General features: G+C 38.1%; 10 protein-coding genes across 11 annotated transcripts in view; 6 read left to right on the top strand and 4 right to left on the bottom strand.

Annotated features, from left to right (window-relative positions):
* Nucleotides 1-2,070, top strand: part of LOC131986411 (F-BAR and double SH3 domains protein 2-like) — a 34,695-nt gene extending 32,625 nt beyond the window's left edge. The window contains exon 20 of the mRNA XM_059351355.1: nucleotides 1-2,070. This exon is cut by the window's left edge and continues 804 nt beyond it. The gene's annotated coding sequence lies outside the window, so the exon portion shown is untranslated.
* Nucleotides 2,071-4,556: 2,486 nt separating this feature from the next.
* rsf1b.1 (remodeling and spacing factor 1b, tandem duplicate 1) lies at nucleotides 4,557-24,990 on the top strand. Its single transcript, XM_059351335.1, has 16 exons — nucleotides 4,557-4,737; nucleotides 6,663-6,754; nucleotides 7,879-7,971; nucleotides 8,798-9,003; nucleotides 9,157-9,278; nucleotides 10,672-13,742; nucleotides 14,210-14,488; nucleotides 15,893-15,997; nucleotides 16,091-16,170; nucleotides 16,477-16,531; nucleotides 16,640-16,749; nucleotides 17,516-17,583; nucleotides 17,682-17,895; nucleotides 18,475-18,698; nucleotides 18,785-18,964; nucleotides 20,948-24,990. Exons 1-16 carry the CDS (start codon nucleotides 4,584-4,586, stop codon nucleotides 21,532-21,534), a joined length of 5,640 nt encoding a protein of 1,879 aa, XP_059207318.1. The 5' UTR covers nucleotides 4,557-4,583; the 3' UTR covers nucleotides 21,535-24,990.
* Nucleotides 24,991-29,127: 4,137 nt separating this feature from the next.
* On the bottom strand, nucleotides 29,128-33,264 carry LOC131986423 (aquaporin-11-like). The gene is made up of 3 exons (XM_059351370.1): nucleotides 32,570-33,264; nucleotides 30,950-31,066; nucleotides 29,128-29,886 (listed from the first exon to the last, which is right to left on the bottom strand). Exons 1-3 carry the CDS (start codon nucleotides 33,159-33,161, stop codon nucleotides 29,777-29,779), a joined length of 819 nt encoding a protein of 272 aa, XP_059207353.1. The 5' UTR covers nucleotides 33,162-33,264; the 3' UTR covers nucleotides 29,128-29,776.
* A 4,485-nt stretch (nucleotides 33,265-37,749) lies between these two features.
* Nucleotides 37,750-53,150, top strand: LOC131986414 (glycerophosphodiester phosphodiesterase domain-containing protein 5-like). Its single transcript, XM_059351359.1, has 16 exons — nucleotides 37,750-37,858; nucleotides 39,754-39,975; nucleotides 40,459-40,562; nucleotides 41,302-41,395; nucleotides 42,696-42,755; nucleotides 43,250-43,348; nucleotides 43,444-43,537; nucleotides 44,712-44,857; nucleotides 45,188-45,270; nucleotides 46,126-46,276; nucleotides 46,797-47,021; nucleotides 49,089-49,246; nucleotides 49,320-49,467; nucleotides 50,255-50,337; nucleotides 51,142-51,221; nucleotides 52,932-53,150. Exons 2-16 carry the CDS (start codon nucleotides 39,799-39,801, stop codon nucleotides 53,012-53,014), a joined length of 1,785 nt encoding a protein of 594 aa, XP_059207342.1. The 5' UTR covers nucleotides 37,750-37,858; nucleotides 39,754-39,798; the 3' UTR covers nucleotides 53,015-53,150.
* An 85-nt stretch (nucleotides 53,151-53,235) lies between these two features.
* Nucleotides 53,236-98,198, bottom strand: myo7ab (myosin VIIAb). The gene is made up of 49 exons (XM_059351332.1): nucleotides 98,078-98,198; nucleotides 95,875-95,978; nucleotides 91,729-91,797; nucleotides 88,463-88,576; nucleotides 87,152-87,304; nucleotides 85,098-85,282; nucleotides 84,203-84,324; nucleotides 83,215-83,357; nucleotides 82,982-83,095; nucleotides 82,092-82,245; nucleotides 81,786-81,862; nucleotides 80,244-80,363; nucleotides 79,244-79,386; nucleotides 78,888-79,098; nucleotides 78,609-78,744; nucleotides 77,301-77,407; nucleotides 76,039-76,176; nucleotides 75,192-75,350; nucleotides 74,597-74,689; nucleotides 73,983-74,077; nucleotides 73,263-73,347; nucleotides 72,895-73,113; nucleotides 70,622-70,939; nucleotides 69,138-69,347; nucleotides 68,762-68,938; nucleotides 68,327-68,416; nucleotides 67,614-67,741; nucleotides 67,096-67,222; nucleotides 66,601-66,720; nucleotides 65,775-65,948; nucleotides 65,179-65,406; nucleotides 64,917-65,087; nucleotides 64,713-64,830; nucleotides 64,499-64,625; nucleotides 64,134-64,303; nucleotides 63,024-63,214; nucleotides 62,126-62,250; nucleotides 61,887-62,044; nucleotides 61,473-61,626; nucleotides 60,829-60,984; nucleotides 60,624-60,729; nucleotides 58,555-58,668; nucleotides 58,233-58,320; nucleotides 58,042-58,148; nucleotides 57,106-57,291; nucleotides 56,762-56,878; nucleotides 56,447-56,530; nucleotides 55,645-55,764; nucleotides 53,236-55,070 (listed from the first exon to the last, which is right to left on the bottom strand). Exons 3-49 carry the CDS (start codon nucleotides 91,744-91,746, stop codon nucleotides 54,978-54,980), a joined length of 6,543 nt encoding a protein of 2,180 aa, XP_059207315.1. The 5' UTR covers nucleotides 91,747-91,797; nucleotides 95,875-95,978; nucleotides 98,078-98,198; the 3' UTR covers nucleotides 53,236-54,977.
* Nucleotides 98,199-102,628: 4,430 nt separating this feature from the next.
* On the bottom strand, nucleotides 102,629-158,490 carry capn5b (calpain 5b). Its single transcript, XM_059352009.1, has 13 exons — nucleotides 158,398-158,490; nucleotides 145,833-146,006; nucleotides 131,753-131,884; nucleotides 120,959-121,167; nucleotides 119,745-119,937; nucleotides 116,825-117,018; nucleotides 114,440-114,517; nucleotides 113,348-113,543; nucleotides 112,612-112,734; nucleotides 112,306-112,502; nucleotides 111,669-111,790; nucleotides 108,873-109,009; nucleotides 102,629-107,286 (listed from the first exon to the last, which is right to left on the bottom strand). Exons 2-13 carry the CDS (start codon nucleotides 145,995-145,997, stop codon nucleotides 107,104-107,106), a joined length of 1,929 nt encoding a protein of 642 aa, XP_059207992.1. The 5' UTR covers nucleotides 145,998-146,006; nucleotides 158,398-158,490; the 3' UTR covers nucleotides 102,629-107,103.
* ompb (olfactory marker protein b) lies at nucleotides 123,295-124,165 on the top strand. The gene has a single exon (XM_059352010.1). The coding sequence runs from the start codon at nucleotides 123,379-123,381 to the stop codon at nucleotides 123,859-123,861; it is 483 nt and encodes a 160-aa protein (XP_059207993.1). The 5' UTR covers nucleotides 123,295-123,378; the 3' UTR covers nucleotides 123,862-124,165.
* Nucleotides 158,491-162,762: 4,272 nt separating the features above from the next.
* On the bottom strand, nucleotides 162,763-181,764 carry LOC131987054 (cullin-5). Of its 2 annotated transcripts, none has more exons than XM_059352196.1 (19): nucleotides 181,713-181,764; nucleotides 177,275-177,384; nucleotides 177,069-177,168; nucleotides 176,737-176,913; nucleotides 176,469-176,610; nucleotides 175,673-175,818; nucleotides 173,794-173,874; nucleotides 170,382-170,520; nucleotides 169,038-169,168; nucleotides 168,301-168,408; nucleotides 168,129-168,193; nucleotides 167,914-168,046; nucleotides 167,339-167,470; nucleotides 166,569-166,692; nucleotides 166,050-166,225; nucleotides 165,000-165,161; nucleotides 164,667-164,785; nucleotides 163,955-164,078; nucleotides 162,763-163,720 (listed from the first exon to the last, which is right to left on the bottom strand). In XM_059352196.1, exons 1-19 carry the CDS (start codon nucleotides 181,734-181,736, stop codon nucleotides 163,526-163,528), a joined length of 2,388 nt encoding a protein of 795 aa, XP_059208179.1. In that variant the 5' UTR covers nucleotides 181,737-181,764; the 3' UTR covers nucleotides 162,763-163,525. The 2 variants fall into 2 exon arrangements, with proteins under 2 accessions (XP_059208179.1, XP_059208181.1); XM_059352198.1 differs by having other exon boundaries at nucleotides 170,427-170,520.
* Nucleotides 181,765-184,562: 2,798 nt separating this feature from the next.
* On the top strand, nucleotides 184,563-193,845 carry slc35f2 (solute carrier family 35 member F2). Its single transcript, XM_059352392.1, has 9 exons — nucleotides 184,563-184,699; nucleotides 185,390-185,495; nucleotides 187,545-187,717; nucleotides 187,922-188,049; nucleotides 188,953-189,112; nucleotides 189,367-189,523; nucleotides 190,774-190,826; nucleotides 190,913-191,067; nucleotides 192,006-193,845. Exons 2-9 carry the CDS (start codon nucleotides 185,407-185,409, stop codon nucleotides 192,228-192,230), a joined length of 1,140 nt encoding a protein of 379 aa, XP_059208375.1. The 5' UTR covers nucleotides 184,563-184,699; nucleotides 185,390-185,406; the 3' UTR covers nucleotides 192,231-193,845.
* A 2,156-nt stretch (nucleotides 193,846-196,001) lies between these two features.
* On the top strand, nucleotides 196,002-210,768 carry elmod1 (ELMO/CED-12 domain containing 1). Its single transcript, XM_059352005.1, has 11 exons — nucleotides 196,002-196,262; nucleotides 196,687-196,750; nucleotides 200,804-200,949; nucleotides 201,214-201,242; nucleotides 201,400-201,497; nucleotides 202,484-202,613; nucleotides 202,994-203,127; nucleotides 204,148-204,216; nucleotides 205,862-205,912; nucleotides 206,714-206,847; nucleotides 207,767-210,768. The coding sequence occupies exons 2-11, from the start codon at nucleotides 196,734-196,736 to the stop codon at nucleotides 207,940-207,942; spliced, it is 984 nt and encodes a 327-aa protein (XP_059207988.1). The 5' UTR covers nucleotides 196,002-196,262; nucleotides 196,687-196,733; the 3' UTR covers nucleotides 207,943-210,768.
* Nucleotides 210,769-232,000: the final 21,232 nt, after the last annotated feature.

Raw genomic sequence — 232,000 nt, 5'->3', positions numbered from 1 at the left:
AAATGAATGCTAACAAGCAATGTACTGCTTTGGACAGGGACAACGGCAAAACATATTTTAGACACCTGTCAAAAAAAGGTTTGTCAAAACTGTGCAAGATACAGTCACACATAAAGATCAAATGAAGGCCAAGTTCTCAGATGAGTGTGGTCCGAACAAGGGCACCAGAAGTAGGGGAGTAGTCTTTACACTGCTGGCCTGATATTGGCGTTGCAGCTGGTGTGATTCTAACACAAGATGCTCTCTGATTGGATTATTTTTACCTTTTCACCTTGTTGTCAGAAAGCTCTTTTTAAGTTTACAAGATATAAACTTTAGATGTTCTATGTTCTCTTTAAAACCACCAAACAGTAATTTTACCTGGCAGAACACAGGAGATGCTGGTCTTTTACTGCCTTGATTGGTTTGTTTGTTTGTGTCATTGTGTGAATTTGGTGTTTAAAAAAGGTTTGCAGGTTAGTTTGTGTTACCTTGTGACTTTGGTGAATCTCAACAGAGAAAACAATGAACCAGCAACTGCCGTGTTCTGCAATGTAAAAGGACTGGTAGAGACATCATAGATACAGCTTCAGTTCCCCAACAGAAAGGGCTCTCCGACGGCAAGATAAAGCCTGAGAATATTCTAAATTTAACTTACACATAAACGGATGTTAATTTTTCTTTAGGCTGCTGCCCCATTCTACAGCAGAACATTGCTTAGCTTCCTGCAGGTACTCCTGCCTGCTTCCCCATAAAGGGGGTTAGCCGACCGCCATCAACTGTATACTGAATATGGATAAGTAACTCTTACAACCCCATCTTAACAATTCCGAACTGTCCCTTTTTAATATGTTAATAATAAGGATATAAAACATATTTCCTAGCCCAGTTATGTCTCACTATGTCACTTACTGTGAAGCTCTTTCTCACTTATTTTTCACAATTGGATTACTTCTATGCAACAAGTTACACTTCGTCAGGATGTTGAAAACATGAAGCTTCAACGCAAAACCAAAAGTCTGGTTGTCTCCACACTCGATCAAAAAAAAAAGAAAAAGAAAAAAAAAAAACACCAGCAAGGATGAGGCTGGTCCTCTCCTCGAACACACGTAACTGCACAGGGTTACACAAATAAGGGAAATGTGGCAATTTTAGTTGAGTGATTGTTAATGTCAGTAGGGAGAATCTCCTAGAAAGGTTCTGATCAAAATAATAAATATTTTCCTTTTATTCATTACTTTGTAAACCCTGCTTTTTATGTTAGTTTTCTTTGCACCGAATGCTAAGAAATTCCTAAAGGGAGTTGTAGAGCGTACATACATAGTCTAACTTTTTCTTTTCTCTTGTGTTGTAAAATAAAGATCTAGAAATGTTATTATGACACTAATGTTAGCCAGTAAAGGTTGCTGGTTTTTTGTTGAGGAGACGGTTGCAGTTGGTGACAGTTTACACTGAGGTAATGTGCAGTTTAAACATGCCTTTATTTTTAAGGAGGAAACCATCCTGAGCTGCTAGCTGTCCAGTTTATTAAAAGAAAATCTATACTGTCATAGTGAAGCACTTTTTGATGTCTTCTTATTCCTTTTCAGTATTGTGGACATTGTTTGTTCAATATTTCTTGTTTGACGTTTTGTTTACCAGCTATATTGGTATGAATACTTTTCTTTTTATCGGCTCTTGCGTTATTTAGCCTTAAATAGCCATTGTAGTGTCTTTGATTGAGATTGATATGACCTTTTGATCGTATTGTTTTTGAAATAGTTTACAGAGAGCTTGGAGATGGATATCTGTACAAATAAATAGCATATGAAGTTTCTTTTGTGTCTTAATTATGCAATCAAACGGAACAGGTTAGAGAGCAAAACTTCAAATCATAAAGTGTTTTGTTGCAAGTTAACTAAATTTGTAATTTAAAATGTATTATTGCAGAACAAAATTTTTATTTTTGATTGCAAATCCAAAACAACTTGTGGAATTGTGAAAACTTATGGTATAAAACATTTTTTGGGGCTATAGTTTTGCTCTGAAGCCTGTTCTGTTCAACGACATAAAGACACAAAATAATTCCTTAAACAGCTTTTTTTCCCTTTTTGTTTCTTATTTTTATTTTTAGAATTAGGATAAAAACCTATTAAAACTTTAGTTCAATTCGATAAGATGAAAAAAAAGAGATATCTGTCAGCCATGTTGCTGTGTTCTCGTTGATCTCCTTGAGATCTGAATGACATCAAACTTATTTTTGAAGTTTGCATTTACCCTGTTGTATTGAAAAAAAAATATATAGTCGTCAGACTTAAGTCTCTTTTCCCAGCAGAGAAGTTGTTATCAGCTTGCTACTGGTCCTGACTCCATGTTAAGTCTGAAATTCAGTGACAAACTGCCCACATTTTACAATGGAAACTCTGCAGAGGCTGCAGAGTCACATTTACACACCAGTGGATGTTTAACTGTATTTATTGTGTACAACTAAATGTGAAATAAAGATAGCTTAAATGAAACAAAACAAGACTCCAAGTTTCTTTCCACCCTGTTTTTTGTTTCCAACCTGAGGGCGCCCTCTCCCTTCTATGTTAATATTGCATGCAGATGTCTAAATGCCGGTGGAAAGTAATTAAGTACTCAAGTACTGTACTTCAATATAATTTTGAGGTATTCGTACTTAACTTGAGTATTTCCATTATATGCTACTTTATACTTCTACTTCACTACATCTCAGAGAAAAGCTGTAGTTTTTACTTCACTACATTTATTTGTCAGCTGCCTTTACTTTACCATTGCATTTTTTGCACAAAACACAGCTGAATCATCACCTGACTGACTGAAAAAGGTATTTTTTCCTCTTTATTTTGGTTATCAGACTCAGACATCCAATTGAACAACAATAGAGAAAAGTATTTTATGTACAGGTACTAAGAAGACAAACATTAACGGACTTTAAAAGACAGAAATACATATAAGAAATAAAGGTATACCTTCAAAACAAAACAAAACATTAAATCTATTTCACAGGTGAATTATTGGATATGATTAACTGGGTATAATTAAAATGTATAAAATGGGCCCTTGCAACACTGACCTCTGGTGGTGGTGCAAACGGGACAAAGGGTACTTTTTTTTACTTGGTTTGGGAATGCACAAGGATGAAAGTTTTCTAGAAAAATGTGACCAATGTATGGATCACAAATTACAAATAAAATATATTTTTAATAAATCAGTTATATGCTAATTACCAGTGAGTCATGAATTAAAATGTAAGGTCCCACTGAGGCTAACATGGTTTATAATAAAATAAAATGTGCATGTTACGATATAGCAAAAACATGACGCAAAGTGCAAGTGTTACAAGCAGCATGATTGAAGTTCATTGTTTTTACAAACTAAGTTTTTCTATCGGACATCTACAACTAATTTTGTCTGACTTGACACAGACGGATAAACATACCGGTATCTAAAATATTGAATAAATGCATACATTTGAAGTCCTGAAACAATGTAAAATAATAAAAAAAAATCTAATTTAAGTAACTTGATTGAAAAACATTTTTGAACATTTTGTAATCAAAAGTCTTGAATGTAGTTCAATATAGACAAAGAAGTAAGAAAAAAAGTTTCATGTCAGGAATATGCATAAAAAAAAAGAAACATACACATGATCCCAGGAGGTTAATTGAACTAGGTGTATTTAATCAGGTATACTATTAAAACTATTAATCATGTTTATTCCATGTTTTTTAGTGTTTGAAGATATACACTTGGATCTGTTTGTTTAAATGTAACACAAGTCGGTCATTTCTTAAAGAAATTTGTTTTATGAATGTTACATTTCATCACACTGTTAAAATAATCGCCTGAGTTTTTTTTTTTTGCCTAAATCATCTCCTCATGACGCCGGCCACCTATGGTAAAATCGCCTACATCCTCAGTTGATCAGATCATGTGATTTTACCCCTTAAAGATCATGGCCTATGTCAAGTTTGTGACTTAAGTGGATTTATTAAGCCTAAGTCAAAATAAAATGTGACTTAGGCATTTTTTTTAACATGCCTTTGTGACTTAAGCAAGTTATGGCAACACTTTATTTTGAAGGTGTCTACATAAGAGTGACATGAGTGTGTCATAAACACGACATAGGATGTGTCCTGAACATTAATGACACTTTGAAGTAACATCAATGCTCATGATACTTGTCATGTCATGTTTCTGACAGGCTGGTGTGACTCTTATGTAGACACCTTCAAAATAAAGTGTTACCATATCTTGCTTAAGTCACAAAGGCATGTTCAAAAAAATTGCCGAAGTCATTCATCTCTCTTAAGTTATATAATTTACACACAGTGTTATTTCTATGCCAATAGCCATCCTTTGTTACATCCTTTTTGAGTGAAATGATCAATAAATATCATATGTTACACTTTTGGTGAAGTTTTTTGTGTTTCCTACAAAACTTGGAAACATGGGTTAGGCGATTATTTTAACAGGGTGACGATTTGGCTGGAGTAATGAGAAAATTACCAAATAGACTGAAATTTCGTTCAACGCTTTATTTTGTTAACACCGGAAGTACTACATTTTATTCCGACTGGCTTGACACTGGTGTGGAAAAGATGGCTGCTTCGGCGGCAACGGCGAGTTCTTCCCCCGGTTTGTGTCCAAATTACGCCGTGATTTGCTCGTTCCTGGAGAGGTACGGAACGTTGTTGGACTTACCGGAGCTCACCTTTCCCCAGCTGGAGAGATATCTGCAGGACACCTCCTCAGGTAGGGCAGATAAACAGCCAGCTGCTAACGGGAGGAGGAGAGACTTCAACCAATGCATTAATGATAATGGTACCGTGCTAGCAGGCTAGCAGCTACGTTAGCTAGTTGTGTGTTATTGTGTGGTTTTCTAACCTTCATGTTTACTTAAATACAGGTTTACTGCGTCCCAGAGCTGTTATTCGAAGTGGAAAACGTGTCTACGCACAATTACATGATTATTTAGGTGTGAGTCCGCCGAATTAGTCGAGGTTTTCTCTCACTTTTTAGCTTTTGAATAGGGCTTATTTTTTCTCTCCAGGCAGCCTTTATCTGCTGCTGTAACGTTATAACACTCCACACAGACTCAACCGTGAGCGGGGTAATAGTGCTTGTGGGGCGGTAAAGATGGCGATAATTCGTGCAACACATCGTGAATATTGATAATTAATCGGTGAAGATGTCATCGTCTGTGACGGGCACGCGATTGTGCACTTTATTTACAGTTAAAATATTTTGCCATGTAGTGGTCCGCTCAGCTTTTGTAAAGTTACCCGTAACGGCGCACACTTCCGGTTGACGCTTTCAAAATAAGGCCTTTTTGGCGCTCAAAACAATCCAGCCAATGAATAATACACACTGACGTTACTGTTTTACAACTAGTAATTAATAAACGCAACGCTCGATTGTATCACATACTTATTGCTATGTATACGTAGTCATTTATTGTTGTGTACGTGTATGTAAAAGCAAAGTACTTCCGTTTGTGCTGGTTATTATAGATAACTTTACTATTTGTTGTGTCGTTCTGCGCAGGCGCGTGAAGTCTTCCTGATTGTCTAATATTTCTCGCCTCATATTGACATCTGCACCGTTTAAATGAACTCACACTTTGTTTTGAACACAAGCCCCACAACATTATGAATACCATTTTTATTAACGATTGTGTAGCTCGACCTTCCAACGACATTATGTTCAGTGGCCATTTTACATACTAGACTTTAAATCTGTATTTTATAATGAAAAAACGTGTCTTTTATTGCGGATAGGCAACGCACAATTGGACGTCTAATCTTTTTTAAAATATATATATTAGTACTATTATTAATTATTAATTAAGTATTAATTATTAAGTTTCTTTTATTATTTCAAGCTAAATGTAAGGCAACACAAGTTTATTTATATTGCACACTTTAATCACAAAGGCAATTCAAAGTGCTTTACATAAGTGTGAACATACAGAACAAATCAAACTGATAAAATGCCAGTTCATAAAAGAGAAAAGGAAAAAAAAGTTGAGAAATGCAGAAATATAGTAGGTATAAAATATTTAGGATGTGTATAAATACAAGAACATCTTTAAATGGCCTTGGGGAAAAACAGTGGCAAACCAAAATGTTATATATATTTTACGTATGAAAAGCAAATGTAATGATTGTGCACTAAAATGTTCCTTGATGTTTTGGGGTTAATATTACTGCTGTATTGATGTGTATGCTGCATTTTATAGCTGGAGATGGATATGGTTGTGCTTATTTAACTCCTTTATGCACTGGACTGTGGGTAGTTTAAACTGCAGCAATGCATCATATTCTATAAGATTATATGTTATGTAGTGCTGATCTAAGGGGGTAAATAAACTAAAAAAATATTTTTGTCTGTGAATAATACACACTGATGTTATGTTATTAAATGGATTCTTAGATTATATCAACATACAAGTTGTTGTTTATGAAGGCAAAGCACTTTTGTTTGTGCTACTTATTATAAATTACTTTACTATTTTTAGGGCCGCTCTGCGCTGAAGAGTTTATTTAGCTTAAGAAGTAGGAGAATTTTTTCAGCACATAAAGGAACACTTCTTCCTTCAATTTGCTGACTTATGTTTTGTGTAAATGCCATTTAGACTCTTTGTAAGTGACTGCATTGTCTTTCTGATTGTTTCTCAGTTCCAAAGCTGCTGGTTGATCTTCACGTCAAGCTCCTGAGAAAGATTGGCAAGTCTGTGTCAGCAGACAGATGGGAGAAATATCTAGTGAAGGTAAATTTAAGTTTTTATATTTATATCCCATAAAACATGTGTAATAAAGTATCATCGAAGAGTGTTGTTTTTTGTACTTATTTGTTTATTTATTTTGCATTGGAGCTAATGGAACAAGCCATAAACACATCTGATATATTATCATCTCATAAAAAAAACAATTGCCTGATTACATTCCAGATTACATGGAACAATAACATCCATTTAGAGTCTTATTAGTTATTTAAGTCCAATATTTGCTCTTTCGAGAAATATCGACTTCTTAAGCTAATTGCTCCACTATGTTCACCAGCTTATGGTGGGCAGGTTCTGTAGAGCAAACTGAACTTTTTTATGATGGAAATTTGGTTGGATTGTGGGCCATACATCCAAAACAATGAGCAAAAAGCTGGAAGACGAACTGCAGAGTTATTTGTTACTACTTTATTGCTTAAATGAGAAATACTGATTTGTGCTGCTTTACTGCCAGTTGAAGAGTATCTAAAATCACTTTTGGATAAGCATTCAGACTGTCCATATCAAACAACTTAAACTCCAATCAGGGTTGTAAATGTACACTTTTTTGTCCACCTGCAGCTGTGGCTGGTCGAGTCCTACCAGAACCAGTCACTCAGTAGATTTCCCTTTTTTGCCGTTGAGTGAAGCAAATCGAGCATCTGTAACACCTGCAAGTCCAAAATATGCTGTGGAGGAACAACCTCAGATGAAGTGGGACATACTAAAATTAGGGCTGCTGCAATTATTTGGCGTAATCAATGCCAGTGTCACTGAAAAGGCAACATACATTTTTTTAACTGATCCAGCGTTGTTGTTTTTTGTTGATTTGTTGTCATGCAGCGGACATTAATAAATAAAATGTTCAATTTGATTTTGATAAATCGTTTGGATTTAACATTTTGCCGTAAGTTATTTAATGGTCAGTTTCTTATTATGAAGATACTGCTGAGTTTAACGTTTTCATTAATGAAGTGTTACAAATATGTTTGCAGGTCAGACTTTTAAAAAACTTGAATCTTGCAAGACTATTGCATTTAGAGCATCTCTAGTATTGTCTGTCAGAAATGTTGCAAGTGAAGGATTTCAGATTTTATGCACTCATATGCTGATTAAATGTTTTCTTGCAGGTATGTCAAGAGTTCAACACAACCTGGGCATGGGAACTCGAACAGAAAGGATACAAGGAGCTGACGACAAATTGCAAGACGGCGATACTTAAAGTAAGCACTCTGGTTTTATTGTTATTGTTCTTGCTTCAGCCTAGTTTCCTCACACATTTTAATATTTTTTTCTGCTTCTTCACCACATTGTGCCCAATCACTTGTGTGCATGTAGAAATGTGAATACTTACTGTAAAAATTAAAAAGCCTTTTCTCTAAACTGATAATGAATATCCTTGAGTATTATTAGCACTGCGCTTGTAATTAAGTTTCTACTGTCCTTCATTCTTAATTACTTACTTTTTTTTCATTCACAAAACTCATGAAAATTAAATTTTGCTTTAAATCAATTGAGATGATTCTTAGTGATAGATGTTATTGTACTGAAAAAATATTATTATTTCAAATATAATATGAGAAAATAATAGTGTTTATATATTATATTTATGTTTTATATCTGTAATTTTTAGGTTAAAATTAATTACTTTAAATTCACCTTCATCACCTTCAAATTCATCTTTAACTGTGGAATCCTGATTTAACAGTGCAGTAATCTGCATTTATGTATTTATACTTGTTGTTTTACACAATTATTACATTTTAAAACACAAAGGGATCTCATTTTAGACATCATGGTTATTTATACTGGTATTATACATTGTAGTAGACATATTTATATCTATATCTTTCTTATATTTTTATGTATATATTAGATATTGTAATGGAATGCACGTAGATCACATACTTATTTCTATTTTTCGTATAATTTCTCTATGTTTACATCATTTTATTCTAGTGTAGGAGCAACTGTAATGTAACCCAGTTTTCCCGGGGATCATTTAAAATTCTAAAACAACTTGCGGCTTTGGTCTTCCTCCTTCTCCAGTATTTGTGTGAGTGTCAGTTTGATGACAATGTTAAGTTCAAAACCGCCATCAATGAGGAGGACCCAGATAAGATGCGCCTGCAGCCGATCGGGCGGGACAAAGACGGTCAGATGTATTGGTTTCAACTTGACCAGGATGACAACGTGCGCGTTTATGTGGAGGAACAGGACGACTCTGACGGATCGTCGTGGAAGTGCATCGTCAAGTAAGCAGAAAGAAGTGATTTTTTTTTTTGTTGTACCAACATGATGCACTGTGAAATTAAATTAAAATGCTAATGCTCTCAACGAAAGTAAAAACTCTGTGTTATTTACTCTGAAAAAGAAGTGATTGTTTTATCCCTTTTTTCCTCCTGTAGAGATCGAAATGACTTGGCTGAGGTTGTAGCTCTGCTGAAGACACAAATTGATCCTGCGCTGTTAAAAAAAGATCAAGAAGCCAAACTTGAGGGTGAGGAGGGTAAAGAGAATGCAGAAAAAGGTAAAGTTATGACTTTTAAATTACTTATTCTCACACAGGCAGAAGACTTTTTTTTGTAACTTTCTTTTTACTTGTGAAGATTTGTGTCAGGTTAAAACAAAACGGAAGGGCAATAATACAAAGATTTTTTAAACATAGGCCATATCATAGTGTAGAAAGAAAAAGCAAAGAAACAAAACACCAAGACAAAAACAACAAACAGCACAGTGATTTCCAATTACAACAGGTTACATTACATACTTTGTGTAGACCATTTCCTCCAGACTTTCATATATTGGTCAGATTGCAGCCTTAATGAGAAGGTCAAACTCTCCATACAGTTTATATCATTAATTATTGCAATCCAATCACCCTTTGTTGGCGGGTTTACCTGCAGCCATTTCCATGTAATAGATTTCTTACTTGCAGCCAAAAGGACTTTGTATAGGTACCTATCTTGGGCCACAAGATTGTCTGAAAATTTGCCCAGGTATAGTACAACAAAATCACAGTCAACTGTTAACCCAAATATAGTACTCATTTCTCCTGCAATCTCTTTCCAAAACGGCTGGATTAAAGGACAGTCTCAAAATACATGAAAGTAGTCTGCCATGGCTTTACCACACTGCCTCCAGCATACACAGGCAGAAGACTTGTTTACATATTGTACACTGTCACACACTTTTCTGATCGGTCACACATTTGACCAACGCTAACCTCGTTCTTTTGCTGGTTCGGTGTCTTCTCAGAGCCTGTTTGCTTTTTCACAGGCTAGAGATCCATGTCATTACGTTACTGTATTTGTCTCCGCAAGCATAATAGCAATGGCGGTCTACAGCGTCTCTACAAATGTTGCTCATGACTTTGCAAGCCTACATTGGCATCCAAACTTCATTCTTATTAACACTAAATGTAAGGCGTTGATGTTGTAAGCTAACAGTAGCTCGCTATCGATTGCCCGTATAAATCATATTGCAGTTAAACAAATCCAAGCAGAATTATTTATACACTTTTTAGTCGGTCTTGTTTGTCACAATAATCTCACCCCCAACCCATGGCGTAAGTGGCTTGTGGTTCAAGACCAACAAAGAGTTGCCAGTTTTCCTGGCCAAGAGCCATTTCTTTGGCTGTTGAAAGGAGAAGAACTAGTTCGAGGTTAGGCACTGGTTCAGAAACCAGCCTTCAAACTGCCTTGGTGGAAAAGAGGTAACTGTGAACATATTTTTGCAGTGCAGTGCATTGTGTGCCAAACCATTCACTCCTGTTCTTTGTCCACTAAAATTAAATTTGACACAACACTGTCAGTTAGGCTTTCCAACCCTATTTCACAGTTATGTGACACCAAACAGAATTTTTTTTTAATTCTTCTGTATTATTTACAAATTGTCATTTGATCTTTTTATTTGCGTCACAGGTGAAGTGAAAAAGATTGAGGACACATCAGATGAAGAGAACAAAGACTCCAACAAGGCTGTCAGTCCTGTCTCGCAAAAGACGGAGAATAATGAAAAAGTAACACAGGAAGAAGTTTCTGAGGCCAAATCACTGAATGGCATCATTGACGGCAAAACTGAAGCAAAGCTCAATACAGAAAATACCACAGTGGATCTTAGCATCAGTACAAAAGCTGAGAACATCAAAGAAGAGCCGATCGAGGTGTCGGACACTAAAACAAGCACAGCGACAAGTGAACCGGCCCCTGAGACGCCATGTATATCAGTGAAGGCAGAAAAAGTAGAGGAGGTCAAAAAGAGCAGTGTGGAGGAGATTCAACAATCTGTAAAGAACGACCAGCAGGCCAAAATCCCTTTGAAAAAAAGAGGAATGAAGTTTACTGAAGATTTTGAAAAGAATAGTGGCATCATAGTGCAAAACCCATCGGTTTCTCAGGTCAAGGAAGCTCCTAAAGTTGACTCGACTACCGAACAGACCAAGAAAGCACAGAGTGTAAATGATCATGTTAATGGTGAAGTTCAGCCTACGCTGGAGAAAGGTCTCCAGAGTCATTTGTGCGACTCACTAAAAGACACCGCTGTCGACAAAGGGCTGACATCTGAACCAGCTGCAGGTAAATCTGTACAGAAGAGAGAAAAGGACTCTCCAACCACAGACAAAGAAGATGCGAAAGACAAAAAGGATGAAGCCAGCAGTGCAGAAAAGGTCACAGAAGCCGTCGCTTCACACCAAGCAGACAAGAAAAGTCTAGATGTACAGGTAGAAAAGGAAAGCACTGCATCAAAAGAAAAGAAAGAAGCGATTGGCACTCCAAAAGAACCGCCGACTTTACCTAAAGACATCAATAATGCACCTGAGACATCATCTAATCATGAGGAGCCTGGAAAAATAAGAGAAGCCAAACAGGCAGCTACAAAAGAGTCTTGTGCAGATGACAAGACATCAAATGAAACTAATAAAACATTAACAACTGGTGAGCCAGAGAAAGTCACATCCAAAGAGTTTGAATCAAAGCATTCAGAGAAAAAAACAGCCAGTGTAGAAAAATCAGCACCAAGCAAGACAGAAGAAACCAAGGGGTCGGGAAATGTGAAAGACTTGAAGCAAACGGAAAAGAGTGATGCTAAAGAAACATCGACATGTGAGGCTAATGTAGAGAAATCGGATAAATCAGCATCGAAAGAAAAGCCAGGAATCATCAAAACGACAAACAATGATGCTGCAAAGAAATCTGCCGACTCTAAAAACTCTGCGTCATCACCTGTCATTAAAAAGACAGAAATGGTAAAAGACAGTAATGATATGGAGAGCCAAGAAGCCACCCAGAGTCCTAAGATCATTAAAAAGGCAGACAAACCAGTGATCAGTGAGGAAGCAGAAAGAACATCCAAAACTGAAGAGAGTGCAGAGTCTTCTGTTATTAAAAAGCTAGACAAATCATGTAAACCTGTCGAGAAGCACGATAACCTCAAAGATGCAGAGACGAAGCTAGAGAAAGCTAGTGCGGCCTCCGAGACTAACGCTAACAAGGCGGAAAAGACGGAGAAGATGGAGAATCCTGAAGATGTAAAAAAAACTGTCAACTGTGAAGACAGTACGAAGCATGATGTTTCCAAGATAAGCGACTCTACACCAGGGTCCATGGAGGCAGAAGCAGCGGGCGTTAAACCCGATCTGACAAAGCCACAAGATGATGACAAAACTGATATTAACTCTGTTGCACGTAAGAACACAGAGGAAGCATCTGAAGGGAAAGATCTATCCAGTGCTGTTGAGAAGACAAACATCTCTAAAGATAAACCTGAAAGGCCCGACACAGAACAGAAAAAGGCGTCTGAAGAAGAGCCTAAAAAAACTGAGGCAGAAAGTAAAAAGGATGCCGAAATGAAAAATAAAAAGGCTACAGACACAGAAAATAAAAAGGATACAGACACAGAAAATAAAAAGGCTACAGACACAGAAAATAAAAAGGATACAGACACAGAAAATAAAAAGGATACAGACACAGAAAATAAAAAGGATACAGACACAGAAAATAAAAAGGATACAGACACAGAAAATAAAAAGGCTGCAGACACAAAAATGAAAAAGGCTGCAGACAAGGAAAATAAAAAAGATGCAGAAACTAAAAATAAGGATACAGATATGGAAAATAAAAAGGATACAGACATGGAAAATAAAAAGGATATAGATAAGGATAAGAAAAAAGATGCAGACACTGAAAATGAAAAGGGTACTGACACAAAAAATAAAAAGGTTACAGACAAGGATAAGAAAAAAGATGCAGATAGGGAAGATAACGCTGCAGACAAAGAAAGTAAAAAAGCTGCAGACAAAGAGAGTAAAAAGGACACAGTCAAGGAAAAGAAAACGGACGAGAAAAAAATTATAAATGACAGTGAAAACCACCTGTGTAAAGACGGAGAGAATAAAGAGGATTCCACGACAGATAAACTCCCTAAAACAGATGAAACAAATGAGAAACAAGCAAATGAAGAGTGTGAAACCTCAAACAAATTGGAGAAATCTAGTCAACAAAATGTGAGCAAATCCTCAACTGAAACAGAGAAGGACGACCAGCCAAGCAAAGAGACAGATGCTGAAAAGCCCGCTGATGAGGAAAGTAAAACAAGCAAAAGTGAAGAAGAGGACTCCGCAACGAAAAAAGAGTCGGCGAACAGGAAGGAAGCCACCTCTGTTTCTTGTCGGAAAGTCAAGCCCAGAGCCCACCGAAGGAAAGCCGAACTTCAGCGAGAGGAGAGACAAGCGGATTCAGAGTCTGATACAAACACGGGGAGATCTCTCCGAAGATCACCGAGGATTTCCAGACCAACACCAAAAGTTGTAGAGATCCATGACAGGAAGCAGGAAAAATCGCAGGCTGCTGAGAAGCAAGAGAACGACAAGGGTGAGAAAGAAAAAGATGAGGACGAGGAGGACGAAGAAGAAGAAGAAGAGGAGGAGGTGAAAGCTGTTCAGAAGAAACCGAGAGAGAAAAAGGCTGATCAGGAGGGTCAGCCCAAAACTAAGGTAAGATTCCTCACTAATGTGCACTTTTTTATGTCTTTTCAAAGCATCTTTTAGGAAAATTTTATCAATTCTTTATCAAATAATTTTAGCCTTATCTGTTTACAACTTAAGTAAGGGCTGTGACTCTTTAAAGAATTAAACTTTTTGAACAAGAACAAACTTAGAAGTACTTCATTAGAATTAATTCAGACAAAACCGATGTGGTGCAGGTGTATTAGTTAATGTCGTCCTCCATTTTTATTTAATAGCTCAGTTTACCTGTAGGTCAATAAGTCAGTCTATTGCAACTAAATCTGGGATTCTAGGTCAATACAAAGTTTAATATTTTTTTTTTTCCATGATCGACTGAAAGCAAAATACAGCTCTCTCAGTTTAGTGGAAAGAGCAGCATCTGTAATTTTGATTTCCTGAGCTGTCTTTGAACTACGTCTGCTCTGTTAAAAGTCAACATGTTGTGCTTCTTTAAGGGGCGAAAGAGACGGAAGACTCGGTGGTCCAACACACGAACGCGCCGTAAAAAGAAAGGCTCTGAAGACGATGATGACAACAGCGAGGAGGAGTCCAGCGACGAGAGTGAGGAAGAAGAAGAGGACGACAGCGACGAAGACTACAAGGTTGAGCGAAGCAGAAAGAGGCGCCGCAACCGAGAAAGACGAAGCTCAGACTCCTCGACATCCTCAGACGACGACCTACCTCCAAATGACGATCCCTGCAAGCATTGTGGTCTTCCAAATCACCCTGAGCTGGTGGGTTCAAACACAACTCGTAACTTAACCGACCTGTATTTAATTTTTTTGCTTAATTAACCAGCAATTTGCAAAGCAGAAATTACACATTGGGTGTGTTTCCACTAAGTGCTTTTTGGAGTATTTGTTGGAAAGCGGCTGAGTGTTTTGGCTTCGCCCACTAGTTAGTTCCCCTTGGTCTCTGTTACCATTCAGGTGCTTTTGTAGCGGTTAACCAACGGAGTTCGAATGTGACAACGCGGCAAGCAGTGTTGCCAACTTAGTGACTTTGTCGCTATATTTAGCGATTATTCAGATCGCTCTAGCGACTAGCGACAAATCTATCGACTTCTTCTTGTGTTAATGGAGACTTTTAAGACTCGTTCCTACTCTTCTTAACGAGTAGCAGGCACTGTCCAAAAGCACTCACAAGTAGCATTGTTTTTGGCGGCCTGTTTTAATATTAGTCTTAGTCTAGTCTTTGTGTCAAGCTGTCTTTTTAGTTTTTATTAGTTTTAGTCACATTCATTCTCTTTTTAGTCTAGTCAAGTTTCCGTTGACTAAATGTCTGAGCATTTTAGTCAGAATTATCTGTGACTATTTTTGTCTAGTTTTAGCCGACGAAAACTGATGACATTTTAGTTTAGTTTTAGTCAATGAAAATTGTGTTTTAGTCTCTTTTTAGTAATGCAATTCTATTGAACCCAGTCAATGAATAAATAAACTACAATCAAAACAAATAGAATAGACACTGTGGCTCTATTAACAGAAATTGCACTTAGATAAATATTATACTATTTTTTCAATTCCTACTGCCTGTCAAACATTTGCAGTATTTCTAAAAAAGAAAAAAAAGTCTGCATTATAATGCATCCACTATAAGAGTGGCGTGGCTCCTTTAAGAGGCAGGGCAGTCAGTGCTGCACAGCAGAACAGTGCTAACAGGCTAACAGTTAGCTCTGTAGCAGAACAGTATGTATATGCTGCAGCAGCAGGTGTTCACTTAGCGACTTCTGTTTGTTTACAACAAGCACCAGATACTCGGTGCACATTTAGCGAAGCCGGTTTGTTTACAATAAGTGCTGTGCAGTTAGCAACGGCGGACGCAGTTGGTGTTCAGCTGCTGAGCTGAACAGTGAAATTCGAAATGTCCCTACATCACTCTGGCTTTGGCACAAATTCTAGTTATTCTACCAAACTTTCTGGAGTTGTGCAGCCATCAGGAGACTTAACATCGCGCAACATTTCTGCAACTAACTAATCAAACAGTCCAAATCCTACAGTTATATTGAGTTTATAATATAAAACGCTCTAAATCCACATATTGGTGAAGACAGATCCAAGGAAAGCTTGTTTTTTTTTGCTTGGAAATGATCCAAACAATTAATTGATCATCGTTACCGTCTGTTGACGTCTGCTTTTCAGATCTTGCTGTGTGATTCATGTGACAGCGGGTACCACACAGCCTGTCTGAGGCCTCCCCTCATGATCATCCCAGACGGAGAATGGTTCTGTCCACCCTGTCAACATGTACGTACAAGACAGAGCAACAGATATTAAAGACAAAACTGTCTGAAATATTCCAATATGTATCAATGTTTCACTTGTGAATCCCCTCTGCAGAAGCTGCTCTGTGACAAATTAGATGAACAGCTCCAAAATCTTGACGCTGCTTTGAAAAAGAAGGAACGGGCTGAGAGAAGGTGAGATATTTTGTGCCTCCACTGTGCAACGGAAACTACTGTTTAAGGTCATTGATTCCGGTGGTGTCATACTGAGTTTCTTTTAGATTGTCATGCAGATTTAGATGACCTCTCATTACAGCTTGTCCTGTGAAATTTCAACTCCATCAAAATAAAAGCATTTTAACATGATTTAAAAGTTAAAATGTGCTAATTAATATAACAAAAAATCGAGAGTATATTGGTTTGATACTACTATGATTTATATTACACTTGAGCCCTTAATTGACATAGAAAGGCTTTCCTAACCTGTATTATCTCCTCCAGGAAAGAGCGTCTCATTTATGTTGGAATCAGTCTTGAAAACATCATCACGCCCTCAGTAAGTTCATAATGTGAGACACGTTTTGCCAGACATAAATGGATACATACGCTACATTCACCTGTTGATGTTTGTAACAATAAATGACAATCTCTCACTCTTTTTTAGGTGGAGGAGGAAGAGAAGCCAGAGATCATCATCAAAGAGAAGAAAGAAAAAACCCGAAGTAAGAGCTGGGGTCGACGATCTACGAGGGCGAAGAAATCCATCAGCTACAGGTCTATGCACTTATATTTTATATAGTACAAGAACATTATTTCTTTGGTTTTTGTAATATGCCGATTTTATTTTTCTATTTTGTAAATATTTAATGGTTCTTGTTAGGATAATTAGATGTGTATGACAAGAATAAAACATTGAGAAAGGTTCATTTTATAATATAAGACTTTAAATACACATGTCACAGCAGCACAGAGAGCTAAAAGATAAAGAACCATTTGAATAAAATAAATAAAATACAAGTAAGAACTGAAATTAATTAGAAAAATACATTAAATTGTGTTCTGTATATAAGTGCAGTACACAATAATAATACAATACTAACTGTGAAATAAATATGCCTATGATATAAATCCTGAAATAAATAAAATATATGCCACTGGAAATTAATGTGGAGTTATAAAATAAAAGTTCTGAAAATTAAAAAAAAAATGAGTCTTTGAAAAGAATTGTTTTAAATAAAAACCTATTTATCAGAATTAATTTTTAATTCATTTCAGTGCCATATTTATTTATTCTTGATAGCCTCTTTTATTTATTAAATAGCAAATGAAGGCATTCCATACGAATTAGCATGTAACATAAAAATACAATAATAATGGACTAATACAGTATTATTATATAGTGATGCAAGTAATATAAGTCACCAGTGGCAATTAGCTAGAATTTAATACTTTCTTTCCAGGAGAAATAACGAATGAAGTATGATGTTTTCATACGCTGCATAAAATTAAACATTCGTTCATGTCATTGTTAAATTTACAGATTTGATGAATTCGATGAGGCGATTGAGGAGGCAATAGAGGAAGACATCAAAGAAGCAGAGGGTGGAGGTATGAGGACATGAGTTCTTACTCTTCTCTTAGACTAAAAAGCAAAATGAAACTGTTGCTTTAAGATCGGAGAAAATCACGAGCTGTGTTATTCACAGGAGCTGGTCGGGGGAAAGACATGGCCAACATCACAGGGCACAGAGGAAAGGATATGTCCACCATCCTTCAAGCAGATGAGGGCAAGGAGAACGGCCGCCCGCCACGACCCCCCGCCGGTCAGCGCAGGAAAAAACGCCGGCGACTGAATGACCTGGACAGTGACAGCACCGTAGACGAGGAGGAGAGTGAGGAAGAGTTTCGCATCAGTGAAAGGTAGAAAACTACACTGAGATTTTGGTTTCAAATCTTTATTATTATTTCCACAAAGAATATACAAGTAACAATGATACATTGGAGAGGAGTATCACAACAGTAACAAAAATGCCCAAGGATCGGCTAGTGTAGTTTCAGATGATATCAGAAAATTGTTATCCTAAATTTAAAAAAAAATAAATAAATCCTAAAAATGATTTACAGAAATCTTGAGGTAGAACATTGACCCCACCTACCCACCCGCTCACCCCAACCCCTGTCTTTAAAGAAGTGAAGTAAAAGGCACACAAAAAAAACAAGATAGTGGATTTTCCTTTAATTAGGAGGGGAAAAAAGATAGTTGGCAGGCTTATTAAGATCGAAATCTTGAGCCTCTCAAATGACAAGGGTGCATAGTATTCACTCTCTCCTGTTATAATCTTTGCTGTGTAAGAATCATAGAAGTAGGTCAAAAAGGCTTGCCAGTACACTGACATTTTGTCCCTTTTTACTCATACCACTTTTTTGGTATGTGAAGACAGTTTAGTTTGCTCATAGATTCAATTAAATATTTACAATGTATGCATTTTTCAATTGCAGCTCAGAAGAAGAGTTTGTTGTGACAGAAAATGAAACAGAAGCTGAATCGGCAGAATCCAACAACAGCGACTTTGGCAGCAACAGCAGTGGGAAGCATCGCACTTCTTCACGGTCCAAGAAGCTACCGCAACGGCGGCGAAGCTCCAGAAAGAGGCGAAGACCGAGAGGGTACTCGGATGATGAGGAAGAGGAATCGGATGAGGATGATGATGAGGATGAAATAGGTACATGGATATATCTGTCAGTATTGCGTTCCATGTTTTAGCCAAACATGCCTTGATGCTCACTCTTTACTTTACTGTGCGACCAGCGACTGAAGGCTCCAGCGAGTACAGCGACAGTGATCTGGACATGAGTCGACGACGTTCTCGGAGGAGTCAGAAGAAGCAGGTGAACTACTGCGAGACGTCCGAGTCCGAAGGCTCTCAGGCCGGAACCAACCGGGCCAAAATGAAACCGAGACCCCGTCGGGACAGCTCAGACAGCGAGGGTGAGTCAGAAACACACAGTACCATCCAGATTATGACCACTGTTATTGTACCAAAATGCTACTAATAATAATAGTACTTTTTTTCATAATCTGTCATTTAATACTTTACAAAATTGGCCTGTATTTAATAGGGCTGCTCCACAAGGCAATTGTTTGTTTTGATCTTAGTCAAAAGATTTGTAATTTTTTTAATGATTTTTCATGTTATTTCCAAGAAAAGCACATCTCTGGTAAACGCATGAAAGTAGTTTAAAGTGGTGCTTTTGCATGATTCTTTGAGGACAGCCTGAGAATTTACAAGATGTCCTGTCACAACTAAAATTCATGAACCTGTTCAGCACCATGGACAGTGACATTAAGACACTGTACCTAATATGGATGTTAATAATTAAATGTTCTCAATGTGCTCACCTTAAATGATTATAACAACTTGGACTGATTTATCAGTTTAACATATATAAGAATATTACTAACTACAGATGTACTGATATAGATAGATAACAGTAGGCCAATATCGGGCTCTCTACCAGTCAGATTTAACAGAGTTGCCTCTGCTCCACTTTTTCCCAGAGATGAGAGGAAGTGGCCAGTAAAGTTAGTAGCAACAGTCTTAAGGCATTGTTTCAGCAGTAATCACACGACCAAACCAAACTGTAAAAAGAAAAGTTAGATTGTATAAAATTGGACAATAGCTTTCCCTTTCCTTTTCCTGTAATAACCTTGTTTATATGACATTTTATGCCTTTAGTAGAACCACTGCTGTCATAAAATGTATTTATAGAGTTAATTACCTATTTTAGTCATAAAACAAAGCCTAGATGCATATACAGTTACACATTAAAGTAATGCAAATCACAAAAGACTGATTGCAATGATTAGATGCAAAATATACTGCATATATTCCCAGTTTTATAATTATGAGGAGTTATTATAATTATAATACCCTGTAAATGAAGTATATTATTGGGGAGGAGGTGAGTCACACAGTCATGTCTGCAGTGTGAAATTACTTGACAAATCCTGTTAAGGATAAAGGGAATGGAGGCATGCTGCAGGGTGTTTTTTCTTTGTTTCGTTTCAGTACACTTAGTTAGATCAGAATGATGTTCTGCTCAGCTTTAATCGGCTGTTTAATAGCTTCAAAAACAAACAATCTTAGAAATATAACCTCTATCTAATGGAGTCTCGTTTGTCCCACTCGTGACAATTATGTTGACAGACATAGTGTACAATAACTTACCTTTCTAATATTCCCATCAAGAAGAGGAGAAGAGCATGGAATGTGATATGTCATACAAAGTCTGTATAGGAATAATTGAAAGATTTTTTTAGAGGGTCTAAAGGGTCTTCAATTTTGGGGTGTTGGCAGGTACAAGGTCAGGAATATGCTTGAAGTTTGAATATACTCCTTGAAAAGGGCTTATTTTTCAACATAATACAGCATTCATTTACACGCTTGCTAATGTAAACCAAAAAAAATATTTTAAAGTTGTAATGTTCTTTTCTTGTGTTCCCTCATTCATAGCTCAATAAGTCCTCTGTTGATCCCTAACTCTGGAAATTAGCAAACAATAAGTATTATTATTAGCAATAAGTATCATTACAATATACAATCAAAGAACAAAATGACAGTGTACACTGTTTGCTGGACATCTGTAAATGTATTTTTCGCTGTTCCATTTATAGTAAATATTTTAGGTGTGATGAGAATTTGGAAATGTTTGGTTTTGGTACCTTGTATGTACCTGAAAAGTGCTTTTAAGTGAATTTTTTATTGTGTTATGTTTATTATGTTTTTTCAATGCCACTCCAACATAAACTCAGTGTGCACAGCTCCACAGTATATGGAAATGATTTCCCTCAGTTGAACACAGAAATCTATTTAAATAAGGATCTTATTCACTTTGAAAGTTGTTTAGTTTATCAATGTGATTCTGGCAGAACTTCAGACACCTAAAGGCGTCTCTTGTTTTCATTTCCCAGCGAGTTTTTCCAAAGACTCTGAGGAGGAGTCGAGGGACCGGAGGGTGAAGAGGAGAGCCGACTCCTCAGAGGAAGATTCCCGGCAGCGGCGCAGACGTCTTGCACTAAAACGCAGGAGGGCCTCTGAAGACGACGACTCGGACTCGGACGATTCGTCGGAGGAGGAGGATCGCCCCGTCCGTAAACGTGTGAACCGCATCGACTCAGATGATGATGAGGAAGAGGAGGAGGAGGAGGAGAAGAAGGAGAAGGAGAAGGAGGAGAAACCGAAGGAGAATAAAGCAGCGGAGAAAGCAGACGAGGAGTCAAAGGGAACAAACCCAGTGGACACACCGGTGGAGCGGCCACCCACCAACGGACAGAGCCCAATAAAGAGCCTCGAGGGCCTCATCAGCCGGCCTGCTGCCGCCGCTCCGGGCATCACCCCAAATCTGGAGCCACCCAAAAACATCAGCGCAACACCAGCTGCTGCCATAGCACCAAACGGTCTGGCTGGCCAGGAGATAGCGGCACAGGACGAAGACGAAGACGACCTCTTAGGAGTCACAGACCTAGTGGACTACGTCTGCAATAACGAAGATTTGTAAAAATAACAAAACAAAACAACAAAAACAAATGGTGTACTATTTCATTTTTTGTGGTATTGTATTTTTATATTGCTTAACTTTATTATTCCCCGCTCCACCAACACTTCCGTGTCATCCTTTTTACTTGTGTCATCTGGAGTCTCAGCAATCTCTGCTACAGTAAGAACTGGATCGCTGTCACCAGTCTGATGCTGGTCCGGTGGGATTTTACCACAAACTAGGGCACCAACAATCTGTCAACTCTCATTTTGTTTGGTAATCATCAGTGTATCCACATCATCCAGCTCCACTGCCAAACCACCTCCTTCCTCTAAACACCTCTCACTCTTGTCTTCTCTCATATCATCCCTTTTTTTATTTTGTTACAAATTTTATCTCTCGTCTACATTGATGGAAGAATCGGCACTGAAATTGTTTAGGAAATGTGTAGGAAAATGTTGATGACTGCCTATTTGAATGCTAAACAACTGGGGCTTTTTAAGATTTTTTAAGAGCAAAATAAGTCATTCCATAATTGATTTGGAGTTCTGGGCATCTGTTTAAAAAAGCATCTTGGTTTTACATTTAATCCCCAAAATATGGAAGCCAATTTCCACAAATGTGAAGAAAAGAAATGATCCAAATAATGCCTTTTAATCGCTGAATAACTGCTTGCTATCTCATAATTATGAAACATTTTCTGAAAATAATGACTTTTTATCCCAAAATAATGACTTTCTATCTTTATAATCACAATCTCTAAATATATGACAGAAATTAGGACAAATATATTTTTCATCAAGTAATTGCATTTCGTGTCCTTAAAATAATGACTTATCTCAAAATATTATGGAAGCGTAATTCATTCACTGGAGGAAAAAAATTTGCCCTGTTTTTCTGAATTTCTAATAATCAGTTTTCATGGAAATAATTGCGATAATTATCTTATTAATTTAAGAAAAATAAGAGCAGATTATTGCTTTTCAGTAAACATTTTTGGTTTATAATGAATACAAATAATGAAGTATCTCAAGATAATCTCATGATAATGACCTATCGAATCAAGTTTGGTTTTATTATCCCGAGTCCTTTTCTTTTACTGTCAGAAATAGGCTTCCATACTTAAAGGAACAGTTTGACATTTTGGGAAAAGGACTTATTCAGTTGCCTTTTGGCAGAGAGTTCGATTTGAATATCGATGCCACTCATGTCTGTATAGTAAATATGAAGCTGTAGCCACTTAACACAAAGACTGATTACTGTGTCATTTTGTTCTGAACTCTTTTTTGATACAGTTAATGCTTGGCTAACTAAGTTTGCCTACTAACAACTATATGGCTAAATCTGTACAAAAATTGTAAAGTGTGAGATGTCAATTTGCATAATCTTTCATAAAAATGTTGTCTTTACACTTCAGGTTTTGTACAGATTTAACAGATGTAACGATATAATGTGTCATATTTGTGATATAATATTGAGCTTTAAAGGTGCTAGTAGGTGCATTTTATTACCTTGTGGCTAGCTGTTTCCCTCCGTTTCCAGTCTTTGTGCTGAGCTGCTTTATATTTAACATTCAGATATCTGTTGATACATTAGAGTGGTATCTAACTCTCCTCTCAAAGTGTTTCTCAAAATGTTGGATCTTTTTCTTTAAACTATTCATGCTACAAACAGAATTTATAAAAACTTTAGATGAGACTATTTATTCTTGTCCAATAACCTTCTAGACTAATAACTAGTCGACCAACCTTTATTTGTCAAACTCCTTGTTTTTTGTTGAATGATAGAATAGCTTTTGTATATTGTATACAAATATAATTATTTTAACTATGCGCGTTGCCATCAGTATCAGTGGTGTACCACCTTTTGTTGTTTTCTTTGGTTTTGTTTTGTTTTTATGAGTACTACATTCATTTGGGGAAACAAAATCAGAAGTAAAGCCCTTGTCCCTCCTAATTCAGCTCTAGTCTAACGCCGTCTTATTACATTTGTTACTTTATGTGATTTTTTTTTTTTTTTTTTAATAATGTATTTTTTGTATATCTAAACTTTTATTTGTTTTTGTCTCTTTGGAATGAAATGTAAAGTGTCTTATTTTCTTTGTACATTGTCCTTCATAGAAGGTTCAAACAACTGCAGACCCATGGCTTTTATTAACTAAAATAACACTAAGCTCCAAAACACCCCTCTTTTCTTTTTTTCCAATTTTGTTTCTTATTATACAGCCCTGAATATTCCCACATTTGTATTCACATTCTTTACTTTCATAATCTTGAGTTGACGTGGGTCAGGTTGCAGTAAATTGGTGACTTGAAGACCTCAAATCAGATCAAGTTTATGAAAAATAAGCAACTTAGTGGAAAAATTTGGTTTTGAAGCGATAGTCAGGATGCAGTTTTTGAATGGGGGAAATGGACAGAAAAAAACAAACCAATGACTTCACTGACCTCTGCTGGAACAGTCTGTGTGTATATCTGTAGTTTCTTGCTGTAATATATTTAGAGGCATTTTTTTATTCATGAAAAAGTATATTGGGCAATTTTTTGGGATTGCATGAGTTTCTAATAGTTTTCTTTTGTAGGGAAGTAATATTGGCACAACAGTTTTTGTAACAAAACCAGAAAACTTTGGCATGTTTTAAGGATCTCCTGGCCGACTGCATTAGTGCTGAAGGACTTGTGAAGTAGACGCCACAGGATATCTCATCATTTTGCAGTGAAACTGCATAGGTAAGCATGCGCTGACCTACAAAAGGCATGTTACAGAAGCTCGGGGGGAGAGAGGATTATCGTAGAAAATATTCTAGGACAGCTGAATCTGATTTAAGAGGGGAAATGAAGCCTGTTTGTAAAATATTTTGTAAATTAGTCTCAGCATGGTCTTCACAGAGGAATAACCACTCTATTTATCATACTGTTTTGATACCGGCGATGGCCAAAACATGACTTCCAAGACAAAACCTATATGTGCTGCTTGCAGTGCACACAACTTAGGCCTCTATACACAAATATTTAGCTTTTAGATTAGCTGGACAGAATATAGAAAAAACCCAATTCTACAAATATAATAATAGAAGTGCGTGTTCTGCTGGGTCGGGTCAGAGTAAAGGATGTGGATGTCCGTGTGCTGTATGTAACCCTGTTTTCAGTTCTCCACAGAGATAAGGAGAATGAATTAATGTGTCTCATGGTTATGAAATAACCTGTAGCAAGATCGGCATAGAACAGAGGAGTGAAAAAAATAAAGGCTGCGATGGGATTAAAGGGGGGAGTTGGTGCCAATGACTGAAGTGTTAACAGAGTTTCCTATTTACCTCATGATGAATCTGGGAGGAAAGACGCCCTGTCCACTGTGTATAGATGCTAGTAGACTGGTTGTTGGTGTTTGTCTGCTCCTTACATTTTTGTTAACTTTACTGTTATTTCATATGAATCTGATCTTGTACATTTGTCATAATAAAATGGGTTTTAAACCTCATATCGTCCTGTCTGGATTGACTTTCGATGTTGAAATGAAATTATCCTGGATATGAGCTTATTATCTTCTACTTTACATTTACTTGTCATCTTAGTTTAGATTTGCTCATGTTAGCATGCTAACATGCTCACAATTGCACTGCTAATTATTACTTTCTTAATATATTTACGTGGCCATGCACTGACTGACAGCACTATCAGGAGGAATTCAAGTTCAGATGGTGCATTTAGTTATTTTATATATATATATATATATATATATATATATATATATATATATATATATATATATATATATATATATATATATTATCCATCTTGGTTGAGTGTGTTAGCATATTAGCTTGATATCATTTGCTGACACCATCATGCTAACATGCCCACAATTATGTTGCTATTTATTACCCTTAATATAATCTTATGTTACGATGGTGTTTACAGTTTGTAATCATTTTACAAAAACTTTAGGAGGTACATTTACTTTTGGATTTATTTTAATTCATGTATTAGCCATATGTTAGCATGATGACATTTGCTAAAGGCTAAAGGAATGTCTGCCTTGGTTTAAGGGTGAATGTTAGCATGCTAACAATGACAATAACTATAATACATTTATGGAACAAATAAGCAAAAAGTAATGTTTAAATAAAGAAAACTAGCTGCTACGTTAACCATTTTCCCCAATTTGGTTTAGCATGCTAACATTTGCTACAGTATGTTCAAATGTCACAATTAGGAGTTAAATGCAATATATTGTTAATAGATGTATATATCCTAATACTGACAGTGATAGATGGTCAAATTTAGAAAAACAAAAAAACATTTTGCAGGTATGTTTACCATCTTTAATATCACAGCTTAGCATGTTAGCATCCTAACATTTACTAAAAGATCAGAGAGTGTCCTTACTTTAGCAAGCTATTTCATGTATTTGATTATGAATCCCAGAAAACAATAATTAAAATATATTTATGTTATCTTGTACTGACAGCAATTTAAGTAAAAGTAAAATACGTTTTTTGTGTATAATGTTTAGTTTAGCGAGTTAGCATACTCATATTTGTTGAAGGATGGTGAGACTAGTTGAGCAGGTAGGCTACTCTGTTATATATATATATATATAAATATATATATAGTTCTACTAGATTTTTTAAAAGTGTTTGATGAAGCTTGAACCAGAGTTCTTCCAAGTTGTTTGTTTTTAACCACAGACAGCGAAGGCAGCAGTAATCCTGGGGTGTGAGATGAGCTTGGATTGACCTCAACAGAGGCAGACAGCTCTAACTGACCTGAGCCAAGAAAAGCCACAGTGTCACCACCGGCCTAACAGCAACCCAACCAGCAGCAGGAAAGCACATAGAAGAAACAGTAGGTTTCACCTTTAATAAAAAGGAAAAACATCCACAGATCCGTCTGTCTGCCAGTCAATTGTGGAATGTAATTAATTAATTTATTCAAGTACTGCAGGGGACATTTGACTTCAGAATGAGTTGGCCTGCTTTTACTTTACATACTACATTTTGATGATACATACTCTGATTTAGGTACGTTATTTATGTGGGATTTTACTGGTAGTCAAGTATTTTCACTATGTGGTATTAGTACTTTTACTATAGTAACAAATGTGAATACTTCTTCCACCATTGCTGTCAGTAGAGGTTGTCAGTGTGCATCAGCAACCCAGTGAATCATTAATGCAGCATGTTTCAGTTCCCTTTGATGTATTCTTGTTAGCCGTGTGGAGTCTGTGTCTCATGTTTGTCATATGTTGTCAATGTGTTGAATGTCATCTATGCTGCAGAGTGAACAGAGGAGCTCTTTTCGTTCGGTATTTTGCTGACTCAGATGTGAGCGTGACGAAGGAAGGGGGGGGGGGGGGAGTTAGGGCACAAAGGTCGGGTTGGCCAGATACCATGCAGGCCAAAGTGCTAGGGAAACACTCTTGGTCTGTGATATGTAACACCCAGGAACACCATGGTCATTGAACAAGCTTTTGGTACCTTTGCCAGTGTGCCAGCTTGTGGAAGCATGAAGTGCTCTAAAATGCCCTGGTAGATGGCTGCTATGTTGACTGTGGACTTCAGAAAACACAGTGGACCAACACCAGCAGACCACATGGCCCCAAACCACCACTTACTGTGGACTTCAATATTGAACTTCACAATATTCTAATTTTCTGAGACACTGAGGTTTTCATTATCTTTAAGCCAGAATCATCAAAATTGGCTTGAAATATTTCACTCTATGCGTAATGAATCTATATAATGAATGAGTTTCACTTTCTGAAATGATTGACAAAAAAATATTGATCTTTTTCATGCTATTCTAATTCTTTGAGATATACCTGTATATATTGTTTATATTTGTCATGATTTGTATATATGTACATTTGTTTGTTTTTGTGTGCTTTTTCGTTAACTTCTCTAACATTGTAACTTACTGCTCTTGTAAAAGCAAGCATTTCTCTTTTTTTAACACTTTATTCATACATTTTTCTTGATATGAAAAAACTGTAGTTTTGCCAGCAAAAAAAAAACAAACCTCCCAGCCAGCCCCCACAAAGAAATAATAAAATAAAAAAGACAAAAACAAAGTTTATTGCATTCGACTGGCACAAAGTAATACCGTGCCTGGTAAGAGGCACGCCATAGAATGCTAAGTATGCATTTCTAAAATACTAGTGCAGTGCCTGTGCATGCGACTGTTCTGAATTATTTGCACGCAAAGACTCAAAGAGAGTGCTCCTGGGGGCGGTGGAGATTCTGCAACCTCACCTGCAGGCATATGCCATAAGCACACATTAATAGTGTTTTTCTTGTGAACTAATCCTGTTAACAAATAGACCTTTGTTGTCCCATAAGCATGAAGACTAAACACTGTACCTAATCAAAACTAATCTATTTTTACTGCTTTATTTTCTACTTCTACCAGTGCACCAACAACAGTACTGACAATAGCTGGATCATGTGTTGGTGACAATGGGGCAGATCTATACAACTAGGTTCTGTTTATATTCTATACATGTTAAATGCTAGAAATGTAAGATTGTAGTTGTCAAGACATTTCAATGAAAACAAAAGTTTGGGGCATAAAACAAACAATATAACAACACAATACACAACACAAAAATTGACCATAAGACTTTTTTTAAATAAATGTTTTAATCAAAGTATTTCACCCACAAATAGATTTATTCAAGTTACAACACTATACAAAAAGCTGTCACCTAAAAATATACTGGACACTTTGCTGACAGACACTGAGTCAGAAAATTAAGGGTTTTCACATTGTTACTTCAAATAATCAAACATGACACTGAATGCGTTATTATCAGCCAGACTCTAGAGGTATTAAAGTTTTAAGTGCTACTTTTCTTGGTTCACAGATAAATGGAAGTTGCTGTAGATAAAAGAAAATCCAGTAGAAAAAAAAGATGTACCCAAAACCAACAGATTAACAAAATTTCTGTTCAGTATCCAACACAAATATTACATGTACTCTTTACCAGTATTGGAGATAAACAGTTAATGATTATCTTTACACAGTCAAACATGATTTATGTAAGAAATTGTAAAGATTGAACACAGAGTTTAAGCTTTGGTCATCTAAACCTAAGAAAAAAAGGAAAATCCAGCTCTTTTACCCATGTTTACATATCAATATCATACATTCACCCAAATTCACTTCAACTCAGTTTAAAGCCCTGTTGCAGAATTTAAAAAAAAAAAGAGTAGTAGAAATCATTTTTCCATATAACCCTGACTTTTATCACAGTTTGGTAAGTGTATTTCTGTATTTATTTAGGAATGTCACTTGGTCTGCTGGCATTGAGTACACTGGTAGTAGTTTGAAATAGGTAAATGCAGTAGCAATGAAACGGCTCATAAATCTTCCAAAGTGCATCGAGAAACATATAAACTCAAGTGGCCGTAATGTCCAATCTATATGCATGTTAACCACTTATATTCTTCTTTTTCTCTGTGTGCATGTTGGTTAATTTGTGTCCATTTTCCCCCAGTTTTTTGCAGCCAAATTGCTGCCAACGGCATTAAGGTTTTCATGAGGTGCAGTCTCATGTAAAGTAGTGATGGTAGCAGTGAGGCAACAGTTTCAGAACAAGAAACATTCATTTCAAAAGTAAGATTTGGTTAAATACAGTTCTTCTATAATGTGATTTTGGCAGTCTTCATGTGAAAAACATTTGGCAAAAATGTAGTAGTACAGTTAAAAGGTCACAAATTCTGTTACAAGTCAAACTTAAACTAAAATTAGATCATTGGCATGATTTATGGTTCTGTCTCATACTGTCAATATTGTATTTGTTATTGGTGCAATATCTGTGATGGTTGCCACAGAAAAAAGTTTGTGATATCACTTCAAACACAGCCGAAGTTGTTAGCCATCCCATTAGCACCACTAAAAGTACGCAGAATTAGCCATTCACAGTTCCTGTTTGCACTGTACTCATAAATGAGCAGACAACTGGAACTAGATTAGTTTAATACTGAAGAGAAATTAAAAAGTATTGATTCTCAGGCATAATTGGAGTTATGATGATAGTCTCTTTTATATGTGGATTTGTGTGTTAATTTGTTCATGAAGAGCTGAACACAATTATGCGTTTGTCTACTGTCTGCTCAATAACAGCTCTGATGTAACAAGTCTTAGGCCTCAATGTGCTATAATGACAATATATGGAGAACATGGACAGGGATATTGTCCACCCAGACCTGTTAAAGCTTAAGACCCAAACTAACATGACTTGGCCAGTCCTCATGTCACTGGTGCTACTGTGTCTTCTTCTGTTTCTGGACAGCAGGGACGTCCAGCCCAATGGTACTCTTTCCAGAGAGGAAGGGAATGATCTTCTCAAACAGCAGGATGCAGCTCGCCATGCCTGGGGATACACGTGGAAGACACAGGACGTTACACGGTGCTGGGTATATGGGAGCTAATCAGGCTTTTTGCAAAGATATTTTAAAAGGTATAAATCAGTCAAAAAACAACAAAAATAGACAAATATCAGGCAGCAAGCCAGTCTCGTATATAAAAAGACACTGCTTGCCTTTGAGTTGTGATAGAAACAGTGAGATACAGCATCAGAAGAAGAAATGCTTTTTTCTTTTTCGTGACAGTATGTATCCTTAAAGGACATGTTCTGCAAATGCACTAGTTTTCTTTCTTGCAAAGAGCTAGATGAGAACACTGGCACCACTTTCATATCTGTCCAAATCAGTTCCCAAAGTCAATGTTCAATGCCTTGGCTAGTTTGTTGTTGTTCTTACTGTGTGTATTTGGTGAATCTGAACTAAACCTTTACTACCAACTTCACACAATAACACAAACTAACTAACCAAACGAGGCAGGGGTAGACCAGAAGCTCCTGTGTTCAGCAAGGTAAAATTGAGTCTGGTGGCTTTGAAGAGACCATATAAAAGCATCAGTTCCAAAGTGCTGAAAATATTCTAAATATAGTATTTACTTAAATGTTTACTTAATATGTTTAGCTGCTGCTACCGCACATAGCTTAGCTTCAATGTTAGTATTCCAGTCTAGTTCTCCAAACTGGCATCTACTGCAGGAAATACACTGACTATGGTACCTTATACCAGTAGTTCTCAACCTTTTTGAGTTGTGACCCCCAATTTAATATAAAAACAAAACACAAAATGACCAAAAAAAGGAAACAAAATGACCAAAAAAAGACACAAAATGACCAAAAAAAGACACAAAATGACCAAAAAAAAGACATTAAATGACCAAAAAGACTAAAACACTTTAACACAGTGGAGACGGAGCTGACTTCCAAAATGATTTGGCGACCCCCAGAAATCATCTCGCAACCCCATTTGGGGTTGGGACCCCAAGGTTGAGAATAGCTGCCTTATACAACCCCACTTAAAAAAAAAGAAAGAGTCTAGACACCCAAAGAAACAGCAAGCCAGGCTTCTGCTCCTTACCCAAGACTGGTCCCAGCCAGTAGACAAAGCAGTACTCCAGGTAGGAGTGGCCGCTGCAGGGGAACTGGACGGAGAAGGCCAGCACGGGGTTAAAAACAGCTCCTGAAATACTTCCACCTGCACAGAAGGGAGAGAAACAGCAGTCTCAAAAATAAGTTACTGGTCACACCACTGCCACCTTCAATTACCCAGAACAGTAACGCTGATTTGTTATTTGTCTATAAATTTGACAGTTTGTGGAGAGACTGATGTAATATATTTTTACAGTTTATTTTTTGCATTTTCAGGAACAGTGCACATTGATTATCATCAACATGTATGATATGTATAATCATTGGGGGGAAAGTTGATATATATATATATATATATATATATATATATATATATATATATATATATATATATATATATATATATATATATATATATATATATATATATATATATATATATATATATATATATATATATATGGTAAATAGCCTTGTTTGTGGTTAGAGCTGGAATGATTAATTGATTGAATACACCCCCTAAATGTCTACTGGATTCAGCTTCTCAAATGTAAATATTTGCAGATTTTCTTACACTTTTATCATAATAAGTTAAGTGTGGAGTTGGACTGTTGGTTTGTGGAACTTGTAATTGTCATTAAAAACAAAAATTATATACATTTAATTATATATATAATATTCATTTATAAACGAACAATGACTTGAATAGATCAATAAACTATACCGATTATTCAATGAAGAAAATCATAATTATTTGCAGCCTGCGTTACATCGCATGAATTACATGCTATGATTAGTTTTATTTTACTTGATTGTATTGTTTTTTATTGCATTATTTTCCTTTGTCTATTTGTCTATCTTTTAATTGTATGGTCTTTACCTTTATTGTTATTTTACTGTATTTTATTTTAAATTATTTTATTGTCTTTTTAAAAATTATTCCATTGTACTTTATTTTACATGATGGGCCAAATTTGTTTTCGCTTTCCTTTAGTTTTATGAACACTTTAATCAACTCAGGCCAGTGGTTAGTCTCGGCCTGTTAATAAAAATGCTTCTTAAGTGCTACTTTTTTCTTAACTTCGCTCCTAAGACAAATTTTAAGAAGATTTGGTATTCATGAAGAAATTCTTATCTTTTCTTTAGTCTTTTTCGTAACTTTCTTCTTAAGTTTTTTCCTAAGATAGAACTTGAGAACAAATGAGATTCTTGAAAACAATTTTTGTTCACTGTAGTTGGTCAGAGTATTTTTTTTGTGAATGTATCCCATAAATCTTATTCTGCCAGTTGACATATAATTGAAATGTCCTTTCAGTCTGTGTGACATGTGACTATTTCTAGATTACACTATAATGTACTCGAAGTACACAGAGGCAGTTGTTGTATTTATACTACTTTTAATGATCTAGTAATCTTGAGTTAAAAATCTAAGAACTTCCTAAGTGAGAAAACTAAGAAGTTCCTAAGACATACGACAATTCTTAAGAAAAAAATGGTGAATAGCATTTAAGAACATTCTTAGGGGCATCCTATTTCTTTCTTAAGATTTTTTTCTTAAGTTTTATCTTAAGAACAATTTTGTGAATCCGGCCCCTGGTTATCATCACACCTGCGAAAACCAGCGCAGTGATGACAGCTGCGATGAAATGAGCTCGGAGTTTTTCGTCCAGTTTGTGGACATGCATGGCGGCGGCTTGCACCATGAAGGCGCAGCCCAGTTCCACGGCCGCGGCCTCCAGCAGAGTCCCGCCGAGGGGGTCGAAACATCTGAACCCGAACCTCTGGTGCTTGATGTGGACGTCGGAAAGACCCAGCGACCAAACGTTTACTGCGAAAAACTGCGCGGCGACCCCAGCTCCGAACTGGCATGCTATGAGGACTACGGCCGCCTTTACGCTCCTGGTCCCGCGGCAAACGCTCTCCAGAGCCCCGCTGGGGTTGCACGTCGCCTCTCGGAAAGTTGATAAATGAATAACCGTCATGGTGTAGGTGAGAGTCAGGCCGAGCGACAGACCCGGGTTGGTAGTTTCACCCAGAAGTTTGAGCTCATGAGTGCAGCAGCAAAGCTGGAAAGTGGACGCCGCTTCCAGCAGGTAAATCCAGTAAGCTCCGGGGAAAAGACGCGCTGCTGTCTGGCGGATCACCTCGCTGAGGAGCACCACGGCTCCCAGCACCGCCAAGGAAACATACAAGTCAGTCATTGCTCCGCTTGTACAGGCCGTTCCTCTGACGGGGGGCAACTTCTCAGTACCACAGTCCACCAAACATCCCTCCTTATCGACGACGTCAAAGTTACTCTCCACGCTACCTCAGCTGCGTCAAACTGCGCGTTGTGAAACAGGAAGCGAGGCTGTCAAGCCTTCAAAATAAAGCTGCTGTCATGTGTCACTGCAGAGGGGCAGTTATCGTTCAAAGTCTTATAGTAGATATCGGCACCCTGTTAAAATAATCGTCTAACTATTTTTTTCAAGTTTTGCAGGAAACAAAAAACTTCACCAAAAGTGTAACGTATGACATTTATTGATCATTTCACTCAAAAAGGATGTAACAAAGGATGGCTATTGGCATAGTAATACCACTGTATGTAAATTATGTAACTTAAGAGAAAATAAATGATTTAGGCAATTTGTTGAACATGCCTTTGTGACTTAAGCAAGATAGGGTAACACTTTATTTTGAATGTGTCTACATAAGAGTCACACAAGCCTTTCAGAAACATGATATGACAAGTGTCATGAGCATTAATGTTACTTCAAAGTGTCATTAATGTTCATGACACATCCCATGTCATGTTTATGACACGCTCATGTCACTGTTATGTAGATATAGAGGATGGGAAAATAGCTTTTGTTAAAACTGAAAGAAAAACTGACACCCCTTATTTTTTTTATTTTTTTCTAATAACTACTTGATAAATTAGTCCCTCTCATACATAAATCAGTTCCTTTCACATTTTGGGGAACCCTTGCTGTTATTTTCTTGTGACAGCAGGTGTCGCTGTTAGAACAGGCACAGTGGGGGACAGACCATAGATGTATATATATATATAAAGCCTTTCTTATATATATCTATGGGACAGACAACTTGAGCCCGTGTTGTCATGTGACCGGCAGAATAAAACATGGCGCTAAGTTGATCGCAAACACATAACGTGTCTTTGCTTCACAGGTATGTTAAATGTGGTTAAAACAGCATAAAATGAGTTAAAAATAATGCTTAAGTGTTACATACATATTCTGACAGTGATATGGCTAAAATAGGCATTCAGAGAAAGTGTAGGTTAATAGGTTTGTGTGTTTTACTGCCTAGCTTAAATCTGCTATGTTTCATTATGTGGAAATAATATGTAGGCTATTATTGTTACTGAATGTAATACCATATATTTGTTAAAAGCAGTCTGTTTTTGAGCCATGAGTTAACTGTAAAACTGTGGTAAATTTGTGGTGTTTTGGAGCCCTGTAATTGTTGATGTTGTAGCTACCAAATCCTTTTGCTTTATGTAAACAGATTGGAACAGTTCTCAAGGGAAAACCAAATATATGTTAATGTGTTTTTGTGTTTTTTTTCTTCCTCGACTGGGAAGAGCCATGCCTGCCACCCTTTCTCTCTGCAGTCATGCACGAGATCCTGGTATTTGCTGCTCTTTCTCTCAAACGCCTGATCACAACCCTCTTCCCATGGGACTGTAAGTTCAATGAGGATGACCTTCTTTGCCTCTTCAGACCATAGTACCGCGTCTGGCCTCAGGGTTGTCTGGACAACCGGGGGGAATTGCAGTCTTCCCCCCAGGTCTACCTTCAGTTCCCTGATGATTGGGCCTTTTGCAGCAGATTGCCATTTCAGTAGTTGTTTTTGCTTAGGAGGTCAGTGTATTTTACAATTGTGTATTTAAGGCCAGTTGAATGCTTAATGACATTTTGTGACGGGAAGAATAAAACATGCCGCCAAGTTGATCGCAAACACATAACGTGTCTCTGTCCTTACTGCTTCACAGACCCTCAGGACTGTGCAGCAAACTAGCTACTGGCCCAGGTACCCCTAGACTTGAGGCCGGTAACATAGACACCTTCAAAATAAAGTGTTACCATATCTTGCTTAAGTCACAAAGGCATGTTCAAAAAATTGCCTAAGTCACATTTTATTTTGACTTAGGCATAATAAATCGCTTAAGTCACACATTTGACATAGGCCATTACCATGATTTTACCTTAGGTGGCCGGCCTCATGAGAGGATTTAGGCAAAAAAAAAAAAATTTTGACAAAAAATGACTTAGGCGATTATTTTAGCAGTGTGACGATATTTTACTAAGTAAAAGTTGCAGAACCACAGTATAGAAGTGCTCTGTCAAAGTAAACAATAATGCATTTATATTTAACTTCATTAAAGTATAAAAATCTAATTAAAAGTATCAATAATAAAAGTAAACTATATTCATTATACAGAATGACCAATTTCAGAATAATGTATAGGCCTATCATGTCATTGAATTATAATTATCGATGCATTAATATGCACTGTAATATATGCTGCTGTTAAATCCAGGGTTCATTTTAAATATATTTAAAATGAACTTTAAATATATTTAAAATGAACCCTGGAGATATATATATATATATTATACTTAGCAGTATTAATTAATCTAAACAAAGATCAACAAAGTAAATATTTGCTTCTGTAAGCAGGTACCTCAAAACTGTGCTTATGTACTTAACACAAGTGTTATGTAGTATATCTGCAGGTATAATTTTAGCATTTATTTGCTCAAGTTGAGAGGACAAGTCTGGTGTTGATCTATATATTTGGCCAAAAGGGAAACATCTCATGGATAAAGACAAATAAAACAAACTATCTTTCAAGTCTCAGTTTGTCTCTGGTCTTTATAGCACCACAACATTTTAGAATACATTTTAGGTGTTACAGGTTGAGGACAGCAGGAGGCACAACATGCACAGTGGAAGGTTTTGTTGTGAAAATATTTGACACGTTTGGGCTAATTTACTGATTGATGGTGAATGTGGTAAAGCTTAGCATGGATTATGCTCTAAAAAAGCAGCAATAACAGGAGGAGGGGCTAGCAGATAGTACTCTGACATAAAGTCTTTGCTGGGATTGTTTATGGATAGAAAACAACAAGTTTTGAGAGATCTGTCTCTGAGTTTTTGTCCTGTGGACAATACTAACATGCTGCTGTTTAACTGGTTTGATTAGTTTAGTAATCTGGCATGCAAATATTTGCTAATTTGTACTAAAATGAGGCTGGCTGGAATGTTATTTGCTGGGATTTGGCAACAAAAAAAGCTTTGGACAAAGTGAAAGTAATGTTAATTGTTGACCCTTGAGGGGAACACAAATATTTGTACCAAATTCGATGACATTCAGTTTATTAGTTGTGCAGACAATTTGCTCTGGAGGAGGAATATTTTAAGTTCAGTTTACCCTCTCCAGCTGTATTGATCTTATTTGCTGCTTTCATGTAAATACTTCATTTTGCTGTCGTCTGTGGAATTCTTGGTATTGCAGTCATTTTTTAATAAAGAATTGTTTTTATAGGCTGCAGTGTGCAGTGGTGGAAAACGTATTCAGATACCTTACTTAACTTACTCCACTACAAATAAAAGTTCTACATTCAAAACTTACTTATGTACAAAAGTAACATTATCAAAATAAAAGTACTTGTTATGCAGAATGGCCCCTCTCAGATTGCTATATATATATATATATATATATATATATATATTCCAGATATATAATGTGAATATTAATGTTGATACATTTACTAAGCACTATTTTAAACTAACACTAGTTTGACTGACACTCCCTTAAGTGCAAAATAAAAAAAAACATGAATGAAAAAAGGAAGAGATTTTTTAAAATCTCAATTTGTCTGATATTACGTGGATGGGACACATATGCGTACACACACACACACACACACACACACACACACACACACACACACACACAATTATTTAGTAAAATAAAGAAAAACAAGATTTCTATTTTTAACCCTTTTTATCTTCTTAATTTTCCCCTTCTCCCTTTTTTTCTTCTTAATGCCTTATCTTGTGTTTTCTTTTGAATTGATCATTGCTTTTTTGAAGCTCAATGACACTTATGAAATATGTTACATAAATAAAGGTGTCTAATGTGACTCATACAGCTCTTCTCTGATTGGTTCAGTGTGCAGTCTCACAATCATGTAGATCACAACCACCTTAACGCAGCTTTTTTTGATACAGCAAATCCAAAAAGTCAAATATTGATGATCAACCTTTTATCTGCAAGGAATGGGTGAAAACGGATATTTAACATTAGTATTCATGCAGAATTCCCTTTTGAATAATGTTACAGGTGAGAATTCATCTTCACATGCACTGAACTGATGTTACAGTGTGTTTGCATCACTGTGGCAACAGGTGGCAGTCGGAGATACAGAGGTGTCGAGCATCAACAGGAACTTGCATGCCTGCATAAAGGGAACTTGTGGTGTGAAGCGGCGCAGAATATATTCATTTCCGTGACGATTTTCAAAATAAAACGCATTTTTTGCTGTTGCATTTAGTTTGAATCTACCTTTGAACAGTGAAATATGTATTATTTTGGCAAGCAGCCTCACAATTTTAGTTAAAAAACAATTTTTTTGTTGCTTTTTTAAAAATGTTATCCGTGCAGTATCACATCATATATCTATATTACAAAAGATAAATTCACTTTAAGTTATATTTTTGAAGGCAATGTTTTGTTTTCCGGTACCCGTTTAAATACATCTGGTGAGCTTGACACAACCTCATCATCAGAGGCCACCTGCTTTACATCGGGCAACCGAGGACGAGCGGCGCACTGCGGCTTCTTCACTGCCGTTTATCGGAGCCACCTGCGGAGGTAGGACAACCGACGGTACGTGTTGATATAAGAATAATATGCGGTGAAATCAGACAAACTGAACCTTTTTGGCGTCGATGTATTTTGGGTGATAATTCGCTTCAAGCTTTACCTCTCACCCGGTCTCAATAGGACCCGTTCTTTCTGTGAGGGAACCACCAGACTTCATTACAAAAATTGGTCATTTTGTTATTATCACGCTTCCTGACCAAGAAGGACAGCTGATTATGTATTGTGAACAATTGTGCGAATGATTAGGATGTAGACTTTAATTCGGCCTACATAACACATGGATGAAGCCCCAAACCATGTCTGCAAATGGTGTTTACTATTAGATAAAACGTTTGACGATCATATGTGTGCGAAATTTTAGCATAAGTTAATCTTAAATTCTGCATTGTTTAATGCTGCCTTGTTCACTGACATAAAGTGTAAGATTATTAAATAGAATGTGTCAGGTTTTCTCCATTGGAGAGCACCTTTATTGCACAAATTGGTACACAACTGCCAGCTTTGTTTTTCTCAGACTGCAAACAGTGCCGTTATACATTAATAATAAGTCTTTGATTCAGTACTTCAGATCTTTCAGCGTAAACAACAGGTTATTCTTTTAGTTACTTCTTGTAATACATTAATTTACAACATGTGCAATCATGAGACAGTAAGAAACATAAATACAAAGTACAGTAGTTCACAGATGCTGTAAATCAGTTGTTGCATGATGAAATATGATTTTAACATTATTACATGTCTGCATAGTTCAGCATGATACTATGTGTGTGCACAATAATTTTCCAGTGAATTGCAATGATAGTATAATTTTAGTCCACCAGTAAAGGAGTATTACAACTACCTGAGCTGCCCTTTGTTCTCCAGCAAAGAGTCTTACTTCAGTCACACCTGAGTTTCACAAGAATTGCGATATGGGAATAAACCGAATGGTAAACAAACCCATGAGGCCAAGGCAAGTCAGAAACTTTACTTCTCTGTTGAACTGCACCTCAACATCTAGGAAGATAGTTTCCTGCAAAAGAGAACATAAACAAACTGTAACAATAGCCCTCCAACAACTCAGTTTTGGCTTTGTGAAGCCACATTTCCATTTCCTGCTGAGACTTGGTAACTGAAGCTGGTTATTTTAAGAATCTGAGATTAAAATATTGTTTAGGATTACTCAAAAAAAGTCCTTATTTATGACCTTTATATTCAAAGTTGATTTTAGAGGTAGAAAAAAAATCACAGATTATTGATTATAGTGGCAGATGTAACATCATTTTTTTATAACTTGAATGAAAATAGATCTTTGCTATGTAGACTATGAACTGACTTTTTGATACTGAAAAGGCTGGCGTCCTAAAAATTATTGTATTTAAGAATGTTAAACATTGTCATAGTTATACGTACAATGTATTAAATTCTCAACCAATTCCAGAAATGTACCCTGAGAAAATAAAGATAAATTAAAAAAATACATAGTTAAATAAACTATGCTGTATGCTGTATGTTCAGTATCAATTGCTGACCATTTAAAAAGTGAAAAAAAGTCAAATAAATGGCTAACAAGGTTTCTAAATCCCCCCCAAGCATCGTTGTCTGGATTATGTGTTCTGTGAAAATGAAAAAAATACCAAATATGATAGATTTAGTACCATGACGTCACTGTGTCTGTGTCTTTTTATATTAGTGGAGGAAGCATTCAGATCACTCTAACATTGTCAGTGCAGTATTTCCACATTGTGCTATTAGTTCTTTTACTTTTCCTAAAAATAGATTTGTATTTGTATATACTGTATACGTGATTAGGTTATTATTACTTAGGTTTTAATGTAAAAGCAGGATTCTACATTTCAACATTTGGTATATTGTAGTGGTATTTCATTTGACACTGCTTTAACTGTGCTGTGTTTCAGGTGTGTGTGAGCAGGATGGATGGTGTGTCAGATTGTGTGTGAGCCATGACGTCCACGTCGTTATCCCAGCTGCAGTTCGGCCGGCTGCGTGGTCTTCGTGCTAAACTGCTGCGGCGCTACGAGCACCAGCCTTTGGTGTCATGTCTCTCCGGTCTGTACAGCTGCAGGTGGAGACGCTACGAGAGGAGCTGCACTCAGCCGGGTGACTGCTGCTGCAACAAGGTCAGACAATGAGACATGCACCGGCCACATCTGGATGATGTCTTCATTTGATGCTGTTTGATAACTTTTTATTGAGTTAATGGGATTCTACGTTGGGTGGTTTAAGGAAGTTCTTATGATGAGTCTGCAAAAAAGTTGTTAAAATCTATCAAAATAAAAGTTTGGATTGAAACTAGGAAAACATAATGCATTATTTTGAGAAAAAAAAGGGTTCCTGTTTTTTCTAAATTAACACTGAACTAAGCGTGAAAGAGTGTTCTGTCATTATTGAACTTATGCTGTGGTAAACGGCATACAGTGAGAAAAACAAGGCTTTTTTTTCTTTTTTACAATCGAACAGTAAAACCAGTAAAATAGTTTCTTGTTTGAACTCTTCTCTCCATAGAGGTCAAAGGTCACTTTTCTCCATGAAAGCAAGGCAATAAATGGAGAGTTTTAAGGGAAAAAACTGTTGTGTTTAATGTTTTTGTCTCTGCTGTTCAGCTCGAAGGTGTCAGCTTTGCTCTGCTTGTGGCGGCTTTCTGCTTAACGCTGGTGTTTCTCTACTTCTGGGGACAAGCAAAGAATGACTACAATGACTTTGACTGGTGGGTGGAGTCATGTTTACAGTTACAGTGTGCTCACAAGTGAACATGCAATACATGTGGATTGTATGTGTACTCACTGCACACAGTCTTTGGTGAAGCCAGTGGCATATTTTTAACCATCTGTTCATCTTCACTCTTTGTGCTGTGTGTTCAGTTTTTCTTTGCTTCAAACTAACTTATATTCACTGATATTGACAGATTTGCAGTTTGGCAATCAAGAACAAAAAAGTACATGCAGGGAAGAGGCTGTGTTGGTTACTCTAAAGACTTAGTTGACTTATCTTTTATTTTAAGGCTCAATATCTTTACACACACAACTCCTACAGCCATGAAATTTTGTAGTATTACAGTTCCACATGATTGAATAATGCAAGCAGATGTCATATTTTATTATAACAGAAAGTTCAAAATAGGTGGTATTGGAGCCCAAGACACTCACCCAAAGTATACACATATGGACGTTTATATACTTCCTGCTAATACACAGTATTTGATTGATGCTAATACCACATTTTAAGGGCTCTAACATAAACACAATATGACAAGTATAACAAGCCAAGGTTGTAATTTGTTGTGGACTCATTCCTATGACTATGAAACGGGGTCCATGTGTGACAGTTATGAACAAGAAGTTAGGATTTATTCAATGCTATACAGTATCTCTCTGCACATACTGGATTTCAGACCACTTTGTTTATGGTTGGACTCCAGTTTAAATCACTGATGGTTCTCTGTGCAGGTTTAACTTTGGGAACATGGGCTTCTGGTTTCCCTGGTCTGTGGTGCTGCTGGTCATCGCTGCAGCCTTCTTCACCTACATCACTGTGCTCATGGTGAGACAAAAACACAACACAGAGTCTAACTTGCTTTCATTTTCTTTATTATATTACCTTAACTCTATCATCTAAAATAATAACAAAATATCAGACCTCTAACATGATACAGAAATGTTTACAAGAGACATTCCTGTATCTCAGTGATCCTGCATGGACTGCTGTCTGTGTGTACAGTTTATCACATTTAATGTGCGTGTGTGTGTTGTTGATAAATGCATTGAGGAAACCTTTCAAATTAAATTATCTGACTCCAACAGTAAATCCTCTTGCCTATTTGTCTGCGCAGATCATTTGAAGGGGAATGATGAGCAGGAGACGTCCAAGTTCTCAGTTTAACATAATTTTATTACAATACGTCAAGAAATTTGCAGTTACAGAGTCTCTGGGTTCAAGTTACACTTCCCTGATTTACATGATTAAGGCGGATCAGTTCATGAAGTCTGAACCCCCCTTCTGTCCCTTGAACCTTCTTTTATATCCTAACAGAGGGTTTACTCAGAATGTAGGTAGAACTCTCCAGAAGGTGCGTCCCTCTCAAACCGTTGATTCGTCAGTGTGAATAAATATTGTGGACACGCCATGTCACCAAGCAGAGAAGACAGTTGTCTTTCTGCTTCAGCACACCCAGTCCATGACCTGACCTGGAACAACTTTTGAGACAAAACCTCCTGCCTTGTTATGACTTGCAGAGATGATAGTGGGGACACAGATTTTGCTGATGTTCACTGTGAAGGAAATTTGGTGTTTCCGGTCATGGTGGGACATGAAGTGGCGGCGACCGGTGTATGGGGCTTTGTTGTACTGTAAAAGAGCCATTCGGGATTGTGCGGTGTATGGAATACGAATGTGCTAATAAAACTTGCTGAACAGAGTATTGAGTGCTTTGTGTTTGGCCAGCTCACCCATTAACTTAGTGCAATCCACAAAATTGCCACGACATCACATAAGATATAAAACGTAAAATATATATTTTTGTGATTATAGATTGTTACTCTAAATAGGACACAGAAAGTTTAGGCAGATAAAATAAACGTATCTAGAGTAATCATAGTTTTAAAACAATATTAGTACATGATCATTGTATCAAAAGCATTTTACATGATTAATCTATAAATGCATAGAGAGAGGGCACACATACAGTTAATTACGCATGCATAAATAAATAGTGACCTAGTCAATCAGATTAAAATTCCCATGCACAGAGACAGAAAACAGAGACAGAATAACAGATTATTTCTAACAGTGTGTGTGTGTGTGTGTGTGTGTGTGTGTGTGTGTGTGTTATTCCTGTGTGCAGCTGCTGGCTGTGTGTTTGCTGTCAGAGGGCCAGAAGCTTTATTTACACTGGAGTCACAAGGTAACTGCTCTCTGTCTCACAGCAATGGTTGAATTAACGTATTAATGTGTTTGAAGAGATTATAGCAGCTTTTTAGTGGGTCATCCTCCTGAATTATCCACGTGTAGATAATTCAGGTGCTAAACGTTATAGTGTTTTTTTTTAATTTTAGATTAATTTAAAGGTTTCCATTTCTTTTATTCTTCTTTCTGCTTTGCCTCCGCCACATTTCAGAGGCAAATATTGTACTATTTACTGCACCTTGCTGCATTTATTTGACAGCTGTTGTTTCTTTTGAGATGAAAATTTAACATGGAAACATCAGTTTATAAAATACAATATGTCATTAAATATTAAACCAGTGGTTCCCTACCCTTTTGGCCTTTTATGACTCTTTACAAAAACATCTAGTCTATCTAGTTGAAGCCCACTGACTGCAATGACTACAAATCAAAACATTCACAAGAACTTAATACTGATTAACCCACTGGGATGACATGATTTGTCTTTGTCAGATTGGGCTCCTGGTGAGTTTGACGTTCTCCATCGTAGCCACTGCCGTCTTATCTGACCTGTGGAGTAAAGAGTGGAGGACGTTACTACTTTCCTTCCAGGTGACTCTCTTCCTCCTCATCATTATCAGCATTCACCTGTTCTCGGTGTGGTTTCCTCTCCTGAAACCAGGTTTTATTTGGTGTCCTGATTACAGGTAACTGCACCTTATTTACACGTGGGTGGAGTCTTACTGGTGACGGCGCTGGCTTGGCCGATAGCTTTGCATTTCTTTCGTATGAACAGCAGAGGTGAGGTGCACAGTTTGTGTCATTTGATCGGTGTAAAAGTTGTGGTGATGTTAAATCAATTAACACTTCATGGACTGCAGAAATGCTGGATCAAAAATGGTATAATAATAATAGTTTTGGGAAACTTTCTTGCATAGAGTTAGATTAGATTGATATCATCCTCATGTGTGTTTGCTAAGTATGTATCCATATGGTGGGAGATGCAACATCAGAAGTGAATAAAGCTAAATCTCCGCTTAGTATGCTAATCGCGAATAACAGAATTTGCACATTACAAGCAGACCACTACAACGTCTGCAACTCCATAAAACACTTACTTTTCATAAGACATGCACACCATCCAGGGCATACACATTGGACATTGATATTCGCTGGAAACTATTCCAATATTATTGGAAAATCTAACCTTGCAGCGCACTTTAAAACTCCGAAAGATAGGTAGGCTCAATAGACTTACAGATGAGATGAGTCAGGGTGGAAATCCAGAGCGAACTGTGTTACTGACCAGGTGTAGGCCTATCTCACAATGGGGCGGAGCTCCCCTAAAAGGCATCTGATCGGAAACAGTACAATGCCGCAACACGTCCTACTTAAATCATGATATTTTGAAAAATAAAAATCTTCAAAATCGAGGATGCACACCTTCGTGTCATGCACAAGCCACATACAAAATCTCAAGTCAGTCTGACTAACGGTCAGCAAGATATGCCCCAGTAGATGCTTGGCTCAGCTTAGCATGAAGGGGGGAAACTGTCCAAAAGTGACAAATATATACACATTTTTCTCAATGGTGTTTCTGTCTCCCGTCTTCTCCACCACTGCAAACACACTTATTTAATTCACAGTTAGGGTGCGTACATTATGATGCAGACATGGAGGTTTTAATGCAGCCTTCATAAAGAGTTATTTTTTTAAGCCCTTTACCCCTTTATTTGATACCATTTTTATTGGAACAACAGTGGATCTTTTTGTTCTTACATGAAGTAATGCAAAAAGTTTCCAAAACTGCTTTGTGTTGCATGTACAGCAAGTTTTTTTTCAAATTGAATTTCATCCATTTTGTGAATAATCCTGAAATAAAACAGCATACCAAGATAATATTACTTTATAAATTTATAAATTATATTAACAAGTAAATAAGCAATGGAGCTAAGAGTCTGTGTTTGTGTTTCAGTGAGGCGTGGCCTGATCCTGGGGGTGTACATGTGCGTCCTGTCTGCCCTCTACCTGGTGCCCCTCGGTTTGTATTCTCCTTGTATCAAAGAGGGCGGGACCCTGGGCCCTGCACCCACCCTCATTGGCCACAGAGGAGCACCCATGGTGAGCAGGAGCAGTTGCTGCACTATATAAAGTATATAAAACATATACAATAACATTGGACAGGATTATGAGACACAATCCTGTGCAAAGCGGCATAATTCTTAATATTTTCTTGTACACTTGTGTGTGGGCCTGGTGTTTTGATACAGGAACACTCACTTCCTTCCTGCCCCGTTGTTCGGAGCCCAGAAACAAAGCTTTCCCATTTTTAGCTGTGCAAAATCTTTACACTCCTATCTGAATGAGTATCTACATGAGCTGCAAGCTGCTGCACCAACTGCATGTGAATGTCCTGATGGTCTCGTGATTATCATGTGACTCCATTTGCAGCTCGCTCCAGAAAACACATTGATGTCGTTTGAGAAGGCCGTGGAAGCAGGAAGTGGAGGTCTGGAGACGGATGTCACAATCAGGTCAGTCAGCTGCTGAAAACATATTTATGTTGTATTTGGGACACTATTATGATATTTTTACCCATCCAATAGTTAAATCTTTTGCTTGAATCCACAAATGTGAACCCCATGAAGGCGCTAGTGGGAAAGTCACAGCATCACCAAGTTGTTAGGATTCTAGGGACCAGAACATAAGAACAAAAGTTTATGGAAATCCATGCGATAGTTAGTTAGTTCAGATAATTTAGCTTTAACCAAAACTGTTGTTTTTGTGCTTGAATCAAATGTAATGCGTAGGAGTGGGAATCACAAGAGGCCCAACAATACGATATTATCACAAAACTGATGTCAGAATATTATTGCAATTTTGAAACATTTTGCGATATGCTGAATATTGTGTTAACACATACTGCAATATATTACGATTTATTACCTTTTTTTGACTGCATATTATGTCCCAAAAGGAAAATTTGAACGAATCTCACGCAGACAGACTGACCAACATGGTCAGAAATGTTTCATGCACCTGACAAACTGAAGTATTCATATTATAGTCTACGCAGTTCAACTTTACTGAATGCAAATATGTGTGGACTACTGCATCTGTAATGCATCATGGAGCGTCTGTGTATGTACAGTAATCTCACATTCCAGAAGTTCTTGTTTATCAAGTTTACATCCAGGCATTTTTTCATGTACACACAATCCACATACTAGGCACTTGTAACACGCTACATACTCAATTTAACAATAATATGTTACTATGTGACTTTAACAGAGCCTCAGGCTTGTTTAATTATTATAGACATTACATATACTGTTAAGATTCACATTCTGGCTGCACTACTCAGTGCTGTTGTCCTGCCGTGGTTGTAGCTTTGATGGCGTGCCCTTCCTGATGCACGACCAAACCCTGCGACGAACCACCAACATCCACCAGGTGTTTGCCAACCGGACTGACACCCCGGCTGCCATGTTCACCTGGGCGGAGCTGGAGACCCTGAACGCCGGGGCCTGGTTCCTCTCTGTGAGTCACATACAGTAGAAAATATATTGCAGTATTTCTTTCATAGTTTTTCGTCACTGGAGAAACTGTGTCAGGTCTGAGAAAATAACCAGTCATAGAATACATGATACAATTATTTTGAAGGGCTAAGCAGTAGAGCAGAAACGCCTTTAATAGTCAAGTTTCACTTGTGCCTCACTAGTCATTTGGGGAATTTTGTTTAATTTTTAGATTTACAATCGTTTTGGCTATGTTAATGCATATGGACACATTTTGGCACCCTGAAGGACAAAATTGTCCCTTTTCAAATCCAATTAAAAACCACAATTTTGTTTTTATCCCATGGCTATAACAGCTTAAAACATGGCTTCTTTACCTAAGAAGCCATTTTCATTTAGATATCTGGAAGTGTACAGATGTGGAAGTTAATTCTCCATCACAACAACAATTGGTACTACAAATTCAGCCTGAAGATGAAGAACATATTGGCCTGCATGTTATGTCACAGTATTAATGAGATATTGATGTTTTTCCCTTTCAGCACAATCCGTTTGGTACAGCCGGCTCTCTGGGAGCAGAGGATCGACAGCAGGCAGGGAAACAGACTGTGTGCAGCCTGCAGGCCTTCCTCCAGCTGGCAGCTCAGAGAGACAAACTGGTGATCTTTGACCTCTACCGTCCACCCAGAGGTCACCCGTACAGGGACACCTGGATCCAACGCACGCTGGAGGTCATCCAGAATGAATCCTCCATTCACTCTTCACAGGTGAGAACGTCCTCCTTTAATATATCTTATGATGCTCCATCAAATTTTTTGTTATATTTTATAATTTTACATCACATTTTGATGAACAAATCTAATTACTCAAATATATATTTATATAAGTAAATAAAATATGCATATAGTGAATGCATTTGAAATGAAGTGCTTTAGAAAGATCTTGCTAATACCATACGCAGCACACAGAACAAATGAAAGTGTTAAGGAGGAAATTGTACAGAAAAGTGGAAACCATATAGCTTTACTCTCCACCATCAAACAAAGGAAACTGAGATGGTTTGGACATGTCACTCGTCATGGTGATGAATTGAGCTTGGCTCATACTATATTACATGGGAAAGTACCTGGAAAACGAGGAAGATCAAATATTGCAAGTTAGAACAAATATGACACCGTATAATGCAACAAGAACGGCAGAAGATCGATCAAAGTGGAAAGAACTGGTGAAAAACATCATAGTCCACCTACAGCCCTTTGGCTACGGATTATGATGATAAAATAAAACAGAAAACATGCAAATTAATAATAGGCCATAATCTAATATATCCAAAACTCCAAAGAAATGCCATAGTATAGTATGTCGTAAAATAAAAAAAAGTTCTAGTGTAGTATGCCATGAAAAATCTTTAAAAACTCCTATCGTATGCCAAAAAATGTCCCCAAAAAATCATAGTATGCCATAAATTTAAAAAAAGGTTATAGGATAGTTTGTTATATTTAAAAAAATACAAATAAAATCAAGTCATTATAATAGTGTGCATGTGTGCTGTGTATGTTAGTATATTGAACCCAGTTAGTGATTTAAAAAAACGTTTTTTTTATGTACAACTAATGAAAATGTGAAAACGGTGTGATGAAACTATAAGCAGCTGGATTTGCGCCTCTTCTCAGCTTTACAGGGCTTTATTGTGAGTTTCAGCTCATTGTTTATCTGTCCGTTTCACAACTTTAAGATAAGATAAAACTTTATTTATCCTGAGGGAGATTGCTGTGCAGAGGGAAAGAGTGCACACACAGAAGTATGTAGAAATTACACAATGCCAAAATCAGGTTAACAGTATGAATCATAAAAATATAAACCGGTTAAAAGAAGGAATCAGTGTAGGTGGTTGCATGTAGATATGTATGTACAGCATCAGTAAATCAGTAAAACAAAGCACAAGTACAAGTAAAGAGTACAAGTTAATACAGAATAATCATAATATTGCAATGTTCTCACTACTCTCAAAGCATTTTTTTTCTCTTAATGTATTTTTTATTCATGGTGCAATACAAGTGATCAGCATGAAAACAAACAAATAAAACATATGACACAGCACAACAAACAGGCGAGCTTGACTCAAAGTTTTCTTATTTTAGTTTGTATGTGTTTGGGTGGATGTGTTTACTGTGTGAAAACAGGGGAAATGGTGTTAGCTAAGGGAAGATGGAAAGAGAAATATGAAAAAAAAATAAAAACATAACTTGAAATGTGAGATCTCGGCCAACAAGCTTTTGATCTGTTTACTGCAATGAAATTACAGGAAAATCAGTATAATTCGGGGACATACTGCTGTAGTATTAGCGGGCCATGTAGCCATGATCCCATTCAGAAAAGATCAAAAAATCAAGCATCTTAGAAGTTGTTTGCTTGTTATCTTGCAGACAGACGTGATAAAGCATGAATATAGACTTTTTACACTTCAGCATCATGTTGTATCATCCTGATGTATTGTCGCTGTACCGACAGTCGTCCAGGAACAGTTCCTTGAGATGCAATGAAATTTAATCCAAATAATCCAGAAATGACAGGTTTGGTTTCACAGACGTATCTGGGATTTCCACAACAGGTACAAAGCGGTTGTACATAGTGGTTGTTTCAGGCATGCTTGATGACTGAAATCAATGTTAATTGGCTTTAAGGACAAAGAGGAACCAGACTTCAATACGGAAATCTTTATTTAAATTTGACAGAAGACAGTTAAATTACTTAAAATGTGCATTTACCACTGGTGTCCTCAGTGACCGCCTCTTTGGTACTTATTATGTGTGTGTTGGACGCTCAATCACCAGGTGCTGTGGCTGCCGTCGGACCTGCGGGCTCTGGTCCAGGAAATCGATCCCGAGCTCCAGCAGACATCAGGCAGTCGGCTCCCTCTGGAGGAGCTCCAGAGCAACCACATCGTCAAACTCAACCTGCACTACAGCTCCATGTCCACTGAGCTCACCAGGTGTGTGTGAGTGTGATAGATGGCCTTTGGTATTTTGTGACACATCATGACTTTTCTTTTTTCTCGTGTGCAGCGAGTACTCTGCAGTGAACATCACCACCAACCTGTATGTGATCAGCCAGCCGTGGCTCTTCTCCCTGGCCTGGTGTACTGGAGTCCAGTCAGTCACCACCAACGCACCGCAGCTCCTCAGCACCATGAGATCCCCTCTCTTCCTCATGGTAACATAAATTTATATACTCTTAACTATGGGTAGGTTTTGCATGTCGCCAGAAATTAACCCTTTATCAGGCGAAGCACTATATTTGGTAACTTCAGTGGATATCAAAATGGTGTCGAGAAAAAAGTTGCAAATTTACTAGATTAAAGTGGCAAATCTATAAGAAAAAAAGTCGCAGATTTAAGAGATTTAAAGTGGCAAATCTGCGCGAAAAAAGTCCCACTACTTTCTCGTAAATCTGTGACTTTTTTCCATGCAGATTTGCCACTTTAAATCTCTTAAATCTGCTATTTTTTTTCTTGTAGATCTGCCACTTTAATCTAGTAAATTTGCTACTTTTTTCTCGAAATATTTTTATTTTGGATATCCCCTGAAGTTACCAAATACGGTTCTTCGCCTGATAAGGGGTTAACAATATGCCTACGTAAAATGCGATACGCACATGAACAGTAAGTATAGAAGTAAACTCACCAGAATCACGATGTGCTTGATATGAGTCCGTGTTCTACTAATATACTGTATATGATGTATTTGGATTCATATTACGGCTGTGTTAATGTGCACTATGGTAGATGCTTTTGAGCTTGTTTGGTTGTTAATCTGTCTGGGTTAAGGAAAGAAACCACTAATAAACATGCTAACATGCTAATTTTATCCCTTAAAATTACTTGGATATAAGTACAAGAACTGGCTTTTTTTAAGGATTTGGTTTTTTTTTTAAATTTACCTGGACATGTAAACAATGTCTACAAATGAGACACTTATCCTCCTTTTTATCTGTCTCTCAGAGTCCAGATGAGTATAACTTGATGTGGATTCTCACTGACCTGGTTTCCCTGGCGCTGATCTTCATCATCTTCATCTTTCACTGGTGAGTCACACAGTTAACAACTATGATGGTGAAGCAGTGATGGAGGAACTATTCATGAACCTACTTAAGTAAAAAGTACTACTACCACACTAATCAGGAAACTATATTTACATAAGTCATTAAAAAATATTTTAATTTTAAATTTTAAAATGCAATATATACAACCCTGAAAGTCCACAATATTAGAAAGAAAATTGGGGCAACGCATATTAAACTATTAACATTTTTACAACCCGTCTTGTCCTCTCCTCTCTGCTCTGTGTAAACAGCCTGCAGATTAGTTGAATTTAAGTGAATTTGTCATGTTTCTGTTGGTCTCTTTTTGATGATTTAAAAAAAAAAAAAAGATATAAAATAAGGTCATTGTGATTAAGTATCAATATTTTAAGCTTAGATTTGTGCATTTTTCTTATGGATGCATTTGTCACACATGATGTATTCAAGAACCATTGGAAATCATAAGTAAAGTATTAAAATGAAAAAAAAAGTCACAGTATATATTATATCATGAGATTGTTTTTTTGCATTAAGCTAATTTTGAACTGAAATTATTATTTTCATTTATCTGCTGATTATTTCCCCATTAACTGTTTGTTTTGGTTTGTCCAACAGACAGTCAAAACATCAGCATTATTAAAAAAATGAATTTAAGTAATAAAGGAGAAAAGCAGCGGCTCCAGTGAAGAACAATTTGTCCAGTCCTTGAATATTGAACTCCACCTTTGATAAGCAGTTAATAGGACTCCAGGGAAGGATAAGATGAATTAAATGAGATTAAAGGGCTCACATGTTGTTTGTTGGCAGGTGGCGAGAGCGAGGACTGGCTTTCTGCTCGGGCAGCAAAATCACGCTGGACAACGGCACTTACAGCAAGTTCAAAACAGGTAAGCTCCTTTGTGATGGAAAGTACAAAAAGTTTTTCCACTGGCCTCTACTGCAACGTTGGCATCCTAAACATTTAGAGTGCATATGTGATAATACAAACAAACAATGGAGTATTACAATGTATTTTATCAAAAGCTATTGACTACTATCTTTTATGACATACTATACTTTTATCATGATAACAGTGCTATCCTACAGCATTTTTTTTGCTTTTTGGGCAATTTTGGACATCATTACAGACTTTTGACCTTTTTAAACATACAATACTATGTTGTTTTTTCTCTCCAATTTTTACCAATTAATACTATACTATAAACATGATCAGTGTGCTATTATATCGACCTATTTTTGAGGGGTTGGACATACGGCGTTTTTCTGATATTTTCAACATACTATACTATTACCATGACACATGTGCTATTCTAAAGCCTTTTTATGGGATCTTTGGACAAACTTTGACCATTTAAAAAAAAAACTTTTTTCGACATACATATGATGTTTTTTTTTTAGTTTATTTTTGACATAGTGGTGTTTTTTTTTCTTTTTTAACATTTTAGGCAAACTCTGCTATTAATATGATAAACATGCTATCTGATGGTATTTTATGGCATTTTTGGACAAACTTTTGGACACGCTATAATATAGTGTTTTTCTGATTTTTTGTGGATTTTAGCAGTCCAGTCCGTCTGTTTAATGGCTTGAAACTATAAACGTCTCAAAGGGAGTCTAGGACAAAGTAATCGATGAGAATGAAGGACAGTTTTGTTTTTTACTATTCCTGTTCTGACAACCAACAATACAGAAAGACATCGTTACCCCTGAAACTCTTGTTTCCCTCTATTTCCTTATTGTTTTCATTGATCGGTCATTAATACTAGTTGTTTCCCTCAGAGTTTCTGCTGACTTAAAGTAACATTTACATACATAGTAGCAATATATTTTAATGTTCAACAAACTCAAACTTTGGCCATTTAATGCTATTTTAGATCCTTTACCACCCCGACAGTGAATATGGGTCAGAAAATTTCACAGCATTGTTAAGGATTAGCTTACTCATGTAAATTAATCTGTCATTTGATAATAAATCATGAAATAATCATAGGACATGCAGCTAACTCTCACTTTCTGCCACCAGTTAGGCTCCGCCCACAAAATATGTCATCATTGATGTAAACAGTAAATTGGTCTATAGTATGACGTCTTTTTGTCATAATTTGTCAAATTTTTAAATGCCTAAAACTGTTGATACATGTTGTAGTATAATTTATATATAAATTATATATGTATTATTATATGTATATATGTATTATTTAAAAAATAGCAAAAAAAACACCGTATTATGGGATGTCCAAAAATGACCCTCTCAAAAAGTCATGTCAATTTTTGTCAAAAATGGTCAGAATTTAAAATGCCTAAAAATGCTTAAAATTGGTCTGTTATAGCCAACTTATACACATTGGAGCATAATTTGGCCAGAAATCACAGAAAAAAACATATTTTGGGATTTCAAAAAATGACTCCCTCAAAAAAATCTACATTTAAAGGAAATTATGGGATATTATGGGATGTCCAAAAATGACAAAAAAAGTCAATCAATATCTACTGCTTCAGCTATTATATGCACATTAATTTTACACCACTATATATTCTTGTTGTAGTCTCAAACATTTTCTAACTTTAACCTTTTTGTGTCTGAACTCCCGTTACAGAGATGAGTGATATATGGTCAGTCTCCAGCGCTAACTCCCAATCAGAGAGGACGCCCAACCTGGCAACTGTGAGTGAGCACTAACATCTGCCTCTGAGGGGAGCCAACCTGGCAACACTGAAGCCCCTCTGTCCCCAAAACTGCCAACCTGTAAGATTTCAGCACAATACACTGTCAAATGCACTTTGTTTTAACCAAATAAAGTGACGGAAACATTTCATCACTTTGTTAGTTGCTGTTTTATCGCACAAAAATCAAACTGGGTTTCAGCAGAACAGCCCATTCTTAGAGAACAACCCTCTCTGTGCTCTTTGCAAAATATAATTTATTCATGTCTACATCAGGATATGTGGTCACATGGTCCAAAAACAGTGTTATTACAGTGTGATAATTACTTGACGCTTAAAAATCAACGCTAATGGTTTGTACAGTTGGAAAAAAAAAAGACACCATCTACAGTCTGTGCATACATGGACATGTTCTAAAAATATTTACTGTGGATCAACATATACAAAGAAGGAAGTGGCGTTTAACTTTGTGGCACACATATGGTCTGTTTCCTTGCACATGCACAACTAAACAATACAATAAAAAATGATCAGGTTATATTTAAATACGTTTAAATCCATTGTCTCTTTCTTCTTCTTTATTTGCCCAAGTTTGACTGCACAAACTGTCAATTTATCAAATAAAAGTGGAAAGAAAGGACACTAACTGAGATCTGAAGGGTCATTTGTTGAATGATAGGTTACCTTTGGTCTATATTTTAAGATTTAAAAGTGACTATTTGATGCCATTTTGGTAAACGTAACAACTCTGAGCATAAATAATGATGAAAATGAAGCTATTTCACAAAACAAACAAAAATTGACTAGTAGACTTATGTTTTTCGGGGGAATTTCCAACTTTAAAAAAACAATGAAGAGATCAAACAAAGAGGTCTGATTTCATTCACATCTTGTTTCTATATATCAAGCAAGATGCTAGAACAGCGTTTTGTTGTCCTGACACCAATGCCGACATTTGAGAAAACATTATGGCATTGAATGCTGACTCAAAGTCTAAAAATAGTTGCATCAAAAGCCTGTTGTGTCAAACGGCAAGGAGATAATAAACCAAGAAACCTCAGTGATAATTAGACATATACACCACTGTTCAAAAGTTTTAAATCAGCTGTTGAATTTAACATTCCTTCACTAATTTTGACGGATAAAAAAAATGTATAATTCAGACAGCAAATGCATTATTTTTACATTTGAAATAGATGGGGAGCAGGAGATCCGTCGGCATTCGCATGACGTATACGGCCCCGCAAGTTCATAGAAATTAGGTCCTTCCATCGCAACACACCAGACTTGCAAAACTCGGATCAAACTGTCTAACCAGGCAGTGCTGATTTATCAAAATTCTGTCACTGCAATGCCTATTTCTCACCATAAATGTTTTCAGAAACATTATTTAGTACTGTTAAGCTGTACAATGAAAAGGTTTGATACCTGGCTGCCTACTGACCTGAGTAAACCGTGCCGTCTTGGACTCTGGCATGCCTGTCAGTTTGTTTGTGATGGTGTACAGACTAGGATGTCATAACCCAAAAACTCAGGTTTTTTCTTGTCCACACAGTTTCAAAAAATCTTCACCCAACTGTTGCTCAGCTATCTTTGTCTCTTTCTGCCCTTTCATTGGTCGGTCTGGTTGAGGCGCTGTACAGCATTTTGACTGGACACAATCAAGATTTTGTGGCAGCAGATTACAAACTATTTAACAGTGGTGTATATATAGGCCATCCAAATTACCGCGTTATGTTGGGAAAACTTTTCATTTAAAGGCAATAGGTGAGTTTTTACACATAATAACATAAATTAAAATGTTGGCATTACAGTGTCACAGTGAAACACCAATGAACTGCCTTAATAGCCACTTTGTGGGACATTTCACACAGTTTTGTATGAAATAAGTGCTTTTTGTTGCCATGTGTTCACACTGTGAGTGTGCGAGTCACTGCAGGGTTGATTGACCATAATCGAAGAGTTTCCAGCCGCTCTGCTCACTTGCTGTTGCCCCGGGAGGTTCGCTGTTTGGTCATGGTTGTCAGCATCTGGCTGATGTAAGAGGTCAGGAGGTCGTCCATTTTGTAGCCCTGAGGGAATTCAGAGTCAGAATCAGAAACGGGTTTATTGTCAAGTATGTTTTCACAAAAAAGGAATTTGTTATTTGTTTCGGTCACAATAAGCACAGTGAGAGAAAAGTACTGCTAGTCAAAAATCTCACAGAATAGGAACTACAATGAAATATGTTTTTTTAAAAACAGGAAGGAATGTGCAACATATTTATAAAGACATATTGTAGTAAATTATTGCTCACTTTGAGGTGCAAGAGTAGAATATGTTCTCAAAAATATTAAATGTAGGTCTCCTCCTGAGGAGACAATCTATGGCACACTTTAGGGTTTGTGCGAAATGAAAAGGCCTTTATTTTACATGGCAAAATGTATTTAAAATGACCACAGCGTGCACATTAATGCACTGTCTATTCCATTGTCTTCTTGTTAGTATATACATTTCAAACATCTGTACTTGAAAGTCTCAGTTGTATTTTTAAATTAAAAATGCCCACAAACACCTGATTTTTTACATTAAAAATGCCCACAAACACCTGATTTTCTGGCTATTTTCCAACTGCTGTAGTGAATTATATTAAATCAAGTATCTCACCAGTGAGGTCTCACACAGCAGCTTGCTGCCTCGGACCAGGTTTCCGATGGTGATGTGGAAGTATGTGTTGCCGCTGCTCCAGTTGGAGATCTTGGTGAAGGGGTGAGTTGTGAGGATGTCCTGAAGAAAATAAAACAAGTGAGTTAAGCACACATACGTGCTGTACAGTGCAGGAGTACATTCATATGTAACTGAAAGCCATGCTGACCAATGTCTACATGCCCACATATAGGTTCAGTTTTTAAGGTTCATGGGGAAGTTCTTCAATCGTTAAAAAGAACATTTAAGACTTCGTGACTTTTTAACATGAAGGTGCACAAACTACACAACTGATCTCAGAGCAGCTGCTCCTAAGTGGAACATAATGATAACTCTGATAGCATAGTTTCTCCAAAACTATCACAGAAACGTGGTGTAAAACAATGTCCAAAATAAAATAAAAACCACCATACCCTGGGTGAGAGAGAGAGCCCATGATTTACAAACAAACACACAATCGTGAAATTAACATAGTAGCTTCCCATTCACTTTTATTCTGTGTGAGCAAAGGGGCAAATTAAACATTTGCCTTCAGTGGTAAAGCAAATTTGCATTGAGCAGAGTTCAACTTTACATACAACCCGACTCCGAAAAAGTTTGGACACTGTGAAAAACTTAAAAACAAAATGCAATGATTTACAAACCCTTTGTGACCTACATTTAATTGAATACAATACAAATACAAGACAGCTGATGCTCAAACTGGAAAAACTTGAAACTGACAATTGTTGAGCACAAAATATTATGTTAAGTGTAGACCCACCTTAGACTTGGGATCAATCAGGCTGACTCCATGTTTGTTGATTGCTATCAGGAGGGTTTCTGGGTAATTTGGATCAGTTGTTTGCTGCAGGAAAAAAATATTAAAAACAAAAAATGTTTTTAATATTTAGTGCTGAAAAAAAACAATCGGTGCAAAGTAACTAGGTACACTAGCTTGGAGGTACTTGTACTTTTTCTTGGGTATCCCCATTTTATGTTCCTTTATACTTTTTACTTCACAATATGAAAATATGCAATAGCTCCAAAACGTATAGTCATTGTTTAAAAATGTATTACTGATGTCTAACGTCTTTACCTTGACTTCAAAAAAGGCTGAACCAAACGTGGTCCACTTGTAGATGATTTTGAGGAAAGAGAGTTTGGCTTCTTCTCGAGTCTTCCCTGAGTGTTTGTTGAACAGCGACATGATGGACTGAGAGGGAAACACACATTTATGAACATTTATTCCTTGTTTTATTTTATTCCAGAAGACACTGGCTTACACAGTTCCAAAAACATTAAGACAGTGTCTAACTTAAACCAATTAACATATTCATTAAACTGTACAAAAACAATATATTTAATGTTAGGTTTATCAGCTCGAGCATTAAATGTACTGTTTTTGTAGTCCTTCTTGGACGCTCTAATATGTCAACTCACCCTCTTCCAGTCGTCGGGGGACAGGTGTCTGATCTGGTCCTGAGGGACGAGATCCTTCAGGATCTTGGGAATGTATTGGAAGTGTGATTTATCCTCCTCAAACTTCACCCTGTAGATCAGCGCTGCCAGCTGGTGCACCTCTTCCCTCGAACACTTGTGGTAGCCCCGCAGGTATTTAGGCAGCTCCTGAAGAGAAAAGACACTGTTAAGATGCTGCATGTTTGTATACGTCTGTGGTTTTAAGCTGTCTGTTGGTAGTACTGTTTATATGGGCCTTTCCATCAAAATGAGGCAGTTGTTAGTCCTGCACAGTGCTCAAATACCATACGTACACTTCCGCAATTCATCCAGATACTTTACTTGAGTATTTCCATTCAAAGCAACGTTATCCTTCTACTCCAGACCATTTCAGAAGGAAATGGTGTATTTTAACTCCACTACATTTGTTTGAAAGATTAAGTTACTTTTCATTTTACAGTTTTTCATCTCATTTTTGTCCAGTAAAGTCCATTTGGGGTAAATTTCAGACTAGATACTTTTGGCGCCTAAACTAAGTAGTTTTGTTGACAAAAGTAATCCACATGTTTAAAACAGTATTAAAGAAGAAATATCCTTAAAAGAGCTGGAAACAATTAATTTAACACAATTCATTTAAGTTTTTTTTTATTTCAAAAGAAGAGTTTCCAAAAACAGAAAAGCCATGACTAAAAAAAACACCATTCTGATTGATTTCCCTTTGATCACACAATAATAAATACTTTACTTATTAAAATTAAATATGTTTCTGTTATTGAAACAGCCTTACAGTATTTAGTATTTATTCCCTGATCTGCACTAAAACACAAATATGATTAATGAATATAAATCAAAACTGACATATTTCTTTGAGCAAATTTACTCATCAGAAAGACTTTCAGACTCATTTCTGTTACTGACTTGGTAGTAGTGGAAGATGGAGTCAGCCATGGTGTCTTTTCCCGGCACGGTATTAGTCCACAACTTCTTCATGAAGAATACCTGATACGTCAGTGAAGGCACTACACCTGCAGAGGCAGTAAAGATACACAGTTACCAGAAGATACAAAACATTTGAGCTTTGATCAAATATTTTCTTTCCTTTTCTTTACCATCTTTCACATGTCTGGCTTTCTTGATCCAGTCAGTCAGGTGCCTCACAAAGTCGAAGAAGAAGTCGCCGTCGGGCACGCTGATGACCTTCAAAAAAGAAACGTTCAAACAGGTTTATGTGTAAGATGTGTTCCAAAACGTGCTACACACAGCAACTTTTTCATGTCCAGATGAAATGAATCCTAACAACTATTTACTGTGACATCATAGCATAATCATGAAATTAAAACTCTTGATGAAGACAAAACTGTGTGGTTTTAATGCTGAACTTAGTTACTTAACAAATATAATCCAGATAATAAGGCTCCAGATCGTCCTCACCTTGTCTGTGATCTTCACAAAAAGACTGAAGCCTTCTGAGGATTTTAGCTGAAGACGTCCAGAGATGTTGTGACAGAAGTCTTTGGCCTTGGTGCTCGACTCCACTTCAAACACCTGAAAACACAAACAGGCTGTTTATATATGAAATACTGAAAACATTCAAAGAACTGAATGAGTGAGAGTATGAAATTGTGAGAGAAATGTATGTTTTTAAGGTTTATACAGTAGTGTTCAAAATAAGAGCAGTCCAATGAGACTAACCAGATTAATCCAGGTTTTTAGTATATTTTTTTATTGCTACATGGCAAACAAGGTACCAGTAGGTGCAGTAGATTCTCAGAAAACCAACAAGACTCAGCATTCATGATATGCACGCTCTTAAGGCTGTGCAATTGGGCAACTAGTTGAAAGGAGTGTGTTCAAAAATATAGCAGTGTCTGCCGTTGACTTTACAAACTCAAAACTATTTTGTACAAAATTTTTTGTTTCTAGAATTTAGCAATCCTGTGATCACTAACCTAATATTCAGTTGTATGACCACAGTTTTTTATAACTGCTTCACATCTGTGTGTCATGGAGTCAACCAACTTGTGGCACCTTTAAGCTGTTATTCCATTCCAAGATTCTTTAACAACATTCCACAATTCATTTACATTTCTCGGTTTTGCTTCAGAAACAGCATTTTTGATGTCACCCCACAAGTTCTCAACTGGATTAAGGTCCAGGGATTGGGCTGGCCACTCCATAACATCAATGTTGTTGGTTTGGAACCAAGATTTTGCTGGTTTACTAGTGTGTTTGGGGTCATTGTCTTGTTGAAACACCCATTTCAAGGGCATGTCCTCTTCAGCATAAGGCAACATGACCTCTTCAAGTATTTTGACATATGCAAACTGATCCATGATCCCTGTTATGAGATAAATAGGCCCAACACCATAGTAGGAGAAACATGCCCATATCATGATGCTTCACTGTCTTCACTGTGTACTGTGGCTTGAATTCAGAGTTTGGGGTCGTCTCACAAACTGTCTGCGGCCCTTGGACCCAAAAAGAACAATTTTACTCTCATCAGTCCACAAAATGTTCCTCCATTTCTCTTTAGGCCAGTTGATGTGTTCTTTGGCAAATTGTAACCTCTTCTGCACATGCCTTTTTTTAACAGAGGGACTTTTGATGGTTGTCTTCCGTTTTCTGCCACGTGTCTCTGGTTTTGCTCTCCATTTTAAAGCATTGAAGATCATTTTAGCTGAACAGCCTATAAGTGTTTGCACCTCTTTATAAGTTTTCCCCTCTCCAGTCAACTTTTTAATCAAAGTACGCTGTTCTTCTGAACAATGTCTTGAACGACCCATTTTCCTCAGGCTTTCACAGAGAAATGCATGTTCAACAAGTGCTGGCTTCATCCTTAAATAGGGGCCACCTGATTCACACCTATTTTTTCACAAAATTGATGACCTCACTGATTGAATGCTACACTGCTATTTTTTTTAACACACCCCTTTCAACTAATTGCCCAATTGCACAGCTTTAAGAGCTGCATATCATGAATGCTGGGTCTTGTTGGTTTTCTGAGAATCTACTGCAACTACTGGTACCTTGTTTGCCATGTAGCAATAAAAAATATACTAAAAACCTGGATTAATCTGGTTAGTCACATTGGACTGCTATTATTTTGAACACTACTGTACATTTACAGTAGCAGGTCTATGTACAGTATATGGTAACAAAAATGATAAATCATGATTGCTTTCATTATTTTAAGTAAATTGAAGGATTATACTGACTCATTTTCCAACCTTATAGACACTAGAACTATTTCAGAACCATTTGGATAAAGTCAGAAAATGCTTCTTATGTAAGACTTCAGCTGCTAAACATTAGTGAATTCAGTGACCTAAGGAGAATTTTTTTTATTGCTAATGAATTCAACCTTTCCTTCTTTTTTATAGGAAGGAAAGTATGTGTTTTTTTCTTTTAAAAAGGTGAATTTATTTCCAATATGAGCTCCATCTATTGCAGTTATTGCTTTTTATGTAATAAAATATATTTTGGATTGAGTAGTTACTGACCTCGTCTGCGTCATCAGGGAAGTAAACTTTGTGGAAAATCTGAGTGGTCTTGTGCTGGATGGCCTCCACCTCCACCAAGTGAGGAGGGTACTTTCTTGATCCATTTCTGCAGCAAATAACAGAGGTAAGAGATGAAAAATGTATGAACACAATAGAAAGGTTGTTAAAAAAAAATCAGAGGAAAGTGTGTGCATGTGTGTATTACCGTAAGGCTTTCTGTAGCCGCTGCATGCAATCTGGAGCCAGCGGGTAGTGTTTCTTGGCTTGAAGGAACTTCTGGACGTGAGGCAGCAGGATGTTACTGGGTGGAAACAAACCAGTGCAGAGCCACAGCAGCTCCCAGCCCTTCTCCTCACTGTACCTACACACACACACACACACACACACACAGCAAGATGAGTCAAACTAAGGATCAACCCGTGGACTAAAAGACAGGAGTTTAAAAAAACATGAATAACACGTGAAAGCTACCAAAGGGAATATATATATATTTTTTAACATTAAAGCATACAAACATGTTTTAGTAGAAACTCCAGTTAGGTGGAGGTCCCCTTTAAATACCTACATTTTCTGCCACTTGGGAGCAGCAGAAACAAGTTGTGAACACAACATTTACATATCGCATTTTAACACAATACTTGTCAGCTGACAGCTGCTTTTTTCCATATCAAGCAGTTTGGTATCAGCCTTTGCTCCCATAATGTGTTTTATAGGCACATGCATTGATGGGATGTTTTCTAATTGAAAATCAAATCTTTGACCACCATGTCACTGAATACTTTCCATCTCTGAAGTGTTTGTTTGTGTGTGTGTGTGAGTGTGTGTCCGATGTGCACGCTTCAAGCTTACTTGATGTGATTATCAGTCAGCTGTTTGAGAATCTGACAGAAGATCTCGTCTTTAAGCGGCTCGGCCTTCAGTGCTCCTTCAAAGATCTGATCGGTGAGCTCGTTGACAGAACGCACACGTTTGGACGGGTAGTCGCCCATATACTTCATCACAGGTAGAGCCGAGGTCAAGGACATCAAACATCAAAACAGCAGAAAACACATTTTATGGGTGATAACATGGCATTTAGATCAATTCATGGTTGGTTGTGGTCTTTTAAAGTGATTTATTGACAGTAAGGAAGTAAGAGCTTATTATTTTCTTAAGGTTAGAAAGCATAAAATCGTTTGTTATTTAGAAATGAAGACAAAAAAAATGGGTGCCACTGATGCAAACATTTAACACAGAACCCACACTCCCTCCACTGAAGGATATCTATGAAGGCCAGGCAGGCCTCCTGGGAGAGCTCGTCATGGGCCAGGACCTTCTTCAGCAGAGGCTGTTTGAGAGGCTCCCTGGTGCAGCTCCACTGACGGTCCTTCCCCCGGCTCTTAGAGATCATCACCCTGCTCAGAGTGCTCTTAGGAGGAGGCCTGGAAACATGCAGCATGATGCAGGTTAGAAACAATGAAACGTAGATTATACATAACTAAGAAAAACATTCAAAAACATACCTGAAATAGTCATAGGAGTACTCCTCCAGTGTGTAGGCTTTAGTCTTGTCTTCAATGTCAGAGACGTTCATCTGGGACGAACCGATGGATTCTCGCCTCTGATCAGGAGTCATAGTTACGAGAGCCTGAGACGGAGAGAGAGAGAGAGAGTTGAAGAGGGAAGCCTAAGTCTACAATCACTTCACATGCAAAGACAAAAATCTCCTCCTGAAATATTATTATACAGATAAACCTATTGAGGAATATCATAGTCAACGGCTATAATGTAGGTTTTGTTTTTAAAACAAATATTTCAGCATTTTGGAAAATATGCTTTCCTTTACAGAAGATTGAGAAAAATAAATATACTATAAAATATGACATAGCATGGCAGGATATTTTTCTTGGCAACTATCATGTTTTTTCCCAAGTTATGTCCACATTTTAGGCATTATTATAAATATATTTAATTATTATTTTATTAAGTGATGCATAAAATACAGCTGCTGTAAATGGGAAGTTCAAGTAAACTGACTTAGATCAGCAATAAGCGACAGAAAGTTGATTATTCAATTACAAAACAATTAATTTGAGTTAATTTAAGTATTTTGTGACAGCCGCTCTTACTCATTATGAGTTGATGAGCAGTTAAACAGCCTGCTGTTGCGAAATTTACAATTCAAACAATCCCACTGGTCATGAGTGAGGTTGAAAATCTCCAGATTAATAGCTAACATTACTGTCTATGAAAGACTTTTAAAAAAAGGGTTTGGATCAAATCTAATACTATTTGTTGGTAAAGAAATCCAATTGAATGCTATTTAAGACTTTCAACAGCCTGCAGATACTTTAATTATAGTCACATTACAAAGTAAAAGCATACCAGATGCTATTTGATGTGTGTTGCGGCTCAACTCACCACTATGTCATACTGCGGTCTGGTGATAGTGGGCAGCACATAGACACAGTCAGCAGGGAAGTCTCCTCTCTGTTTGGTCCTGTCGTTGATGCCGTGAGCCCAGCCAGAGTTCATCACATGCTCTCCGTCGTGTTCGTCCAGGATGATCAGATCCCCCTTGCAGAAACTCAGGAAAGTGGAGTCTACCCCAGCTGCAAGATGTAGATTACATATAAAGACTATTTTTAAAAATATACACTACTGCTCCAACGTTTCTCTCACTTAGAAATAGAGAAGAAGAAGATTACTTTATTAATCCCACAATGGGGAAATTCAACCTCTGCATTCAACCCATCCTTTATTACACACAAGTGAACACACCATGCAAGGAGCAGTGGGCAGCACATTATTGCACCCGGGGAGCTGTGCAGGGGGGTAAGGTGCCTTGCTCAAGGGCACTTCAGTCCTTGATCTGTCAGTCCTGGGATTCGAGCGACTCTCCAGTTACAAGCCCGATTCCTAACCTCTAGGCCACGGACTGCCCTTAATGCCTAAAATGTCCTTATTTTTTAAAGAAAAGCTAAACACCTTTTTAAATTAAAATAACAGATATTCAGTCTAGAAATTGTTAATGTGGTAAAAGACTATTAAAGATGGAAACAGCTGATTTTCTTATAAAATATCTATTATATATTGTCAGCAACCATCACTCCTGTGTTCCAGTGGCACATTGTGTTCATCCATGTTTATAGTGCCGAAAGGCTGATCAATCATTAAAACACCTGAGCATTAAGTTAGCACAGCTGAAAACAGTTTTGTGTTGATTTGATAAGCAATAAAATGATCCTTCCTCAAGCTAGTTGAGTATCTAGAGGTAAAATTGGAGATTTGTACAGGTTAAAATTATAACTTCTACCCTTGTCAATGTCTTTCCTATATTTTTGATTCATTTTGTAACTATTCCATGAATTAAACAGTTTGTTTTTATGTGAAACAACACAGATATGTTCTGGGTGACCCCAAACTTTTGAGTGCAAGTGTACCTGAAGTCAAGCAGCAGTTTTATCAAGTATACCCGAAGCTCTTAGACACTAAAAACTGTCATATGTCTTCCTTTTAAGTGAATCTTACCGGGGTTGGGACAGTCCAGCAGTCCCACCACATACTTGGACCTCTTCCTCAGACCCTCGAGGAAGGCGACCACCAGATCGCGGATGTCCTCTGCGTTGTTGGAGGTGAATGTGTACTCGTCTCCCTTGATGGTGGCCAAGGTAAAACTCTGGCCCTGGAGTTTCCCCCCTCTAGAAATTATGAAGAAAAATTGCTAAGAAACACATCAAATTGGGTAATGACTAAGAACTGTCAGAAGTTTGGTGCAATCTTCTTGAACGGTGGAACTAAGCAGAATTTAGATTTAAATTAGACTGGAAATGATGTTATGGATTATATTTTAATCTTTTAATCAGTGTATCTTTGAGGACATGGTGTTGTCATACCTGCTGCTGGACACAGCAGTGATCTCTGGGAACGAGAGCTCCAGAAGGACCTGCTCCTGCTCATCCACAAAGTAAACCCCAGTCCAGTTCACAGCCACGATCACGTCATTCTTGGGCAGACTGGGTCCTGTGTGGACAGACGGTGTCATATCCATGTACAAATAATTACAGATAACTACAGTAGTAAGACATATTTACAATAATTAATACCGACCTGAGAATTTGAAGGCCTCATAGAAGCGTGAGAAGAGTAAAGGCCACTTTAAACGAGCAAAATCCACCACGTCCTCCTTCACTCTCTGTGTGTTCAGCCTTCTTTTAGTGTGTAATCCCTGCACAGACAGTTGCAGTTAGTTACTGTTGCACAATTTGGTTAAAAAGCCACAAAGACAGAATTGTCAGTTTTGGTGACTGATACCTTTTTGTGGGCGCTGATGATGAGCTGAGACCACTTCTCTGCGGTCTTAGTGGAGGTTATTTCTCTGTCTGGGATGTAGGAGGGGATGAGACTGAGCAGGCGATCTTGGAGGATGTCAGAGCCGTAATCCACATAATACTGCTGAGAGGCCAGCTCTGCGAGGTCCTCCTCCTTTTGGGCAGACGCAGGGCAAAGAGGCAATCATGAGAAACCAAAATCAAACATCTGATAAAGTGTTTGACAGACTGAACCAGATACTTACCCTCTCACATCGGTACTCTCCGAATTTAACCCCTCGTACGATCTGCTGGTAAACGAGATTTGTGGCGACGTGGTCCTCCGCAGGGTTGTGCCAGGGGTTAAAAATCTCCTTCCTGAAAAACAGCCTCCAGGGGGCGTTCCTCTCCTGGGCTCCCTGCTCCTTAGCATACTGCTCACACTGGGAGACGGCGTCCATGACGTGGTCGCTACCGCTGCCCAGAGACGACACCTGATCCAAAAAGTTCATTAATTTGAGATTTCATATTTGAATATACAACCTCAATTGTACCAGCCAACAATGAATTTTAATGAGACGTTACAGTGCTCATATCATGCAGCGAAAATACTTTAATAACCATGTATCTCACAATCAGCACATCTGGAGGCACATGTTTTCATCTGTAAAGTAACTAAAGCTGTCAAACAAATGTACTGCAGTGAAAAGTACAATATTTGCCCCTGTTGTTGAGTAGAAGTCTAAAGTTGCATAAAATGGAAATACCCAAGTAATGTACGTCGATTAAGCACTTTCGTAGTAGTGACTGTATAAACCAACACTTCCCTTATACAGAAAATATATACTGTACATGGTCTTACCTTGTCAAACAGGGCGATGTACAGAGAGAAGCCAAATCGATCTCTCAGGTTGATCTTGTCTGCCAGAGCGTTGCAGAGCTCACTGGCGGTGGTGGCGGAGTCCGCCAGGAGGGTCTTGGTGGTGCCATCCATAAACGTTACTGGCAGCATGATGGGCTTCTTCGATTTAGTGGCCTGATGGACAAGAAAGATCAGATTCAAGTACAAGGTTTTAATAACAAAAATGTCATTATTTTTTCCAAGCAATGCCACTTAAAAAAAAAAAAAGTCATCCATTCAGATTTGGTCACTTGTTTATGATTTTTTTTTTATCACATGAACTGACTTAAGATATTATCAAAATGGTTAAGATGTTTATAATGCCACTAATTCATCACATGCAAACAATCAGCTGTGAAATCTCATGTATTCTAATTTTTTTTATGATGATGCAGTAAATAAATAAATACAATACTTGGTTGAGATGCGTTGGTTCTGCAATTTACAGTTTTTCAGAATAATTTGGCTAAAAACAACAGGTTTTCTACAGGTTTACAAGAAAGTACCACATATTTCAATTTAATATAAGTTTAATGATCATACAGGCAAAACTATGAAAGCACAACATTTTATGTCTCTTAAAAACAATTTCAAATGATTTAATTGATTATTTATTGACTGCACTGATGCATAGTTTTAGACCACAAACACATTAAAAAACTTTTTATTTTTATTTTTGATGAAACTGTAATCTGCAAATTCGAACAAATTCGAAAAACTGCTCAGCACCCGCAGATACCAGCGTGATCAGAAAACTCTAACTCAGAGCAGCGAGCATGTTCAGTACCTGTAACTCCAACCAAGATGGCGGCTGGGTCCTTGTGCGGTTGGCAAACGTCCTCCTCAACCTTTCCTCACAATATGGAGCATAACCAGGGGGGCCGTTGTTTAAAAATGTCCGTAAATACTGACAACAGACAGAAAGAAAACAGCAGATAGAGAACACCTTCAATAAATCACTGACACTGAGTGAAATTAAATATTGAAGCACAGAAATACAAACTGGACTGAAAAGCCATTTTAAAGTTTTAACTGAAAAAATGTGATAGATTACAAAATAAACCATTTTGGCCACCTGAGAGCAAAATTTGACAGCCTTTTCTGCTTAGTTACAGTGAGATTGCTTACTTTCTAGCAACTTCCCTGCCTCTTTAAGTGTGAATTCGCTACTTGCATTAATTTCCTGAATGTTCCCATCAATTATTATAAACATATGAAAAAAAAAGATTGCAGAGAATAGTGCAGAGACTTCCCATGTGAAGAGATTTAGAGGTTTTCTTACTTTGACAAACTTCTCGGAGGGGGCGAAGCAGCCAACGCAGAGGGACAGCAGGATCCATCCGCGGGCGTGGCTGCTCTTGGACGGATTCTGAGTGAGCTGTTTGCAGATCTGGCAGTAGATCTCATCTCTGAGAGAGAAAAACAACAGCTGAACAAAACCAGATCCAAAACACAGTGATGTGGTTCATTTTAACTGTTTCAGAGAAAAACTGAATGTTTTGCTGGTAAAATTGCCAATAAAATTTGAATAAATATTCACAAGATTATATATTCTTGATGTCTACCACCATCACATTAAAATCACTCCCCCATATTACGCTTCAATGACTTTGTAGGAAAATTAAGTATTAAAACTGGTGCAGCAAAACCTTAGAAAAATTGCCTTCACATATGTATCATTTTGACTTTGACAAGGTAAATCTGTGGAGTTTCCTCATTAAACCACACATTTTTCCATAACAAGTATTGAAAAACTTTAAGGAAATAATTTAAAGCACAGGAAGGTTGCTTGCAGGTCACCTGAGGGCGGGCCGTAAGATGCCGTTGCCGATGATGAAGTGAAGTTTCTCGAGGTTGGAGGTGGGTCGGTCCTCCAACATGCTGTTCCCATGGAGGCTGTAGTCCCCGTCCGTCAACCGCCTGGTCACCTGCCGCCGATATTCAAGAGAAATAAACTCCTCAACAAGCAAATCAACTGAACAAATCCACCCTGTCTGTTAACATGTGCCCTCTGCTTGCATTGAGAATGGTGTTTTAAAATCAAACATGATGGAAATTAGACCACATGCTAACAAACAAAGAACATAAAAGTGTTATTAGGCTGGTCTTTTTGCTTTAACTTATCATTATGAAGTAAGAATTGACTACACAATGTAAATAGAAGGATAAAGCAATATGCGTTTAGATTGGTTCCATAACAGCCTCGCTTTCACTATGCAATTCTGTCTGCCACCAGGGACGCTCTCCCTGGATATTGGCTCCATTTATGACACAAAACAGGAGGATTATAACGTTTTTGTTAGTGTGATAAGGCACATGCACTTATGAACATATAAAAAAATGGCACAGAGGCTCTATAGTCTGATCCAAGTTGTCTTTTTCCACTTTAAATATCAAAATGTTTGTTATTTTTAGCTGTAATCGTATTGATTGATCAACATGTTGTTGGTGCCCACTAAATGCCCAAAATGTCAAATAAACAAAACATTCTGGAAGAAACTTTTGAATCTCACCTCCTCAGTGATCTTGGATTTCCTTTTCAGGGTGAGAGACACAAGTTTGTGTCTGACACTGTTCCTCTTCTGGCTGTCTATGGAGCTGTTCTGTAGACACAAACATGGAGCGATGATTACTGTGTTAACCTGATCAACGGACTAAAGAACAGGTTCTGAAGTGGTTCAGGTTCTAAATGGACAATAACACATAATTTTCATCCATCGCCACTTTATCTCATACCTTAAAACTATTTATTATCTTTTAGACTATAACATGTGCGTAATGTCTGAATGTCTTTTAAAAGACATTATATGAGAAGAACACATACATTTTGTTGTATATTTAAAAAAAATACAATGACAATAAAGGACATATTGAAATCATCAGTTAGGCTAACAAACATGCTCAAGAATGATTTGAAACAACTTGACTCTACAGCATCATTGTCTCACCTCTCCTTCAACCTGCAGTTCCTGCAGCTCCCTCTTGTAGGTCCTCTTGCCGAGTGTTTCGTAGATCTTCGTCATGACAGGAATCTTTTCGCTCCCGTCGTTTATGACCATCTGGCATTTTGGCTCCGGTAAGTCTCCCATGAACCTCAACACGGTGATCCACACCGCTAATGCAGCCTGAGGGAGAGAATAGGGTGTCTAAATCAGCAGGAAGGGGAGTGAATCTTTTTGTAACCTTTCAACAGTGCTGGAAGAACTATTCAGATCCTTTGCTAAAGCAACAAAGCAAAGTATCATCAGCAAATTATAGTTAAACTCCACTGGAAAAGGGGCTAAAGTGGATGTCTGAGAGGTGGAGAGGGCTTTAGTTTCTCACCAGCTGGTCTCCCTCGTCCTCGTGGAAAAGCAGAGGTTGTTTTAATGGTCGTCTGATGTAGGTGTAAGTGGAAACGCTCTGGAAATATGTGGCTGCAAACTTGGAGAACTTGTAATCAGACAAATCCTCATCCTCCTCATCAGGTAACTGCAGAGCTTCATGCAGCACCTCTACTTCAGCTTCCTCACCATGAGAAGTTTTCTCCAAGTCCTGAGCAGAAGGAAAACACACAGAGGGAAGAAAAACGTCAATATGTGCAACACGTCTTTTTTTTTTTTACATGCAAATACTCTGTCACACTGGGCTTCTTTTGCATAATGTTGTACTATTACCTGTGCACCACCACCACTCCTACCTCAAGTCTTCACTAATCAACTGACAGATCTACGTACATTGGAATACGCAGAGCCATGCTGTTAATTCAAATTAACGCCCTATGAATCTCCAAAATGTGTCATGTTTTTGAAAGTAAGTTACAGCATGTCACAATTGTTTATGTTGTTACACACGTCCTGGTGTATAGATGTAATATTCTGGTGGTTTTTTCCCCTTTTTTATTCATTTTCGAATTTAAAAAATTGCGTAATTCAGCATCAAATGTGTGCAATAAATGGTATCATGGTATCAACCAAAAATTGCTGCAACAACTTATGGGACATATTTGAACATGGAAATGGACTTTTTTCCTTCTTTCTCTCTGATTTCCCAAGTATACATGTCACAAGCTTGTATTTGCATTTTTCTTTGCTCTCACTTTCACAGGGTGTGGAGCTGTGGTCCTGCTCGGCACTCACTCCTGCTGGTGTCACTGCTGTGGATCTTGGTCGGCTCCAGATGGGACTGCTCCTTTTCTGCGGTCCACTCTACACTCAACGCATCACTACTGGCCAGTGGTGGCGCTTCACCTGCTACTGTGTCACTATCAGAACTCCTGCTCTTCTCTGTCTCTCTCCCCCTCTCAACCCTTCCTCTCTATCCTCCCTCCCTCTCCCCCCTCAACCTCTATCTACTCTATTCTACTCTGTTGATCTGCCCTGTACAACGACATCTATTACACGTCTATCCATCCAGGGAGATGGATCCGTCCTCTGTCTCTCCCTGAGGTTTCTTCTTCTTTTTCCCCTGTTAAAAGGGTTTTTTGAGGAGTTTTTCCCTGGCCAATGTGAGGGTCTAGTGTGTCGTACCATGTACAGTCTGTAAAGCCCTTTGAGGCAAATCTTTGATTTGTGATTTTTGGCTATATAAATAAAATTGACTTGACTTGACTATTAGAGCTTTATGACCAGAATGAGTTAACGCACAGTGCTGAGAATCTAAAATTAATCTTCAGATCCACAGCTTTCTGATGATGTAAACTTCTTCTATGTGGCATTTAATGTTGACCTGCTATCTCCCCCTAAAAATCCACTGCCCCAATTCTCTATTAAGGCGGCAGAATGACAAATCAGCAGCTTTAATTGACAACAAAAAACATAAAAACATACTTCAAAACCAGCTGGTGCCTGTCCGTCCTGATTGGGCAGCGGCCCAGAGTTCCCCAGGAAGCCAAACATGCGGTCGACCATGTCTGAGTGATCCACAGGCTGCTCCTTCTCCCTCTCCATCTGCTCCAGCAGCTCCTTCTTCCTCCTCGCCTCCTCCTTTTCCTCCCTGTCCCTCTCCTCCTGCTGCTGGGCCAGCTGAACGAGCCTCTCCTGGTGTTTCCTCTCTGCCTCTGCTTTGGCCCGCCGAGCTGTCATCTGGTTTCGCAGCTGCTCCTCTTCGGCCAGGCGCTGGCGCTCTGCTTCCAGGCGATGCTGCAGCTGTGAGGGGCAAACAGAGGGGGAAAGGGTTCACAGAGGCAGGTAGAGTGTTATACTGATTACTACTACAGACTACTTGTCTGTTTAAAACTAAAGCAGAGGAACTGAAGGGAAACATTACGGACTACAACAATGATCCAAAAATATTAACTATTCTTAAAAGCTGAACGCAATAGACAGTACTTTTATCTCTATCCAGTATTTGGCTAACGTACGTTATTTAAAGGGGCTTCCAGCCACTTAACTTCTTCCTTGTCGGGTCTCAGGAACTGCAGACTTGCTCAGGAATATTATTTGATAGTTCTCCGAAAGCTATTTATATCTTATCAAGCTGATAACAAACTGAGATTAAACAAACATTTACAAAACAAATAATTTATTCAACATTGTCTTTCAGAACAAGAGAAGATGAGAATGTGCAACAATGGCAGACAGAACAGCATTTTTTTTTTACTAAAAACATTCAAGCTCAAACATTTGTATATATCTTAAACACATGCAACATGCAACCAAGTTTAAACAAACCAACTGAAAAACGATGTATAAAAGAAGGTTTTATGGTGTCATATTTGAGGCTAAGTTCACATGAGAGACTGTTCTTAACATGACCAGGTCTTTTTTTGTGTGTTTGAAGGCCTCAGTGTGAGTAAAGAAAAAAGGTGCAGTGATGTAAAAGTAGTCTGAACCTACTGAGAGGTGGTTCAAGGTATTTTCAACCTTTGGACAGAGCCAAGCTTATTGTTTACCTCTGTTTCCAGTGTTAATGCTTAGCTAAGCTGTACTGACTATAGCTTCATATTTAGAATATGGACATCGTCTCATTTAACGCTCAGAAATAAAACAATAAGTAGGGCCATACCGAATTTATTTTTGTATGGGATTTTTTATTTATTTATTTTTACATTTGAAGCTTCTATTTAGATGATCAAATGTAGCCTTGAATGTCATGTTTCATGATGCCATTACCCTAAACTAAAAGTAAAAACTCAACGTCCTAAGTTTAAATAAAGTGCTTTAGTAGATTAAATGCTATATAAATGTAATTGATGGTGTTATGAAATGATATAACATTGATGCTAGACTGCCGCAAACTATGTATTATAAAGGCTTAATGCCAACAAATATGGATTGAAGCATAATGTTGTGTCACATAATGTTTAATGTGAAATTTGGTAGATGATTACGTCATCAAATTATGAGTTTTGGAGTTATGGGAAATATTTGGCTCACACAAGGTCAAACTAAATCATACTCAGCCACCATGATATTCTAAAAATATTATAATACATATAACCTTCTGAACCCCAAAATCTGCCAGCAGGTTTGAAAAGCATGTTGTTTTTGAAAAATCCCCCAAATTATACTAAATAGTACTTGATATACATATGTAAAATGTGAAATAATTGTTTGGTAAAAATAAGTTATGAAAGAAACTCAACATGCATGTTATTTATTTATTTTTAACTAATTTATGGCATTAGAACTGTTATACTGCATGAAAGACATGTTTTTGCTCTTTCCATAGAAGTCCAGGACTTACATATATCAGTAAAAAAACAGGCCACAGTGAGTAAAATGTGACAGGAGAACCAATTTAAATAATAAATAATAATATGTTTAAACAGAAGAAAAACATGCAAATAAAAAAAATGTGAATGTTGATTTAAAGCTGAATCTCAACATTATGAATGAAGCTCTGAACTAATTGGTAGAGCCCTACAAAATTCCCAAAATGTCAAATTATTATTTTACAGTCTTTAATATCTAATCTGTATCTAATTCTGCAGAACAAGTATCATGAGCCCTCACAGTTTGTTTAAGCCAAATAAAATGTTTGACACATCATAATTTATTTCCCATGTTATTCCCCATGTCTACCCTCAACAGTGGGAGCCCTTTCTCTCTGGCACTTTAACATCATAAAGGTAGCAGTAGTAAACATAAGGACTTTTTACCTCTGCCCTGAGCCTCTGGCAGAGGCGTCTGGCTATCATGCCCCTGGTGTAGGCCTGAAGTGTCAACACGGCGCGAAGACGCCGCCAAAAGGTCTGCCGGACCATGAAGCCCCGGCAACGGGCTTGGATGAGAGTAACACGAAGGCGAGTTTTCCGATAGCTCACGTAGTACTTTCTTGCCCTGCAGACGGCCTGGAGGCGCACGAAGCCAGACTGCATCTGAAGGAGAGGAGAGTGTTAAAAGCAAGATTTGCATGGCAATTTAATAATCCTGACTTGACAACCAATGCATCGTGCTGCTGGTGAGAAGACCAGAATGATGACAAGTGAATGAAACTGAAAAACTATTGAAGGTGTAAAGAACTCACAATCTGGTATTTCTTCCTGCATCGATAACCCCTCCACACCTTCTGGATAACAATCACGGCACTTTTCAGGCGGAGAAAGTGAGTCCTACAACACAGGAAGAAGATTATAAACCAGGCAGTGGTGGAATGTAACTGAGCCCTGTTTATTTAGGTGCTATACATTGAGGTACTTTACTTAAATATTTGTATTTTTTGCAACGTTATACTGATACGTTATACTGTCCAGTGAAAATGTGTATCTCTGATGTGTTGATTTGAATGTTTGTGATTAACCGAACGATGAAGTGTTCCTTTATTTGTTGAGAAAATTTTCCTGCTTCTTATGCTAAATAAACTCTTTACTCAGCTGAAAACAGCTGTTTTTCTGACTTTTTAGAGATACATGGTTCTCAAAGGACAGTGATGCTACAAACAGACCTTAGATAATATAATGCATTGCTGTCTATTTAATTGACAAACAGTACATGAAGGTAAAATGAACACAACCTTGCATATCTACAGCAGTAAAAGGCAACACATTAATGCAGCAGGAATATTAATATAAAACATCGTATATGATAGTAAAACATGGATGCACAATCCATGGGTTAAGTTAGGTTGTTTCTTCAACCACATTGAGTTGAACAAGAAATGGAACATGGAGGTTTACTCATCAAACATATAAGGATGGCTAACTCTTAATTAAATATGTATCATGCGCTGTCCTAAAACATTACTCACCTCTCTTTGAGTCCACGCACAGCCTTCTGGATGAGGATGACCTTGTCTGTGATGCCCTGGTCCCTCTCGATCTCCAGCTGCATGTCGTGGTGGTCCTGACAAGAAGAAAACCGATGGATGAAGAAGACAAATAAATAAACATAAACTTTATTTATACTGCATTTCTCAATCAGGTTATTGATATGATATGTGTAATTTAATTTAAAATGAAAGTTGTTTTAATCACAAAAAGCTAATCTGTGATGAATTACTTCCTGTCACTAAACACATGCAGCTTTCAAAATAAGAGCACAGAGTGTTAACAGAATCCACCACATAATTTTCAAGAAGACTGTCAAAATAAGATGCCTTAAATAAAACATTAAATAACCCTTATTCTCCACACTAATGGTACATATTCCTAAATTCATTTTTCTGCAATCAGAATACTATTTAGGGAAGAGGGAATTTAAGTTGAGGTTTGCAAACGGCAAATCCGTTTAATCCGGTGCTGATATTCATGGCCCGTATATATGACGATGAATCAAATCCTGAGATAAATGACACAATAAATAAATAAATAAATTAGTAATTTAGTAAAATATATAAATAGGTTTTTAAAGGACTCCAGCAACCTTTAGGAAAATCTTGGTCTTTCCGATCTGCCAGTCATCGTGTTTCCCAAGCCGGGCCAAGACGATCTTCCGGCACGTTCCTCGTAGGTCTTCCTGCAGGGAGAGAAAACCAAGTAGAAGTGACAACTCCTGCACCAGTAAAGACAGTTTTGAAGAATGCGTCCTGTGAAAGGCTCATCAGATACTGTATGATATAAAAATGTTTTTAATTATATTGTTACAGTCTTCACAGCTAGTGCCGCATGTTGCTAAAACTTCACCACATACATTTGTGATTGACAGACAGACAGACAGACAGACAGACAGACAGACAGACAGACAGATAGATAGATAGATAGATAGATAGATAGATAGATAGATAGATAGATAGATAGATAGATAGATAGCAACTCTATTAATCCCTCGGGAAGGTTCCCTCAAGAAAATTATATAACACCAATATAACAAAATAGAATTGAATAAAGTTAAAAATTGGTATAAATGTGAAGTAAGCCTTTAATAATACTACTGGCAGCACTTTAAAACATGTTCAATCAGGACTGAAGAAGACAACAAGAACAGAACTGTAGCGGATGGGAACAGTTGTGTTGCTGACCTGTACATTAGCAGGTTTGACGCCAGGCATTAGGACTCGGTAACGGTCAACGAACTCGCCAAAGGTGTATCGGATGGGATAGCCGGCCCGCCGTATCCTGATGGTCTCCATCATGCCGGAGTATCGCAACTGACGAATACATAGCTCTCTGTCAAATAACTGAAAACCAAAACAGACAAGTTGAAGACAAATTGAGAGAACATGCATCAAAACTTAAGAGAAAATTAAAAAAAATGCAAGTAAAAAGAAGCTTCATGTACCCAATGTATAATTGTCAACAGGTGAGCAGGTGTTTGTTCCTAAAGAATAGTTTGACATTTAGGAAAAATGCTTTTTTGTTATTTGCCAACAGTTAATATGAGGATTGAGGCCAATCTCATGTTGGTACAAGGGATGGGAATGCGAAGTCATTACCATATTCGAGTGCTCACATTAATTATTATGGAGTACTCAAGTTTTCCCGAAACCCCCCAAAACAAAACAAACAAATGACGAGGCAGAAAAATTATTCATGGACGAGTTAATAAAGTGTGGCTGAGGGTTGTAAAGGCAATAAAATAATAACATGCAGGCTCAAAGCATCACACCGTTGAATGAATAATGACGTATAAACCGGATACTCAAGTACTCCTGCTCAACCCTTGTTAGTACAGTGAATGTGGAGCTTCAGCCAGGAACTAACAGCTAGTCTGACTAAGATTAGATTTATTTTACATTACATTTATTTATTTTATATCAGAAGAGGGTTACAATAGGTGAAAGAATCTTAAGTAGAACAACTTCACGATTACACAGCAAAAGCCTAACTTTTGTTTTCTATACACATGCACATTAACATTGGTCTCACCATAGGCTTTTTAAACTCGTTGGGTTTGATACAGCGAACAAAGAACGGCTGACACACGCTGAGCGTCCTCATCAGCATCTCCAGGGAACGTTTGAACTGACTGCTTAAAGTGGGAGATCGCTTCCTCGTCTCTACTCCCTGCAAACACACAAACACACACAAAGGTGGAAATACATTAAACTATGTCTCACAACCCCAGATAGAGGTTTCTACAGCTTACAGTGTTTTGAGGACAGGTCTGTCGCAACATTTATTTTGTACCTTTTTACTTCACAATTTTAGTAGCATTTCCATTCATAATTTCCATTTTTGATATTTTACCACACCAAAAAACACGGCAACATTTACATTTAGTGCATTTTAATTTTACTTCCCCCTATAACCATGTTTCATATATAAATTGTCACCACTGCTACATGATAAAGAAAGTCTCATTGACCTTTCAACGGTGCTTAGTAATACCCATTGAATATTTTTTTATTTTTAATTTTAAATCTCACAGGGTTACTATCGTTGCTGCTTTAGAGACAATCAGGATTTCATTTTTGTCACATTTTGGTAAAGATTTGCAACTTGTGGATCATCACTTAACACATACATAAGGGTACACAATGGAAACATGGGGTACAGACAAACATTATTACTACTGAACACAACAAATGAAACTGAAGAACAACAGAATTTCTAAATAGGACTTCCTGTTCCAAAACCCTAAATCGTCCTGTGAAAATCAATAATATTTAGATAGCTAGATAATTTTTTGGTTAATTTCTCATTAAGTTAAATAAAGCATAAAGCTAAATCTCATCAATTTTCCCTCAGGTTTCTGCTACAACAACCTGTACACCTGTAGGATAAAAAGAAGAGCTTAAGGAAGGTGGGCGGCCGTTGGATTCATGGGTTTTTATTTAGTTAAAGGGAACACAAACAGGGCTTTAGAGAGACCACATGTTGCTTAAGGCTGTAGATTACCTTGGGAGTAGGGGTGCTGGGCTGCTGATAGCCACACAGAAACTGATGTGAGAGGAGAAGACAGAGGAAACAGAGGAGAGACAGCAGAGTGAGAGGAGGAGGTGTGCCGTTAGTTAGAAGCCAACACCGTGAGGAGAAAAGCTAAAGGGAGGCAAAAGTCACCAGTGACATAAACACTTGAAGACAGCAACACCTTAAAAGTCATAACAGAAGTCGAAAAGGAAGTGAAAAATATTAGTCCACCATGACAGGTATTCATGTAGTTGTGTTTCAGTATCTGTTGGCCTCACCATGGCCACGTCAGCCTGGAAGATCTGCTTTATGAACTTGTTCTTGGACGAGTGGACGAGCTGGATGATGTCGGTGTGGAGGCTGTCTCGGTTTTTCTCCAGAAAGCCTGAAGGAGGGACAGAGAGAGAAAAACTGCAAGGTCACTCCTGTCCAAACCAAGAAAAAATAAATAATCATTATAATTAGAAGAATTAAATAAATTAAGACATGAAATGTTTCATTCTGTGTGTAATGGATCTATATAATGTGTTATTTCCACTTTTTGAATTGAATTACTGACATAACTAAACTTTTCTATGATATTCTCATTTATTGAAATGCACCTGTATGTATATATTTACATTCTGGTGTCACAAGAGCTCATGAAGAAATAATTAAGGCAATGAGAATTATAGCCAAGAGTCCAATTATCCAATTATCATGGAAAGAAAACCTATAAATATTTACATCTGAAAGGCTGGAACAAGTGTCTTTTCCAATTGTAACAAAACTCAACAAAACAAAAATAAATATATATCATCTGTCAATCAGCTAGATTAGGGGATGGCAACCTTTACTAACAAAAGATTATTGTCAAAAAAAGAGATGAAATGTTATAACTTAATTTGAGATAATGAAGATAGCCTACTAAGTCTAAATTAGCCTAAATTCAAAGAGGGACTAGTTTAGACTACGATAAAGGGCATTAGACAGAATAATATTAACATTATTCATTTAAGGCGCCGGGCCGTAGACTTTCATAAGCTATGAAAAAATAAATTGCTTTTGGCCTACACCATTGATCAATGAAAATGAAAAAAGAAATAGCTGCTTCATTTTGTATAATTTGTTTTTGTCACAGCCACAGAGAGCCACTGCAGATGCCCTGAAGAGCCACATGTGGCTCCAGAGCCGCAGGTTACCTAACCCTGAGCTAGATGATTAATCATCCAACTGCTTTAAATCCTTTTATGTAAATGTGTATAATAAGTCAGAATTGAGGAAACCTGGTGATGGTGAGGAAGAACAAATACACTGATTCACTTGTACAGAACTTTTTTGTACTAAAAGACAAATCACAAGCATGTAGGTAACTTTGAAAGAAAATGTAACATCACCAACAAACTCAATATTATTATTCATGAAGTAATCAATGCAAGGAAAGCTTCCCCATCAGCCAACCACACAGATGCCACATCCCATCTGACCTTTAACTTTACCAGAACCCTCTCTCTGGTTTCTGAAAAAAATGCAGCTCAACCCACAACAAATAGGACATGAGTGAGAGAAGAAGGAGCATGCAGTAAAATGGATAAAACAGAACACACCTCTGGTCTCGTAATGCACCACGCCAGCAAAGTGTTGGATACCAAACTGCGTTGCATAGCTGTTTTTAGGACGGATGTAGTTGGAGTTGAGCTTGTGCTGTGAGTTGAGCTTGTACAGCATCGTAGCATCAGTCCCCTGACAAAAGACAAAAAAACAGACATCTACTATAAAGACAAGCAAAATAAATCTGTTGGCTTCGACTGAATTGTGGTTACAAAAGTGGCTGACACTTCAAGTGATGTTGTAATAGACTTGTGTGATTCTTCGTTGTATTGCACCTTGGGGAACTTGCTCTCTTCATCAATGAGGGAGATGATGTTCATGGGTTTGTTAGCAATCATGTCCAGTGCGTCCTGGTTATCTGTGAACTCGATGTGCTGCCAGCTGATGTCCTCCAGGTTGTACTCCTCCTGCTCCAGCTTGAAGACGTGGCGAACAAAGAACTGCTGCAGGTTCTCGTTGGCAAAGTTGATGCACAGCTGTTCGAAACTATAATGGAGACGTTTCAGAGTAGAGAGAGCAGGGAGCAAGAGATGTGGATGCAGTGTTAAATTTGACTATACAAACAAGGATTCAAACACTTTTTTTTCTTATGAACTTGACAGTTTCTAATCAAAGACTTAGTATAAGTCACCTGTTGACGATGAAGTTCTCGAAACCAAAGATGTCCAGCAACCCGATCGACCTGCGCACGATGTTGCTCTGACAAGATGGCGGTCTGAATATGGCAGCATTGATCTTATCCACTATCCAAACAAACAGCCGCCCGTAGATCCCCTGGAAGATGAAACTTGTGTTCTTTAAGAATATACATGGATAGCAATGTCAATCCATCAGTCCAACACCTCAGTCCAGACCATAGACTGTATAAAAGAAGTGGATGGAGTCACCATTGGTTTGTGGACTACCGTAAGTAGTTATTTAAGACTAACAGAAATAAAGAAAGGTTAGAAAGTGGCATCTGTAAGTCACATTAACTGTGATGCAAATTTTGGCTTGCATAAAACAGGCTTCAACAAAATATATCACTGGAAACAACTGAACAGCCAATTCCTAAAAGAGTCTTTTATTAATTTACTTTAATGAAGTGAAAGGGTCAAAATTATTCAAACGAAATGTGGGCAATACCTTAAAACAAGTTTACAGCTTTTTTATTGTTCACAGTGTTACAGATATGCATTGACATGTCTCTATTCTGACTGACAGTTCAATCACAAGGTAACCACCTCTGAAAGCATAACCTGCTTTATTGTCCATTTTACTCTAAATGGGACCATAATTACCAAAGTGAGCATCATGCTGGATTGAAGAAGACTTTAAAGTAATGATCGAAACCAAAAACTAATTAGAAAAATCTATAATGAGGTAATACATCAAGTGGGAAGTAGAGTCATTTTTTCATTGACTTCTTTTTGCATACATTGGAGTTGCCCCCTGTTGGCCATTAGAAGGAATGCAGGTTTAAACTACCAGAGGTCAGGCAAAACAAGCCTTTCAGTGGGGCCAGTAATAACTGTTTTCTTAATTGGCTTCCTATTATGAGAAATGGGGTCCTATGAAGTTTTCCCCTAAAGTTGGAGGGATGTTGGTTGTTTCAGATAAGATATTTCTGTGTTTTGTTAAAAGTTTGTTACCTTGACAAAAGCATCCCTGACATCCAGGCCTTGTTCCACACTGAGAGGCGTGGCGACACTTTCACCACGTGTGATGAGGGTCCGTGTGGTCAAACACACCATCACATCCTTAGGCTCCACCTACAGCAGTACACAACAGGCAATGAGCTAGAATGGAGTCCAATTTAAAGCAGCTTCACCAAGTGCTTCTCTGTCCTAAGACTGAATAACTAATGTTCTGCATCATGCAGCACTGCAATGAACCCATTATCAATATGTGTCACATCACTCAATGCAGAGATATCGCTGAATTTTAATCAGGTGATTATTTTTTCTGATGCATACTGATTTGGTCTTTATGACCTTTACTGGAGTCTTTTATTCCCATGGCATTTTATATTTCCTCTGGACTAGATTTCAGATGGGAACATTGTTTGCTTTTCTTCCCTACAATTACTTGACAGCTCTGTGTTAAAGCATTGGTAATAATAATCTAATGGTATATTGGTATAACAGTCACAGGGAAAATGTTTCTTCCTTAAGTAATTTCACTTTTAATACTCTAAGTTTATTTTATGTTCCTGACTATAATCACATACGTTTACTTGTGTAACATTTTAAATAGGACATTAACAGAGTATATCCACAGAGTACCTAAGTAAAGGATCAGGGGCCAGATTCACAAAGCATTCTCAAGAAAAAAAAGTCTTCTAAGTGGCACTTTTTTCTTAACTTTGCTCTTAAGACAAAATTTAAGAAGATTTGGTATTCATGACGAAATTCTTCATTCGAATTATTTTCTTTTTTTTTTTTTTTAACTTTCTTCTTAAGTTTTTTCCTATGATAGAACTTGAGAACAAATGAGATTCTTGAAAACGAAGTTCTTAGATTTCTTCTCAAATTTCTTTACAACTTTAATAGAAGCCCTCACCAGTCTTAAAACAGCTACAGTTAGAAAAGCTTAGACTTGATATGTATTTACTTGAACAAATTTGTAAGACATTTATTTAATTTCTTTAATATTTAGTTTAGACTTCGACTAATTTGTTAACAAATGTATTATTTAGGCAGTTGACATATAATTGAAATGTCCTTTCAGTCTGTGTGACATGTATGCCTGTTCCTAGATTACACTACAAAGTACTCATAGTAAATCACAGAGTCAGTTGTTGTATTTGATACTACTTAATTAATCACTAAAAACCATGTCCTTATTATTATTACTTTAGATAGAAGTTCTTTTGGTGGCCTCTGAGAGACAGAATGGATCCTCTTACACTCCCTGATCAGGTCTTAATTAGACAATATAGGCTCCAAAGGCCCGCAACTGATTTTCTGGCAAGTGATCTTAAATTAAAAATCTAAGGACGTCCTAAGTGAGAAAACTAACAAGTTCCGTAAGACATAAAAGGTGAATAGCATTTAAGAACATTCTGAGGAACATATTAATTTTTTCCTTAAGAATTTTCTTAAGTTTTATCTTAACAACACTTTTGTGAATCTGGCCCCTGCTTGTAGTACACGTACATATTTAGACATATATATATAAATATATATACGCACCTCCATGAGTGCTGCAGCAGTCATCAGGTCAGGAGATCTCACAACCACACAGGCGTCGAGGTTGTCATACGTACGAGCTGAGGAAAACAAAGCAGATAATGGTTTTCCTCAAAACATTTTTATAATTAGTGTATTTTGTACAAAATTTAGGATGTGGTGATATTTTTTATTTTTACACATGAAATATTAAAAAAAAATATTGTGAGACACCTCACAGCATTAAGCAGTCCAGTACAAAACCCTCAATTCTCTGACACTGTCAACAAAACCTTTTCAAGCAGCATGTAAGTTTGCAGTTCATCATACCCTCGAAGCGCAGGTTGCCCATGTGTAGGATGGCAGCCAGCAGCTTGGAAATCTCCCAGTTCTCAGTCTCAGTGAACATGAGGACCTTCATGGCTGACAAGATGCTGGAGTAATCACTCAGGTCGTCTCGACCGTCACACGCTGTACAGTTACCCTGGAAGATAAAAGACACAGAGAACTTTTGGTTATTATAACTGAACTAGTAAGGTGCCTCCAGGAACTGCAGGTTGTAATCTTTAATTGTTGCTGTAGAATGTATCTGCTTAAAAAGCTGAGGGAAACTGCTGTTTACGGATCTTTATTAACATTAACCAGACATCAACTTAGCCCTCAAACCAAAATAAAAATTTATAATAAGGTGTAAAAGAAACAAGTGAGTTGAGTCCTTTAATCAAGTTAATGGACCAAAGATAAATCTGTACCTATTAACTTCTCAAGTGTGAATATTTGTTGCATCTATCATTCTTCAATAATATTAAGTTACCAGTAAATGTCTTTGAATTCTCAACTGTTACTCGGACAAAACAAGGTTTTTGAATTTGTCAACTTGGGCTTGAAGAAATTGTGATGAGCCTTAAAAAAAAAATCTTATATTTTACAGGATGGGTTATTCAATTAATGAAGAAATAAACATCTCCTCAATGGATCATTATAAGATAATTGTTTGTTGCAGTTGGCAAACTTTGTTTTCAAGTGCAAAATCTCATATCTTCCTTGTGAACTCGATGAGGGGAAAACACCCACTGCAACTGTGACTTTCTTGGACTCACTGGAGGTGGAAGTCAATGGATCTAGATCTCAGTTTTAATACAAGCTCAATAAAGACCCCATATGTCAGTCAACACACAGACATTCAGTGTAAATGGTCTCTCACACAGCTGTAGACTCACCATGGTGAGGTAGGAGTAGTCAGAGGCGAGGCCAAGGCCCAGCTTGGCCTTCATCTCCGGAGCCATCCCCTTTAACATGCAGTAAAAAATATGGTAGTTCCTCTCATCTGGAGCCTGGAGGGGAAAAGGGGAAAACATAGAAACAAAATCTAACCAAACAAACCAATTCAAACGGCCTAAAGTTCTGATTAGCCTGTCTTCTTAACTGACACTGAAAATTTTTGGTGTCTTACCTGTCGACACACACGAGACTTCTCCAGCAGGTACTGCTCTATCTTGGCTCCTTCAATGGCCCCCCGCTTGTTGAAGTGGATATCTATATACTTTCCAAAGCGACTGGAGTTGTCGTTACGAATGGTCTTGGCGTTGCCAAAGGCTGAAATAATTGACAATAGGTGAGTGAGGTAATGGAGAGAAACACACAAGCTGGTAACGATGGAGTCTGACATTTTGCAGCTGTTACTGAGGCAACTTCAGGGTTTGAAGTAAAACAACAGAGGACTGATTGAGCACAAAGGGAAAAAATGAAATTCAACCATCTTCAAATCCATGCAAACTGTGCAAACTGTGCAAACGCCACCTGTTGCTGAACATAATTTGAAACAATCAAAAGCTCAAGAACAGCTACTCAGTGAACCTTGTTTTCCTCGCTAGATCTGACATGAACTTTCTAGAGGAGGGGGAAAAAAACAATACAGCATAGTATCGCATGGTAATATTATATTGATTCATGGCCGCCAATTATCGATATTTATCGATCGGTGGATCGTCAGTATTTTGTTTTTTTATATACTGTAGATTCTGTGAAAGCTGAAGCTTGAGTGAAGCTGAAGCTGAAAGTTGAGGAAAGTTTGAGAAAATGCTGCAGTTGTTGTCGTCATACATGTTTGATATCAGTTCAGTTCAGTTTGACTGAATACGTTGTTGGTCAGTCTGTGGGTTTGACTCTCGTTGTGAAGAAATAGAAAGACTGAAGTGAGATGAAAAGACTCTTATTTGACAAAACAATTCTTGATTTAATTTAATTTTGTGGACACAAAATGCAGTTAAACAGTTAGATCGCAAAATATTGTATCACAATACTCACCATATCGCAACATGCTTAAAATCGCATCGTATCGTGACTCAAGTATCGGGATAACATCGTATTGTATCGTATTCTCTAGTATTTTCGCAGATTTGCACGTACATTTGAGTGTAAAAACACGGCAGCTGTCTGACCTTCGAGGATGGGCGTGGCCTCCAGGACCTGCTGCTCTATCCAGGAGTGTTGACCGCTGATGGCTGCGAGGAACTGCAGAATCAGCTTCGTGCTCTCTGTCTTTCCAGCTCCGGACTCACCGCTGTCACACAAAGATGACAGTTAGACACTCGTACAACACACAAAAATTTAACATTTTGGGGAATACACATTAATAATTCAGCAATTTACACAGAATTATAATTTTTTACATTTATGGTTCTTAACCCTTTATCAGGCAAAGAACTATTTGGTAACTTCAGGTAATTTTTTGAGAAAAAAGTTGCAAATTTACTAGATTAAAGTGGCAAATCTACAAGAAAAAAAGTCACAGATTTAAGAGATTTAAAGTGGGAAAAAAGCAACTTTTTTCTCCCAGATTCACCACTTTAACCCTTAATAGGGCACTCATTGAAATACTTGCATATTCCAAATTTCAACCCTAGAGAATATTGGAGGATATTACATACAGCCAGAATGTGTAAAAAAAAATATACGAAAATAATACTTTGAGAAAATTTTTTACGAGATTAAAGTGGCAAATCTAGGAGAAAATAATGCGCAGATTTATGAGATTTAAAGTGGTGGATCTGGGAGAAAAAAGTTGCTTTTTTCCCCACTTTTTTCTCGTAAATCTGCGACTTTTTTCGTGCAGATTTGCCACTTTAAATCTCTTAAATCTGCGACTTTTTTTCTTGTAGGTTTGCCACTTTAATCTAGTAAATTTGCAACTTTTTTCTCTAAATATTACCTGACTCTAATTACCAAATATAGTTCTTTGCCTGTTAAAGGGTTAACCTTGTGTGTTGTTGTTTAACTTGTTAATGAATGCTGTATGTAAACTCTGAGCCCATCTTAACTATTCAGTTCACACACCTGATGATGCAGCACTGGTCCTTGTCGTTCCGCTGCATGTTGAAGTAACAGTTGTCTGCTATGGCGAAGATGTGCGGCGGCATCTCACCTATCTTCTTATTGGTGTAGAGGCGGATCTGGTCTGCAGTGTAGATGGGCAGCAGCTGGTAGGGATTGACTGCTACCAGGATTGAGCCGGTATACGTCTGCAGGAATCCAAAAAAAAGAAGAGTAGAAGTTTTAAGAAAAAGTAACTTTCCTCCTTTTTTTAGAGACAGAATATCTTCTACTTTTACAAACCAACAATGTTACATTTTCCAAATCATTCACTATGGTTGAAGATATGATCTTACTTTGTTTTTAGAATTTAGCATCTCCAGTGTTAAACAATTACATGTTATTTTAATCTAATTTGATTGTCACTCTAATGTGACTGACTGGACATTTTTATACATTTACAGTATCAACACAAGGAATGGTACTTAGTTAATTGCATTGAGCACATGAAATTCTTACAGCAAAATTAAAATTTCTACAATCCTTATGGCTTTATAAAGCTACTAAAGAAGCTGGAGGAAAAATAAGTTTGAGTGCATAAGCAAGAATTAAAATCAAAGTAAAATCAGTCATTAATAAAAACAAGAAAAGGATGCCTTTCAACATATGGAAACCAAGAGAAGCCATGAATGAAACAACAATTTACCCAGGTTAAAATTAAGATTAGGACTGAAAAATTAAAATCTTAATGAGAGTTTTAGCGATCGAATCATCTAACTCTCTGCTTGTATTTATATCTCACAATAGTTTACCACAGAGCTGCAACAAACCTAATATAAAATATGTTGCCTACTACTTTGAGCACCGGAACGATAACATTTTAACCTTCTATTAAAATGGTTTCTGTCTTGTTGCATTACAATGTTTAACTTCTTGATATCACATCCATGGCTGCTCTTACCTCCCACAGTTACAGCAGTTACATGTTATAAAAAACAAATCGAGAAATAAAAAACATGTTAGGAGGATGAGGCATTAGAGAAGCATTAGCATTTTTTCTATTTCAACTTCATACTCACCCTTCCACCACAATTTGTCTACATGGAGAGAGAAAACAAAACAACCAAAAACTATTATAAAACTCCAAAGTACAGGTTTTTAGGAGCTTACCCCCCCTTTGGTAAACTGAGCTGTTAAGCACAAATCACTAGACGACACTGTAAACCTATTTAAGCCTGCTTGTTTGTTTTGTTTTTTTAACAAAATTGAGTTATGTGGCCTTTACTTGAGTTTTTTCTATTTTATGCAACTTTATACTTCACTCCACTACATTTTAGAGACACATATTGAACTTTTTACTCCATTACATTTAGCTGACAGCCTATGTTACTTTTCAGGTCAATATTTAACATAGATAATACATTTAAAGTGATTTGACAGTTGCTGTTTTTTAATTTAAACCTCATAACAGGATATTAAGTAGTTAGAATTCAGTCATATCTCTACAAAATTAACATAAATGCACATAAATGCATCAATACAAATAATGTGAGTGGGTCCATTCTGCATAAGGTACAGGTACTGTTACTTTTGATACTTTTACTTCAATAAGTTTTGAATGAAGGACTTTTACTTGAAGTGGAGTAATTCCACAGTGTGGTATTTGTAGTTTTACTCAAGTAAGGGATCTAAATACTTCTTCCACCACTGATAGAAACATCAATAGCAACAATTGCAAGGAAAAAAATCCACCAAAAAACTGTCTTTGGTAAATGCATGGCACTCGTGTAAAAAAAAGTATCTGTTGCTTTCCCCTTTCTAAATAAACCTCTGGCACTCAGTCAAAGAGTGATGTGGGGACATTCTGTTTGTTGCTTTATTTATAGCAACATGTAAACCCCATTTGCAGGTTAATGAAGGTACATGTAAACAGCTTAACCTGAATAAGAACTTCACTGGGCTGTGGCCCATTTCCATGTTACTCCCTCCATGTAAAGTGAGGGAAAATCTCTCTATAGCTGACTGTTAATGTTTTTGTACTCTACTGTTTTTGTCAGAGTTGCAGTGTGCATACTAACATAGATGACGCGTTCCTTGTAGCGGATGAGCAGGTTGCGGAGGATGCCAGCTTCGTTGAGGTCGCCCAGACGGATCATGTCCTCCACCCCGTGGAGGGAGGTTGGGTGCATGGGCTTGATATTGGTGGCATTTTGAGGAGAAATCCAGTGTTCCTGCGAGAGGCGGGACAAACATTTAAGAGGAGTTTGGAGACGATAGTGGCATGGTAGATTCTGTCCTATCTCTGCTGTCTGGTTACATTTAAGTACAAAAATTACAATTAAAGGACATTTAACATTATCTGAAGCTCCTGTTTACACTGAACTTCAAGTGGGAAAAATACTATCCTGCATATAAATGGAACAATCCATATTTAGGCTTTACTTATGTATTTGTAATCACACTTTTCCTGTAATATATGACCAAAACTACACAATTTTTTTTTTTTTAAATTTAATTGAATTAAACTCTACCCTCCTTTAAGAATAAACATCACTAATAAAAATACAGTTTAGATTAGATGTGTGTGCTCACTTTGACTGATTTTACTGAGGTTTTAATTTCAGTTTAGTTTAAGTTGGACTGTGTTTATCATTGTGCTCTGCATTTCATTACTGGCTTTGGAAATTGCACACATCATTGTACAATGTATGCCTCGGCTGAAATGTCGTCTCATTGGTTAGTTTTTGTCTATAAATCTATTCTTTGGCTGATCCCTCATACCTGTGTACATACAGTACATGTGTCGAAACCAAACTCAACATGGGCCACGCTCTCAAAATATTTTACAGATGCTGGTGCCAAGGGTGAGAACTGAGTTAGGTAAGAAAGCTTTTAGTTACGTCACCCCTTTATCGTGGAATCATTTGCAAAAGGACTTGAATCTATCCGACCTGATCACAATCGGTGAATTCAAATCGATTTTAAAGGATAAAGAAATCACTTCCCTTGGTCTGTGTGACTGCTCCATATAAGTCAGATACTGAGGCTCACTCAGTGTTGTTGTGATGGCTGTATTTGTATTTAATTGTTTATGATAAATGTGTTTAAATGTTGTAACTTGTAACTTGCTTTCTTGGCCAGGTCTCTCTTGGAAAAGAGATTTTTTTTTTTTTATCTCAATGAGGCTTTTACGTGGTTAAATAAAGGAGATATATATATATATATATATATATATATATATATATATATATATATATATATATATATAACTCTCATAGACTCTTCCCTGATTCAAAAAATACAATATCACAAACTATAAAAAAAAGAGCGTACAAACAAGGGGTGTACAAATGCAGTACCAGTGTAGCTCCTGCTCTATCTTGACTTACCCTCCCTTCATCATCCAGAACATGGATCTGTCCAGAGTCGCACAGTTTGACCACGGCTCCCACAGGAACGTCAAACTCTCGGCCTGTTTTAAGGTCCAGCCACACATAGTCCCCCTAGATTATTATAAACACACAACGGCAGTTAAAAATGGACAATTTTACCCAGAGTTACCTTTACAAGAGGAAGTGAATAGGAAGAGGAAGAATGGTGCATTCATGAACTCCTTGGATGATCTCATTTCTGGAGTTGGGAAGTCGTTCTTCTTACTTTGGTGTGTTCATGAGCTTTAAATCATAATGGAAATAATGGAAATAATGGAATGGAAAAAACAAGGACACTATAGATAAGATGTGTTGTATTTTATTGCTTCTTTAAACAGACAATCCCCTCTAAAAACATAACTTTTTGTCAGAGGGAAAACTACTAACTACTAACGACATAACAGCAGCAAGAGGTGAGCTGGTTATGTGTCTGTGATTATTTCATTATGTATGTTGAATAAGTAGAAATTATATCACAGTTGCATCACACACCCAGAGTTGCCTACTTTTGCAGCTGCCAGCTCCCTGAATGGGAGGATTAAGTCTGAAAAAGGCTTAAATCTGACCACCTTCAGCCAAGTATGGAAGTGATATAACCCCTGACAATAGAGCTGAGATTCTTATTCCATCCATCAATTTATCTATTAATCAAATGTGTTTATACTGTAATAATTACTTCCGCATAAGCCATAAATAAAACCCTTTGTGTACGGTGCATGTTACATTTCCTGAAAAACAAGTTCACAATCAGAGAAACTGGTGCCAGGAAAGTCTTAAACTAATTTTTAAAAAAGTATTTAGTGGATGGATACATTCAAACCTTTGATTTCTCACATTTGATGGGATAGCTTTGAAATTTGACTCGATGAGTAGTTAGTAATTTAAATTCAACCTAACACACATTTAGTTAGCCTTCAGGTGACCATCACAGTTAGTGGTAAGACCATCAGTACCCTTAATATCTTCACGAAGGATCCAATATAATAATAATAATAATAATAATAATAATAATAATAATAATAATAATAATAACAATAACTTTATTTGTATAGCACCTTTCAAAACAAAGTTACAAGGTGCTTGACAGTAAATAAAATGCAATAAAATAACACATAAATAAAACAAATACACAATTTATAAAACAATGTAAAAGAAGGAAAAGGTCAATAAAAGGCAATACAATAAAAGTCAGTTTTAAGAAGAGATTTAAATTATAATAATAATAATAATTTGATTAAAAATGACCCTACTACAGTCCGACTCTGGCTTTTGTAGAGATTAAATGATTTATTGGCAAGATGAAGACAAAATCTTTTGTTTGGAGCATAAAGGTTGCTGCTGACAAACAAGCAGCACAAAGCTCTCTGTGACATTAAGGATGCTATTTTTTCTTCCATTGAACAACATCCAGATGTCTCCAATCCAATGAGATTCATAGCTGAGGCTCTGAGCTGAGATTGAAACAGAGCAGTGTACCTGAGTCGTGCCCTGCAGGACTCTGGTTGGGCGGGTGGCAGAGAGTATTGATGGCCTGATATGTGGTAACCGTATTTGACCTACTGAGGAGACATGCTGCTGTATTTACTGTGCGCAGAGTTGGCAGTGCGACTGAAAGGTTAAACAACAGAAAATACACATTGCAGTTTAAATATGAAACCCCAAATCAATTATTTTAATAAGATTTTTGGCACCCTTTAACACACTGCAACAACGTCCTCTTGCCATATAATTAATCCATTATTTTCCGTATCTGATTTTACTGTTGCAACATTTATTTATCAAAGTCCATCTAATCTTTTACTGATATTATAATTGCCTTTTGCTTATCTGGGCTTTAAGAAGGCTTTTCATGAACAGTGTCACCTTCAAGGATGATGTAGTAAGTTTGGATGTAACCTTTTGGTCTCCATCAACAGCGACACTTAGACACTCTTGAAACAGGCCATAAACCCCCAAAATGCGGCTACTGTACGTATTGAGTTCCTCAGAGAGAGAACATCAGCATGTGCATGATTGTTGACTGTAAAACTGTGTGTGAGTGACAGGGAATGAACAGTCCGAGCAAAAGTAACTAGGCAGCCAGTTCTATCAGTTTTTGGGATTTCTACACATACAGAAACTGTAATCAGAGCAATATGAAAAAGTTTGGAGTTATTTAACTACATCTTTATCTCCTCCAAGTTAAGTTATAAACTAGGGCTGCATGATATTTAGAAAAATTGACGTACAGGACAATGACTTGTCCTGTGATTATGCGATATTAAAAGCTTCCGACAGGAATTTTCAACTTTATAATACTGTACTTTAATCCTAGGACTACCCTGCAATACACAGACAATGCATTTTTATGTCTTCTATGGATCATCTGTCTGTGATGATACTGACTTTTTTCCTGGGACTTATAGCTTTAGCCTCATCTCTAGCATTGTATCATGTAGTCAGGGAAAACATTACTAGACCACCCTTGTTTTCTTCAATTTCTTGTTCATTATGCCTAGTACAACTAAAAGTACATTTGCTTGGACAAATATAATGATAACAACAAAAATAACTCATAAGAGTTTAATTTAAGAGCTGATATTTAGCCCTTTTCCATGGTTTTCTTGATAATAACCAAAGTCATTATCAAGAAAACCATGGGGAATGGCTAGATATCAGCTCTTAAATTAAACTCTTATGAGCTATTTTTGTTGTTACCATTGTATTTGTCCAGACAAATGTACCTTTAGTTGTCCCAGGCATTAAAATTAAGAATTTTAGCTTTTAATATCGCAAAATCACAGGAAAAGTCATTGTCCTGTATGTCAATTAAAATAAACAAGAAAATGAAGAAAACAATGGTGGTCTAATCATTTTTACATGACTGTATATAGCCATCAAGTGCATATTTACAGGACTTTGCTTTTAAACAAAATTAGCTAGAAATATGAAAATTACTAAAAAGTCAGCAGAAAACAGTTTTCAGTCTGCCACAGTTGATGTTATCTTGTAGCAACAATTGTCATTCAGCCCACAAACTCCACTGTAGTTGGCTAGAAGTGAGAAGCCTGCTATTGTAAAATTAAAGTGCAATCCTTTCAAAATTTGTGCATTGCAAGTGGTACATCTGCCGCTGTTATCACTGTATTATGAGCCACGGAGAGCTTGACAGTGAAAACTGAGATGAGGAAAAAATGTGTGAGATGAAAGCAGACATTGAGACATTTCTACACAACATGACTGACCTGCTGCAGAATGACCATGGTTCAGCCTCGGGTTGATACCAGGACATCAGAAATCACCATGTGAGGGCTCTGCAAAGGAGACAAGTCACAGACATCACCAGACCGAAAGAACAAACTACTTCTACTTAATGAAATATACACTGCAAAAAAAGAAGAGTTGGGTGAACTCAAAATTTCAAGGCAACAAACTTTGATAACATTTTAAGTTGGACAATTAAACTAAATATTTTAATTTTTGTTTTTGAGTTTGCACAACTCTGAATTCAGATTTTTGTCACCTCAACTGTAAATTGTACTAACTTATAATTTTACATTGTAATAACTTTTAATCCTAACTTCTGCAATGTGTTGAATTGGCACGATTGTAACAGCGCTATGAAATGTCAGCTAATGTTGCGACCACAATTTTAAGTTAGCATTGATACGCTAATGGCTACTCTTGTAGCTGTAACAAGCAGCGCCGCTAGCATCAGTTAGCCGCTAGCTTTCGCTGATGACCGAATTTCCCCGCCTTTCCTGCATTTCACAACAAAGAAATAAGAGTTAGCAGAACTATTGTCCCTTGTTGTGAACCCCAACTTAAAGATATAAGTAACAACAACTCACAAACTTGTTTTTGAGCAGACAACTGGCTTCCTTTGTTGTGCTAACTTACATTATTGCCCTAAATGTCAATAGTTTATATTTCCAAGTTTTACCAACTTAAATCACTGTTTTAGGCCAAAAATTACAAGTTGGCTTTTTTGCAGTGTACTTGAAACTAAAACTACTTGCCAACTGTGTGTAGCTGCTGAGTGTGTCAGGTAGAAAACAAGTTTGAATGACTGATTGATCAGCCGTTCCTCTCATGAAATGGTAGATATTTTTATTTTTATATATTTCTAATGTCTAGATATTTAGTGTTTTCTCTGCTGTTTTAAAGGTGACTCGAACTCTGCGAAAGAACAAAAGAGGGGAGATCTCCTGTCTCAAGTTCACAACATAAATGTTCCTGTTTTATCACTGAGAGAAATGCACCAATCACAATCCATATATTATATATTAATGTTTTAAGATGTTACAAATTATATATTTCTGAAACAAAGTGTGAAAGGGTGAAAAGTAAGAATAGAAGTACAGAAAGACAATACACTGTCTCTTAGAGGTGGGGGAGAAAATCCATACAGCATAGTATCGTGATATTTGCGTGGCGAGATTATATCGATTCGATGTATCGATATTTAGTGTTCTGACATTCGGCGGGTCGTCAGTATTTTCAACATGTTTTTTTTTACTTCTGTGGCCGTAGCGGGCTCACTTTTAGGAAAATACTGGAGATACTCGCTTTTTTATGTTTCATTCAAAAAAAATTCAGAGCAGTGAAGCTTAAAGTTGAGGAAAGTTTGAGAAAATGCTGCAGTTGTTGTCGTCCACTCATGTTTGATATCAGTTAATTCAGTTTGACTGAATACGTTGTTGGTCAGTCTGTGGGTTTGACTCTCATTGTGGAGAAATAAAAAGACTGAAATGAAATGAATAGACTGAGAATTTTCTCTGATTGGACAAAACAATTCTTGGTCAAATCTAATTTTGTGGACACAAAATGGAGTTAAATAGTTAAATTGCAATATATTACATGGTAATACTTACCATGTGCAAAATTCTTAAAATCGCAATAAAATCGTATGGTGGGGCCTCTGCTGATTCACACCTCTACTGTGTCTTATAGTTGGTCTAAACTGGCACGTTTCTGAACATTGCAGCCCGGCTCATTGCAAGTAGTTGCACGTTTCAACTCTCATTGTGAGTCTTCGGTCTGAACTGGCCTTAAGACATAGCAGGGTTAGAGCAGAGATAATCAGCCATGTGGTCCAGCAGGACATGAGAGACCAGAGAAGGAAAGGGAGGGTCGGGGGGTTAAAGGGTCTGGTGGGGGCTGTTCAAGGCTTACTTGGATTCCTGCTGCTAATCCCATCGCTTAAGTACGAGCCATGGTTGTTACAGTTATGATTGCTGAATCAGTTTCTCCCACACTGAGCTGTCTTTCCTTTGTCACAACGAAGGTGCAGTATTGTATACAGTAAATTCTGTGTTTGTTTGTTTTTTACAGTTAACTATGTTAAGCAAAGCAGAAGATAAATTCTGATTTTTTTCCCCCCACATTTTGTAGTTGAAAACAGACTTAATAGGAACATTTAATGTATAAATAGATAATAGACAATAGAGATTACAAATTGCAGTTTACTGCTTAAATTTCTGTGTGCAAACTCCCCATTTTAAATGCCAGTGTGGAGCTGTAATGGAATCAAATGGATCATTTGAATGAATTATAAAAGCAGAATTGAATGTTTTGGATTGAAAGTTAAATGCAACTGAGGTGACCTTTTCCCTGCTTATTCCTTTAAGGAAATACAAACAAGATTGCAACATAAATAGCTGGTGTGGCTTAAAACCCCCCGACTGAGTGATGAAGATGCCATGGGGGGAGGGGATAAGTGTTTTAATGATCTATTAGTGGTTGAATAAGTAGATTAACATTTAGTTGGTCGCACCACACTAACAAATCAAAGAAATCTGTATTTAAGACAGTTCTTATGTGTAAAAATACACAGATTCATCTAAAACAGGTGCAGTAAACCTTTTGGATGTCTGCAGTGCAGCTATATTACAATATACAGCATGCAGTTTATTTCAAGCCAAATTCATTCATATGCAGCAAGTCACAATGTCCTCAGCTAATGCCAAGACATAAGCTGAGCAGTGGTTGCTTCATTCAAAACCACAGGGTGCCAATCTGGCAACTGTCCCACAAACAGACCTAAATTACATTTACAGAGTGGCCATACATTAATCCACAGCCCCTTATAAACCAAAATGTACTGTGTGCAAAGGATGTAAATATCACCACACATAAACACATGCTGAACCTTCACAATTATTTATTTTACTTCTTCTAAAAATGCAGTAACAGTGACGAACCACGAGGTAAAACTTAAGTCACTGCTCCTGCTACCACCACGTCTCTGTGCTTGCATTGAATTACATACATTGTGCAACTGTAAGATTGCTTTTAATCCCTTGTTGAAGTATTTTCTCAACCACAAGAGCCTGAGCTCAATGTAAGGTCACGTGTAATGTAAACAGAGATAATATTCAAATGAATATTGTGATTTAAAAAGTATTTTCTGTGGTTTGTAGAACTCTGATACGCTGTCAGGTTTGAGACAATTTGTTTTGTGAGGCTTTGGTTTCACGTTTGGTTATTTTCAAGTATAATTTACTAAAACATGTTTGCCTTTTTTCACTGGCCAATGTGCTGCAGCAGCCTGTGATGGGTGAAACTAAGAAAAGACTCAGTTCAAGTACTTTATACTTTTATATTGATACATTATATATGTATATATGTTATATATATATATATATATATATATATATATATATATATATATATATATATGTTATATTTATTTTATATTGATAACATTAGTTACTACTAATATAAATACAAATACAACCCACTTAATCAAATGACATATTATTATAGGTTCAGCTACCCACTGATATATAAAGTATTTAAAATCAGTATCAACATTAAAGTGAGCACATTAATGCATTTATAATTACAATTCAGCAATATAATATATTTGATTCTGAAATGGGCCATTCTGCATAACAAGTACTTTTACTTTTGCTACTCTAAGTACATTTTGATGCTTATACCTCTGTACTTTAACTAAAATAACGTTTTTAAGGATCAGTTGGGTTTAGGTCCTGAGAAAATGTTGGAAAGGAAGTGTGGTTTAAATTTGTCCCTTCTCTTCCGTGTTACTTTTTGCCGGTGTGGCCGCTGGTGACACCAGAAAGCTCAAACCCTCCCAACACGTCTGAATGTTATCGAAACATTTTGTGTGAAGACTTCTACAAAGGCAAGTCAGAGATTAATATAATACTTTGAACACTATTTTTCTTCTAGGCTAGGTCAACCTTCCATCCCGTGCCCGTTCCAAAAATTAAAATTTTTTTTACAAACTTTTGACCAGCTCAGAGATTTTCATGTAACGGCCAAAAGCAACCTGTTAATGCCTCGCCTGTTAATCTCTCTGTGTGTGTGTGGCCCATAATGCTAACAGGCATGTGTACTGTATGTGTGCAACAGTTGTGACTCACATGGCAGGGATTCAGAGGCGCAGGCACAGAGAGACATGAAGCATTCATCATTGACCGAGAAACATTAGTGCTTCCATGTCTTCCAGGGGTTCTGGAGGTTCAGTCTGCAAAAAACAACACATAAGTGTCTTGAATCTTGTCTTGAATATCAATACTATTAATTCAAAATGCAATTTTGTGGGAATGTGCTTTTATTCTTTTATTTTTACGATCTCTAGGTTGCAGATTTGTACTTTCATCTTCATTTGTTGGATAGCTTTGGTTAATTGTCAGAATTGTACGAATAACAATTTAGTAAGTCTTTATGAGCAATATTGAATAATAACAGAAAGAGTATGGGAAATACATTTTCTAATTCATGCAGCATTGCTGGTAGTTTCAGTTTGTCAGAACAATTACAATCTACAATATACAATGTCATTTAGCAGACGATTTTATCCAAAGCAACGCACATTTGAGAGATCATACAACACAAGCAAGTCAATAAAGTCAATAAACAACAAGCAATAATAAGTGCCGTGGACTAAGTTGAGTCCTGTTAGGACGTAAGTGTTTTTAGGACGCAAGTGCTTTTTCAGTAGTGAGTGTAGATGGTGTACATTTTTTTTTGTTCTATGTGTCAATTATGTGTGTAGGTGTTCAGTAAAGAGCTGGGTCTTCAGCCTCTTTTTGAAAATTGAGAGGGATTCAGCAGATTGTATGGAGTTTGGAGGGTCATTCCACCACCACACAAAATTACACAATTACTATAAAGAAGGCTTGCATCGAGGCAGATGTTTTTTCCCCCAATTCACTATACTTATTATGAACTGTATTTTAACCAAATATCTGCATCTTCCATAACACTTTCTTCAGAGAAATTACAGAAATATGGCAACATACAACACAAAGGCACATTGTAAACGGACTATGTAAGGAACTTAGGTTAACAATGACAGTGGCTCCTTTAAAATCACTTTAAGTTGTTCTTTTTCTTTTTCTCCAGTAACTGTGTTGTTTGTCTACTTATCCCTCTTTTAACACTTCTATTTTCTATGTCATGGTTAGGTTTAGTCTATGTTTCTATCTTCACTGTGACTACTGTCATGTCAATCGGTTCACCTAGCTTAGAATAAGAACTGGAAACAGCTAACCTGCTGTTTTCCACCTAACATGCTCTGTCCAAAAGGTAGACAAATTCTAAGATCACTGATTACTGTGCCATTTACATTATGTCCAATCTGTACAAAATCTGAGATCTGAAAACTAAAATGTTTCATCGGTCACAGGCAGATTGTTTGTTTGTTTGTTTTTTTTACATTTGGACTGGGCCAGGCCAGCTGTTTCTGTGTCTTAAGCTAACCATCTCCAGCCTGTAGGTCCATATTACATATAAAGACATGAAAGTGATATCCATCTTTCCATATAACTCCCTGCAAGAAAAGATATATGCGCTTTCCCCAAAATATCTCATTTAAATATCTAACTTTTCCTTCAACTCTGGCGACCTGACAAGGCTTACAATGTGAAAGGAAAGTCAGCCAGTACTGTTCCAGATGTTCTGAGGGAGCAGATACATACAACTGTACAGACAGACATGTCACTCTTCAAAACAGAACATAATTGATTGCAATGGAAGTGAAACAATGCACTCCAGATAAGAAATGTATTTTTACTAAACTGGTGCTTTGTTTAAATCACTTTTTTTTTCAAATTCAACTATAGTTTAGTGAGACCAAAGCCAAGGAAGAGTCACAATACTGACTTCATTATATAATCAGTATTGCTTATGTATCACTGAATTGACTGTGACACATTTTTTTAGACCACCAGTTCACTTTCTCATACTCTCAGCATTTATTTTGTGCCTATAAACTTAATTCTTGCCCTTACTTTACTTTTGTTATGTAATGTTCTCTTATTTCTTTCTATCTGCTTCTGTTTAATTATCAGAGACACTTAAAACTGTTGTCTTATCTGGCAAGATGAAATCTCTACTGGACTCTATATTGAAAGTAAAGAAATTACTCAAACTTAATGCATCCAATATTCACACACTTCAGCCAACTGTGTTCCCTTGAAGGGTACATAATGGCTCCTTTAAGTGCTTGCACAGGCCAGAGAGCAGTAAGAGGCTTTGGCCTAAAGCAGAGCAGCAACAGCATTGTGGCCTGGCTGCAGGCTAAGCCCTCGGCCTCGACCCACGTTCACCTGACCCTCTTACCTCTAAACACACTTCGTAATGTCCCCTCGTCTTTGTCCTGGTCTTTTTAGTTCTGTGTTTTCGGGAAGGCTTGAGGAGATCCAGAGTCGACAGGATGGTTGATCAGACTGGAGAAGAAGCTGAGGGATGAAGTCTCTCTATCTGTTCCTGCTTTTTCTATCAGTCCCTGTCTTTGTCTAAAAATCCTTTCCAGAAGTTTCACCTGTATTTGTCTTTTCGTGCTCCCAGCCTCCAGTACTGTACGCGGTTCAATGTTTATGGCCCTGTTACAGTTTGATGTCTGGGTCAGTGACGGGGCTCTCCAGACTCTCTTGCTGCGTCTCATTCATGGCTGCTGATCCTGATTAGCTGGGAGGTGGAGCTTGTTAGTGGCTGATACAGAGACCAGCTGGGAGGTGGAGAGGGAGCTGACCCATGGCATGGCTTCCAAGTTGTTGCACTGTCACCACATGCTGAGAAAATGTAAAGGGTCAGTTCACAGATGTTACAAGACAAAGACACATTTTCTCACTTACCTCCAGTGGTATCTGTCCATGCAGATAGGTTAGGTTTTAGGTGCCCAGATTTTTAGATACAAACCATTAAAAGGTTTGGAATCAGCTGTTATATTGATATTTTTCTTCTTCCCTTCAATAGGTATTTCAACAGAGATTAAAAAAAAAAAAAACCCAAACAGTCCCCAAATATACTTTGATCACCCAAAAGAATTCAGTTAGTCAAATTTCCATTTAGCCGATGTCCTCAAAGTGTTACATGATGGGAAAATACTGTCGGAACTTAAAAAAAAAGTTTTCCACAAAAGAGTCAATGATCCTCAATCTGAAAATAAATGTTAAATAAAATAATGACAAAACCCCTAATAAGTTTTTACTGTTTTATTTCAAAGTCATGCCACAAGTTGACATTAAATACAAAAGAAAAAATAATATCAGATTGTAGCTATAAAATAACCACAGTGTAACCGAGAACCAAATTCAACGAACACGCATTGAAAAAGAAAAAGTAAAGCTCACGCTGAAAGGAACACACAGACAAGCACACAGTACAGAACATACAGCACAGCTCTCTGAAACCTAGCTATCAGTAAACATACCAGTTTGGAACGCAAGGTAAAGTGTATATATAAAATTAACAAGGTTATATAAAATATTGATAAAAGATACTTGTTATAAAGACCGTAGCATCTTCTAGAAGTGTCACCATGCAGTAGGTATTCCAGTCTCGAGTTAATAAACATCAGCAGAAAAATACAAGAAGAATCACAAGCTCATTCCTTGAGTGGACAAGACTCGACTTTAGATAAAAATGCCAATGACAAGGATTCGGAAGGTATCCAGTGACCTGGTACAACAAGAGTCAAATTCAATACAGTACCCGTTGTACTCCTTCTGGACCAAATGTCTTGTAACATTAGACACATGCAGCAGAATCCAAGTTTAAGAGGCTATAAGATCCGCAGGCAAGCAAACCTCAACTGCCATCATGTCATTGTTGATAAACAGGAAAAAAAGCCTCTTTAATTACCACACAAAAAAAATCACTCTAAATCTGACAAAGTTTTGTTTGGTCTACACACCTTATTCCTAGTCCCATGATATTCTTTTAGCGATATAGTACAGGTGTCATTCTTTTCTTAGAAATGCATTTGGCCATGAGTTGTTGAAAGGTCCCCTGATCAGACAGTACGGTCTCCGTCTTTTTTATTGGTGCTAGAAAACCATTGAATAGCCTATCCTTAGCTAAACAAGGGAAATGGAGATCAGTGAGGGTACATGAGACCTCCAGAAGGAGGAAAATCACAGGGAGTACCACAAGCTGGTCCAGGGGCTTCACCCGGATGATGGTCGGTTCAAGTATTTTAGGATCGGGTACAGTTTCAGCTCATTGGACAACAAGCAAATAAACATATGAAAGCAGACTTTTCTGCTTTGAGTTGAAGTTTTTCCACTGAAGTCATTATATTACATTCAATTTAATTCTACAGCCCAAAATCACAAATTTGCTTCAGAGGGCTTTACGGTTTGTACAGCGTAGAGAACCCTCTGTCCTTTGACCCCTGTAACAGATAATTAAAAAAACTAAAAACTTTAACTGGTGGCTAAATATGGTAGAAGCATCAGGGAGTACAATAGAGGAGCATTCACCCTACCAGGATGGACAGACGTACGGTTGATGTTGTTTGTACAGAACAGATCAACATATTAAAATTACAATACATAAAATTAATAGGTTAGGGCACTCCTGCAAAAACACAAAGTGCTCAGAAACGCAAAAGTAGTAAGCAACTGCCCCAAGCTGATAAATGTGGTTCTTAGGAAGTAAATAATGTGTGACCACACCTCTGCCTCCCACTACTGCTGGGTGGTAGGATGACCAGATTAATTCAGGTTTTTAGTATATTTTTTATTGCTACATGGCAAACAAGGCACCAGTAGGTGTAGTAGATTCTCAGAAAACCAACAAGACCCAGCATTGGTGATATGCACGCTCTTAAGGCTGTACAATTGGGTGTCATGGAGTCAACCAACTTGTGGCACCTTTCAGCTATTCTTTAACAACATTCCACAATTCATTTACATTTCTTGGTTTTGCTTCAGAAACAGCATTTCTGATGTAACCCCACAAGTTCTCAACTGGATTAAGGTCCGGGGATTGGGCTGGCCACTCCATAACATCAATGTTGTTGGTTTGGAACCAAGATTTTGCTGGTTTACTAGTGTGTTTGGGGTCATTGTCTTGTTGAAACGCCCATTTCAAGGGCATGTCCTCTTCAGCATAAGGCAACATGACCTCTTCAAGTATTTTGACATATGCAAACTGATCCATGATCCCTGGTATGTGATAAATAGGCCCAACACCATAGTAGGAGAAACATGCCCATATCATGATGCTTCACTGTGTATTGTGGCTTGAATTCAGTTTGGGGCTCGTCTCACTAACTGTCTGCGGCCCTTGGAACCAAAAAGAACAATTTTACTCTCATCAGTCCACAAAATGTTCCTCCATTTCTCTTTAGGCCAGTTGATGTGTTCTTTGGCAAATTGTAACCTAAAAAAAAAAAAAATCTAATCTAATCATCCTGGAGCTGATCATTGGCTGAGCCTTTGCCATTCTGGTTATTCTTCCATCCATTTTGATGGTTGTCTTCTGTTTTCTGCCACGTGTCTCTGGTTTTGCTCTCCATTTTAAAGCATTGGAGATCATTAGCTGAACAGCCTATAATTGTTTGCACCTCTTTCTAAGTTTTCCCCTCTCCATTCAACTTTTTAATCAAAGTACGCTGTTCTTCTGAACAATGTCTTGAACGACCCATTTTCCTATTTCAAAGAGAAATGCATGTTCAACAAGTGCTGGCTTCATCCTTAAATAGAGGCCACCTAATTCACACCTGTTTGTTTCACAAAATTGATGACCACACTGATTGAATGCCACACTGCTATTTTTTTTAACACACCCCTTTCAACTAATTGCCCAATTGCACAGCCCTAAGAGCGTGCATATCATGAATGCTGGGTCTTGTTGGTTTTCTGAGAATCTACTGCACCTACTGGTACCTTGTTTGCCATGTAGCAATAAAAATATACTAAAAACCTGGTTTAATCTGGTTAGTCACATTGGACTGCTATTATATTGAACACTACTGTATGTGCTGTAGGACACAAGAGTGGGATCAATTTTCTCATCTATCTCTCAGCAAGAAAACAAATTAGCAATTTTTCCCAAAACGTCCAACATTTCCTTTCAAGTATGACAGACTGTGTTCCTTTAAGCTTCTCTCTAAAAACAAAAAGGGGAAGATACTTTAGTGTAACGGTTACTCTCGCAGATCAGACAGGTATCATGGGGCTAAGGATAAGGTGAACAATTCACTTGATTCCTCTTTGTATTCTTGCTGATCACTAGAGGTGATCAAGAACGTCTTCCTCTTTAAATAAATGTCTTGAATATTCTGTACAACAATCAAAACATGGATCCCATAATAGTAACTGATAAGTCAAGTTGCTGCTACTTTTATATACATACTGTATACTGCAGGTTACTGAATACAAAATGTTAGAAAACTGGATACTGTTTAAATTCATGCAAGTGTGCAACAGAAGCCTTCTACTCCACACAGTATGTTTATCAAAGTAGCAACAGCGGATTATGTTCGACAACACTCCGAGAAAAACAAACAAACAAACAAAAAATATATATAAATAAATATATATATATAAATAAATATATATATATATATATAAATATATATATATACATATATATATATATATATATATATATATATATTTTGTGATCCGTAATGGTGCAAGCAGATTTGAAGCAGTTTTGCTACATGCACTGGCATTTTTTGGATTCATATAAAAGTCACCTACGCTGTGAGCAGTATGGTTTTGTGTTCTTAAAACCTGCTTTGGCATGGCCGTGCGGAAAATATGTACAGAAGACCAATAAGCTTTACAGCAACTGTCATAAAACCAGTCAAGGTCCATACACTCCAACCAAGCCTGGTTAGTCTAGTAGCTGGAGTGTTTGTGTGTGTGTGTGTGCGTGTGCCTCTGGTGGTTAACAGTGAAAGCCATAACACTTTTGGCAAATAATCACAATGTGCAACAATTACAAGTAATCATAGCAACACAATGACAGTCACTTCATGATAAAAATAAAAAACAAGAGAACATTTAGTGATAAACAAAAAAGGTACAAAAAACTCAAATGAATAACTTCACCTGTCTTACGTTTGTCCAAAAGTCTTTACAAAAGCATCCCTGTTCAACGGGTCGTTCGTCTTTTTGGCACTGCTGTGGCACATGAGCGTGATAAGATTTCACATTGAGCTTGACACACTATTATTTTGGCTCCTTACTCTTACCATTACTGTATGATTGCAAGTGACACATACTCTGAAGCCCCAAATCCCCTTATAAATCAAAGCTGTCAGGTTGTGTGTTGGCTGTTATATTTCTGTACCACATCCATAAAAAAAAAACTAAAAAAAAAGGGAGCCATGAAATAACACAACTGCTAAGAAACCTGTAAATATTGGCATCAGTTAAAGAAAAACTCTGGAATACAAAACAAACCTGTGTGTGTACCCGGCAAGCTAGCTCAATTAGGGTTCAAATGTTTGTCTGTTAGTCTTTAGTTGATGCCAGTGTTAGCTAGCCCCATTTTGTGCCTTTATTGTTTTCTTAAACAACTTTCTGATTTTTTAAAGATTGCAGAATATTTCTTTTGTTGAAAATCAGTGGTTACTTGAGAGGCACAAACTAGTGCTAGTTTCACCCCCAGAACTGTGTGCTGCCAGGTAGCACACCTACCTTACCCCTTTGGTACCATTAATCTCTTACATAAACCCTTCATTCCACCCTTGTTTCATTATTAAGATGAACATATCAACGGCAATGACCTGGGGATGATTAGAGTCAAACACTTGCATCCAGTCACACCTGGAAGTTGTACAATAGCTGACCATTAATACCCTTTTTTGACCAGAGCCGGTTCCCGGCTGATTCGCAGTTGGTTCAACTTGCGCTAGCCTGCTAACGTTTGCCCGCTAGCTAGCCCGTATCAATCACATTATAGCTAAACAAATCAAATAAATGAATGGTACACATTTTAGTTGGTCTCTCTCAATGACATTGAGTTGGTCAGATAATCCCACCAGTTCGCGATTCAAGCCCAGCAAAGAGTTTGTGCTGCTATGGAACGGGCTCTGGTCAAAAAGGGGTATATGAGGCTCCAATGCTGCAGTTAGGAGTTCAGTGCCTTGCACAAGGACACTTCACCGTTACTCAGTGAGTGAGGGAGAAGGGCTTCTTTCTTTTCCCACCAGGTCAGTAATATAAACCAGCAGCTATCCAAATACAGGCTCACATCTCTAACCTTACACTGCTTGGCACTACAGTTTCTAACACTGTCTGTCTGCAGGCTAACAACATTTTCTGAATTCAGCCTTGTTATGTAGCTTAACACTGATCTTCCATCCCGAACAACATAAAAGAGCACAGAGAAGATAAATAGCACCTAAATAGAAGTCAACAACTGCTGCTAATGTTCACCGATGTAAGAGGCATTATGAATGTATCACTGTATTACAAGACATAACTGTTTCAAAACTGTTGATATGATCAGACTGACATGAGGTGCATTAGTGTTACACATGCTGACTGCTTAAAACTAGCATTTCCAAGACTTTTGAGATAGAAAGAATAAATATATATAGTAACAATTGAACAGTACAATACAAGGCCATGAACATATTGGAAAAAAAAAACATGCAAGACACATTTATAAAGATGCTGTACACAAAGGTGTGTGTGTAATCACTTAAATGCCATGTGTGACAGTTCAAGTAATGGAAAAAGGCGCTGAAAAATCAGGAAAACGGACTTTGATAGTTTGACTAAGAGAGTCCACTAACTGTTTGTCTTACATTCAAAGGAAATGTCTTGATAATGGCTAACTTACATTTTAAATTCTTGTTATGAATAACAACAACAACAACAAAAATGACAAAAATACCCCAAAGTAAATAAAACTTGGAATGAAAGGTCTTTGCAATGATATTGCACTTTTTAAAGAACAAAACACACAAATTGTGATTTTCTGTCACAAAAAGTCCAGGTGCTAAAAGGTCAAATTGGATGGCCACATGATCAAGAAATGCCATAGTTCATTAGAGATAGACTACATTGTACCAGTGTTGGTTCAATATGCAAAAGCAGTCTGAAATCTGTCATAACTCACTAAACAGTTCAATTTATGTCCCATTTTTCCTGCTGTGGAGGCAAAGCCAGGACCAAGGCGATGGCACAGGTTGTTTGGCAGGACGCCTTCTCTGCTTGGCCTCCTCTCGCTTTCATCCAAAAAGGGTTTTTTCCCCCCCTTTAACATATATAAAGTGCAAGGTGTGTGTTCCGCTAAAGGGCTCTCTTCGTTTCAGTTCACACCTTTCCTCATGAAATCGTTTTCCTCCAGGTACAACGTGGATTAATAGATACATTCATTCACCCTCAAGCACTCCCGGATACTGGTGCTCAGACTACATCCACACTAATATGTTTTCACTTTAAAGATTACTTATTTGGCCACTTTTTCTTTGTTTCATGACAGGGTAGATAGGACAAGCAGCAAAGGGCAATAAGGATTGATACTTACAGGCGAACTACCGGGCGCCACCTACATTTTCATTTCAAAACAATATTCATCCTGTCTCTTAATCTCCAAGCCTTTTTAACACTGTTTCAGAAATATTACACATTACCATTAATGTACACAAACAGGAATGGTCACAAATCACTTAAATAATAGCTCATCCACTGCATAAGTAGAAAGTAGTAGCATTATAAAATGCAGAACTTAACTGCACAACAGCTGCTAGCATAGACAGTAACATCAGTAATTAGTTATTCATGTTGGATTAACCATCAGATGGCTGAGACCCAATCATGAAGCGAATGTGGGTATCTGAATCATCATTTTTCAAAAGCCTCCATTTCAAACTAATTGTCAAACTAAAACGGGGGCAGCAGTGTTTTCAAAAGTCTCTGTTTTAGGGGTTCAAGGATGCTCAAGCAGTATGTAAATGTAGCAGTTATGCGTTTAAAAACTAAATTGTATTAGTGTGGATTTAGCTGTGGAGCAACACTGTAACACACACACACACACACACACACACACACACACACACACACACACACACACACGCCTGTTCTGTGCCAACAGCAGAAGCACAGCTGCTGTCTCTCGGGGTCACGTGGCATGAGCCTTCGGCCTGGGCCAAAAGACTCAAGTCAGAGGAAGCGTCAGGCAGTGGTGTTGCCGTAAAGAGATGATGTGGCACAGGGGGTGGTGGTTTGTAGCTAGGCTTGGGCCAGGCCAGGCCAGGGCGGTCCGGAAGGGACTAAGAGAGTGGAGGCTCATCTTTGGTCCCATAAAGCACTTGATTATGTCAGGGTGAATCTTTGCACTCCGCTGGACTAGGAAGGTGTACACATGAGGGGAGGGGTCAAAGAGGATTGGTAGCACTATCAAAAGCACCGGCTGCTAAGCTATGACCGGAGAGATGTGCAGCACAGGCAAAGAGTTTAGTTTTTTTTAGGCCATGCAGTTTTTAGATCATCCATAGCAACCGGCAGAAAGCGTCTTGGGGAGTTTGAAATGGTTCTAGTGATGGAAGACGGGAGGCAAGATTTCACACATGAGCGCTCACAGAACAACACAGAAAAGCTCTCAGTAAAGAGGGAGAGAATAGCTGCTGTTGGCTTTCGTTTGTAAAAGTCCACAATAAAAAGTGACAGACAGTGCTGCATGCTCTCCAAAGCACCGGCAAACTGGTGAAGACTTGAGGTGTCTGGGTGAGCCGACTGGGTGGGACGATTAACCACAGATGTAAAAAGAGGAAACATTATGTCGATATATCTGAGACAGAAACTAAGAATAGGACAGAAAAAAAGTGGGAACAGAAATGAAGGCTGTGCTAACACTGAGGACAGCTGATGGAGAAGAGTATTTAACATTATCCCCCGCCTGCTCAAGGTGGAGAGAAAGACTCAACCTTAAGGCAATGCATAGCCCTTGGAAACATTGGCACATGCATGGAGACTGCAGACATATCTGCATGCGTGTTGTGTGTGTATGTATGAGTGTGTGTTTCAATATAACACTATGCAGAAGAAAAATAATATGTTTGTAGATTTGGGTCAGACCAATGAAGTGATTGAGGCTAATATTCCTAAATATTAGTTACATTGTAGCTCAGCTGTTGATGAAGACTGTGGCTACAAAACCTGCAACAAAACTGACTTTAAGAAGGGCTTCAAAAACCCATGTAATTAATCTGAATTTATATGCTGACCGGAAGAAAATGGGGAAACAATAAGAGACACAAAGAGAGCGCAAGCGGCAGAAAGAAAGACACAGTGAGCTCCCGCCATGGTTGGACGACCAACGGCGAACATGACCGGCGGGCACCATTGAACGCCACCTTGAATGTTGATCTTCATAATTAATAATTAATGATCGCATCAGATGTTGGTGAGCGTGGTCGAGGTGATGAGGCGCACAGTGAGCGTGCCTGGAAGGTCGTTGTCCTGTCGGCTGCCCTTGTCACGGAGGTGAAGCGTGTGCTGCTCCTGCCGCTCGTTGGGATCGCTGAACATGATCACCTGACCCAGGAAGGTGTCCACGATCATGTTCTTGTTGTAGATCTGTTGGCCGCTCATGGTAGGAAGGCAGCGATCCGAAAGCGAAAAAGGGAGGGGAAGGGGAGTAAGAAAAGAGAAGAGACAAGAGACAAAAGGCAATAAGCAGTCACGAAAGAGAAAACGGGAGCGGAAATTCAAAGTAGACAGAAGGTCGAAGAAGCACTGACAGGAATAAGAAATGCTGATGAAGTAAAATATAAAATAGCTACTTGCCTTGCACGCTTCAATATAATAAATATAGTTAAAGGAAATCAGTCTTATCATAGTGATTAGAATTAGATTGCAGAGCTGAAACCAAACCATCTGTCGGAGCGGTACTAGTGCAGGTACAGACCTGCCAGTTGCCACAAATACACCAAACAATAAATGCAGTTTTCTCTTCTACTATGTTTACTTACAGCAGTAACATATAATGCATGGCCACTTTCTTCATCACATTTGTGGGCCTTTTCTGTGAGACCCGAAGACTACATGGTGGGCTGCTTTGTTAGTCAGCATAATCAATGACGTTGAGGATGAAAATGCGTTGACATCAATATTCTAAACTGATGCATTGTTTTTAAAATGTATGTATGTTTTTTGTAATCCAGCAGACATTTCTGGCTGGCCAGCGGGGAGAGCTCCATGCTCTGCAGCCTGGATGGAGGCCAGGCTCCATTTAGTTGCATGTACTGGCCAGGCCAAGTTAGTTAACAGTAACTTAAAAGCTGTAAAAGAAGAGATTGGTGCTTTTATATGTCTGGCTCGTCTACACAGCAGCAGATGCACATTTCTGCCTCTCTTCACCGAGATACAAGTCATGTAATTTCACAGGTCTGATTTAGTAAATGCAACATCATCTTACCAACAATAATTCCCTAACAAATTCATTGGATTACACATATCAGCTGTTATTTAGCCTGTAATTGATTGGTAATGGATGTTCAGCAAATTTCCTTAGCAGCTCACCACTCTCATGTGTGATGTGCACACACACACACACACACACACACACACACACACACACACACACACACACACACACACATGCACGCACATATGTGCACACACACACAAACAGCACGAGTGAGTGACAAGACACATTTGGCTAATTTACTAAATTTGACTGTTGTAAAGTTATCTACTGTATAGATTCCTTTTTATTCATTTTAAAAAATGATTTATGGTATTATAACTAAAGTTATACTGCACTAAAGACAATTTTGAGTTCTCCCAACTTGTAGCCATGATTGTGCCGTTTCCATAGAGGTGCAGGAAGTACATATTGCAGTTAAACACAATACCACAGTGAGTAAAATGTGACAGGAGCAAACAAATTCCCTGAAACTGCTTGAGATTGAGACCCTTTCCTGTTCACTACTCCTGAATTCTGGTCACCTATGGAAGTTCAATTGTCAGTAATGATAAATGCAGTATAGTTCACAAACAGTGTTTTAGCCTTTTGCAGCATCTGTTGGTTTTGCAGCAGCACAATAAAACCTGCCACCATGTACTGGACCTGAGCCACTACATTTTGGCTGCAGCCCACATGAATGTGTGCTTCAGTGTGCAGTCCCACAGTGGGGTGGCTGCAGAGAGTGACAGTTCACCTCGATGTGGATGCCGTCCTTGGGTTTCTTGCGGTAGAACAGGCCTTTGATGTCAAAGTTTGGGCACCGTGTGTCCTTATGAACCGGTGAACGAACCCTCTCTCCTTCACAGGTGATGATCACGTACGGATCTACAGCTGAGGGTAAAAAAAAGTGTTTAAATGTGTACATAGTGCTGATAACAGACAGTGTGATTACTGTGCATGTATCTGGCTTGTTTATGCATGTCTATATGAGATTATATGCGTTGATTAGGTGAAGAGATTATTTCGAAAAACATTGTACTGTATGATTATTGTCATTATCAGTTAATTTCAAAAAGTTCTTGAACACCATAAAGCCTTCATGATAGGAGTGTAGGATAAAAAACTCATTATCCAGCACATTGAACCAACTTTATTAAGAAGTTTTTTGTCTGTATGACTTTGCCTCATTGTTTTTTTTAAATTATCAAAAAGTCTGTCTTAATTTTCTTGAGTAGTTGATTTATCGTTTGATGTTTAAAATGCCTTAAAATACAAAAAATGCTGGTCATAGCTAGAAACAAGTAAAAGTTTGAAACAAATAAATAAAGATATTGAACAGTCGATACAGTACAGCTGGCAATTAAATGTATGCCAAGCAACGAATCAATTATAATTTTTTTGCTGACGTTTTTCTGTTTATCATGCTAGAGCAGGTAGGGGTGGGCGATATGGGCAAAAAAAAAAAAATCTTGATTATTTTTTTAATTTTCCGATATCGATAGTCTGACGATATCCTCTGAAATATGATTTCTTTATCAAAAAAATCTATGGATGGACACAATGTTTCAGAACAACAGCTCTTGTTTATTTTCTTTAAACTTAAGCATTCAAGAGACTCCCAGTTAAACTTCAATGTAAAGACATTAACATCAGTTTGTTTTCTTTTTGAGATATTATAAATACTCGATAATGTGAAACTACATATCGTCAAAACAACGTTAACGATATTATCGTAGATGATATATATCCCCCACCCCTAAGAGTAGGTATACAGTTGTTGTTGTTTTTTAATCAATCTCACTCTTTAACAATTATGAATGAATGAACATCAGCAAGCCTTACAGACAGCTGTCTGATAGCCACTGAAATAACAAAAACATCCAGCACACCATCAATGTACTCACTTTATTAACAGTCCACACATTCGTTCTATTCTTGTTTACAGTTCGAGGTGCTCAGTACAGGATGCTGTTAATTATAAAAAAGAACTATTGACTAATTTGTATGGATGCCGGCGAGATAATGCTGGCTGCTTTGGCTGTTTGTCTACATTAATTTAACCTGATGGAAGCCTGATGACAGAAATGTTGTTAATAAAGTGAGCACAAAGTGTCAGTCATCAGTGGTGGAAGTAAACAAGTAAACTTTTGGGGCACACATATTGTATGTTTTACTCCACTACTTCGATCTGACAGATGCAGTTCATTTTCAATTTTCTTTTTCAGAAAAAAAAAACAATAATCAAAAAAATGTAGTGGACAGGTAAAAATGAAACCAGTGGTTCTTAACATTTTGGCCTTTTCTCATGAAAAACGCCCCAGATTACATTTCACACAGAAAATACATTCCCCCTTTAAACTTCATAATTTAAAGGGACAGGTTTTTTTTTGTGGGGTGATATGAGGTACCCATCCATAGTCAGTGTATTACCTACGGAAGATCGCAGCTGAGGCACCCCCAGTTTGGAAAAAACAGGCAGGAGTACCGGCACTGAAACTAAGCAATGTACTGCTGTGGAAGGTGGGCAGCAGCAAAACTCGTTTAAGACGCCTAAAAAGATCAATATTAGTTTAACTGTACGATGCATTTAGATTATTTCCAGCACTCTTCCTTGCTGTCCGATAGCCCTGTTTATGTTGATGCTGTTTCTGTGTTACTTTGGTATTTTAGAAGTCTGTTTGATGGCAAGGTAGAGTGGTATAGAACAGAACTAATAGTGATTTTTGCTTAGCTTCACTGCCGGTACTCCTGCATGCTTCTTCAAACTGGGGACATACTGACCGGCAATCTACTGTAACAATACAGTCAGGAATTAACTAACTATGGATAAGTGGTTCATACAACACCACTTCAAAACATCTGAACTCTCCCTTTAAATAATGTTCAAGGCTAAAAGTGGTAAACTTATCCTATAGTCCCCAAAAAGCAAAGATTTGAAGCACAAAAGCAGTATTGTATATCACAATTTTCTCCTTTCCTCTCCCAACAGTCAGATTAAAAAGTACTTTTTTTCAAGAACTTTTACTAGTAATGGATTATTTTCTGTCTTTATTGTATTGCAAAAGATCTGAGTGCATCTTCCACCACTGCTGCTCTCTTGGCACTAGAAATCTAAAGCCACTATGTGGAGGATATAATAATTTTGGACTTTGGTGCCATCCGGTGGAGACTGTGGCAGACACCAGGAGGATCTGACCCAGGGATACAGAGTGAGAAGATACATAGACTCCAGTGATGTTTCCCAGGATGGTCTATTTTTTAAGTTATGACATCAGAATAATTGGAGAGATAATATAGTAAAATCATATTAAAACTCTACACATAGTGGCTTTAAAGGAGAGTGAGTTTTAAATGACTGTATACTGCAGGCTGGAACTAAATAAGTAACTACAGTATCAGCAGATGGTGCTGTGGTACCTCGTGCTTTGCTCAGAAGTCTTTCCTTACTGGGATTGAAGCAGTGAAGCTCTGTGGGAGGTTACAGCGCTTTACAATCCAGGAACATGACCATCAACATGCAAAAACAATACGATGCGAGTAGTGGTCCTACCTCCATTGGTGTCCTGTCCCTGCAGACCCTCAGCATTCAGTACATGGACCTGAGTGACCAGCTGAGGGTAGCCACACATCCCTGTCCAACATGTCTGAGGAGGATCGTCCAGAGTCAGCTCTCTGAGAAACAAAGAGTGTACATGATTGTTATAAAACCGTTAAAGCCAGCTGGATTTACGCACTTAAATTAGGATTAGATTTTATCTCAGGCATCTGTTTTACATTAGTACGTCCAACCTCTTTCTTGTACAAGGGAACCAGATTAGTATGCAGGAACACAAAGTTAACAACAGAACACAATACTTTGTGCTGAGATGTGAAATGAGAGCAAAACTTTGTAAAGTCGTAAATATTTAATAAATCACAGGAGGAGATTTGTTAAAAATGAGGGCCGTGGAGCATTTCGTAGAAATGTACTTTAAGATAGGTAATTAATTAAATATTTACAATTTTATTCTCGTAATTATTCAATATTTACAACTTTATTCTCGTGATTAATTAAATATTTACAATTTAATCTCGTAATTAATTTTTAAAAAAATTTCTAAATGCGTCGTACCATAAAAACATTGAAAATGGCGTAAATTCCAAAAGTTATATTATGTGTATATTCAGTGGTAAGTTATCAGATTTACTTGCAGTCTGAAGGCACATCAGTGAAGACACGGAGCAGGAATTCGCCCTGCTGCCCGGGGTCGAAGGTTGTGGGAATGATGACGTAACGGCCCTCCTTTAGCTCCTTCCTGAGGAAGACGCAGCGCGAGTTGATGTAGATGGAGCCCGCTACTTTCTGCTGGGCTGAGTGCATACGGTACTTACGATTAAGCTCCACCTGCAGGATGAGAAGACATTGAAGCAAAAAAAAAATCCATGCCTGAGGGTATTCATTAGTTTATAAGCAGTGCAAGTTTTGGTATCTTGATATTTGTGTGTGTTTCTACCCGGTGAATATCAAAGCCTATGGCAAGGTTTTCCCCTTTGCCTTCTTTGGGTGTGGCTCTCTTTTCTTTTTGCTGTAAGCAGATCAGCACCTCATCCTCCACCTTCTTTACATCAAACACGTACTGGGAAAAGAGAGAGGGACAACATGTCACAGATCTCCCTGTAACACACACATGCAGTGGTAAAATGTAACTGAGTACACTGGCTCAAGTCCTGTACTGAAGTACCAATGCAAATTAGTTGTATTTTGAGAATTTTCATTTTATGCTACTATAAACCTGTACTGCAACATACACATCAATGCAGCAGTTACATACAGCTGCATCTCACTAAACTAGAATATCATGGAAAAGTCAATTTCCAGTAGTTCAAGTAAATTGGCCCAACCAAGTATTGAGTGCATATGGATGGACATACTTTTCAGAGGCCAACATTTCCATATTAAACATACTTTTCAATATTGGTCTTTCGTAATATTACATTTTTGAACATGGAATTTTTCATTCTGTGTGTAAAGGATCTATATAATGTGTTATTTCCACATTTTGAACTGAATTACTGACATAAATAAACTTTTCTATGATGTTCTCATTTATTGAGATGCACCTGTAAATACAAAAACATTTTACACAATCAATACATTTTTCTGATAATACTTTAGTATTTAGTAAGTAATACTCTGAATGCAGGAGTTTTATTAGTATTTTCACAGTGTGGTACTGGACCTCCACTAACCTGGGGGTTCTGCAGGAAGGTGGCCTTGTGATTGATGCAGCCTCCGGACCGGTTGCGAAGGGGGTCCTGGCGGTGGATCCAGGAGCCCCTCATCACCTCCTCCTCCCAGGTTTTGTGGATGCTCAGGTAGGAGGTGTTGATGAGGCGGCACAGGATCAGGTCGGTGAAGTACTGGCAGAAGTCGTCGAACGTCATCCTGCAGGAGGGCAGGAAAAGGAGAGGAGAGAAGAGACCGGAGAGAGTGGATACCAACTAGAGGGAAAAGCTTGAAAGAAGAAGACCTTTAAAAAGGTTCAAAAATAGAGGAAATGAAATGAAATCAGGAACAAAGAAAAGGGTTATGTGTTAAAGGGAGACAAGGACTTCTGGTGCTGACATGGAATGAGATTAAATGTTGACCAATCTGGGTTTTTGAAGTTAAGTTTTATGGATACTGTCGGTATCATCATTTGACAATTTAAATGCACCAAAAATGTGTTAATTTATGTTAGTTTGGAATTTTGGGAGCTAAGCTTTTTGACTTTCTTGCTTGAGAGGATTAAATACCCTGTTACAAAAAACTAACACTAAAACTAATTAAAAAAAATAAACTAAAACTAAGCATTTTCAAAAAACACAAACTCTACAAACTAACTAAAACTTACTGAATTTGAAAACAAAAATTCACAAGAAAATTAAAACTAATGAGAAATCCAAAACTATTATAACCTCACCATGCACCCTGCTTCACCATTCAAGATTGGAGTTGTGTGCTGCTGCTTTTCTGTAAATTAGCATGAAGTGGGCATGTTTGTCAAGTGAAGACTTGTGGCTATCTTGAGGTCAAAGGTCAAGGGGCCTCTTTGAAAATGGCTATGTCAGTTTTTCCCTCACTAAAATTTAACATTTTAAAATAAACTTTGGAGCATTAAATAATCTGCCGGCGTCCCACAGGTCTCCTAGGGTTAACAGCACAATCAGCCCAAAATAGCAGGAGCATCAGATGCATCAGAACTTGCAATTATTCAAAAAGTTTTTTTTCCCATGCCAGCATAACCTTAATAAATGGGTCAAAGGGAACAAAATAAATTGTAAGTGCATTCAGGTTCTCACCAGAACTCTCCGTCGTCCTGCACGGTGACACCCAGCTTCTCTCTCTCACTTTTGCTCACCTTGTTCCACTCCTCTGAACTGCAGTGAGACATGAGAGCAAACACACACGAGGCAGAAGAACGCCATCAATGTGACAAGCTACAAAAAATAAAAGAGTGGAGAATGAATTATTCAAAACATTTTTGTGATTAGCAGGATATTAACGAACATACGTAATAGTAGGACATTTAGCCCTGGATCTTTAAAAAAAAATTGTGAAATGTTTAGTAACTGTATCAAGTGCAGATATATTAATAAATGATGGATGTGTCTACCCCTCATGGGCACTATTATGTTAAAGAGTCAGTTGAATGTGTTTATTTGTTACTGTGAATCATACCTAAACATCAAGGTCCATTTTGTATTCACTGCTCAGGGGAAACACAAGCTTCTCACAGGATACATTAGCTCTGTGTTTACGTATCAGTGTATGATTCACTGACGTTCGTCCTCGTCTCAACAGTCTGTCAGACTCCATTTACAGTCACAGGTTTTTTTTTTTTGTCAATCCATGAATAAATTATTCAGCGAGAGCGAGCAAGTGATTGAGAAAGAATAGAGATGACTTGCGTCTCTTTAATAACATCGTTTTCTCTTTTCAGCCTTATCAATAATTCAGACTCCATTATGATCTGGCTTTACCACCACCATGTTTGTTTCACAGAGTATGGAAACTAACGATTCAAAGAGATGTCGAGGGAGCAACTATCTCAGCATTAACTATTGCCCTACCAAGTGTAGGAGTAATGCAGGAAGTAACTGGAATGAAACTCTTTTCTAGTTTGTTTAATGAATTGGTAGCAGCACAGAGAAACATTTTAAAGAGATATTTCATTCTATCCTCTGTCATCTTCAGAAACAAATCATTTTATTGGATATTAGTAATTGCATCTGTTTTTAAGATGCCTGTTTAAGATATGTATCAACTGTTAATATTTTAGCACTTCCATCCCAACTGCATTTTTTTTCTCTACTTATTTATTTATTCCATGCATCTAAACCTTAAGCAGAAAACGTTTTTAAGTGTATCGATCATTTTGTGACGCCAAAGGCAAATTTACATGTGAATGGACACCTAATATGTCTATTTGAAACAACCACTTTCTCCACTTGATTGAATGACAGTCCTCTAGATCAGGGCTCGGCAACCTTTACTAACCAATGTTGGAATGGAGCCGCAAACCTTATTTTGAGCCTTACGATGAAGAGGAACACAGACTACCAAGTCTAAAGTATCCTACCAACATTAATGATAGGTCTTAAAGAGCATTTCTTAATATGTTTTTTGTCAGAATGCAGCGAGGATCCAAGTGCACATGACAGACTACAGAAATATTGAAAACTAGCCTCTAGAGAAACTGAAATCTAGAGCTGAAGTTGGCAAAATTCAGAGGTTATGGTGCCAGGCTGTAGACTTTTAAATAAAATAACCATTTCATTTTGTAAACATTTTTTGTCAAAGCCACAGGGAGCCACTGCAGAAGAACCACATGTGGCTCCGGAGCCGCAGGTTGCCTACCCTGGCACTAGATTAACCAACGAATTTGATTTAAAGGGTTAGTCAGCTTCTCTTTTGAGAATAACTGTGTAGAAAAATAGTAGCCTTCAGGTCTGAAAGGAGAAGCCAATGCAGAAGTGCCTTTAACCTGCATTTGTTCTAATGGTGTTCATTGCGTCCTTGTTTCAGATCAATCATCTCGTCCAAATATGGTCACTGGGTCCAAAAAACCAAGATTGCGACACCAAAAAACCTAAATTTGAGGTTTCAAAACAGTACACCACAAAGCAAAGGGTGACATCACGGTGGCCACGTACTGTACACTTGTTTTATTCAGTCTGTCGGTTTTGGAAGATGAGGGATATCTGAGCTGCACTTCACTGTCATATATAATTCTCTACAAACAAGCAATGCTCTAAGAGCGCTGTTTTCAGCCATCATCTTTGCTCTCTGGCCCATTAGCTTGATTGCATCTCCATTTTTCATTGTCTACATGACATTTTCCCCATTATGCATCTTTCTTGTCTCTATTGTGGGACTTTCTTTTTCCAGTCGTGTACAGTTTGCTCATTTATCAAATGCAATCTCTAAGAGACCAGTGTGTCAAACTTTGAGAGAAGAGGGCGACCAGTGCTCTTCGACCTTTTAAAAATCAAATTAAGTGAATTTGGTTCAATTGGTACAGGTCACAACAAGGTTATGTTCGAAAGGACAAAGACATTGTTTGTCTTGCTGTGGAAATGTTCCATGTCTGACTCACTGTGTGAAATTGGAACAGATGGATGAGAAAGGCTCAGTGAGTGAATGAGACTTCATCCATGCCTGCAGGTGGCACCATTGTGGTTTACCTGTCACTCCAGGGGCCGCTCCACTCCTTCTCTCCCCAGGGGTTCCTCATGCGAATCATGTGCAGCTTCTCCGATTTAAAGAAGGCCAGCAGTCCGTGACCTAGCCGCACTTTCCGTACGTCTGTTACGGCATAGGCATGTCCTTTGACCAGGCCACAGTCCAGCCGTGCCTCCATATCCTCTACCGTGGTAGCCTGGGCAACAGAAAAACAGGGAGGATCAGTTCTTGGAAACATGCTTTTGTGGATCTTTAGAAACATGTAAAAGAGGGAGGCTGGCACAGTTTGCTGGGAAATTACAAATAGTTAGATGTTTGGTTAACCCTAACCCTCAGGAAACTTCTCTGGGAATTGAAAACAAAGATTTTTGCTCTTTTGGTACAAACAGTAGAGACATGACAGAAAACCAAAGGGAAAGCAAGATTCAACAAAAGTTGTACTGCGATTACATTTTAAGGAAGGAGGGATCCAGAGGTGCCATAAATATTTCCTTACACTTTATCTCCTATTTATCTTTTCGGCAGCCTTTACATCAGGTATCTCTTTTTCGAAAAATAATGAATGTATGTCAGCTTCAGGGCTACATGGTGGTGTAGTGGTTGCCTCACAGCAAGAGGGTCGCCAGTTCAACTCCAGCTTACAGCTCTTCTTTGTAGAGTTTGCATGTACCCCCGTGTCAGAGTTGGTTCTCTCCGGGTACTCCGGCTTCCTCACACAGTCCAAAAAACATGCAGCTTAGGTTTGTTTGGTGCCTCTAAATTGGTGGCAGGTGTGAATGAGAGCGTGATTATCTATCTCTGTGTGTCAGCCCTGTGATAGTCTGGAGACCTGTCCAGGATGTACCCCGCCTCTTGCCCAATGTCAGCTGGGATGGGCTCAAGCCCCCCACAACCTGAGTTCAGATAAGTGGTAAAGGATACTGAATGAATGAATGAATGAATGTCAGTTTAAAGTATAACGGTATAAGTTATTGGTTGCATGTTTCATCTATGCTATTTATTTTGCATGGGCATGGCCGCTGTATCATAGGCTTAGAGCCGCCCAAGATGGCTCAGGCACGGCTTGGCTACGGCACATCTAGAGAGTCAGGGTGGTGCCTTTTATTCCTTGCGTGTGGTCCTTGCCAAAAATACAGTTATATGAGGTTTTTGACAGTCATACCGACACTGTAGCACCAACAACACACCTTTCAATACAGTTTCAATGTCTATATCTGTTGAAGATGTCACAGGACACAAACGACACGTAGGACAGCCACCAGGCCTTTCTCTCTTGTTAATTCCAACCTGTTTTAGCCCTTAGTGACCCATAGTTTATGCAGGGGCTCTCAGAGGATAGACATAGAATCCATGTTTCCCCAGAATAACAGTCTATGATTTCGAAATACAAGCTAAAGTAACAACAATGGACAAAGGTGGAAAATGTGTTTTTGTATGGTAGTGGTTTTATTCTCTGAGCTCTCATTACTCTTGCAGTTGAACAATAGAATCTCTAGTGTAAAAACTCATGCATATAAAAGAGCCGTATCATTTAAAAATTGAACAGCGCCGATTCTGAATCACAATAAGGGAGTGTGAATTAGTTGTTGCTGGAGCACAACATCAGGGAATAGGATTGGCATTAGACAGAGGACCAAGGGCCAAACAGTGAAATTCATCAGACGGCATGCACTTATTCTCTTAACAAGTCAACATGAGTTCATGAAAAACACATGAACAGACTTCAAAATCGTATTATAAAACCGACACTAGCTTGAACTTCATACATCTTTGTTTGCTCACACACAGCCGGTCATGCTGACAGTTGTCTTGGTTGATCAAAACAATAAGAGTAATTTCAGAGATAAGCTGCTGGCTTTGGTTTCTAGAAAATATCAGCTATGTACTTTCTATACCATTATCCTTGCATTAGTGTGTGTGCATCCCTGTGAAAAGCACCTATAACAACACCCAGGCTTTGTACTAATCTTTTGGAAAGGAAAAGGCACGCACAATATCATCAAAATGGAAAATCAGAAGCGCAATTCATTCGTGTGTACCTCACGTAATCTCAAACAAATTACTGCAATGCTTTGAAGAGCCTTTGAAAAGTTGCAGAAAGTATTCATGCAAAGATTTGCCACTTAAGAAGGCTGCTATCTTTGCTGTGAGACACAGGGAAAGAGTGTCTCCACAAAGTCAACTGACAGAGAGTTTTTCATTCCTGGATTTTAGAATCATAGCAGAAAAAGCTGTAATTATCATAGACCTTGGGGGTGTATGGGGTCAGCTTTTGTTGAATTTGACAATTTTCTGAGAACAGGTACTGAATTGTAGTTAAAGTTGCCAAGTATGAGAATCGTTATGGTTTGCTGAAATGTTAAAATGTTACGTTGATGGAATGGCACAAATTTTGGTTTGACTTTGGTGATCCTCTGACTTTTCATCTTGTGCCATCATCAGGTCAAACAAATCCAAAGACATTCCCATAAGCCTCACTAAATCTTATCATTTACTGTGCTAAATTATAACCTCACAAAGCCACTAACACCATTGTTGACTCTTTAGTGTACCCAAAAAATGCAATGTGTAATGCTTTCACCTGTACCAAATGCAATGATTAGTTAGTTATCTGCTGATACTGGATGTTCAGAAAGACATAGTCAAAAAAGATGATGCTGTGTGGTATAGGTACCCCCCCAGCCCAACTGTTCCTGTTTCTTTGTTCTGTATAAAATGTTAAAAATTCCTCAATAAAAAGTACATTTAAAAAAGAAGAAGTCAACCTGGTCTCACATATAGGTGCTACAGAGATCCTCAGCTCAGCTCAGGGATTCTAAAGGTATCTATCCTGATCACATCACTTCGTATCAAGCAGGACCATTGATCAGTATCTCACTGGGTTTATCTTTCTAATAAAAAAATGTTTCAGCTCTTACTCACCCTGATGGAGCAGCTGATGAGACCGTCTCTGTTGTGGACTTTGAGGACTCTTTCAAACAGCTGGTTTCGGGCCACCTCGTCCGTCGCCATCTGACCCTCCAGCAGGTCCACAGGCTCTGAAACGCCACCTGTGAAATCCACCAGTGCATCGGCCGTGTTTCCCCCATCCAAAGCCTCGTAGCAGCCATAAACCCTGACAGGTAGACGAGGGGAGTCAAGCTGTGTTTATTACAGTTTGTAAGAGAGTTGATTAATCAATTGTCAAAAACAAAACAAAACAACATTTTTTTTGGATAAAATGATTAACTGCTTAATCATGAAAATAATGGTTAGCCCTGATGTTTATGAACAGTCTGTCTGAATGTTGAAAATGACGAGTCTATTGTACATTTGTATGTCGTCTTTGTGTAAATCTGACACCGCTGAATAGGTATGGGCATTTGGAAGGAACCTGGCAACTCGAATATCTATAACGTTAACGATCAATTAATCGCTATGTTTTTATACATACTCCAGTATGTGTGGGCAAAATAAATATGTATATATAAATATGTATATATATATATATATATATATATATATATATATATATATATATATATATACATACATACATATATATATATAGTACTGTGCAAAAGCCTGTTTTGATATTGGACGCTTTTATTTTGAAAGGACGAAAAGAGACTTCCTGTCGATGTGATACTAAATCAAGTGAGGTAAAGGTAAAGGTGTTCAATGTTTTATGTTTCAGCCCCCGAAAAGGCATGAGGTTAGTTTTCACAGTAATCTTGCATATTTAAATGTGTTTTGTGGTTTGGATAAAAATTAAACTTTGTAGTTCATGTTAGCAAGGTTTGGTCCAATAAGCTAGTTTTGCTCAAATTAATACTCTTGTATTTCTGTGTGTTTCATAATTGTTATTGGAACTTTCAGTTTGCAAGCTGGAGCTATATCCAACTTAATTCTCAGCTCATCTTTCAGTTCAGTGAGTACTGATCCACAGTCATGAAATTAAAATAAAAAAATACACAGATCGATTAAAAATTCCACGTGATCAACCAAATTCCATTAATCGATCATCAATTAATTATTCCCATCCCTACTGCTAAATATACTTATGTAAGCAGGATTTAAAATCATGAAATCCAATACTAAATTTAAAGAGATTTCTTTAACACTGGATCTGTGTATTTGTTGGCAAGGATACTAACTTGGCATAGGCCTTCTCCACCAGGGCACTCCAGAACTCGTTGCTGTCGTTGGAGTGACAGTACACCAACTGGTTGTCCACCGTCGGTAGCCGGTCGTCAATCACCACATCCACCCACTCGCCAAAGCGCCAGAAGCGGAAGTGGAATATCCCGGCGTACGATTCTGGCTTCTCTGTATCCCACTCCTGCTCCTTCCAGTCGGGAATGACCTGGAGGATAGGGGGTGGGCAGGGGGAGGAAGGGGAAGGAGGACAGGGAGCACAGGGCAGGTGAGCCAAACAAACAGGCGGTGGTCCACGGAGCATAAATAATGTCAAGGTGGAGTGGACTGCCAGACTGAGGCAGCGTACCCTCATGTCTGCTGATGCTTTTAGGATTGGGGGACAAATTTATCACCTTGGCTCTCTCAGTCATAAATCCAGCTGTAATAGGACATGGGTGAGCGGTAATAACAGTCGTGTGTGTGTGTGTGTGTGTGCATGTGTGTGTATCAGCTGCCTGCCTTTTCTGTGGTCCAGTGAAATCCCAATAACCAAGGCTCCATTTTGTGAACTGCAGTTATTATGTTGACAATGGAGGTAAACAACAAACAACATATTCACACAAAATCTCAAAACACACAGACATGGACTGATTGTTGATAGATTAAAAAATAAGCAAAATACAGAGTATTAAAGCATATTGTGTAGTCAAATAGAGACATACATATAACAGGTGGCTGAAAATAAAAAAACATTTACCTTTTTAAAAAGAACTTGTTAGATTCTCTGACATGAAAGTGTTTATAGTGAAGTTTATATTCCAGTTATGTTCTTCTGTCGTGGGATAGAAAATGTGTATAAAATCTTGGTTATATTGTTTTATTATCTTAATTTATCCATTACTGTCTGATAGCTATGCTAACATAATTGGATTGCACAAATGAAGGTTTAATGACAACAAGGGATCCCAACCGTTTTGGCTTGAACAGAAGCAACATCTACCATACTTGTTACTCCTCATCAAAGCCTGCGGCCATTGTTTCCATTTTCAAAACCGTTAAAACAGTTCAAGTTGTTAGTTTTCCTTTTTGTTATAGATATTTTTGTTTATGGCCCTTATTGCTCTCCTAAGGTTTTTTTTCTTTCAACAAAACAATAAATCACTTGATTTTGCCAGAATACATCAACATTATGTATTTAGTCAATAGGTGTTGCACAGTGCCTGCTGCTGCTGGATAGACACAACGTGTTTTCTGCATTATGCCGTGTTGTGATTCCTGTTTAAAATGTATGAAGCTTTGCTCCCCTGTGATCTCACTGTGACTCAGTGTCATAACAGAGCCCGACCTAAAGGCAACCACTGAAAGGGCACCTGTGAAACGACCACCAGTAGGGATATGGCGTGCAATAAAAACTGTAAATGATGCAGTGAGCGACACCACATTTGAATTATGTGACAGTGTTCCAGCAGGTGTCCTTGGAGATGTCAAGGTGCGCTAACTGAACAGCAGTTCCTGTCAAACCTCTCTACAGGAGGTGACACTCTGCTGATGGAGAGAATCTGGCCTCCCCAGAGGACCGGCTCTGTGAGGCAGCAACAGCTGATTTAAAAAAAAAGGAGGAGGGAGAAAAATAACAACAAAGCACTGCACCACAGAAACCTCAGAGTCATTTTGTAATCCTTCGGGAGGCAATCTCTCTTGCACTCCACCCCGCTAGTGCCTACTCTCTGACTCTGCACTGTGGATAGTGAGAGAGCGAAGGCTCTATCTATCTCACCTTTCATCTGGGCCAAGTGTCGCTATGCAGCAACTGAACTCTGGTAGGTAAGTGACCTGACGACTGACCAGAAACACAAGCAGAAGGCACCTTGGCTTCCCCTGCTGCCTGTCAATACACACCATGAATTAAAGAGGCTTTCCCCTCACTTCTTCCTCCTCACCCTCACCTGATGAAGTCAGGCACCAACATAAAAGAGGTTCCCTTACTCTAAAAAAAACGACTGATGTTCACATTTTCATTGCCGCTCACGCATTCCTCCAGAAGTTTGGAAATCAGAACTTCATGTCTGGTATCTGAATCAAAGATCTGTAGCGGTGTAAAAAGACAAGAAAAACAAATGTGTGACAAACAGTACTGAGCACAAATCCCTCAGGGCAAACCCTGTGCTGTGGTTGCAAATGTCATTAGATGTTGTTGCCTAGTACCTCTGCTAATCTGACTTCTGTGTAAGACCCACCCTCTCCTGTTGATGCTACACAGACATGAACACATTCTCACTGCACAAGCCTACGGGCAGGAGCACACTTTAAGAGTTAGCGGACGGACAGAAAAGCAAAGACAGAAAGTTAACACACTTAGTTTAGACATAGCTGCCAATCTAATCCAGCCTTGCAGTTGGTATCGACCTCTCAGCCTGCTGCAGTGTGCCGTCCAAGCATGTCTAAGGAGTTGGAGCTTGCCTTTCGGCCGGACAACGAGCTGACTGAGGTGATGCGCCTGCGGGTTCAGTCTCTGCAGCAGCGAGGCCAGAAGAGGCAGGATGGTGAGCGCCTGCTGCTGCCCAACGAGGCCGTGTACCGACTGGATTTCACAAAACAGTCCCTCCGATTCTCTCGGTGGACGGTGCGACTGGCCCAGATGGGACGCCTCACCGTCACGGCCACCTCGCAGCTCTGGACGCCCGACCTCACCAACCTGATGACGCGTCAGCTGCTGGAGCCCGTCGGTGCTTTCTGGCGGGACCAGGGCGACGGCAACAATGCGCCCATCAAGTGCTACGAGGCTGACGCACACGAGTTTGGTGAGAGGATCGCAGAGCTGGCCAAGGTAAGGAAGGTGATGTACTTCCTGTTCGCATTTGCGGACGGCTGCAGCCCTGAGACTGTCGACTGCTCCATCACCTTCACAGCGGAAAGTTGAGACTTTTTTAAAAATGGAGAAATACTAGCTATGAACTCTTTTTCTGTGCTTGTGTGCGTTTAGTTGAGGAAGCAAAGTTATTTTCGGTTAAACTTGCATTTTCTGTATGGATGGCTCCAAGTGTCAGCAGAAGAGAACGTCACATCATCTGACAGCCTGTAAGGTTCACTCTCCTTTTGCAGCTAAACTCATTTTCAAAAACAATACTTCTGTTACTGAACCTGTTGAACCTGTTGAACCTGTTGTTGAAAAAACGTGTTTCTTTGTATCTTTATATCTATATCTATATTTATATATGATGTTAAATACAGATAAACACAAATAAATCTAATAAATCATAAAGGTGTATTTGCATTTTCTCAACCAATGTTTGAACACGGATCGTTCTCTGGGCTTGTGTGTTGAGCAATAATGTTATTCACCCTCTCCTCCTCTTTGACAAACAGCCAGCCCTGACGGGTTTGGAAGAAATGAGTCCCATGTGAGATAATGGATAGAGACAGCGTGTGTTAGTGTGTATGTGCTTGAGTAAATTCCCCAGTGGTTGGGGGAACAGGTTACTGCTGCCTCATCCATCTCCGTCTTACATGGTGACCCTGACAAACAAGAGAGAGGGGAGGCATGTGGATTTCATCTTTCAGTCTCTTCACCTCCTCCTGCTGAAGTAGACTCCCTGCTTTACACTGCAACAGGGGATGAAACAGTAACTTTGACTGCGAGTGAGAAGACGCGTGTCAGATGAGGTGTGAAGAAAAGAAAATAACTGAGATGTCAGGAGGTATTAGACTTGTTTCTTGTTGGTAGAAGGCATGTAACTAACTCGCCACCTGAACCGCCAAACCATTCTCTGATAAAAAAAAAAAAAGAAAGAAAAAAAAGAGGTCTAATGCTGCACATTCTCAGGAGTCTCAATTAAATCAATCTTGCCTACAGCCTGAAACGCATACATTTAAATGTTTATTGACTGTCCTCATTGGTATGTGTCCTTTTGCTCACGCTTGCCAGTCAAGAATAAAACAATTGGACCAGGTTTCGGGGAAATTAACCCATTGGTCATCTTATAATGAAGTGATGAAAAACAAAGAAACCTTGCTAACATTTACACATACACTGTGTTTAATAATTACAAGGATCTAAGAAAGGCAAAATCAGAATTTGAAACAGCTCTACAGCTAAGTGGAACGCACTTTAAAGTCTGGCAGTTTTGCAGGTAATTAACATGTACAAAAGCGAGACAAAATAACAATGTTTTGAAGCACAGCACTCAGGTCTCACTGGGGAACAGTATCTGCTCCTGTGAGACTTGGACCATTACTTGTTTTGCTTTCATAGGAAGTTAAGCTTGCGGCCAACAACACAGGAGAGTGATAACAAATGAACATCTCGGCTCCAAATTTACTTCATCAAACAGACTACTTCTATCGTTATTTATTATAAACTGAAATCAGATAGGAGGTGCCAACCAGTGTCATACAGAAGGGGTCTCAAACTACACACCTGTGGCCAGATTCACAAAAGCTTAAGAATTGTTGTATGTCTAAGGCCCCGTTCACACGAGGACGGTCTCAACAGAAGACGCAAAAGTGCCGTCACTTTTTATTCCTCGTTTAGACGAGCATTTTCGGGAGGAAATCTGCGTGCATACAGTGAAATTCGATTGTATGCATGCCAGGCAGCATCACTTAAAGCGATAAGAGCATCTTTGGGCATGCAGAAGTTTTCACGCCACACATTTTCATCAGCTTCTCCTTCCACAAAGTTATCCACCATCCACTAGATCTCCCAGGTCTCGTTCACAGCCGTCTGGCTCGCCTCCGACGAATTGGTGCATCCAAAATGTGATAGAGGTAATTACAGATCCTTCTCTGTTCACTAATACTATCTCTACATATCCTGTACATTTGGTGGAAAGACTCCTGTAAGTTTATTAGAGCTGCCAGAGCAGCTTGAAGGTCCGACGCATGGAAATAATCCCATGTTTGTTTATTTTCCTTTACTGGAGCATGTATGTGATGTAAACACATACGTGACGTGAGCAGATCTGAGCAGAGTTTTGCGTCTTGGCAGTGTAGACGAACACGCTACGGCGGAGCGTATTTAACTTTTCCACTTTGGAAGGTGGTTTCAGATTTTTGCGTTTTTAAGCCCCAAAAACGCCGTCACCGTCTAAACGAAAGGCACTTCCGATAAAATATTTTGTCGTTTTTATCCGCAGGCGCCCTCGTGTAAACGGGGCCTAAGAAACCTTTTAGTTTTCTCACTTAGGACAGCCTTAGATTTTTAACTTAAGATCACTCACCAGAAAATCAATTGTGAGCCTTTGGAGCCTATATTGTTTAATTAAGACCTGATCAGAGAGTGTAAGAGGATCCATTCTGTCTCTCAGAGGCCACCAAAAGAACTTCCATCTAAAGTAATAATAATAAGGACATGGTTTCAGCAACCTGGCCTACTAGTGGAGCGGCTAAGTGCTCATTTTTGCCAGAATCTTTCAGTTTATGATACAAGCGTGAAAATTGGCATGACCGCTCTCCATGGGTCACTTAACAAGAAAATTGTCCGAGACATTTGAAATTTTAAGATGGAGGCCATTTTTCAAGATGGCCGACACCTAAGTGGAGCATTTAAGTGATATAATGGTTTATTTGGTGATACAAGCATAAAAATTGGCATGAGCAGTCTCTGTTGGTCACCTGACAAAGACCCACCGACAGTTATTTGAATTTCCAAGATGGCGGCCATTTTTCAAGATGGCCAACACCTAAGTGGAGCAGTTAAGTGATATAATGGTTTATTTGGTGATACAAGCATACAAATTGGCATGAGCAGTCTCTGCTGGTCCCTTGACAATAACCCACCGAAAGTTACTTGAAATTCCAAGATGGCGGCCATTTTTCAAGATGGCCGACACCTTAGTGGAGCAATTAAATTATATAATGGTTTATTTGGTGATATAAGCATAACATTTGGCATGAACAGTCTCCATGGGTCACTTGACAATAAGCCACCCACAGTTACTTGGGTTGACAAAAAAAACACTCCCAGCCACTTGAAATTTGTACAGATCGTACAGGGTAAAAATGGCATTGGATGAACGATAGGACTAAGTGTAGGGTTAAGGCATGAACTTAGTTGTATCCCATACATCAAAGTGCTTATTAAAAGGTGGTAAAAGGCTAAACCCTCGGCCTCTGCCTTTGAATTTGCTGCAGACATTGCAGAAGCCATCATAACAGTTGAGAAAACAAACAGCAGGACACTAAGATCATACTGGTTATGATACCATTGGAAGAAATGTTCCATTATTTCATAAAATAAATGCTCTGCCTATCTTACGTAGTCCAACCCGACTAGATGAAGGTGATGGCATAGAAAGCACATTGACAAGAAACAGAGCAAAATATCATTCAAGCTGTAAACTTATGTTCAACAACACACAGCTGGGAAGGGCACAAAAAAAGGCATCTACTGCTGCTAAAGACACTAAAGATACCAAAGATATCCATGTCAAGAGGTCAAGAAGATCCCAGACTTCTTATGAGGCTGGATATGTGTGGGGACAGGCATTGAAGAGACACCCACAAATGCAGAGCCCGTCCGACTGGGGATGGGTTAAACAGGACAAGGAGTCCACTTCCACCTATTGCAGAGAGTTGTTGGGAGTTGACAAAATGTGGGTGCACCAAGGCTTGTACTGGAAAGTGTAAGTGCTACAGATATGGACTCAGCTGCCCCTGCTAGAACTTATTTGCTTGTTTCTTTTGCAAATGTTATTCCTTGTTGTCCTTTGTGTTTTCAAGTGTAGGCCTATGGCTCGGCTTCCCCTCGCCACATCGGCGCATTATGTTCTATTTTGTCACTAGCCTATTACTGTGACATGTTCAGTTTTTACTTTGTAACATTGCTTTCACATTTTCAGTTTAGTTCCCTAGTATAGTTTCAGATACTGTTTGTCATGGTTCCATGTCAGCCAGAGCTGCTGTTGCCTCTGGATCTGTCATGATTGCCATTCAGAATTAACCATTGCTCAATTATTATTTTGGAGCTTTAACTGTCCGTTAAAGCACCACAACTGTGTTTCCCCACCCCTTAGTATTTATTTGGCATGTTTAATGGCAGTAGTAATGGTTAGTTATAAAAAAAGTAGTTTAAAAAAGTATTTAAAAAAGCCCTCATGGTAAGGGAGCTTGTGTACCTCGGTGAACCCTGAGAGCTACGCCGGTGGGAGGGAACCCCTGTCAGGTTTTACCAAACTGGACAGGTCGTGGGCAAGGAGTCAGACAAAGCACAGTCAAACAACCTCTCTTGAGGAACCCAATACATTTCTATGAGAAAATTCATAATTTAAAGGTCCACATGACAGGTGGCAGTCATCCTGAAAAAAAAAAAAATTGCCGCCTTGAAATTTCAAGTAGCTGTGGCTGGCTTATTGTCAAGTGACCCACAGATACTGCTCATGACAGTTTTTATGCGTATATCACCCAATAAACCATTGTATCACTTAACTGCTCCACTAAGGTGTCGGCCATCTTGAAAAATGGCCGCTATCTTGGAATTTCAAGTAACTGTGAGTGGGTTATTGTGAAGTGACCCACAGATACTGCTCATGCCAATTTTTATGCTTGTATCACCAAATAAACCATTATATAATTTAATTGCGCCACTAAGGTGTCGGCCATCTTGAAAAATGGCCGCCATCATACAGTTTCAAATGTCTCAGACAATTTTCTTGTTAAGTGACCCATGGAGACTGCTCATGCCAATTTTTATGCTTGTATCACCAAATAAACCATTATATCATTCAATTGCTCCACTAAGGTGTCGGCCATCTTGAAAAATGGCCGCCATCTTGGAATTTCAAGTAACTGTCGGTGGGTTATTGTCAAGTGACCAACAGAGACTGCTCATGCCAATTTGTATGCTTGTATCACCAAATAAACCATTATATCACTTCACTGCTCCACTTAGGTGTCGGCCATCTTGAAAAATGGCCGCAATCTTAAAATTTTAAATGTCTCGGACAATTTTCTTGTCAAGTGACCCATGGAGAGTGTTCATGCCAATTTTCACGCTTGTATCATAAACTGAAAGATTATATCACTTAGCCGCTCCACTATACTTAAATAATATGTTTTTAGTGATTAACTAAGTCGTATCAAATACAACAACTGACTCCATGATTTACTATGAGTACTTTGTAGTGTAATCTAGGAACAGGCCTACATGTCACACAGACTGAAAGGACATTTCAATTATATGTCAACTGCCAAAATAAGCTTTATGTGATACATTCACAAAAACTTAACTCTTAACACATTGTCTAGGGCTAAACTAAATATTAAAGAAATCAAATAAATGTCATACAAATTTGTTCAAGTAAATACATATCAAGTCTTTTCACTATAGCTGTTTTAGTTATGAAGAAATATGAGAAGAAATCTAATAACTTTGTTTTTCAAGAATCTCACTTGTTCTCAAGTTCTATCTTAGAAAAAAAAAACTTAAGAAAAAAACGAAAGAAAAGATAAGAATTTCTTCATGAATACCAAATCTTCTTAAACTTTGTCTTAAGAGCAAAGTTAAGAAAAAAGTGGTACTTAAGAAGCATGTTCTTCTTAAGAATGCTTTGTGAATCCGGCCCCTGGCCTTCAGGACCCCAAAAACGTTTCCCCATTTCTTCATAAACTCTTAATTTTAAATTTAGGATAAATTGTCTGCAACAAAGCTGAATTATTTTTCACTTTTAAACAAAAGTTTGACATTTTGGGAAATAAGCTTGTTTACTTTGGTGGATAGTTAGATGAGAGTTCCACTCTTATGTTTGTTATTTAAATATAAGGCCTCAGCCAGTTAGCTTAGCTTAGTACAAAGAGTAGAAACAGAGGGAAACAGCTACCCAGGCTCTGTACAAAGTAGGGCTGCAATTGATCGAAAACCAAGGTTATTTTCGACTATTTTGTCTAATCTGCGACATAAAAGCAACATGAAGTAGAACTCAAACACTGAGCCAACTGAGCAACTCCAGCGGAGTACCCAAGAAAAAATGCCATGTTCATTGTTTGGACACACTCAGGGACTCAGGGAGGACAACCCAGAAGAAAATAAAGTCAAATGTAAATACTGTGGGAAACTGTTTGCAAGATTTATATTCTCTTTATTAGAGAAGTTGATTTCTACGTCAAAACTGAATTGTGATGTTTTAATTTCAAGTGATCTTATTTGACTCAATGGTAAAAGGACAGAGGGTTTTTACATGTTCTACATTATGATAAAGCCATTTGAGGCAAATTTGTGATATGTGATACTGGGCTGTATCAGTAATACTGACAAGACAGCCTCGAGACGCAGTAATCTCAGCAAGAAAACAACTGACAAAATATCGTATATCCTCAACCAAAAACTGCAGACGTAGTGAAAAAAAGGGGAATTAAGCAGCAAACATGCTGCTTATTGGAGTTGGATGATGATTGTGTGTACAAACACAGCTAGAGAAACAAAGAGTAATCAGAGGGAAAGTTACTGTGTAAGCAGTGCCCACATGTACACACTCTCTGAGCAGACTGTCACAATCCTGCGTCTCGCTAAAACAGGCAGAGGCATCTTGTTTCAAATCCCATTAAACCTAAGTAATCACTTTGTTTCCTCTGTCAAGAGAACATTTCAGAATAATCCTGACACCCGAAACTCCAGAGCTCACAACAGTTCAAATGATTATGGAGGTTTTTTTTTCTCTTGTTAATATGACATCACCAGTTTTGGACTGAATTCATCAAAAGTGGATTTATAGTTTGCAAACTTTCATGCAAAAGTTTACACATTTATTTTAATTCATTGATTCTTGGATTTTTTATTGCAACAAGGTGCACCTGCTCCGTCAGTGCCCAAGTCATGTGGTCCTCAGCAGCCACTGTACAAAGTCATGCAGCATTATATGGGCAAGTTGAGATGGTGTGACCACAGTAATTAAATGGTGGACTTTTACCTATAGGAGCACAACTGTGTCATTAGCTGGCGGATGGCAAACCCTGGTTAACTGGTTAAACTCCAAAGATTGCTGTAAAATCTACAGTCATGGAAAAAAATTATTAGACCACCCTTGTTTTCTCCCTGCTTTCTTGTTCATTTAATGTCTGGTACAACTAAAGGTACATTTGTTTAGACAAATATAATGAAAACAACAAAAATAGTTGATTTAAGAGCTGATATCTAGCTAGATAGGCTAGATATCAGCTCTTAAATTAAACTCTTACAAGCTATTTTTGTTGTTATCATTATATTCGTCCAAACACATGTACCTTTAGTTGTACCAGGCATGAAATGAGCAAGAAATTGAAGAAAACAATGGTCTAATAACTTTTGGCACTGTTGTGTTATCGTGACTTCAAGACTCTTTCAACCAGACTGACTGATGGAGTCTGCTGAGAGCAAGGAGGTGTGGTGGTGCTGTAATCAGTCCTCTGGTGTTTCTTAATATTATTATTATAATGGCTCGTAATGGACACTTATACACTTGATATGGGAAAATTACAATTAAGTATGGTACATAGAAAGCGTACTTCCCTGCAGTAATCACTCTTTAGAAACACAAGTGAGCTGAGGAGTAGGTCTGTGTGAGCTCCGCCTACCATCTCTGGCAGACCAACAACTGCTGGGTGATGGAAAAAAGCCCCTTACTTTACCCTGCTTGTTTGAATGCTCACTCACAGAAATAAAGCAAATAAAAGTATTTGCGATTAACAACTTTATAGTCACAAACAACATGATCAGTCAGTGTTTGACCTGGGATGAGGGATGAGTGTGGGACCAGATTTACTAAACATTTTGGTCTGGTGCTCAAAAACAGAGACATGGCAAAGACAGAACAAGAAATAGACAACGGACACATACTTACTTTTTGCCACAAAGATTCTCTGGAGGCCAGACTGGAGCATGCCGCTACAAACCAGCAGTTACCCAGCTGTCCCTGATGTAAATCGTGTGCGCTGATTCCATCTACAAAGAGGTGAGGATCTTCACACAGCTCCTACACTCCCAAAGACAGACACAGAATAGTTAAGTGTGAGGCAGCTTTGAAGCTCGGCGTTGACAATTTGTGCATTTTAAAGTGAAGCTGAGACGTTAAGCTTAAAGGTTCACACTTAAATTTTGAACAAAGATGTGATATTTTTAATAATTTTTTGGTAAAAACAATAGATGTTATCTTTGCAGGATATAAGAAAAAAAATATATGATTAACCAACTGTGTACGATGCACAGTACAACACACACAGGAGCTTAAATGGGTTACGGAGGCAAATTCATGAATCAGAAAAAGACCATCTGTCCTGATGCACCCACGTATCATATCCACGATCTTCTGCCCAAGTGTGGGAGGGCTGCATGCATTTATGAAATCACATTTCCTGTAGCTGCTGTGTTGAGGTCCATTTTCTGCCACAATGTGTACAGACGGGCCTCTATTATAGCTAACAACATGGTGCTCAGTAAACTGCTCTCTCTGTACCAGACTCACACACCTATCCACACAGACACACACACTCAGACATCCTGTGGTTGCTGTGATAATGTGTGGGATGAATACTACAGGCCGACACTAGTCATTTACAGAGAGACACGCTGTCCTCTACTCTTTTGTCTACACACAATGGCTACACTTCAGCATAAATGTCACAAACAGGGGGAGATCTGCCAAAAAGTGATAATAATTTCCACTGCCTCAAAATTAACTAAATATCTCAAAACATGGGGTATAAAAAAATACATTAAAGTTGGACTGAAATTATTTTTTTTGCATTCGTAAAGTATTTAGACACCTTCACTTTTGCACATTTTGTTATGTTGTAGCTTCATTCTAAAATTGTTTAAATCGTTTATTTTTCCCCCTCTTCAGACATTTTGCAAATGTATTAAAAAGGAAAAACTTAAATAATCACATTCACAACATATACAGTATGCACAGTACATCCCTGGTGTTGTTGTTGTGTACAAGAACTCTTCATTTGGTCAAAATTGAAATTACCGGTTTATTATAATAATTAATGTAAACTAAAACCAAGGGAATTTTCTCTCCATCTCTGGAACACTTTGCCTGATATAGACATTGTGTTTAATTGCATATGTTGTCAGACTCTCTTTTCTGAATCTGTTTTCCTTTTGTTGAGTCACTTTGCACTGCTGGTAGTTGTTGTCAATGCTGGAATAGCAATTTTTTCTGCAGGATTTTCCGCCATTGAACCACCAAAACCAATTACACCAAGATAAAACAGCCTTCCCCAGCTTTAAATCACTAATGGTACGTAACCAGCACTGTGTGCTTGTTGCAAAAGGGAAAATCAAAGCTATAATGTGCTCCAGTCATTAGTGCACCACAGAAGTTAACAGCTCTTCTCCTAGTAAAAAAGCAAACAACTTTTTATCTATTAATAAAAAGAAAGAAAGAAAAAGAAATAGCTGCAACATCATTTTAGTCTATGTTTCTCACACAAAAATTGTATTTGCTCAGTCAGGAGATATAATTGAGATAATCACTTACTAGTACTGGCTAAACATATTCATGCTTATACTCATATTAATGTCACATCATGACTAATTGATTTTACAATAAATGTCAAACAACATCAAACAAAGTGCATCATAGCCATCATTTCAGTGATGGGCCAATATCAGATTTTTAATATAAAGGTTAACACCAGCCCAATATAAAATATAGAACAACTTAATTTTTAATACAGTTTGCAGTTCTCTGCTGGCAGTGGTCTGGGTGTGAACAGTCTGTCTGTTTCTCCTCTGTGCTTTATGGGACTGGCGGGTCGATGGGAACCTCGGCCATTACTCAACAGACAGCAGAAAGCACAGCATCACTTAACAGCTCTTTATCTTTACACACTTGCAGTACTCAACTAGGGTTAGAAAAGTAAAAGCAGGAGAGAAATGGATGTGCATGAACATTTACTCATGTAATGTACACACAGGGGACAGCCACACTGGGACTACGTGAAAGAATTATTAAAAAATATTTAAAAAGGAATGCATTATTTTAGATTTGAGCCTTACTATTAACCAGGTTATACTGATGACAGTTACCATCAATTGCTTTTTGCATCTAATTGATAATCCTTTTGGTTTACATTTTGTCTTACAGGTGCATCTCATTAGAATATCATAGCAAAGTCAATTTCCAGTAGTTCAAGTCAAATCACCCCAACCAAGTATTGAGTCATATAGATGGATATACTTTTCAGAGGCCAACATTTCCATATTAAACATACTTATATAATATATAATACATTTTTTTGAGACACTGAATTTTAGGTCTTCATTAAATGTAAGCCATAACCATTATAATTACAAGATATAAATTTAATAAATGAAGACATGAAATGTTTCATTCTGTGTGTAATGGATCTATATAATGTGTTACTTCCACTTTTTGAATTGAATTACTGACATAAATAAACTTTTCTATGATATTCTAATTTATTGAGATGCAGCTGTATTTGCTCCCTTTCCTACATTGTACTGCAAAGCTGCACAAAAATGTTTCCCTCATGACAGACAAAGTGTTATCTTTATCTTTTCATGGGGCATTCAGGGTGAGTCCAATCCGCTCCAGAGGGTGGTAGTAATGCTTTTTAAAGCCGTTTGATCAATTCCACGATAACTTAGTATAGAGTTGGGATTCAACATGAGAGTTACAATTAATGTCCTTGGAGGTTTTCAAATATGTCACAGGTCTGTATGTCACACCCAGATTTCCTTAATTTGAAGACACAGGGCTCAACACTAACTTTTAAAAGTGGTTGCCAGTGTATCACCCAGGCATCAGCTTTTGGTTGCTGAAACTGAAAACATGTTTGCAATTTTTAGTCTCCTTACATTTTTGTGAAACTTTGAAACTATGAATATTATGTGGAGAACTTTGGAATAGACTTCACTTTGAAAACCAGACAATGATAATAAGAAAATATTCTCTAAGATCTTGCATGAACAAACACGCACAAATCAATAAATTATTTTTCATATATCTTGTGGCTTCATTTTGGACTGACATTTTACTTTTGAGATAATAAACCTGACCTAACTGGAAGAATTTGAAACGAAAGGAGAAGGATATACAGTTTATTGCTGAAAATACAATTGGTGGCCTGTAAGAAAAAAGAAAAAAAAGGGCAGAAGAAAATTAAATCAAGCATTGATGAATGGATTAACCTGGTGTACAGTACTTATGCAAGGTTTAAAATGACTTTTTAACTTCAGAACCCTGAAGGATATATTAGCTGAGAACTAAAACAAGGGTATTATTTATGTCCAAACCTAAACCTTTACACCAGTGAATGTATGAATGTGCATTAGAACACATTCCAGGGTAATTCTTGTCCCCCATTGTCTCTGTATATTTTTATCCAGATTTTATTTTTTTTCCAAAAAATTAAAAAGGAGAATTACATTAATAAAAAGGAAAATGTAAAGATACTGATACCTGTAAGAGCACTACAGTGGATCAATAGTTAGAAACCCACTGTAGCGATCAGACAGCTGCAGCCTCTGTGTGTGAAGTCTACATATTGTTTTTCCTCTGAGAGCTCTGGTTTCCTCCCACAGTCCAAACACATGCAGGTGAAGTTAAGACATTCTCTATATTTGTAAAGGTCTGTGTCTGTTAGATCTGTAATAGCAGAGTGTCAGCTCCCCATCCTGCTAGAACCATAAACATCAGGAATGGTAGCAGCCTTCAAAAGTCATGTGTATGTGCAGATCGCAGCGCACACACACACACACACACACACACACACACACACACACACACACACACACACACACACACACACACACACACACACACACACACACACACACACACACACACACACACACACACACACACACACACACACACACACAAACTATGGTGCATGTTCAAATGTGGGGAAAAAAGCATGCACTCACACACACACACACACACAGGACACAACCAAGGTCAGTAATTTGCTGACTCTGCAAAGCTGATTGCTGCAAAAGCAAACTTTTAATCAGAAGCAGAGGCCACTGCAGTGCTCCCTGGAGGCCTCCAGCCTCTACCAGGATCCCCTCTCACCTTACAAAGACCAGCACTGAAGCACTTCCTGTCAGTGTGTCTGTACGTGTGAGTTGGCACAACTATGTGAAGCAATGTTTGGATCTCTGTCTGACCAGTGCCAGAGTTAAGATCTCTAATCACGTTTCTCCTTTTTTTTCTTTTTACCCCTGTCCGCAAGAGCATTGATTGGTGGAGTCTGAGCAGCAGCAAGGGCTCCCTGTGGTCGCCTGCTGTCCAGGGATTGGCTCAGGTGGAAGAGTAATAGTGTATCGATCCCTGCCCGGCTCTGCAGACACTGAAGTAATGTGAATATTGTGGCTGAGCACAGCCTAATCATTTACCCTGCTACTGAGAACCTTTCAACCAGTTTCATAGCCCTCCTCAGCAACATCCATCAGCCTGTGAGAGGAGCTATCAGCCACACTTGCAAACACACAACCAGCCACACAGGCAGCCATGAGCACAAAATAACAAAATACAAAGAGTGCAATCTAGGAGTACGAATTCAAAGATCCTTATAGGGTGTAAACAGCACTTTTTTTTAAAGCCAGCATTGCTGCTAACTAGTAATCTTCTTCTCTGCCTGCATTTCGAGGAGCCATCAACAGGGCGCCACAGGAATGAGTTGTTAAACCAAAGTTAGGATTTTAGCACCCAGGGGTCTATCCTCTTAAACTCAATGAGGATTTTGAATGTGTTGGTGGTTAGATGTGGTTAGATGCCTGAAAGGTCCGTGGTTAACAAACGCGTTTTGCCGTACGACATAAAATACATTAGTAGATACCCCCACTTATGAATTTTGAGGTTTTTACGTGTCCTTAAAAAGGTGGTTGCTAACAAGTGGCTAAATGAGGCTACAGTGGTTGTCGGGGAAATTAAATGTCATCACTCCGGACACGGACAGGAACTCTCACCTTACAACCTCTAGTCATGTTTTTCAGTGCTCTTGCAAACTCTTGTACATTGTAGGACATACTTTTCAGAGGCCAACATTTCCATATTAAACAGACTTTTTAAAACATTTTTTAAATCTTTTGTAATTACATTTTTTTGAGACACTGAATTTTAGGTCTTCATTAAATGTAAGCCATAATCATTATAATTAGAAGAAATTACATAAATTAAGACATAAAATGTTTCATTCTGTGTGTGATGGATCTATATAATGTGTTATTTCCACTTTTTTAAATTGAATTACTGACATAAATTCACTTTTCTACGATATTCTAATTTATTGAGATGCACTTGTATATATCACAATATAGCATGTTTTCTGGTAATTCAATAGTCTTTATCAAATAACAAGGTACAGCCCATTTTTCTATTCTCCTTAGACTCAATGCTGCAAAATAGCACCTTTATAGTTCACTCCAGCTTCTGTCCCACATGCAAAGATTAGAGCATAAAGCGTTGCCAACAACCCCAATTCCAACAGAGTTGGGACACTGTGTCAAATGTAAATAAAAGCTAAATGTATTCAGAATGTATATTTGCATAAACATATTGTCTTTGTATAATTTTCAATTGAATATTTGTCACCGAGGATTAGCAAAATTATTGCATTCACCCAGCCCTTTGCAAAAAATGAAAATAAGATCCAAGTTGCAATAACCCAGAATCTTTTAAAATGCAAGGTACTTCATCACATTTATGCAAAACAATCTCTAATCCTACTTATTGTCCCCTGATACCAATACAAATACCTAAACACAGGGTGATTAGTCATAAAGAGTTAAGATCTGATACCAGTGCTCAGCTTTTATCAAATTTAAAATCTGAATGCTTAATTGTGTGAAACTCATGGAAGGATTAAAAATAAAAAAAGGTAACACAAGGACAGGGATTGCTGTGGTACTAAAAACAGAGTCAGGGGCTTAGCATGACTAACTGAATTTAACCTGTAAGCTCATATAGACAGAAATGTCTACCTAAATTCAGATATATTAAAGGGTTAGCTCTAATGAAAAATGTCCATTGTCTTGCAGCGTATACCATCATAAGATCCCACCCCACCCCAGCCTAGTCAAGACATAAATAAACACAAATCAGTGGACGAGACGCAGGGGGAGGAGGAGGAGAAGGGCAGCAGGAGGAAGACAGACAGGCTGAGAGACAATGTGAGACAGACAGAGCGGGGGGAGCATTTTATTAGAGCCTGCTCTTTATGCTCGCATGCTCTGCCATTGGGACTTCATTGGAGCCATAAATATCGCCTAGATGCATCTGAGCAAGGATAACACCGAGTACAACAACCTCTGGGGGGGTTTAAGACTGTGAACCTTCACCCTGCCACTGATAACACAACCTCTCTGATCGTCACATTCACACTGTCACTGTTACGGTTAAATAGAATTAATTCAACCTATCGAACACAAACACTTCAACTTAGAATCATCAACACAATGATGCTCGATCTGGTTCTAGGACCATTTCTTTAGAGACACGTCTTTATATATTTTGTCCAAAATAAAGAGGGCAAACCAGAGAAACTCAACGTATGTGTAATTTCTGTTGATTTCCTCTTGATTTGCAAACATTAAGCAATCGAGTGGAAGTCATGGAGGATTAAATGGAGGATTCTTGCTATAAAACCAAAAATGAGCTTTTCAGGCAGTACACATTATAACCAGAGGCTCTGAGAGTTGAGAAAAAAGCTCTTCCCTGCATCAAACAAGTGAGGGAACGGCTTCTTCTTCTTGTTTTCTGCTCATAAAACACCAGTGGGGATCCTCAAGCAGGACCTTATATAACTCAGAATCTAATTGTACAGTACAAAGTTTAAATTTTCTAAATAATTTACCACAAAAATCTCAGTGTTAAACTGTCTATTGGAGACTTAAAGCACAGATAAGAAAACAAGGGTAGTTCCTCTAAGCTAATACAGCTTAACAAAGCTACAATTTAGAGACAAAAAATCAAACAAATCTCATTATGCCTCTTTTTACCTCTTTATCAATCTGTGATGATTTCTAACACACAAGGTTCTAGGGAATGCTTGGCTGCTGCAAGGACAGTGGGGATATTTATTCACGCTTGTTACTACAGTTTTCATGTCAATAAAAAAACTAACTTGGATCTTTGGTGGAGTTTTGGAGAGTTTTTGTGGAAAGTTTGTGATAAGTTGTAAAATGGTGAACCAGTTTAAAATCATTAAAAAGCTGCTTAATAGATTGTTATAGAGTGCATTGGTCCAATGGTTAAGACCCTGGCGGTCCAGGTGGGTTTCACATCAGTGAGTTACAGAAATATACAGAAAAATACATGAATTCGGCAGACTAAATGTTTCAAAATGCCTTGAGATTTAACTTGAGATGTTGAAGTTACAGTAGTGTTCAATATAATAGCAGTCCAATGTGACTAACCAGATTAATCCAGGTTTTCAGTATATTTTTTATTGCTACATGGCAAACAAGGTACCAGTAGGTGCAGTAGATTCTCAGAAAACCAACATGACCCAGCATTAGTGATATGCACGCTCTTAAGGCAAAAAACAGGTGTGAATCAGGTGGCCCCTTTTTAAGGATGAAGCCAGCACTTGCATGCATTTCTCTTTGAAAGCCTGAGGAAAATGGGTCGTTCAAGACATTGTTCAGAAGAACAGCGTACTTTGATTAAAAAGTTGATTGGAGAGGGGAAAACTTATAAAGAGGTGCAAACACTTATAGGCTGTTCAGCTAAAATGATCTCCAATGCTTTAAATGGAGAGCAAAACCAGAGACACATGGAAGAAAACGGAAGACAACCATCAAAATGGATGGAAGAATAACCAGAATGGCAAAGGCTCAGCCAATGATCAGCTCCAGGATGATCAAAGACAGTCTGGAGTTACCTGTAAGTGCTGTGACAGTTAGAAGACGTCTGTGTGAAGCTAATCTATTTACAAGAATCCCCCGCAAAGTCCCTCTGTTAAAAAAAGGCATGTGCAGAAGAGGTTACAATTTGCCAAAGAACACATCAACTGGCCTAAAGAGAAATGGAGGAACATTTTGTGGACTGATGAGAGTAAAATTGTTCTTTTTGGGTCCAAGGGCCGCAGACAGTTTGTGAGACGAGCCCCAAACTCTGAATTCAAGCCACAGTACACAGTGAAGACAGTGAAGCATCATGATATGGGCATGTTTCTCCTACTATGGTGTTGGGCCTATTTATCACATACCAGGGATCATGGATCAGTTTGCATATGTCAAAATACTTGAAGAGGTCATGTTGCCTTATGCTGAAGAGGACATGCACTTTAAATGGGTGTTTCAACAAGACAATGACCCCAAACACACTAGTAAACGAGCAAAATATTGGTTCCAAACCAACAACATTGATGTTATGGAGTGGCCAGCCCAATCCCCGGACCTTAATCCAGTTGACAACTTGTGGAGTGACATCAGAAATGCTGTTTCTGAGTCAAAACCAAGAAATGTAAATGAATTGTGGAATGTTGTTAAAGAATCTTGGAGTGGAATAACAGCTGAAAGGTGCCACAAGTTGGTTGACTCCATGACACACAGATGTGAAGCAGTTATAAAAAACTGTGGTCATACAACTAAATATTAGTTTAGTGATTCACAGGATTGATAAATCCTAGAAACAAAAAAGTTTGTACAAAATAGTTTTGAGTTTGTAAAGTCAACGGCAGACACTGCTATTTTTTTGAACACACCCCTTTCAACTAATTGCCCAATTGCACAGCCTTAAGAGCGTGCATATCACGAATACTGGGTCTACTGGTACCTTGTTTGCCATGAAGCAATAAAAAATATACTAAAAACCTGGATTAATCTGGTTAGTCACATTGGACTGCTATTATATTGAACACTACTGTATTTGTTATCTATTTCAGTTTTAATCTTGTCAGATGAGAAGAGGGTAAACAGAAATGTCAGAAAACATGACTGCCATGTTTTTGCCGGTGGAGACAGATGATTCAGTTTAATGGGCTAAAAATGTAAAGTCTCTCAGGGAGCTGTGATCCATGGAGATTATTTACCAACTTGGATGATTCTGTTTTTTGAGCGTCCACTCGCTGCTACATATCAGACTGCTGCTGACAGGCTTTTAAAGAGGAGAATATTTCCCAGAGTCTTTTGAAGCAGACACTGAAATGTATTTCTACATTTGGATATTTATAGTAATCTAAACCACAACACTAAAGCACTTCAGCAGAGCAAACAGAAAACATAGCAGCACATTTACAACATGGAAGAGAAAATTTCCAACTTGACATAATTTCCACAAATGCTTCGTTACACATTTATCAAATCAAAACAGATATCTTTTTTGCAGTCTGTGCATGAGTGTTTGAGAGCCTTGTATGGCTTGACTTAAATTAAATTAGCACATCAAAAACGTCAGATGGGTTCAATCACCACCAGCGTTTAAAGAATTTGAAGGAGGCTGTCTTTGTCAAGTTTCGCCCCGCCTCAGGCTCTTATCAAACTCTGACAGGTGTCTGAATGGAAAACACTATTTCCTAACAAGCGTTGCAATTGGTGGATTTCTGTTATTGGTAACAATTGCAGCATAGACAATAACTTTATAATTTAAGGTTCATAAAATGAATTCCAGTATCCATTGGTATGTATGACATACCACAGACATTTACATTTAGTCATTTAGCAGACGCCTTTATCAAAAGCAACTTACAGAAAAAAGGAAACAATCAAAGTATATCTCAATAAGTGTTACCGAGCCGTTAGTACAGCAATAAGTGCTAGTGATGATTCTTTAAGGAGTAGAATCGCCGTGTGGTGCTAGGAGAGAAGGTGCTCGCTGAAGAGCTGGGTCTTCAAGAGTTTTTTTAAAAGGTAGAGAGGGACGCCGCTGCTCTGGTAGGAACTGGCAGTGTGTTCCACCAGCGGGGAATAACAAACGTAAAGAGTCTGGATTGCCTTGGACAACGGGGGGCAGAGCAAGGTGCCGTTCATTGGAAGAGCGCAACGGTGGTGAGGTAGCATATGTCTGAATCAGGGCGTTCAGGTAGGTAGTAGCAGTACCAGAGACAACTTTGTAGGCCAGCATTAGAGATTTGAATTTGATGCGGGCTGCAACAGGTAGCCAGTGGAGCTCAATGAGACAGACATTCCTGTATGTCACAGTGACCGTTCTATTAGCCACGTGTTTATTCTGTGTAACTCAGCGAAAAAACGACTAAACAAAACTGAACTCCTTTTCATTGACGTTTGATGTTTAAATATAGTTTTATGTTGTGAGCCAACATTTAAAAATACCATTACAACTGGCATTGGTGACTGTTGCTCCACACGCCACTACATGTGTGACTGTACATCGTCCTGTACAGCGACTTCCACACCTGTGTGTGTGTCTGTTTACAACGGCCAAATGTAAGTTCATTAAAATACCTACATCTACAGGTACATCTCAAAAAATGTGAATATCATGAAAAAGTTCAATATTTTTTGTCAATAATTTCAGAAAGTGAAACTCATACATTATATAGATTCATTACAGAGTGAAACATTTCAAGCCTGTATTTCTTGTAATTTTGATCTTGATCATGGCTTACAGAAAATAAAAACACAAAACGCAGTGTCTCAGAAAATCTGAATATTACATAAGATACATTTAAAAAAAGGATATTTTAAACACAAATGTCAGGATTCTGAAAAGTATCTTCATTTCCATACACTCAACACTTGGTTGGGCCTCCTTTTTCATGAATTACTACATTAATAAGGCGTGGCATGGAGGGGATCATCCTACGGCACCATGTTGCTCTGATATCGTCCTTCAGGTCATCTGCTTCTGGTGTCTATCACACATGACAACAGCCTATAGATTCTCTATGGGGTTCAGGTTAGCCGAGTAGGTTTGCCAGTCAAGCCCAGTGACACCATGGTCATTGAACCAGCTTTTGGTACCTTTGCCAGAGTGGGCAGGTGCCAAAAGAAAATGAAATTAAAATGAAATCAGCATCTCTAAAGAGCTTGTGGAAGCATGAAGTGCTCTAAAATGTCCTGGTAGATGGCTGCATTGGCTGTGGACTTCAGAAAACACAGTGGACCAACACCAGCAGATCACATGGCCCCAAACCACCACTGACTGTGGACTTCAATATTGAACTTCTTCACAATATTCTAATTTTCTGAGACACTGAGTTTTGGGTTTTCATTATCTCTAAGCCAGAATTATCAAAATTACAAGAAAAACAGGCTTGAAATATTTCACTCTATGCGTAATGAATCTATCTAATGTATGAGTTTCACATTATGAAATGATTGACAAAAAATATTGAACTTTTTCATGATATTCAAATTTTTTGAGACGTAAGAACATGACTGACAATCGAGCAGTAACCAAAATTTTTCTGTATCGTTTGTTACATAGAACCGGTTGGGAAGCAGTCATTGGGCACTTAAAAAAGAAAAGGGGCTGTTATTCTTTGAGTGTTTGTTTATCTGTTTATATGGCATGATCCTGTTGTTGTCTTGATGTAATCAGTCACAGAAAACAACATCAACAACAAGTAGAAATGAAATAAAGGTCAGTATTAGGGAATTTACAGGAAATTAAGATGATCTAGATTATTAAGTGTGTCTTACCTATGGGGTTATATTTGTTTAAATATGAATTATGGAATAATGTTGCAACAAATCTAATCCTACACCAAGTGATGTTACCAAATTGTACTGTGTATGGAGTGTATGTGAGTGCCATATTTCAAATGAGCTTTTGTCAGGGACTTCATTAAATTTTGATTGTTCTGAACATTTCATTCTCTCAAACCCACTCTGTCCCTAAGTAGTTTGATGTTTAACTTCATTATCATGCACTCTCCCCCGAATGAAACACTGCGTTGAGAATGAGCTTTCAGTAACCATTAGGAGGAGGAGGCAGAATTCAGCATGTATTTAAGGTGTCCAGTGGATTCATATTAGCAGAATGAAAACAAAGTGTTGGTAAAATTCAGTGGTTGAAAGTAACTATGTACAGGCACTTGAGTGCTGTACTCAAGTAGAATTTTTATTTTTTATTTTTTTTTTCTGTTACTTTCTACATCTATCTATCTATACATTTTCATGTTTTAAATGCTGGTTAAATGTGGCGGTTAAATCACCGAAAATGCTGACAACTGCGATATATCGATATAAAAAATATATTGATATATTGTTGATGTATTATGTGAAATGGAATTAGACCATATTGGATATATTGATATATTTTAAAAAAAAATCTTTATATATAAATGCTTCCTTTACTAGGGTTTGTCATATTTCGTTCTTTTGTAATGTTCGTTATTCTTTTCTCATATAAATATATTTATTTCAGAAAAAGATTGGCCTATTTTATGTCAGGCTATTTTTTAGAGATATTTTTTTAATTTCAATGTGCACTTTATGGAGTTTTGATTTGAAAAAAGGTACTCCTGTTGTTATTCAGTATTTATGCTCTGACTTTGACAGAACATTTGCTCTCACTTTGCGATAAAAATATCAGGATATATATCATATCATATCGAAATTCAGCCTAAATATATCGGGATATGACTTTTGGTCCAAACAACTGTACAATGCTGGATATCAAATTCAGGGAAGACTTCTTTTTTATTGATTACATTCCTTTTTATGTCTTCCCATGTAACATGCTAATATGTATAATAATGTGCTTCTAATGACTAAAGCAAGTTTAATTTAGTTGTGTTTGGAATTCACTAAAGATCAATAGCTGTCGGCAGCAGCAACATAACCATACAGTGTATGTGCTTCAATAAAAATCTTTAAAAATGTTGATTTGAAAAGTGCCTGTTTAGGGCTCGTGACATAAACCACTGCCAGTGAAGATACAAATCGTGTCCTGACGAAAATTAAAAGGATGCTCCTCCTGCTTTTTCTCCTCTTGACTTCTTCCAGTTTTCAGTCTGCATGACTGACATCAGCACAGACCAAAACATATAATCTGTGTGACCCAGTTTCCATGGCAATGCACGCTGGCTGTTGCAGCAGCGGCACACAGGCAGAAGGAGGTTACTCCATCCAGAGCCACAGCCTGCTGTGTGAGGGGGATAACAGTGGCAGGGGAGTCAGCTCACTAAATCCTGAGGCTTTGCATCTGATATCATGTCACTGAAACATACATACAGTACCGGCTCATACAAGAAGACTGAAGAGTGGTGTGGAGCAACAACTGATAACAAACTGTTATTTTGTAAATTATTTAGTCATAGGTCATCAAACTCTCTTCCTGACTGGACCTTTGGCTCTGAAAGGTCTCTGATGGGAATGTTTTAAAGTGCTGCCCATTTACTGTAGGCCAAGTTGCATAAGATTAAAGATTAAATACACTTTCATTTTAACCTTGTCACATACGTACATGGATCTTTGTTTGCCCTATTAAAAATCTTGGTTTAAAACCTGCTCCAGTCCAGAATATGGTTGAGCCCTTGTAAATATTTTCAAACTGTTTTGATATCAGGCCAAACCCTGGGCTTAACCAATCACCAGAGACTCTCGTCGGCCGAGCTAGCTAAACTCAAATAGGGATAAAGTAATTCAGTGGTACAGCTCCTCTAAACTTTCAAAATGTTATTGAATGAAAATCATAAAATTTAAGAAGTGAAACGAGTCCCCTTAGCTAAAAAAATATACATTGTTTTATTCCCAAATCCTGTGAAATCGTGTTAATTCCAATAGAAAGTTTCCACCTCGCCTTATCTCTTTTTTTCAGATTTTGCAACCCTAGAAAGTACAGATTAACTTTGCTTTAGTTGTGTGACAAACAAACCTCCATACTAAACAATAAAGTGTACGGTATACTATAAAGTATACAGTATATAGTATACATATATATATATATATATATATATACACACACTTTGCAGGCCTGATAAAGGTGAGAAAGATACCGTAAACTATAAATATATATATATTTACAGAAATCTACTTACCCGAGGCCTCTTCCAGACCACACGTCCGATCCTGTTGCCCTGGTAAAAGAGTGAGTCGTCAGTGGCGGGGAATCGGGGGTCCTCAAAGAGCAGGCCACTCTGCAAGCACTGCCTCTTCAGGGTGGAGTACTGCTGCCCCTCAAAGGCTTTCACAGAAGTGAACATATTGCAGCCCTAAAGGACACGACCAGGATGAGCAAAGTTGTATATCACATATCACAAGCACAGATATGCACCATATCATTTTCAGAAGCACTATCTTCCATCACAAAAACGGTTTCTCTCCAACAAGTAACTTCCCCTGGCATTTTTGAAACCCATTTCCCTCCCTATGCCTCTGCTCTTCCTCTCACTTACACACATAGCTGACTGGCAGCAGAATCCAGCAGACTTTAATACCTTAACAGTGAAAGCTCTCAGTGGAAATAGAAAGTCGATGTGCACTGCTGCCTTGAGCACAGCCTGGATTCACTGGGTCAAAATGATTAATCTGTCAATTCACTGATATCCTCTGGGGCCTAATTATCACTGCTATGCATTGAAGAAGCCATGTACACATTGATCAGCTCAGTACTGGCAGGGCATTGAGAGGGACGGGTGAATCAGCGGGGAGGCAAATTAAGATGGAGCGATTGAAGGGATAATCAATAGTGAAACATTGATTAAGCACAAATCTTTTCAACTAAATGTGATTTCATATATGATATAAACTGGGATAACTATCGCAGTACAACTCATGTCCCTATCATTACCCCTATATACATTTACAAGCTGAAAGCTTCATTTATAAAGTATGCTTCAGTACATGAATGTCAAAAAGAAAGAACAGGAAGAAAGGAGAATGATACGAATAAAAAAAGGGGACATTTTGAAGTTTTCTTTATTTAAAAATAAAATAATAAATCTTTATATACAGTCTATGATATAAGTATATGCCAATAAATAGTTGACGTATTGTAATATTGGTATCCGCCTCAAAATGTTTCAGTATTAGACAGTTTATGAAAATATTTATTAATGGAGCTTTATGAAGTTTGAATTGATTTTACTTCCATGAATTTAAGAAATCAAGATCAACAGGCTTCCAAAGAATCTGTAAATGTTTTTATCCTTAGAAATTTACCCATCAATATCACATGATTACTCTGGATTTTATGGCTGTGTGAGTAAAATTTTGAGCTCTGATAACTTGTGAGATGGAATTTTCGTCTTCATTTATGAACATTTACAGACTAAATGGCTAATTAATCATTTAAAAAACACAATTGATAAGAAATAAAATCCTCATGAGCTGCACCCTTAGAGCGAGGTTACTGTGCTTTCACACTGTGAGCACCATAATCAGCAAGTCCTGGACAGTCAATATGTTTTTTCCGATGAGCAAAATAATTCATGGCTGAACTTTTCATGGTCATCAATGTGCATACTTCCTCCTCTTCTTGTGTCAGTTAATTTCATAATCAATACTTCTACCCAGCCAGAACTATCGACAATGTACACAAGATTTATTACAGGCATTCAAAGCCTTTCAGGTCATTGAACACCTCAACAATGATGTTTTAAGCATGGTTTCACTCGTTACTGGCGTGGGTGATATCATGTTACATATTTTATCATGTGATGAAAGAAATGTGATTTTCTACTTTTGGGAACTTGAACTACATGGAGTGGATCTTTGTTAACATTTCAAACACACATAGCGACTGGGTGTCAAATCTAGCTTTAATCGTCAGCATCAGCTTATAGTTTTAAGAGGTTTTTCAGGATTTAGCCTTATCACAGTAGGACCTTCTCTGATTTGAACCTAACAGTGGTTGGATGGTTCCTGGGTTGAGTATGAACAATCTCCCATGACATTAGAAATTGTTCTGGATGAGAACGCCCAATTTAAATATTGTTGAGGGGTGATGTTGAGGACGAGGAAAATGGAGGCCACCTTTGTAAAGAAGCAGTAGAGGTCAGGGCTTAACAAATCCATATCTACATGCAGATCAATACAGGTCTGCTATCCACAAGGTTAATTATCTCATGGCTTATATGTCAGCAGGTAAATTACAAGACATTGGGGGGATAGAGATGCCTAAGTTATTTTTCAACATTTAAAATGTTGTGTCCATTACCTTTCTCGTCCACTGTGATGAAAACCATATAACCATATAAAACCTCAGCATCCAATCGCCAGAAAATACGAATTTTGCAAAAAACTCAGAATGTCAAAAAAAAATTCAAATTCTCAAATGGTGAAAAAAAAAAAAAGTTACATTTTACACCAAAGATTGCAACAACTTATAAGACATAATTCAGTTTGGGATTGGCAATCTTGTACTTCCATCAAAATGTTCTAAGCCCACATAAACTCTAAACCAGGGGGGACAAACTGATCCATGAAGGGGCTGATGTGGCTGCAGGTGTGCTACTGCTCGGTTGGAACGAAAACTGGGCCTTTGTGTGTCTCCTAACATAAACACATTTTTATAAGTATCTCTCAAATTTGATTATTGAATTGTGACCATTAGTATATAATTTCACATTTAATGAACTTCTCTGATTGACTCTCGTGTAACACTATTATTTAATGATCTATAAACATAACTTACACACTTCTGCATGGCAATTTCTTGTTATTTTTTTATCCAACATACAACATCTATGATAAGTTCTAGTTGTAAAGTGAACACATTTTAAATGCAAAAGACAACACAGTAAAACCCAACTGCTTCAGGCACTTGAGTCTTGGTAGTTCAGCTTCTAACAGATGCTGCGCTCCAGCAGCGAGGCTGGGGAGGCAATGTTCAGAAGATGTAGGAGGGATCGTTCCTCTAGAACTGTTGCTGAGCTCTCCGATGAGATGCTCCTACGATATTGTTTGTCAGCCATGTTAGGAAGAATGGCACACAGATGATTTAGTGCAGATGCATCCCGTTTACATCTGGTATCAACATATGCCATCTTTATCTAGACATTTTATCTCAATGTGGAAAAATGCATGCTGATCCTGCTGTAAATACATTCAGAATGCAGTCAGATATCAGCCAGGTGTAAAGGACATAGGTACAGTGTGATCTAATTCTGCAAAGGAGTACCATGCCTATCACCTACATTAACCACAACACAACTAAACATCAGCGATCTGGATGTGTTATGCTTGAAGCAGCTGATGTAGCCTCAGGGTGCTTGCCTTAAGCAGAGGTGAGGAGCTACAGAGGTCTGGTACACTCACTTCTTTCTAACTCCACACACCCAGACTTTTTTGACATATGCAGCAGTTCTCCCAAAGACCTGTAAACAAACTTTGATGTTTAAAAAAAAGGAGAACAATAGAACAATATTCCATCAAGTTGAAACCTCACTTAACTCTGCCTCTTCCTGCTATCTACAAGCCAAAAGCTACAAGCAGCAGATTCTTCTGCAAAAGAAAAACAAGGATACCTTGACTTTTGACGGACCACTGCAAAATGCAAGTCAAGGATCACATAATCGATGGGTGCAGCTTATAGCACTGCTACCGAGCTTCTCAACTAGCACTGAATACATTCTTGCAGTATAGCCTATTAGCCTAGATGCCAAAAAGTAGCCTACAGATGCCTTTTTCTGTCTCTGTCTCTTATGTGACCCTCGCCTTGTGTGTCAGAGAGCCTGTTTCCATTTAGCAGTAACATGTGGTATGAGTGATCCGAACACAAGTGGACAGCTTTTAATACAGGTGAAAACAACGTAAGGATGCATTGAGATTGGATGACAAAAAACACATTTGGAGGTGGTCAGGCCGCCTGTGTCCACATTCAGACAGTAGTGAGAACTGGTATGTGACTCTTGTCCACATTAGGGACCGCCTACTCAACTGCTGCCCCCTGCGCGAACGGAAGTACATACTCATTCGCCATTCTCATACGACAATGGCACCATAAAATCGCACAGCTGCAGGTAAACAAACAGCCTGGAACACGCCAAAGAATGTATTGTTTTGATTTCTTCTTCTTCTTTTATTTCTGGCCGACTAGGCACAGGAGGGGCACTGCTGCCCCACGCTAGTTAAAAACAGCAATGCATTTGGTGTTTCACAAACGGAAATGATGTATGTGTTAATTTACATACAGATCGGGGAAGTGGAATTGGATCACAAGTGTCACTGAAGACGCATGTGGAGACGCAGCTACTACCAGGTGAGAACACACAGACTGAGAGCTGTCCACTTGTGTTCGGATCACTCAGACCACATGTTGCTGCTAAAACTTCTCCAAAGTAGTCCAGCTCCCAACACATCAAGGTAACATAACTCCATTTATCCATTTGTATTGTTCAAGAAAAAAACAAAATATTTATCCAGTTTCAGTCACTCAAAGGAGAATATTTGCTGCTGTTTTTAACAGTCTTCTCTGATAGAAAATTGAACATATTTAGGTTTTCAAATGATTGTCAGACAAAATAAGAAGTTAGGCCTGTGGAACTTGTGCTTGCTGTCTTCCACTATTTTCTGACATTTTATAGAGTAAACAATTAAATTTAAGAAAGTAATTTGCAGATCAACTGATTATGAAAATAAAAAATTGCAGATAACAATCCAAGTTAAACCCTTGACAGAGAAAGAGCCTCTGATATGATTAATTAGCAATCTGATTAATTAGCAATTTGTCACAGAACTCAATGAATACAGCATGCAACGATGTTAAAATAAAGAAAATAAAAACGTAAACAACATGTACATTTGGTGCATGTTATCCATAATCTTACTGTATACTCCATCATCCATTCGGACCTGCACATTGCAATACAGCAAAGTAATAAAACAAAACCCAGTCCAAGTCCCTTAATGCCACATTACTTACGAAGCAGGACTATCAAATAAAGTCTTTTTTAATTGGGCTGAGTTGACCTGTTCACATCGCAGTGGTGCTCAATGACACCTAATATCTGAGGGAAATTAAGTGAGCAGAAGATGGAGGGAAGCCAAATCAAAAATGGACAACAGAAGAAACCTGAAATCAAATCTTGAAATCAAATATCAGTAACCTGAAGGCATCAGGACAAAGCTTTCCCCGATATTCAGGGAGATCCACTCCTTTCAGTGAACTCATGTTAAATCCAAAAGGTCTGTGACACTGGCTATAAAGCAGAATAACAAAACTCCAACGTGCACAAAATTCAGTGCTACATATTTAACTAATGCATTAATCTCTATGATCAAATATGTATATGGCTAAAGGAGGCTGGCCAGAATGAACACCTGGTCTATGTAGTTACCATTAACTAAAGGCTTGCGTCTGCAGCCTTTGACCTTAATTAAAGAAAATATCCAGTAACTTCAATACAGAGGCATTAACAGGCCAGCCGACTCTGAAATGAGTGATAAAGTAAATTCCTGGGGGAATGAGGAGGTCGCTGTTGGAAGCTAAATCTGACAGATGGCCTGGTGTCTTGGCTCGTGACTGCAATGGGGAAAACCATGCTGTCATCATGGCCTCTGTGGACAGCCAACAGCATTACCTGCAGAGAAGCTGCTGCACTAGATGCCTTTACCACTATAGCAAGCACAACAAAAAGCTAAGCTCTAAATTAAAGCAACACAGTATACTGTATAATTTGCAAATGTTCTAATGTCCCCAATCATCCAACTTCCCAGTTTTAACAAACACTGTAATAAGCACAAGACCATACATATCATGACTTTACTCATCTAATAGGCACGTAGCAACATTAGCATTTAAGTCGGGTTTCCATCAACATGAAACATGCCAATCCAATATTGACCAAGATTTTTAACTCCATTTTGGTCTCCACCAGCTCCTTTGAACAATATCTGTCTCTTTAACTACTAAATGCTTCACTTCTATCACCAGCCACTTGCTAACTCGGTTAAAAACTCTCTCGCTTCAAACAGCTACATGCTGCACTGCTGCTAGAAATGAGAAATCAAAACAATGGCATTAAAGACGTCAAAAATTACATCATACCACAATCACAGTCCAGGGTTATCGGTGTGTGCGCTCAGCTGCACGTAGAAGCTAAATGTATGTTATGTGAAACCATAGTTCACAAAACAAAAGTTTTAGCCATACACCTTTACTAACTAATATGCTAAGGTTAGCTCAACAAGCATATCAGTGTATCAGAGTCAGTCACACTATGGCAAGCACAAATTAAATGACGGAGCTGAAAGATTCACCTGTGGGTACCTGGTCTAAGCTTGTTTGAATGAAAATAGTTAGAGAAAGTTGCCAGTGGGCAAAACTCTACCTTAGTCCCCAGTAAGAGGTTTTTGTCTGTGACAAACTGAATTAAAAGAAACATATCCCTATGAATTTTTGCCCTGTAGTACTAAACTGCCACTGAACCATGAGTCCTAAACAGGGGCGTGAACAGTGAACAAACGCTGACTTTTCTTCACCGTTAAACCCCGACTTCATACCAATGTATCTGGTTAATAGTATTCTGTTTCTGTCCGCTCTGCAAGTTTTTTCAGACCTACTGAATAACTGACAGGCGTTACTCAGATTCAGATTCAGATAGACATTCCTGCTCTGCGCGGTTGTTCCTGTTATGATTAATTCATTTAGAACCAATTATTTTCTAATTGTGTACACGTCTTACAAAGTGCGCACCATCTAGGGATGTCATGTGTCTCTGCTCTAAATGAAAATTATCCATGCTTGGCGTTCATGCTCAATGCATTGTGCAGACATCTTAGAATATTTCCAACTTTTCTTTTGTTGTCATTAAATAAATCTTACCATTAACTGCTTCATTTTTCATTTGCATACCATATTCATGTGCCTTATCTGAGTGTTAAATGTTCTCATAATGTAATGCATGTTTTTTAGACTGTCAACGGATGTCAACATCTGGGCTGCATACATCTCGGAAAGAGACACTATCACTTGATATCTGACTGATGATATAAACATTGCAAAAAGTAAAAGCAGTAAAGTTTCACCAGTAAGATAACTGGGCACAGATGGTTTAATGTGGAAAAAATACTATTGGACTGCAGACAGATGTTTGAGAAGATGTGATGTGTGATGATGATATAATACTTCAGCTCTCCTTGAAGTGGGGAGCAAAACAGATGGGAATGTATTGAAAAGAATAAAGTGGAAAAAACTGCCCACGCCACAGGAAGAACGGGACTGCGACAAACCACAGGAGACTGGATGATATCTATTAGTCATAAAGTGGCTAAAAGTGGCCAGTTTGTTTACGACATTTCCGAGATAATGGCCAATAAAGACAGCAGAGAGACACAATGGCTGGGAATGTGGATGTTGGCAAGATAGCATTCCCATCATTCATCGTACCTTACAGAAGTTATCTGATCACCACATCAATGATGGGCATTTAATTGCAAGTCCTAACTGTGTCAATGTAGATGTGTTCAAAGAAAACATGCTAAAACATGGGAAATCACATGTTGCAGAGGAGGAAAACCTCTGCTGAGGACATAATGACAGTTTAAGAATAAATGACTGACAGATGCAGTCCCCCTTGAAATAATTGAGTCATGCTTCAGAAATGACAGCTCCTGCAGCGGAGAGGTGAAAAGCTGGAGGGAAAAGCCGTTCACTCAATGATCAATACTCTGAGGAGCGAGTAGAAGGGAACAAAGTGCCACTTCCAACAGATGGGAGCACGACGGACATAATATTACAGTGTAATGCAGTGTTTCTAGCAGCGAGTATTAATCACAAGCTACACTTCAACTTCAACGTGTTGATCCAGGATAACAAATAATTCATAATGCTTACTTTCTTCTCATTTCTGAATGTGTGCAGAGCTTGTGTTTCACTCGTTGTTTACTGAACAGTATTAGAAGCCTGTCATCTTGTGAAGTTAGAGGCCAAAGCAGCCCTAATAACCCATTCCCAGTCCCAGACCGGCCTATGATCTTCGCTGCAGTAGAACAACACACATGGCTGAATATGAGCATCAGCCCAGATTGCAAAGTGCCCTGACTTCATTCTGCGACGTGAGCCCTGCTGAGCAGGAGTAACTGCTGGTCAGCAGATGTCAACATTCATCTCATTCTCCTGCTGTAGCATGGTACTGTACAGCATACCGGCAACTGTACAACAGTACCACCAAGTTTAAAAATAAGCGACTATAGCAGAATTTTGCAGAAATGGCTGTCAAACTGATGCATGGCTAACAAGCACACTTCTCTCTCTATAACTAATGCATATAGTGGTGATGTGACACTATTGCTGTATGTACATATGTGGAACAAGCAGTGTCATGTAGATTTCACAGCCTAGACTTTAAGGGGTGACAGCAGAACCCTCACTGTAATCAAGAGGGAGCCTAAAGTACAATTTGACAGCCTCAAGACACAGAAACAAACCCTTACTTAAAATTATTGAACATTTACATGCTTCTTTTTGATCCTAAACTTTCTTTAAAACCTGCAGTAACACATTTTTTGGGCACTTGGGGGACAAATATACTGTAAACGCAACACTGACAATAATTACATTTTAACGTTGACATGTCAAACTCATTAGCAACCAGCTGCCTATTTAAACATCCAGCCAGCAGTTTGGCCTGCAGATAAGCATTAGCATTCATTTGGAGTCCAACAAAACCCAATGTTTACTCTCCCTTTAGATCCATTTTTCTCTTCACCATCTCCTGAGGGAAACATCTGGGTCTTTAGCTGCTAAATGCACCACTATGTTTCCCAGCTCGTCTCTAACTTTGTCTAATGCTGGCCAGCATTTGGATTATCAGAGCATGTCTGCTGAAAACAGATGCTTGCTTGAAATAATGCAATATGAGCAGTGAGAATGAACCAAAACTGTAAAGTTGCTGGCCAACCAAAACAGTGAGCTGAGAGATTCATATAAGTACTCCTGTGGTGGATTGTTAATATAAAAATAGCTGCTTTGACTTATGTTGAATACAACTGTTCTGATTTAAGACTTTATTAAAACTAAAAACATGGTAAAACACTTGACTCAAGCAGAATTCACCATTTACACAGACATTTTACTGTATTTCAAACAGACAACTGCAGTTTTTTTTAACACAGCTGTTTGCAGGGTGCATAGCAATATGGCAATGTATCTATTTGTAGCTTTAAGATTATTAACTGTAATATGTTGGTGGTGAAACAAAGTAAACTTCATTTAAACCACCAACCTAAAGTCATTTAATGCTATATCATGTTTCTCAATGCATTTCATGAATAAAATAAACAAAATACATACCTGTCTAACAGAAAAGGGCCATTTCTCTAAAGAAAAATGTCCTCCTCCTTCCTTTTAACAGGCTCACATACTACTCACTGTCAAATGAAAAAAGAAGGAAATCTCTGATACAGATAATCAGGTGTGGGTAGAGCAGGAAGCAACAAGGGAGAAGTAGCTTCCAGCACCATGGACAGCATTTATCTAAGAACCACACAAAGCAAGCTGAACAGCACCATGGACAGCTCCTGTGTTACAACATTGAATGGGACCAGAGTGTTTCGCCCTGGGCAGACAACTTTCCTTTCGACCAATCAATTGGGCAGACAAAAAGTCAAATCTACTTATATCCAGGGAGGCAGTACCACCAGAGGATAATGGTTCGCCAGCCTACACTTAAGCAATTTTCTCCACACTCTCCCTAGCATCACAGCGAGAGCCTGTTACTTTAACTGTTTTATTCTTGGTATGATGAGGCCATGTTGTTGCTAGTGACTCCAGGCTACTTGCTGTGGTTTAAGCTGGTTTCTGTGGAGTGAACATTTCAATACTGATGTACAGTGATTGTGCACAAGGCAACTCACACGAACAAATGCAAAAACCAAGGATAAACAAATCCACTGCATGGTTTCATCTGCACATATACCTGCTAAACAGTACATGCTGGCTGCAGGATTATAAAATTAAAGGATGATGCAGATATTAGACAGGAAGTACATGAATATCAGAGGCCGTAATAATAATTTGGGGGGATGGGGCTGTGTGCATGATGCATGGCGATTCTCTTTTGAAAGATTATGTCTTGCAGAACAGTCAATCAGAAATTTAAGACCCAATTCTTGACATTATGACCACCTGTAACAATAATTTTAGCCTTTGCTAAATGTACCGGACATAAACATGTAACTAAGCCAGACCATATCTTGTGTTTGTTGCAGATGGCTGAGCGTGAGCAAAAATGGATACAATTGGACCAGCTAGCTTAAAAGCTAGGATCAGGAGGCAATTTTAATGTATTCATAAAAAAATAATGGCTCCGTTTGTTTTAATTATAGATCAATAGAAATGTGCCATGTAGCAAGTAGTCATACAGTGAGAAAAGCATTGATAATTGTATTATAATCACATTCAAAACCTCTGAATACCAATGGAATCTAATCACGAGAGGCTAAGAGATTCCCATCTCTAATAATGATGCTATTAACCTCTTCAATCCCACCCGCCTGTGCAGGGTTAGGGTCAGGGTTAGATGGTAAGAGGAAAAAAATAAGCCTAAGTTTATAACAGAAGAGCTGTCAGGACTAAATGTATGTATGAAGCTTCATTTCTAACTTCTGTAAATGTGCTTAAACTACATTAGTTCAAACAAAAGGTTTTAAGATATTGAAGATAAGGAACAAGAGAAACCACAGCTGCTCTTTGAGTCGCCAAAAAGATGAGTAGTGATTTGTTGTCAAGGAAGATTTGTTCCCTGATTAGATATCATGACTATAAGTGTTCACAAAACTGCGTATCACTTCATTAATGTGCACAGCAGGCAGCAGCAGATTCTGGCAGTGTTCTGGTCAGAGATCAGGGTGGAGCGTGTTCGGGTGTTGGTGTTGGTGGTGGTGGGGGAGTGACTGATTGAGTCTGCTACTGCTGACAGACTGATTACACTCAGAGAAGTGAACAGTGAGCAGTAATGCACCAGGAAACCAGGGAGAAAGACAGAGAGAGAGACAGAGTGGGAGAAAAGAGAGAGAGAAAAAGGGAGGGAGGGGTGCGCCAGACCATCCCTCATCCACCCCCCCTCCTGCATCAGGGAGGAGGGCTATCCCAGCTTCCCATCCTCCCAGCATCGTGATCTCCTCTCTGCAGTATCTTCTCCTGTTGCCAGCAACTGTAGGCTTGGCCATGACATACGACACTTGCACTGAAAGTCACTTTTCTCTGCTTACAAATGCAATCTGCTTGATTTTTTCACTTTAATTCTGGGGACCACATGATATCCTATACATTTGAATAGCATCATTGCTGTTACCTATTATGAGACTTCAATTTGTTCATGCAGAGCAGCTCTAAAAAAAAAATCCAAGTTATAAACTACTTTATTTGCTCTAGAAATACCATAAAACATGAGGAGTTTATGCACTCATTATTGCGGTCACACCCTGATAACAGTAATGCATTGATTTTTTGCTGATTTTGAACATATTAGGGCAACACTATCATATTTGTTTTATCTTCAGGAATCTTACTTGAAGTGTACTAGGGTTGAGATATCCCCAGATCAACACACAGTTTGACCATGAATCTCTATTTGATAAGAATACATTTTGGATATCTAGATGGGGAAATCGCTGCCATTATATTGGTATTAAACAGGACTGTATATCATTCTACATTGTATATGTGGAGATAATAATATAGTAGTAGTATAAATCCAATCAGTTTTTAAATCAGCCAGTGTTGAAAGTTCCCTGACAATTTATAGTGATTTCAGAGCCTGTTGAAACCTCTATTAGAGCTGATGAGAGTCTGAAGACTCCACTTTTTGGACCATTATCTCTAGCCTAAATTGGAGCTTACACATCGGCATTGACTATTAATGTGCATTCAGTCCCCTCTTGGCGCTCTGCAGAACAATACACTTCTTGAAATAATTAATTTATTACTCCTCATGCAGAGGAAAACAGGCTCCACAGCATCAGACAGTAGCAGTTAAGGCAGGGAAATCCAAAACAAGTCCCTGTTTTATTTCATCTGGCATCAACACTTACAAAACCTTTCTTGATGACGGATATTACTGTTTAGTTATATTTTATTTTATGTTCCCAAACTATGAGCTTGAACGTGTCACTTCTCCTGAGTGCTCCTGTGATATTATTATCAGACATGGCTCCCTTATAGATTTGTGGCAACTGTGGCTTTATCTTTGTTGTGCATTGTAATTATGGAAACAAAATCTAATTTTGATATAACATAGTGAAAGCCCCACCTTTGCCATACCCAATTAACGCCCATAGTGAATATGAAAACAAAGCTCAGTAGCATACAAACAGGAACAGCACAGCGGGAACAGCAGCTCTGATATCCGATATATGCCGCAATTTTTGCGCAAAGTAAAAGCCCATTTCACACCGGTACAACACGGTGGTTTGATAAACATTTCCTCTCACCCCCACCCCCACCCGCAGCACGCGTTATCGGCTCAGCAACCCCGGACAGAGAGGCCATATAAGGCCATATCAGACGACTACCGTAAGTAAGTAATAGGATCTCGGATCTCCTGAGATTTCACAAGCCGCTTGTGCGGCTCGCCGCCCGCCGCCTCTCCATCTCCAGCAGCCCTCCAAAACACCTGCCTGCCATGGAAGCAGTATGAACCAGTTTCACGGCACGGTTACCTGAACTGAGGCCTCTCCCGTGGCAACGTGGTTCTCTCTCGGGTCCTCCTCCGGGGGTCCAGCCGGTCCGGCTCTCACTCTCCTGGGGCTGCTGGGATTCCTCACCACACTCTCCCTGTCCGCTGGCGGAGCTCCTCTCTCTCCTCTCTCCTCACCAGAGCAGCGTCAAGCTGCAGTGGAGGAGAGGGCACACAAAAGGAAGTTCTGTTCTCCTGGTTTCAAAATAAAAACTATTCATTTAAAAAACGGCAAGTGTATTTCAATGAACTGTCTCATACAAAAATAATTATAAACCCACAATTAATGTTAAACTAACTTTCCGGTCAATTCATTATTATTATTATTATTATTATTATTATTATTATTAATAATAATAATAATAATAATAATAATAATAATAATAATAATAATAATAATAATAATAACTTTATTTATATAGCACCTTTTAAACACAGCAGTTTACAAAGTGCTTCGACAGAGAGCAGTTATTACAGAGAGAATGATGCCATAAGGCTAAAAACAATTCTTACATTAAAAGAAAAACACTAAGTGACAGAGCAGGAACAATCACAAGACATTCTCAGATACACAGAAAATAATAGGTAAAAGGAGTAAAAAAAAATTAAAAAGTGAAGAAGTAAAAAGGAGTGGTGAGATAGAAAGCATTACATAAAAGCAAGTCTATAAAAGTGGGTTTTAAGAAGTGATTTAAAAGAACTTAGTTAATTTAGATGTTTTATTTTCTTTAAAGCGAACTAATTTAACATTTAGCACCTTGTCACTTTAACCAACAGTTTTGGTTAATTTTTAGCTCTTTTCAGCAAAAAGGGTCCATAAAAACATTATTTTATCTGCTCAGAAACAAGCGGCAAATGGAGATACTTTCTGCGAATGTTTGATGAACATTTAGCAATTTATCTGTACCAAATGTAGGCCTACAAAATTGAATCTTGGTGCAGCATTTTTCTCAACTGTGAATTAGCAATAGTGACCAAAAACAGAGATATCAAGAGTGAATATCGGACTTACATGACAATGTTGCCAGAAACGCAACTCCAGGTGAGCACTTATTGTTTTTCGTAATTGCTGGATTTGTAAATGGGAAGGAAACTTTGCCAACAACGTGAAGTTGCTGTTTACAACCTTTTTTCCTATTTTACTACATTCCCAAACATGATGAAGAGGTATGTGGCTTCTGATTTGTTGTGAAGATGCCGTTGTTCCCCTTTGGCGCACACGTTAACACCTCAGTACGTTTTATTGTGAAGGTGTGAACAGGAAGTAGAATATTTCCTGTGCCGGTACATGACAGTGGTCCACAGGAGGGATGCAGGCAGGGGGAAGCTGCAGACTGAGCATGCGCCCAGCTAACAGGCCTGCTGTAATCCCCTTTGTCACAAATAATAAGAGGATGCAATATGCTGTAATTAAGAAAAAACTATCCACCTAATTACAGCCTTCCAGTTTCAACGCTGCCGATATGTAATTCCTGAGAATGTATATTGAGTACTGAATACTATAGTGATTTGTATTTATATTACAGTCTGACAAATAAACAATAAATACAGAGAGCTTTTAGATATGGGACAAAACACTAAATACTGCATGGTGATATAAATATAATTTAGTTGTTATAATACCTTATTAACCTTTAACATGTTCAATAATTAGGCTTATCCATTTATTAAAAAGGCCTGTAGAAAGAAATTTGCCCTGTCAGCAAAAAAAGAAAAAAACAACAACCAAAATAAATGAATTTAAAGTTGTTGTTGTTGTTTTTTTAACATTTTCATGCTGTGCAATTTGACAATTAACGTGTGTATTATCATTTGTACTAAGAATACAGCTGTGGGATTTGACCTATTACCCTTATAGCGGCAGTGTCTTGCTAAGCTGACTGAGCTCCAGTTAACCAATACTTCTCATAAATGTGCAGGATTAGCAGAAAAAGGGTAGAGTATTAGTCATCGGATCAAAGATTTGCAAAATTAGCAATAAACTTACATACCTAATAGTTCTTTAATATTGTAATTGGTGGAGCTAATTTCCCTTTTGTATAATGTTGGGTAGCTCAGGCTATAACAATAGTTCAGTTTTTTTCCCCTCCGATATTCAATCTGATAACACTCCAATAATTCCAGCAGTCAGGGCTGCTGCCAAGACCAATTAAAATCAAATTCAAGTCAAGTCTAAGACCAGGTCCAGTTGAGTCTGAGTCCAAAAGCAAATATAGTCCCATTCAAGACCATGATCAGCAAATCAGGCAACTTTCTGTAAAAACTAATCTCTAGCCAAGACCAAGACCAAGTGCAAGTCTTCAAAAACACGGTTTGACTCAAGACACATATGCATTTATGATTATGATTGAAGCAACTGATTATACCATTTTTTAGTACTGATTTTCACCAGGCTTATTTTTATATATAACAAAATATGCTGAAATATGTACATAAACGTGTGAAATCCAAATCAAAAGTGGCATTTGATTTGTGTCAAATGTTTAGCTTCTTATCAACAATCAATAAAATACTGAATTATTCTACAAAAAAAATGCAATCAATCAAACTGTATCACATTGATCATATAAGAGGTGGACACTAAACACACTAAATGGTGCGTTATTACAGTTCAGCACATCGGCAAATGGGAAGCCGTGTGATGATATCGATCGACAACAAGTGAATCCTTAAAAAAAAGTCCTGGCAGAAGATCTATATCCTTTGCTTTCTCATTAGCAATCATAAATCAGTTGGGGTGCATCAGTCTCAAACATACAGCTAATACACCAGTAAAAAGCCCTGCAAGACATGCAGGAAAAAACAGTAAGGTAAATAAAATTTGATGCATACATGCTTCTTCGCTTCTCATTACTTCTTCAAAGAAAAGTTTTGGTGCAATGTTGCTCTAGTGCCATCTACTGATAAAATAATAAGCAATAAAGATGCACTGCTTCTCTGCAGATCTATGTGTGGAAGAGGGCAATGTAAATGAAAGATCCTTAAATCTAGAGAAGTCCAGGTCCAGGACTGTCACCTCTGAACCACCTACTGGTAGAAATAAGAGTAGTGTCCAATTATTGGGGAGATAAAATACGCCCAAACCTGCTCAACTTGGATAGGAAACCTCAATGAACAGCTTTCAGCGTGTTTCTAGACTGTGTCTCGATGGAGTCAGACTAGGACACTCATGTTCTGAAGCCCTTTATCTTGAATACAAAGCCTGACAACAAATTCTTGATTAACTGTTTGATCTTTTAGCCCTCACAAGTTTTAGTAAGGGACCAAAACAACAAAATTAAATTTCTCTGCAGGACGGCTTCTCTCTGGTCTGGTGGATTGCATCTGAAAAGGTCAATTTTCCTTCAGCTTCAGGCCACTGAACATTTTTTGACCTAATTTTTTTCAGACATTGAACATGCCTTTTACAAAATCTAAGCTCTTGATGTACATTTTTCTAATTTCTCTGGCTGTTGTTTCAGTGTAGTTGTCCACCTTGGCTAGTTTTTGTACTTTGTTTCCCCAATAGTAGAGCTATCAATGGGCCTTAGCTTCACATTGAACAGATAAATATGAGAGTGGGATCTATGTTGTCATCCAACTTTGCTGTAAAACTAAAAGTCCTTCATTTGTTCTCCTCCTCACAATCTGAAGAATAGAAGCTTTTTATTGAAATATGTTTAAACTCCAGAGGTCTCTTAAATTGATTAAGAGTAGAGCAAAGACTTCTGCAGAAACAGAAGTGACAACCTTTGGAGTGATTATACAGGATATCATTGGTCACTATGAATAATACATTTGAATTTCTTTCTTGCTCCAGTTAAGTTTTTTTTTCAATTTCAGACATTTTGAGTCTTGAACAACATTTTCACCAGAGGCCACTACGTCGTTTCCAGCATTCCCCGTGACACCGACTACCACAGCTCAAATGCCCTACCCCCCACTCAAATAAAATTGATTACCAGTGTTTTTGTTGCACTGCTGGATCACATGTGAATGCAGCCTAAGCAAACCAGCTAAGCTGCTGGCTGTATCTTCATATTAACCATACAGACATGAAAGTGTAATCAAGCCCGAGGTGACCTTTAAAACATGTCCTGGAGGATGAAACGTCATTAATTGAATTTATATAAATAAAAACATTAAGGTGAATGGTTTGCCTGAGCTAGGAGGAAAGACAAGCCTGCATGTTTTATAATAAGGTGCTGTTTATTTAATCATTTCATTATTCACATCTCATGGTACACTCTCCTAAAGCTTTGAATTGTAGTATTTACCATGTGTAATACTGACCTCAGCCCCTTCTCCCAGGCTTCCTGCAGAAAAGAGAGCGGCCTCAAACATGAGCTGAGCTCCCAGTTCGACTCGAAACACCACCTCTGTCCCTGGGTACGTTCGGTAGAGGGGAAATGGATTCATGATTATAGCAATATGCTATTTTTTTTTACCCAGGGATGGAGGCTCGACAGGGTTTGGAGTTAGCTCTACGTTGCCGTCTGGTTCAGTCCTGCAAACTGTGAAGTGCTTATCTGGCTCTTTATACAAACTGAATGTCCGGATTAAGTGTTTGATCACTTTAACTGTGACTGCAGAGAGTCACGACAGCATCGGGGCCCTCGCAACAAACCAGCCGGCTCGGTTAAAGCAGCGTCGCCGTTGAATGAAGAGGTTTTGTTCAAGGTTCAGATGGTCTGGTGTTTGACGTGGATTAAAACTGGACTGCAGATATTTTGAGATCCAAAGTTCCTCAGCTTTTCCTGTCAGCATGCCTTTTTAGACTTGCACAAGCATTGAGCGGGAGTGTTGTAGTAGCTGCCCAGATGGCATCAAAAACAGACCATTAACAATTAACAGCCTCATCTGGACAGCGAGGAAACTCCCTCAAACTAAAAACAGTTACAACCACTTGGTGCAGACTCCCACTGCAACTTCTTTTTCTTTGTACAACTTTAAGGCAGGAAGTTCCACTTTTTTTTTTTTTTTTTTTAAATAGGTCTCAGTCTTAAATTCATGCCTCCCTGCACAAGAATGGATTTTATTTTTAAATAGAGGACGGGAAGCCTGGAAGTATCCTAGTGTCCATCAGGCCTGATCCACTGAAAAGTCAACACGAGTCATCCTGCTTTGCTGTGCTATGCCATGTAGATAAAGGTGTTTAAATCGGTCTCATCCCGCTTTATGTACTTGTGATCTATCAGCCATTCAATCTGCTCCTTGATCATCTTTTTCTGTGGTAAAAACATGTTCTTTAGGATCTCCACCAGCTCTGTCTGCAGCTGGGCATTGTTGATGCGCTTCCTCATCTTCATGATCTGGATTATGGCCTCCTGGAGATGGGAAACACACAAAATGGTGTGAAAAATAAGAATAATATGAGTCACAAAGGGCTCCATAAGACAGATGGATTACATTGTAGTTAATACAAACACGACCACAGGTATCTGTTGAAACTGCGTGATGGGAAATGGAAGGTGAAACCACTTCCTCTCAGTAGGTGGTGTCCCTAATAAGGGAGAGAGCAGCAATAACTTCTCCTACATGCTGCGACCTCACATCCATACCTGCGTTCTTAGTATCCTGAGCTGGACGATGCCCTCGTTCTCCTCTTCTCTCATTCGCTCTGTGGTGAGCTGCAGCCGGCCGATCAGGTTAATCTTCCCCCTTTTCTGAACCTTTGAGTTTTTTCTGTGAAGTTTAATAAATAAAATTAAACACAAATAAACAAATATATGCTCTGGGTAAAATATAAAACGGGTCTACAGATTTCAAGTTAACAGTACAGGAAACTTGATTTACACTGTGTGTAGGTATACATGTGAAACTGCAGAAAGCATCAAATAACAGCTAAAACTAGAGCTGCATCAATTTTTATTTTTTCCCCCCACAATCGTAGCTTCTATTGAGGTTTTCAGATAAAGCCTAAATGACTGTCATCATGTTTTCAGATGTCATCAACCTAAAAACAGTTCAAAACCTTTAACATGTGTTTGATTGAATGTTGTAGAAATCTAATTTATGGTGCTGTTAGATGCTTCTATACTTCGCTGGTAATACGGATGTGTGGCTCCCTTTGTGTGCAGTGAGCAGCAGAACTAAAGTGAAAATTTTGTTTTTGAAAGGCTTAACAAGAACAAATATTGATCCATGTGTTCTTTATTATGCAGACAGAATAAGTTTGAGAACAAAACTTTCCTCTCTGCAATCAAAAAATGTTTTACTGCAAGTAAATTAAGTTTGTAGTATGCTCAATCTAACAAAATAACTTTTCCTTACATGAGAGAAAACTCCTGGTTGACATAGAATAGTGTTCCTTCTGCAAAGTCTTTGGGTGAAGACACCACCGGGTCATACGACAACACTTGCCGCTTGAGTTTGGGAAAGGCCACCAACGACTGGCAGAGGGAGAAAAGCATGATGGTTCAGAAGGAAGGGGTAAAAAAAGGTCAGATAAATAAAACAGATCTACTTCAAATATAAAACCCATTGCTTACAGCAGTGCAGCACGAAATCAGTGGATCAGAGAGATAAGCTCAGGGAACTATTACTTTGTGACAATCAGAAAGGATAGATGGATCATTTGTTTGCCTTACAACATCTGTCATTTACCCAGAGAGTGCGTCGCAGCTCAGCATCCGGCAGTTCAGTGGCGAGCTTGAGGTTTTCAAAACTGATCCTCTCCCTGGGCCTCTGGTTCCAGGCAAACAGCACAGCCAGCTGGAAGGTGGTCACCTCCAGGTCGTACTGGCCCACCTCATTCTTAAAGGTTATCTGGAGGAAGGACATTTTGTTTAGGCGCTTTCCCAGCTTCTTTCTCAGAGACAGCAAATCATAAGTGCTGTAATACAATCAAATTTATTGGGACTAAATTGAATTTGAAATAATTTGTTCAAAACTATCTGCACAGAATAATCACACATAATGACTTTTGTTCTGGAAGAAGATAAAGAAGCAACAGACAAAACTTCTACTGAATGAAGCACTGCTTGCTGGTTGATATGCGTGTACTGTTTGTGAAAATTGCCAGTGTACCTCAAGTTGGAAAAATATTTGATGGATGGTAGTTTGGCATGAATAAATCCAAACATCAAGCATTCACTTTGTAGTTATGCTCTCTCAAGGAATATTAAAAAACGTGGGGGGAAATTCTGAATATAGTGATTCTTCATAAAGGGTTTTTAGTTTTCATCATAACGATGGAGTTGATGTCTGTTAAATCTTGCACAGCAGCTGGATTGTCACGACAATGAAACGATCACATGAAAATCAATCTTGCCAGGCTTTATGTAATGCATTTGTGTCTGAACCACCGTGGTTTGGACCAATCAGCATCCTGATTGATGTGTGTTTGACAACACAGAGAGGTGATAGTTCATTCAAGACAATAATGCCGGCTCCTTAAGTAGTTAGCGTATATGCTGCAACAGCACCAGTGATATCATAAATGGAGAGTATTTCTTCATTGACAGAAGAGCAAAGAACAGGAGGTTGCATGAAATAAAAAACTGATAATCTGTCCCAGCAATTAGTATCTGCATGCCTGTGTTGCCATATTACTACAGGTGAACAAACTAACCATGCAATGACTTCAATGGGATTAAATCAAACAGCTTTCTCAGCCATGTGCAGTGTGACTGTGTGTTTCTCTGTTGGACTCACAATGCCGTTGGACATGAGGTGATGCCAGTGAAGCTTCCTGCCACTGTGGTTCTTCTTATAGAAGTCCTCTACCTCTGGTATCAAATCTTCCAGCTCTGTAGGTAGAGAGACAAAAACCTTCTCGCTGCTCCTCGACCACGCTCCAGCATTCAGGATCTTTATGTTGACAGAGTCGGCTGCAAAGGGAATGTACAAACACATCTTAGTTACTGAATGACAACTGTCATTATTAAAGGGACTCAACACTAACATTTAAGTTACGTTGTTATTACTGTACTTTGAATAGTGCCAAATTAAAGGAATTGTTCAACATTTGAAAATGACTATGACTATCAATGACTAAGATGAGACGACAACAGAGCAGTGACGTCATTAGACAACGATACGAACGTTATAACGATATCAACGTGCAATATTGTTGACGAAAGAAAGACATGAGACGTGAATATTTTCTGGTTACAGTTGCAGACTTAATCGCCTGCATTATATAACATTTAGTGTGTGAGTGAGACCTCTTACCTGGTAAAGCAAGCTTGTTATGTTTATGCATTTCTTTGAACGATTGGTTAAGGTCCTCTGATACCTTGATGTCTTGAAACATCCTGGCCAGCTTGTTGACATAGTCCGCTGGCATTCCTACTTCCTGTTAGGATACAGGACACCACAAGTGGACAGTTGTTACAGGTGATTTAAAAACCAACAAACAAACAAGTTTAATTATATATTTGATGCTATAAAACGGGGGTGTAATGTCATGATTGGCAGCTCCTATTGTGCTCTGACTGGGTCAGGCTGGTGTTAGGGCGGGAACTCGATACAGCTGCTCCACTCTTTGTTTCCACTGTTAGACTCCAAAAGACATCACCAGAGCAAGAAACAACAGCTATATCAGGGATATTTACAGGTGCATCTCAATAAATTAGAATATCATAGAAAAGTTTATTTATGTCAGTAATTCAATAAAAAAAGTGGAAATAACACATTATATAGATCCATTAAAGACAGAATTAAACATTTCATGTCTTAATTTATTTAATTTCTTCTAATTCTAATGATTATAGCTTACATTTAATAAAGATCTAAAATCCAGTGTCTCTGTTTAATATTACAAAAGACCAATTTTAAAAAGTATGTTTAATACTAATTGTTGGCCTCTGAAAAGTATGTCCATCTATATGCACTTAATACTTGGTTGAGGCTATTTGACTTGAACCACCCACCCACACACACACACACCCACCCACACACACACACACACACACACACAGAGCCATCCACCCAGATCTTACCCTGAGCCACTCCACCATGTTCTCCTCTATCTCGCTGTCTGCGGAGATGTCCAGGATAAGTCGGCGAGTCAGGTGGGCTTTGTGGTAGCGCATGAACACGTCTTTGTTCTGGACATACTTCAGCACTAGCAGCTGCAAAGAAAGAACACACTGATGGTTACTGAAGCCCATACTGAAAGCAAAGATAGCCCTCTCCTACATAAACCAATATAGCTGTCTGTGTGTCCGAGATCTACCACTCTACCCTGGTTGTTGGGACTGTGTGATTAAAACAGGGACCAAACAATGAAGTGTGACTAATGGTTTCAAACACAAACCTATTATTGTTCATACTGTGATAACTTTCTGACTGTACAGCCCTGTGTACACAATCAACCAACATAGTATAACAGTATGGATGATGCCTGATAAGATTGTAAACATTTATGAAGAATGAAGATATAAAAGAGACCTTCATATTTAATACTTTTTGCAATAAAAAAGAACACGTTGGGAAACACTTGTCATCATTAATGCCACTTCCACGGGGCTAATAACAACACCCAATAAAATCCTGAAAGTTTTTAAAAACATACCACTTCTTTGAGCTTAGCCTCGATCTCCTCAGAAGTGAGCTTCTTGCTCAGTGGAGTCTTCCTCAAGAGCATGTCACAGTAGTTGGCCAGCAGCTCTGGACACTTGGACTCTGGTTGAGTTTTCAGACCTACCCTGTAAACACGAGAGGAAAACCAGTGCAGTCAAACATTCGCCTTCAGCAAATACTGAATTTTACACAGAGAGCAACTCTTACCCTTTCTGTTTCATAGGGAGTTCTAATTTAAATATAGTGGCGTCATTCACAACAGCTTTATACGCCTGCAAAGAAGAAACGGGACTGAGATCAGTTGAGAGCATCTTCTGACAGGTTTTTTCTATTATGGCACTGTACTGTGAACACACAAGTTGGCACAAGTTGAGCTCACTTTGTCTCGAGCTGTCAGGAAGCGTGGGTCGTCCTGAAAGGCCTCCTTCACCAGTCGGCTGAAGCGGTTAAACAAGGTGAGCAACTGCTCCACATATTTCTCGGAGTCCTGCAGCAAAAAGCAGAATGTGAAATCAGTCAATGTGATTAAAGTTCATTCTTGACCTTAGAAATTGCAGGTTGACAATTCAAAGTCCACTCAGCAGCTTTTCATGGAGCTTTTGACCGCATGTCACAATCTTTAATACCCAATCTGTGTGGTGGAGTTAAAACCTATGAGGTCTAACTTTATGCACTTGATAAATTCAATTAGTGAGAATATAATGCAGATTATATTATATTATCGCATGTGACAGCTTGCTCTTTTTATTTCTACTTTTTTCTCTATTGGTATTATCTAAAGGTGAAAGTTTCCCTCGTTCAGTTGTAAATATTTAAAGCTAATGTTATAAAGGAAAACCTCTGGAATAGCTGTAAAATGGTTATCAGTGTGATGGATGTCATGTGAAACTACATGCAGTAATACAGATACAATGCAAAGGGATGAATGTGAAATTAATGCTTTCCCAAAATTAAGATTTAAAAAAAGAAAAGCCCCACAGAGAAAGATCCACAAAAAGCTAGTAAGGGGACCTGGAGTTCAGATTATTTGATTAAGTCATTGTGATGTCTTACATTTTATGCATCTTTGGATAACTAACTCCCACCCAAAGCAGTGTTTGTGTATGTGACACTTACAGAGGTGATGGTTTCTGCTGTAGCCACCATATCAGCCAGGCCGGCGCTCATGATGTGCTCCTCTAGATCCTTCAGCATGGGCTCGATGCCGCTGGGAACTTTGTCCATGAGGGAGAACATCAGATGCAGCTCTGTGATGGAGCCAAAGGCAAAGTTAGCACTTGAAGAGTGAGCAGCACTTGAGCTGACGTGAATACTAAGCTTTTATTTGGCTGCTGCATTAGAAAACTAGCCGAAGATGAGCTACTTTAAAATCCATTAGGGGATGCCCTTTGTCCATTTGTTCAATCAAACTGCTTGAGCACAGACCAACACACACACACACACACACACACACACACACACACACACACACACACACACACACACACACACACACACACACACACACACACACACACACACACACACACACACACACACACACACACACACACACACACACACACACACACACACACACACACACACACACACACACACACACACACACACACACACACACACACACACACACACATGCAGCCCAGAAAACGAGCAGTAGCCTCAATTATAAAAATGTTCTCCAATTTATACCCAAATGTCATATTAAAATGATTTTAGTATTTTCCATTTGAATCATGAAAGTTTATGGAACAAAAATGTTGGATAAGTTTATTTTAAGCAGTTGTCACCTGCAAATTCTTGGCAGCATTTTAGACAGTACAGCTTTTTGTGTTTTGACACCTTTTAAGGACTTCTGCTTGTTTAAACAAATTAAAGAGTTTTGTAATGCATCAGAAAAGTTATAGCATCTTTACTGAAATGCACTGCCAGCCATAGTATAATTTAAATGGACCTATGGTCTCTGTGAACTTTGTCAAGCAATGCTTATCTGGGACAGTTTTTTTTTGACGGATGACAAAACAAATTTAAAATTTTTATTATCTTTCTGATAAAACTCAAGGCTACAAATGTGCAAAACCACACCGCTGATCACATCTAAATTTGTTCACATTGGTGAATTGGCACAAATAGAAGTGTGCCAAATTATCCATTAGGAGTTTATGTTTCCAGTGTACTCATGGGTGTACAGACAACTATTATTGGATTCTTTTGATAATGAATTAATTTAATAACTGATTTAATAAACAGTATAATTGGGTTAGGTAGGTTCTAAAGCTATGGGGAGGGGTTTTTTTTTCAATGATTTCTCAGAGATTAGCCAGGTTGGTCATTTGAAAGACACACCCTGACTGAACTCAAATTGATTTAAGAGGAGTGGTGGCAACAACACATGGATGTTCTACAGGCCTTCAGATGCTGGACAAGAAGGTTTGGTCAGGGCTATTTCCTGGTGCAAACCTGAGCTGGCTGAGCCTTTGGCGGGAGCAGTCCGGCCGTACTCACTCTCTGTCTCATTTCGTTTGATCATGCCTGGACACTCGGCTAAGATGGTCTCCTTGAATGATGTAACCAGTGCATTGACGCAACACTCCATTAACTGGAAAGACAAACAGAGGGAGAACAATTCAATATAAATACAAGAGAAATATGTGCAATACATTAATATAATATTGCATAACATGTAACAGTCAGTAATTACAAGTTAGGTCTCAGACTACAGACACAATGAAAAAAACACAGAAACCTCAGGATGACAACAACACTTTAGAAAGTTGCAAACAAATAACTATTCTTTCTCCCAAGAAAAGTTTTATAGAATGTAAAACAAGTGTACACATGAAATACACAGATTGAACAACAGATATGTTAATCTAACAGAGCACATCTATGATAGAGGAGCACCAAGCACAGTCTTGTCCCAGTCATCCTTCACTCCCCACTAGCCACATGTAGAGAAGGTGCTTGAAGCCAGGACAAATAAGTAAGTGAGTAAATAAATAAAAGAAAGGGTGTTTAAAATGGATAAGCTTAGATGGACTGTATAACTGACAAAAAGGTGAAAGACAAAAAGAGACTGAGGAAGTAGTGAGTCTCCATCTTAGTAATACTGCACATCTGGCCGAAAGAGAAGTGATGGACAGTGTGTGGTATTTGATTACAGTCAGGCACACATCTTCCTCTCCAGTGGTGCCAAAAAGGGCGACCAGAGGGTTGTGTTCTAGGTCAAAATCGAGGATTAGGGATAAGGTTTGGAAAATATCCCTCCAATATTTTTCCAGGCAAGGACACACCCAGAACACGTGAATAAGGCAAGCCTCACCCCTTTTTCATTTGTTAAACTATACTTATACTGTATGTGGAGCCATCTAAAATAAACATAAAAACTGAATAAAAAATTATAAGCTCAAAAAAATAAATACCAATGAAGAACGGATGAGCGGATCTCTCTCTTTGATGATGTCGAGCTGGCCTGGAATTTCTTTCACTCCGAATTTCTGAATCAAATTAATATACATGCTCCCTTACGTAGGTTTAGAATAAAGGGACGAAAAAATCGTTGGTTCTCCTCCGAAATTGGAGACCTTCTCAAAAATAGAGATCTTGCCTGGGTCAGAGCACGCAAAACAAAAATCGAGGCTGATCGGATCACTTTTCGCCAGCTCCGCAATAAATGTACTGCACTAATTAAGAAGGCTAAATCAGAATTTTACTTATCCGAAACAACCAAAAATCTAAATGACCCAAGAAAATTCTGGAACACTGTAAAATCTGTTTCTGGTGCAATGCCCTCCACTGAATTGCCTAACTTTCTGGTTAAAGATGCAGTAAACCTCACCGACAAATGTGAAATGTTAAATTATTTTAATGAACATTTTATCACTGCCGGGCACTTGTTTGATCTTTCTAACAGTAATTTTAAAAGCACCGTTTTATCTGATGAACCTTCTATAGCGAGTCGTCTCCCTGTTGATTGCTCTTTCCATTTTGAACCTGTGTCTACTTCTGAGGTCCGTAGTGCACTAAAAAACTTGGATTCCAAAAAAACAGCTGGTCCAGATAGCTTGGATCCATTTTTTCTTAAACTGGCTGCTGATTTAATTGCTGAGCCTCTTGCCAGTATTTTTAATCTAAGCCTCAGCACAAACAAACTTCCGAAAGTTTGGAAGTCTGCATTTGTCCTCCCACTTCTAAAAGGAGGGGAACCCTCAATTGTAAATAACTATAGGCCTATCTCTAAATTATGTATTCTGGCCAAAATTTTTGAAAAATTGGTCTGTGATCAATTGAAGGATTTCTTGGAACTGAAGAATATACTAAATCCTCTTCAGTCTGGCTTTAGAAAGCAGCATAGCACTGTAACTACTGCCCTGAAAGTTTTAAATGATGTGTTTGAGGCATTGGATTCGAAAAAGTTTTGTGTGGCTTTGTTCATTGACCTGTCTAAGGCATTTGATACTGTGGACCATGATCTCCTATTGCAAATTCTTTTCAAAAATGGTATCTCCAAGCAGGCTGCTTCTTGGTTTGCTGATTATCTGGGAAACAGAACACAATGTGTTCAGATGGCCGGAGTTAGTTCCTCCTTTCTTAAGGTCACAAAAGGTGTACCGCAAGGCTCAGTCTTAGGACCCATCCTTTTTACAATTTACATAAATAATCTGTGTGCCAACATATCAAATGCCTCATATCATCTCTATGCGGATGATACTGTTATTTACTGTTGTTCACATGCCATTGCTCAGGCTTTTGAATTTTTGCAATCTGCCTTTAATACAGTGCAGACTCGTCTGGAAAAATTGAAACTGGTTTTAAATGCTGATAAATCAAAACTAATGATTTTTGCAAATTCATCTACTCCGTTGGAAAATATTCCGTCAATCAAAACTGTCCGGGGTGAAACTCTTGAGCTGGTCACCAATTATAAGTATCTGGGCTTCACCATTGATGAAGAACTGTCCTTCAAACTGCACGTAAAAAAATTGATTTCAAAATTAAGGGTGAAGCTAGGTTTCTTTTACAGAAACAAATCATGTTTTTCCCTCAGGGCTCGGAAGCTTCTGGTCTCAGCCACCTTCTTGTCTTTACTTGACTATGGCGATGTTGTATACATGTCAGCTTCAGCCACCTGCCTACAATCTTTAACTCCTGTGTACCACTGTGCCCTGAGATTCATCACTGGCTGTAGCCGCCTCACCCACCATTGTGAACTCTACGCTAAAGCTGGCATGCCATCCCTTACTGTAAGACGTCATACGCACTGGATGACCATGATCTATAAGGCTCTTCTTGGCCTGCTTCCCATTTACCTATGCACTTTCCTTAAGAGATCTGGCAGCCGTTATGACCTCAGATCCAATGATATTGTGCACCTTTCTGTCCCTCGTGTCCGGACCGAAAAAGGTAAAAAAGCATTCAGTTTCTCTGCCCCCTCTGCTTGGAATACCCTTCAATCTGAGCTGAAACTATCAGAACTTATTCCTTTGGGAGCATTTCGCACAACTCTCAAAAAACGTCAATGTAAATCTTTTGCACAGTGCTCATGTTCCTAATTTGCTACTGTATTTATCACTGCTGCACTTTATACTGCTTATTTATACTACCTATTTATACCGCCTATTCACTCGCACTTTAGTACTTTTTAATATGTTGGACTTTTCGCTGCCTGTTTATTGTTATTGTTCGTCTGTCTTGTAACTTTTGACGTGTGCTGCTGCCTTCTTGGCCAGGTCACCCTTGTAAAAGAGGTCTCGATCTCAATGGGTTTTTTTATCTGGTTAAATAAAGGTTAAATGAAAAAATGAAAGAAATCAAATGAAATGGACACTTGGAAGTTCAGTTAGGATACACTATACCCATGTGTAATACTCACTGCTTGTACAGAGTTACAGTCGCGTCTCGTCTCCAGGTATCGCAGTGCACGTTTCTCCTCTTCCCTCAGCTTTGAATCAGCCTGAAGACAAACACACCAGCAAATGCACATTTATTTATGCACATTTAACTCATTAATCCCCCCAAAAGCCTTTGCCAGACAAAAACTAATAATATAACGGATACTGATAATAACATTTACATCAAAAAGCATTATATAAACACAATATACAGCATCTATTTCTGTTGCGAAGAATTGCAATTCTGTGGCATGAAACCCCAAAATAAAAGCAAGTACTCAGAGCACATTTATTTCGGAATAATATAAGTAAAATAAAGATAATTCTCATTCCCTGTAAGTGTAACTATTAGCACATTAGCAATCAACAAAACAATCCGATTAGTTCAGGTAATTCAGGAGATTAGAAAGCTATCAATGACTTGCAGGGACATTTAAAAATGGAAACATAGAAATGTGCATGAAACTGAGCCTATGCAAACAATGAGTCCAGATTTCCTGCTCAAAGAAGGATTACTTGAAAGGTTTCACTGTAAAAATGTCCTCCAGAAAAAAAGCTCTTTGGAGAAGAAACGATCCTTGAAGTAACAGTGTTCGATCTACACTGACTTGCATAAAGTGTTAAAGCTTGACTAAACTTTCTCAACAGAGATTGAACCTTTATGACCCATGCTGTGCTTTAACAGACACAATGGTTCAGTTTTGTTTGAGTAAGAGAGATAATCTGAAGAAGACAAGCAGTAGATCAGCCAAAGCAGCAAATCATACTGACTGTCCAGCTGTTACTTGTTAGATTCATCCACCTGGCTTATTGCCAAGATCACCAAAACAGAGAATAGGAGCCTAAATAAAAGCTTCAAGTTTCTGCTATGTGTTGTAAAACCAAACTGTAGGACAGCAGGTATTTTCTTAGAGAACTGAAGGTTGTCTGGGGGAGGAGTGATTACAAAACAGTTTTAACTGGGTGCAAAAAAATTCTGCGATCTTAGCCAGGGCTCAAAACACCACATACATGTGTATGTTTGTTTGTACAAAATTGTCTGCAGAATTAAATGGTGCAAAACATTCATTGGATTTAATTTAATGCAATTGTATAAAAAAATCATATGCAACAGTGCAGATACACAGAAAAAAGTATTTCGAGACCTGTCATCATTTCATACATTTTACAAAACCAACTGACTAGCAGCAGATAATCATCATAAAAAAAGTATTCAGGTCTCAACCTCATGGCACCGTTTTCCCCCAGTTCAATAGTTCCAACATAGAATATGCATGGAGAAAGATATTTATCAAGAAAGATATTATTATTTATATATATTCCATACATTTTCTGCAATTATACCTCTTAATATTTCAGTTTAAAGCTCACAACTGATGAGAAGCATGAGCGGCAGTATAGTAACATCCATCACCAAGCTTTCAGGTAAAGCTGTGGGCTGTGAGGCCGGTGGCCCCACTATGCAGTTCAACATACCCTGATGCACACCTGCTCAAAAAGCATGTTTCCCTTACAAAATTAAGACAAGGAGCGGCTCTCAAATTATTTTTTTTGAGTGTCATTACAATCCCTGAAATGGCTCTCTGTATGATCAGAATGCAGTAAAGATGGTATGGTTTTTTAATAGCTGTTTGATCAAATTATTTTAATCCATTAATTTAGTAAAGAGGCAACAGGAAGTCTCAGACGCACATACTCTCTATCTGCACAGCTGGAGTGCTAGATCTCTATAGAGCCAAAAACACAGAAGCGTGAAAAAACCTGTGAAGATTATTTTGGCGTATGCAACCAGAAAGCAACTAAACTAAAAGAATGATAAAAACTTAAAATTATGCCAATACATCCAAGAGTCATACTCACATATTTCATGTAATTTTGGACTCCATTTTGCTGGAGGTAGGCGGGCGCCTGTGTTCTGTAGAACCTTTCAGTAGAATCCATGTAAGCCTTCTCAAAGTTGTCCCTGTAGATCTGCAGCTTGTCCTCAGGGTTGGAGCACAGGTTTACTGTTCAGAAACAAAGGAGGTGCCATCACAAAGAGACATGGAGAAGTCAACGTTATGTTATTCATTTAACATACAATATTTATGAGACCACAGCAAATAGTAGAAAATGAGACATCACAACCACATATCTGAGGGTGGTGCTACAACTTGACATAAGTTGCTTAAAAAGTTTCCTGCAGAGTTTTGATCTAGTCAAATATTTTTTTGCAAAGAAAAAAATATAAACGAAAAAGTTATGAAGTTAACAAACGCGCCGAGAGATATATTTCCTCACATTCCTGCGAATAAACATCACCAATATTTATGATATTGGTAATTACTATAGCTGGAAGCTTATGGTGGAGGTGAAGAAACCAGTTTTCTGATAAACTTTATCAAACTTAGAGTTCACCAGGATTCGCAGTGATTTTATACATGAGGAGTTTCATATTTGGAAAGTTAAGTCTTTGAAAATGTCAATGTTATTGTTGAATTGTTTAACAAAGCTATACAGTGAGTTCAGACAAAAAGGCTACCATTTTATCATTTATTGTCCGCAAAAAAAAAAAAAATATTCTGACTGTGGAATTGAGATACACTCATAGTCCTATAAGCCTTGTGGAGTGCAGATATTGAAACAGTAAAGCGAGCCATGTTATTGTGTTTCTCACCGTAGGACTCTCGCACTCCGATGACCAGCTGGGAGTCAAAGGCCTCTCCCAGCCTCTCAGCGTGGACGAGCTTCATGGCACTGTCTTGTAGCCTGTTTTTAATGTTGGAGAAGATGGACTCGTTCCATGTGTCCAGCATAAGCTGAAGAGACAAAGACACATAATCAGAATATGATGACAGTGTACATGTATAACATGCTTATTTGGTTTACACAAATGATGACAAATGACAAAAAAATGTACTCATAGTTTTCCCGCTCCTCCTCACCTTGCGGACAATGCTGTCTTCCACATTGGACTTCTTGTTGCTTCCTTGCTTGCCCATCAGTGTGATCTCCAGCTGACAGAAAGGCTTCGGCAAGATGTCACATTGTGTGAAAAACTTTCTCCACTCCACAATGTAGGCTTTCAGCAACGCCGTGTCATCCTGGTGACTCAACACCCGCTAAGAGAGAGTGAGAAACAAAAGAATCTAATTGGCAAATTGACAGATATTAAGCAAGAACAATTTATTTTTGTTTATAATGGTGAGAATTAGAGAGCCACATGTTTGCTTTGTGGAAAAACAGGGCAAGCAGCCTGTTATAGTTGTAGTCTTACTGCTTGTGCTTGTTTGATGAAATCTAGGATGTCCTCTTTGAGGGCCTGGTGGATCTTAGCTGGACCTTTGTCATCCCAGAGGCACACAGCATGGACGTCTCTGTGGAAACAAACAAGAGTAATGATGTTTGAGGAGTTATCTTTCTTGACGAATTTAACTTTTTACCCTTTTGTCTTCAAAAGCAGATGCATTACTGTAAACTTACGAGAACAAGTCAAACCACTGCTGTTTGGTGACGGACTCCTGCCGTAGCAGCTTCAGTACTATGGGACGCATCAGGTCCCATTTGTCCTCAAATTGAAGGGTGCCTTTGTTCTGGAAACAGACAGGAGGGAAGTGAACTACTTGAGGGCGATTCAAAAGATATCAATTTAATTATAATATAAGACAAGGAAAAATTCAATCTAAAAAGCTGTCAAATGTTTCCCATTTTTACTTGGAAAAGGACTTGACTAAGAACAGGTCAAAACTGCAGCAGCAGAGACAGAGATATCCTGACTCTGGTCTCAAGTATGGATCAGGCTCCAAAGACACTGGATCCTACAGAACATTTTGCACAGTAAGCTTACCAACAGCTTATTTTCCTTGGACCCATCCTGCCTCAAAAATGCCAATAGGTCTGTCCCAATTCCACACTGCACACTATCCATAAACTGGTTTGAGTATATCGAGGCTTCACAAATTTGAAAAATGACTAAATGAATACAGTAGTACAGTATATTCATTAAAAAAAGGTTTCTGGATGACTAAGTGCATATGGACAAGAGAACATTAGTTTAAGTTTCTCTGCTCTCTTCTCTTCTAAGGCAATAACACCAGTAGAGCGAGAGAAGAGGGAGAGTACATGGTTCTGATGATTTTATGTTGTCTTGAAACAGAGTGTCTTAGTGCGACACTGGCACCATGCTCATCTGTGAAAGATAAAGTCTCTGAGTGCACCATGTTGCTTGCGTCAATGGTTTCAAAATTCATAATTCCCTTGAGTAGAATTAGGCGAGCATCAGAGAACAAAGAATCTGCTCAGCAACACCAGGTATATAAGACGAGGAGGGGGTTAAACGTATTTCATTAAAAGGCCTGTCCCATGTTCAGAGTAGTGCAAAAAAGTATCGATACTAAAACGTTGAATCTTGTGACAGGAGAGACTTCAGTCATAAGGTCCAAAGGAAACCATACTGGAGTAGACAGTAGGGCTGGGCGATATGTCGATATAAAAATTATATCGATGTCATTTTAAATGTGACATGGAATTAGACCATATCGCATACATCGATATAGTTGAATTTTTTTTCTGTCTTCATATATAAACGCTGCCCTTACTAGGGTTTGTCATATTTAGTTATTTTGTAATGTTCCTTATTCTTTTCTCATATAAATATGTTTATTTCAGAAAAAGACTGGCCTATTTTATTTCATAGGCTAATTTTATTTAAGATATTTTTCTTATTTAAATGTGCACTTATGTACTTATGGAGCTTTGATTTTTTTTAAAAGTTACTCCTGTTGTTATTCAGTATTTATGTTCACTTAAATAAACAGTTTCAATAAAACTACTTGTGATATGTCATATTTGACTTTAACTGAACATTTGCTCTCACTTTGCGATAAAAATTTCGGGATATATATCGTATATCGATATTCAGCCTAAATATATCAGGATATGACTTTTGGTCCATATCGCCCAGCCCCAGTACACACGCTGAATATATTTTTTTATCAGAAGACTAATGATTCACTGCATGGTGCTTCTTCATCAGAGTCAAATAGTACAAAGACTTGCATCCTCTTATATAACCTCCCCCATCTAGCAACTGATCAGCACAATCTGGAAAAATAAGGAGGGGACAAACTGCATGTATGCAAAGGTTACTATAGCAGAAAATGTAAATATATAATCCCTATAACATTATATCAACAAGCAACAATTTATAAAAAAAATTAAATATATATATATATATATATATATACATATATATATATATATGAGTGGCAATAATATAAAAAAGCCCATTTAATATCCTAAATAATACTACCCTATTTGGAGTAATGGACTATGTGTAAATAGTGTACTAGATAGGCAATTTATACATAACCTTAGATTTACCTCAAGATGATAGCAACTTCTCATAACAGTAACCATAGTAAATATCCTGTATCCAGCCATATGACTTTATAAAAACAAAACAAAAAGTAAGGTTTGGCATGAAGCGATAAAAGGCAAGTCAGGCTTAGTTCCTCTTTAAGTCCTAATGGTTCAACTTTGTTGAGTTCAGTGATCCAGAAAGCTTCTCTACGCAGCAATCTATTAATAATATCTGCACCTCTAGGGGAAGGTATAATTTTCTGAATCGCCCAGAATTTAAATGACGCAGGGGACCTATGATTACATTGAACATAGTGACGTGTGATTGCATAGTCCATATTTTTAGAGCAGAGCAGAGTCTTGTTGTTTCTGTTCGGCTAGACTTTGTTTAAGAGTGTTTTGATCAACATTGAAAGACGTTTTGGCAGGGCAATATAGTTAAATTCAAGGCTGAATGATTTAGAAGAAAATATTTAATTACAATGATGTTATTATTTTTGACTGATACTGCAATTGTGATATGGTTTGTGATATTGGGGGGAATTATCATTTTTGCATCATTATTCTCATTGAAAAATATATTTAAATGATCGTGGCGTGACTTTTTTTTTTTTTTTTTTACAGCAATTTCTACCAAACAAAGATCTTTGAAAAATAGGAGTTGCAGGCTGGGACATCTCGGCAGCACAACAATACTGAATTCAGAATGGTATTTTGACACAGATTTTGCCTTCAACAAATACTGTACTAGTCCATATTGTGATTCCAATTAAACATTTCCAATAAATGGTTTACTACAGCTCTGGTGACATTATATTCAAGAAAGGCAGACACCTCTACAGACAATATCTCCATTGCTCTGCAACTCACATCAAAACAATCTAAACGGATAAGTAGTTTATTAAACTGGTCACATAGTGATTATCCAACACGCTCTAGTGATGTTTTAATGCTAAACGTTCTTCGGACAAATACTGAATTTGGAAAAACTGCTTTCAGTTTTTCTGCTGCATCTACCTGGAACTTCTTACAACATTCACTCAAACTCAACACAATTATAACTATGGGTCAGTTTAAAACTATGATAACCAATAACTCTGCCTTTCACTGCAACTGTTTTAAATATTTTTTCATGTGTTTTGTCTGTACTCTCGACATCATTGTAAATGAAAGGTTGCCCTCAATGATTGCTCGAGAAATAAATAAAGGATAAATAAAATAAAAATAAAAATAAAAAAATAACATGAAAGGTAAAGGGAGGAACATGTATTTTTTTATTTTGGGGGTTAACGGTCACATTTTGCAAAAGTAACCTTCCACCAGTAATGTTGGTGTAGAGCACGACTGAGCAGATGGGGTAATAGTTAATGCACTGAGACACTGTTTTCCGGCCCATACAAAACATACAGTGTTTTGACTGCAATGCCATTTTTCTCTAACCAGCACACAGCTCTGTTCTGTCTCCTACAGTAGCTGTGTCACCTCCCATGTCACTCTTGCTTAACGACGTCCGAATAATAATTTCATTAAGACACAGGTCCTGTCGAGTTAGCTAGCATGATAGCAGTTTAAGATTAATGTCGTCACCCTGTTTAAATAATCGCCTAACTCATTTTTTAAAGTTTTGCAGGAAACACAAAAAACAATTGAACATGCCTTTGTGACTTAAGCAAGATATGGCAACACTTTATTTTGAAGGTGTCTACATAAGAGTCACACAAGCCTGTCAGAAACATGTTAAGTATCATGAGCATTAATGTTTCTTCAAAGTGTCATTAATGTTCATGACACATCCCATGTCATGTTTATGACACACTCATGCCGGTCTTATGTAGACACCTTAACTACACTGATAAACTAAACTGATAACTAAACAATCTCCCTCTAGCTGGGTTCTTATCTGATGCCTATGAATGTGGCAAATTGTCAAAGAAGTGATGATCTTAAAGGGGTAAAATCACATGATCTGATCAACTGAGGATGGAGGTGATTTTACCATAGGTGGCCGGCGTCATGAGGAGATGATTTAGGCAAAAAAACAAACAATTTTGACAAAAATTGACTTAGGCGATTATTCTAACAGTGTGACGATGTTCAATGAACGCACTGAAACTGCTCCGACACTTGATCTTGGCAGCCTTTAGCGTGTATTTTAAGGGGCTGGTCAGCTGCAGATTCATCTGCCACTGAAGTGACAGATGATATGAGATTAGTAGCTAGCGTATACTCACAGAATACTTATATTTAAGCGCAGGTCAAGCTAACGATATGTCTCCCCTCCGTTATCTGTGTATCTGTTTCTCCGTGTCTGCCTCTTTCCTTCATATGTAGTTAGCTGTGCTGTAGCTATTCTGCTTAGCTAAATCAGTGATAAGTAGCTAATGTTAGCCAGATGTAACTTAACAGCTCCCAGCTAAAGTCAACGCTGACAGCACGGCCGCGTACAGGTGCTGTGTAATGTTCGTCAAGTTTGGAGCTAAACACCAACATCGCACCACGCAAGTGACACGCACTTTAGCGAGCGTCAAATACAAAATAATTGAATTGAAGTGGGTCCTACCTTTAGCAAATTAGACGTCGCCATGTTCCCCTCAACTTATCCTCTCGTAAAATCTCGCGTGAACTACACGAAGCCTCAAGATTAACCTTATCACATCACCGACTCTTGGAAATCATCATAAACATTAGGCCTTTGTGATCTACACCCTGAAACTATCTCACATTTATTTTGGTCTTGTGAATTCACATACACACTCTGGAAGGACATTGCCTCGTTTGTTAACACACACATTTTCACTGGTTTTACTTTGCATTAGGCCTACAAAGATGTCACATTTGGCTGTTATGATCACAAAAAGAAGGATGATGATGCACATTTTTTTAAATAAATTTAATGTTTCTTTTTGCCAAATACCACATACACAAATGTAAGTTTTCAAGTAAAAAAAACAAATTTATTTTTGTTGAAGTCAGAGTTTGAACAGTATATCTCAGCTCTCTCCTGTCTACAAAACAAAAAAGCTGTGAAGACTGCCAGCATATGCACTTAATGCGTTTAATATCTTTAACGTGTAATCTTGCGTCTGTTTATTTTATTATTTATTTATTTGTTTGTTTTTGTTTCATTCTTTCCCATTTAATTACTCTTCTATTTTATTTTTAAATATTATTTACTTCTATTTTATTTTATTCTGTGCATTGTATTGCTGTTTGATATAAATAAATGAATTAATAAATAGATAAATAAATAAATAAATAAATAAATAAATAAATAAAAAAAAACATTAGGCCATAAGGAAATGAATAATTGAGGATGCATGTACGTATGTTTTGTTTGATGATTTCATGATTCTGTAAATAACTGTATATATAATTTTCACATTTGTTTATTGTAATATTATGTAGCCTACAGCTTTGCTTATTTTGTATTTTCTCAATTATTATTATTTTAATGTTTTCTTATTATCATCTGTATTCCTAAATGTTATACATACTTTTGATAATTTATATATATTTTTTATTTTGTTTAAATTTACGTTACATTTTTAATTCAGGACTTTTTCATAATTGAAAAACAGTAACAGTATTTTTTTAAAAACTTTTACTAAAGTAAAGAATCTGAATACTTATTGTACTCCTACTACTAAGTTATTATACAATCCTGTTGCTTTACATCATGGTCTTTAGTCCATTCATAGCACAACTTATAGGCCATGTGCATTGGGAGTAAAACTGGAGACAAAAACAGTATCTGCGTAGCTTCAAGGACAGTTACTGTGTGTTAAAATCAGTATGATGTTTGTTATCATTCTTCCTCTTTCTTGCTATAATGGTCAAATGCTTTCTCACACAAACAAGAAGGATTTTAACCTTCAGATAAGGACAACAAGGACAGTTTTGGTAAACAGTGGCAGTATCTAGACTGAGGGTTGAAATATGGAAGTGAAAATATTATGGGAATTAAAAGCTACTTAAAGGTTCAGTAGAGGTTTTTGGCCACATTGGCTTGGTGGTGGAAGAAGCACTTTGCTAAACCTTTACTGAAGTAGTAGCATCAATATTTAAATCTAAAAATACTCTATTACATGTAAATGTTGTCAAGCTGCAGAATATGAAAATTAAAAGCCTGCAGAATGGTCCCTTTTTGTGGTTATTATTCTATGCATATTATATTATTAGATTTTTATTTCTGATGTACTGACATGAAAATAGCCTTTAGTGTTGTAGTTGAATGAACCATAACAAGAAGGCCAATAAGGCAACAATGTAAAAAAAATATATAATAAAATGTCTGCATTAAAAAAAAATCTAATTTCAGTAAAAAGTAACAAAAGTAAAATTAGTGTACTGGTGGAAAAATGCAATCAATATTAAGTACTATTGAACTGAGTCATTATTATGTGTTATGATCAGTGGAAATGCATTGAGTAAATAAGAACACAAGATGGTGAGAGTGACTACAAAAAGTATGCACAAGACTGAGATAGTAGCAAGATTATATGCAATATATTATATATTATATGCAATGTTTCACGCTCAAGGACACCAGCAAAGACATAATTCTTTGTCCGACCGATGGTGAAGGAAAGAAGCTGCACCCACAATCTTTGAACTAGAAACTACTGTCATGTTACTTTTTTCATGTAACTTGTTTGCACCATGGTATAACAGCCTATTTCACAGGACTGCCCTCTGAGCATCATTGATAGTCTGCATGAAGTGTATGCTTCTTCTTGCAAGAATAAATCTAACATAGCTTCAACATGATCTCATCCTGAATATTGTATCGATTTTTCTAATATGTAGAATTATATTTGTCTTAGTGTTTTATTTTACTGTATTAGATGATTGATTATAACGATGATGCATGATGCATTAATATGTAAGTGGCATTTTACTGTTGCAATCTACTCATTGTATGTTCAGCAGTTTAGTCTCAACCTGTTCTCTTTTTTATTTAAATTCACATGTTTAAATAACTGACTGTTTCAGGCACTTCACTGTACTTAATTGTATATTATTTGAAATATTCACACTTCATAAAACATTTTATTATGTCTATCTATGCACTGAGAGCAAAGCAATTTCTCTTGATATTACAATGTTACAATTTCATTTGAAGCATGTGTCAAATAAGTGCAAAGAGTACGATATTTCTCTCTGAAATGTAGTGAAGTCGAAGTAAAAAAAGTAGATGAAAATGGTAATATAATTCTATATTAAATATATTTAATATAATATGTAATTCAAGAACCTCATAATTGTACTTAAATACAGAATGGATTATCTTAAATGCAGTTTTATTCAAAAACTGTGGATTCTCATCAGCACCGGACCAAGTTTGATTGCACGGTGCAAACGTCATGCTTTTACTTTTCATTTTTGACCAATCAGAGCACAGGAGGCGGAGCTAGATAGCACGAGGCTAGATTGATTTACTCAGAGTAAGAAGTTGCCAAACGTGGATGGAAATGTGATTCAATTTTTCAAAATCTATTGCAGTTGGAGAGTATCCCTACACTAGTCATGACGGAAGAAACAGAAAAGGTATGTGTACTAACATGTTTTGTACTTTATTAGGATATAGCTTGTACTTGCGTTATGGTTCTATTTGTAGTTTCGGGAAGCCCAATGAATGACGCTGTCGCCCTCGAGTTGAACACGGTAAACCAAACTGCATTGAAAAAAAATTACATTTCAACATCGCCGCGTTTTTTACCAGTCGTAAACACCCATTGGAACTTAATTAAACACACATTACGGTTTACTAGGGTCTACGTTAAAATTCGGGAATATTACATCTTGTAATTATGGCTTATCATAGTAAAACATTTCCAAAACGTGCTTTTCTGTTTACTTTAGCGCCAACGCCTCTAACGTAAATCATATCTGTAAATTAGGTGACGTTAATGTCCAGTTCTGTAGGCTATGCCAGTGTTGAAAACTTATTATTACAGTCTATGCCAGAAACAAACAAAGACAAAATAGGTTTTCGATTTATGTTGAAGACTCAAATATATTCCCATTTATCATGAACCATGATTTTAGTGAGAATAATATTATGATTATGAGCCCATCAGTCACATGAGTCCGATTCTGTGGGCACATCACATTCCTGTGGAGATTTGGTACCATGTTCTGCTTGGATAGTTTGATGAAGACAATAAGCCTTAAAGACACTAATTCCTTACATTTCCCCCCAATGTTTTCATCTTTCATTTATTTCTTAATTACCAGGTTTAGCTCTCAAAGGTATGGAGGGACATGAGGAGGAGAGACTGTGTGGGAAATGGAGGGTTGCCTGCGGCTTGTACAGTTACAACTTGAGGGATGTCTTCACATGGTAAGTACTGATCCAACTCTCATATAAAACAGTCATTTACTGAATTGTCCGTAACATTTTCACACAAGCCATTTCGACATGTCTCAGTAGGAAAAGCACAGGTGTAAATAATAAATATAATGGTGGCTGAATCCAAGCTGCTTAAGTTTTAGGGTCCTTAATATTGTGCATATTGGCCCACCGCCATGGCTTTCTGGGACTCCTGAATAAAACAGAGCCATTGTTGATGTTATTAGTAACAACTGTACTTTGCCCACTCTTACAAAATTTAATGTCTGCTTCTGCTGTTATGTCCATTATTTTACATTAACTAGGCCTGTCACGATAATTGCTATATCGACTTATAGTTCGATATATAAAAATGGACACAATAGTTTTTTTTCTTGGACTCTATATTGACGTTTACATGCATGACTTTTTGTGCTTTTTTGTTTTTTGTTTAAAGTAATGCTGCAAATGTTTGACAGGCAGTACGAATTGCCGAAAAAAACCTATATTTCCCAAGCAGCCATTCCAGGTCTTTGTTAGTTTTTTTAATAATAAAATAATATAAAACATGATTATTTCATTGCAATGTTTTGTTAACAGAGCCTGAAAGTCTATTTTATTTGTAGTTGTAGTTTATTTATTTGTTGTATTTATCTAGGATATTTTAATATTTCTTTTCCACATTTCAATTCCAATGTTTAATATTCTCGAGATTATAAAAATCATTGTTGTAGGAAAGGATGTACTTATCATGCTCTAATTTCGTTAGGAAACTAGAGCACATTGATACAACAATACTATTGTTTATCGTGATAGTTACTGGGAAAATATATCGTCCTAAAATATGTGCTATCATGACAGGCCTAATATTTAACTACATTTCACATCTGTTTTGATCCATGCATACTGTCTACTATAGACAAAAAAAGATAGCATGTTGAAAATTCTGTGTGTAGGTTGTTTTAAATCCTGGATGTTACAGAAGAAGAACAGTGACCTTGCTGTTGCTGATAAGAACACAGCACAAACAGTCTTAAAGAGTAACTTATCACCTCATGGAACTCTTGATTTTGCTGACCTCTGGTGATTTTACTTCTCTCTTTGCTGCAGTGATGTAGACGTATACTCCAGGGTGTTCGGTACACAGTGACATCACTGTTGGGTGTTATAATAGGCAAATTAAAGCACACAGACGACAACACCCAGATGAACACTGGAATGTAGAATGACTTGTAAATCAAGAGCTTTGCCTCCAGGCTCAGCTCCTTCTTCTCCTACAACACATTCATGAGTCTGACGAAGAGTGTTTGATTTAGGGATGTCAAGATTAGCGAGAATATTTTTGACCAGTTAGTTGATCCATAGGTTAATTTGTATGATGTTAAATACTCAACAAATGGCTTTACTAGCTAGCAGTCTGAGCATAGACTGCAAAAAAATAGTGGGAATATCACATTGACGTCACCAATTAGCTTGTTTTAGCAAGAACTGCTATTGTTATTCAACTCATTGAACACTGAACAGGGCATTTTTAAGTGACCAAAATGTTACAATGAAGTTTGATAAATGGGAAACACACTATTAAAAGGTAAAAGTCCAAGACAAGAGCACACACAAGACACCCTGGTAGCGACCTGTCAGTCATAAGGTAGAGCTGCCATAAAGCATATCCTGCTTTATCATCTTTTCTTTTTTACTCTAAATGGGACAATAATTCACTTCTTCAGCACTGACTGGGCAATACAGTCCAGTGCTTCTCAGCCGGAGCCTCTCTGTCTGGCACATGTCAGACAACCTGACAGAGAAACTGAGCGGTACAGGCTGCCTATTCTAGTCCGTCATGTGATGACGATGGGATCCTAAAAGACTTTTTTCCTATAGACTTGCAATGTGAAAGTGTAGAAAGTCTTTCTGCATGCGCCACTGAGCAACTTTCATAGTAATGAACAGGGTCTAGCTTCCAATGCTGTTTCTCTCTGGGTAAATTAACTGAAACCGACATTCCGAGTTGTCTTGACTTATAATGCATGGGTGTTGCCTTTGCTCTGTCTGACTCTCCAGGCGTCTGCTGAAGACCATCCTCATGGGGCAGGTCTTGTCCCTGCTGATCTGTGGGACAGCAGTGAGTTGTCAGTACCTGGCTGACGCTGGAGTTGAGACGCCCATGCTGCAAAGCTTCCTCAACTACGCCCTGCTGCTCCTCGTCTACACGACCATCCTCTGCACCCGCAAAGGTCAGCAAATGTGGACTTGTAATTGTTCTTAAAGCTGAAAGAGGTTCCTAAAACTGCAATCGGTGCTTTTCTGGTCACTTGTGAGCATTAGCAACAACCTGCACATACACATACAGGTTTATAATACAGCATATTATTATATATAATATAACATATTTACAATAATTTGGAGGTTTTCCTTTAAACCAATTTCTCTGTCTACAGGTGAAAGGAATATCCTACAAATTATAAAAACCAAGTGGTGGAAGTACTTGGTGATGGGTCTGGCAGATGTGGAGGCAAACTATGCAGTTGTGAAGGCCTACCAGTACACCACCCTCACAAGTATACAGGTAAAAAATAAAACAATCCTGATTCATCCGTTCGGGGGGCTGGAGTTTTGAATTGCATCTTTAATATAAACAGGCTAGTAACCTGCTGAACTCTGTTATATACTGTATATATGTGGTTTAAATCTATATCATATGAACAAATAACTTTTTTAGTAGTCAAAATTGAGTTCTGAGACTGACTTTTTAAAAGCTGTTAATAATTACATTGATTAATCTCCTATATTGATTTTTTTTTATAGTAGATTAATCCCTTTAATTTTTTTAAAGGCAAAAGTGCTTGAAAAATGTGATGATTTGCTGTTTTTTTTGTCTTCTATGATAGCAAACTGAATAAGTTTGGGTTTTGGACCTATGGTTGAACAAAAACAGCAAAATTTCACCTTTGGCCCTGGAAATTTGAATCTTTTGATGATTATTCAAGAATTGTTAGTCGCAGCCCTAGTCTGGTAAAAGACAAAAAAGAATGTTCAAAAGGATTTTAAAAATGTTTCATGGAAACCTGTAGTTTTAAAAAATATTTGCTGCAGACACATTTTGGATTCAATAACCAGCTCTAGGAAGAAACACTACCACCACACTTTTGCACATATAAAAATAATTAAATTGATTTTTGCAAGTCAGGAATATTTCTATTATCGATTAGACTGCCTATTGCTTTTTTCTATGAAATGCCATGAAAATGGTATAGAATCTTTGAGTTGCCCACATATCCCTTTTTTTAATCTTATGATGACAATTAGAATTTATTTACGTTTATACGTATCTGTGTGCCCAAATATCTAGTGTGTGAAGTATTTTAATCAGGAACGTGACCTCCAAAGCTTATCCTATCTTTCTGACCTCCATCAACAAGTCAATATGCGTAATGTGAGTGCGTCGCTGTGTTGCTACTGTGTGTTTCAGCTGCTGGACTGCTTCGTGATCCCAGTCCTGATGGTGCTTTCCTGGTTCTTCCTAAAGACTCGCTACAGGCTGGTCCATTTTGTTGCCGTGGGGGTGTGTTTGTTGGGGGTGGGGGCCATGGTGGGAGCTGACATCCTGGCTGGAAGGGACCAGGGATCCAGTAAGGACACTTTCAAACATTTATTTCTCTAAATTACTGAAACTTAAATTACAAAAACACAATCTTTAAATCATATTGCAGCCTGTCTGATAATTAGTAGTCAGACTTATTCATAGCGATATTCCCAGCTCTCATAATTGATCGAAGTTATAACCAAAACATTGTGCTTCTTGCTGAAAAGTTGCTGTAGAAATTTTCAATAATAGGAATGAATAAAATAGCTATTTATCTGTCCTCTTTTTCTTTCTGTGCAGCCAGTGATGTGGTGCTGGGAGATGGTCTGGTCCTGCTCAGTGCTGTCCTCTATGCTGTATCTAATGTGTGCCAAGAGTACACAGTGAAGAACTTGAGCCGGATTGAATTCCTGGGCATGATGGGCCTCTTTGGGACCCTCATCAGTGGCATACAGCTGTGGGTTATTCTTTAAATCCCTCATATATTCTGATGTGTGACACAAATAGACCACTGCAGCCAAATGCCTAGTAGATTTGGAATTTGCTGATAGTGTAAAGTGTTAAACATGGACTTAATCCAGCACCAATGGATTAAGATGTGATTATGAGCTTCTCTCGATGTAGCTTGAGACCTCCAGATAACTCACCTTCCTTATCAATTCAGCATGGCCTATGTGTTTGGTATGACGCACCCCAAATGACCCTTTAAATCACATAAATCACTTTTGATACTGTCATCAAAATGTATGAAGTTAATCTTCATAATTTATCAGATATATTTGACATCTCTTTGGAAGGTGCATTACAGGGTTTTTTTATGCAGTGTTAGTGTAACTACACAGGTCCAGTGAAATAATGGCCAGGATTCATACAGATGTCTTTGAAGGTTTATTTGCTCCCTCTGTGTTTCAGCAGACACTGTGAAAACTACAACAAAAATAAGGACATAAAAGTTTCAAAAACACATACAACTCCCACTCACATAAACCTGGACCACATGCAGAATTGCCACTCTGAAGTTGCACGTTCTTCATCTGCCACCCTGTTGTTCTGACCCACAGTGAAACTGACCTCACCTCATATTTCGACCTCACAAATCCCACAGTGCCCTCAACCAGACTGTGACCCTGTTACGTTTTGCAGTAAAAAACTTGCATAAAGGGCAATACATTTTTAACAAAACATTTCAAATACCCTTTAGACATATTGGTCAACATGTTTAAAACCGTATCTATCGCATTTTAAATTACCTTTTTATGACTTTATGGACTAAAATGATTATGAATTTGTCTCAAACATACACAACAAGCACAAAAATGAAAACGTCTCCGAGACAGTTATAGTTGGAATATAGATTTGTCTACACTATTGCATTTAGTTCTTGTTTATAAATATTAAGATTCAGTTTTGCACACACACTGAAACAGTGAGCAGTGAATTTGTCCTCTGCATTTAACCAATCCTTTACACACTAGTGACACACCATAAACATCAGTCCTGGGATTCCAACCGGCAACCCTACCATAAGAAGCCGGATTCCTAACCTCTAGGCCACGGCCATAAATAAATGATTGCCTGACCTAAATATGTTTCTGAGAAACCCCTCCCAAAAATCCCCTTTATTTTATTTTATCATAGCCAGAAACGGCAAAAATAGGGAGGAAGGTTTTCCTCAGCATGCTAACTTTATGTTTTTTAAAATTGCAGAGCTGCACTGGAAACCTGTGCAGTAGCAGCAATAAAGTGGGACTTTCACATTAGTAAGTTACCTTTCTGGCTTGTTAAATTAGAGTATATGAGTGAATGATGACCATCTCTTACCTAATTGCTTCATTGTGTTCTGCAGCCATGCTGTTTGCAGTCTACGCCCTGTGTATGTACGCACTGTACAGCTTCATGCCTGTAGTGGTGAAGATGACCAGCGCGACTGCGGTCAACCTTTCTCTGCTCACCGCCGACCTCTTCAGCCTCTTCTGTGGCCTCTTCCTCTTCCGCTACACAGTGAGTGTGATTAGGGAGCATGTAGGGTATTTATTTATGATTAATAGGGCACATAGTCTTTTGTTGCTCTATAGGCCTGTTTTAATGTGTGATTGAGCAAATATCACTGGATATAACTGGAGAAGACTTGTTTATGCATCTGTTTTTTACTTTTCCTTGATTTTCATTACATTTTTAGAAGCTATTTTATTATCTGTAGTACTGTATCAGAAAATCCATTTGTAGCTGTTATGACCATTAACAAAATGCATATCAAGTTCTATATTCTAATGCACTACCATCACTGTTAACCAGTCACTGACAATGAAATTAGAATAAAATATCATTTGAATCCAAGACATAATATGGTACATCAGATAAAATATAGGAAGAAAATATAATATAAACAAATATAAAAATTAAAATAATTCATATATATTGTGATGTCTACAGGTATAAGTTTTTTAGTGGATCAGAAATGGGAAATTAAAGGTAGATTCCAGCAATATATTGTGTTGGAAACATAATTACATAACTACAACGTAGTAAATCTTATATTTCATATTTCATATAACTGTTTGCTAGTTAAGTGTTGCAGTTATTATCTGGCTTTTAGGTCAAACGGGTCACGGGTCACACCATGATCTTCAACAAAATTATATTTTATTAACCCAATTTAAGTAAAAGCCAAGTGGTGTAAGGGATGAATCTGTGTTTGTGGGTGTCAAAGAAAAAGATGCCTGAAGGGAGAAAGGCAGAGAAAGATGCAGCAGCAGCAGCAGCAGGGCAGAGAGATTAAATAACCTTGGAACATACCGGAGCCCTCAGGTGTTCCAGGTTACATTAACAACCCATCTGCACAGTCAGCAAAGAGACAGGTCAAGACAAGACACAAAGTAAACCTTGGACATCAACAATACAAACAATATTAACATGTCTGTATCACATTTCATCCTCAGTTTTCAACCCTGTACATCGTCTCATTTGTCGTCATTACTGTGGGTTTTATCCTGTTCAACGCTGTTCCCACATACTCGACTTTACCGGAGTCCGGCTCCAGTGAGGACGACCCCGCCGAGGTGTTCGCTGATGACACAGTGGAGAGCTCCTCGGACCGTTTACTGTCTGCAGGGACAGACACTCAGAGAGCCGAGACACTATCGGCTGTGACTGAAGCAGACTGAAGAAGGCTAAACGCTGATAGACTGAAACACTCACAGGTGTGTTTTTTCCTCCATTATAGGTCATTTTGAGGAGGATTCTCAGTTTTAACTTTGACATTTCTACAGAAGTGCATGTTTTTTTATAATCAGCCTTAAAGTTCACCATTTTATAGTATTTTGCCTTTTTTCATATCAAGGAAAAGGCATTTGGAACCAACACAGTCACATCTCCTTGCTTGTGTTAGCTAACAATTTCCGTTGACACATTTTTCATTCTTATTTATGTTTTAAGTAATTCTTTATTAACAGTAATCAAATATCTGTTACTGTACTTGTAGTAGAAGTCGATGTGTTAACAGTGTTTCCCACAGGATTTCATTAGACTGTGCTAGGGGGACCAGAACCAATTAGGGGGTTCCATGGGCATGCCCCCCAGGGATATATATGTTTTTTTACATTCTTGTAAGTGAAATCCATCAATTTTTTGCACTTTGAGAGCTAAACCTTACATCATTTTTTGCTGTAAAAAAACAAATTTGATGGCATTGCAAATTCTGGTGCCACTATTCCATCATACACTGATCTTAATGATTTCATATTTTGATGAGTCCAGAATTATTGTAGAGAATAAGGGTTCTTGTGTGTAAATTATGTGGTGGATTTTGTTATTTTGAGCACATGGATGCTACATTTGTTTAGCTACAGGAAGTAAATCATTCAGTTAGTAATTCATACTATCAGTGTACAGAGTTTAGCTCACACACACACACACACACAGCTTGAAATGTGATGTTAACGCAGCAAATTTAACCATGGCAGGACAGATTACACTATAAACTATAGCGGGCAGCCACAGTCTAGATAATCAATGGGAAACACTTGTTCAACATAATCAATGCACTGCTATTTATTGTGCCAAAACTGATGTTACTTCCTTTCTCCTTTTTTATATTAATATATTTGGTATTTTATAAAATGCCTCAGCCACTACTGTATGATGTCATTGTTTTTAACGTGAACACAAGCCAGTCACAAAGTTGTATTTAATGTTTGTTGCCTACGCTGCTATCACATTTTTTTTAACCAAACATGGTGTAAATCAGTGGTTCCTAAACTTTTTCCTTCAGGGAACTCTTTTCTATCATTGAGTAAAATGATGACCCCTGACTAAGTGACATATTTTTATATTTATTTCATATTATATTCAATGCATAACAATAGCAGTACAGAGCAATTGGTAAACTGTGCAATTAATCCAAAAAGAATGCAATAACTACTGCGCTTTGGTTGTTTTAACTTTATTGTTTTAATAGAGGACGAGGCTGTTTAGCAGAGGAAAGACTGTTAATGTAGCTTGTGTTCAGGTCCTCATCATGCTCTTATCCTGTGAGTTTTCTTAAATAATCTTTATTTTACGTTTTTTTACTTGCATTTGATTTTGCTTTCTTCATAGAAATGGGTTCAATGCTAAAATACAGGCAAACTGTATATTTAAGGGGCTGTACACGACATTCAGAACATCAATAAAACAGTAAATGAATATTCACCATGTAAATATATAGTGGAGTAATGACCAGAGAATGAACTCCCACTCCGTGTGTGTGTGTGTGTGTGTGTGTGTGTGTGTGTGTGTGTGTGTGTGTGTGTGTGTGTGTGTGTGTGTGTGTGTGTGTGTGTGTGTGTGTGTGTGTGTGTGTGTGTGTGTGTGTGTGTGTGTGTGTGTGTGTGTGTGTGTGTGTGTGTGTGTGTGTGTGTGTGTGTGTGTGTGTGAACCTGGGTTTCTCTGTTCTTTGTCAACAACAAATTCATGTGATCCCCTGTATGTGTCCCCCTCGCTTGTTGCATTGCAATGTTCTCGTACACTGTTTTGTTAGCTCTGTCCCAACTTTTGCTGTTTTTATGACCGTTCTCAGTGGCACTTGCACTGTTGGCTGCTGGCTGCCAGCTCAGCCATGCCATGTTGAGAGGCATGTGCAGGCAATCGATAAATGCTCTGAATTCTGTGTAGAGCGCCTTAAAAATGAAGGCCTCACAAGCGAAGCTTGAAGATTTGGTGACAGTCAATGAGGGTTGAGAACCAGTGCTGTAAATTATAATGGCTTTTTTGCCTTATGTAGATTATGGAGGAGTGTTACTTTTTTAAAAACTATTAAATTAATTTTTATATGCTTTTGGGTCTGCATCATTTTTCAATTACTTTACACTTTAGATATGTCTGGGGTTTTTTGTTAGTTTAAGTGACTAATACAAGTAATGTCTGTTTATTTCGACCTACTGCAGGAACTACGCAGGACTTTATGTACACAGGACATCCACACATATTTGTTTTTAAGACACAACAAAGTTATATTTGGATATTTATACAGGCCAAGGATCCTGCATAAATGCTTTTTGACAGAATTATCTTAATGCAAGGTCCACTCTACGGAGAAAGCTATTAGCATGTCACAGTCTTCATTTGTGGACAGAAGAAATTACATTCCACACAGATTGATTTTGTGCTCTCCTTATCATTCACAACACATTAAAAAGCTTACAATGTTCAAGATGTACTCAGTTTTTGTGGGATTGAGTTTCCCTGAGGGTTTTTGTTGTGGTTCAGAAGACAACATGAAACAAAATTGCTACACTAATTAAGTTGCCAACTACAAAGAGAAACGTTTTCTCTTTGTAATATGTTTTTCCATCCAAAACAGTTATCATCTTTAATGGAAACTGAAATGTTGTCCAGCAACTCAAATATGAGTTTCTGCTGTTTTTCCACTTTATTTTCTGTGATATTAAACATACAATTGTTGGATGTTGGACTGTTGGTTTGACAAAGGAAACAATTTGAGTATGTCTAATTGGGCTCTATGAACTTGTGGTTTCCTTTGTTCTTTATTTTATTTGATCACAGAGTCTTTATTGTACACATACATATTTCCCATGTCTCTTGTCTCTGCACCATGGGGCTAACCCTTGCTCAGGAGTGGTATTTTCTTCAACTTGCATTTTGGACACTTCTGATCTTAATTTCAAGATATTTTTCAAAAAGTTCAATATGCAGTCAAAAGAAGGGAGTTAAATGCAAATATTTTGTGTACTTTATATATAAAATTAATATTATGTTGTACTGTGTATGATTTTGTGAGAAACGTTAATTTGATTTGAGCTTGTTGCACTGCCCCCAAGTGGCCAAAAAGGTTATTGCCCTTTTTTTGGTCTGACAACCAGTTTCATCGAAAAAAGAAGAAAAAAATAGCCCCATATTTATGTGGTTATTAAAACTGATAATTTGGTCAGGTGTCAATTATTGAAGTAACTATGACACTATGAATAGTGTCATAGTCACTATGAATAGTGTCATAGTGACCTCTTCATTACTGGTAAGCAACAGGAATTCATGCAAATGAATTCGTCATGAGCCATGCAGTCAAACCGTAACTATATGATTTGTTTACCTTTTCAGGGGCGGACTCGGGCTGTCTCAGTAGCAGGGGCAAAAAAAAATAAAAATGGGCACCAGTTGCCGGTGGAGAGACACCAGCGTTTAGAAAGTCTCTCAACATTAAAGGCAGCCTGCATGGCACTGCATCTTAATTTTAAAGCCACCCTTTAGGTCACTTTGTCTCATTTTCTTAGAAAGGACACCAAGAGAGCACTGCATCATGTTTTGTCCACTTTAAGAGCACCCTAGGGGGCACTTTTTCATGTTTTATCTACCATAGGTGCATCCAAGAGGGCACTTTTGTGGCATGGAGGGCAACAAGGGGGACGTTTGCCCCCCATGACACACCCGAGTGACCTTTGTCATAAAGTGTTACCATGAAGTCTAAACATATACCATCATCTAAAGAAAGTGGCAAACGAATGATGTATAAATGAATTTGTGACTGATGGTTTGGGCTCTGTGTGTTGTGCACTGCATTGCTGTTCTGTAGCTTTTAGACCCGATCCTCCTCCAGTCAGTGACTGTCATCATGGAGGAAAAGCAGACGGCTGTAGCCGAGTGAAGAGGACAAACCGCCGCAGCCGCATCGTTGTTTCACCTCTTCTTATTATTTCAAATCGGTAAGAGAAAAATGTTGCATGAAATTGCATGGATTGTATTGCTCATATTTCCTGCACAGCCCGCGTTACAGGCATGGTCTGTTGCTACGGATTATAGCCTACAGTGTTTGTGCTTTGGGTTGCTAATCAGACCGGAGACGACCGAGCATTAATAAGATGGTTTTACTGGATTAAAATTCTCTGAAGGGAGAAATAAACCTGAAAGGTGTTAGTGTGTGTCTCTGTGTCACTGCACCGATTGTAGCCTTCCAGACAGGCAGCATACCGGGGGCACCGAGGTAAAGAAAAAACCCGCAGATTACATGCGCGTTAATTCATCAGCACCGCGGACAGCTCCGGTGCTGCGGGCCTGAGCTCACCGCTGCTGTCGGCCTCATCCAGAGACAGAAAAACTACCGTCATCTCCTCTGCTTTCTGTTTTCAGGTGATTTATCAACACAAACAAGCACCGAAGATACCTGAGCGGCCAAGATGAAGCATTTTCTGAGGTAAAGAGACTCCAGTATTGCAAACGATGCAGGGCTAAATTTACATTTTATTCGTCAAAACGTGAAGGAATTCATTCAGCCTCCCCCTCTGCTCAGCCTGTCTCCTTATGTTGATCTTCGATCACTGTAATGGCTTGTTTATATATCCCCAGTTCTCCCATTTAAGATCAATCGATCATGATATTGTGTGACCAGTAAGTGGCTGCTGGTAGTGTAAACTGGTTTGAGTGGGTCGTTTATAGGGAGGCCTCTTAATTATGAAACACATGTGAAACAAGTGGTGTTTCTATTAATAGATCTGTTGCTTTCATATATATATATATATATATTTCTGCATTTATATTGAAAAATAGATTTCTGCATTTATATTGAAATAAAAGATATAGATTTCAAAATTTAAATATAAGTAAACCATCTATATTTATATTATATTAGATATTATTATTTATATATATAAATAATAAAGTATGATAATAATATCAATAATAACTGTTATTGATTTTATTTCTCAAATTAGTTGCTCTATTTTTTTCTTGTTCTGTAATACTATACAAAGAGATACAATATAAGTATTAAATAATATAAAAAGAAACATACAAATAGGATTTAAAACAGGTGATTCATAGAAATCAGCTAAAATGGAATAAAACAGATAAACTTAGCTAATAAGAGCTATTGTGCTCTGTTAAAGATGATTTAAACAACGAAAGATGGTGCAGAGCAGTTTTAAAGGAGATTGTTGCAGATATGTGGTGCATAAAAACTTTATGCTGTGTCTCTATATTTAATTTGAACCTTGTGACAACACATAAATTACGACGTGAAACTCATTGTAAAATCCTTTATTATATTGTATAGTCATCTCGTCAACTAAATGGGTGCATGCTCACATCGATATTTTAAATTGAGACCACTTTTCCTATAAATCCTGTTGTTTCCAGCCCGCTACTAATAACATTTTACTCCTTTGGTCTACTTTAATGAACAGTGGGGCCCAGCAGAGGCTGCCAACTGTGTTTTACTGATGGCTTTCACAGTTTGTTTCCAGTAATTACACTAATGTGCTAAAATGACTGTGGTAATAGTGTACTGATGTAAAAATGATTCACGGTCCCCCTTCTAATGGTTTTGGCTGATCAGAGGATTGAGAAGATTTAAAGGGGTACTCCAGTGATTTAGTGTTACACTTCTATGGAGTTAAAAAAAGACAGCAGAGTAGCAGAGATGTCGGTATCCAGACTTTTAATTCCTAGTTTGGGTCAAACACACATACAAAGGGCGTATAGGCTACAGGCACATCTTTGAAATCCCACATTTCCCTTTCGTTTGCTGGCTTTTCTCTAATTTGTAGTCTTCAGGCCAAACTGACATTTTCTGAGCTCCTCCAGACCCACAGAATACCTCAGAGGTTTGTCTCAGTACCCACACTTGTGGTATTTGCCAGGATTCAAGTACCCCCTTGTGTGACTTGTGTATTTCCGGTAACTGCCACAGTCCCCGAGTGGCAGTTAAGACTGCAAGCCTGTGAAGGTTTATCAGAGCTAACAGGGACCTGCTAAAAAGGAATGAGGCCATTGTGTTGTTCACACAAAACTTCCAAAATGGATGCAACAAAGAAACACTTTGCTCCAACAACCATGGTGGTATAGATCAGGAAAATTGTCCTAATTGTTGTAGGTGTTAGGTGGTGCACAGGGAAATGATTGTTACATATTGATCACTGAACCTTCAGAGGTGGTTGCCTTTATACGGTGTTGGTCATGTTCTGACATGATGCAGTATGTAAGAAAGAAGAGTAAGTAAGTCGAATCAATTCTGGTTAAAGGTATAATATGAAGGATATTGTATAGGCTAATTAAAAAATCTGTAGGACCTATGCATTGGATTTTGGATCACTGCAGAATACAAGCTCTAGCGGTTTTGACAAGCTAGCGAAACTGTAGCATAATTAATTGATTAACCTAATCTTGAAATCTACAAGAGTTTCCAAGAGCACTGAAAAACAAGACTAGAGGCTGTAAGGCGGACTAGTGAGAGAGTTCCTGTCCGTGTCTGGCGCGATGACGTTTAATGCCCCGACAACCACTGCAGTCTCATTTAACCACTTGTTAGCAACTGCCTGTTTAAGGACACATAGAGACCTCAAAATTCACAAGTGGGGGTATTTACTAATGCATTTTATGTTGTACAACAAAACTTGAACCCCTGGGGTGCTAAAATGCTAACTTACTCCTTGGTTTAAGAAATCATTCCTGTTGTGCCCATTTCTGTATTTCCCTTGCTCTTTGTCCCTCTCCTCTGCTTTGTGCACAGTGCTGCTGTATATAATATATTTGGATAACCGTAGTACATGGAAAATACACATTCAGTTGCTTTTTTTTGGTGCCACATTTTTTTTTTTAAATTGTCAAAATTTGCAATACAATTTGGATAGAAAGTGTTTTCACAGGTTGAGTAGCTCTACCCTTGTCTCATAAACTGGCTTTTACTGTGTGTCTAGAATCTGTGGAGTGCCCCTTTAAATTGAGGTTCAGTGTCACAGTTTCTTTGTCTCAGTCCTATCACCATCACCCGCTCTTGGTGCTCACTTCCTTCAAGGTTAACAAAATGACAGCGTGTCTTACATGAGCTATTTAACATGCCAGTCTCATCCACAGTACTAGCAGCAGGAATTAATCCTTCAGGACTGCATTTACCTTCTTTTTATGTTGACATGGCAGATGATGTTATGCTGTGATCCGTCAGCATCAGGAGGATTTATTTCTGCCTGAAAAGGTTGTAAACTCTATTCCATACAAACAAAGAGTGGAGTGAAGCCCTGCTTGTGTGTCTCACAGAGGGAGGTTTGTGGGTTATGCTGATGTATTTCCTCAGCTGCAGTGCAAATGTTAGCCCTGATAACAGATGCAATGGTTTCATGATCAAGGAATCATATGATAGAAAGTTTTACATATTTTTTTCCCTATAAATCCATTTCTCCCTTCTTCCTAATGTTCAGTGCAGAGTGAAGCAGGTGGAGGCTGGCAATCATTTAGTCTCCACTGTTTCTTAATGGGTCGCTATGCATTTCCCAAGACACACATCTCCATTTTCATTCTCAGTGTCACCTGTAAAAATAGCACACTTTGATCTGCTCCAAGTCAAACCGTGTAGTCAAGAAGTACAACACCGTTTTCTGACTGTTTGCTTTATATCTTCCTCTGTGCTTTTTTTTTTCTTTCTATAACCCCACAATATACTGAGCTACAGAACTGTTTGTAAGAAATTACTAATTGTGAAGGAATATATTAGGGGATTTTCCTTCAGGTGTTATTCTAATGATAATTATAGATCTGTAAGAAATAGTCTTTACAATATCTTGGGGCACAAGGTGACCTAATTAAATGTCACCAGTCTAAAACCAAAAAAATCTTCAATTTACTAACAAAAATAATCTGCCTACCTGGAACCATGAAATGTCTAAAAAAGAGTTTAATCAGTTATCAAAATATTTGCCATTTATTTTCTTTTGATCAATTAATTGACCAAATTATAAATTGTTTCACATAATGTACTATCATCATGGTTATATTAGTGGGATATAAAAACAAAAAACAAAACAGGTCACAGGGAGTTACATTTTAAAGGGGTACTCCAGATATGTAATATTGCTGCTACTTTAAATAAAAGAACAAGTTACGTAGTTTAAAAAAAGTTTTAACAGCAAGCAAAACTCTTTGATCCATTTACAATTTTTGGGATCCAAAATTTATGTTTGGTGTTGAACCTTTTGAATTCAAAAGCAAAGTTTTGGATTTATCAAGTTTATTTTAATTGCAATGAAACATTTTTAACTGCAGTGTGGAAAGTTTTGCTCTCAAACTTATTTGATTGCTTCATAAAGACACAAAAGAAACCCCATAGTGGTTGAGACCTCCTGAGGTGTCAACAGATGGAGTCGAAGAAACATTAATGCTGCACAAAATTTTTCGGAAGTTTTACCTTCAGGACTCTGAAAACTGGGGAGACGAGAAAAGATTGTTTACTAAATTCCTCCTGTCTTTTCATCTCCAGAGTGGTGACCCAGTTCTTCGTGTTCCTCTACTGTAAATGTCTGTGGCGGGGCCTGAAGTTTGTCGTCAGGAAGTTTACGGGGCGCTGCGAGCTGCAGCGAATCTGCTACAACAACAAGCATGGAGCCCGCAGGACCCTCAAGATAGGTAGGCCAACACACTGCCTGACATTTTTAAATCATGTTTGCAATTATAATTTTTTAAAAACTCTACACAGATTCAACCTTGGAAATGAAATATAAAGTTCCATGATGGCTTAGACAAATAGCAGTTTTCACTATTTAAACTCAATATATAAATGTTCATATCTGGGTTGAACCATATGCAAAATATTTTTTGAATCTACTAAATAAAAAAATGATTAGTTTAATGTCATTATGCAGTTATCTTACACTCTGCAACCTCTTTCAGAATCCTCTCTGAGGTACTCCAAGAATGAGGTATGGGTTTCTAAAATCTATGAATATGCAGGATGATAATGTGTGTCGCTTACTTTTCTAGCTTCAATCTGTTTACATCTATTCCCACTTTCTCCTCCTCTCCATCTTGTTTTGTTTTTGCCTTCTTTCTCTTCTTTTCTGCTGTCGTCTTCTCCAGCTGCTGCAGTCCTCCCTCAGTGTCCATCCTGATAAAGTGGAGAAAGCCATTGAAGACATCATGGCGCTGAAGAAGATTAACCCTGACACCAACCCACAGTGAGACACTGAGTTACATCATCTGTTCTGTCACTTTATCACTCGTGTTAGGGTGTTGTGGTAAATTAGCAGCAACACTTTGAATCTTCAGACTAGCTGTGAACATGCAGCTGTGGACAGTGAAGAAGTAACATGTTCGTCATTACTGAGCAACTCTCAAACAGACCTGAGAAGCTGTTAAGACAAAAAAAGCTATGCTGTACATGTTAGGGTTTACATATGCCTCAGACCTGAGACCCACACAAGTGGTGCTCAGGTCTGATAATTATTAATAATTATCATAAATAATTATTTATTATATTAAATGTTATGACTTGATTTACTCTAAGTCACCATGAGATGGGACACCACTCTGTAAAACAGCGGAAATATAGACAGTTTAATTAAATCACTCTCATAAAGTTACTAAACTATCAATTTGGAACTCTGATCAACAATTAATTTAATCATTATAACCCAAATTACCATATTAATATTTACAGGTGCATCTCAATATATTAGAATATCATGGAAAATTCAGTTTCCAATAGTTCAAGTCAAATAGCCCCAACCAAGTATTGAGTGCATATAGATGGACATACTTGTCAGAGGCCGACATAAATAAACTTTTCTATGATATTCTAATTTATTGAGATGCACCTGTAGTAATTCCTTTTTTTTAGTAAGAGAGTGAGGAATGGGAGTCCCAGAGTTTTATCACTCGTGAGACCTCCTGTCTGACCACTGAGGTTGAGGCTCAGGTTTTTCACAAGCAGGTGCAATAAACGCAATAAACTCCAACTCGGGTGTGGTGGCTGCCTCTTTGTGGGAGATTCAATCACAATTTTATGATTTAAAGCCATTTAGGAATTTGAAATTAAAAATACTGTTGCATTTTCCATTCAGATCAGTCCAATTTGCAAAAATGAACAAAGTCCATCTGTGGTATACCTGTGTTCCCAACATACATGAATAGATCTGAATGTCTCTCCCTGTGTGTCCCGTAGGTTGGGCATCTCTCTCCAGGCCAGCCTGCTGCAGATTGTGGGCTACAGGAGCCTGGTGGCCGAGGTGGAAAAGCTGCGCAGGGAGCCTTACGACAGTGAAAACTCTGAGCATGAGGAGATGCTGATGAAGGTACACTGCTCTCTGTGGCTATTTGAAGTGCAAAAAATAATCATAAAGACAGGAATAATCACTCTGTGGTTGACTAGTAACCAGGGTTTGTTCTGCTTCTCACTCAGTGCATTCTGTAATAAGCTCTAGCTACCTGCAGTTAGGGATAAGAAGGATAATCCAGTGGTTTTGTAACTGTTTTTGTCAGACATGCCTCTAACTCTAGTTCAACAACTTATCCATAGTTTTAGCTAACTATTTATATGTTTATTACTGGTTGTCTATTACTTGTAGCCTATGGTTTTCCACTGATCAGCAGACAATTGTAAAATGCATTCACACTTATAGTTTACAATGTCAATGCTGTGTTGTGTGTGTGTGTGTGTGTGTGTGTGTTGCAGCTGTGGAAGGAGCTGCGTCCTGACACACCTCTCACTGGCCGCATCTCGAAACAGTGGTGTGAGATTGGTTTTCAAGGCAGCGACCCCAAGACTGATTTCAGAGGCATGGGCCTGCTGGGCCTGCACAACCTGCTGTGAGCTCACTTTCTGCAAAACACTGAACATATCGTAAAGACAATGGGCCTCATGCAGCGCGTGATACACAGATACATTTACCTCTTTTTCTGTTTGTATCCATGATTTGTTTTTGTTTTGTTAGTCCCAATTGATTTTTGGGAAACACCAATGTTTTGAAAATTAAAATTTTGCAATTGTTCAAGAGCACTCATGCCCAGATGACAAAAAAACATCTTGTTTTTACAGACCACAAATTGTTTGTCTAGTGCAAGTAAACACAAGTTTTAAATTTAAAGAACACCAAAGAAACACATTAGTATGATCCAATCCTCTTCTGTGTGGAGTTTGCATGTTCTCCCTGTGTCAGCGTGGGTTCTCACCGGGTACTCACCGGCTTCCTCCTACAGTCCAAAAACATGCACTTAAGTTTAATTGGTGACTCTAAATTGCCCGTATGTGTGAATAAGAGTGTGGTTGTCGGTCTCTATGTGTCAGCCCTGCGATAGTCTGGCAACCTGTCCAGGGTGTACCCCGCCTCTCGCCCAATGTCAGCTGGGATAGGCTCCAGCCCCCCACGCCCCGATTGCGGATAAGCGGTTAAGGTTAATGAATGAAAAAAAAAAAAGATTGAATATTTATATATTACATTATTATATATTTTAGCGGGGTTTTTGATTTTACTGTAATGCAGATACTGATGCGCTGGAAAATCACATTTTCACTTTCTCACAGTTACTTTCTAACAGTATGTAAATGTCACTACTGCTGAAGTTCTTCTTCTTACAGCCTTTTTTTGGGTCCATTTCTGTAATTGTGGGGCGTGTGTCAGAATATTTGCACACTGCATGCCACCTGCCCTCATACTTACATAGGCAAGTCCTTTTTGGAGAACTGGAAATTAATTGCTTGAATAAAATCTGCAGTGAGAGAATAGCTATGTATGAACTAGATTTAATAATAGATTATTAACAATCTATTATGTAGATCTTAAATGTGTCTTAAATTCCCTTTTCATGAATCTTTTCATCTCTTTGCAGGTATTACGCAGAACATGACAAGGCCACTGCTCTGCAGATGCTGCACGACTCCCTGCAACCAAAGCACAAGTATGATGGCCCCCATTTTCTTACTTTTCATCCAAAGCATGACAAAATTGAACAAATAGAAGCTCATAGAAACTATTTACAGCTAAAACTAACCTTACAGCAGAAGAGCTCAGTTGCTCAAGCTTCAAGGATAAATTAATTCATCCATAAATCATGAAAATCTTAACGCTCCCATTCTAATCCATCAATGCAGATCACCAGCATTAATAATTTCCAATAATAATAAAACAGTCTGGAAGCCACTTAGCATTAAATTTGCTAATAGTTGCACATAATTATAACCACTCAACTCAAGCAGCAACTCTTTCAGATCTTTGTTTTGGTTTTCTGGCCCACAAGTACACTCCTGTCAACCTGGTGAACATAGTAGAGCAGTGGAGACCAAAACAAAGCTAGAAGGAGAGTGAATATTGAACTTAAATTCATCAAGTGACCAGAAACTGTGTCTGCTGGATCTGTTAATCTGCAACTGTTTGCTCAGAGGTTCAAACTGTATAAGGCTATAGTTATAGGTAGAGTTTTTAGCCTGTTACACTACCCCTTGTGGCCAACACATCAATGAGTATCATCATCTTTCTACAACTAACTGACATGAGTTGTGTGTGCCTTTGTCTTTAAACTGCACTCATTCATAGCTCTGCATTTACCACTTTCTGCTTGATTATATTCATTCCTACAGCTTGATGTCATTCACTACGTCTTCCTTATCAACTGCTGCTGCTTGCATTGTTTGTCATCGGCGTCTCACTGGGCTGTGTCATTTCACATATAAACATTTTCCTTCTTTTTCTCCTCCGACTCCACTTCCACCTCCACCTTTCTCTCACATTCACTGTTGTAGGAGCACACACAGCAAGCCAAGGTACTTGATTTCACTTTCATTCTTTTCACTGCATTCATAACTTTCTCTTTCGGGCTGATGTTTCATGCATTTAAAGCTGCACTAAGCAAGTATGTTATTGCACTTAGCCATCTCATTAACAGCACGGGCACCCATGCAGACAAATGCTGTGAAAATGTATTTATTTAACACAATTTTTGTAGACAAAATATCAGGGTTGAGTCATATATTCAGATGAAACAAGTGTCCGGTACGGATAATGTACCACTATTTTGTTGACCCTATGTTATGTTATGTTAAGAAACCAGGTGATATTATACTTCTTTCTAATTTGTACCAGTGTTACAGTCTTGCCTTAACTTGCTTTTTCAACAAGAAATCATCAGTTTAAGAAGCAAGTTCATAATTTTATTGTGACTTCTGGTGCAATCTATGTTACGACGCCGTATTAGGGCCAATTATGAAAAAAATAAATAAATGCAGACCCGGGGAAGGGTGGTAATATTTTGAGAAAAAAGTCACTCTTCTATGAGATTAAAGTTGCAAATCTTTGAGAAAAAAGTCACAGATTTACGAGATTAAAAGTGGCAAATCTGTGACAAAAAAGTCGTAGATTTATGAGATTAAAAGTGGCAAATCTTTTTTCTCGATTTTCTCGAAATTTGCGACTTTTTCTCGAAATATTACCCCCCTCCCCCAGTACACATATATATTTTTTTCTTTCAAAACTTGGCCCTAATACGTCGTCGTACAATGTTGTTTCACATGTAGACAGTACATGACTCACATGTGTGTCCTTCACAGTGAGATAAACAAGCCTGAATGGGAACAGAAGAATATAGACAAAGCTATTGGGTAAGTGTGTGTGTGTGTGTGTGTGTGTGTGTGTGTGTGTGTGTGTGTGTGTGTGTGTGTGTGTGTGTGTGTGTGTGTGTGTGTGTGTGTGTGTGTGTGTGTGTGTGTGTGTGTGTGTGTGTGTGTGTGTGTGTGTGTGTGTGTGTGTGTGTGTGTGTGTGTGTGTGTGTGTGTGTGTGTGTGTGTGTGTGTGTGTGTGTGTGGAGGAGGCAGAACTGGGCTACTGCTGCTGGAGCTGTGTGAGTTTTGGCCTCAATACAGAGCAGTTTTAGCAGCGGAGGGGCTCTGTGATGTGGCCATGGAGTGTGTGTATGCAGGACGTGTTTTACTGCTGTGTGTCCTCCTGCGATGCCTTCTGCTTCCAGTCTGCATCGGCTCTGATAAGCACCAAGGGCTAACTCTAAAAAAACCCACATACACACACACACACACACACACACACACACACACACACACACACACACACACACACACACACACACACACACAGTCACATAAAATCCTCCAACAAATCCCATACTGTATTGTGAGGACACTCCAGCAGAGCAGCAAGCTGTAAACTGCAAGTTGTTTTACTGTGACAGTGTCTGTACTAAAGGGATGGTTCAGGTATGGTAGACAGTGTTCTCCTCCCACGTCCAGACACCACACCACGTACATCATTTCTACCTTGTGTATTTTGCCGGGGTTTATGGGAATTCATTGCTGTCAAAGTCTGTTAAAACACACACACTAACCACAGTCCCTAAAGCAACAACCAAAAACTTCCTACAAACTACATTTTTTACCACCTCCTTTCAGATACTCCTTTGCCATCGTGGGCATCAACATCACAGATCTGGCCTACTCTCTGCTGGTGAGTGGAGCTCTGAAGACCCACCTGTACAATGTGGCTCCAGAGATGCCGAGCCTGCTGCACTTCCAGCAAACCTTCTGTAAGTTCATCTGATGGAAGCACATATATATATGAATAATTGAACACTAGTTACTTTATTTTCACCATTAAATTAAAGACATGCTGGTAAGATTTTGACATAAACCATATTGCACATTTTAACATTTAAGGATGCTTGCTGATTGCAAAATATTAAACATTCAAAACTGACGCCACCATAACATTACATTTACATAACATTTAGTCATTTAGCAGATGCTTTTATCCAAAATGGAAACAAAGGGAAAAAGGGGGAACATAACATTTTTTAAGAGATTCGGTGCAAAGTTGAACCTGTTTTGATTCAATAATTGATAAAATGATCAGAAATCCCTCCAAAACATCACATTTAAGACAGCAAGACCTTGAGGGTACACCACAGAAAAACCCATGCTGGGATTTGGTATTTGCTATGACTTTTGACATTTTGGAGATTTCTGTCAGAATTACATTCCAGTTGTTGACTGGATGGATGCACTTCTGTTTTATGAACTGCTGAGATGAAACCCCTTATACCTAGTTAAGCCGTACAACTGCATGCCCTATAGGTCTCTAGTTTGTGGTTGTAAATTTCCACGAGGTTGTGATTATCTTGGAGGTCAAAACACTTATACACTTAGCTCAAGTTTAAAAAATGCTCCCACTACAATAGAATGCTACTACAGGGTACTGTTGACATCATCAAACATGAATAAAATTGAGCTAAGTGAATCCACAAGAGTCTCAGCTTTCCAGTCATGCCCAATATATGCAATTCCAAGACAGTTTGGGGATCCCAGTATGCACAAATATTTATATACAATAGATGAAAATAACACAGTTAATAGAAAAAACTGCATATTTCTTGCCCCAAACTGCATGGAATTACTCTAAACAGGGCATAGGCATATGACACATTTTCCCCCTCCTCTTCATGGCAGGTTACCTGATGCAGGAGTTTCACCGTTTCTGGATTGAGGAGGATCCCAGCGACATCATGGAGTTCAACCGGGTCCGCTCCAAGTTCCACCGAAGGATCCTGAGACAGCTGAAGAACCCGGACATGGCACTGTGTCCCCACTTCTCCGCCTCTGACCTCCACCTGGTTAACCTCTAAACACACACCCCTGACCTGTGAACCTCCCCACAACCCCTCTGAACCCTTCATACCCCCACAGAGGTCTCCCCTTTGATGTCCAGTAGGCCAACTAAAAAAAAATTCTGAAAAACCCTTTACCCTCACATCCATGTTTCCTCAAACTACTGGACACATCTGGGGAGACTCTCTTCCTTCTCTGCTCAGCCCACCTTGTCCCAGCTAACGTCATGTCGCGTCACTGCCAAAAGCTCACTCAACCACTGCACACAGACACACACACACACACGTACACACACACACTGCCTCTACGCCCTCACTGCAGCGTTACACCACCAGCATCAGAGATGACCATAGCGATTGTAGCTGTGCATGAGGAGGCTGCACCACACGACTCATCGTTATCTGTTGCTTTAATGATTCATGACGATTGTATCACAGCCGTTACACCTCAGTTATGAACCCTGTGCTTATTCTCATAACAAACCAAATTTACTTTTGCAGCCAAAAAAAAAAAATCCCTTTTAGATAACAATGTAGTGCTCATCAGTTCAGAATATTTTGGCAATTAGCTGGTCAGGCTTTCAGACACAAAGTCAAATCTCTCATAATTAATGTTTTGTATTCCAAATGAAGAGCTATATGGATATATGAGATTAAATGAAGTATAAAAGGAAATGTTGCTGGCACTGATTCAATCAAAAGCTATTAAACAATAGAGGGCCAGTCATTTCTTAGCTTTGTTTGTGTTAGCTAATCAATATATAGATTGTACTGTACTTTTTATGTCAACATGACATTAACACCTAAGACTTCTCCTTGCCAAAATATCGAATGTGGAGAATTTACAATCACAGCAGTAGTTTGTTTCTTGTGAGCTTAAATGCACGTTTTGTAAACCTGCTAATTGATGTTCATAAATATTTAAAACATATTGTTTTGTCAAGTTAAACATATTGAACATGTCACATTTGACAGGGGAATGCCCTGTTTGTATACTCAGTTCCTCTTGCTATTGATAACTTTTTTTTAATTTTCCTACACGTTTACATCCTTAAAAAATATTTCTAAATATTTCATGAGCATTTTGTTTACAGGTTTGCAAAACGTTTTTGCCTTTGCTTTGACTCCATGCAGAGATTATGTTATGAATGTTTCTCACATGCTCACATTCACGATTGTTTGACTCTATTTTAATTCATTGAATGTGACACTGTGTCCACTGTTGTATCAGCCAAAGCAATAATTTACATTCATTTCACTGCACATTTATTTTAAATGTATTGATTTGCACCATGCGTGCCTAAGTACTTGTTTTATTTTCTAACTCAGAGCTGGAATGCTAATCAATTCATAGCTGCTGCATGTAGTGTTTTAAATAGGTGTAAAATATTACCACATTCATTTTAATGCATTAGTGTAATTAGTGAAAGCAAATGTCCCCTGGAAGTGAGTGCACTGCATTTTACAATCTCAAATTTGGCGGGCAATTTGCTGAATTGCTTTTAATTTTTGTCGTTTTCAGTAAAGCCAAAGACACAAGGGATCATGTGACAGGAAGTAGCAGTCCAGTTTATGCAGACAGTAGTCGTAATGCTTTTAAAGCTCTTACTTTGAAGGATAAAGGTACTTGGAACTTGGATTTCTTGTACTTGGAGAAGTCTAGACTAATACTCTGGCCTTGACCTGGACTTCTGACCTCCACCATGATCCCTTTTTTTTAATTTCAAATTCATATTATTGCAGTAGAGAACTGACAGTGAAACTGTAAAATGCTTATGATAGAGGCGTTGACCAGCCAATCAATGCTTCTTCTTCTTCTTCTTCTTCTTCTTCTTCTGCTGTTGGGTGTTGATGCTGCTTTTGTCACTTGTTGTTAATTATTTTCAGCTGTTAAGTCAAGTTTTTACAACCGTAGATGGCAGTAAACATTCATGATAGATGACACAGGGAAAGTCTGTATTGCTAATTTTACCTAACATAAGCTTTTATTTTTCCTATTTTAAGTATTTGTCCTATGACACCAAAGCAGTTAAGATCTATAGTAATATATCTGTTGGCAGTGGTAGTTGTTTTAATTTGGAATTGCAGAATTACACTTTTATTGTTTATTAAGTTTTTTCTTGTGATTTCTTTCGGGAGTCCTGAACCACTACACTGGATGGCTCCCTATTAAAAAACGCACACAATCACCATCCAACTGATTGTCTATGGAGAACCAGTTTGATTGTTATCTCAGCTCTGAGTCACACTTTGACTTTTCTTTGAAAGATGAATCATCTGACACACTTTTTCCACAGTTGTGTTTTCTTCAACATGTGACCACTGTGTTTAACATACATGAGCTAACAGCTCCGACAAATGTATGATATTATTTCAATGCCATGCTTGCATTGTTGATTGTGTTCTAATACTATTGGATATATTTGTCCCATTGAAGTAAACGTTGATGCTTTTTTCTGTCAGTATTATGCAGCTGTTTACTTCAGTGAGTGTCAGTGCTGGTTTCATCTCCTGCTTGCATTTTGTTTTGCTTTGCTATGGTCAGCTTTGCACTACTGTAAAAATTATAATGCAGTTTCCTTTATGATAATAAACCGGTAATTTGTGGTATTAGGAGTATACGATACTGTAGATGAAGATAGATACATGCTGCTGTATATTCTGCTTTAAAACTGCCTATAAAACCACAATCTGCATGATGGTATTTTCATTGTCACTGAAACAGCATTCTGTATACTTCAGTAAAGCCTAAAGTACTAATAGATATTGTAATTGTATGCTTCATTTGTCTGTGCTGTACTTTTTGAGACCACAATAAAGACTACATGTCAGTTAAAATTACAATCTCATTTCTTCTGGTTTTTTTTCTTGGCTTCAGCTGAAGAATTCAAATCCTTTACTTTAGTAAAAGTAGAAAAAAACAACAACTCCATTACAAGTAAAAGCCCCACATTTAAAATGTTACTTTGGAAAAAGCTGGGTCACAGGACAGAGGGTGTTATTTTGTAAACAGATGCAAAACCAGGTGATGTGTGATATTAAACTTTATACACAAAATTGAAATGAGTTGAACTGCGCATTAAAAAAAATGTCCTTTGTCTTCTTTGGTGCGGTATTCAGGAAAAAAATATAGTTCAGCAAGATATGACTCACAAAGAGAAGAAAAAAGAGATTCATACTAGAGTATGGATTATTTAATCTTATATCTGACACAACCAGGGCTTTAAAGACTTTAAAGAGTGCAAAAGTGCAAATGTTTTAGTCCATGTTTCCTGAGTGCACGATGAGACAGGAATGATGGCTTACTCTACAGGTGCACATAGTCAATCATCTTGTTTGCTTGATAAAACAAACCTGAAATCAGTTGCGACCAACTTAGGTAACTACAAACACACTGGAACAATATAAATCCGTATTAATATAATAATAATAATAACAATAATAATAATAATAATTATATATGTATATATGACATAAGGATATGTCAATGCTATGGGTTTATATTGTTCAGGTGTGTTTTTAATTTCTTCACCTGCTGGCAAATGGCTTCATGTGTGTAAAATTGTGTTTGGGCAAGCTTGACTGAAGGTAATTATATGAAACGCAGGATTAGTCATGAAATATGAGAACTGCTTTTTTTTTTACTGTTGTATTCAGCAGCAAAAATGTATTAGCATGATGTGTTTGAGTTTAGCTTACATGTATATAAGTGAATGTGCAGTAAATTAATTGTACTGAGCACAAATTCATTATAGTGAGTACTAACTGAATGTGAATCTGTTTTAAATGATTCACGTCACACGCCAAAGTAACTTGACTTGTTAATTTACCACCTATTTTGATTAATCATGTGCTCAAAAGTTCTGAGTTTATGGATAAACAGCAGAGGGCAGTAAGCTCACACTTCATATGAGACGGACTGACAGAGATCATATGAGCTGACAGTGGAGGGTGAAAAAATTTATAAACATACTATCCTGTACATTAGGTTTAAAATATGATATTTGGCAGGAAAAATGTTTCCAAATGAGATTATTTGTGGTTGATAATTCTTTTTTTATTCGTTGGATGAGGTATAGAAGTTGACGATTTTGTGTTTTACATATCAGCAGAACGGGACACGGTTAAAATGTGATGTTTTTAGTGATCCCTGTTGAGACACTTGACGCATTGCAGCAGCAAAATGACACAGTAGGATCAGCAGATAAGAACAAAGAACAGAAACAAAAATCTCAATGCTAGAATTTGAGTGCATAATATCTGATTTGCATTACAAAAGTAATACTTTGAAGTCCAAATATATTCACCAAATAAAATGGTCAAAAAGCCCCGAAAAACAAAACAAAACAATAATATTAATAAATATTCTGACCTTGAGAAAAGCTTACAGAAATCCACAAACACATCAGCATCTCTTCTTGTTCTGTAACTGAAGAAATGAAGAAAATGGACAATCTCTGCTGCTCTCTGTTTGCACAGAAAATGAATGTAGATCTTATGTTTTACAGTGTGAGTTGCATTATCTCCTAATACAAACAAACATGGTGCAGGGGGACTGTTGAGTGGTTTCTGTGTTATTTTATGGAAGATGCTGTATAGGGTACCACTTTCTAATAAAGAGCTATTGCTCCACTCTGACTTTATTGGTGGTTAATTAATCCTTTCAGTTTATAGGTTAGTTTTAAGACATAAAACACCATCTGGTAAGCCAGGGTTTTAGAAATCCTTGTAAATTTTATGTTTTTATTCAACATTAAGACAGCTCCAGTGGACCGTTTGACCATTTATTCTATGTCTCAATTCACATACTTTTGTACTTTTTATATTTAGTGCATTAATGTGTTCAAACTGAGAAGTAGCATGTACCTAGATGTTACAATCATATTGAATGTGGAAGACTCTCCGTCAATGGTCACCATCTTTGCTAGGCTACATAGTGGACAGACGGGGTGGGACCACCAGCCTATCTCAGACTTGATGGCGGCCATATCAAAATTGAGGCACAACATTTCGACCACAGTCTATTATTGGTATTGGTACTGGTAACATTACTCTTGATGTCAAGAGGTTGTTTCACCGTGTGGTTACTAACATGGTGAACTAAAAAGCTAAAGGCTGAGCTAAGTTAATGCTGCTTAGCTAGCTAACGTGAGTGGGCTAACACTGTCAAGGGGCTATGTTGCACCATTCTGCAGAATCATTTTCAAAGAGTTATTGTGAAAACTAACATTAGTTGCCTAACTGTGGCAGCCCAATGACCACAAAGTAAAAATCATTCGGGCACAGCATAACAAAGAAAACATGTACAATGTTATGATGGCAGCCATACTTGAAAACAAGAACAGAACATGTCCTTGTAAAAGCCAATACAATTTAACTGTAATCAATTTAAAATACATTATTTAACTCACTACAAACAACTGCAAAGGAAATGGGCTACCGAACTACCAGCTGTCCTATGTTTAGTAGGAGTGATTATTTATCTAATTATTAACCATGTACAAGCTAACTGACATTTGCCAGTCAATAGTGTCAACATTTCTCATCAATTAACTGAGAAAATCCATGTCAATCTACATGCTGCTGTCACTGTCAGCGGCAGACATGTCTTGTGGCAAATTCAGAAGAGACAACCAATTAATAGGGGCTTAAACAGGTGCTGCCTAAGCAGGTTAAACCAAATGAGAATAATGACCCCACTGACTGCAGGCTCCTGCAGGAGGAAGCAGGTTAGTCCAGTGCAAGGAAGAAAGGGAAGGGGTCATAACAACATCTAAAATTGTAACAGTAGATTGATGGTTTGTTAGAAACAAATGATCCTTTATTAATTACTTATGACTGTCTCCACAATAATCAGGTGTGTCTGTTTGATTTTCTTTAAGAAAATACATAACATTTTGGGGTGGATCCAATTTACAGGGGGTGATATTCAAAATATAAAAAAAATATTTGATTAACATTGCGGGTTGGGACACAGCCTTGGCGGAGGCTCTCTTCTGCATGCCCTTCCATTTTGCACTGCTCAGTTTACTTTGTAAGAGGGCATGAAATACATAAGAGTGACATTTTATGAAAATCTTACAGTAGGCAATTTAATTCCAACAGATGATTATAGATCAGAGTTGACATTTTTCCCCAAGCGCAAAGGGTCGGCCCTTTTGAATATTAAGTGGCGGCCCTACATTAGTCAACATTGTAACTGCATCCTCAGGGCAAACTTGGTGCGGCTCTAAGAAAAGCAGAATCAGCAGTATGTCGTTCAATCTAACACTTTTCTGCTGTCGAGCATAATGAACATTTTCGAGCTTGTCAATAAAGCTTTAGACTCTTGTATCTCAAAAATTCACAAGGGTAGAAATACGCTAACACAAACATGCTTGTCAGAGGGATGTTTTTCCAACTTCAGGAGCGTCTCCAGTTTGTTTCTGAACATCAGAGAGTGAGTGGAGGCTCCAGTGTGTAAAGATAATGCTAGTGGAGATACATGCACACCACATCAAAGCGGTGGATTAGTGTGGATCAGCTGCAGACAAACTCTGTGGTAATGAGAGCTAAGTCAAAAAGCAGTGCAACTGTTGGAGCTTGACACATTAACGTCAGTGTTGGCAATCCTCGCTTTAGTCAGCACTTCTTAAGCTTTCTGCCTGCAGGAACTACATTTTACTGATTCAGACAACAAAAACGTGTGTGCAGGGGAAATATCGAGTAACATTATGAAGCAATAACTTTATTTATATAGCAAAACAGAGCCGAAAAGTACTGCTTTTAAAGGCTTGTTGTCGGGGCCCTCTGGGTGTGCCGTTATAGCTTTTTTTTGCAGCTGTTTGGAAAATTTTCCAACTTCATCATTCTAATTAATACACTTTGTGTAAATCTAGTGTAGCTTTGCTTACTTTCATCCTAACCAGAGGTATAACTGACAGATGGAGGCTGGCTTCTGGTAGCTGTGCTGGAAAGTAACTACAGTCATGGGAAAAAAATATATATTAGACCACCCTTGTTTTCTTCATTGCATTTGTTCATTTTAATGACTGGTACAACTAAAGGTACAATTGTTTGGACAAATATAATGATAACAACAAAAATAGCTCATAAGAGTTTAATTTAAGAGCTGATATCTAGACATTTTCCATGGTTTTCTTGTTAATGATTTTAGCTATTATCCAGTAAACCATGGAAAATTGCTAGATATCAGCTCTTAAATTAAACTCTTATGAGCTATTTTTAAAATTAGCAATACATTTAAGAAATTAATGGTCTAATATATTTTCCATGACTGTATTTTCAAAATTGAGGTATATGTTCTTAGTCTATATGTGAGTCTCTCCATTGAGAAGAGAAGAGTACTTTTATTAATCCCACAATGGGGAAATTCAACCTCTGCATTTAACCCATCCTTTTTTACACACAAGTGAACACACCATGCAAGGAGCAGTGGGCAGCACATTACTGCGCCCGGGGAGCTGTGGAGGGGGGGGGGGGTTAGGTGCCTTGCTCAAGGGCACTTCAGTCCTGTACCTGTTAGTACCGGGATTCGAACCAGCGACTCTCCAGTTACAAGCCCGATTCCTAACCTCTAGGCCACGGACTGCCCTTGTTTGAAAATCACTGATAATGTTGAGCCATTGTCTGTAGTCGGGTGCAACAGACTGGAGCCAGTTCTTTGTGATGGCCTTTTTTGCTGCATCAAGAAGAATCTTAACCAAATATTGTTCTCCTTTGCGAACCAATCTGTCCCAGGTATAGGACAAGACAAGATCGGGGGATTTTGTATCCTAGTACCTCACATAGCACAACATGGATATGATCCCAGAAAGGATTAATTTTACTGCAGCTCCAAAATACGTGTGTATGGTTAGGATCCACACTGTTGCATAGTCTCCAGCAGGGTTGTTCAGTGTTAATTTGTCTGCTAGTAATCTTGGGCGTTCTAAAGAAACAAATTTGTTTTTTCCAAGTGAATTCTCTCCATCTATATGACTGAGTAGTTGTCTGGTGTATCCTTTAAGTATATTTTGATGGTTAAAATTTTGTACTTTTCTTGAGTTTTGAATGTTTGACTTTTACTTGTAACCTTCTTTTGCTTTTTCTTTCCCTTGGCCTCCATTGAAATCTGTTTGCACTGATATGCTTTCATTTTTCAACGGCAATCAATACAAAACTTTTTTCTGAGACCACAGAGAGCCTAGGGAGGTAAATATTATATACAATTTAACATTTTAGTGGATTAACCATCCTTCAAGATTTTGCCTTCACAACAGTTCACAACCAAAATGCTGACTGTGATGGATTTCATATCTCAAGCAATTTTCAAATGTCTGCAAGCAGATTTTTGGAATTGATAGAAACCAAAAGCTGCCTGGAAGACTGGAGATCAATCTACGCACTTTAAAGTTAATGAGCTAGAACATAAAACGCACAAGTACTGTATGTCCTTTAAGGGGTGACACAGTTGAGAGGATTCCTAGTAATTTGAAGTGTTTCTGTGTGGTTAAAACATGAGCTTTAGAATAATTTAAACAGCTGTCAACAGTGAGGGTGAAGGGGATCCTGCATGTGATGGCATTTCAGTTCAGAGAACACAGCCAGCTCACTTCTTCTCCACAGCTCCTTTACGTCTCCCCTGTGACCTTTCACTCAAAAGGCAATCTAACAGATTGAAAAACTCTGTAAAAGAAATGACATACCGATGAGGCATGGGTGTGTGCTTGTGATATCGTATAGCAGCTACCACTGAGCCAATTACAACTGTCAAAGGACTGTATCATTTGGACCTACATGTCCTGCATGTTCTGTCCCTGTTTGTTAAGGAAGGATTTGCTGCACAGGTGCATGATTGCTGGATTCTTCTATACATCAGAACCTCTGTGGTGGATCATAGTGTCCCAAATCCATGGATTGATGTTCTATAATCTTTGCTGACACCTTTTGTAGCCACCCATTCCAACAGGGGCCTTTACCTGCGAAGGTCACCACCGGTGGAAGTAAAGGAGAAAGTAAAAACTTCACTGAAATCAGCTGCATTGAAAAAAATTAACCCCATGAGAGCAAAACTAAACCCAACAGTGAAGTTGCAGTCAAGAACGATAAATCCCTTTTGACCCGAGGGGGACTGCAGAGTGTGTTGTAGCTCATTGTTCTGATTTTATGACCCACAACTGTTGAGGTACATATCTTAAAATAATAGAATGGAATAGAAATGACAGATAGTTTGAAGCATTTAGCAACTAAAGAGAGGTATTTTTCACAGGAGCTTGTGGAGACCAAAAACAGAGCAAAGCCTTTTGTCAACAGTAACATCACTCCACATTAATGGTAATGTTTCCCAGTGTCTGCTAGATGTATAAAGAAGAAACTGGTTGCTAGTAAATCCAACATCCATCAACCTGTTGGGCTGATCCCAAGTGGCCAAATACTCTATTCTGTATAGCGCTTTTCTAGTCTTTGTGATGACTCAAATCACTTTAACACTACAGACATCGCTCATTCACCCATCCACACACACATTCATATTGGTGGCAGAGGCTTCCCTATATAGTGCCACCTGCCACCATCAGGAATTCATTCATACACAGACGAATGCAGCATTAGGAGCAATTTGGGGTTCAGTCTACCAACTGAGCCACAGTTAAGGTGTATTATGTGTGTGGGGGAGAGAGACTGATGACACCTCGTCACCATCTTTGTAATTTGACTCTTTTTATTCACCGCATCAACAAAAACTTGAAACAAAAGCTCTATTTAATGCTCCAAAATACATTAACGAAGTCACTGCTTGGACAGATATTCAATATGGGATTTCACCATGGGAGGATTATCTGACTGTCACTGCACAACAGTTCCTTAAAGCATCCATGTGAAGGCGCTAGTGGGCAGCATAATTTCATCCCTTCACCTTCAGATGACTGCAGCAGCCTGCTGTACCTGCAGCACATCCATACAATGCAAAGTGTCAGAAATATGAGTCTGCAGTCCCAACAGTTTTACACACTGTTTGTCTTAGCACTGCTATTTACAATCAATATTTAACCTGACAAATATGCACGCATCAAAAAATGGTAATCTGCTTGTTTTATAACAGTCTCTTCAGAATGCTGAGAAGTGCCTCGTTTTCCATGAAGTGTCTTGTTTTCCCAAGAAAATCGATTCTCTTGTTTTCCAAGACAATCAATTTCAAGCCAAGAAGCAGGGAATGCTGCCACAGATTTCATATTTGCAGCTCTAATTATGTTAAATTCATCAACGCTGCCTTATTGATTAAGCACAGGCGGCTGCAGCCATTCCAAGCACTCCAGGGCTCTCATGCAGATATAATGTTATACAGCAGTGCGAGGCAGCAAATTCATGAATCAAGCTGTGTGTATATCAAAGAGTCACCAGCACAGCAGGCTGATTTATGCATCAATGTACAAGTCCAAATGGGTTGATCTGTGAGTCAGGGGCCATGCCATGATTTTATAAATACAGCAGATATGTGTGAGCTGTTTATTCTCTGAGGCATGTCCACGTTCTCTAATTTGTTCACAGCAGTATGAAGAAGTGGAGTTTAAGAAGAAGACGGTAAACTGAATTTTAATTGTGTTAAAGACATTATGACATTTGCTAATGTAATCCTACCTTTTTAATGATTTTCAATAAATAAATGTAATGTACCCTGTGCATTCAAACTAAAGATCCAACAATCAATTACATCTACACAGGAATACACTAAACAAGTACTGAAACAATTATTTGATACGTCGACTGTTTGGATGACAGAAAATGTAATACTTTATTAAGGACAGTTACAGTATTTGTAATTTCAACCATCTCAGACAAAACATGCAATTTCATCCTGCTGTTTTCACAATTTTCTAAAATTGAAAAAAAAAATGATTTATTGCTTATAATCTACAAATTAAATTATTCAGCATTAAAAAAATAACCATGAGTTGCACCCCAGTCAGGAAAACCCCATAAAAATACTGAAATATTCCCTGATTCCAGCTTCTCAAATGTGAGGATTTGATTATATTCTTTTTCACTTGTAATATTAACTGAATATATTTGGGTTCTAGACAGTTTGTCCAATAAAATAAGAATTTTATTTGACAATTTTTTTTGTCATTTTATAAATTAAATTTTGACTTTGATTTAAAAAAAAACAACAACCTGCAGATTACTATGTAAAGAAAATAATTTTTAGCTGCAGCTCTAGTTTAAAATATGGACAGGGTGATGGTCTCACTAAAATCAACCAATATCAGTTCCATGGAAGTCTGAACATTGATTTTTTAAACGTTTGTGTTAGTTGAGCAAAGGTCAGAAGTCACCAAAGTAATTATGTTTCATCTTCTTGGGGCCATGAATATTCATACCAAATTTCATGGTAATCTAACCTTTAATCGTCAAAATATCTTTGCTTTTGGCCAAATTGTTTGGCAATTTGATCAACTGACTAACTGACTTTAAGATCCATAAGGCTATGTTTTCTGCCTAGCAACACTGACATTCTGTATTTTGAATCCTATATTCTGCACCATATATCAGAGGCTGATGCTCCATCTGCTATAACTCACATTTACATTCACACTTATATTACACTATTAATCCAAGTATAACAATATACTGAATTTGATAGAGTTAATATAAACAGCAAATTCTGTTTAGATATTCTGAATTAGGCCTTTTTCTGAATGAAGCAATAATAGAAATTATTTGCTAGTACAAGTAAAACATTGGAATTTGCATGAATCCCAAATGTTTGTAGCAATTGTACCAGTCAGTGTCACAACCTCACTCACATCTCTGTCCCTTTAAAACACATTCACACTTTCCCAGGACCCTGCATTTGACTCTGTATTTATTGCCATTCTCTCCCTGTCCACTAGATGCCCTCAGACATTTTCACCTGTCCCAGTCACCTGACTCCCACACACAACTGTTCCTCATTCCCCAATTAGCCCCTATCATTACTTGAACCTGCCTCTTTTCCCCAGTCGGTTGCCCAATTGTCACTGTTTTTCTACTTGAACCCAGATTACTGGAATCTGAACCTGAACCCATGCAGGTATCCTTACCTAAATGTACCTACCAGTGTGTCTGACTGTGCCTCTTACTTCCTTATTCCTGTTCACTTGTGAATTCTCACATACTGCGGTTTAAATTTGCTGTCCATGCAAGGGAGCATCTGTATCTTGTCTTAGGCTACGTTTACACGAGGACGGTCTGAACAGAAGACGCAAAAGTGGCGTTGCGTCTTCACTTTTTATTCCTCGTTTAGACGAGCATTTTCGGGAGGAAATCTGCGTGCACGCGGTGACGCAAAAGTGTGTGAAATTCGATTGTATGCATGCCAGGCGGCATCACTTAAAGCGATAAGAGCATCTTTGGGCATGCAGAAGTTTTCACGCCACACATTTCCATCAGCTACTACTTCCACAAAGTTATCCACCATCCACTAGATCTCCCAGGTCTCGTTTACAGCCGTCTGGCTCGCCTCCGACGAATTGCTGCATCCAAAATGTGATAGAGGTAATTACAGATCCTTCTCTGTTCACTAATATTATCTGTACATATCCTGTACATTTGGTGGAAAGCTTGAAGCTTGAAGGTCCAACGCATGGAAATAATCCCACGTTTGTTTATTTTCCTGTACTGGAGCATGTATGTGACGTAAACACAAACATGACGTGAGCAGATCTGAGCAGAGTTTTGCGTCTTGGCAGTGTAGACGGACACGCTACGGCGGAGCGTATTTAACTTTTCCACTTTGGAAGGTGGTTTCAGATTTTTGCGTCTTTAAGCCCCCAAAACGCCGTCACCGTCTAAACGAAAGGTACTTCCGATAAAATATTTTGTCGTTTTTACCCGCGAGCGTCCTCGTGTAAACGGTTCCTTAATCACTGAAGTCTCCCTGTCTGCCTGGACTCTCTGTATTTGGAACCCTCCCTTGTTGCCTTGTACTCACCTGCATTACAGCAATCTCATCACCCAGCTAAACAGAACAGGTTGTATCCTAAAATAGTGGAAAGCAATATGACACAATAACAGATGAAGTAGCGTAACTACAATCATAAATGCTGTTTATTGGCAAAGATTGGATAATCAAACATTAAGGAGGGATTCAGAGAAATCATATTGGCTACTGTAGTATTATTCTCCTGTAGTTTCTAAAAAAGTTGAACAATCCTCAACTCAGCTCCTTGATACTCCTGCCTACTTTGCTGACACTACTCGCAGTGTGGAAACACCTTTAGGCCCTGCCTCTAGCAGTGCAACAGACATGTGCAACAATAGGAATCTGAAAACAGAAATTATCAGTAGCAGTAATTTACAGTCCATCATTTGCTCTGTAGAGGATACATGTATTTGGGACATCCCAATACTTCAAGGACTAATAAAGTTCTGCAGTCTCTTGGATTGGACAATAATCCCTGATGTCCCTGTTAATAATAAAAGTCTTGCTGTATGATTCAGTGTGGAGCTTGTTAGAAGACTCAGCATTATTTTGCTGTGTGATGCTGCTGATACATTGAGAACAACTGCTCAACATCAGGGCAAACATACATACAGCACAAGCATCTGCAGTGTTTGTATTGATCTGCCCTTAAGGCTGTGTTGTCGTCTCCGATGTGCTCTCGCTCCTGCTGTTACAGAGAATATCAGGTGTGGTGGTTTTGGCAGGAAAAAGAATCCGTGTTCCAGGTCTGCCATAAAAATTCTCTTTGATCCTCGTTGTGTTGCACTTCTTCTCCCCCTCCCTATTCGCAAACACACCGCACACATTCCTATTCTCCGCTCTGCATCTCTTATTCTCGTCGCCCTCCCACTCTTCCTCACTTCCTTCCTCTCTTTTTTCATTCTGTCACCATCTTATACCTCTTTTTACACACCTCTACTCTCTCTCTCTCTCTCTCTCTCTCTGTCTCCGTCTCTCTCTCTTACTCTCTCTCTCTCTGTCTCTCTCTCTCTCTGATTAAACTTGCTGGTGCATTAATAAAGTGCAGCTCTCCCCTCCCCGCCCTCCTCCAGTGGGATTAGGCAGAGCACTAATTCCATCTCCAGTCCTGGAAGCTTTGAAGTCGACTGCCAGGGAAACCGGCAGCTCCTTCAATTTGCCATTTGCATAATCCCACCACTGCACTCATACATGCTCATCAGAGTGGAGGATGAGCTAATATGCTGGATAGAGCTGCATACTGGCATTATAATAATCCAGTCGTTTCTAGTAGCATCGCTTTCTTCATCAGTGTAGCCATCAGGGATCAATGGATCAGTGTCGTTATCCCCATCAGGATGTCATCATTGTTATGACCCTCTTCCTCATCACTCTTGGTTAATTTTGCCACCCTTATCATAATTAGTAATTAGCATGTGCAAATGCTAATTTTTGCTCATTGGCAGCGACTGATTGTATTTGTGTTGCATTATCTGCCCAAGCAGTAACGTGTGGGTAATTCCCACGTCTGTGGCGAGGCGCTGCAGTGATCCAAGAGGAGTGTCTGTATACTCTCAAACAACACAGCAGAACTAATGTGTGAAAACAGAGCAGCTGTAAATGTATGAATAATCATTTTAAGAGCCTTTACTGTGAGGAGAAATAAAAGAAAAATGAAACTGGGAGAAATTAAAACATTTAAGGTTCCATAGAAAGGGATTGGCTCTCCTAATCCATGAGTCAGCAACCTATGGTCAGCAACCATGACAGCACTTTAGGGACAGCAAGCACATCCCATTAGTTTTTCAAACTGCATATGATTAATAAAACCAAACTCGCACAAGATTAGTGCTAGCTGTGGACCTGATGTGATTTGTAATCACTGCAGAGGTCATCTATGAAAAAATACCAGCCATGTTATATCACACACAAGCAGCATCACATTATTTCTGTATGAGGTAACATCTTGGTTTTCAACCCTTATATGCAGAATGAGCACTGATATTTCTGCAAAAGCCCACATAACCTTCTGTGCTAATGTTTAAAAATATTTTTTTTCTGCAATCACTGTGCATGGCAACCATAGTATTGTTGAGATATTGTTGTTTTAATTAATTTATCAGTTGCTTTTGGTTATAATTGTCTTTTACCTGTTGGATTGTCCTCATCATGCATGAACAGACTGGTTTCATTCATCAGGTCATCAAATATCGACACTATTGATACTGGTGCACAGAGCACCTCTTTAGTATCTATATTTCCAGGCTTTAAACTAACTCCAATATAAACCCATTTGTGGCAATATTAGGTTTCACAAGTCAGCAGATGGAGTATGAGAGAGGAAATCTGCCCGGGAACGAGGACAGGGTGGTTGGATGGGTCAAACAAACATGACTTTTTTAAGAGACTGTCTTTGTATCCTGTGTGAAACTAAAAGTCAGTGTTGACTACGTAACCTACGTAGGCTGTGCAGTTAAACTTAAGTAACAATCGTACATACTTTAACTTAAAACATGATCTTGCCGTTGCTGGGGTGTGTGAATGCCGAAGCCAGCCTTATAAATGCAAAAGTCTTTTACTGAGTGACTGACTGATGGTCGAGTTGGAGCTTCCCTATTGGCCCTGTTGTTCTTTCAAAATTAATTGGTGTGACCACAGAATTAGAAAAGGATTTATGTGACATTTGGCTTGTCCAAAAGAAAATGACTATTGTTGTTCGTTGTTTTGGTGACAACACACATCAACAAATTCTGAGACATATAAAATAGATGATACCCAGCTGTTCTTTTCCTTCCCACCAAACGACCCCACAGTCTCGGCCTGCGTCTCTGCTTGTCTTGTGGACATCTCCACATGGATGACAGAACACCAACTTCAGCTTAACCTCTCAAAGACGTAGCTCCTTGTCATCCCACCCCATCTGACTTTATGTCAGCCTATCAATCTTCAGCTTGGACCTATAAAGCACTTGTGTCCTAATGGACTCTAACTTAACCTACGGCACTTACTCTTGCTATGTTTCTTGACTTCATCCTTGCTTGTGTTGTATTACTCTCTTTTGTACGTCGCTTTGGATAAAATCGTCTGCTAAATGACATTGTAGAATTGTAGAAATTCTATGGATACAGGTCTAGTGTTTTTCTTCTTCTATTGTCTATGTATCTGGTTGTTTGGATTTTGCTTATAGCTAACTGTTGCTAACTGCAGCTGCAGTCAGTAAACCCAGTGAACTGAGCTGCCTGGACTACCAGGAGCACTGGGAGAGTGTTGGTGTTTACACCTGCATCAAAGAAAGTTTAGACCGGTCAGAGGAGGAGGTTGCAGGGGGAAAAACTCTATGTATGAACTCTGCGAAGAGACAGAAGAGGCCATTATGAAGGAAAATAAGAAAAAAAAGTAGAGTAACTGAGCAAGATTGTTGAAAATTAAGGCAACATGTAGAAAGTTGTTGGCAAGGTTTTCATATTTCAAAGATCTTGCGATATTGGTGGTACTCTCATTGGGTGAAATCTGCTGTTAACTATAAAATGAATTGCTACTAGAGGCTTCTGTACGGGAGGACATGTGAGCTTAAATCCACCTTAATGAGGTAGCAGTGGAAATTATTAATGAGAGCTATGGTAGCATTTTCTGTGCATGTATTCAGATAATCCTTGTGATTGGGTTAGTGCATTTGAGTAAAAAAGCCCTGTCTTTTGGGACATGGTGGAGTAGTCTTCATGCCCTGAAGAAAAGGCAGGCCTCGAATTAAAGCTGCAGGAGAAGGGTGCTATCAGTAGAGCCACAACCAGGTACAGGAGGCTTTAGTGCTGAGGCATTGCATAAAAAATACTGTAATCCCACCATCCAGCAAACACTGCCTTCATCAAAGCAGGAGAGTCTGCTTAGTGTACAATGCCTCCCAGGTGAGGGTTTGCCACAGACGTGACTGCAGTCAGGCCAGATATTATGTTGATGTCTAAACCATCAACACAGGTGGTCAAACAGCATCTCACAAAGGTCTCAATTTGTGTCCAGAGTAGGAGAGGTTGGCCACAATCTTTCCTGCCCGCCTTTAGAGCCCAGGAGGCATAGGCTACAGGTCCTGGAGGGATGGCGGATTGTAGTCAATCACCCTCTCAGCTGAGTGGATTATACGCTGCAGTCCCTGTCCTTCCCAGTGGCAACAGTGTACCCGATGGTGATGGAGGGGGGTGAGAATGGCCTCAATAATGGCAGTGTAGAAGTGCACCATCATTGTCTTTGGTATGTTGAGCTTCTTCCACTGCCATAGTGGATCCCATTCCTTTCCATTCAGCTTTCAAAATTTCAGTTTCCTAAATATTGGTTTACCATCTAATATCTGCAAAACTATGCACATTCCTATCAGCATCACCTTTACTTTGTGTTTAGTGCAAAGCAGCAAATGTTAGCATGCAGACATTAGTTGTTGGCTTTAAAATTAACGAGTGTTAGGGATTAATAAAAATGAGCAATAATCTGCATTATAACCTTTAGTAAAATGGTGCTTAGAAATGTCTTTAGCAAAGCATAAAACACATTGTATATGCCAGTCACAGGACATAGAAAAAGGAGTATTCAACAAAAAGGACACACTGATAACAATCTGCACGCAACCACATATTTGAGGGCAAACAGATGACACAAAGAAACACTCTTCGCGCTACAATTCATGGTCATAAACCCAGGTGGAGGCAGGCACTGACGAGATACAGGCACTGATAAACACTCGATACAAGATACAGAAGTGTGCTGTTAGCTTTTTTCTTCCACAAGGCGGTGTCCAGTAGCTGTAACACCGAGAGGCTAAGACTAGCCTGTGTGCCAACAAATGGGCAGGCCAAAGTTTAAACCAGGGTGCTGCCCCAACAGTTTTTGACCAATTAGATAGTTGCACATTCACATTATTAAACTCTCTGTAAAAGTAAGATCGTACGCTTTCTTTGACGGTGGTTGCAGCTAAATACTCGGCAGACTGATTTCTGATCAGAGTAAGCTCCATGTACATGCTCCCTCTTTCATTACTAGTTAAAAGGATATTACTGTCTCTCTCATCTGTTCTGCAAAAAAATCTAACTCTAACACAAGCAAGTATTTATCAGCAATGTTGATAATTTGGCTGGTTATTGGACATAATCACACAAAGATGTAGGCTATTTGTACTGTCAAAACCAAACCTGAAGTACACATGGAAAATTTGCAAAGATTTTTTGATGCTACCACGTTAAGCTAAGGTGGCGAACATAGTAGCTGCTAGCATGACTGTAGACTATAATTTAGTTTTAAGACATATTTCAGTGTACCAAGTTAAACATTAAATCATAAATGTTATGTTTTAAGGTGAAGAATTCATTAAATCCTCTGAAACATTACGTAGACAACTTCTGGTCAGAGGGATCATTGCCTACAGTACAGGGCCTGAAACTGGGGAACATGACAATAATGAGATGGGGGGCTGAGGGATGACGAGGTATGAAGCTAACTATAAAAATGTTAAAATCAAAATCTTTTCAGACCCTCCTGAGGCATTCTCAGCAGACACTTTTCCTTACTGGAAAATGTAATTGATGCACTAGATTTTAATTTGGACCTTGACGAAAGGGCTTTAAATAAAACAGGGAGCAGCTGGCTGGTCGGGACACATTAGCATTCAGGAGACAGAGAATAAGCTTTAATCGTGCTCAGAGCCAAGGATAGGCAGTTAATGGTAGAACTTCAATAAGTGAAATGAAAGCAGTTGATGGTCGTGTGTGTGTATGTGGCAGAGATACAATAAGAAAATAGGATGCTGTCAAAAAGCTAATTAGCATAACGGTGTTTACACAACTAAGTACTTGTGATATTAACAACCATGACCTAGAGCTTTGAAACACAACCCCCCCAAAAGCATCCATTTATGATAAATGAACAGTTCATGTTGGAAAATATTACTAAGGGCTCTCTTTTCCAGAGTGAACTGGACTGATATCAATGTCATGTCAGTGAATTAAGTGCAAGTCAGACTGAGAAAATGGTTAGCCTAGCTTAGCATAAAGACTGGAAGCAAGACGAAACATTATTATCTTGGCTCTGAGAGTAAGGTTTTGTACAGAAGTTCTGGGCTGAGTAAAATTCATCCATGTCTTTGCAAAAATAGGTGTAAGCTTGATAGTTGGACACATGCTAGCAAGGCAGGAACATGCTAATGCAAGTTAGTCACAATATCTATTGATTGTTGATCTATCTGTCTATTTTCTCTGTACTGTACCTCCTCAATCGCACTGCGCCACAATGGTGCTACGCAAGCTTGTCAATTAGGCTGAAATTTCACCAGCAAGTGTGAGTTGGCAAGCTGGCATGGGACACAAGTTCACAGGTAATTCATAATACTTGTTTGTACCGCCAATGCCAAAGGTGAAATCTGTGCTCTAATTAGTTAATTTTGCTGCAACTTGTTGATGTGATTAAATTATAAAATCCAAAATTGATGTTTAAATACATTTCTTTTTGTGTAAACAAGTTCATTCATTCATTCATTCATTTATTCATTCACCTTTATTTAACCAGGCAGGTCATTAAGAACAAATTCTTATTTACAATGGCGGCCTGACAAGCAACAAGGGCCACTTGAGGGAAGTTGGGCTAGGGAGTAAAACACAATAAAGATCGTAAAAGTACAACAACAACAGTAACAACAATAACAAATAAATAATAAAAAAAATATATTCAATAGAAAAATACCAGTAATAGCCTCAACAGTTAACAATACCCCCTGAAGGCTTATTTTTAAAGTACCGGTATTTGATTTTCTCCTTCAGTCATAATACACAGGCCTTGACCTGCTGTGAGTAAAAGTCAAGAAAAATACAAATACAAATTAAAATGCTTGAGTGGTACAGTGAAAATGTCACACTGGTCCTTTGTCCTTGTTATTATTTCTTTATTTTTAACAGAGAGCGCCTTTATATGCACATTTTAATTTGCTGTTATCACTGAAGTGTTGTCATTCTCTCAGCTGTTACTGAAGGACAAGGTGTCTAATCATCACTCAGAAAACGAGCAAAAAATAATCATATCCTCGGGACAAAATTTTAATTCTTCACATGCAAGTCTATCACACACATGGTCACAACGACATGACAAGATGTTCCTCTTCTGCATGGTATTTTTTCTTTGTCATGCTCATTTCTGTAGCTCAGTGTTTTGGTGTAGTCCAGAAATGCTGTACCTGCACTGGAGCGCTCAGAGCAATAACTCAGCTACACAGAGGAGCTGTCAGCTTCCTGACATCATGTCCAAGACTCCCAGCGCTCCCCCTCCCCTCTGACTGCTCAAACTGTTAAAACAACCTCCGCTTCCTAATCAGGCAACAAAGTTCAATTTACTGGTAACACAGGGAAAGAGGTAAGTGTTCAGGGTTCAGGGAGAGTTGAGTCAGAAGAAATTAGCTTTTGATTGTCTCCAGGCTTCACTTTAATTCTCAGTAATGCAGAGCGTGTTAAGGGAGGGCAGTTGGAGCAAATAGGATTCCCGTTCCTGTAGCTAAACATGATGGTGTTGACCGTGCATCCTGCTGGAAAGAACCTTTTTGGTGTTAATATCAAGAAAGCAAAGAAGAAATCAAGTCATGTGACCCTTCATCTTCACACATCAACGTCACAGTCGCAAATATGTTGTTGGTAGTATAACTGTAGTTTCAGTAATAATGCTGCATTCCAGACAACTTGGAACTTGAAAATTTCTCCTGCTAGAAAAAGTACAATGGAAAGCAACTCAAAGTTGGTGCTCCTACTTATAAACTGTGGGCAAATCCATCTACACCGAGTTATCTGATGTCACACAACAACAGCACCCATGGAAGCGCACATTATAAATGGAAAACCATTAACTAAAAGGATTGTCGTGCACCTGAGCTTGGCTTGCCCATTGTATGTGTCCCCTAACAAAAATGTTAAATCGGAGGTGTGGAGATACTATCGATTTCAAACTAAATATGGACAGAGAGGAAGTTCCTACATGCAGAACTGCAATAAAAACAGTTGTTTCCTAACATGTAAGGAAAAAAAGATTTCCACTGTTTTACCCAACAAGATCTCGGCAAACTATGTTGTTTGTCAATACCTCCCATTATGACCCATATGAGCGTTCTGTGGTTCGCGGTACAGAGCGTTCTAAAAATATTGCACATGAAATTATACATGTATGGTTCACAGTTGTAAAAAAGGATGCAGCTTTGTTGAATTTAGGCTACAAAACCACTGATCTAAATTTAGGACAACAAACAACCTGGTTACACGTTATAAAAGACAGTTTGAAAAGTAAGTAAATGTACGTAAATGTCGGAAGTGAAGTAGTTAAGAGGACGTAGAAATGTGATGTTTAAATCCCATTGTTTACTTTTGTTTTCACATGGGACACAACGCTTGTTCTCCTGGGTGAAAGTCCAACATCTGTTCAACCTATCCACTATCCCTCTCTTCTGTCCCGAGTGCAACTGTTGTGTTTTACACTACGCCTCACCATCATTCATAATTAGTACGGCTGCTAGAGGGCGTTGGAGGACAGTCTAAATCGTAAAAATGGGTCGTGTTTTGCTGCCGGTCCAAACAACCCATGGGGTCATTTTTTGGGGGAGTCCAGTCTCGTTTTACCACCATTTGAAGAGAGTTAGAAGAGAGTTTCATGTTGTCTCATGAGACTCCAGTTCTGCACTTTCTCATTTCACTTAAAGTGAGATGTATTATTACCAAATTGTCCCAAAAGTTATACCTTTAGATTCACTGTGGGTCCCCTCGGACTTAATTGAGACAACTAGCCCCATTCATGATGTAGAATGGCTGCATTATGAACAGAATTTCAGGTGAGATGTCATTAGAAAAGGACAGAAAGTGATTTTTCAGTTAACTTACTTGATGCTATGTAAGTTTCAATGGCCTTTTTCTCCAAAATGTAAAAGGACATATTTCGATGTGAACAGAAACATTATTTTTTTCCAGCTTAAACATAGTAAAGAAAAGTGCTGCCCTTTTCTTCCAAATGCCACTTGCTGTCAGGATCTACCTGATCCCTGTTATATATACAGTAGGGCTTTACAGCAGGAGAGAAGAAAAGTGTCAGCTGCTCTGAAAGTTAGAGGTAAATTCGTGTACATGTATTTTTTTTATTTTCAGGTTTCTTTGGGTTGATGTTTTGTCATGCGGCCAGGGTCACACAGGAGAGGTTTTACTTGTGCTTCCAGCACAGCCACCTTTCTGTGGTAAAGAAACTTCTATAAAATGATCAGTTGCCTCCTCTGAGATGAGTTTCCTTTGTAAGAAAAAAATAAAGTACAGCTACTGCATATTTATCTGCAGCCTCTGTCGATTATATTTTCTCTGTTCCTTCACTCCAGACCCTGTTAGGACCTGAATCTTTCATAAGAGAAATAATAAATGTCATTCTGTATTTTCAAAAAGTTGAAAGAAGAAACTTGCTTCATCATTTTTCAGAGATGCAACCTTGAACCATGCATAATTTCAATTTAATTTTAAAGAAGATGCTGACAGTGATTAATATGTTCGCAGAAGAGACAGGGCTGTATGGCATCTTTCCTCCAGTTAAGACACTTTTTTGGCATCAGTTTCACACCCTTCATCTGATTAAGCGCCCAGCTTTCCCTCCTGGTGCTGGCTGTCTTGTTGACAGGCTCTGTTGGAGGGCACGACTCAGAAACACCAGCAGAGCTGATAATTCTGGACTGAAAATGCAAGCAGCCAATATAAGATGCTTATATTCAGTATCTCTATAAGAAATGTTTTCCCCATTCATTTTCTGGAGAAAACTCAACCTATTCTGGTTCACATCATGTGATTTGTTCTGTCCCAGTTTGTCTCAGTTGCTTATGCTGGGATTGGGCAGCATGTTATTTTTCGAAAAGCACAGCATCAGTCATTTCAGAAAACTCCCCGAAGTAGTATATGTTATAGTGTACTGTGGTGTGTCCTCTTGGGACCTAAGAACATGGTGGACAACTTTGGCTACATTTTTGGGAAAAAACAACCGAAATGGTTGTCAAATTCATATGAATAATGCATGGTGAAAAAAATTTTTTTTTTGCCATCATTAATGTAGCTAACATAACCTGTAAAAAAGGATAAAATGGTGCTAGTGTCACCAACCCCAACCTCATAATTCAAGATTGTTGCTATATAAAGTTTACATAAGGGAAAGCTGGAGTGGTGTACCATTTATTAGGTCTTTTTTTGGTCTCAATCATACACACAGTAATTTCCAACCCCACTTGCCATTTTTGGTTGAAAGCGCTCAACTGGGGTGAAAGGTCATTCTCATAAGAATGACTGTAATCGATAAAACAACACATGTGAAGACTGAAACATGGAAAATCACTGTACCACTGATCAGTTCTACAAGAATCAAACAACCAAATCCAGTCACACACAGAAAAATCAATTAATAACAGACCAATATCATCCTGAGTGAATCAGTGTATCTGTGTAAACCTAATTCTGTTTCCTCTTTAATAGTTATTCCCCATGGGGCATCATTAAGATTCACAGGGAAAAGGAGAGCGCACATTAATAGACCAAAAGAATACAAGAATGATTGGGTGGGAGCAGAAAAGGAGCAGGGGGGCTGCTCATAGATGATATATGCCCGAGTAAGCAGTGAAGCCCTGACAGCTTTCACAGCTCCGAGAAAACATTATCCAGGAGGGCAGCAGGAAGAGATGTGCCAGGGCCTGTGGCCTGTCCACACATCGCACTGCTGACAGCAGAGGGCCAGGCGCAACACACAAGAGCACACAACACACAGGAGCACACATGCAGGAAAACAAAGCCCGTATGCTTACACAAAGTGTTGTATGCATGTATTTGGTGACACTTTCATGAGTGTAAACACTGAGCTGTGTTCTAACTACATACTACTTGTATATGATAAGCCATACATACAATCCAAAATAACTTGTGACACTGTATATGATATGTAAATAAGTGCATAATGCATCAAATTCAGAATTTAGTGTAAATTCAGTATAAGTTCAGCTTTTAGGAGAACTTACTGCGTTCCCCAATTTTCTTGTATTTTTTAGGAATCATGCATTTTCCCCCATAAACAGACTGTATATTTCATTACCTTTAGGTGATTTCGAGTTTGAAAATTCTATATACATTATAAATC

Source organism: Centropristis striata, chromosome 15, assembly GCF_030273125.1.
Source record: "Centropristis striata isolate RG_2023a ecotype Rhode Island chromosome 15, C.striata_1.0, whole genome shotgun sequence".
NCBI lineage: Eukaryota > Metazoa > Chordata > Actinopteri > Perciformes > Serranidae > Centropristis > Centropristis striata.
Note: the sequence above shows the minus strand (reverse complement) of the source record. Positions and strands in the feature narration are given on the sequence as shown.

Excerpts from the sequence above, each read along its gene's own strand:
- rsf1b.1 (XM_059351335.1), top strand. The coding sequence starts at position 4,584 with ATGGCTGCTTCGGCGGCAACGGCGAGTTCTTCCCCCGGTTTGTGTCCA. Across the intron at positions 9,004-9,156 it reads TCGTGGAAGTGCATCGTCAA|AGATCGAAATGACTTGGCTG; the intron begins GTAAGCAGAAAG and ends TTCCTCCTGTAG. Across the intron at positions 16,171-16,476 it reads AAGGAACGGGCTGAGAGAAG|GAAAGAGCGTCTCATTTATG; the intron begins GTGAGATATTTT and ends TATCTCCTCCAG.
- LOC131987054 (XM_059352196.1), bottom strand. The coding sequence starts at position 181,736 with ATGGCGACGTCTAATTTGCTAAAG. Across the intron at positions 168,194-168,300 it reads TCCTGACAGCTCGAGACAAA|GCGTATAAAGCTGTTGTGAA; the intron begins GTGAGCTCAACT and ends TCTTCTTTGCAG. Across the intron at positions 168,047-168,128 it reads CTCCCTATGAAACAGAAAGG|GGTAGGTCTGAAAACTCAAC; the intron begins GTAAGAGTTGCT and ends TCGTGTTTACAG.
- myo7ab (XM_059351332.1), bottom strand. Across the intron at positions 77,408-78,608 it reads GGTGCATTACGAGACCAGAG|GCTTTCTGGAGAAAAACCGA; the intron begins GTGTGTTCTGTT and ends TCCCTCCTTCAG. Across the intron at positions 75,351-76,038 it reads ACGAGTTTAAAAAGCCTATG|TTATTTGACAGAGAGCTATG; the intron begins GTGAGACCAATG and ends TTTGGTTTTCAG.
- capn5b (XM_059352009.1), bottom strand. The coding sequence starts at position 145,997 with ATGTTCACTTCTGTGAAAGCCTTTGAGGGGCAGCAGTACTCCACCCTG. Across the intron at positions 121,168-131,752 it reads GAGAATCTTTGTGGCAAAAA|GTCATTCCCGACTGGAAGGA; the intron begins GTAAGTATGTGT and ends CCTATCCTCCAG. Across the intron at positions 113,544-114,439 it reads CAGGACGACGGAGAGTTCTG|GATGACGTTCGACGACTTCT; the intron begins GTGAGAACCTGA and ends GCCCTCCTGCAG.
- elmod1 (XM_059352005.1), top strand. Across the intron at positions 200,950-201,213 it reads CCGCAGGACCCTCAAGATAG|AATCCTCTCTGAGGTACTCC; the intron begins GTAGGCCAACAC and ends AACCTCTTTCAG. Across the intron at positions 204,217-205,861 it reads TCCCTGCAACCAAAGCACAA|TGAGATAAACAAGCCTGAAT; the intron begins GTATGATGGCCC and ends TGTCCTTCACAG.
- LOC131986414 (XM_059351359.1), top strand. The coding sequence starts at position 39,799 with ATGACGTCCACGTCGTTATCCCAGCTGCAGTTCGGCCGGCTGCGTGGT. Across the intron at positions 41,396-42,695 it reads CCTACATCACTGTGCTCATG|CTGCTGGCTGTGTGTTTGCT; the intron begins GTGAGACAAAAA and ends TCCTGTGTGCAG. Across the intron at positions 43,538-44,711 it reads CTTTCGTATGAACAGCAGAG|TGAGGCGTGGCCTGATCCTG; the intron begins GTGAGGTGCACA and ends TTTGTGTTTCAG.
- ompb (XM_059352010.1), top strand. The coding sequence starts at position 123,379 with ATGTCTAAGGAGTTGGAGCTTGCCTTTCGGCCGGACAACGAGCTGACT.
- LOC131986423 (XM_059351370.1), bottom strand. The coding sequence starts at position 33,161 with ATGACTGACTTGTATGTTTCCTTGGCGGTGCTGGGAGCCGTGGTGCTC. Across the intron at positions 31,067-32,569 it reads CACTGCGCTGGTTTTCGCAG|GTGGAAGTATTTCAGGAGCT; the intron begins GTGTGATGATAA and ends CCTTCTGTGCAG. Across the intron at positions 29,887-30,949 it reads CTGGCTGGGACCAGTCTTGG|GCATGGCGAGCTGCATCCTG; the intron begins GTAAGGAGCAGA and ends GTGTATCCCCAG.
- slc35f2 (XM_059352392.1), top strand. The coding sequence starts at position 185,407 with ATGGAGGGACATGAGGAGGAGAGACTGTGTGGGAAATGGAGGGTTGCC. Across the intron at positions 187,718-187,921 it reads CATCCTCTGCACCCGCAAAG|GTGAAAGGAATATCCTACAA; the intron begins GTCAGCAAATGT and ends CTCTGTCTACAG. Across the intron at positions 189,113-189,366 it reads TGGAAGGGACCAGGGATCCA|CCAGTGATGTGGTGCTGGGA; the intron begins GTAAGGACACTT and ends CTTTCTGTGCAG.